Consider the following 288,358-nt stretch of genomic DNA (forward strand, 5'->3'; position numbering starts at 1 on the left):
ATTTCAGCTGTTGGAGGGTACTTCTCGAGGATTCTGGTAGTGATAGGTACCGCTGTTGAGCCATATCGATCAAGTGAAAAACAATCCTTCCGAGAATTTGCTGTTTAGAAAAGGAATGAAGGGAACACAACTGTATAAAAAACATCCACCGTTGTGTGGCACTGAGATTTCCACGTTTTCCAGAGAATTTGGGAACCTGGGCATTTTGCTCTGCTCTATGCTCGTTGACCCGACTTGCACTAGATGTTGTCACGGTAGCTGTTGTTGAATTTGACACTGATGTTGATGTAGACGATGTTGTTGATGCGGATGATGTTGATGTTTCTGAGGTCGATGTTGCTGGTGTGGATGACGTTGTTACGGTAGCTGTCGTTGAACACTGACATTTATGTAGGCGATGTTGTCGATGCTACTGGAACTGAATTTTACGTTGCTGGTGCTGCTGAAGTCGATGCTGGCAATGCAGATGTTGTTGTTGCTGCTACTGAAATTGTTGCCAGCGTGGATGATGTTGTTGAGCTTGCTGATGTTGTTTAAGACAAAGATGATGTTGATGAAATTAAGGTACGGTCTCTTAGATAATACGTTAAATATTTCCTATCTTCGGTGTTGACCATTACAGTGGATGAGAAAGTGTCGAGAGGTTAACCTGGATCTGTTTGATTCTGACCACTACTTATCACACTCTGGTTTTCACCGTCGTGATATTCGGGGAATAGCGCAGCAGATTTCTAGCTATGTGAGGTACTCACGTTCACAATACCTGAGGAATCAAAATCAAAATCCGTAGAAATTAATTTAAAGATGTTTATTTCGATGAGTCGCAAGTTGGAAAGGATTTCAAATCACAAATATAAAAATATAAAGTTGTACAATTTAAGAGATTAGAAGCATTATCTAAAACACAAATGATGTAAACAAACATGTAAACACGAGTAAAAATAACGTACAGTACACATAAAAAGAAATCAAAACAAGATCAAGCACACGGCTTACCTAGAAAATGTTTCCTTTGTAATAACATGATGGATCGAAAATGAATTACTGTTATAGTTAAGTTTAGATTGATAAATTTTAAACTTTTAATGTAACACATATCTACAGACAGTTCTTTAGTTTTCTAGAGATTAAGAACAGCCATTAAACTAGCAAAGTAGAAGTAAGATATATTCAGACTATATACACGACAGGTTGTGGGGAGTTACTTGCAGGTGTCCGTGGAAAGGTGTGCATACCGGCATCTCGGGTACACCTGTTTAAGCGTCCGAATATACAGAGTTAGAGTACAATAACGGCTTAAAACAAAAGAAGACAATAACACCTATTGTGTATTGAACCCAAGATGAAAGACATTGTTGTGTTTCTGATCAGCTTCTGTACATATGTATCGCACGAGTGATTTTCGTTCATGTGAAATCACGACGCCATTACCAGCAATGCGGGAGATAAAGTTGAAAGTTATTTTATGGAATGCGTGTACTTTTTTCGTTCAATACTTGCACTTAATGAAATAAGATGTTGTACATGTATTTTAATTATCTATAATTCATTATACGAGTGATTTTTTGTTTATTTATTGCTACATAAATAGCTAAAGTACAAATCATTCGAGTCACCGGTAATATGTGGTTGTCATTTACTACAGCACATCCACAAACATGATTTGAAATGTTTTCTTTTCTCGTTTTAAATTGGTTTAAAGTTTAGTTGTAAATTATTTAACAAATCAAAAGGTGTTTATCAAAAGGGTTTTTTTGATAACAGAAAATAAGTTCTTACAAAAAACGCTCGGTTTCTAAAATCCATGTGATAATTGACATTGCTCGAACTGCCACAGTGTGTGGTTTGCGCATGTGCGATGTTACAACATACACAGGAAAACGGTCTACAATTAACGAGGATTTTTTTTAAGTATCTGCGCCTGGATTTTATTTTTTTTGGTTTTTTTCGTTTATTGGATATATCTTCCAGTATAGGGGTTGTCGTAACTTTTTTGTTTAAAACGCGTTCCTACACGTCTTTTCGTCCAAGGTAACGTGTTCGGGTGAATGAAATTCCTGAATGCGGTGAAGCATGAATTACGCTCTCGGCCTTATATAGGGGTGTGCAGCGATGAGCAGGACAATAGAAATCGACAACAAATATGGCGGTAGTCGGAAATAAAGGGAAATAATGCGTATTTATGAATTCAAGTCAGCTTTAAGACAAGCTCCCAACATTTTATTCGGATTGTCAGTTACAACATAACGTCTGTTTATAAAAAAAAAATGACTTAAATTGATTTAAATTTTGATAATATATTAATTGATTAATAAATATATTTGATAAATTAATTTGAATTTATCTAAGATCAAATAAATTAAAACGTACCCATTTACGATTTCAGACCACAAAAATTTAACTTCACGTTGAAAGCCCCGACAATTTTTTCGGTCCGCGTAACTTAGTCGGCATTCTTTTCTTTTTTTAGTTTGAAAAGGATAACAAATTATATATATTTCAACCCTTGTTTTGCCATAATGTTTTTTTTTTCTAAACATACGCTATTTTTAACGTCTTAGGCAACGATCTCGATCTCTTTCTCTCGCTCTCTCTCTCTTGAGAATCACTTAAAGCTATTTAAAGTACAGTATATAACCAATGTTTCAAACATTTAATACAAAATAATCAAAATAGTATAACCATGAATTGTTTGAACATTAATTGTTTACAATGTTTCAGGCGATGCAAGTTTTGTCGAAAACCAAAGAAATGATTACGGTCTAAGAAAAAAAATTAAATTATAATATTTGTGTAACTGCTTTCATAAGAATAACAGTTTTAAATCTTAGTACGTGTTATCTATTCCTGTATGAAAAAATCTAGCAAGATTTTGAACTTATCTTGTCAGCGATAATCTCCGTCCGTATTCATCGAAGACATTAGGTCAATAAGCCGTATATGGAAGTTGCACGCTTATTGCACGGTACGGTACGCTTTTTTGTCCGTCTGGAGGCGGGTCTTGCATAAATCGTCTTGCACGCTTTTTGCACAATACGGTTCGTTTTGTGAACGGTACGTTTTGTTTTGTGAACGGTACGGTTCGTTTCTAGCACGAAACGGTGCGGTTCGTTTTAGAGGTGTAGTAGCACGTTTCAGGGTCTGTAAAAGCGCCCATGTACACATTTCACAGAAGTTTATTGTTCGTCGACAAGTTCTGCAGTCTGTGTTTATTTTCCGTCATTGAACTAAATTACACATTCAAAGGAAAAGTATCGTTATGTATGCTATGGAATATGTAATTCTACTTACCTAATATGTGAAATAGATGTAAAATTCTTTACCGCTGTTTATCATCTGCTCATAGTCTTGTATCTTCTGCTATTTTATTTAACGTTGGATTCGGTGTTCCGTTAGCTTATGTGTACATACAACCATGGAACGGGGCTCAATACGGGGAAATAATAAAACCACTAAGCCTATACCAGTTGACATGTTTGAAGTCTCTAAGCTCTTGATATGCTTTTTTAAAAGTTGTGTTTCAAAGGATAAATGAATTCACACAAGTGTTTACATGTCATTGCAACATACATTGTGCAAACTTTATTTGCGATCCAAACCCCCGGAGAGGGTACAAAACTGTAACAAGTACAATTAAACAATATTTAGATACATATTACAGAATCAAACCCATTTTATTTACATGTAATGTCAAAATACACCTAATATTTCAATATAATATATGAGCTTATTACAATACACAAGACCAGAATAAATTGTTGAAGCCCCTGTGTTTCTTTACATTTGCTTGTTGTCGATAAAATTTACATGAAAATTACTTTAAAGTTTTTTAACCAATAAAACATGATATATATGCACTAGTGTGAAAAGATATACATAAATCTTACTCCGTGTATGGCCTAACACCCGAGTTTAGTAAGTAAAAATGAGTCCTGGGGGCAGCAGCATGTTTTAAATTACGTTCCAAGTACGTTCTAACATCTTCCGGTTTGTTACTAAATAAGGAGCCATCAAAAAACCCATAAAATTCCGGATTGTGTACCACCACATACATAAAAAATACGCTAAAAGTCTAATGTTTTATTTCTTCGTGTTTCTCATTATGACGTAACATGAGATAAGGTCGATTTCTATCCGGACTCTGAAACGTGCTACTACACCTCTAAAACGCACCGTACCGTTCCGTGCAAGAAACGAACTGTACCGTTCACAAAACGAAACGTACCGTTCACAAAGCGTTCCGTACCGTTCACAAAAAGAACCGTACCGTTCACAAAGCGAACCGTACCGTGCAAAAAGCATGCAAGATAATTTATGCAAGACCAGCCTCCAGACGGACAAAAAAAGCGTACCGTACCGTGCAATAAGAGTGCAACTTCCATATACGGCTTATTGACCTAATGTCTTTCGATGAATACGGACGGAGATTATGGCTGACCAGGTAAGTTCAATATTTTGCTAGATTTTTTATACGGGATTAGATAACACATACTAAGATTTAAAACTGTTATTCTTATCAAAACAATCACAAAAAGATTTCCTTTCTTAGACCGTAATCATTTCTTAATTTTTCGACAAAACTTGCATCGCCGATTTCTTAAACATTGTAAACTATTAACGTTCACACAATTCGTGGCTATACTATTTTGATTATTTTTATGAAATATTTGAAACATTGGGCACATACTGGACTTTACATAGCTTTAGGTGATTCTCATGAGAGGGAGAGAGATAGAGAGAGAGAGATCGTTACCCAAAACGTTAAAAAAGTAGCGTATGTTTAGAAATATATATACACTATTGCTAAACAAGGGTTGAAATATATATAATTTTATATCCATTTTAAATTTTAAAGAATGTCGACTTAAGTTACGCAGACCCAGAAAATGTAAATGACAACCACATATTACCGGTGACTCGAGTGATTTGTTCTTGAGCTATTGATGTACCAATAAATAAACAAAAAATCACTCATACATGTATGATATATTGTAAATAAATACATGTACAAAATCTTAATAATTAAATGCAAGCATTGAACGGAAAAAAGTACACGCATTCCATGAAATAACTTTCAACTTTATTTCCCGCATAGCTTGTATTGGCGTCGTGATTTCACATGAACAAAAATCACTCGTGCGAAACACGTGTACAGAAGCTGATCTTTGGTTCTATACACAACAGGTGTTATTGTCTTTCTTAGCTTTTAGCAGTTATTGTACTTTACAACTAACTCTGTATATTTGGACGCTTAAACAGGTGTATATGAGATGCCGGTATTCACACCTTTCCATGGACACCTGTTAGATTACTCATCACGGTTTATTCCCACTTAGCCAACATTATGAAATTCTCAATTCCCACTTGGCCAACATTTTGATTTTCACACCTGAGTGATCAGGAGGCTATAGTCTGTTTTCACATGTAAGTGTATTTGTTATCAATTACCTGAGAATAGTAAAGTGAAAAAAAAATGCAAATAAACAAATAGCATTTAGTTTTAGCTATAACATGCATATAATAATCAAAATAAATAATTAAATAAAAATAACCAAAGCATATTTTTTTTTCAAATATAGATCAGCAATTTTCTGCAAGATCATTACATAAAACATTTTATATATTTTATATTTTTTATATAAACCAATCCCAGTACTTGCATGATTGAAACAAAACTGTTTATAAATTGGATGTATATATACATAAATAAGATAGATCAGCAGTTTTTAAAGAATAGACTAGAAGCATGTATTACTATGTTGTAATATAATATTATATTCAATTAAATTTTTGACATGACAATTTAACGCAAATAGCACAGTTTTGTACCTCATGTACACGTGTATTTTAATGAGAGAATAAACAAATTGAAATTGATCAGCATTATTAATTAAAATTAATTTACAGAATCAAAAGCCTGAAAATTATGACCAAACTGTCAACATAAAATGTGAAGTATCACCGTTAGGAATATAATTAAGAACCTAATTTACTCAAGCGTTTTTCGTATTTTGTTAATTTCATATTATCTAGAGTGAAAATATTCAAAATAATCATAGAAAAAAGAATTGAAATATGAGCCATATGATTTATAGATAAAATTTCAAACGTGACTCTTATAATTACAATATTTGTCAAGGCCAAGTTTAAAAGGCAGCTTATATATTAATCTCAATAAATGACGAAAATAGACAAACCAAGATAATTGTACCTTTATCATGGGCATAAATTATAAGGGAATATTTAACTGTTATTTTTTTTAGTTATGTGTTCATCTGAATTAATTATGTAAAGTACTAGGACAGAAGCTCAATTCATATTTATTTCTCTGTAGGCTAACAAATAATTTATTTCTCCTACTTTTATCTGAAAACAGACTATAGCTTACCTGTAATTAAATTCTTTTGTTCTCCACCTGCACCCCATTCCCGATTAGCCAACACATATTTACCTGTATTTTTTCAAAATGTTGGCTAAATGGGAAGACACCCTCATCACAAGCTGTCGTGTGTATAGTCTGAATATATCTTACTTCTACTTTGTTAGTTTCATTGCTTTTCTTAATCTCTAAAAAACAAAAGATCTGTCTGTAGAAATGGACACAAACAACTACACGTAAGACTATCGGCGCGTGGATCCGTGGAATAAATCAGCGACTCTCTACACATATTAACTTTCACATCTTAACTTGCGATAAAAATTATATCATTTACCGGGTACATGAATGTACCAAAAAAGGATTAATTACATCATAAATAGTTGAATGAAATAACAAGTATATGTAAGCACAAACACAGCTCTTTAAAAATTTATTTTCAATCTAATGTGTGTGATGTGAAATAGCGTCAAAATTTAAACCGTCGAGATCAATCTGAATGTACATCGTCCACTGTACAAACTTTTAGTCATTATGTTAAAATTCTTGTGAAAACCATAAGTCTAAAATAAATGAATTCAATTCATACAAATAAAAATTAAATAATTCTAAATGGTTTGCACACAATCACATACACCCTCAGAGAGAGAGAGAGAGAGAGAGAGAGAGAGAGAGAGAGAGAGAGAGAGAACTTGTGTGTTGATTATAATACTTAATTAAAGTTTTATTCTTTTTATACCCGCACTTTCTAAAGACAATTGGGGTATATTGTTGTTACCCTGTTCCGTCGCCCGTCCGTCCGTCCGTCTGTCACGTTTTACTTTCTCAAACTGCTCTTACATCTTATAAACCAGCAAACTGAACTCTTGGAGTTTGATTTGGGGTATCATGTTGTTTTGTAAAAATGTTTCAAACATTCTCTGTTAGTCCTGGGGGTCAAATAATTTGTAAAAAATGACGTTTTTTTCACTAAAAACCTTCTTCCTCGAACTCCTCCTACCTTTTCAAAAGTAGACAAATCATCTTTTGGAATATGTTGTAGGGTATCCTATAGATGCGCAATAAGGTTTCGGAATTTTCAATTTCGTCCTTGGGGTCATTTAATGGCTAAAAAATGACGTGTTTTTTTTTTTACCAAAAAACTGGTTTCAAAAACGTCATTTTTTTTTTTGGCAGTAGACAAATGATCTTCTAGAATATGATTGGGGGTGTCATATTGAGGCGTGATCAGGTTCCAGAACTGTTTTTTTTATTAAGGGGATCATAGGGCAACAAAAAATGACGTTTTTTGGCAAAAAAAATATGGTTCCCAGAACTCCTCTTACAACTTTTGGAGTAGCTACGTCATCTCCTGGGATATAATTGGGGCTGTCCTATAGATGTGCAAGAAGGTTTTAAAAATTTAAATTTCATCCAGGGAGTCAAATAGTAGCAGAAAATTGACGGTTTTCACTAAAACAACAAACATTGATCCAAGAGCTCCTCTTATGATTTAATGGATAGACAATCATATCTTGGGATATGATAGGGACTGTTCTATAGATGTGCAGTAAGGTTTTCAAAGAACTATATATGATAAGAGTTAAATTTGGCCCCCATAATTCACCATTTTTTAAAGTGTTTCGGTTACAATAAAATGTTATGTTATAATTTAGAAGACTTCATTTAAAATATATTTTTCACATATTTGTTTGATTTATTTGCACTCATTTGCAGTATATGACGTCGGAAGTGACGCTATTTCAAAAATTCAATCAAAATCAGTCGAAATTGACATTTTTCACATCTTTTTACGAATGGGAAATAAAGAGCGCATGCTTGAACCAGGACAACTTTTTTGTCACTTATTAGTCTTGGCTAGATACATCTCTGATTAGGATATTTTGTTGGTTCAAGCATGCGCTCTATGTTTCCTGAAAGAAAAACCTCTTGAAAACAAGCTTTTTATGCTAAAATGCAAAAATGGCGGGAAAAGGCTGTCTTTACAATGCCGTATTTCTAAATTGTGGGCACTTGAATCAAAATGAACATTAAGTTAAAACATCACATATATATCTGTACAAAGAAAACAAAGAATTACAGTAAAATAATGAAATTACTTTTAGGGGGCCATTTTAGGCCCATACCATATATAGTCCTTTAAATTTCATCCAGGGAGTCAAAAAGTAGCAGAAAATTGACGTTTTTCACTTCAAAAAAACATAGATCTTAGAACTCTTTTTATGATTTAATGGATAGACACATCATATCTTGGGATATGATAGGAACTGTTCCATATATGTGCATTACGGTTTTGAAAAATTAAATTTAACCCTGAGGCCTATTACCTACCGGTACATACCTTCTGATGCCCTTTAAGGATCAAGAATATATATGGTTAAGGGGTGGGGATCTCAACCGTTTTCGAGATATTCGTGCACTTCCTGTTCAAGGGGGGTCATGACCACCCCCGGGGCCCATGACCTACATACCGTTTGATGCCCCTAGACACAAGTAACAAGAATATATATGGTTTAAGGGTGGGGATCTCAACTTGTTTTGAAGATATTAAGGGACTTGCTGTTTGAGGGGGTCAGGACCACCCACTGGGCCCATGACCTAAATAACATTTGATGCCCCTTGACATCAGAAACATGAATATATATGGTTTAGGGGTCATGATTATAACAGTTTCTGAGATATATGGTAAATTCCTGGGGGGTGGGCATGACCCCAGGAGTCAGATCTAATAAACCCTATATATTGCCAGTAACAGCCAATATATGATTATGAAAACCCTATATTATTATCTTTGTCCGTTTTCAAGTTACCATTTACAATAGAGTCTACGATTCTTCCTACAAGGTTCAATGTTAGACCCCACACCCTTTTGACACCCCCCCCCCTCCCGAAAAGTGGTTGTCTAACCCAAAATGAGAAAAATCAAACCAGGGTGCACAACTAAATATGCAGGCCTATCATATCCTAGAGTTTTGTATAATTCTGTTCAGCCATCTCTGAGAAACAAGTTCAGAGCAGGAAAGAAAAAAAAGAATATGAAGAATAATAATACATGTATTAAGAACCGTACAAAAACAATTAGTCTCCAAATTTCATTCAGAGACTTAATAATAAAGATTAAATAGGGATAGGATCATCAAACATCAATAATTTAAAGATAATTGACAATTTCTGATTTTATGGGGGTCAGGATGACCCCTTAGGGTCATGACTTACATGCCATAATGATCTGATGCACCTGCATGACCTAAGGAGGAATAATATCTTTGGATTAAGGTGGGGATCTCAATGGTTTTTATGATATTTAATAATTTCAGGAAGAGCACTTGGGATCATGACCTATATAACATCTTAAATGCCTTGAACAAAGAAACAATAATATAATATGTACCTGATATTTGATTCAATTTAAGAACCCAGATATAGATCAATCATCTTTTTTGTAATACTTCCTATGTATATATACATGTACATGTATTAGTTTGTGTTTTGTTCTATACTATTCATGTTCATGACTGTAGTATGGCTTAGTCTTATTTTAAATTACATAAAAAAATTGTCAAATATATGACTTGGAACCCCCACTCCCAAACAAACTCAAATATAAACTGTTCTCCCCCCCCCCCCCCCCCTTGTCGAATGATCTATTAAAATCAAAATATAATTTGGGTGTCTAAAAACTTTTATAAACTGGTAAAAAATGTTATTCTTAAAAAAAATTATATTACACCTTGCATAATTGACAAATGATATATTGAGATATGATCAGAGGTCATATTTCTACCTTGGGATCAATAAGTAGTATTCATTGACAAGTTAAAATTAATAACAATAAATGATTCAAATTATAAATGTTTATACTCCACATAACCCCCCCCCCCCCAATCTAACCTGGTTATAAAGATTCAGTCTTCTTAATACATTCTTACATGTGTACAGTAGCAAATTTTAAATAATTTCTTGATTGCTTTTTCTCTCGTGATTCACATTAACATTTTTGAAATTGCATAATTCAATTTTTCAGATTTATAAACAAAATGTTATATGCATCACTTCCATGTGTATTCGCCTATTTGGGGCAATTGTAAAGTCTCCTAAACAAAGCAGTGACATCATTAGGCTAGGATTTACCCACATGGATCAAACACTACTGTATAACATATGAATAAGATAAAATACATTATTATTTCTAGTTCTAAAATGTCAGGGTGTCTTCAAGGGGGCATAATCTACATACAATTTTACGCGCAATGACACAAAGAGCAAAAATAAATTATATGGTTTAGGGATGAGGATCTCATATCTCAGAAGTTAACAAAATATACAGTGTATCATATCATTTCCTGTTTCATAAAGGCGGAGGGGAGGGGATAAAGACAATACTTGGGGGTCAGTAATGAACTTTACACCATTTGATGCATCATAATGACATTAGAAGATATTTTGTATTTTCCTGTTTCGTGGGGTCAGAACAGTCCCATAAGGTCATGACCTACATTGTATTTGATGCATTATAATACATTAAGAAAGAAATATTCATTCCTTCCTATTATAACTCATATAAAAATGATAAGTGCCTACACTTACTTACATGAAATACACATATTTAATGAAAAATTGTTTATACAGGGCCAATATGGGGTCAACTCAATAGTGCATGCAGTCTGACAAATGAAAAAAAATAACTTTTGCATCTAAAATGACAGAAACTTTACAAATGCGATAGGATATGTAACGATGATAAGCTTATTTAAATATTAAAAGATGATGATACAGTATGCTGTCAAAGGGAGATCACATTTAGAAAGTGAAAGTAGAACTTATATATGTATGCTGGCATCTCATTATATTGTGCTACTGCTACTACATGTATTATGCTTACCTAAATTGGTCAACATCATAATGATAATCCAATTAAAACACAATAATGAATTCCTTTATCTGATCTTAACTAATCCTTTTCTGCATACGGAAAACACAGACATGTATGTATGGATGTTGCTAAAACGCTGAACGGAAAACGGAACGGAAAGCGGAACGGAATGGAAAATATCATCACGTTTATCGCTTAAAAAGGGTATAGACCGGCCAGAAACGATTTACTTTGTACCTTTTATTTAAATCTAATGAATGATTATCAACATGTTGTTATCTTATTAATATTCATATTAAAAATTAATGATAAGATAATGAATTTCAGATAAGAAATCTTGAAATCAACTGTTACATTGATTTTTTTTGACACGAATTCTTATTCATTTAAATATTGAATCTATAATTTTCTGCACTTGTTAGTATACATAGATCATACCTACATCTAACCCGTCATCGCCTCTCTTATCTGAACTAAGATCGCGTGTATAGTCAAAATTTGTCTATTAGTTTTTGTCTTTCCGTTAAACTATACATGTTCATGTAACATATTTTATACGATATTTACACAACTAGATATACACAACAAGTCAATAACTTTTATTTATATAGTGGCGATATTTATCATTGTGTTGAACAAGTGTCCGCTCTTCACTGTATGCATGTATTTAGCTGACGTTTTACAAATGCTGACTAACCTGTTTATATTTTTTTTACCTTTTTACACACATACTTGTTGTTAACAGGACACGAAAAATACCGGGTGTTGCTAAAACGCGGAACGGAAAACGGAACGGAAAGCGGAACGGAATCGAACATATCATCACGTTTATCGCTTAAAAAGGGTATAGACTGGCCTGAAACGATTTACTTTGTATCTTTTATTTATGTCTAATGAATGATTATCAACATGTTGCTATCTTATCAATATTCATATGAATGTCTATCAATTATAGCATTGTATTCATTCGGCTTTAGTTGAGTACGAAACGGAAAAATCAAATGTATACGAATTGTGAAACATTAACATGATTAAACGAGCAAATTAGCTATAACTTATTTTTCTTATATGGTATTGCTGGCATATCAGCGTAACGTACGCAGTTAGTGAAAGCGTTTTTTGAGTGTTTTGAGTATTTTTATATTTCAAATATGATGTACATGTATATACTTACATCAAAATTGAATTTTCGTTGTTCTAGACGATCTTTTATCATGCAGATGATACAGTATCATTGAGATGGAAGAAGAAAAAACCGACGACATTAAAAATCAAAATACAGTAAACATTAAAATACGCGGTAATTTGTGGAACTGTTAATTTGTGATACTAGTATTTTTAGCAATGCAATTTTGTTTACGTTTGCATTACTAAGCAGTTGTTTATTCCAGCAGCTATATACATATGATCCGAAAAGAGAGCTCTAGACGTTCCCTGGTTTGATTTTCCGATCATATATTGGGACTGTAGTCTGTCGATCCCAAAATATTCATGCAGCACATTTGGACGATTTATAATGGAAAATGTTGACATCTTTTCTCCATTTGGAAGTCACTCAGAAGACCTTGCACAATTTTTCAACACTATCATCCGGGTCTGTTGAAATGCAAAACCCCGTAGACATCTTTATTTTTAGCCGTGTATTTATACCAGCTGATAAGCTAGAGAGGACGTTTTAAAGAAAGAATAATGAGAATGTTTAATGCTTCTAAAAGAGAATTGCTTGAACCCTGAGGTATATTTAAATATACAGCAAAAAGTGAATCGAGGATATTTTGGGACAGAATATAGTGGTCAATGCATGTACTGTTAATTTTGAGGAAATAAATATTCTTAAAAAAATAATCTAATATTGCTAATCTTTAAAAAAAAATTAAAAAGGTACATAAAGTATATCGTTTCAGCATGATTAACAAATCTATGAGGTAAATAACTTTAGATAAGATTTTCCTTTTTCCCTTCCGTTCCGCTTTCCGTTCCGTTTTCCCTTCCGCATTCTAGCAACACCCATGTATATATACACGTGAACCCATCTAATCGAAGAGCTGGGTAAAACTAGTACCCGCTAATGAGACGTGCAGACCTGTCTGGAGGGTAATCGTGTTCAAAAATCCAGGCATGTAAACTTGTAAATCCGAATATGCAATCGTGTTGATGTGTGAGCCTGAGTATGAATATGTTTAATTCTGATCGTGTAACCTATAAAAATCGGGCATAAACGCGTGTTAGATTTAACTCAGTTCCTTCGCATGATGCACATTTTGCAACTTTATTGTTTACATTAGTTAATTAAACCTTCAACTTTGCACACTTTCAATCCATAGTTTCAGTCTGCATTTGTAACTTCAGGCTCGGCAATAGCAAATCTGACATGATACAAATTGACAAATGTAAAGCCTACAAGTTTGTCGAATTTTGACATGACCTTATATGGAAACAGTGACGTCACTGATAGAAAAGGCTAGCTGCAGGTAAAGGCATGCCGTAATCGCCGGAAAAGGGACGAATAACTAAAAAATATGTATATTAGGTAGGCCTATAATCATATCATCTCTGAATAACAACATTCTATAGAGTATTATTTTTCGGAAAATTAAATTATGAGATTGATGTACATTTTATCAAGAGAATGTTTAAAAGATGCGAGTAAAGAATTCGATCGGCTTCAGATATCCTCTTAGAACTGAAAAAAATTACATTTAATGACTTTGTTTGAATACAAGTGTATAAAGATATTTACGCATTTTTATTCATAGGCGTTGGAACTGGGAGGGGGGTGGGGGGGTGAGGGGGCTGAGTTTTTTTTGCAAAGTTAAACCTAACCATAGGAACATAGCAACAGGGAGGATTCACCCCCCCCTACTTTTTCCTCGCAACAAAATTATTTCTTAAAAGACCTTCAAGAGAATAAAATATCAAGTGTGATATTGAAAATAAGAGTCATAGTGGGTATACTAGCAGACCCCCCCCCCCCACCACCACCACAACCACCACCACGGATTAGGAATTTCATGATTTGGGGGGGGGGGGATGGGAAATGTAAGATTGGAGTTATTGGTATACCTTCCCCCACGGATTAGAATTTTCATTATTATGGGAACTCTTGTCAATATTTTTTTCAATTTGCTTCCGACGCCACTGTTATTAGAGTACATGCAACAAATTGTTCAAGTATATGCCTCGGCTGAATTAAAGAAAATATCTCCAAATGCATCCTTTTCGCTACCACAAAGTTGTAACAAGACCTCCCTCCCCACACAACCCCCGCGAAAAATTACACGGGCTCGGTCAGCTGAGTTGCAAAGTTATCGATAAGAAAAACAAACTATTTAAAGACATTGGTTTTGAGATTGTGATTAAAAAGAGACATAAGAAGCGACACCCTTTTTAAAAAAAATGAATAAAAATTCCAAATATAAGGTTAACTGTCGTGAAATTAAAATGTGTATAATTTTTTTAAAGAAATGTTTCTTTGCATTTCGGCAATATATAGGGAAAAAGACTATCATGCAGGTAAAAATTGGCATTTTTAGCTCACCTGAGCTGAAAGCTCAAGTGAGCTATTCTGATCACATTTTGTCCGTCGTCCGTCTGTCCGTCCGTCTGTCCGTCTGTAAACTTTTTACATCTTGAACTTCTTCTCTAAAACCGCTTATCCAATTTCAACCAAATTTGGCACAAAGCATCCTTATGGGAGGGCGAATATAAATTGCAGAAATAAAAGTCCGATCTGTATTCAAAGCGGAGAAAACCTTGAAACTGTACAAAAACGGGGGTGCATTTTTAAAAATCTTCTTCTCAAGAACTACCGAGTCTAATTCAACGTAGTTTAGCATAAATTATTCTTATGGGAAGGAAAATATAAATTGCAAAAATTAAGTGCTAATTCTGTTTCAAATCTGAGTTATTACGAAAATAATAATAGAGGAAAGGCGTGTTTCAATCGGGTTCGGTATACGGTAAAATGGGTAGGCAAGACTTGGCCTGAGCAAAACAAAAGATTGGCAGGTATTAATCTGCCAATCTCATTAAAATTTCAGGATATTTGATGGACCAGTATATTTGTATTCGCTGTAAATATTGCTGCAAAATAATACGTATTTGGAATTGACGATTGCCGATCTTCCCCGGCTTTCATTTTGCCACGGCCCGGGTTTGCAAACCCATTTTACCAAGACTCGTATTCCATACTTCTAAAACGAGGTTTTTTTGTTTAAAGCAGCCATGACATTATACGAAAAATGGTCAATCTGACTATGATGAATTTGCTTGCTATGCGACAGTTCGCGTATGAAGGGAAATTTTTGAAACATGCAAAATATATTGGTGCCGATTTTGTGAAGTAAATTGAGGCTAAATATTTCAATGCGTTGACAGTTTTCACACATGACGTTGGTGTTAGCTTGTTCTGATTTTCGTTTCGTTTTTATTATTTATGTTTTATAATTAACCTGGGAACTATCGTCTGTATTTCGTGATTTTTACGTATCAAATCAAACAGAGACTTCGGTTAATCAAACAGTTAACTGTTTACCTGCGCAAATTAAACAAAATCTGATGTATGAAAAAAGTACTGAAATACAATTCATTCTATCGGTAATTCGGCATTATCTTTTGTGTAATGGTAGATTAATGCAGTAGGTTTTGTTGAGATGCTCGGCATTTTCTCGAGTTTATTCAGTTTAAATAGAGTTTGATATCGCTGACGGAAATATTTAGGTATATACATGTATATATATGATTCAGTTCGAAAAAATAGTGTTCTTTATTTGTTATAGTGCATGTTTCTTGTGTTTAATTGTTTACAATTTCTATTTACTAACATATTTGAGTGTTAAGCTTCGAATTATAAACAAGATACAGAGATTTGCTCACAATTCTATGTTTGTACACAGATCTTTAAAACTAAAGATTAAAAAAGTAAAAAATTGGTCAATATTTATTAAGACAATTTTCAAAGTCTGTTCTTCCAGAAACCAACTTTAAAAACTTATTGTATTGTAAACTTAACCTTTTTTCGTCATTATTACTCCTACTGTACATGTGATCCTTGACTGTGTTTGTGTTCATTGTTATGAACTGATTTTGAACCTCAAATACCAGTGAACTGGTCTTGAGTGAATAAAAGAATTGAAAATCTTAGGCCATTCTTTTTTTCCATCTTAAATGCTGAATAGGAAATACCAAGTTAAAAATCTTAAGCTGAATGTAATAAACTCATGTGAACAAAATATGACTCAAACCTAGGCGAACTGTGAGCTCTGTATCTTGCTTATAATTCTACGATTGACGCTGAAATTTTGGTTGAACATTAGAAATTCTATATGAATTAGAGTATGTTAAATACTTGTCCAAACAAAATAAAAGAATGATATTCTGTATATACCTACTCTCTGGGGCCCCCTCTTTATACAATAAAAATTGTGAAATCTACATCAATTTTGATAGTTTTTCAGACACGAGTAAATAAAAACGACATCTTTAAAACAGTTTCCATAGTTCTGACACATTTCTTTTGCGGTTATAAAGTAATTATCGCTATTCCTATGAAAATATCACAGCGGAAAATTATCCTGGTTTATACACAAAGAAAATAACAGTCATTTAATTATAATGGAGAAGACAAATAAAAATTTTGAATGTTTTTAATTTGAAGAATTGAGCACATTGAGGTACAATTTTCTTCTTCACATCTATACAGGTAGGATTTTTTAAATAAAAAACAATAACTATTATATATTTTTTTAAAATACAATAACTAGTAAGTAGTTGATGAAAAAAATGTACCTATATGCTCTCATATATTTTGATCGCTTTACAAAGTGGGGGAAGGGGGTGGGGGGGATATAGAGAATATAGGGAATTGGAATTAACAACTTAACAGTGTACCCCTACCAACTGTTTAGTTTTATATCCTGCGTAGGATTTTCTTATTCTGGTAGAAAATAGTATTTCATGAAGGTTCAATGTCAAAGATTACGTGTATGCAAAAATAAGTGTAAAATTTGAATACTTTACACTATTTATTTTAGAGAAATAAGATATTAGGCATTCCCTTTAATAATACCATGAGAATGATATAACGAAAATTAGCGCATTCGTCACATCGGCAACGATTTTTTTTCTACAGGAACCTGTTCCTGTTTGGTCCAGTTTCAATCATGCGTCAATTTTTTTTCTAAAAATAATACCGGTGTTTTCGATAGAAAGGGTGTAGTTCAATAAAAGCCTATTGCAACAGTTTAGCTGAATATTATGTTTATTTTTCGTTCATTCCGGCGGTTCCGGCATGCCTTTTCCCGCAGCAAGGCAGTTGCCATATAAGGTCATGTCAAAATTCGACAAACTTGTAGACTTTACATTTGTCAATTTATATCATGTCAGATTTGCTATTGCCGAGCCTGAAGTTACAAATGCAGAAACTACGGATTGAAAGTGTGCAAAGTTGAAGGTTTAATTAACTAATGTAAACAATAAAGTTGCAAAATGTGCATCATGCAAAGGAACTGAGTCAAATCTTACACGTGTTTATGTCCGAGTTTTATAGGTTACACGATCAGAATTACACACATTCATACTCAGGCTAACACATGAACACGATTGCATATTCGGATTAACAAGTTTACATGTCTGGATTTTTGAACACGATTACCCTCCATAGACCTGTGTTGTGTACGTAACTTCAGACAAAGATCATTCATTTGTAACATGCATGTATTTTTATGACCTATTCTTCAAATCCACTTGCACTATTTTATTAGGTAAATAACAGCTTTAAGGTGGTGCAGGACACCTGCATATTGTGATGCACATGTATACTTTCTATTGAGATAAACAATAAAGTATATTAAATATTGATTAAATATTTACCCCCCAAAAAATGTTACCTAACATTGAAGCGCAATGGGTTTGAGCGTCTGTAAGAGCATTGGGGTCCAAGGTGTATTTTTGGTAATTTTACAATTGATAAAAATGAATTTTAATGGGGAGGGGAGGGAGGGGGGGGGTCTGGACCCCTCACTCCCACCCCTTCTCTAAATCTGTGCACACGATGATGTTCATGTAGGCACACAGAAGCAAATCTAAAACCGGCAACCGCCACGGGGAGGGGGCATAATTTAATTTTTAATTTGGTTTGTAATAATTATGTAGACCATTATACTTTCTATGACATAGAATGTTAAGATTATTGATTAACTGAAAATTCACTGCAAACAGTTCTACCCCAAATTGCACATAAAGTGCTGCTCATGTCACGATGTGTATTAACATATGGGAAGGGATCTCATCCTTCAGTTATGAAAATCATAAATTTTAATTGTATGACCGGAGCTTGCATATATAGCCTTCATTTTTAATTAAACTGGTACAGAACAGTGTTATTTAGGGGCAAACACATTGTGCGGGTATTACTGTCTAATGACAGCATCTAGTTTTTCTTTTTTCTTTTCATGTAGGCAAGTAACCACTAAATAATACATTTAGGTGTTTTTTCATAAATGTGTGTGTGTGTGTGTGTGTGTGTGTGTGTGTGTGTGTGTGTGTGTGTGTGTGTGTGTGTGTGTGTGTGTGTGACTGAATGTCTTTTCTGTATGTTTGTTCCGTGAAAAAGAAATAAATTATAAATAAAAAAAAAAGTTTTATCACTGAACCTTATTATTTCGCTTTAGGTTTCTATAGTTGGTCATTTGAGCGGGATTTTATCTCAGGACTCCACGTGCTTCGCCTGTCAATCAGTTTAAGTATAACAGTACAGATCACGCCATGCGCCGCGTGCTCCTTGGCTCCTCCTATATGGCTAGAAGAAAATTATCGAATGAAACGTTTTTGTTTTATGTTTTCTCAAATCCCTATTGAAAAGAGTGTTCCTATTTTAAAATTATTCATCAATAATTTCCCTCCGATTTCATGATTATAATTCATGTACTGGCGATCAGAGTCGTTTTCCCTCGCTGTCGTATTATATTTTTTACTAGATAAATTCTTATATATATATATATATATATATATATATATATATATATATATATATATATATATATATATATATATATATATATATATATATATATATCCCTTTTAACATTCATTTGTTGATTACCGGGTATTTTGGGTGTTGCTAAAACGCGGAACGGAAAACGGAACGGAGAGCGGAACGGACGGGAAAACGGAAAATCTTATCTAAAGTTATTTACCTCATAGATTTGTTAATCATGCTAAAACGATATACTTTATGTACCTTTTTAATTTTTTTTGAAAGATTAGCAACATTAGATTATTTATTCAAGAATATTTATATCTTCAAAATTAACAGTTCATGCATTGACCACTATATTCTGTCCCAAAATATCCTCGATTCACTTTTTGCTGTATATTAATATATACCTCAGGGTTCAACCGATTCAGTTTTAGATGCATTAAACATTCTCATTATTCTTTCTTTAAAACGTCCTCTCTAGCTTAACAGCTGGTATAAATACACGGCTAGAAATAAAGAAGTCTACGGGGTTTTGCTTTTCAACAGACCCGGATGATATAAGTTGAAAAACAAGGTCTTCTGAGTGACTTCCAAATGGAGAAAAGATGTCAACATTTTCATTATAAATCGCCCAAATGTGCTGCATGAATATTTTGGGGTCCACAGCCTATAGTCCCAATATACAACGTATATTTGGTAAATCAAACCAGGCAACATCCAGAGCTCTCTATTCGGATCATATGTATATAGCTGCTGGAATAAACAACTGCTTAGTAATGCAAACGTAAACAAAATTGCATTGCTAAAAATACTTGTTTCACAAATTACTAGTTCCACAAATTACCGCGTATTTTAATGTTTACTGTATTTTGATTTTTAATGTCGTCAGTCCTACGGTTTTTCTTCTTCCATCTCAATGATACTGTATCGTCTGTATGATAAAAGATCGTCTAGAACACCGAAAATTCAATTTTGATGTAAGTATATACATTTACATCATAATTGAAATATAAGAATACTCAAAACACTCAAAAACTGCTTTCACTAACTGCGTACGTTACGCTGATATGCCAGCAATACCATATAAGAAAAATAAGTAAAAAGGTATAGTAATTTGCTCGTTTAATAATATTAATTTTTCACAATTCGTATACATTTGATTTTTCCGTTTCGTACTCAACTAAAGCCGAATGAATACAATGCTATAATTGATAGAAATTCATATGAATATTGATAAGATAGCAACATGTTGATAATCATTCATTAGACATAAATAAAAGATACAAAGTAAATCGTTTCAGGCCAGTCTATACCCTTTTTAAGCGATAAACGTGATGATATTTTCGATTCCGTTCCGCTTTCCGTTCCGTTTTCCGTTCCGCGTTTTAGCAACACCCGGTATTTTTCGTGTCCTGTTAACAACAAGTATGTGTGTAAAAAGGTAAATAAAATATAAACAGGTTAGTCAGCATTTGTAAAACGTCAGCTAAACAGATGCATACAGTGAAGAGCGGACACTTGTTCAACACAATGATAAATATCGCCACTATATAAATAAAAGTTATTGACTTGTTGTGTATATCTAGTTGTGTAAATATCGTATAAAATATGTTACATGAACATGTATAGTTTAACGGAAAGACAAAAACTAATAGACAAATTTTGACTATACACGCGATCTTAGTTCAGATAAGAGAGGCGATGACGGGTTAGATGTAGGTATGATCTATGTATACAGTATAACAAGTGCAGAAAATTATAGATTCAATATTTAAATGAATAAGAATTCGTGTCAAAAAAAAACAATGTAACAGTTGATTTCAAGATTTCTTATCTGAAATTCATTGTTTATCTTATCATTAATTTTACATCGTCTATTCACTAGGGCAATCAGCGATCGGCAATAGAACAGCAGTGTACGCAATAAAGAATGATCATACGAATTTTGAATAATAACAACTAGCCGAGAATCAAGACAACGATAAAGGAAACTAAAAACAAATATCGGAATAAATCGGGCAATTTATCATAGCAATTTTAAATGGATTAGAAGTATTTAATGACTTCAACTCAAGTACATGTATAGAAATAAAAACTTAAATAAAATAAAATAAAAAACTAGACACGATCTCGTTGCGAGCAACGAGGAGGTCTTCCGTCCGATTTTTAGAACAGGAAATGACCTTGCCTTTTATCTTCATCAACGAAACATATCAGGAAATGCAGATGTGATCTAAAAGAGCGATGGATGAAGGATTATACACCTGTAGGATCCTTAATTTTAAGGACCAGTCCCATTTTATTTCATATTAAATAAGAGGTCTATTGACCTAATAACAGGTCTAATAACCTGTAATAAAAAGCAACCGAAGAAAAAAAGAGGGCCTTCCTTTGTAAACGGACGATTCTAATAACAATAAGAATAGAAGGGTCTTCTGCTAAAGACGGAAGACCCTAATAATAAAAGACTGTATTTGTCTAAATCTTAATTGAAGAGTGTTTTTCAACTTGTACTACAGTCCAACAACCCTTTTATGTTGATTATTTTAGTTAGAAAATTAAATAAAAAGCAGAGAAAGAAATAGAGAGAAAGAACAAATCTTGGCTCCGGCGAGATTAGAACACACAGCCTTTGCAGGTGTCTCAAAATATGGCTGACGCGAAATAATTCCCGAATTTGTGTTTGAATTTGGGGCGTTTTCGCCCGGGAGAAGAGCTGAGTTTTTGTATGAGATGAAAAACAAAGTGTAAGATGTCTGACTATTTAGGTTTGGTAACAGTGCCAGGTCATTTGAAATATTGACGCGTGTTTTTGTCTGGAGGGGGGTGAAAAGACCCGAGCTTGATTTTCGTCGTAAATAAATCGAAAATAGAATTTTGAGGTGTGGATCTCGGATTCGTGTAACAACTATTAGGGGAAGTCCTAAAACAATGACTGATGCAGTTTACCCATGTATTTCAGTGTTGAGAATTTTTGTTCGTGTCGTTTACTATTATGTTTGACTGTTTTATTTCAGCAGGATTGATAGAATCTTTATAAATGTAGAAATAACAAAATCAGTAACACGTAAATTTATTCGGTAAAAATTTGATGCAGTAATTTCCACAGTTCTAACATTCATAAGTAGTTCACACGCTATCGTAGATTCAGACTAAACGGAAAAAAAGAAATATACATGCAACAGAAATATTACGTGGCTGCACAGGGGCCAAGCCCATTTCAACATTAATTTCAATGAAACCATACATAAAGAAAGAGGTCGAACTCTGACCCAGATAGAAAACTACCAGCTCGCTTCAAAATCCTAAAAAATCAATTAATCTTTAAAACACTCGCAACGTGCATGTATTTTTCATAAAAGTAATGTCTGAGATACACTCCTGCCGAATTTTAAGTTGATGGGTCTTACAATAGGGGAGATATACGCATTATTCTCTCGAAGTCGCCAGTTTATTCTTACTCGGACATTTACCGGTCCAGGGCTCACGATGGGATTTTGCCTATGACAACAGCAGTATTGCAACAAGTCGAGAAACATTTGCAATAATCTTTTAAAATCTTACATCAAACGCAATTTATGGATTTACTGTTTACTTTTAAAGTTTTCAGAAATAAAATATATAAAATGCCATAACATTTACATGCTAAACACTACATATGTATGATGAGAGAGAGAGAGAGAGAGAGAGAGAGAGAGAGAGAGAGAGAGAGAGAGAGAGAGAGAGAGAGAGAGAGAGAGAAAGAGAGAGAGAGAGAGAGAGATTAATCACAAATCGATTTGATCAGAGACATAAAAAACATTTACGTCTCTGATTTGATAAAGAAATTTATAATTGTTTTATCTGCTTTTTCATATGTATTATATTTCTTTTTGTCTCAAGTTTTTCTTTGCCGACAATAACTGCATAATAAAAAATTCTGGTAAGTCAGCAAATAAAATAACCTACATCATTAGAAATATAGTATGATTATTTATTCCCCATTTTCCCGAATCCAAACGATACACAAGTGTTATGTCTAAATGAACAATGTTAAGCATTCAGTTGATAATAAAAATCGTTTTTTTTTAATCCCAGACAGTCAATAGATTTGTTATTAAATCATTGAACAGTGAATTTCAAAAAATAACATCCGTAGACAATATCCCGTAACTAGAAAAAAATACGTATTTACTTTTTTTGACGTCAAATGTACATTAGCCTCTAGCCTCATTACTCCATGTTACCTGTAGTAGATCTTTGAGAGAGAGAGAGAGAGAGAGAGAGAGAGAGAGAGAGAGAGAGAGAGAGAGAGAGAGAGAGAGAGAGAGAGAGAGAGAGAGAGAGAGAGAGAGAGAGAGAGAGAGAGATTTATTTTAGTGTTCAGGAATTCAATATAAACGCAACATTTGTCAATAAACGCATGTATACATGCATACATGTACATATCTAAATGTTTGAATAAATACAAAACAACCTTTCTTTTTAAGCCATGTGAAATACTAAAAACGTTGGTGCATTGCTAAATGTTGTGTGTATACAATCATTGAAATGGCGGCATTTCTTTGATGCCGGCAAAGCGATCCAGTGAACTCTAATGCGGTCGAACTGCAGGGGTGCTTCGGCGGCATGTTTTTGATGCCGGCAATGCGACAATCGTCCGAATTTAGCGAGCAGTTGACAGAAAAGAGCTCTATATTTGTACTGAAAAAAAGCCGCTATTATTTTTATTTATGACAAAAAGAAAACGGGAAACATTCAAATCCATCATCATAAAGATAAAATCGTTAAACAAAACACAGTTAAGCAAGAACAAATAATCGGCACTCGGGGACTGAACCCGGGTCGCCTGGACACAAGTCCACCACTCTAACGACTGAGCTACGCGGACTCTCGCTTCAGAACTTTGGAGCCCAAAATTTCGAGAATGCATGGATCGATTTTAAAACAGATTTCATATTCAGAGGTTTTTAGAGTGTCTCTATCGAAAAGTAACATAAAAAAAATTCAAGTTCAAAAAATTGAAAAATTAAGGTTTTTCATTTCCTTCCGCTGACGACCGGAAGTGACGGCAGACGTTCGGATATGCGTAGTACACTGCGCCGTTCACTCTCTACGATCTCTGAAAATTTGAAAGTTCTATCTTAAATACTTTTGGAGAAAACTCGTGAACAAGCAAAAACTTAAAAATCTTTAATATCTCGGGACCGGAAGTGACGACCAAAAAAATCCCACGTACTTTTCTTACAAATGTTGTCATAAACAAGATCTGAAAGTTTTATTAAAATCGACTGAAGCGTTTTCGAGAAAACGTGGGAGAAAAAAAAAAGAATAATAATAATAGAGGAAAAGAAACAAAGCAAAAACAATAAGGTCTTCCGTTTCCAACGGAAGACCTTAATTATCGACAGCTCGCTAAATTAACAAAAATATATTGGATTAAAGTGAAACAGTTCTTTCAATCTATCTTAATGATTACATTAATCTTAATTAAACACTAATAATAACCGACTGGTCAAAATTAAAATTACACCCGCTTCCCGGTTGTCACTGAGTACACGGTTCACGCAACGTATCAAAAACGGGGGAACAGATGGACGTTCTGATTTTAAATATATCGATTGAAATACTTTTGTAATATATCATATAAAAAAAGAAAAATTCTTGTCATAATTACCACCTTGCTGAAGTAGATTGGGCAAAAACTAAACAAAATTATATCGAGAAAAATCAAAGCGTTCAGGCCACGCCTACCTCATTCACCATTTCTGTGCCACAGGGCCTATTTGGGCCTTTTTGAATTTCTACGTCAAGTGCCACAGGGCCTATTTGGGCCTATGGCAATTTGAAAAAAAAATACATTAAAATAAAAAAATATTAAATATATTCAGGTTCTGTTTTTCATTATTATTTTTTAAATTTGTATCAATATACATCGTATGATCTATGTGTTTAGTGAAATACTGCTCATAACGTCACAACGTAAAAAATGACATCATAATAATAACATCACTACGTCACACAGCGCCAACTCGTTGTCTGCGTTTTACCATGGTTGGCGTATGGTTTTTGTGAATAGATCCCAAGGACTTTTCCGTCAGAACCTGAATATAATATCTGTCCTAATGTACAAACTGGACCAAATGAAATGACCCCTCCCCCAAAAGAGCAAGACCAATTTACTTTTTCCTACTCTGCCATATAAACCTGGGGCTCGTTTAACATAACTGACTTTTGACTAAAATCTATCTTTAGACCAAACATTTTTCATAACATCTCACCATAGCTCATAAATTTGTCATATCCTAGGATAATCTTAAACACTGTCAAAATACAGGTCTTAAGTCCAACTTTAACATGGCGAGAGCTAATACATAAGTTTACCACCGAAGGCCGAGTATAATTCGAGTGTGCGCGATTTTTTTATTTTCATGCTGCCGTTAGTGCTTATTTAAAAGAAATCAAATAAAACACATTGGTAATATCCATGCGTTTTTTTTAATTTTGTTTTTAAAAAGCTACTACATACAGCATCGTTCTGGTATTGTATAATATGCAAGAAATCGAGAGAATATGAATCGCTTGAAGGAGACCGTGTGTCTTTTTTTACTTAGAATTGAAATATTGACAGAGCACCAACGGAAGCATGTACTTTATAATATATATATATTTTTTTTTTCATTCAGAGTTAATAAATGAACGGCAATATAAACTGCGATATGCCAAATAAGGAGGAATGGGGGACTGAAAAATTTACTTTGATATGATCCTAGAAAAAAATTTTAGCCAAATGATCAACATTGAAAAAAAATCCATCTGGTGACATTTTACTGTAGTTTACATGCATGTGAAAGAGCAAAACTGAATCTTTGGACAGAAAAAACAAGAAATGCATGTAATAACTTATTTGGAAAAATTGGTGATGCTGCTTCGACCGTGTTCGAGATCAAGAATTCAGTGCACACCCCACCCCACACACCCCGCGTGCACGCTTCAAGTCCTATTGATACCTTTTTCGTATCTTCTGTCTCCTTCTTCAGAGCATTTCAAACAGAGACATGTATGGAATCAAATGTAAAAATTAAGATAGTGTTCACCTGTCCGAGAAAAGGAAGATTTTAAAACATACAAAAAAATTAAAGCTACGTAGATCGATTTTTTGGGCTATGAGAGTATCAAATATTTTTCTATACAGACCAAATTTATTAGAAAGATTAATGTCTATATATTTACACAAGCAAAATCCGTCTTCTTGCAAAGTTTGAACTATTTAAAGTACATAAAAAATTATGTATTAAAGGATTGACAGGATAAGAAAGTGATTATTTTAAAAACTGCACGTATTTGTTAAAGCTTGGGAACATGCATCATTAATAAAGTATTTCATATTTTTGAAAGACGTGGTTTTCTTGACATTTCTTTTTCATTTGGCGACGCTAAAAAAATGGTACGGCACGTTGTGTCAGATTGTTACGTCAAAACATGAATTTGATAACGTCATGCTTGGCACTGAAGCGTAAGAACGTCTTTTTTGACGTGGCAGCGAAAGGGTTAATAAAGCGCGCAAACCGTTCACAAAGCGTGGAGCTTTTTTTAGCAAAGCGTACTGTGCAAAAAGCGAACCGTTCCGTTCACAAAGCGTACCGTACCGTTCACAAAGCGAACGGTACCGTTCACAAAACGAACCGTACCGTTCAAAAAGCATAACGAACCGAACCGTGCAACTGGTGTAGTAACACTTTTCAGGGTCTATATATATAGAATATCACACTTTTGTTTTGATCTCGGCCCTGGTATCAGCCCGAGCGGTTGGTATCGGCCCAAGCCCGAAGGGCGCGGGCCGATACCATCCGAGAACTGATACCAGGGACGAGATCAAAACAAAAGTGTGATGTTGTTTATATCATATACCTAAAATCAAAGACTTTAATTTAAATTTAAATTCCGAATAAGGAATATAATTTATCATGAAGAAGTTATAGATTTTTTTTTCGGATTTACAAAACCTGTGCGTTTTTATTTCTTTTTATATGTGTTAAAACTGTAAGAGTTGTCGGACTTTGTTGACAAACCATCGTCATTTGAAATACAGTAGAAGGGAGTCTGTCGTCTGAAATGAAGCACTATCATCTAGAATTAAAAATTATCGCGAGAGAAACTTCCCTCCTACGCAGCTTCGTTATGAGTCAAATTCTTTCCCTGGGATTTCGTAAGTTTCCCGTCAGATTCCATTCATAAAGATCCATACTGTTATAGCAACTAGAAAGTTGTTTGAGAACGTCCATAAGCGCGTCCATTACTTTAACCCCTTAATTTTTACAGTCTAATCTCTGGTTTTCTAAGTCTCGTTCCATCCTTCTCTATATCCTCCATAATTTAAACGTTGATTGATATTAAATAAAGCGTGCTAGTGTTCTAAATACACAACCGTTGTGTAGGTTCCCTCCCCTTACTTAGATACACATCACTCTTTGGCGCTATTTTTGAATTATTATTTTTCAATTTTCGGTAATAAATAAAAATATTCAGACGTGCAAAGTGATAATTTATATTATGTATTCGTTATTCTATCGTTATTTCACAAACTAGTCTTAATTTAAAGCAGAGATATATGGAAATTATCATTTTCAAATTTGAGGGCAATACACCCCCTTGACGACGGGTTGAGACAGAAAAATATCAGCCCCGAGGGCGATACAGCCCTAGCTTCCGGTTGCTGTCTCACCTAGTCCAAAACACGTGTATCAAGGCTGATACACTACTAAATATATGATATATATATATATATATATATATATATATATATATATATATATATATATATATATATATATATATATATATATATATATATATATATATATATACCCTGAAAAGTGCTGCTACACCAGTTGCACGGTTCGGATATATATACACTACAGCCAACGCGGATCCCGTATTTTCCCGCGACACCGTGATGGTGTTTTAATCTTTTCCGCGATACACCGTCGCGGTATTGTCATCGCGGTGATCGTGGGGCCACGATTTTACCGCGATGGTGTAAGACACCGTAACAAGCGTGTTATCTGTATCAGGGATAAAACCAAGAAGGAGAAAACAAGCGCTGTTTTAATTATTGTTAGAATTTAGATATAAATTATATCAAAAGAAAAATTCATTATTTTCTTTGAATTGTTTTTAACAAAAACTTCTAAAAAACTATTGCTGCATCAATTTTGTTAATGTTGTTCAAGAGCACATAGCAATGTTTTACGCAAATCATGCATATACGTGTACTTGAAAATTAGTAATATTTTAAAGTATTATTTTTTGCATATGATAAGTTGAAATTATGCCACAGATTTAAAGAAGACAAATATTCCGCGATGTACTATTATAAGGTCGCTACCGTAGGCATCAACTCATCTTGTATGTTTTCCCCTCAATATGACTCTTATTTAACTCATTAAATATTTTCCAGCCTCTCTCTCTCTCTCTCTCTCTCTCTCTCTCTCTCTCGTTTTAAATAAATCAGATTATATGTACATTTAGGACGATCGGTATTAATTATAGTTTAGGCAACGGTATGGTCAATCAAGGAACACTTATCACCTTGCAGGACGAGTGTCACCTGCAAAAAACCCCGTAACACGGGTCCCGCGTCTAATGCCTTGAGCCATTTAAATGACAAAGTAGGTGTTAAAATTAGGTAACGCTTGCATATACTCCACTTCGGAGTATCGAGAGTAAAAGAACAACAGATTATGAATAACGGGACTGCAGTTTAAGGGGATCAAGGGTTTTGAGAGATCAAGAGAGTAGATTTACTTGGTAATATTGGGGGGGGGGGTGGAGGATAGGGACCAGAGACTCACTTCGAGTGAAATAATTTAGACAGGTACATTGACAATCAGTCATCCCTGTGTTTACGGGTGTGTAACTATTACATAACACTTCCTGACCATGGCAGCACCCGTGCTCTGACCATGTGCCGTGAAGTATTTTATTGACTGCCGAGACTCTCTCTCCCCTCTCTCTCTCATTTCAAATAACTAATATTTTATGTGAACTGCTAAAGTAGTACATGTAGCCGTAACGGCATTCTGATTGAAATGCACATAATAACACATGTTTTCGTAACGGGCGTTTTCAGAAATATCATACCAGGGACGTATATATAAAAGTCCCTGATCATACGCGCCTTCTATCTTTACTGCATGAAGATAAAATAATGCCTGAATCAGACAGGTATATAGAAAATCATAAGATCAGCACAATTTATAGAAAAGTTATTCCTGTGTTTACGGGTGTGTATAACTATTACATAACACTTCCTGTCTGTGACAGCACCCGTGCTCTGACCTCGCGCCGTGAGAAATCTTATCAAATGTTGAGACAACTCTCTCTCTCTCTCTCTCTCTCTCTCTCTCTCTCTCCCCAAAATCAAAATAAATAAAATTCTAACAAAATAGAAAATTAAAACTTTCTTAATTTTAACATGGCTAGAGGAATAAATAATATACCACATATCGCGTAAGGAAGTTTTTTTTTACTTATGCACACAAACACACATCTTTGTTCATATGATTCATATGATTCCCATAATGATTCTAAACTAACATTCATTCAAACAATCACATTTTTACCATTTTAAAAAAGTACAAATACTAGATGTGTATATAAAATTTACTTCAGCTGTGTTCTCAATTACTCTCTCCATTCCTGATTAGCCCTGATTATAGTCTGTTTGTTAATTGTATTTCAATCGAGTATAAAGTATATCATTAAAATTAATTTTATGGATGTATTTTGTAAACACTGTGTTCTGAATACGCAGAATAATTTCCTTAAATTTAAATTGAAAAACAAATTTTCATTTGTTTGAAATTAAATCATTCTATCAAGAAAATGTTGCTGTTCGAAAGAACGGACTATATAGTTCTATTTAGCGGACCCCAAGTCACACTTATTGCTGCAGGTCACCCACCCTGACGGCAACAACCAAAATTCTGTATACACATACTGTATACGTAATGTTACGCAATTCACCTTCCTCTGTTGGTCAACTGACACTGCGAAATTGGATACCCCAGAATAAATGATCATTCATATTTTTTAATCCCGGGTTTTGAACGACAAACATAAATACTGGGCGACCCACTGAACATCATACTTTAGCTAGACCGGATAGGAAATCAATTTTTAAATACACACGATTTTAACATTAGCATTTTCGTAAACTGATTGAATCTTTTTTTTAAACGTTTAATAAACAATTTATACAACTTATATTAATAGCCTTCGTTGGCACGGATGTTAGCGCGAGGGGGTCATCGATGTGGAAGAAAGCCTGAGTGCCCTGAGAAAACCCACGTGTCCAAGCGGGCAACCAGCATATCTTTTCAACTAATGTAGATCACGGGGATAGAACTCGGGTCGCAGTGGTGATAAGCGAGTATACTTTAAAACATTTTATATCTACATGTATTTTGTTATTCATTAAACGAGTTCTTTAAATGTATTTAAGAGAAATGACCAAGTGTAAGATATGGTTTAAAGGTAAGATTTAGATATGAAAGATTGTAAATGAAACGCTTATTAGTATCCCTTTCTTGAGGCGAAATAAGATATTTTGGTGAAGTGTTTATTACCGGGTATATAATTACAATCAAATTCATTGATAACCAAGAATTGTCAGCGATGAATGTGCCAAGATTAATTTATCTGTAACGCCATCGAGTATACAAAATAGTATACAAAATTCTGTATTAGCATAATTACACCTTCCTTTTATTTCTACCACTTTTAAATTTTTAAAAATAATAATAAATTGTAACAATCAACTCCTTTCATAAAATAAAGGAATATGAATAAATATTCATTAATTATCTCAATCATATTTCCCGTATGAGAAAAAATGGGGGGAGGTAACTCCCGTTAAAAACAAGAATAGTTTTACCTGGGACTGGTTTCACAGTACCGCGACGGTGTGGCCAAGGTGAGAAGCTGTACCGCGAGGATGCGCGGTTTTACCTGAGTTACCTGTGCTAAACCGCGATCAATTTCACACCACGATGACCCGCGGTAAATACGCAAACCGCGTTGGCTGTAGTGTGTATATATATATATATATATATATATATATATATATATATATATATATATATATATATATATATATATATATATATATATATAAGTGGTCACGTGGCCACGGATCGGATACATATATATATATATATATATATATATATATATATATATATATATATATATATATATATATATATCGGTAAAAATCGGGTCGGTAAAAATATAATAAAAGAAAAAAGCAACAATAACTGCAAAACATAAGCGCTTTCATTGTTAAAAATCTTCAGACGTTTTACAGTCGTTAAAACTATGACGTAATTGCGTTACCTAGTGATAACGTCAACAATAATACTATGACGTCATAATGCTTATTGAAGGAAACAATCATAGAATAAAGTTATATAGCGTAATATACAGTCAAACAAAATCAAAGACGATGAAACAGTCTATATCAAACTATTTAATGAAGGTTTTAGTGACTTTATAAACTGTTTTTCTTTTTCCCTTCGTTCAATTGCATTTTCAGTATAAAGTTTATAAAACGGAAAAACTGAAAATTGTCCGAGGCCACAAATATCAAGATGTTCACTAAGTTTAATTTTTCTGTACTCGGGTTGATTGACGTGTTGTTTGTGTATACGAATACGGGTGCGTAAGGTTGTTCCAGTTTCTCCTATATAATTCTCGTTGCATCCGCTACACGTAATGTTGTATATAACATTTGTAGAGGCACAAGACATGTTTGCATTAACAATAAAGTCATTGTCCCCGAACTTGAACGATTTCCCGACTTTAATATATTGGCAAGTTCCACAGCGGGGATCGTTACACTTGCTGACAGAAAAAGATTGACGTTGAAAAGAAGACTTTCAAAGTACCCTTCGGAGATTCCTGGGTTGTCTTTTACTGTTGATAAAGTTGTATCTTTTCAGCACTTCGGACATTTTTTCATCAGTTTGTAGAATGTTGTTAAGTTGACGTACGACTGGAATAATATTAATATCATTCGGATTATGCGTAGTGACGAGTGGTAATATCTTTAAATCAGAGGTGTTATTTTCAGGAGGATTAATAAGATTTTCCCTGTTCAGTGCTAATGCCTTTTTGATACCATCGTCTATGATTCCTACTGGATAACATTGTTTTATCAGGCTTGCTTTCAGTTCATGTAAATGTTTGTTTCTTTTTTCGTTGTCGCTAACTATGGTACATACACGCCTTGCTAAGTTGTATGGAATTGCGCGTTTAGTATGGCCCGGATGGCAAGAACTGAAATAAAGGTACTGATGGGTATCTGTTGGTTTGTAATACATGTCGGTGGTTATATTTTTCCCGCATTTAGAAATGAGCACATCCAAAAATGGAATACAGATTGCACTTTCATCTATCGTAAAGTTGATGTTTGGATCCAGATTATTTACAATGTCTAAAAAGACTGTTAATACTCTATTTTATAGTACCGCGGCGCGTGCGCGGCTTTCTTAGAGATGACGCGAGAGATTACGATATTTTGTTTACTGGGTGCAAAATGTTCGGCAACCTATAAGGTCATTATCATTATGGGTGCAAATGACCATTGTTGTGTGGTTCACTGCAGTAACAGGAGATCGACTTTGCCAAAAGGGTACGCTTTTCATCAGATACCGGCAGCACCGATTTCCCGTCGCAATGCGTGGATCAGAGCGACAGGCAGGAAGCTTGGGAAGAAACGAAGAGAATTGACGATTACACAGAATACGAAGGTGTGTGGTTTACATTTCGTGTCGGGAAGAAAAAGCAACGATCCCACTAATGTTGATTATATTCCCACTCAACACTTACCTCTTCAACATAGCACACCTACTTTAAAACGGCGAACAATAAATAGTGAACGTGCTGAAAATTACTCCATGGCACTATCGAAAGCGACTTCTAACAAAAGAAAAACGATACAAAGATCAGGAAACCTTCTATTTCCATTCGACTTACATGATATCCAACATGAAATTGTAGTATCTGATGATAGTGAAAGTGAAAGTACAGGTAATTCAGACATGCCTCTGTATTCTGGTTCTACACCTGATCATACCTACCATAAATTCTGGGTGACACCAACCAATCTCATTGGAGACAACGCAAGCTCTTGTACCGATAATTCATCGCAAACAGTGTGTGATACAAAAAACACCTCAGTACAAACAGATACTACAAGTGTGTATAGTTCAATTTCTACTGGTGTTCAAGTGGACACTTTTGAGGGACATACCACAAATCTTACCAATATTCAGCTTAAACAGCGTCAAAAGCTTATTAGTGAATTAAACTCAAAAGTTAAAGTTCTTGCTAAGGAAACTGCATGTTTGAATCGAAGACTGTTTTGTGTTGAAAACCTTATGACTTGTGACGAAAAAGCTCAGTTTTACACAGGTTTACCAAATATAGCAACTTTTAAAGCCCTATTTTCCTATTTTGAACCAAAAGCATCAGAAATGACATATTGGCAGGGAAATGAAACTACTGTTAGAACTCACAAAAACAAAGGCCCTTCTAGGAAACTGAGTCTTGAAAATGAATTCTTTGCAGTGTTAGTTCGCTTAAAACTGGGGCTTTTGGTTGAAGACATTGCCAACCGCTTTGACATCTCTGTATCACTATTTTCTAAAATATTTAACACATGGATTCGTTTTCTGTGTCTTGAGTTAGAGTTGCTTTTTCCATATCCTTGTAGAGAAAAAGTGCAAAGTTTAATGCCAGATTCTTGTAGCAAATTTCCAAACACTCGAATAATATTGGACTGTACTGAAATTCCTATCCAGAAACCTTCAGCTCTAAAAGCTCAACGAGAAACATGGAGTTCTTATAAACATCGGAACACCTACAAAGCACTGGTTGGAATTACTCCTGATGGCACTGTGTCCTACGTATCATCTTTGTATGGAGGAGCTGCATCAGATAAATTCATTGTTCAAAACTCGGGTGTTCTTAACCTTATTGAAGCTGGTGACAATATCATGGCTGACAGGGGCTTTGACATTGATGTAGAATTAAACAAAAGGGGTGCCAGTTTGAACATTCCACCTTTTCGCAACCAAAATTTTCAGTTGTCAAGCGAACAGGTTGAAACTACCCGCCGTATTGCTGAAGTCAGAATCCACGTCGAGCGTGCAATTCAAAGAATAAAAACTTTTCATATTTTGGACAAAACTATGCCACTTAGTTTGCATATTGTTGCAGACGATATTTTCAAAACTTGTGCACTGTTAACCAACTTTCAAACACCTATAATAAAAATGATTCAATGAAATGTGTAGTTCTTGAGGTGATGTTACCGGTAAGTTAAGATCCTGAGTAGTACATCCTTGACTGCAGTTTGGAGAGAGTCTGAATTTAGTACATGTACATGTATCTACTTTATTGAGAGTGTGCTTTCTTTAAAGGCAAAACAAAATTATGTGTTTCTAGTACCGGGTAACCTGACTGGCTCTTCTTTTTTTTCTGATTAATTAATATTGCAAATGAAACTTTTAGGTTTGTTGTTTACCAATATCAACATTGTTGAAATGCAGAACAATACATTTTTAGAGTTGCTTGACCTAAAAGAAAAAAACTTTGAATTCATACAACTACAAAATTTAGGTTATAAAAAGTAATTTGTCATGGTTATCTGTTTTGAAAAAGCTAATTTAAAATTAAAAAAAAAAATGGCTATAATATTTGGCATGGCATGATACAGGAAACATGTAATTTTGTGTGATCATACAATAAACATTTTTATCTGGAATTCCTTTTTGATTATGCATATTTGGAATAAAGACCTACAATATACATGTACTACACATAAATTTGTTTGATGTACCCAGTCAATGTCATCAAAATCATCACATGAAATCAATTTTGGGGGATTTTTTTCTTAACCTTGAATGAGAATCACTGAGAATGAAAGATAATTTGGGGGGTTGGGGATGCTAATATCCATTTTAAAATTTTCAGGCTTAGCTGGAGTACATCAAACAATTATTTTTTAAAGACGAGACAACCATTGGACTCTATCCATACTTGACCTCAGTTCATAGTATCAGCGGTTAAAAATGCCACATGTATATCATTAATAAGTAAAAGTCAAGTTTAAACCACAGAAATGCTGGTGCCCGTTTGCGATTGTGATAATTGATAACCTATTTGTGGTACATGTATTGGTACATGTACTTATGAGTGCATGTGCTAAAATTAGAACATTGTTTTCCTTTGAAACATCATCCATATTTAAAATGCCAATATAGACATTTTATATGTTTTTTTCCAAGTCTGCAGAAAAAAATGTTTTAAAGATGCATGAACTATTTCATAATTTAACTGGACATGATTAAATTGTCCATTTTCTGAAAATACTTCAGTTTTGGCTACAAAATTTTTTCTGTGAAAGAAAAGGTAATGATGGACAAAGAATAAACAAAAAGAATTTGGTTTAATTTAGTAGCAATACTTGCATGTAAACAATGCTAGGAAAGAAAAACACCAAAAATGAAACGATGCCACTTTTTAATGTACATGTAATCACCTTTAAATAAAGATGTATCATTACATAATTATCCATTAAAATTTAGATATGTCAATGGCCGGCAAACCAAACTTTACTGAAGGGTAAACAATTTCTGGCAACATAAAATTATCATAAAACTGAGTAAGTTTACATAAAACTTTCCCCCAGAAATGCTTATCAAATGTAACTTTTTCAATGTGAATGTCATTTTTAGTGCATAAAACAAAGTAGCATTTTGAAATATTCAAGATTCCCATTTGTCCCTGAATCTGGGTATAATAAGAATGCTTTATATTTAAAGAGTCCTTTAAGAACATGCATGCACTTTTGATGTCAAAAATACTAGCAGGTAAATCAAAATCTAAAAAATGTTTCGCAGTATACACAATTTCTTGTGTATGTAAAGAAGATGCTGTATCAACGGGAATGTTGGGAACTGGTTTGTTATATTTCATGAATCCACATGTTGGATTTGCACCACCAAGAACTTTTATCAACTGCCGTGCAGATTCCTCATCCTTGACTTGATGTACCTGTTGCCGGGGATCATATTTCAATAAGCCAAAGTCTCCCTCCCCTTTAGCACTTTCCCTGGCTCCTGTCTATAATATAAAAAACCAAAATTATAAATAATATCACCATGATCACAATGAAATAAATTCTTTGCCTTTATATCTACACAAGTGCACAACCGCAGTCCAAACATTTTAATATTGAAATGTAAATAATGCAGTCTTTGTAAATTTAAACATTAATTTACATTTTGTTTCAAATTTTAAAGTATAGTAAACATCAAAGCTTGCTTACAGTGCAGTTCAAGGGACATTCCAATTTGCTTTGTTATAAGCATGATTCACTACTAGTATCATGAGTATGCTCTAGCAATAATTAGTTATTATCAAGACAAAAATTAATTTGGAATAAAAAAAAAATGAATTCATTTTAATTAAGTGTGTTTGCTATGGCTGTTTTTTTACAGTACTGTATGTTTGAAAGTAATATTCTACTACATTACTTTCACATTTTTCTATAAGTGAATGTAAGCACCACTCTGAGGCGAGTGCTCAATAAATTCCTGTATTTACCTTTCTATGAATTCTGACAATTTCACAGTACATGTATTTATTCGATTCATTAAAGTCTACACTATTCAATAGTATTACCCACAGTGACTAATATGCATACTTGACTATCCTGATACTGTGAATGGTTTTAGGCTCTGTCTTTCTTTTTGCTGGTTTGTTCCACTGGCACAATTTGTCGGTAGAAGACCTGTCTTCTGGTAGATCTTTCAGTCCCTTAGCAATAAAGTCGTCCAATGCAAACAGTAATGTTGCTATGTGACTGCATGCCTCACCCTTTCTACAAAATATATTTTAAAATATTTCAAATATTGGTGAACTTGGTTTAGAGCAATTTTTATATTTGATGAAGGATTGTACTGACATTAAGATATTAAGAGACCATAGGCGACCTAGAGGGGGGGGGATCAGAGGCCAGACCTCCCTGCAAAATTCTTTGAATATTTACATTATAAAATTACCAAAAATATGCCTCAGACCCCCCACCCCCCACCCTCTGGCTAACTCAAATAATCGTGAGACCCATATAAAAAATGTTCTTGGTCCGCACATATGCGACATCACTCCCTATAGATTCTTGCTCCTATGAAGGGTGGAGCCAGGACTGACTAGAGGAGTCTATCTCATAAGCACCATTTTATTTTCTTATATACACATAACACATACACCATCTTATAGCATTCGGATTGCATGTTTCCTTGGAATAGTTATATGATAATATTTGTCTCTCAGTCTGTATGTCAAAGTGGGTTAAGGTTTCAATATTGAATTATAGAATATGGCATATGTATATAATGACTATTGTTAATGTATTTGCTTTGGTCATACACACGATGTTCAACAAATCCTGGATTTATGTATCATATATGCATGCAATGTGTATATTTAATATATTTATTACCTATACCAGGGACGTATATACTAGTATATAGGTCCCTGCCTATACGAGTATTAATGTCAATTTCAATCTTATAAAACGGTTTTTAAAACAGTTCATATCGTATGTTTATGTTGAAAACTCATAATTAAATTATCCTTACCCCGCGACACAATCACATGAGCCACCTCGGACATCGCCTTTTAGACTAAGGCAAACGTAGGATTTGTAGACTCTCTGCGCCATCGAAGCCATCACTTCAGCTCGAACGAGGAAAGAGTTGTCAATCTGTAGTGACGAAATCTTCTGCACATACCCCTCCTCAAAAAACTTGTACGCTTTAAGTGATTTGTAGGCTCTCATGCCCTCTTTGTCAAACGTCTTGTTTCTGTTTTCTGTCAAATAATATTTTAATTTCCCGATATCAAACTCGGGTATGTTAGACAAATTACGCACCCAATCACCCTTTTGGTGTAGGAACCATTCACGCGTAAATCTGTCGGTCTTCTCCATCACTTATATAACGGAAAGATACTCGATAACGTGTGTGGTGTACTGTTACGCCATCTTTGCACCGGTTACCCTTTGCACCCAGTTTGTTTAAGTCACGTCCAATCGCGCGTGACTTCGGGTAAAACGCATCAGTGATGCTGCAATCGCATTCGATATAATGTTTACCCTAAAGTAGAGTATTTGGCGTCGCTCTTGTTCCAGATGATAAAACAGTCATCAAGATATCTTTTCCATCCATTTTTTATATTTTGTGCGGTTTGATGGTTAAATTGCCGTCTAGCTTTTTCATACATTTTCTCTTCTAAGAATACTAATGTGAGGGTGGCATAAGTAGGGGCCATTTTAGTCCCCATAGCCGTTCCTTTTAAGCTGCAAAAAATGTTTGCCGTTGAAAGAGAATGTGTTGTTTTTAAGGACTAAACTGCTTGCCTCTAGGATAAACTCTCTGCTGAAACGGCTGTTGATATTTTGTGGATATTTATTGATCCAGTATTTGAGGGCATTGATACCAAGATCTGTGGTTATGTTTGTCTACAAATTTGTTACATCCATAGTGACCAACTTTGCATCTTGGTTAACTTTATTTGGTAAATATCTCAGGAAATCAAGATCATCTCGAACATAACTTTTTACTACTGAGCATAAGGGTTTTAGTAATATATCCATAAGATGACCCAGTCGTTGTGTTGGAGCGTTAGGTCCTCCCACTATAGGTCTAAATGTGAGATCGTCCGGTTTGATACAAGTAATATATGCATTTTTTTGCATTTTGATGGCATTAGTAACTGTTTTAGACTTATGTATCTTAGGAAGTCCATAAAAGACACTTTCCCGGAAATCACAATCCGTTAAAAATTCCGCTTCTTTGGTTGTTATATTGGAGGAAGTCTGGTGGTCTTTAAGTTATCGTTTCACTTTTTGAATAGTTTTTTTATCATTGCTCTCAGCTATTTCGCAATAAAGCTCGTTGTTGTTAAGCATCTCCAGTATTTTATTTTTGTAGTACTCTGCGTCCATAACTACTACTGCTCCTCCTTTCTTAGTGATATATATATATATATATATATACAACATTACGTGTAGCGGATGCAACGAATTTTAAATAGGAGAAACTGGAATAACCTTACGCAAGCGTATTCGTATAAACAAACAACACGTCAATCAACCCGAGTACAGAAAAATTAAACTTAGTGAACATCTTGATATTTGTGGCCACGGACAATTTTCAGTTTTTAATATATATATATATATATATATATATATATATATATATATATATATATATATATATATATACATATATATATATATATACATATATATATATATATATATAAAGCACAGGAAATTTCACTTTTGTTGAAGCTCCACCTTCGCCCCGGCCGAGGCTTGAACTCACGACCTCCGGAACCCATTCTCCTATAAGTGAGCTGCCACCGCGCTCCCCACTCGGCCATCTAGGCAAGATAAAAAGTTAGAGAGCGCAGGCTGCGCACTAAACAGTCGCTTGAGATACAGGTGGAATACAGTTAAACGACAATCTGAGAGGATCGGAACGATACACATTGCAATGTGTATCGTTCCGATCCTCTCAAATGGTCGTTTAGCTGTTTTCCACCTGTATCTCAAGCGACTGTGTAGTGCGCGGCCAGCGCGCTAGGTTCCGTTCGTCATCGAAAGCAAGATTTTGTCTTGCCTAGATGGCCGAGTGGGGAGCGCGGTGGCCGCTCACTGCTAGGAGAATTGGTTCCGGAGGTCGTGAGTTCAAGCCTCGGTCGAGGCGGAGGTGGAGCTCCAACAAAAGTGAAATTCCCTCTGCTTTATATATATTAATGTCATTCACTATGGGCAGGTATATGTTAATTTGAGAGTTATTGCAATGTTTGTGCTTATTATATATATATATATATATATATATATATATATATATATATATATATATATATATATATATATATATATATGTGTGTGTGTGTGTGTGTGTGTGTGTGTGTGTGTGTGTGTGTGTGTGGTTGGCAGTTATAGATGTTCTTTGAGTAATTCAAGATGAATTAAGCAATTTTCCGTTTGTATTTTTTTGTTCAGGAAAAGGTGAAGCACCAATGAAGAGAACTCTATCTGAAACGACAATGGCATCACGGTTTTCAACTTGAAATCGTATGAAACTGGGTTAATGCTGTAGAATGATTATAACCATGTTTATACCATTTCTAAGGATGTCGGGTTTTTTTTTCAAATACATGTATTAACAAATTTAAAAAAAAACATTCAGAAAGTCAAAAGATTTTAAATAATAATACTTACTCAATATACATGACAACCAACCGTTTAAATATCGAATGGTAGATTTTACCTATTCTCTTTTCCTTTTATTATGATAGGCTTCGGTCGATCACAGTTGTGTCCATTTGATGCATCCGGCAAATTCAACTATTTGTGCAGGCATTGCACATTGCACTACTTTATTTACTATGCAGTGACAGCTTCATGTAAATTTACAATTACAAGTAAATTACTGAAAACAGTAATCTAATGTGTTTGCTTTGATAGTAAATCGTCTACACACATGCGTGATTATAAAAAAAAACCCATGTTTTTCTTTGCATGCTTAAGAATATTAGCCGGTAGTTGGTTTGCCTTCTTACAGCAGAAAATATTCATGTGTCATGTTATAAATCTTGAATTTTACCGAATGGCAGTAAACACAAAACTAACAACATGACAACAAATTAAGCTGTCATGTAGCTGTCATTTACCACCACTCGGTAAATTAAAAATTTACAACATGATACATGAATTGCTATTTCGGAAATCAACAAAACGGTGTAGTACATCCTTTTTATCATGTCTATTGCAAATACCGTAATGCTTTCGGATTTCACCAGAGCTGGCCAATGATATACTACATGTCGCTCATTCCTTGAAAGTAATACTTGTTTTCAATATTTATTAGAAATAACAAAAAATAACTACTGGAACTTTACATGCATTAAATAACAGATATATATATATAACAGATATATATAGTCTGAAGATTTTTAACAATGAAAGCGCTTATGTTTTGCAGTTAGTGTTGCTTTTTTTCTTTTATTATATTTTTACCGGACACTGAGAAAATACTTTTGTGATTTGGATATATATATATATATATATATATATATATATATATATATATATATATATATATATATATTGTTTTACTAATATACCATGTTAAGAAAAAGTTTACCAATATTGTGTAAAGGTTGGGTAAATTATATATGTATCTTATAATCAGTGTAATTGTTTTTAGATTTATTCAAATTTTGAACTATATCAAATGTTGATTCTTATTTATTAGGAATAATGATAACACGTTTAGTTAACATAATTCGTGAAAGTACATTTATAACTACATGCATAATAAAATGTATAATACATAATATTGTGGATTTCATTTTATTCGTTATTCATATTTTTACATTTTTTTTTCATTATTTTACTTATTAATTGAATAAACTGTGAAGAACATTTTGGTACTTTCGAGATTTGACAGCACCGGTAACTTTCGCTTTTCACGAAACAAAATAGGAAGTGTGATTTATTGCTATTCTGACATATTGATACTGCGAATGTACCACAGACACTTGAATATGAATATGAATATAGTTAATCGTTTAATTACAATCCCAGTATATAAAGCATCGAGAAAAAAGCGATGTTACGAAAATATCAGAGCGGTTTTAGTTAATGTAAGCTTAAGGTAAGGTTTGCGGTTACAGGGAGATAACTCACAAATTTTCATTGTGACGTAACACCAACTACCCTTTATTTCAGTTACAACGTAAAAATTTATATGACGTAATAATTGATTTCAGGTTTTTTTTTATTTCGCATCAGATTACACATATTCTAAGATACGTTTTTCCTGAAATCGGTGGACTTGGAAAGGTTTCAAATAAGATGTTTTCGTTTACATAATAGTAGTCCAAAATTAAGACTTTTGTTGTTCTATATTTAGATAGTTCATCAGAAATTAATAAAAGTGAATCATGATATTAATTGTGATATTATTTTCAAACATTTTAAGCATAAATAACCCCCATAATAGTCACGTATAAAATGTAAATATTTTCACGAAATTGTTTACATTTCATCAAAATGAAAATTGGAAATCATGCATTTTGACCTCTTGTAGTTATAAAACCGGACTGGCAAAATTCATTTGAATTTCATGAGAAAAAAGGCTTTATTATAGTAAACGAAATGGTATGTAACTTTGGTACAACTTCTAAAAAATACAAGCCGCAAACCTTACCTTAAGTTCATTTAAATATTATATTTTTCAATTTTTTTTTCACGAACTCATATTCCCTAATTGTTATGTTTATATTAGTTTGTTCTAACTAACGATATGCCAATATCCTGCCATATTTCGATTCGTAGTTGTTAAAACCGTGACTCCTTTGCAAACATTGATAAAGGAAACATATATAAAAATAACAGACCTTCTTGAAAACTCCAACGCTACAATGTGTTATTTTAAAAATACAATCGTCTTGTTTAAGTGTATATTTTTAATTGATCATATATTGATATTAATCATGGGTCCCAAAGAGATGTTGAAAATTAAATATCTCAATATATTTTAGTTACCTTTTCCAGTGCCTTTGTGTTCCGGTACCATTACGAATCAAATGCGTACTGGTTTTTTTTTAATATTTAACATCAATGCCTCAAATGACAAATTGTAAAGTGCAAGCAGGGTTTGCATAACTGTAAGAAATGAACATGCAGTAAACATTTCCTCTTTTATTACAAAACGATCAAATATGGCTATGGCTATTTTCTTAAGTTTGTTAACACTTTTGCAATTCTTAATTTCTAAAGTTCAATGTTTTTAAAAAGGTTTCTCTCTTAATCAAAAAGTGTTCCTTTTTTTATTTGAATTAAGAGTTATTCTTTTCATTAGTAATTAATTAGTTTTCCTTGATTATTCATTACTTCCTGTTGATTCTTTGTGTGACCAACACAAGAACATCCATACCCTTGGACGCTTAAAGCCTAAATGCTGCCGCACACTTTTAGTAAACCTGTATTTTGATGTAATTCTTGCACGAATATTCATTGTATATGTTCATGTTTTGTTTATGTATTTATATATGCATATTATGAATATACCTCATTTTCTTTAAAACGTAGAGGGTAATATTCGAGAGATATTTCGGATGTTTTTATATATCAGCTTTATCAGTTAGCGTAGAAAAAAAATCTAAAAATTAGTCATAAACTGGTGGTACCATTAAATCATTATCTAGTGGATAGATATCTTGTGTTATTTTAATGTTTTTTAATGTTCTTCTTGTGTCCAATGACATGGGTCAACCGCAAACTTACTGCAACGTCGTTTGAACGCTTTCACTGCTCCCATGTTTTAAAAACCTTTCAACCGATCACAAATTAGAATTCTGCTATATATTTCATGGGGTTTTTTTTCATTTAAAGATGCCAAAATTTAGGTTAATGTGTTAAAAGTAATTAATATTAAGTCCACTTAATTAAACTCTGTGTAAACAATCAGTAAAAATGACGATAAACTAAAGCTATAGACCCTTTTCATCGCTTTGTTTTTGTGTAAGCAAATAGGTGTCTTAAAAAGGTCTCTTGATTTTCTTATCAATTTGATGTATACTTTTTTTTGCGCCGCCTTAATTCCGAAATTCAATTTACCATTAAAGTTAGATATATGTTTGCTTAGTAGATATACTTGTATGTGCACATTTTCCGTATTCCAAGTCGTATTCTAGTGAAACTTGCTCAATAAATAGTCAGAAATGGTTAAATGAATATCTTAATTATTAGCTGCAAGGTCTTCCGACACTAAATAAGTGGGTATTTGAGTTTGTTTAATCTTCGATTTACCACAACCACCGAATTGTTAAAAAAAAGTATGCTTTATTTTATTGAACAATGTGTTAGTTGATTTTCGTTGAAATTACAGATAAGAACAAACTTGTGCCAGAAACTTAACACGCAAAACTTAGCATCAGTCAGTCGTAATTGAATGGCAGATGTTTGGGGAAAAAATTGCGCATAACAATTTACATGAAATAAACCATATGTACTTTTGCTTTCTTTAATTTCTAGTTTTAACAAAAGGTATACCTGGCTAACGTAAAGAATTTCTGTTGACGTGTCATCTGTGTAATGTTAAAATAAATTGTGAAAAAAAAGTTGAAGAAAAGTGCAGAATAATAAGATGTGTTATTTCAGTAGTACACAAAAGGCAGACTTAATTCCAAATAAATACTCTAAAAGAGTCGTTAAGTTAGAATTGTGTTGATAAATGTCTCAAATCTTTCTTTATGAGAACCAAAAATCATATTACACGAACAGAAAAAAATAACTTTCCATAATTGGACAATGTGAAACTGTTAACAATTTATGTGATTATAAGACTAAAAATTAACAAAAAAATATTTTTTCAAATAGTAAACGTATAAAACTAATTTTTTGTAACAAACCACTGCCTTAACGTTCCTTAGGGAAGTTACCTTTATTATTATTATTATATTTCATTTATATTATTATAAATTTGAAAAAAGCTAACCATATGCCATGTTTTTATAAATTTTGAAATCGAAAATAAAAATATGCATGCCATACTAAAATGCTCTTAATCATTTAAACTTATCCTATCATTCTCATCACCGATATCTTAAATACATGTAAAATCACATTTAGTTTGTTTGAGCGTGTCAAATTGTAGGGCAATAATTTGACGCAAACTTTAAATTTCTTTTGAATGTGCCAATTTTACCTCTTTTGATCAAGAGGATAACGACTGCGTTAAGGCTTTTAAATGGCTTTTTCCCTCAAAAATATAGCTAACAGAAATTTAAAAACCATGATATTTTGGTCATATAAGTAGATATAATATTTTCGAAAAAAAACATGAGAATTGCAGCTCATATTGCTTTAACTGCTTTTCATTCGAATGCCATCTAATCCTGTAACGTGGTAAATCAACCTTTAGAATCACCTAGACTAAAATAAAATGTTGATTGAAATGATTAATGAATTGTTATTATTAAATCAACACAATTTAATTAGGTTATGATGTTTTATACGAAATATGACAAATAACGCCAACAAATCATTTTTTCTTTTTAAAAATAAACCCCAAAAACCAAATATTACAAATAGTTGGTTAAAGTTCACGCTTTTTTTATCCTCTCTGAAGTTTTATTTTAACAAACACTTGGGAATTGTTTGTAATATCAATGCGATTTCTGCTCAATCATTTGTCTCAACTAAAGATTAAATGAAATATCATGTCCACCTGGACCCGTGAACATTGTTTCAATGTTTAAAGCTGAGCATCGCTCGAAAATAGGCATTGTGCGTCATATTTATCTCTTACTACCGTTATCCCTCCAACCCCTATATCAGCTGGAGACCTATTAGCGGTTTAAAGAATTTCGCTGTAGAGGTCGCACCTGTGTGGAGGTACATCCTGCCTCGCCGTGTTTCTCGGTCGCAAAGAAGTTATCGCACTTTTTTAAGCCGGGAGAATATTAACATAAATTAAACTGGTCAAAATATGATTTACAAACAGAATATGCACATAAAATAAGAATGAGATGCATAAATTACAAAGACCACGATAGAAATACTACACGTCGGCCACGAGTTTCAGGTGTGCAATCGGATGTAACGAAATCGAAGGGTTTATATACCAGGTACCTGTGTGACGGTGCTTATTTACGAGCGGTGTTAAGCTATAAAGATAAACAATACTCACACCTGAGTGGTTCTCATACCGTGCTATATATACCGATTGCTGACCAGTGTCCGAGTTAACCGTGTTAACAGTCCCGTAATAATGTCGGTAGGCTAAATGCATTATTGTTTTCATTTGTATTGCGTGAAAAAAAGTTTCCGATCAGAAAATATATTTACAACTACTGATACTCAAATATCAGGGACAAATTTCAAAATGTTATAGATAGTCGTGATTCAGAATGAAACGATCGTCATTATGTCATCTTAATGACAAAAAGAAAAATTAACTCAAATCAGTAGAAAAAATATGTTTTGGGTAAAGTGACCCGCGATTCGGCCATTTCCTTTAAATTGAGTATTTAATTGATGTAAATTTATTTGAGCAGTTATCATTCTAAACAGTTTCTGACATATTAATGAATGCATGTGCAATATTTTCCATCCATTATCCCTCCCACAACTTATACATCAACAATGCTGCAGCGTTAATAATGAAGGTAGCATGTTAAGCTGTGGGAAAATCTCCACCTTGAAAGCGCTTAATTTCTAATTTCTTTTTTCGGAGGGACTGTAAATGATTATTTTCGAATATCGTTTAATGATCAATGACAAAAAAGGCTTACTGTTCGTGATAAATGTATACTTTTTTCTGCTTCTTAATCAATTTAAACGAATTGACACACATGAAAATGCGTGATCCGGAATTGGAGACGACTCGGAATTAGCGACTTCACTGTTTGTTTAACAATGGGACAGTTTGAATTTAGCCGAATTGAAAATTATATAATTATGTCATAATGTTTAAAATTTAAGCAGGAGTCTTGTGTAAGTCAGTTATCTGATAATACATTGCAAATATAGTACCGAACAGACATTATGATTTCTTATGTAATATGTATACATGTACATTGATCTCTTTTAGCGAGATACGTTCTAGTATTTTGTTCACGTTAATCGCATGAATGTACAACGTAAGTACAAGTGGCGCACCTTTGCTCAGCATGAGCCCTTTAAATGTGGTAAATTATAACGGTAAGACGATCGAAGTAAATGCATTAAACAAAGTGTTCTTTGAATAAACAAGAGTTTATTGATATGTGTACAAGTAATAACACTTTCCCCCCAAGATTACAACCCAAAATGATATAAAAATAATGCGGCATGACACAATCAAATTTAAATGAATGACGTAATCTATCAGAAAAATTAACTCGTACCTAATCAATACTGTTACAAATGATACACATAATTGAGGCGGAACAATAATAACAAAATGTATGAATATCTCTATTAAGCAGATAAATAAAATACTAAATTCTAAGAACCATATTAAGACCAATGTTATTGTTTATCAAACAAACGTTCCTACCATTCACACGCCAGATAGTTTCATCATCCAAAAAAAGAACAATTATCATCGACAAATTGGTTGTAACACAGTTAACTTGGGTGAGCATAGCCCAACTTTGTCAAGCCATGTCAAGACCATTATTTAATTCAAAGAAATATGTTTTGAGATTTTGAGAATCAATATAAGGTTATAAAAATTAACACAGTAAGATAAGGAAAAACCAGCCTGTATTATTGCATATATATATATATATATATATATATATATATATATATATATATATATATATATATATATATATCAAACAGAATGCGACAGTCCAAATTAAATAAATTGTTTACTGTTTGCGCTTTCAGCCATGTCGGCTCTTCAGACAGTTATATAAAATTATACAATATATATATATATATATATATATATATATATATATATATATATATATATATATATATATATATATATATATATATATTTGGGGGGGGGAGGGGCAATATCTTAACGTTTTGTTGTTTTTTTTGCAGCAACTGTGAAAACAATTTAAAACAAATAAAAACACCATAAATTGTACGTTTCACAAGTCTTATCATATTTACGATCTCCATGTGGAATACTCTCATTCATATTTGCAACAGCTCGAAAATTACATAGAACAAGGATCCAGATAATCTCCCTGAAACTCGTCGTAGTGAGATGATCCACTGATATAGGCCAGTTCATGGTACCCTGTGTTGTCATCGGCTGTTTCGTAAACAGTTGATTGTCGAATTATACTTGTACTATTTATAGATGAATCGCCGCAACCTTTATTTGATTTCTCTCGCCTTTTAAATCTGTTGGGGCATACAATCCTGTAAATAATCACTTGTTTGTTAACATATTAACCAAATCCTTTTTGCAATGATCTGCATGTTGTAATGTGTTTTTGATGTATTGACCAAATTCTTTTGTAACATCTCCTGATCTAACCAGGAAGAAGGCAACATTTTACGTTTATGATGCTAGTTTTGGATTTGTTTTATTTTGCTTAAAACTAATATATAAATAGTGTATTAAATACTCACCACGTCACAGTGAATACATTGACGGTGAGGCTCATGAATAGAAACGCAACAACTATGTATAGTATGAAAATGCTGTTGGGGAATGAGTTATACCGCACTTCTGTATCTAACAAAAACAATAATAAATAAATAATTCATCGCATTTGATGTAAGATAAATTATTTTTAAGGATACATGTTGTTTTGATTTCAAAATATTAGCATTAACTATACATACATTTACAAAAATCAGAATTTAGGGGATATTGAAAATGCTACATGTAACATTATATACAGCGTTTTTGTCATCATGCCATTTGGGACGACCCGTATTCTGTATTTAAAGCTAAACACTACACTACTCGCAAAAAGGCACAGTCAAACAGATATTTACATGTAAAAACTTTGATTTTATAACAACCGATTGCACACCAGAAACTCGTGGGTAACCTGTAACATTCCGTTTGTGGTATCAGAATTTGTGCATGTATTTCTTATTTTATCTGCATTTTCTGTCTGTAAATTTTCTCGCTTGGAAAAAGTTTCGTAAAAAATTAATTTAAACAAGACCTAGTAACACGGCAATGCAAGATGTACGTCCACACAGGCAAAATCCTTGCAGCGAAATACTTTGAACTGTAGAAAGGTTTGCAACATATATTTGGGTTTAAAGGAAAGCGGCGATCGAAGAGAAATATGGCGACATGGCCTTATACAAGCACTATTCAGCTTTATTCAACGATTGCTATAAAATGAATTGTAACAATATGCTAAGATTTCAAATAAACGCATTTAAATTTGTGAAACAAACGAACTTCAATGAATATATGAAAATGTGTCAAAATCATACCCAGCGGTCTGTCGTCATACCACTCGGGTCGTTCGGTACAGTTTCCAGTTGTTCGATTACACCCATAAACACAATCATCCCCGCAGGTCGTGTTGCAAAAGTTTCCCATTTTTCCGCTGACACATTCATTGCAAAGACCCGAAATCTTCTCACACCCATTTCTACAATAATTGTTGCAATTTCTATCACAGGAAAATCCATACATTCCGACCGGACAATCTCCAATACATTCTCCTGTAATTCTATCGCATCCAGATTGACATGCATAGCAGGCGATGTTGCACCTGTTTCCATAATAGCCTGATCGGCATCCAAACACACAAAATCCAGTTTCATCACTGCATGATTTCATTGTACATTTATCACTGCATTCATTAGAGCATGTCGGACCGTAATGTGTGTTGTTGCATACTAAAATAAAAGTCGTCAATTTCAAGCACCGAATTCAATTGGTCTGATTATAATTGAGAGAAACGTGGTTTGTAGAATGTGTTTTAATTTTGATGCTGATTCTGAATGTTCTACTGATAACGATTAGAAATTGTTTATTGCTCAAAATTAACAAAACAATATAATTCCTCATCCATTAAAAATTATCATTAAGAAATCGAGTTTTATCCCCCGCATTTATGAAAATTAATCATGTGAAGAACATACCACATTTTCCACTTTCAATGTTACACGTTTGACACCCTTGACAGGAAATGCAATAATCACCATATTTACCAATCTCACAACCTATGGAAATATTATCAAAGTACATGTAACGATCGGTAAATAACATTTAGCTTTCCATCCTCATTTTTTTTATAAATATCATTAAGTATGTTAATCGATTTATAAAGCAATTTTGGCATCTGTTGCACTTAAGCGTCAATAAACTTCTAATAAACCGTCTTTGTTCCATACCGTACCATATATTTCGATCTCGCATAATTCAAGTATCGGCCCTTTGACGGGGTCATCTTCAGGCGCGTCGTATGTAGTTTCAACAATAACATATCTCGCTGTGTGTTGACAGGGTATTGATATCACATCTGGGGGTACTTCTGGGGCTGACGTATTGTCAGTGAAGCATCGCGTTCTGTTGAGTGTTATCGACTCTGTTACTGGTACACCCGATACATCCAGAAAAAACTGTCTGAAGCGATATGGTCGCCAGATTCCCTCTGTTTACAAAACAAATCCAATTTTTATGTCGAAAAAACGTTTCATAAACAGTTATTGTTTAAAAATGCTGGTTGGTCAATAAATTAACCATCAGATGTATATAGAATTTTAAGAAATAATAAGTTTGGATATATACTATTTTAGCAAAGAAAAAATATCTAAATTTAACCTTTTAAGACTGGGTATTTTCTCAATCTTTATACGAAGGTTTTCTTCAAAGGGAGAGCAATACAAATGCATAGAACCCTGTTACCTTATCTTGCAACGAATCAATGAAAATGGCAAAAAGAAATAAGCAGATACAGCAATTAAAAACGTAATTTACCTTCGTTTCTATAAAACAGTTTTACACTGTGTATGCTGTAGTATGCTCCAAGGTCTACCTGTAACCAAGCAATGGCTTGGTCTGTTCCAGTATGACTACAGTAGCTATCAGATGTGTTGGTCAGTCCATCAATAGCTAAGGTCGCATTATACCAGAAATCTGTGTCGGATTTAAAGGTTGTACTCTGTGTTACTGTTGTTGTCCTCCTCCTGCTGAGGTTGTCTGTATGGTTAAGCAAAATAAATGCATTGTAATATCAAATATGTATTTCAAGTTAAAGATATAACTAAACTTCTTCTTTTCCTTGTCCAACAATATATTTAAGCTATGTTTTTCGCATATTACTTATAATGATAATAACTGTGAACCAAACGTCTCCATGAAATTCACCCATATTGCAAACGAAGCAGCATGTTTTAATCTTAATCTAAATGATATTCCTATATTATGATGAGTGTGGTTTTAGCTTTGAAACCAAAATTGTTTTTTAACTGAAAGTATTTAAATCATCGTTTTCTGCGTTGAAAGATTCAAGTTGTTTATGTTGAAACCACACCAGACAATTGTTTGGAATAAAACGCCATTCAGTTTAAGTGTAAAGAAATAAACATATCTTAAGTTTTCAGAATGACACATTAGTGATTATTTTCAACCCGTAAAACACCTAAGTGGATTGCGACAGGTAGATCCATGTTTCATTTTTAAAATTAATTCTTTAACTTTCGAAATAACAAAAAATATTAAATCTATTTTGTCGTATAGAACACCATTAAAAATACTTTTATTTTTCCAATGCGATAAAGGATATTTTAAAGCATAAAAAATTGAATATTCCACTTTTATTCATAAATAAGTTTTTTGAAAGTTTTCTTTGCTATATCATACGGTTTCTTTTATTGCATTCTGTGGATAATGTAGTTTATTTTTGTGTGGATCAATGTTAGTTGATATCCAATATGTTCCCGTTTCGCGGGGGCGTAATTTTGTTGGTAGCAAGTTAGGGAGAATCTTAATAAAAATAAAACAAATGTTTTGTATATTCGTGGGGATGTAAATTCGTGGGCAAAGAATATCCACAAAAGCCACGGACATTGGTCTACTACGAACAGTGATGATTCCACAGTAAATATTTTCTTCATTCTTCTTAAAAGAAGTTACTTCCGTCTAACAAGTGTTTTATTTCTCCAATCAAAGTTTGTACAATTGACCAAAAAATAATGCCTGGTAAGGTATTTATTCTATGTACTCATTTGATCAGTACATGTACGAGTATGAAGTTTCTAAAAATAATTTTTCCCTCTAAATCACTGGGGAAGAAGTAACTTTAGGACTGCAAATACTGCACTAAAAATACTTTTCTTTGACAAAAACAAGTGTAATCATGATTAATATTTATTAAAAAAAAATTCTCAACGTGTTCTGGAATCAATCCGGAATTGTTTATTATGTTCAGTTATAATCCGGATTTATGTATACATAACCGGTTCAGAGTTTATAGTAGTACCTCCGCTCCACGAGCGCCATGCACAAATTCTCGGAACCACGTTCCTTCAGTTTTTTGGTGACATAGACACCCCACAGTGTATGTAATTTTGTATTTTTTATATAACATATAGAGTTATGATCAGTATATTTCTTTCTTATGCACTTTGACTTGTATATAAATTCCATTAAGGTATATTTTACTATTTGAATGGGCTATGTGTACTTCGTGCAGTAAACAAACATGTTTTTCATATCTACGATATGTATTGGAGCTTTTACTAGATTTAATTTTAGTTAATTTACATGAAGTTCAGTTCATACTCGTTTACTTTCATGCTTACAGTTTTTTTTAGCTCACCTGAGCTGAAAGCTCATGTGAGCTATTCTGATCACATTTTGTCCGTCGTCCGTCTGTCCGTCCGTCTGTCTGTCCGTCTGTAAACTTTTTACATTTTGAACTTCTTCTCTAATCCCGCTTATCCAATTTCAACCAAATTTGGCACAAAGCATCCTTATGGGAGGGCGAATATGAATTGCAGAAATAAAAGTCCGATCTGTATTCAAAGCGGAGAAAACCTTGAAACTGTAGAAAAAGGGGGTGCATTTTAAAAAATCTTCTTCTCAGGAACAACCGAGTCCAATTCAACGTTGTTTAGCATAAATTATCCTTATGGGAAGGAAAATATAAATTGCAAAAATTAGGTGCTATTTCTGTTTCAAATCTAAGTTATTACGAAAATAATAATAAAGGAAAGGCGTGTTTCAATCAGTTTAATAGCTTCGGGTTCGGCATACGGAAAAATGGGTAGGCAAGACTTGGCCTGAGCAAAACAAAAGATTGGCAGGTATATCTGCCAATCTCATTAAAATATCAGAATATTTGATGGACCAGTATATTTGTATTCGCTGTAAATATTGCTGCAAAACAATGCGTATTTGGAATTGACGATTGCCGATCGCGATCTGCCCCGGCTTTAATTTGCCACGGCCCGGGTTTGCATACCCATTTTACCATGACTCATATTCTATACTTCTAAAACGAGGTTCTGTGTTGAAAACAGCCATGACATTATACGAAAAAATGGGTCGATCTGACTATGATGAATTTGCTTGCTACCAACAGTTCGCGTATGAAGGGAAATTTTTGAAACATGCAAAATATATTGGTGCCGATTTTGTGAAGTAAATTGAGGCTAAATATTTCAATGCGTTGACAGTTTTCACCGTTGACGTTGGTGTTAGCTTGTTCTGATTTTCGTTTCGTTTTCATTATTTATGCTTTGTAACCTGGGAACTATCGTCTCAAAAAAGTACTGAAATACAATTCATTCTATCGGTAGTTCGGCATTATCTTTTGCGTAATGGTAGATTAATGCAATAGGTTTTGTTGGGATGCTCGGCATTTTCTCGAGATTATTCAGTTTAAATAGAGTTTGATATCGCTGACGGAAATATGTAGGTATATACATGTTTAATTGTTTACAATTTCTATTTACTAACCATATTTGAGTGTTAAGCTTCGAATTATAAGCAAGATACAGAGATTTGCTCATAATTCTATGTTTGTACACAGATCTTAAAAACTAAAAATTAAAAAAGTAAAAAATTGGTCAATATTTATTAAGAAAATTTTCAAAGTCTGTTCTTCCTGAAACTAACTTTAACAACTTATTGTATTGTAAACTTAACCTTTTTTCGTCATCATTACTCCTTCTGTACATGTGATCCTTGACTGTGTTTGTGTTCATTGGTATAAACTGATTTTGAACCTCTCTGGGGCCCCCTCTTTATACAATAAATAATGTGAAATCTACATCAATTTTGATAGTTTTTCAGACACGAGTAAATAAAAACGACATCTTTAAAACAGTTTCCATAGTTCCGACACATTTCTGTTGTGGGGATAAAGTAATTATCGCTATTCCCAAGAAAATATCACAGCGGAAAATTATCCTGGTTTGTACGCAAAGTAAATAGCAGTCATTTAATTATAATGGAGAAGACAAAGAAAATTTTTGAATGTTTTTAATTTGAGGAACTGAGCACATTGAGGTACACTTTTCTTTTTCACATCTATACATGTAGGATTTTTTAAATAACAAAACAATAACTATTATATATTTTTTTAAAAGATACAATAACTAGTAAGTAGTTGATGAAAAAATGTACCTATATGCTCTCATATATTTTGATCGCTTTACAAAGTGGGGGCGGGGGGGGGGGGGGGCGGGGGGCAGAACGAAAATATAGGGAATTGGAAGTTAACAACTTAACAGTTTACCCCTACCAAATGTTTAGTTTTATATCTTGCGCAGGATTTTCTTATTCTGATAAAAAATAGTATTTCATGACGGTTTAATGTCAAAGATTACGTGTATGCAAAAATAAGGGTAAAATTCGAATACTTTACAATATTTATTTTTTGTTATTCTACCGATGGACCATATGGCACAATATCTTTTGAACGCCCATTGTTGCTCAGGTGAGCGATGTGGCCCCTTGGGCCTCTTGTTATATATTGTGACAATAAAATGACTAGAGTTAAAAAGATACACTTTTGTACATATGTGTAACTGTCTCCCAAACCTATATTATGTAATGACAAGTTCATGCAATTGTGTAATAAGTGATTAGTATATAAGTTTATATTGTAGGATCTACAGTTTATTCCTAGTAAATAAATGATGTTTACTAGCTGTCTGCGACTCATTTCTGAACATGGGACAGCATACAACGTATTTTTAAAAAAATACAGTTTTGATATTGTTTGATTTTCATCGGACATCGGCTAACAAGCCTGAACCTGTCAATCAAATTTTGAGTATTTGATTTCATTGGATGGTAACGCTTTTTTGTCACAGCCAATTAGAACGTATTGACTTTAAGGTCAAGATCTAGTTAATAGTGCTTGAACCATTATGTCGTTATAATTGAGTTGATGAATCTTTTCCCGTTTTTTACTGCTCTAAAAAAATTATATTAAAACAAGATTTTTCATTGTGTTTACCAAACATTTAAGCCCCGGTACACCCTTTGATACAAATATATTGTTATGAAGCATCATTAAAAGAATTTATATCCTGAATTTCATAAACCTGTGGGCACCTTTCATTTACTACATAGTGACCTTAAAGAAGAATCAATATTTAATAGTAAAATTTGAATGATAGAAAATCCAGCAATTTAAATAAGATTGAACAATATACTGTTCAATCACATTATATGAATGCAAGAGAAAAATTTGTTTGAATCCCGATGAAAAAATACAGTCAATAATTTGAAATTTCATTATTTTTCTAATGTCAAATTGATAAACGGAAAATAACAAGTAAATGTTTAAAGAAAATGATTACAATTAACGTGTACAAGCAATTTAACAAGGAAATCCGTATGTATGCTACTTATTAAAAATAGTTAGTGATAAATACGCGTTATAAAAATGTTGGTTCCGAAATATTCTGTAGTCACTATGTATAATGAAATTAGGTATACCAAAAATTCAACAAATTAAAAAGAGTCATACAATTACCGGACAACCCCAAATTCAAGTTATGCACAGTCACAGAATCTACGAAATCAATAATAAAAACGACCTATTTTCGACGGAAAACGTGATTTACGCTCTGCAAACTTAACTCTATGAATTATTTTTTTTTCTTTCACTTTATCCCAAGAGCGCCGCGGAAAAAAAATTACGTCATACAACGGCAAATGACGTAAAGCTCCTAAAACCTCATAATACGGGGAAAAAGTTAAAATATTTTGTTTAAAATTTTAAAATTTATCAATTCCTAATTTTACGGGTTGTTATGTTAAATCAAATAGTTCGACATTTTGAAATTTACTTCAATCTCCGTAACTTTCCGAGCTTATTCTGGTAAATACAGAGCTCTCAGGCTTATTTGAAAATACCTTAAATGGGTTAAAAGTATAGTTTGATTCATGAAGCATTAAGCAATTGTTTCACTTAATCACGGACAGTCCTCTATTACAACGTTAAAACGTGTGATAGGCGGAACTTAACTTACAGCTTCAATATTATTACGAACTCGGCAGTGAACTCCTCTATTAAAATGGCAAGACGTTTTAATAGGCGGAAAAAAGAATCTAAATCAAAACAACGAATCAAGCCTTACGCTGCAAACCTCAAAATTGACAAATCATGTCAAGATTTAGCAGAGGCACGCAAATTTGTCTTAAACCTATCCAGACATAAGCTCAATGACAACGAATACTCATTACTTGCCAAAGGGCTCAAATTCATTCCATCACCAAAACAGAAGAATATGAAGAGGCGTATTTTGAAAGATTTTGATGAGTTTGCAAGAAAATTAAGATGCAAATATCACTTTGATACCGGTGCGGTTTCAAAACTTCACCCATTTAGAAAATCGTCGGGGTATCAACCCCCTACAACTTGTAATGAGCTCGAACAATACATTGACAAAACGAAATTAGAATTGTCGTCTATCACAACCAAAACACTCAGAGATAATCTGGTAAATAGTGAAAGAAACGCACTCTCTTCGCTAAAGAACAATTCCAATATTGTCATAAAAAAAGCTGACAAAAGTAATACTATAGTTATAATGGACAGAGATCAGTATATCTCTGAGGCGGAGCGTCAATTACTTTCAAAACATTACTTGCAAGTAGAAAAACCTGACTTACAACACTTGCACGACCTAATTTTAAAGAGAATTACTGAAATGCTCGCAAGGGGCTCCATAGATAAAGATACTCTACGATTTCTTAAGGAACAAAAGCCGCTGCTTGAATGCGGTAATTTCTACCTGCTCCCTAAAATACACAAAATTCAGGACAACGTCCGAAATGCCCTCCTTAATGACCTATGTAGCATCAGACGGCTACCCCCCGGACGGCCAATTATTGCTCAATGCAATACACCAACAAGAAAAATTGGGGCATATTGTGATTACTTTCTTATCCCAATTGTACAAAAACAATCAACCTATATCAAGGATACAACTGATTTTATCAATAAGATCGAATCTTTACAACTCCCTACTGATGCGCTACTGATCACTTATGATGTAACCAGTATGTATACAAACATGGAATTTGAAGAACTACTTAACGCTGTTAAACATGCGTACACCAACGCTAATAAGAGCAATTTAGACATACAGCATCCAGATGTCGGAGATTTAATTTTCCTGCTCAGATGCGTATTAGAAAACAATTACTTCGAATTTGACGGGAAATACTACAAGCAAATTAAAGGATGTAGCATGGGTGCAATACCTTCGCCAGAAATTTCGGATATGAGAATGTACGAAATTACTCGATACATAGAATCTCAATTTCAGTATTCTAACAAAATACTATCTCACGGAAGATTTAGAGATGATGGATTTATCATTTTTGATGGATCGAAAGAAGAAATCCATAAGTTTTTTGACATCAGTAACAACTGTCACAGGCATCTTAAATTCACATTTGAAATTTCTCAAACATCCGTGGATTTTCTTGATACAACGGTCTACAAAGGCCTAAGATTTAGCAAATGTCAAAAACTGGATATCAAATCCTTTATCAAACCAACGAATAATTTTCAATACCTTCATAGAAATAGCGCTCACAACGCATCAGTATTTAAAGGTTTCATCAAAGGAGAATGTATCAGGCATTCAAGAAACACAAACGATCCATCCGCCCTCAATATAACTTTAGAGGACTTCAAAGGGCACTTATTAAAGAGGGGTTACTCTGAAAAGGAAATAAATCCGATCATTGACGAAATCTCAGGAAAAGAAAGGCAACTCTTACTGAGTAAAACAGAGGAAAAAATTAAACTCAAGCATCCACACGTCATGGTTACACAATTCAACCCCCGCGTCAAAGGATTAAAAAAACGTTTATTAAAGTACTGGAACATTTTGAAGACGGACTCAACTTGCAAACAGTTATTTGACACGGAACCTATCATTGCATACAGCAAACACAAAAATATCGGAGATCTTTTGATAAAATCTCGCTTGCAGTAGATACATTAAATCTGGACCCCTGATGAGGCTTACTTAACCGCCGAAACACTCTACAACTACCATTATAACTACATGTATTTTTTCAATATTATCATGATGCAACAATCAGGTGTGGTTTAGAGTGTCGGGTCCTAATAATTCAATATCAAGTCTGGTTGATTGATGTTGTTTATTTTAAACAAGTTAACAACTTAACAGTTTACCCCTACCAAATGTTTAGTTTTATATCTTGCGCAGGATTTTCTTATTCTGATAAAAAATAGTATTTCATGACGGTTTAATGTCAAAGATTACGTGTATGCAAAAATAAGGGTAAAATTCGAATACTTTACAATATTTATTTTTTGTTATTCTACCGATGGACCATATGGCACAATATCTTTTGAACGCCCATTGTTGCTCAGGTGAGCGATGTGGCCCCTTGGGCCTCTTGTTATATATTGTGACAATAAAATGACTAGAGTTAAAAAGATACACTTTTGTACATATGTGTAACTGTCTCCCAAACCTATATTATGTAATGACAAGTTCATGCAATTGTGTAATAAGTGATTAGTATATAAGTTTATATTGTAGGATCTACAGTTTATTCCTAGTAAATAAATGATGTTTACTAGCTGTCTGCGACTCATTTCTGAACATGGGACAGCATACAACGTATTTTTAAAAAAATACAGTTTTGATATTGTTTGATTTTCATCGGACATCGGCTAACAAGCCTGAACCTGTCAATCAAATTTTGAGTATTTGATTTCATTGGATGGTAACGCTTTTTTGTCACAGCCAATTAGAACGTATTGACTTTAAGGTCAAGATCTAGTTAATAGTGCTTGAACCATTATGTCGTTATAATTGAGTTGATGAATCTTTTCCCGTTTTTTACTGCTCTAAAAAAATTATATTAAAACAAGATTTTTCATTGTGTTTACCAAACATTTAAGCCCCGGTACACCCTTTGATACAAATATATTGTTATGAAGCATCATTAAAAGAATTTATATCCTGAATTTCATAAACCTGTGGGCACCTTTCATTTACTACATAGTGACCTTAAAGAAGAATCAATATTTAATAGTAAAATTTGAATGATAGAAAATCCAGCAATTTAAATAAGATTGAACAATATACTGTTCAATCACATTATATGAATGCAAGAGAAAAATTTGTTTGAATCCCGATGAAAAAATACAGTCAATAATTTGAAATTTCATTATTTTTCTAATGTCAAATTGATAAACGGAAAATAACAAGTAAATGTTTAAAGAAAATGATTACAATTAACGTGTACAAGCAATTTAACAAGGAAATCCGTATGTATGCTACTTATTAAAAATAGTTAGTGATAAATACGCGTTATAAAAATGTTGGTTCCGAAATATTCTGTAGTCACTATGTATAATGAAATTAGGTATACCAAAAATTCAACAAATTAAAAAGAATCATACAATTACCGGACAACCCCAAATTCAAGTTATGCACAGTCACAGAATCTACGAAATCAATAATAAAAACGACCTATTTTCGACGGAAAACGTGATTTACGCTCTGCAAACTTAACTCTATGAATTATTTTTTTTTCTTTCACTTTATCCCAAGAGCGCCGCGGAAAAAAAATTACGTCATACAACGGCAAATGACGTAAAGCTCCTAAAACCTCATAATACGGGGAAAAAGTTAAAATATTTTATTTAAAATTTTAAAATTTATCAATTCCTAATTTTACGGGTTGTTATGTTAAATCAAATAGTTCGACATTTTGAAATTTACTTCAATCTCCGTAACTTTCCGAGCTTATTCTGGTAAATACAGAGCTCTCAGGCTTATTTGAAAATACCTTAAATGGGTTAAAAGTATAGTTTGATTCATGAAGCATTAAGCAATTATTAAGCATGTAATAAATGTTTTAGAATGTACAAAAATATGATGCAATTATTACCTTACCATAACAAGCAACTAAACAGAAAACGCCAGCTAGATATGTCCACTCTTGTAGTCGCATCTTAAAGAGGAAGTTTAAACAAGTTGAAGAGGCTCTTTTGATATTTTTAAGACCTTTCTTATTCAACCATATCTTTAAATCTGACAAAATTTGAATAAACATAATAAGCAATAATAAAGCTCTGAAAACGAAACCTATGAGTCATTTCTATTCAACATGTGTTTACATTATAAGACTCTGTTTTTCAAAAACGTGGGCAGTATCGTGTATCTAAAGCGACTGGTGTCTACCTGCATACTTGAGGTTTAAATGCTACATGTTACCTTTGAATTCTTCTAACAATCTAGGTCAACTGAAGACACCCTGTTTCCATGCAGTGATTTTTTAGGGAAATTTTGCAATCTTTAAAGCATTGTACATGTCATTTAGTTTAAAAAGCGATACTTTATAAAAAAAAAAGAAGAAGAAAATAAGCATTTGATCTACCATCGTTATATACAAGCTATTTTTATATGAGAAAGATTAAAAAAGTAAATCGTCTGAAACACTGATTCCAAACTGTTAAACGTTCCCCTTCTGTTGAACTATCAAATGTAACTGTTTTCATTTTTGTTTAATAAGGTACACTATAAGAGTTCATTCAGAAATTGATCCCGTGCATTTTTAGAAGTTTTATTACAGATCTCAATAATAGGCCAGATTCAAAAGCCATCGACTACTCAGCATGCACGTCTAATGTTGAAAACCCCTGTCCCTTCTGATTGTCATAGATTATCGGGCCGATCGACATTGCAGAAAAGAAATACATTACCAACGCGGGCTACGTTTTTTTCTGTACCGATAGCTACCTCCATATTCCGCATGAATCGTCAAAAAAAAATCATTTTTTTGTTTATATTTACATCTGACTTTTTCAAATTTTTAAATTGATCGTAAATAGTAGGAAATATAAACTGAACTAGACACGATCTCGTTGCGAGCAACGAGGAGGTCTTCCGTCCGATTTTCAGAAGGTGATATGACGTCATCGAATAACTTTTGACAACAAAACATGATTTTGAGATAGGAGTTGAGTACTAATACTTTCCTGTAATGTTTCTTTTACGTTGCTTTTTTAAATACTTGCATTTCTTCCATTTAAGATAGAAAAGATTAAACTTTTTTAACTCTGGCCCCTAAAAACCCTAGTAAGGTAATGCATGAGAAAAACAGGATATAAAAACGTATTATACTTAGTTTTGCTTTTATATCCTATTACAAAACATATCTCAGTAAACGACTATATAGATAAAAGACTTTAGGATCATCTTGATCCTTAATTTGAGGAGTCACTCCCTTTTTCTTGATACCAAATGAAAGGTCTTTAAATTTTAAACATATTTGGTTCAACAAGTCTTTGGAAATTCCTTACTGCTCATGAAATATATGTGATTATATGTTTTAGGGGCTGATCCATTATCCCCTTATAGGGGCTGTTTAACAAAAATTTTCTTCTATACTGCATTTCAAAAGATTTTTACTTTCTGATATATGGGTAATTAATTTTACAGACATTTGACCTCTAAATACACCTGATAAACTGGCCCCTTACGTCGTAGCTAGTATTGTTGTATTACGACTTTGACATCTGTTCTTTTCATATGATCTATTATAACAAATAAAATATGTAAACTTCAAAATTATTTGTGTACAAATGTACACTGTCTATTTTTGTTGTTTTAGATAGTCATGCGGCCGCGAGCAAGGGATCGGATACGTAATTGTTCACATACACAGCTCGGAATCCAGCTAGATTTTAAATGCGACTCAAATGCATTGCACAGAAGCAGTTCTTTTGTCTATAATGTGTTTCACTAGAAAATAACTAAATGTTTAAACACTTTCCGTATGTAATCTGGTACCCTTTATATCAGTTATACGCACAAATACCCCGTTTATTTGCCAAATAAAACACAAATACATGGTAACAAGTCTAGCTTTTTACACTCATATTACGCAATACCCGAACAAAATATTATTGTTACGACATTGATAAGATCATAATGAACAAGTTTTGCAGCGACAGCCATATCGAAGTCTTAACCGCTTTTGAGTTATAAAGTGAACTTTTTCAAGGGTTCTCGGTCCCTAATTTGATAGGCCAGCCTCTTTTTCTTGATGTCAAACAGAAGATCTTGTAACTTAAAATATTTGTTATTCTACATGTCTTAACAAAATATTTGCGAGAAAAGAGATAAACTAAGAAAACCAAGCAAAATTACAGCGCTTTTTTATCTCAATTTTCAAGCCTTATCGAGCTCCGGCGTTTCTTGTGCTAGGCAAACATGAATGCTTTTGTGCATACAAACAATCTTTTGTCTATCATACCTGAAATTTTGAAATTGATATCGTTTGTAGTTTATGAGAACACTCTTGCTCAAACCAACCCCCTAAAAATCCTTAAAATACCAATATCACAAGAACGGAAATGACGTCATCAACCAAATAAATTTCCAATAAGGTTCAGAACATAGGTAGTGCGATCTGAAAATTTCGTGCAAATCGGTCAAACCATTTCTGAGATATCGCGTGCAAAAAAAAGTGTAAAGAAAATAAAAAAAGAACTAGAGCAAAGCTCGTTGCAAAGCAACGAGTGGGTTTTCCTTTAATGTCGAAAGTAACGCTAGAGGTACCCCTTAGAAGCAGAGTTCTTAATCTAGTAACAAAAGTAACTTAAGTACAAAAAAGATAAAAAAAAATCGAATGATTCTTGGTACGACTTAACAAAACCCGAATGGTATTAAGTATGAATTAACGAAAAACCTTAACCATTTCAAGTACGACTTAACAAAAAATTCGAATGTGTTTAAGTACGACTTAACAAATTGATATAAACTACATTTAAGATACAAGTTAACTTTACCTTGAACTAATATCTATTTTCTTAATACAGAATGCAAAATTAAAATTTCTGTAAAAATTAATTTTTTAATGCTTTATCCCGCTTTTAATCGTCCGAATTAGAAATGGATTTCAATTTTAAATTGAGGTTGATAAGCTCTTTCAGCATTTATGATTAATGACAAAATATTGCTGCGGAAAAAGTTAAGCTTTTGAGCCTTCCTAGCCCCTTACTTGAGGGACCAGTCATATTTTTGATATCAAATAAAAGGTCTCGTAAATATAAACATATTTTGTTCAACAAGTGTTCAAGAATTGTTGACCGTTCAAGTTATATCTGAAACACTGTGTTTAGGGACCGAACCCTTAAACTCCTTAACAGGGCCACCAACCAAAAATTTTGTTTAAAACATAATTCTGAGCAACCTTTTCTCTTCATTGCTTTTCAAAGGGTTGACCTTTCGTACTGTGTGCTTGTTGCATCATCAATTGTCAGAAACTTATTGATGTATAGTTTTTCTTTATTATACCTCTGTGAATATTTTCTATGTAAAATTACAATGAACCAGACAACATTGAAATGGTGAACATTTCAAAGGGCCCCGCTGATGTTATTTAAGAGAATTTTGCTTTGACCTTGACCTATAAATTGAAATTTTTCCAGCTGGCATAGAACTTCTAGATCAATTTCATTCCCCCTAACATACAGGCATTTTTGTGCAATCTGACCAAGATTAAGCATATCTTGGAAATAATCTACAGTCTAAAACTAATTTTAAAAAGATCTGCTATGGCCTTCACATTGACTTGGTTCAAGGTCATTGTACGCCATTCACCAATAAGCTCTGTTTAGGTAAAATATTAGCCAAATAGGGGCTTAAAGGAGAGTATATGTATACTCTTAAAATATATGGATTTTTGTGTGATCTGATATGACCTTGACACTTGATCTACAAATATCATTCGAGGTCATTGCAAATCCTTTGATCAGAGGCATCATGTGGGTGAAGTATGAACCTGATTGGAGCAAAGGGAGAGAAGATATACTCCGGACAAGGATTTTTTTTATATAATTCTGCTATGACCTTCACAGTTTACCTTGAAAATAGGTTCAAGGTCACTACACACCCTTTACTCAAAAGCTCTGCTAATGTGAAGTCTTAGCCAAATAGGGGTTAGTGGAAAGTATATAAGCTCTGAAAAAATGATTTTTGCATGATCCGATATGATCTTCACCATTTACCTAGAAATTTCATTCAAGGTCACTGCACATCATTTAACAATAGAGACACTCTGTGAGTATTAGCCAGATTGGACCAAGGGGAGAGAAGATATGCCCCGGACAGGATTTTATATATATAATTCTGCTATGACATTAACCTTATCTAAGAAAATGGTTCAAGGTCACTGCACATCCTTTACCCAAAGGAACTCTGTGGATGAGGTATGAGCCAGATTGGGCCAAGGGGAGAGAAGCTATGCTCCGGTCAAGCAATCTCGGATGGACGGACGGAATTCAACTGATAACTTAAAGGCGCCCACATAAACATGCTTTTTTATCTAATTTGAAATATTATCCATGCTATATGCCCATGGTGAATAGTCATCAAAACCATTCATCAGCAGAATTCGATTTCCCTCCTTTTTAGTCCCCTACCGGTTTCACCGGAGGGGACTATAGCTTTCCTCTGCGTCCGTCAGTCCGTCTGTCCGTCCGTCTGTCTGTCCGTCCGTCAGTCCGTCTGTCTGTCCCACTTCAGTTTTCCACACTTTTTTTCTTTATGCATTTGAGGAATAATATGAAACTTGCTGAACAGCTTCAAAATGTCAAACTACAGATCAAGTTTACACTTTTGTAGCGTCTGATTGACATATTTTCGAGAAAATTATTTTTTTATATTCCAATTTTTTAATGTTCGGGTTCGTTATCGGTGTGTACCTGAATAAACGAGGTCAGTATGTAGTCAGTAATAATATCGTGCGTTATTGTACCATTCCTTTTCCTGTACCATTCCTTTTTTCATTTCTAACAAACGAATACATTCTATAAAATAGTGTCAAGCATTGTGTTGTAAATTATCGGCAGGGTTTTTTTTTGTAGTATAATTACAATCGGGTTCGTTGTCGGGTTGGGCTGTTTAACTGTTTCGTTCGATTCGGGGTACAGAAGACGGTAAGAAATGATATTGTGCATAACAGTGCATTGTATTCACAAATTTTTACCAGCGAATACAGAATAGACTTGGCGAAATTACAGGAGATGAAATAAAGAGTATTATTTTACCTATTTCCTATTTAATTTCAATATCAACTATATAGTTTTAATTTCCTCTGTTCTTTTATCTCTGATTAAAGCATGACATCTCGTTTACAATATCTCTGAAATAGTTGTGTGCTTGGAACCTTTCATAGAATAATACAAACCGGTAGGGGACGTGTATTGCTTATGCAATACTCTCAGAATGCTTGTTAAACTAGGAACACCTCTGACCTAATCAGATCGCTGCATTAAATACAAAGTTTGATAACTCTAATTTGTTTATCATCAAGAAATTCTGTATCGCTGACAAATAAAGTTTTCTTTGGTATAATAAGATAAAATTAACTGACTATTCGGACAATAGCAAGTTTATTGTCCCACTCCACATCAACTATTTCCCTTGGCTTTGCCTCATTAATAGTTGCTGTCTTGGGGGACAATAAACTTGGTATTGTCCTCATACCCAGTAAATAGGTATATAATATCCCATCCACCTACATTTCATGTTATATAACCTGTGTTTGTAACCTTCAATTTCACTGTAAAGTCAACACAACAGTCATAGCCGCAAGTTTCACAATTTATTCATTTACTGCTTCTCATGTACATGTACTTAAATTTAGGGGCCTTGATATTGCTTACCAATTCCAACAAGAGGGCCTTAATATTGCGTACCAATTTCAACAAGAGACATCCCTCTAACTAATGATAATCATTAAAATTCATTACATGAATCTACGCAACACTGATAAACTTTCAAGTACAGTCACTCTCAATTTTACAAAAATATTGACGGTACTTTATCCGAAACTGTTCCTTGTACCTTTAACTTAATACACTAACATTTTATGAAAAGAAGGTTTGTCTTAGAATAAGAAAGCTAATGCAATTCTGAGAAAAAGAATACCACATATTGCCAATTCAATTGAGGTTTAATAAAAATATGGCCATTTAAGTGAACCCACCATTTCCAATTTCCTTTAGTAAACACAGATTTATAGGGTTCTCCATAGTAAAACATCTTTACCTGACCTTTTAGAGGTCAATTGTTGTTCAACCACCTTTAAACAGAAACCTTATTCAATACAACATACATCTACATGATATAATCATGATAAAAAGCTTCACATCACTTAGAAATGCCCTTACATGTATACCCCCCCCCCCACCCCCATCTTTTGATTTTTACAAAAAGTAATGGTTTGAAATGTTTTACCTCATTTTACTTGGTTTATACTTTAAAACTTGTGGTAATTTTCTTGAGTCATTTCTCACACATATTTGAAAACAATCATCAACGATTCTAAAATTTGATCTTTATTTGTTTATTTTATGATTTGTACCATTTTAATTAACAAAAAGAAAGCTGTCCTGCTTGTGATTTCTTGTTTTCATGAAAAAAGTAAGCTTACAATCATATTTAGTGAATATCTAATCTATTCTGACTTCTAGTCCTTCTTACCATGCTAAAACAGTAAGTTATAACCTACAAGTTAGACATCTGCCTTAAATTAAAATTAAATTCAAACACACCCAGCTAGCTGCGAGACAGATCGAGTTGATTTCCATGAAAAATGTTCAAATTTGACATGTTCTTCATTTTTTTTTATGCATATATACCTTAGAAAGGTAGAAATAGGTTGTTTCTTGTTCATTTCAAAAGTAATTATCATAGCAGATGTTATTTCAAAGTCAAATGTACATTTACATATCCTACATGTAATCTTAATGCATACAATTGGATGGGGGGGGGGGGGTGATTTTTCAATTATGTTAACACATCTTAATATCTTTATGAAATAAAAAAATAAAGGAAACATAATTGCATACTTTTATTGAAAAACAAATTTTCACAACAATTATGAATTTCTTTAAACAGCCTTAATTTTGTTTTTCATAATTTTTTATCAAACACAAACCACAACATGGCATGATGCTTTCTTAAAGTTCCATTATTGTTCTTGCATTATCCGATTTAATTTGAATTACCAGTAAATAGTGTGTAGAACACAAGGAATATGCATGTGGGTAGAGGTGACAGGTTAACCTCAAGAGCTGACCCACTATAATCAATAGGTACCGGTAAAAGCCATGTGGTGCCATGTGGTAACAAGAGTCCGTTTTGAGCTGAAATAAAAAAAAATAGCTGTGTTTGCATAGTATATTAGTATTTCTGGAAAAAATACACTGACCATGCTGTGTAGTAAGTATGCCATATCCCAATACATGACATAACATTTAGGCAATATTAAAAAATATTCTTAGGTATAGACACTTATCAAATTGAGAGAGAGAGAGAGAGAGAGAGAGAGAGAGAGAGAGAGAGAGAGAGAGAGATTTTATTACTTGTAGTGCAACAGTCAATATCTCAATTCGTAAATTACAAAGGAATATTACCCATCCGAACAGCGTCAAAGTACATGTATTAGCTTCTGGTATACCATGTTTTATTAATTCTACTGGTTTGGTTTTTTTTTGCATATAAATTTAGCAAGGGTTTTGTTTCTTTTCTTATAAATTACATGTTTTATAATATACTATGTGTAATAAGCATAAAACATGTATGAGTAAACTTAAAAAAGAATTTTTAATAGATTATATTTCACAGAATGTGGTACATTACATGTATGTCAATCTTTATATTTCGTGCGCCATAAATTGCAAGTTTTTTTTTTAGATTGCATGGTAGCTTTATATGTTCTAACCCAAATTTTCTTCATAAAACTACAGCTGTATGTACCACATATATGTTTTGTCACAAGTATGTAAATTTTAAAAAAAATACCCGAATTCCAACAGTTGAAAGTACCTCGATGAATTTTTCATTCTCTGATAAGTTCATTGTGTTTTGTCTGTGCATATATTATTAGTCTGCTGCAACAGCAGACAATCAGTGGTAATCTAAATCCACTAATAAGAAAGTTTGTGGTTTAGGAGCGGGTAAATTGTTTATGCATAATGTGGCTGACACTGACTTGAATGCGACGCTGTCAAGAAAACCACACCAAATAATATCAAGAAACATAAATATTCACTTAAATGTATTTTGTTGTAAAGTTAACGTTTTTAACACTTATTGCATCTTGCAAAACATGTGATGACTCTTAATCATCTGTTATACATGTATATCTGACATATATGTACAAGATGGGAGAAATAATGACGGAACAGACTGGGATTCGAACCTGGGCCCCCTTAATCTCTAGTCAGGTGCTCTAGCTACCAACTGAGTTATCTGGTACTGATATTCAAACCGGTCTGACTGTCACATATATAAAGAATTATTTAAACAATGGTGTCCAATAAAATATAACACTTGCAACCTTCAGTTTTTGTCTGTAATGAATCAATATTGGCGTGCGATCAGTTCTCGCCGAGTACCATTTCTCACCAGTGCATTGTTACGTCATTTTATCAACACATAAAATTATATATGAAAATATGATGTAACAATACACAAGCAAGAAATGGTCCTCGGCGAGAACTGCTCGTACGCCAGTACTGCCAGTAGTCAGATTAAAAAAATAGAATATAAAAAATTACATTTAAAACATTAACAAGGACAATTTAAGTACACATCATAATTGCTAAATAAGAAAAATTATGTGAACTGGTACGCATAGTTCTAACTTGTAACCTACATGTACAAGTACATGTACCGGGTACCCGTTGGTCTGCTAAACCTCTCTAATGATACAATGATCGGCATCATAAAAATATTAAAGTCATGTTTTAACTCTGAAGTATACAATTTATTTACTTGATGTAATGTCTACAGGGTATTCATGTCTACATTTAAAGTCTTCCGCACAAGAATATATCATGTGTTTCTAATTAGACCCTGCTTTGAATTTTGAGTTGAAAATTCACAAACTGTTTTTTTTTAAATAGATAAATTTGGTCATCCTTTCCAGTCTCCCATGAACCTCGAGCGAGAAATATTTGTAACTTCATACGTGATGCACATAACATAAGAAAATCTATGTACTAACCATATTTGTATACTGTATGTATGACTTTCGCCACCTGTGGATTTTGTCAATAAATTCAATTGTAATTCAAACAAAATTCTGTTAAAAAGTAAAGGGAAAAAACAAGTAAAAGGTAAACATTTGGGATTCAACTCTATTAAAAGGATTTATATTGTCTGAACTAACAAAATCTCTAATATGATTATATCTTTGATACTATTTTCCAATTTAATTGAATTTCACCAAAGGTTCTGATATTCTATCGGAATAAGTGGTTTTTTAAAGCAATACATATGACATATTTCATTTTATATATATTCTGTTTAACAATAAAAAATAATCCGTCAGAGTCGGTGAATTTCAACTTGTATTCTCATTTAAAATTTAAAAGAAAAACATTTACGAAGTAAAAAAATCACGATTTATTGTTTTTACATGTTATAGCGAGCGCAGCTCGCCGGCGCGCAGTGCCTGGGCGAAGTGAGCTCTTCCGACAAGGCGTGTGTGAATAGAAAATTTGGACAAGTTGTACATTCATTCAACGGATTCTTTTGGCGTCAGTAAATCGGACCAGTAATGCATTGTTTTAATCGTCCCAGTAGTTCCCTGTTATCAGGGCAATTTTTATCACTTCACACTCTCACGAGAATCAGCAAGACAATATAAAAACAATAACGATGTATACGACATTCAGTCATTGCTACCTCTAAAGTTCATTCAAATTCATTTACGTTGCTAATTTTATTTTTATTGATTTAATATAATTCATTGTTCATCACATGCTGTGCTCGCCCCAACGGTCGCACCGTAAAACATATTAGGTTCAAACATTTTGATATAATCTTTATATTCCACAAGTGAATTCCTTAAAGCTGCTTGGTCCGATTTTATTCTTTCCACACACGCAATTAGGAAAATCAACAATATTTCCTCCGTGTAAATCATAATATAGTAAACAATTGTGTCCTAATTTTGTATGAATGAAGAAAATATTTAGGAATTTTTGAATCACTGGTGTTATTCGAGATGCTTCTGCGAAACTGGCGGAGGGATGTTGATTTTTTGGTGTCTGAATTTAGTGAGTTTTATTTGCTTAAAGCATCGTGAATAAATTATTTTTTATATGTATCATACTTAAATCTAGGAGGTATATAATTGTCTTCATATCGAGTACTGTAGCGAGAATTATCAGAGACATAACTTTAAATAAAAGTCATAATGTTCAGACAAATTAAAATTAACCTGTGTACATTTTGTTCGCTAATATTTCTGAAGTTCGCTTTGTTTACAATCGATGCATCTTGCAGGATGAATACACCCAATTATTCGGGGGACAAAATTTACTTTGAATATTTCTTTCTAACTTTAAAAGGAGACCGATTCTGCTGGTGTAAATAGGAGAAAGTCCATAATTTTTTATGATAACTGGTTTGTAAGATAAATTTGTTGATAGTGTAAAAACCGAAAATCGGACCAAGCAGCTTTAATGTTGTTGTTTAGTCTGCCAAAAGAGAAATAACTCTTTAAAGTTTTTGGATCTATACGTTACGGAGAAACATCATGTGAAGAATCAGTAGCAGTTCTTATCATATAATCTACAATATTTTTTGACATAACTCGATTTCATTCATACAGATGGTATATATTTTCTAAATCAAAAGCTACATTTTATTTCTCAAGACACAATTGTCCATTATTTAAGATATCTCGAATTGTGTATTAATTTTTTTTATCTATGATTGGTATTGTATCAGATATCGTTTTTAAAATATATTGTTATTTTACAAAGAATTGAGAACAGAAGCTATGTCTAGCCGCCTAACTTAAAGTGATTTTTTTTTTTATAATTACCCTGTTTAATTTGTTTTTGTTTTAATATTGAAAACATGTATATATGTTTTCATTAAATATGCATAACTTGGTCAAACAAAACAACTTTGTATTTTGGGTTAAAATAGCTGATTTCTTAATATAATAGAAACTAACGCAAGACGGATTAGTTTTAACCCCCCCCCCCCCCCCCCCCCCGTAAAACACAACAACCTTTATTAAAGGGTTTCATAAATTGTTATTTAGCATAACCATACCAAAGTTCCGCTGTTTCACGGGGGGAGGGAGGGGGGCATATGTCTACAGACCGAAGTACATTCACTAGAAGCATTTAGCTTTGTAATGTTTCAAAAACCAATTTTAAAATATGAATTTAAGTGAAAATTAACTTTAATATCTAACCTACACATGTGATTATTGATTGTGAGGGAAATATAAAGATATATTACCCCATGGAAAATCATATTTCCCGAAGGCAACGCCTAGGGGAATAAATATTTATATTTTCCGAACGTTCATGCAGTAAAATGTTTATTATACCGAACGACAGGTAATATTTTAGAATACATTAATTTTTAGTCGTTTTTCGGTTCTAGTTAAACAATAACGTAGTTGATATTTACCGGTTTTTTCTATGTCAGTTTCTTGATATAAATTGAATAAGGTTTTAAACAATTTTTACAAGGGCACCGCAAAGCCGAGCATACCTCGCGAAATGAATATATTGTTGGGGGAAATGTGTTGTTTAAGAATAAACAAGGAATAATGAGATCACAGCGGTAGTATCATTAGTGTAACATTGACTCAAATACGTCTTGTTTGAATTGATTTATGTTTTTCTCAACACCCTTGAAAAACGCCAGATATTCTTTTTAAAGGAAAACAAAACCTTATAACAAAGCAGATTGCAGATAAGACCAACGCAGTGTAATGCTGCTGTACTATACGTTAGTTAAATGACAAAGATGAATGTGTTAATTTGCAATGTACATCCTATACATTTAAATATCTTATTAGAACGATGCCTGTCAACTTAAGGTTATCTCCCAGGGGGTTCATTGCAATAAGGTGTATCATATTTCACTGTTTTGAAAAGACTATTGGAACTTTTATATATTGAAAATTTACCTCAATATCTATGGCAGCAGATATAGGGTTCTACATTTGAACCAATACATTGTGAAACTATAAACAAAAACCATTGGTCTACATTGTAAAACTGAAAAAGAACTTAAAAAATGTAAATTTATCGTCGTGTAGGAGTTCTTATTACAAAAAGGAACACAGTTAACAGTGAAACAAACGATAGAGCATCAAATATTTATTACACATTTATTAATTAAAAATATTATTTAACACTATTGTATAAAAAAGAAACAAGTAACATCCAGTTCTCATCTGAAAGTATTCAAAAGACGTAATGAAAAAAATATTAGTGGGTACTGTGGAATCATTAAAACTCTGGGGGCCAATTTTCGTAGATTGCTTAAATTTTACAGGTTCGTGGGGACATATTTCGTGTATTCTCATATACCTTCAAAAGGAAATATGACTTAATTGCCTAATTCGTGGTGGATGTTAATTCGTAGATGAGAGGTACCAACGAATTCCACGAAAATTGAGCCACCACAAAATCTAATGATTCCACACTATTACATTGATTTGTTACACTAAGATATGAATATGTGTTAATAAAGAACATTTGGTATTGAATAAATTATGTTCTTAAACTGATTTAATAATGTTATATGACATATGTTACATGTCTTGTTGGCCGACAATTCCAGAAAGTTTGTATATCGGTGGCAGGAAAGCCACGGAGTGTTACATCGCCCCTTATCTTCGGTATCATGAATTATCAAAAATCAACATTTAAGCAAAATGCACATCTCTGATATATGTACCTTGGTCCGCAACAAAAATACCCTTCCCGGTTTGAATACTTTGGATGACATGTCCGTACAATAGGGGCACGAATTTTGCACAGACAGACGGATACGGTGATTCCTAAATACCCCGCTGCCAAAACTTTGTTTACGGGGGGGGGGGGTATTAAAACATATAAGCACGAGTCTAATTATGTATTTTCTAAAATGCAGAATTAGAAATTCGACATATCTGTTTGCAGTGGGTTCAGTTGTAAGCCCTTGTAATACAAATGTAACAATTTGACACTATACATCTAGACAGGTGGATCAAAACAAGGCTGCTATTGAAGCCAAAAAGTGATCATTGAAAATAAACAGTATAGATTAATTAATTGATATAGTAATATTGATTGAGATTGAAAAAAAACCATTGAGAATCTTGAACCCCAAACCCATCTCACAAAGGACGAAATTTGCTAAAGATTTTCATAGAACCAAGGGGGCTGACCTAATCAAAGTTGCCGGGAAAATTTTACCATGTTTGTTCCAAAACAAATCCCCGTAATTTTACAGACTCACAAGCTTATTATTGCATTCCATGTTTATTTCTTTCATTAAAGAAAACTCAGTTTTTCTGCATGCACGTATGTTATTTATCATGTTTATATTTTATCAAACTCAATGTTCATATTTTTCTCAGTTGTAAATTGATCTATTGCCTTTTTCAGAAATATCGCAATGCTTTCGTTTTCCGTGATACTGCTGTTTGCTCCTCGATCATCAAGGCTGCCTCCGTAAATAACTCCAATACCATAATATTTTCCATCAATTATTGTTAACACAATAGCGCCACTATCTCCATTCGTGGAGAATGGATTTTTAGGGTCGTCTGATGAAATCGCCATTACGTCTCTGTCAAAAAGTTGAAAATCATTTATCTGTTCAATTGAGCCACTTGTTTTACCTGTGGTTGCTCCATATTTGAACACGTCTCGATAACAAAGACTCCCATAGGGACGTTCTTCGACTGTGATATTTTCGTTAAAGTATGTTCGTTTTAAGGAGTTGATCAATGAGGAATCAATTTTGACTATAGATACATCGTGAATGTTTGCTTTGCTTCCTGGCCAGATACATTCACCAATTATCTCCCCAGTGGATGAACATGCAACATCACCGCTACTGATAACATGCGGAGAGGAAAGCGCCACGGTATGAAATGAATCATTTTGAAGGGTATTTCTTATTTCGCCAAACATGCCCACGGTGCCTTTTATACCAAGTGTGTAGTTGCCAATGTAACCACCACACCTTACAGTACATTGCGGTTTTAAAACATTGCTTAACGGTCTAAAATGGACTTCTCCTTTAAAATTATTTTTGATACAATTTTCAATTTCCGATCTCCTCTCCGTTTCGGTTCTCAAGTGTTCGTTTTCATAGATATGCAATTCATTTCCAAGGAGCCTATATCCAATGACACCCTTTTTCCTTGATCTGTATTAAAGAATAAAATAAGCATAATAACAAACACGAATGAATGATTAATTCAAAACCACTCAGAGAAATAACACGATACGTACGATTTGATAATTTCTAAGCATTGCTTTGTCAAAGGTGATTTGATTGATGCATTTCTTGATCGTAGCTTTTCAATGAGAGAGTTTAATTTGCACTTGATTGCATGGATCTGTCGTGTAGATGTCCGTGTTTCCAAGTCAGATGAAAATGTTTGAAGTTCCTTCTCAAGTACCTTGTAGAATGCTTCGTAAAAAGCCGTTTTGTCTGACGCTGGGGAGATTACATGGGAAATGGGACAGAGTTTGAATCTTTTGCAGCATTCAACTGCTTCATCTCTCTCTACGTCAGAAGTCGTTAAGATGAACACATATGTGTTTGAAACCCTCCTTAAGGCCTCCCGTATTGTTTGCGCGCGTGCCTACAAAGATATAACATTGAAATGAAAAGCATTCCACCTAACATTCGAGCATTCAACATATTGAATTAAATGTGTACTATTCACATTAGTTAAAGCTACGTATATTTATACACGTCTTGAAAATATCTTATAATTAAGTATTATAATCAAAACACATATTAAAAAACAAACCTTGTTCATTGTTTTCCAAAATTGCTCCGAAAAGTAAAAGATGCAAACACTTTTCCGTTCATCATTCATCCCATCGTCCGCTTAAAATGACAAATAATAAAGAATAGTTTATGAACAAAAACAAAACAACCAGATCGTTAAGCAAATGCGAAAGTAAATAAAATGGAAACAGTAAGCTGATTTTGAGGAAAAGAATTCAAAACAATCATTTTTTCCTAAATCAAAGTTTAAATGTGGTATTTGAATTAAAAAATATTGATGGTTTCTTTAGAAACTTTTTCTTCATGGCATAAAAAAAATATGTAGAGGACTTTCGTGCTTTTTTATCACAAAGGCGAACATATACGTTTTCTGATATATGTTTTATCAGTTAAAATTTCCATTATTGTTAAACCCAGGAATAGATTTCAGAATATAATGGAGGTAAGTTCAAAGCCCGTTTGTATTTTTTTTTTTATAATTCACATATTTAAAATAAAAACAATGTAAACAATGCTTTAGTTTTTTTAAGAGTGGAAACCAACTTTCTAACAGTCTTTCAAGTTGATAAACGTCAAAGCCAACGATTTTTAAACAGTCGTTTACAGTCCTTTCATCATCTTCGCATACAAGTAGTAGTCCATTTGTTGGTTTCCCGCCATCTTTCAAACTGCATTTCTCTTTTGCTTCGTTCCAAAGAATTCCGACTTTCTTGGTAATGTATCTAAAAAGATTCAGCTGAGGTGGTCCGAATTCAAATATGATTTTGTAAGTTTGTAGGCTGGATACATTTTGTCTTCGTGGGCTTGATGAATACAAAAGAAATTAGAACTTTAAACCGTAATCGAGCCAACATAAACGATTCCGAATAAATAATGTTGAGTTATATAATTTTCTATGACACTGTTTTCTTGAGTAAAATAACAAGTTCATGCTTAATATTTCTCATTTAACACAGACGTTTGGTTTTAACTGATTTTCGAACATTTATTATCTAAAATGTTATATGACTAGACAAAAATAGTCTGGAAATATCAAAATTTTATCTAATAGTTTAAAATAAAGTTTCCCTACATAAATATTAAACATAAACGCAGAGCAAGATCTGTTTAATACACTCTCATGCTAGGAGTCTGCTAAAATGTTCATCACAAACACATACGTCGTTGAAACAAGTTTTGATTGTAGCTTCGAATCGCAGAGGTATACGCCGCTTTAAATAAATTCACGTACTTAGCCTGCTTTAAAATATATGTGACTGTATAAAGTGTCATTTGTGGTGTTAGAATGTTAGTTGCGGAAATATAATATCGTCATTATCTATTCATATATATAACCTGGTAAATGTATCGTTTATAGCCACTTGATTCTCCCATGGAATCTCTTTTGCATCACATTCTATCATATGACAATGTTAATAAACAAAGGATTTAGAAATGTCGAGCGGGTTTTAAAGGGTAGCAATAAATGATAATCGGCATTATAGCAAATGTTACCGGAAAACAGGAAATCTTTTTGAATGAAAGATAATTTGAAATTAAACATTCAAATGCAAACATTGTCGGAAATTGTTTGTTTGGTTTTTTTTTTTTTTGTTTTTTTTGTTTTTTTTTTTGTCATTGCTAAGCTTTGTCAACCAATGAACGAATGTCGGAAAGGACGAAGTACTGAATACTTATGAGACCGAAGTTCAACACGTACAGAACAGTTCAGAAGCTATTTTATTATAAATGTACAGTAAGAATTTGTAGGGTCTTAGGCTCGTTTTTTTTTTTGTTACAAAGTATGTAATAAATGTAATGTAATTAAAGATAAAAAAATGATTTTATAACTCTACAATGTATTGAAAGATAAAAAAAAAAAAAGTTATATGATTAAGTGTCAATTTCAACAACAACCAACTATTTATAGCTACACGTGTATCATATATACGTATATATATAAACACTTACCTTCTACTTTTTCTTTGAATTTTGTGTGGCACTTGGAGGTTTACTAATTCTTTAAAAAAACAAATTAATGTAAATATATGTGGAATATATATGTCCACGTTCATAATGCAAAAAAGAGAAAAAAGAAACCAGTGAGGTTAGCATGATGTCAAAAAATATATGGACTGGATCAAATGATTATTAATTAAAACTTCAAATATTGTATAAATTAATGAAAACTATAAGGTGGAAAATTTCATTGAATTCATTTTACTTGCTACAAATCCTTACCGTTTTCAATTGTTCTTTTCATCAAGCTCGTTGTCATTTTTTCTATTATGACGGACATGAAATCAATAATGAAGATTTGATTAAAGTTACAAAACTTTCCCCGGAATTCGCTACAAGTGACATACATACAAAATTACAATCTTATTTTATGTCATATCACATAATATTATGCAGCTTTAATGCTGCAAATGATCTGAGAATAATTCAACAACTAGTATTTTTTTTATATATTAATTATCAATTTTGGTAATGGTCAAATCATTATTGCCAAAAACAAAGCAGACCGAATATTTCATTACATATTATATAGATTGCATAACGCTGTATTAAAATCTAAAAACATAATGAATATTGTTCCTCCAGGCTAGCCAATTATGACTGCGTGTTTAGCTAACTCGGTTGTTTAAAGTAGTTATCTACATACCAAATCTGTAACATAAGAATTCATAACCGAGTGAACTTGTTTCAAAAAGACATTATTGTTTGCATGTCTTTAACAATTTTAAATCTAAGGGAATGTAAACACTCCTTGGTAGGGTAATTGAATTTTTAAAACAAAACGTGCAGCCAACTCAATTTATGTTTTTAAAGCAAACTGTCCGGAAAACAAAACCTGTTTTGTTTTTAAGCAGTTAATGGGAGCGATTATTCATCAAACGTGAGGTGTATCAAGTTTAGGTAATACAAACACTTTTAAGAGGAAAAAAAATTTCCGGCTCAAAAGGAAGACCATAGCGTCATGCTACCAAATCAATATTATATGTTTCTAACAATGCAAATAAACCTCTTTAGATAAGACTAAAATAAAATGAACAGAAATAGTTATAAAAAGGGAAATATATCAAACTAGCTAACATGTTTGAGTAAACATATTCACATACCAAGAGCAGTTTTGTAAGTTGTTTTCGTGATCAGTCATTACATATCAGACCAATTCAGTGGCTCTAAAATCGTATTTATCCTTATGCGAATAACTTACATGTATGTTATACAAAAGGTAATAAAAACTGCAGTTAAAATTGTTTGTTATATATGCAAACTCGCTTTATGAAACAAATAAATAAAAAAAACCATAAAACTATCTCTCCTGATACTTAACTATGTATTTTTGCGTTGTTATATCACTTGCTGTTTGTAAGAAACTAAGAATATGAAGATGTGTAACGGAAAAATATAGAAACGTGTTAGTTTAAACATGCACAAATGACATACATTTTACACATATCTTTCTAATTTTGACTCTTATTTCAATTTAAACCAAAATCTGTAACCAAAAAAAAAACCACCACCTAAAAACCCTTAGAAACATTGAAAAACTTGTAGGATTTTGATTTGTTTTTAAAAATTCTTAAGAGACATTAAACAGATTTAAATAAAACAGTTTAAATGATTGCTATTAATGATATTAATAAACTTGTAATAGGTGTAACGAATGCCATTTTTAGTATTTTACTAACAAAATTATTTATTTGATTATATATGTAATACATAAAATTTTATAAATAAAAAAAAAATGAAAGAATAAGCGTTTGATCAATTTTGATACTAAACTAAAATAATCAATTATGATTAGTAACTAAAACTAATGATTCAAATGTTCGATAAAACAAATTAATATGAATCAACAAATGACAATAGATAAAGAAAAAAGTAATACCTGTTAGTTGTGCTTAGATGTTATCTCCAGAAGAAAAAATCGTTTTCGTTCTAAAATACTAATATCCCAATCACAAGTACCGAGAATATGTGCGAGTATGTGTCGATTTAAAATTTAACTTAAAAATGGGTTTATTTACCTGTCTGTTTAAGCAATATGCAGGAAGGTATTTAAATCTCTGATAATTAGTTTTTCCCGTATACGCATATATGACGTGTAGTACTTTAACCTTGTCTTTGTGTGTACACTATTAAGTTTCGTACGTTCTATTTCTGTATGTTTTAACGAATTATAAAGGACTGTAAATGAAGAAAAAGTTACCTACCTTTACGTAAAAATAGAGTTTTAGATTTTTTAAAAAGTCCTTTCGCAAAATGGCAACCATAAATTAAATATAACCTAAACAACCGAGAATAATTGAATAAAGAATAAAATAAGTTGCTGTCCTTTAAAAAAGGACTACTACAATACGTGGACCATTTGCATGTGTTTCCAACGAAAACGTGAAAGCCTTACGATTATCAAAGTTTCCACCGACTCTAGCCGCCTACTTTTAACCACTAAATGTGTACGATGGATTACGAATATTTATAGCCCTGACTTTTTATCTCAGAATTTTAAGGGTTCATATTATAAAATAATTATGATCCATCTATTGATTAGGTCTGCATGTATAGTATCAGGCATTTGGCGAATTCTACTATTTGCGCACAAATTACGATTCGCACTACCTTGTTATCTATGCAGTGACAGCTTTGTTTAAATCAATTTCATATTTTGATGCATTTTTCTTGAGATTTAAACTTTTATACAGTGACATAATTATTTCATAACACTAAAATGTTTAACATTTTTTAATCGGGAAGAACTCTAGCCTCGCCTACTATAAAAGTAAAGTTGCATGTGTGTACGGAAAACAACAAAATATTGAAAATTATGCTTTTTGATGCATGTTGTAGTTTCGGCATAACATTAATTTATTTTATAATACTGACAGTTTATATCACATGCCGTTTATTTCTTTAAAAGGAATACTTTGTTTCTGTACTAACTACTGTTTACCGACAACTTTACAATTACAGCGCCTTTGAACTTATGTGTGCAATATGCCATGGAATCCCGATCCCGATTCAGATAAACTTGTGCTAGCCTGGTTCTCCGAGCTTCCCATTACGCACAGGAACCAGGCTAGCTCATGCGCAGGCTGAATTTTAGCCATAGCATCCGGTTTAACTTCGCTTATATATTTTCTGCGTGGACCTCAGGGTCCACGCAAAAAGCGCAATTGTTGATATCTGCTTAAGTATGTAAGTATACACCAAACGTAAAGATCACTATGATTTGTTTTGAGATAATTTGGCAGCTTTATGAAATTAATTTATATTTTCATATTTATATTCTCACATCAATACAGGGAAGTAATTAGTAAAGCTGTTAGCCAAAGGCAGCTTGTTGGACTAGGTTATCATTTTGTAAGTCTAACACGGAAAAACAAGAAACGTTAGGTTACACCCTTGGCTACTGAGTAATGTTCAAGGAAATTATTGTGGTATAATAGGTTAACCAGAAATGTTTACATATAATAGTTTTTCAACGAGTCGATTTGACCTAACGTTTTTTCATACAAAGCACGTGAAACACTTGGTTACTTTTTCAAATGTTGTAATACGGTCGTACATCTCAATTTATCAACGCTCTTGATGTTTGTACACTTAACAGACCATTTCAAATTTTTCGTAACAAAGCGCTATAATATCCTCTTAAATTGCGCAATATATTCACTTTGTTAAATGCATATGCTTGATATAACACTGCAAATGTTGACAGAGAAAAACTAAAAGTGCGTTAAGATTACTAAAGGCAAATGTTTTTTGGTCACCTTAATAATTTTTATATTGATTTTTTCCTATCAAAGTAATGTTTTGTAATGACGTTGTATTGGTCAAGTTCACTGTTGTCTTGGTCTAAAAAAATGTTTTATTATTTCCCCATTTTCCTGTAGAATAGATCAGGCGCAAGCGTATGCCTTTCAAAAGTATTTAAATGACTCACCGCTTGTGTTTAACGTTGAGGTGCATGCGTCTACTTTAATTTTTTTTTAATTTGGTTTAATCGTTTCACTTAGATTGATTACAAATTTATACATGATCAAAATTTAGTTAGAAACAATTTCGATCATAAACTTGATTTTCAAAAATAAAACATCCAGTCGACTAAATAAAGTATATATAAGTAGTTTCTTTCACAAAGAATGTCACCTAAAAGCGTAGCGCAGTGGGTTAGAGCTACTACGAATCTGTAGTAGCTCTACAGGAGCTACAATATGTAGGATTGTGAAAAAAGAAAAAAACATTACCCGCCTTTAAAGAGAAAAACAAATGATTTTTTAACAATAAAATATTGTTCACCACTCATAGTAAATTATAAAAAAAATTTCCACAAACTAACAACAATCTATCGATTAATGACTTAAAATAAAAGGCGATCGAAAGTACTAAAATATACAAAACGGTACGTGGGTAGTATTTTAAAGTATAGAGGGTAAAAAAAAACCATTGGTCGAAATATGTTTACTTATCATATGACTTATTATTGTCATTCTTATATATTCATATTCAATGCAAGGTAGTCAATAGTTAATCTGTAAGCTAGGTGCAGCTGGGTGGACTATAATAAGTATAGGACAAATCACACAAAGTCAAGTCTCTTGAACTGACTACCTTTTAGGTACACCTCTAATTACTCAGTCATGTGCATGAATATTATTGCTTATTTATCAGTTAAAGAGTGTTTATATATAAAAAGAAAAAAATATGAATTACATGTACGATCTAAATGCCTTTAGTTATATTACTGGCTAGATTGAAGTCTGACTGAGTAGGTCACATTAAATAAACCATCCCCTTATTTGAAAACAAAACATTCAATCTTAGCCAATTTAATGCATTGACGTTAAAATTGCGTTATGTAGGGGTAACTTAGAAATAATAATCCTACGGGGATCAGGCTACGCATTTAGCTCACCTCAGCCCTTTATAACTTAAATTTATTTTTCCTATCAAAGTAAACCGTTTTCTATTGCACTGTGTTGGTGAGGTTCCAGGTTGTCTTGATGCCGATAGATGTTTTGTTTTATTATTTCCCCATTTATGAGATGAGGTTGGAGTATAATTGATGTATGCAATTCAAAAGTATTTACTTTAATAAAGAATGGAACATTTTGACAGAATAAAACGTAACTTTGTAAATGCAACCATACAAATGGCATTATAAACGATATCGGCACTTTAACCTTCGCAGTGTCCAAAAACCAGTCTGTAAAACGTGGGGTGAAGTGTGATCAAAATCTAGTTTACGCTTATAAAAATGTGTATATATTAATACAAGACTTAAAAGTATAACTTAAATTAGTTATATTAAAGACATCGCTTCCACACAAACGAGACGGTAGACATGCATAACTAAGCTAAATATTCAACATATTTTCTTTGATGAATAAGACAATGTTATTAGTGAGAACTGAAATGCAATAATGCGATTGAAAAGAGAAAACTCACATGGTATTGCCTTTTTTGAATGAAAATGTTTTAGAGCATAAAGATTTTACTGTACCTGTTATTGTAAAATTATTTAATAGAATTCTGTCGTCAGTTGTTTTCCAGATCTGTAGGCAAAGTATATGTAATACCTGAACTTAAGAAAGGGGATGCATCTGATCCCAACAATTATAAAGGAATGTCTTTAAAGATGTTTTTAAAACAATTTTCTCAAACTTAAAGCAGAGCAACAAGAATCTCTAAAAAGATAGAGATAAGATCAGGTGCCTAGGAGGAGTAAGCATCCTCTGCTGACCAATCACACCAGCCGCGTGCTCTTCGTCGTAATCGGGAACAGTCATTAGACATTTAGACGATTAATTATGGTCTAACACTTAGTATGAAAAAAACCTCAGTCAGCATGCAACTCAGTGGAGGATTGTATTTGCTGTCAAGGTTGTTGTTATCAACCATCGAATTGACAAAAAGATGACTTCAAACGAGACTATTGATAATCCTGTTTAATCAACTTGTTTGTCAGTAGCTCGTCTCGTCTAAGCAGGTGACTAAGGTGTTTTGCTACATAAGTAAGGAAAGTTGACTATAGAAAAATGGAAGTCATCACGTTTTTCATAAAGTTTTGTGGCTAGGTTACCACCAATGTCCATTTCCAGTAAAATATCCAAATATGAATCGGATGACGGAGACTCTGTGGTATCTCTTTTTTCAAGTTCACTGCGATAAAAAAAAGTCGACGTATATATGGAAATACCAATTGTTGATTGATAATATTATCATAACGGAAATTTTATATAAAGTACATGAGTTAAACATGGGCGGATGGATCAAACCCAACTTGGGAACCATCAAATAATGTATCACAGTTTTTAAAACAATTATATCATTCGTAAGTAAAGCGAGGAAAAAGAAAACGGTATTGAAAAAGTGATTTAATGAAAGTTGGAAAATAAAAGTAATGAGGTTAGGATAATTCAGCATTCAAACAAAGAAAAAAGTGCATACTGAAAAAATAAAATTGGTTATGCTGATAATAAAGATAACGATAAAGATGATTACAAGTAAAATACAGAAAATGACAAAATTGTCAGACGATATTTGGAAAGGACAATGTGTTAAAATTGATACAATATAATCGAACACAAAAATGTATAGTATATATAAAGGTCATAAAAAAGGAATATGAACAAATGCAAAAAAAGGGATATCGTATTTTGAGGTTGATTTCAATAAATTTGTGCTCATTCATTTTCATTCTTCACCATTTGTTTCTTCTATCAGGGATCCCGCTTTCTTATCATTCTATTTTCATTTTATTACATATTATTGAGCACCTTTTGATTGATTTGTCTTCCTTATTTCTGCGAGAGTTATACCTTTTGTAATGCAATATGAGCATCGACTCATTTATGGGGTAATGTTTCAGGGCAGATTATAATGTAATTGAGTCCATTCTAAACACACCTCCCATCAACTAAACATATGATATATTTCGTAGTTTGATGAATGAAATAATGATTCATTGTCAAAATGTATGTAATAATTTACTACTATATGAAATAGAAAGAAGAACCAATATCAGAACAAATGCTATTAATGCATGAAATAAAGCACGAGATACACGGATAATTACAAATAACTTTGTTTTTTATAGAAGTGTTTACCTTATTTTCATATATATTTAATACTAACGAGGGATTACTTACACAGCAGCAACGACCGATTGTTATTGATAACATCAATTCTGAGGTTAGTTCGTCCTAGACTAATGGTTCATTGGCAGAAATATTTACATAAACAAGCTAGCATCAGCGTCTGTACAAATACATGGGTTAATTTAGCATCACTGATAACTTAAGATAATAGATTAAAACAAATAATACAATATTCATATTGTCTATACTTTGTGTTAAATTTAACCATTCTTTCACATTTAATACCGTTTCAAATAAAATAAGTGTTTATATAACTTGAACCTCTTTTATAACATCAATAGAATTGCTGGGTCCCCCGCCGGTCAAGCAGTATACTAGTATCGAGTCTATCGACCAAGGCTGATTTAGGAACTTGACCAAGGTATTAGTGGTATAAACATTTGGTATAAATTAAATGAAAATCCGTCAAAATTTGTAGACCAAAGTATTAGTGGTATAAACATTTGGTATAAATTTAATGAAAATCCGTCAAAATTTGCAGGCATGAGAGCGCTTACAAGGTCAATTTTTGGATAAAACGGAGTCATTATTGTGGTCAAAGTCCCATAACTCCAACAAAAAGTATCGACCAATGCTGATTTTCAAATTTGACCAAGGAATTAGTAGTATAAACATTTGGTATAAATTTAATGAAAATCTGTCAAAATTTGCAGGCATGAGAGCGCTTACAAGGTCAATTTTGGGATAAAACGGAGTCATTATTGTGGTCAAAGTCCCATGACTCCAACAAAAAATATCGACCAATGCTGATTTTCAAACCTGACCAAAGTATTAGTGGTATCAACCTTTGGTATAAATTTAATGAAAATCCGTCAAAATTTGCAGGCATGAGAGCGCTTAAAAGGTCAATTTTGGATAAAACGGAGTCATTATTGTGGTCAAAGTCCCATAACTCCAACAAAAAGTATCGACCAATGCTGATTTTCAAACTTGACCAAAGTATTAGTGGTATAAACATTTGGTATAAATTTAATGAAAATCCGTCAAAATTTGCAGGCATGAGAGCGCTTACAAGGTCAATTTTTGGATAAAACGGAGTCATTATTGTGGTCAAAGTCCCATAACTCCAACAAAAAGTATCGACCAATGCTGATTTTCAAACTTGACCAAGGTTAGAGTGATATAAACATTTGGTATAAATTTAATGAAAATCCGTCAAAATTTGTAGGCATAAGAGCGCTTACAAAAAAGTGTGACGGACGGACACACGTACCCACGGACGGACGCCCGGCATTTCTATGTCCCCGCTCCGCGTTGCGGCGGGGGACAAAAATTGTTGTATTCTAGCATGTTTTATGAATTGGTTGAATTGATTTATAATTTTTGGCTTACTATTTAATATTTCGGTCAAATTTATTGAAAACTATAGAAAAATAACAAATTAATCTAAATAAAAAGTAACAACATACTTCAAACTTCATTAGTTTATTTTTTTTTAACAATATTTTTTTTATTTTTCATTCTAGCAGGTTTTTTTTTGAATTTTTATTATTTTATTTAATCGGTTCAAAATACGTGTGCTTTGGTTTTCGATATATCATCCTGAATTTCTTCTCAATATTTATGTAACACACAAATCAAGAGTTAATAACATGCTAAATTAAGTTAAATATAAAACGAATGTATACAGATAACGTTATAGAATTGTTGGTACATAGAATTCTTTGTAACATTATAACATATTTTTGTTTATAGTCTCTTATGGTTACTGCTGGGACGCATACTGAGCTTCATGTACAATTTTTCGATGATATTAATTGTATTTTGCTAATACAGTTACTTGATGACAAACAAATAAATTATGAGACACTGAATTAAAAAAAAACTGTCAAATAATATTTATTTTGACAATGTGCTCTTTTCTACGGATGTAAAATACAAGCGTTGGACTTTGATTTTTAAACCTTGAATTCTAATTGGGTTACGACAAATCTAAAAAAAAATTGTTATGGTCAAATGATAAATATCGGTTTTCGTTTATCATGTATTACTTAACACTAGCATAAAGATTGGCGATTCTACCAAAATAAAAGGCCTAAGCCAAATTGTTGTCAATACATTACAATAGTGTGGTCCTGATGATACAAGTATTTCATTGTGTGTTGTAATGCTTTTTAGCTCACCTGAGCTGGAAGCTCAAGTGAGCTATTCTGATCACATTTTGTCCGTCGTCCGTCTGTCTGTCCGTCCGTCCGTCTGTAAACTTTTTACATTTTGAACTTCTTCTCTAAAACTGCTTATCCAATTTCAACCAAATTTGGCATAAAGCATCCCTATGGGAGGGCAAATATAAATTGCAAAAAAAAGTCCGATCTGTATTCAAAGCGGAGAAAACATTGAAACTGTAGAAAAAGGGGGGTGCATTTTTAAAAATCTTCTTCTCAAGAACTACCGAGGCAAATTCAACGTAGTTTAGCATAAATTATCCTTATGGGAAGGAAAATATAAATTGCAAAAATTAAGGGGTAATTCTGTTTCAAATCTAAGTTATTACGAAAATAATAAGAAAGGCGTAGTTCAATCAGTTTATTAGCTTCGGGCTCAGCATCCGGTAAAATGGGTAGGCAAGACTTGGCCTGGGCAAAACAAAAGATTGGCAGTTAATAATATGCCAATCTCATTAAAATTTCAGGATATTTGATGGACTAGTATATTTGTATTTGCTGTAGATATTGCTGAAAAATAATTTGTATTTGGAAATGACGATTGCCGATCTGTCCCGGCATTTATTTTGCCACGGCCCAGGTTTGCATACCCATTTTACCAAGACTCGTATTCCATACTTCTAAAACGAGGTTCTTTGTTTAAAGCAGCCATGACATTATACGAAAAAGGTCGATCTGACTATGATGAATTTGCTTGTTGTGCAACAGTTCGCGTATGAAGGGAAATTTTGAAACATGAAAAACATATTGGTGCCGATTTTGTGAAGTAAATTGAGGCTAAATAATTCAATGCGTTGATAGTTTTCACACATGACGTTGGTGTTAGCTTGTTCTGATTTTCGTTTCGTTTTCATTATTTATACTTTGTAACCTGGAAACTATCGTCTGTATTTCGTGATTTTTATGTATCAAATCAAACAGAGACCTCTGTAAATCAAACAGTTACGTTAACTATTTACCTGCGCAAATTAAGCAAAATCTGATGTAGGGGTACTGAAATACAATTCATTCTATCAGTAATTCGGCATTATCTTTTGCGTAATGGTAGATTAATGCAATAGGTTTTGTTGAGATGCTCGGCATTTTCTATAGTTTATTCAGTTTAAATAGAGTTTGATATCGCTTACGGAAATATGTAGGTATATACATGTATATATATGATTCATTTTGAAAAAATAAATTGTGTTCTTTATTTGTTATACATGTAGTGCATGTTTCTTGTGTTTAATTGTTTACAATTTCTATTTACTAACCATGTTTGAGTGTTAAGCTTCGAATTATAAGCAAGATACAGAGATTTGCTCACAATTCTATGTTTGTACACAGATCTTAAGTACAGCTATTTGTAAGAACCAGGCAGAAACATAGATGACTGATTCATGATAGTTAAATTGTTTGTAAAAATTGGTACAAACACATTAAAAAACATCTATATGAATATTTTTTCTTAAATATAATTTGATTCTGTGCACTGGTTTTAAAAAAAATGAACTCAACAAACACCATAGTTGCTGATTCAGTCTACAGTCTCTATTGTATAGTGGTTACACATTTAAGGTTTGTTTCTAAAAATCCTACATTTTCCAGGTATATGGAAAACAAAACTGTGTTTAATTGATTATGCAGAATTTATATCAACTGAAAATTCCATGGGTTATTCAAACTATGAATAAATATTACGATTAGAAATTATGCAATTTCATCAAAATCTAGTTATCTCCCTTTGTCGCTCTTCAGTGTTGGAGTTGAAAAGGGTACAGTGATGCTCTTCCGTGTGTAGAAGGTCATGGAAGGTGAGGATTATGCAGGAAAGAAAATGTAGTTTTATTTGAAATTAAGTAATATATTGAACAATGTAGTTAATATATTTCATATTAGGAAATATTAGAATCCATGGAAAGTAGTCTTGTATGCAGTTTTTCTTCATTTTTACCTGATAAAAGCAAGTGTACTACATCACCTTATTTCCCAAATGAAAACAGTTTAGTGTACGTGAAAAACTGTAGGAGAAACATTAAAAACCACCTCAAATCATGTAACATAGGAGATATAGCTTCTGAGGGACATTTGATATGTTACCGTGCTGGTGTTTTTTCGCTATTTGGGGACTATACCATCTGTCCATTTCATCGATACTCCCTTGGGATACGATGGAAGAAGAAGTCATCCTGCTCACACCCGAGTCACAGTACAACGGCAAAGGCAGAGGTTGGGAGGAGCATAACTTTGTCTATGTCTCGGCACCTTCATACAGTATATGGAATTATTGTCCCTATTGGCTCAGGTATATATATATGTATTGTATTTGTGTAGTGGAAGTTGCATATATCATGTCAATGAATAGATTTTGCATACATGTTAAAAATGCAGACACATATCAATTTATATAATATTGAGAACAGGATAGATTTCAGAATTAACATATCACTAGGCAGGGATCAACATAAATAACAATCTCTGTTATTTATGTCTCTGACATAGGCACTAAAACCCATCTTAATCAATGTATAAAATTTTTATTCTATAACATTTTATACAAGTAGTAGGTTATATGGAGATAAAAAAAAATGTTATATTGATTTAAATAGGGAGCACCTATAATTATGTGCGAAATGCCACAATTAATATATCCAGAGACATAAATAACATTTATTATGTTATTTATGTCTCTGAGATATCACTCTTGTATCTTCATTGAATGCCTTTTAAAAAATTCTATTAAATTAACTCACAATAAAGGAACATATTTTAGCTTCTATGTCTTTTATGCATAATTTAAAATACATTTTTAGGCTTGTGCAGTAGATGTAGAAAAAATGTAACCCAGGAAATGAAATGGTGCGAGGTAAGAAATAATTTTTATGTTTTATTTTAAAACAAATAAAACAATGAATTGAATGCTATTAAATAACTTATACATGTATGATATACATGATTGATTATGGGAATAGATGAGCACACATACACACACACATAAAAAACTTATTTCTGTATGCTATTTTAAAGTACATAATACCTAGTATATAAAACTCTAAAAATAATTTGGCTGCATTTTTAACAAAATGTATTTAAATTTGCTTAGAATAAAGGCAATGTATTTATCTGTTTGATCATGTCTATAATCAATATGATTATGATATTGACTTTATCGGAATCGCACGTCATACACAAATTAAACTAAAAACAATCGGGATCGGCATTTATAAGATAAAAAATTTATATCGCTGCATGGCCAAGTTAGAGTTCAAATGCATTTGTGTCTCGTTTTAGTGATTATTTTGGAGTAACAAACTATTTTGTCAAGCTAAATTTTAATATATGACATAATTTCAGTGCTGTAAAGATGCATCTTCTGCTCAAATTTGCAAAAATACCTCGGATGACACCCCTGAAGCAACCTTACAGGTAATGTTATCAATTTGTCTCTCACTAGTCTTCAAACAGCTTTATTTCATGCACTAATTTCATGTGCTTATAAAATATGAGGCTAATTGTAATAAAATCCTGAAGATAGTTGTGTGTACAACTTGTCAGAAACTTTCTAAAGTTTGTTTTAATGATGCATAAAAGTACAGTAAATCGATCAACTCTCAAATTTGGACAAAGTCAAATGATTTTGTTTTCAAATGATTTTGTTTTGTTTATACATTTCCATGTCACATGCACATTGTACATATGTTTCTTCTTTAACCTGTTATAAACCTTCTTTCTTTTTTAAATTTTAATATTTCTGAATTTATCTCTTTGAAAAGAGATGAATATTGCTTGGGTAATTTGAAAAAATATTATAAATTTTTGGAGAATTGATTGGGATGAAAAATTATTTACAGAAATACTGTAATGAGCAAAGAATTGGACTAAACAGTTTTTAAAAAATTGCATTTTAAAATAAAACCTGTATGACTTTGATCTTTTACTTATAAACATATATACATTTTCAGCAGTCCAGGAACCTCCAAACAAGGACAGAGAATTATGCTGAACAGTGCCATTCAGAGACAGAGAATTCCGCTGAACAGTGCCATTCAGAGACTTTGTCACAGGTATTTGCTTTGATACTTGATTCCCTAAAAATTGTATCCTCCTAGCCGGCACCCAATAGGGATCAGTCTGTCTGTCCGTCCATCCATCTGTCTTTCTGGTATCACTTATCTGGGGCATATTTTCTCTTCCCTTGGCCCAATCTGGCAAATACTTCACAGACAAAGTGCCTTCTGGTAAAGGTTGACTTGTGTAGTGACCTTGAATCAAGTTTTTATATCAACCTTAAGGGACTAGCAGACCTTTATTTGTCAAAATCCTTGTCTTGACTTTGCTCTCTCTCTCTCTTTCTCTCTCTCTCTCTCTCTCTCTCTCTCTCTCTCTCTGACCCAATGAATCTCAGACTAGACCAGAAGACTGCCAGTAGGTATTGGCTGTGAGGTGAGCATGAATCAAGTTTATTCATTGCCCATAGAGTACTTGTTTAATTAAGGGATGTGCAATGATCTTGACCCAAATTTAGTAGAGGTTAAGGTCAAAGCAGAATCCCCTGTAACACTTTTGTAAAAACAGGGCATCTCAATGATGTCTAGTGGTGTTTCATATGTAAAGTTGTCTTAGATACTGTCCTGTAAAAATTGAAGACTGGACATATATATATGTATATATATATATATATATATATATATATATATATATATATATATATATATATATATATATATATAAAGAGGATTTGTGATTTTTTAATATGATTATCCAGTAAGTTGAAATGGTGTTAATACTCACTAGACTTGTCAAGCAAATAAACTATATCAATTTATGCTAAATCACACAATCATCATAATTATAGAAGCTTTATTTTTTTCATATGGCTTAAATACACCTCTCGCAACAACTTGCATATAGAATTTTGTTGTTAAAGATGTGCATGTGATGTGATGATATTTCGGAACTTGTGCTTCTTTATGAAATTAAATTATGTGCAGTATTCATACATTACCACTTACCAGACATTCATTTTGTGTACAATAAATGTCAATTAATGTGGGAGAGTGGGGTATGTGAGCGTGGCCACTTTTTAGCTAGCTTTTATGATCACTTTTAGTCCAGCGTCCATCTGTCTGTTTGTATGTACGTTAACTTTTTACATTTTTGACTTCTTCTCCAGAACCACTATTAAAATTTGTTAAAATGGAGGGCCACTTCATTCAAGGGGAGATAATTAAAAATCATTGAAAATTTGTTGGTATTTTTTAAAATCTTCTCAAAAACCATTTGGCCAAAAAGGTGAAACTTGTGTGGAAGCATCCTCAGGTAGTGTAGATTCAAATTTGTTCAAATCATGATTTCCAGGGGTAGGATGGGGCCACAATGGGGATGTTGAATTTTTACATAGGAATGTAGAAGGAAAATTCTTCTTCTCAGAAACTGATCAGCCAGAAAAGCTATTAATCGTTTGAAAGCATCCTCAGATAGGGTAGATTCAAGTTGGTTCAAATCGTAATCCCTGTGGGTAGGGTGGGGCCACAAAAGGGGGGGGGATGTCAAATTTTTACTTAGGAATATATAGAGAAAAATCTTTAAAAATCATCTTTTATTTTAACACAATTTTTCTAGAAAAGCTCTTACTTTGGTCAGTTCAGATAGTGTAGATTAAAATTTGTCAAAATTATGATTTTCATATAATATGATAAAGGTGGTCTCATAATGGTGATACATCGTCTCGGTGAGCTTTGTAATCTGTGATTACCTATGTTTAAAAATTGTTTTTACTCTGGCTCCTGAACAATTCTTGGGCCTCACATAATCCATAAATAAACAATTGTTTAAGTCTGATCATCTTTTCGAGAACTGCTATGCTCAATACTAGTATATAATAATGATTGTAAATTTTGTTAAAAATAATGTAGTAGTGAGTGGGAATGAAACCTTAGCATAATGTTTCAATAATTTTCAAACATCCCTTGCATATTTAGTTTTTTAACCGGGTTTTCCAACGGAAAAATCTGGTTATTAAAATGGTGAAAAATGGCGGGCGGGCGGCTGCCAAAAGGATACCTCATTGTACGGATAACTCTTCCTACAGTTTTCAAGATAGGAACTGGTTCTTTTGCAGATCAATTGTACATATATCAGAGGTGTGCATATTGCTAGGATTTTGATTTCCGATAATTTATGAAAAAAAATACCAGCTTTTGAACTAAGTCATTTTTGGGCAAAATATTGCATAAAGGGTACCCTCATTGTACAGATAACTCCTCCTACAGTTCTCAAGATAGGTAACTGTTCTTTTGCAGATCAATTGAACATATATTAGAGGTGTGCATATTGCTAGGATTTTGATTTCCGATAATTTATGAAAAAATTTTTTTGGCAAAATATTGCATATAGGGTACTCCATTTCACTGGATACGGGTTGACTTGGATTATGGATACAGTTCACATAAAAGAAAACCTGGTTTGCTGTCACATTGACAGCTTTTCACTTGTATTTAGTTGTACAGCTTCTAAACCCCAACCTCCCTCAAAATCTTTAAATTCACTTGATGGAAAATTGTTTTTACTAATCATTTCAATTTTTTTTCACAGACAGATGAATCGACAACATATACTTTTTCACAAGAATCTAGCTGGAGCACTTCCTTAGAAGGACAAATACACCTCACAGATGGAATAGAAAATCTGAACAACACCTTGATGTCTCTAAGTGGTGGCCAAGTAAGCCCAATAAAGTTTCAGCTGAAAACTCCATTGAGGGAGGTCCAGTCTAGCACGAGAAGATATTTAAAAAGGAAGGCCAAGGAGGTAGTGCATACAGTTCTCAATCATTTGGCTCCAGGACAATCCAGTGATATGTTCCAGTTACTTTATGAAGACAACTGTCATGAGGATACAGAGCAAAGTGATAAAACAGAACTTGAAATCACTGATACAATTCTTCAACTCTATTGTGAAGCTGAAAACAATGCTCTCAAACGTCAACTTCTGTCCCTGCTGTCCTTGCCGAATGCACATAGTAAATCGAAACTTCAGAAACTCATTCCAGGACTTACAAAGTGGGAAATTGATCAAAGTCGAGCACATGCTGCATCTCATGGAGCAGGTTCTTTACCAGGACCTATGGAACCAGGATACCGGAATCGCATGAACAAAGAAAAGCTGGAGCATGCTTTATCTTTTTTCTTGGATCCAAAATTTCATCAAATTTGTTCATATGGAACAAAAGATTTGCATTGTGACAATGGACAGACTGTCACCATACCCCAAGTAGTGAGAACAACATGCCACTCTTCTCTCCTACAAATGTACAAGTCATACTGCTCTGAAACAGGTTTTGTTCCTTTGTCAGATTCTACTCTCTACAAAATTCTGTCTACATGCTCTGCAAGTAAGAGAACCAACCTAACAGGTCTAGACAACATTGCCACTGATGGTGCTGCAGCTGTAGATGACCTAATAAAAATGTGTGACCAATTAAAAGGATTAGGATCTGAAACAAATACAGTTGCCAATCTCACCACTGCCTTAAAATCCCTAAAGATGTACCTCAAGTCAGAATATAAATTTAGCGTGGGACTATCTAGTGGATGCCAAGATCATTGTTTGAAGTTTGCTTTGAGTCACCCAACCAATGTGCTGTTGCAGGAAGAATGTGATCATTCCCATGAAGAAATTTGTGGAAAATGCAACATCCTCAATGAAATAAACAGTGCCTTGTTTAATGAAATCCAAAATATCAGAAGTAAGTAATTTTTTTTTGCAGAGCAATATTTCAATTTTTTTAACAATTTTTTAGAATTAGAGCTTAGCTATTTTATATTCGCAACAAAGCACTTCATTTAACATGTATTTTAACATTCCCATTTTTTGTTCACAGCATCTGACGTAGCAGAAGAGTTAGCATTAACAGCAGAGAAAGCTCTTGAGAAAATATCAGATTGGAAAGCCCACATACTAAGGACTCAGAACCAAGAAGAGGGTAGATATAGAGCATTAGAAGAGCTGCAGCCACACCAACTTCTGATTATTATGGACTGGGCAATGAAGTTCCTTCCTGCACTTTATAGAGAAAAGCAGTCAGATTTTTTTGGACAAAAAGGCATGAGCTGGCATGTTTCTGTTGCTATATTTAGAGCAGAAGATGGATCTTTGAAGGTACCTTTCAAGATATTATTCAGACAATGTCACACATTTTTAATATATCAATGATATAAAGATTGAGAACTCTATATACAAATGATATACATAAGACATTGACTAATTGGACGCATTTGAATAAGATGGAATTAGATTGTCTTTTAATTTGATAGAGAGAAAACAATCTGTAGTAGTATACAGCATATTGATTATGCATGTATAGGTATGAAAATGATAAATCCAACTTTGCATTTATAGCACAAGACATTCAATCACATTTTTGGAGCAGTGAGGCAAGATTGGTTTGCTGTTGCATCAGCCATCGAGCACATCCTAAAGAGTATAAGAGTACAAATGCCTGGAATTGAAGAAGTTTTTTTTTAATGAAGTGACAATGCAGGTTGCTATCACTGCGGGTGCCTGTGGCTGAGCATGCATGGAATTAGTGAAAGAACAGGTGAGATTTCAATTGCCTGAAATGATTTTTCTTTATTGTTATATTTGGGTATAAAAGGAAACCATGATATTTTTTGTTGTTTTATTTTAAACAAACATTGGTTTATGATTGCATCATACATTTTTTTTGGCAGAATTTGTGCAAATGATGAAAGTAGTGTTTATAAGGTTTTAATAACTTTTTTTTCAGGTATCAGCATTGTACGCTATGACTTCAGTGAACCTCAGGCAGGAAAAAGTTATTGCGATGCCAAAATTGCCCATATGCGATCCAAATTAAGGATGTTTGTTTCATCTGGAGAAAATGTAACAACACCATTTGACATGAAGAAGGCAATAATGGATGGAAGTGGTGTAGCAGGATGTCAATGTGCAGTTGTGGAAGTTGACAGGAAAAACCAGACAATGACTAGTCATTGCATCAAGGGAATCACCAACATTAATAATCTTGCCTTTGAAGGAGATGATATCATTGCCTGGCACAGTTTTAGTATTGGTATTGGTATCAAGATAAAAAGAGAAGATGTCTTGAAAAGTGAGCAGCTTGACACAGGACTCATCATACTGTCTGACTTTGAAGAACCATCAAAAAACTATGGTGTGATCTCTCACATAAAAAAACTGTTCAGTTACACCAACCAGTATTTTCCACTGTTCTGAATTAGGCTGTAATCAGCAGTTTTCCTCATACCAAATACTTCAAGAGCATATTCTTCTGGATAGACATGTTCAAGAGAAAACATCAACTTATGATGCTCTACGACATCATTGGTCCGAGTTGTGTAATTCCAATTTGTTCATTTCTAAACAGCTGGTGCAAATAGGCAGAGATCACCATACCCTTGTGAAGAATTCATCAGTAGAGAAGCTTCAACAAGGATGGGCACTGAAAAAAACAAGGAAATTTGCACGCTTCTCTTCCAAAGTGAAAGATTTTCTCCATAGAGTTTTTCAAGAGGGCGAAGAATCGGGTAGGAAAGCAATTCCTGTTGAAGTATCTCAACGTATGAAATCTTTGCGAAACAGCACTGGAGAGAAGTTTTTCAATCACGATGAATGGCTGCAGCCTTCTCAGATTAACTCCTTTTTTTCAAGACTTTCTCTGAATGCAAAAGCCAAGGATATCAAGGATGAACCAGAAGAAGATGACCATCTGCGAGAAATACTGCAGTCAATATATGAGGAAGAAGAAAGAGACAGCATTAGAGATGCCATGACCTTAGAACTTGACAGTCCAATATGATTGTTTAAACTTGTAAATGTAGAAATATTGGTGCTGTCTTTCAATGATTGTTGGTTTGTTTAGAAAATGTCTGTATGTACATCTAACATGCATGGAATCATAAATGATATGTGGCAAAACCTAGGTGTATTTTTATATGTATTCTTTCAGCTTCTGTGGTTGTCATGGCAATAACAGTTGTGATAATGCATAGATATCTAAAAAGTAGATTTCAAAAGAAAGGAAATATACATGTGGATTATTTTTTTTGTATTAATTTTTATCAATTTTAAAGAATTAAAATGAAAAAAAGCTAAACTTTAATTTGCTCACAGTCATAATTACTAGCTAATAGACTCTTTGTGATTTTGAAATATTCCTTGTTGAAACATATTAGCACAGGACTTTACTTTGATTTATATATAGATATACACGTGAAAAGTCATTTCTACTTCAACTCTTTCTGTAGTCATTATGCTGCCATGGTAACAGAAATTTACAATTTATCTAAATTTTGAATTCTGAGGATTGGCATTCTCAATTCTGTATATTTGAAATTAATGAATGTTTCGTTTAATATCTCAGTTTGATCTTTTAGATATTTGACAAAATTTTATTTTACTCAAATACAGATTGTGATGATATTTTTTGTTGCTAAGGTAAAAGAGTAATACTAAGATTCCAAATGCTTTAATTCAAGTTTAAGATATGTATTTTCCTTGCTACATGTATATGCTCAAAATTTTTTAAACTTGTGCGGCTAACTGAAATATGCTCCCAAAATGTAAAAATTTAAGTTGTATTTTTAAAGGCAATTTTTTGGATATTTCGTTGCCATAGTAACAGTTTGATAGTTAATAAGTCACCAGTTTTATCTGTATTTTGTCATTTTTAGGATGTGTACTTTCTATCTTATATGCTCTATTTCTTTTTAAACTTGTATTTATTATTAGCAGTATGTCCACAAAATGTAACAATTTTTGGTTTTTTGATGAAAACGATATTTTGGGAAATTTTATTGACATGGTTACCAAATGCTTTTTAAAAACCCATCGGTTTTATCTAAAGTTTTAAATGTTCAAGGTGTGTACTTTCTATTTTAGGTATTAAGATTTCTTTGACAAGTGTTATTTTTCCACAACATCTTTCCAAAATATGATGATAGGTAGTGTATATGTAAAATTTGAATTTTCATATAGTTTCATCGCCATGGTAACACATTATGTATTTAAAAACCCATGAATTTTATCTTAAAAGTGTTTTGTAAGGGATGTGTACTTTTTATCCTCTGTGCTCAAAATTTTGGCACATGTGGCATTTTTACGTATTATGCCCTTGAAAATGTTTGATTCTGAGGAAAAACCTTAATGACGATTTCTTAAAAAACAACATGTTTTTAACTTATTTTTACCATTTGTTGGAAAGGTAGAATAATATTGTTATTATGATTAACAGTGAATATATTGGGCCATATTTACAGAAACAAAAATAAAATTTGTATAGTTTTGTTTAATTTTTTTTTTTAATTGCCGAAAGTAAGAGATTAATTCAAAATAGTATGTGTTTGGTGTTTGCTGTTCAGGTACATTTACATGGTGCCACGTTACCATGGCAACAAAGGTTGAACAAAAAAGTCATCATCTCCAATGATGTTCTGGTGGTCCATAAAACTTCATATTAAAATTTCATAGAAATCTGAGTTGGTCATGAATCACCCCCTGCCTGGTTCTTACAAATAGCTGTACTTAAAAGCTAAAAATTAAAAATGAAACAAAAATTGTCAACATTTATAACGAAAATTTTCAAAATCTGTTCTTCCAGAAACCAACTTATTGAATTGTAAACTTAACCTTTTTAGCTCACCTGAGGATGGGGCCACAATGGGGGGTCGAAGTTTAAAAAATAAATATATAGAGTAAATCTTTAGAAATCCTCTTCTCAGTGACTAATTGGCCAGAAAAGCTGAAACTTGTGTGGAAGCATCCTCAGGTAGTGTAAATTCAAAGATGTGAAAATCATTACCCCTGGGGGGGGGGGGGGGGGGGGGGGTGGAGGTGGGGCCAAAATGGAGGGTCGAAGTTTAACATGAATATAAAAAGTAAATCTTTAAAAATCTTCTTCTCAGAAACTAATCGGCCAGGAAAGCTGACACTTGTGTGGATGCATCCTTAGGTAGTGAAGATTCAAATTTGTGAAAATCATGATCCCCGGGGGTAGGGTGGGGCCACAATGGGGGATCGACGTTTTACATAGGAATATATAGGGTAAATCTTTAAAAATCTTCTTTTCAGAAACTAATCAACCAGGAAAGCTGACACTTGTGTGGATGCATCCTCAGGTAGTGTTAATTCAAAGTTGTGAAAATCATGACCCCCGGGGGTAGGGTGGGGCCTCAATGGGGGATCGAAGTTAACATAGGAATATATACAGTAAATCTTTAGATATCTTCTTCTCAGAAACTAATTCGCCGGCAAAGCTGGAACTTGTGTGGAAGTATCCTCGGGTAGTGTAGATTCAAAAATGTGAAAATCATGACCCCTGGGGGTAGGTTGGGGCCACAATGGGGGGTCGAAGTTTAACATATGATAATATACAGTAAATCTTTAAAAATCTTCTTCTCAGAAACTAATCAACCAGGAAAGCTGAAACTTGTGTGAAAGCATCCTCAGGTAGTGTAGATTCAAAGTTGTTAAAATAATGATCCCCAGGGGTAGGGTGGGGCCACAATGGGGGGGGGGGTCAAAGTTTAACAAAGGAATATATAGGGTAAATCTTTAAAAATCTTCTCTGAAACTAATCAGCCAGATGATTCTTTATAATTGTTAAGACTTTGGCCCCAGGACAATTCTTTGGCCTCACGAGAAGTTTCAGAGTTTGATGTACGTTTATATCCCATATATAAACCATTGTTAGGGATCTTTTTTAGAACTGCAATACTCAACATATGATATGACTATAAAATCATCCTGTTAGAAAGGGACTAATGATTATTAACATAAGAATATCCAGAGAAAAATGGATTTTATTTATACAGGATTTACATGAATTATTGTACATTGTCCAGATAGTTTCTATTATGACTCCATTGAGCTGATTTTATCATACCTATTGTTCCTCAAGTGAGGGATGTGGCCCATGGGGCTCTTGTTTATTATCTTTTTGTGTGTGTTAGTATTTTAATATGTTTTTGCATGATTTTAATTCTTTTTTTTTTTCTCGTTATAGATGTTTATGTAAGAGCCACCTGTATCATAGCAAAGATCCGAATAAAATTCAAAATTATATTGAATGTTTTTAATCCTTGAAGACAAAATTATTTTTGTTAGTGGGGGGAATTTATCATAACCGAAATTCTATAGAAATTGGTTAAAGTATATGAGTTTAACAGATAGCGTATGTTTATTTATGTTCATGGAGAAATGTGTTATTAAGTCCAGTGATGAGCCTGTCGACGCCGGGTCAGAAATCTAAATAAAACTCTACTACTGACCACGGTGCGTCAGATCATTTGTATGCACTTGATCGCATTTACTTATTAGGAGGAGAATGTTGTAGCGCAGTGTCTGTGTGTATAAAATGGGATGCGGGAAACACAGTTTTCCAGTAGTCTTCTGGAAGTGTCTTTCTGCCTCCTCTTTTATACAGGTAAAATGAATTATAACGCTTGCGCTTATTCTCAAAAGTAAAGTTAATAAATTCAGAGGGTTCAACTAATATTTTATTTTCAGAGATTTTTGTAATAAATATAAATGTTGATAAATTTCATTGTAATTGACATTTATTGTTAAAATGTCATATTAAATTAATAAAAGAGTAGTCATCTGGAAGCTGTCTTTCTGCTTCCTCTTTTATACAGACTGGGACACGGGCTACTTCCCATGTAGAGGAGGAGACATTCAGGAAATACCTTGGCTAGGGCACCCGCTATGTGTGGGGATGGAACAAACATCTCGAGGATCTAAATAAATAAAATATCATAACACTCCATATAACCCCAAGTGGACTTTAAGAAAACAGTACTGGGGGCGTTAGGATATAGGAGTGGACATTATGATAATATGTCGTCGATATACCTAAATATTGAGTTAAACGCCAAAGCAATCTAATTATTTTTTCAAATACAAGTTTTAGCAAATTCTGCTTCAAAAGAATACTAAAATATGTCTGCTAACAATGGGGCACACTTTGTACCAATGGGAATTCCAACAATATATAGCGAAGTATGTATGTGTACTCTTCTCAAAAGAGAGGTAATTCAATACGCGTGTGACATGCAAGATATCTAACGTGTTCTTTGTATGAGGTATGTGGGGTATAGTGATAAGTTCGGTGCACCGCGATTCATTCCTGCCGTCTCGGTGTACCGATCTGGATTGCGGTTCAAAGTGTACCCGATATGTATAAGCAAAAATGGCCGCCAATAAGACGCTCAGACAAAAAAAACCGAACCGTAGTATTTTGAATCAAAATCGAATCGAATCGAACGAAACCCTTATCGTCCCAGCCCTAGGCACCGGGATGTTTCTACACATAATTTTAAATGTCAAACTTCTGTTTCTTTTGAAGCATTAATTATTACGTGCATATTGAATTTACTTCTTCTGCATTAAAGCCTTTAAGGGAAAAAAGATTGTTAGATTTTTTAGCAACTATTGTATTGCTCCTTATTTTAAAAAATGGAAAGTAATACCGGAACAAAAAACAACACAAAGTAAAATCGTAGTTTAAAATACAGGTTATCAAAAGCACTTATGAGTAGGAAACGAAACTATAGCGAAGATATAAGTAAATAAGCTCACGGAAAATCCTACACACATTAGAAGTGTTAAACTTCACTGAACGCATATCAAAGTGTCGATTGCAGTTTAAACAAACAAAAACAGGTGGGGTTGTTCAATGTGTTGATTTAAAGGGACTTGGACACGATTTGAGATTAAAAATTTTATTTTTATTTTTCATCTATAAAATGGTTAATTGGTGCATTTTAAATGATTGATTAAAATATTGAATGTTAAAGTCAAGTTAAAGGCGAGAAACAGAGGTAAGAATTGATAGGAATGTAAACAAAGTTCGAGTCTTATAGTTGTATACAAAAAATTTAATGTATAGAACTACCATTAATTAGACAAAATGACATGTAAAAACAATTTAAACTAATTCAATATCTTCTTAAATACTATTACATGTATCAACAAAAGAAAGATACATTTGATTGAAATTTACACTATTACAACGAATATGTAAAAAAAATGACAACAATCGAGCTTTGTTTACAAAACAAAGAATTTTATTTGCATATCCACTGTTCTTTACTACTATTTGAAAGAATATTCGTTTCAACAACTTTAGATTAGATTCTATCGGTCACATATTTATCACTACTGTAGTTTTTCTACATGGTCGTTCGTTTCATTGCGGAAGCGAACTCATTTTCTTTCCCACTGTCAGTCCATACGGAGGAACTGCAATTATTTTTCTATATTTACATTCTACTGTGTTTTTCCATTAAATTCTGTGATCTTCAAATGCCTCTTAATGCAACAAGTAGTCAAAAGTCAAATTGACGAGTTTTATTATGACGTCACAAACGTTGAACGCTGTAAACTGCAACGTCACAAGCGAAAATCAAAGTTCACGCTTGTGGCTGTTACTTTTGCTCTTCCATTAATATTAACTTACCCTTAGGATAAGATAGGAATTTTAAGATATAAATCACATTTGCAGACAAGGCAAGAAGTTAAAATATGTAAATATAAGCATTAAATCATGATTTTTTGAAGTATACACTCTCATAACTGCAGCGGTGTGTGCATACAAATTCTCATAACGCGCTAACGCGCGTTACTCAATTTGTATGCACACACCGCTGCAGTTATGAGAGTATATACTTCAAAGAATCATGATTCAATGCTATAATAATCGCAATTGCTCTGTCCGTATACTATGACGCCATAAAGGTGTGACGTCATATACTTTTCCATGACGTTTTAGATTTAAACCACTATACGATACATCATGTGTTTTTCTCCAACTCCATAAAATTGATGTATTTAATTAAAACATGTCTTATAACATTTTAAAGGAATTACTGTTAAAACATAAATTATCATTGATTCTGTTAACAAATCTATGTGAATTTAAAAGATACATTACAGTCTGAATGTTTATTTTTGATGCGATGGCTAAATATCAAAGTCTTGGCTAATAAGGCTAGCGCGCATCGTGGAATATGCCAACAGAGCAATTGCTATTCATCACGCCATATTCACTAAATAACGTTGTTTATTTCTTGAATAAACTCTGTATCTTACTTATAATTTGATATTTGAGTTTCAAATTTTGACATAGCATAATAAACTACTATTTTTAGCAGTGTAAACATTGAAAATGGAAAAATAAAATTTGGAAATTTTGAGTCAAAACGTGTCCAAGTCCCTTTAAACGAATACTCTACAAATTAAGCAAGTGAAATGCGCCACAAGTGTTTTATTTAACATTATCCCACGGTAAAATAATTCATAAGAGGAACACCAGACTGCAATTATTTTGTTTTCATAAACGCTTTGGTTCGTATAAGCAATGATCTTATTTTTGTTGTAAACAACTGCCCGTTTACATGTATTGCATTTAAACTTTGAAGTATTCACTTAAGAAATAAACGACGTTATTTAGTGAACATGGCGATATGAATAGCAACTGCTCTGTTGGCATATTCCATGATGATTCATAACGCCATGTTCACTAAATAATCGTTGTTTATTACTTATATTTGCATTTTATCACTCGCAAATACCCTGTATTAGCTTAGACCTTAATATTTAACCATCGCATCAAAAATAAACATTCAGACTGTAATGTATCTTTTTAATTCACATAGACATATGGCCTCATAGTATACGGACAGAGCAATTGCGATTATAGAAAAATAATTGCAGTTCCACCGTATGGACTTACAGTGGAAAAGAACAATGGATATGCAAATATTGTATTATCTCTACTATGTCAAATACACACCGCATATTGGAAAGGTGTCGATTTAAAGTTATTTTCTGTATATTAAATATGACATGGTTTTGTGTTCCTCTTGGTTGTCGTGGTCATAGTAAGTAAAAAATGTTGTTGTTTTTTAATACAATCCATAAAGTTTGGCGCAAAATTTTCTTTAGTGGGCAGTTTTATAAATTGTTAGCCGCGCATAGAATACATTGATTAAATCTACACTAAAGAAAAGAACTTCAAAACTTTCTCATTATTTCAATATATATTTATTCACCAACGTTTTTTACTCGCTTCGAATTCACACATCATGTTGATATTTGGAATTCTTGGATTTTGTTTTTCATATTTTAAAATGCAACAAGTCAGAGTTATCTACGTATTTCCTTTGATGAACAAAATATATGACAAATTTTCAATGAAAAATTACATGTATTTGTAATAATGTTTCTGAGTTTATCCATGCAAATGTGATATTGTTCAAACATAAACTAAAGAGCCTTCTGTGATTAGCATGGATTTAATGCGCATGCGCAAAATTGTAAAATCCAAATAATCCAAATGATTTCCGGATTTTTTAAAGGAAGTTTCGTTGATTATTAATTAGCAAAGCTTGATTGAGAAAAAATAGAAACAAATTGGTAATTTTCAATTGCAAGTACCAATGATTTTTAGAATATATAAAACAAACGACAGTACTCTTCCGATTTCTCGGTATTAAAAAACAAAAATTCGAGTCTATTATTTTAATATAGTAGTATAGATACAATGTTAGCTTAAATTCTGCAGTTGGAGAGCGACGGTCAAAGCGCTCAATAAATAGTCAAAAGGGATGGAATATATTTAATTTTCCAGCTAGATGTAGATTTCTAACCCCCTCCCCCCTTCCCGCGGTCCAAAAACACCTTTATATAACATACCGTTGTGCCAAACTTCCAAAGTTCTAAAGGACTGTCAGTGCCGGGATTCGGTAAAGATTTTAGACAATATTTCGGGCCGAAAGCTCATCTTACCAAATTGAATCACCCAATTCAAACTTATAATGTTTTAAATCAAATTCAAAGAAAAGTGGACATTTATTTATTGAAAGAAGACTCAAGACTGAGTTTTTTCCAGAAATTGTATTTTTTTAATGATTACATGGATTTATTGATTTATTATGAATGATCTAGTGTAATTTTCTGTTTCTTATTTCTCTTAGAAATATAACGCAATTGCGATATTCATTGTAATACAGGGTACGTTAAGGTATCCGATCAATAATAGCCCCAGATTCAATGAATTTGGGTGCATAACAGATATGTTTGGGCTTAATGACCTTTTCCTTTTCTTGAAGAGTTGCCCCCTTAGCTTTTATTCTATAAAAAATTAATTTTTAAAACATTTATAGGGTTAAAATTTATTTTTATTACTTTCTGTATTTCTAGACCATAATGCAATCTTCATTAATTATTTACTGCTTAGTTAATGATATTTTTTTAAAATTTCTCTCGGTAAATCTAATCTAAAATGCTTAAAATTAATATTGAAGTATTAAATACACGATGGATAATTAAGTCCTAATATGTATCGGATACCTTAATTACGACAAACTTAAGTTGTTTCCGTCAGTATGGTAAAACAACATCCTTCTTTATGTAGAGTCATTGTGTGTCAGGTTCATGGGATTTAACATAATTTACTAGTTCCCCGTGACTTTCTGTTTGTTTAAAACAGTCATATACATACTCATCGATCGGAGAAAGGTTTTTTTTTAACATTTGATTATACATATATTTTACAGTTTGCTTTCATTCAGAAACACTTAAGGTGCATGTAATATATAGATCAGGTAGAGTCTTCTTCAGTTGGATATCTTATGATGTCCTCTATAAGAGATTTACTGCAAATTATACCTTTTAGTGTTTGTGCAATCGGTGTATAATTTTATTTATTATAAGTGCAAGCTGGTCAGCTTATCGGGCATAGCGTGTTATGTAGAATCATATTTTATTCAGTACATATCTCTAAGAAATTCAATTGTTTTAAAATGGCATCTGGTATTTCACCCCCCCCCCCCCCTAAAAAAAAAATATATATATTTTATTTGGCAAAATATCATATTTAAGCACTTATGCAGAAAGTAAGAAAAAAACAGTTATACACCATCAAACTTATCTTTAGATAAAACTTATCTTTGGATAATTTTAACAAGATGTACGGTACAAGATAACAGTGTGTAAGGTTTAAGCTCGCTATGGGCCGTCAGGTAAAAACAAGGGGTAGGTGTGCCGTATTCCCAAAGGTCCGCAAAATATAATTCCGAATAAATAAAAGCCAATCTATGCAGGATTCCGAATTTATTCGACAAGACTTGGCGATGGCAACATTCAAACCATTTAGGAGACAGGCATGCTACAAACGAATCGGAAATGGACTCAGACTCTGTGGAAGTCGAACGTGGCCGGGATTGGCCGCCTTATTCCGAAAAAAAGATTGATAATTGTACACTGCTATTTGTAAGGACCCAATCAGTAAGTGAAAATTAACAAATGGTGACATTAAGTAATCTGAATGAAAAGTTCATATATTATAGTAACTCAATGACCGTTTGGTGTCCTTCACATAAAAGACAGCCAATTACACACGTTTGTTTTAACAGATTAGCAATTCTTGAGACATAAAATTCCGTCTGTTTGAAATATACACATGGAGTCCTAAAAGTGTCTATCACTAAGTTAATAAATAACTTTGTTAGAAATAAATTGTGAGAAAATATTACAAAACTACGAAAGCCCTGAAGGGACATGTTAATTTTTTAAAAAAGCAGAAAGTAATTCGAGATCTCGATTTACACAACTCGTTCCCACAGATTATCAACTCGTTCTCTCGGATTGAGAATCCGTTATCACGAATTACTTACTCGTTCCCACAGATTATTAATTTGTTCCCACGATTTAAACAATCAGTTCTCTCGGATTGTAACTCGTTTTCTTGGTTTGAAAAATCTGATCAAACGGATTTCGTTTTGATGAATCCATTCATCTCTCATTTCCCTCATATTAATTAGTATCTAGGCACTAGAATGGAACATAAAGTAAGTATGATAATAAAAGCGATTAGAGAGTAGTTTTGACTAAAGTAATATATATTTATTATGTACCGTTATGTGCAAAAATGTAAAGTTCGATGTCTTTGCAACTATTAATTGTCTTAATAAATACTGGGATAGCTTCCTTTAATAGTTTAATTTCAATTGTATACATGAATATATTTTCTTGCAGGAGAAAATCTACAGCTTAATTCACCAGTACTTCCATTTCGACCTGCAATACAAAGATATTGTAAACATTTTATTTCTGAACCATGGCATCGTGATGTCCATTCGTCAGTTGAAAAGACACCTTAAAAATTTGAATCTTAAAAAAAGAAAATTTTTTTCCTATGAACAATCCGTTTTTAGTTTCGTGATCAATCAGGTGGAAACATCTAGACAAAATCATGGCTACAGATGGATGTATCAGAAGTGTAAGTTGAATGGTTTCAAAGTGAAAAGAGAACATATTAGACTTTTGCTGAAGGTGATTGATCCAAATGGTGTGGATACCAGATCGAGAAGGAGATTGAAAAGGCGACGCTATTGGTCTAAGGGACCCAATTTCTGCTGGCACTTAGATTCGTATGATAAATTAAAAAAATATGGATTATGTATTAATGGGTGCATTGACGGATATACTAGAAAACTTGTCTGGCTTATAGTTGGCCGATCAAATAATGACCCGAAAGTGATAGGGAGATATTATTTGGACGCAGTGACAAACCATGGCGGCTTTCCTGTGTTTATGAGAGGTGACATGGGCACAGAAAATTCACTCATTGCTGCAATGCAGAATTTATTTTCTAGAAACGAAGCATATGAACATAACTCTTTTATCTATGGGAAGAGCTCATTCAACACTAGAATTGAATCATGATGGTGTATTTTGAGAAAAGAATGCTGTCAAACCTGGATAGAAGAGTTAAAAGATTTGCAGAACCGTGGTCTTTTTACGGGTGACAAATTGGACACTAACCTGCTTCAGTTTTGTTTTATGAAATTACTTCAGGTATTTAAATAGGCTACTGTTCTATACACACCATTAAACATTTTGTAGAATATAAAATTCATTATTATTTAAAGCAACATACTAGTTCCACAGACAAATTATTCGCAAATAAGTTATAGAGAATACCAAACGAATCAAATGCTTCTGTATAATATTTGTAATACAGTATTTATTAACGATTTGTCAATTGTCTGTGGTATTGCAATATTGATATCAACTATTTTTTTTTCCAGAATGAGTTAGACGAAGTAGCACATGTGTGGAATGCTCATTATCTGCAATCCACCAAAGAAGGAGGTGTTCGAAGCTGTCCTTCTAATGTATATCTTTTTCCGGAACTGTTTCAAGTTCAAGACTATATTAGCCCGGCCAATGTAGAGGTTCTTGAGCTTTGTCGACGTGAATGTACAATCGAAAACGCACTTCCCTGTGACGAAGAAATATTTGAACTCGGTTGTATTTTTATGGAGGAACAAAACTTTGATCCACCGTTAAATATAGTTGAGGGAAAGGACCTATACGTAAATTTTCGTTCTTTGATCAGGAACATGATGTAGTCTTGAGATAAAACTGCCACCATTTTCATAATACAAGGAGATGCATTGATTGTGGTTTTGTTTATATGATATATATATATATATATATATATATATATATATATATATATATATATATATATATATATATATATATATATATATATATATATATATGACAAGTAAAGCCCATTAAAAAGCTAAAATTCAGTTGAACACATTTTTTTCAATTTTCAATGTTATTAATAAACAAGAGACCTCCAAGTTTCCACAAGAGTTCGTTTTGGTAATGTAAATAAATATTTTGATATATATAATATATATAAAAGCACAGAGAAACTCGTCTTTTTTGGAGCTCCACCTCCGCCCTGGCCGGGGCTTGAACTCACAGCCTCAGGAACCTATTCTCCTAGCAGTGAGCGGCAACCGCGCTAACCACTGGGCCATCTTGGCGAGACAAAAAACTTGCTTTCGATGACGAAGGGAAACTAGCGCGCTGGTCGCTCACTACACGGTCGTTTGTGACACAGGTGGAATGCAGTTAAACGACAATTTGAGAGGATCGGCACGATACACATTGCATAGATATATACATATATTAAGCACACACATTACAATAACTCTCAAATTGACATATACATGCCCATAGTGAATTATATACTAGTTAATATATATATATATATATATATATATATATATATATATATATATATATATATATATATATATATATATATATATATATATATATCATACCCCGTGCAAGCGCGGGAATAAACACTTTAAGCATTTTAAAATATGATACAATGCTTCTGTATATGGCCTCTATTCTTTTTTGATGCAGCTGACAACTTTTTCATTTTATTTCAAACCAGTATAGTGCGTCGTTTCTCTTTAGGCCAAATTTCACTAAATTACTCTCACTTACCCAAAAGATAATTTTAGATAAAAGACTGTAATCTTACCCGACCCGATTCAGACGAAAATTGTTAACACGATATGTTTATGTTTCGCAAATTGATGTATACGGTTTACTACCAATCTGCAGTAGAATAAAAATGTTTGTAATTTAAAATAAAATAATTAAAGATAAGTATATACATAATTTTGCATATCTTATAGTTAAGTTGTCAGATCCAAGGTAACTGCCCCATGTTAACTCGCCCTACACTTCCCGCCATGACGTTGATAAGTCAACCCGCTTTCTTAGTTACCCGTTCTGGAAAGGTTCTATCCATCAAAACTAAAATTGCACATTCAAGAAACGAATTGACGCATCTTATTTATTCAACATTTGTCATATCTTAATTTCTATGCACACCCTTATAATAAGTTCCCAGTAAAAATATGTAATCATTCAATATTATTTTATTGCATATATAGATATATTTTGATGCTAATTCACGCTGATTGGATCCGCCAAAGCGTGTTCACCACCTTACTCATTTTTGCTATTTCGGGCTGGTTTATCGAAAAGGAAAGAAGGTTTATTTCTCAATAATCACTTATTATGAAAAATTCAACTATAGCTTACGGACACCAACTCAGATGTGATGAAATACTAAAGGTATAAGGAATTACTCTGGTGCAAAAATTTCGTAGTTTATTGGCAGAATGCCCTTATTTATAAGTATAGGTATAATCCACTTGGTAATTCCCTTTTTAACTTTTTTGTTTTTAAATGTATGCTGAAATAACATTATGTTGAACTATATAATATATTTATACCCTTTGCAAATAACGCTTTAGGGGGTTATAAAGGAATCACCTTGTCCGTCCGTCTGTACGTATGTCCAGAGGGTGTATCATGACCTTGACCCAAGGACGGTTAGGCAAAGTCAAGGTCACTGGCAGGAAAAGTGAAAAATTTGTGTCCGGTCCATATCTTTCTTAAAGAGAACCATTGGAAGTTCTTACTTCACACAAAGATCGCTTATGTCCTGAGGGTGTGGCATGACCTTGATAAAAGGTTATTTGGGCACGGTCAAAGTGAAAAATTTGTGTTTGATTTATTTCTTTTTATTTAGAAACAATGTCATTGTTCGAGGTCATTGTTAAAAAAGCTTAACAACCTGTCTGTGTCACTTCTAGTATTAATGGAAATGATAAGAAGGTAAAAGGACTATATATGATAAGGGCCTAAAATGGCCCCCTAAAATGAACATCATCATTTTACTATCATTCTTTGTTTTCTTAGTACAGATATGTATGTGATGTGTTTACATAATATTCATTTGGTTCAAGTGCCCACAATTTAGAAATATGACATTGTAAAGACAACCTTTTCCCGCCATTTTTGCATTTTTAGCGTAAAACAGCTTGTTTTCAAGTAGTTTTTCCTTCCGAAAACATAGAGCGCATTCTTGAACAAATAAAATATTTTAATCAGAGATGTTTCTGGCCAAGACTAATAAGTGACCAAAAAATTTTCCTTGTTCAAGCATGCGCTCTATATTTCCCATTCGTAAATAGATAAGAAAAATGTCATTTTTTGGCTGATTTTGATTGAATTATAGAAATGGCATCACTTCTGACGTCATATACTGCCAGTGAGTGCAAATAAATCAAATAAATAGATGAAAAATATATTTTATATCAACTCTTCTAAAAAATTAGTTAACATTTTATTGTTCCCGAAACACTTAAAAAATGGCGAATCATGGGGGCCAAATTTAACTCTTATCATATATAGTTCTTTCTCTGGGTTTTTTTTCTGCCCAGCAATAATGTTAAGGGTTTTCATTTGACACCAATAAAAAAGGGCTGGCCCCTTAAATTAAGGGCTAGTAGCCCTTAAACGATTTTGCTTAAAAAAAGTTTATTTGTGTTAGGTTTCATAAAATTAATTGAAAGATTTTCATCCCTGCCCGCCCCTTTGAAAATGGACCACCCTGATGTATTTTATCTCGGTTTACCCAAAATTCAAAATATTTAATGCATGTAATGGCTGCTTGACATGTAGATTATCGTTTGATTCCAGTCATGTGTGTTATCATAAGGATGCAAATGTCTTCATGCATTAACAGTTCAGTTGAAATAAAATGGAATTTAAAATATAGAAATTGATTTGTGTACTTTTATTAGCATTAGCAATTAGCAATTTAAAAAGTTGTTATTGATAGAACTTGTGAAAGAGATAGCATCGATCATTTTCTATAATAGACAAATACTTGAGTTACGATTTTTTTCCCTAGCGGGGGTTATCATTTGCTTGCATTACTGATTCATTATGATATACAATATACTAATATGACTGTATTAAAATATATGCATTAACATATCCAATATTATCATTTATCGGATTATCCTTCATGCGCCTTTTTAGAATGTTTGTGAGGGTGTTTTAATAGCCGGAATAGACATGTACTTTGACTGTCAACAAAACATAGTTTGAGTAACTAATTTTTGTTCGAAATTGTACATAGCATTTCGAGGTTATAGACAAATCCCAATTGATCCGTGGCGATGGTTCCTGCAAACTTACAATCTTGTGCGCCCTATTTCTTTAAGATGGTATGGGACAACTCCATGTTGTGACGTACTAATTTTCGAAATAAACAATAATATAAAGTGTAATTTTATAAATAGTATATTTCTCAAAATTGTTACCTAGCAGCTTAGCGCAGTGGGTTATTATATCATTAACTACAATTCTGTAAGTCATACGTCATCCCTAGATACCAGTATGCAAGTGTAATTTTTAGAAGCAGCCAGCCGTTCATGTCGCAAAGCTGGTCGACTATTTCTAATCCGCCGAGTTCGAACGAATATCAAATAGCGGCGACGTAGCCGTCTTCCATTTGGCAGACCGATCAACATAGAAAGTTGAATTAAAATTCGTGATTGACTTAAGTTGGAGAGAATTATGTATAAGAATATTCATATGGGTGTTTTAAGATGGTATGGGACATCTGTCGATATCATGTCCATTAAAGTACACTATATTCAAAATACTTTCACCGGTTTATAATTTTCAAATTTTACAATATTTGACCAAAAAATTACAGTACCGATCAGACCCAACCTAACACCAGAGTAAACCCCAACTAAACCCTGGGTTTACTTTTTGGGTTTACTTGGGGTTTACTCTGGGTTTACTTTTTGAAAATTTGGGTCCAATCGGGGTTTACTTTGGGTTTACTCTGGGTTTACTTTGAAATTGCTTTTGAGGTCAACTGTATGCACTGAAGTGTGAAGCAGACTAGTATTTTATCTTACCATCCTACTGCCTGTAATACCTGCCCCTTGTATATTCCGAATACACAGTTAGTGTCTGCTTTCAGGGGTATATGTCTGACTGGGTTTACTCTCTGTGTCCACTCTGGGTTTACTTTGGGTTTACTCTGATTCCACTCTAGTAAACCCGAAGTAAACCCAGAAAGTAAACCCGGGGTTTAGATGGTGTTTACTTTCTGTTAGGTTGGGTTTGATCGGTACTGTACGTTTTAAAATTTGTTGGAAAAGTAAAATTTTAAAATCCTAAGCGGGAAACGGTTCCGCCGCCATTAAACACTCTTACGTCTGAGAATGTTCTCAAGTCTGAGAATATCCTCAACTCCCTAATTCTCAGACTCAGCCATAAAAAAGTTGAGCAAAATAAAAATTCTCAAATTCTGTTTTATTCTTAAATACTTGAGTCTACAAAAAGTAGACTTAAGAATATTCTCATGCAAACAAAATGGCTGCAGCTCACAGAAAATTGCAACGAATTCTCAAAGTTTTATGGCGGCGGACCCAGATGTTTGATCCACCTCTATATTTATCGCAGAAAATATAGCGCGAGAACACTGTGACGTAATACGATTTGTTACATAAAACAGGAGTTCCATTTAACCGGCATCGCCGGATTTGCCAGTGTTGCCTTCGCCGCCGATTGCTGGAACGCGCGTCGCCGGCGAGCGATTGTGGCAACGCAATATACCGTTGCCGACTAGGAAACAATATGGCGTCGATGTTATCATATGTTACAAATCCAGTATTTCCAAAACTACAATTTATCCTACTTCATTGAAATATATTAAACCTGCTTATAGCCAACATTTCTGGATCAAATTTTAAGATAAGTATCAGTTTTAAGCTGCAATTGTCATCGTTGGATCATTGTGACGTTGCCAACTGTTCCATTAACGTCACCGTTTCCCGATTACGTCGCCGGCGAGGCAACGTTAATGGAAAGCGCCCCATGTCTTGAGTCTCAACAAAGGTCGTATGGTACTTGGAACGAGTATTCAAACCTCAAGGCGCCGTAACTTACGAGTTTAATGTTAGCCATTTTTGACATAGCACCACGGGAGAAACATTAGAGAGCATTATGGGACGTAGACAAAATTTCTTGATGGTTTAGCTCGTTCTTTTTCCCGCGCGCACTTGCTCCTATAGCTGCACTCGCTATAATGTTGCCCATATCAAACATTATAACTGTTTCGGTTTACCCTTGACTACAACAACAAAGATACATGTAACCTCAAGTAGCAACCGTCTTTATTTTTTATATCCCGCTAATTAACGCGCGTTACTCAATTTGAATGCACACACCGCTGTAGTTATGAGACTGTATCTTTAAAAAATAATGAGTTAATACTTGTATTTACATTTTTAAAACTTTGAACAAAATTTAAAAGCACGTTGAATTTACATTGAGATCAAGAGTTGCCATTTTTATATGTAAACATGTACCACTTTACTTTTATATGCAGGTTGCACTACAGTATTAAAAACTATATATTCTTACTAAAATTGCACAACTTTAGATAAAGATTTAAAATTCAAAACGAACTTCTGGAAAAAATCCTCTTGACATCATTTTAAACACGCTTCATTTCCAATTTTCTAACAAAATACACAGGTGCATCCAGCAAGGCGTGAGACTTTGTTTACCTCCAAGTTACACAGTGCTTGAAAATCAAGCCCAGGCCTTTTCAACCCCTCCGGAATCAACACGCATCAAAAATTCAAATGACCTCGCATTATTACAAAACTGGGATAGTTAGACCTCTTACATATTGTTTTTCATCTCATAAAAAATCAGCTCCTGTCGCGTGCTAAAACGCCCCAAATTTAAACCGAAATTCATGAATTATTTTGCCTCAGCCATGTTTCCAGTGAGATACTGTTATGACACCTGCACGGGGCTGGTGATGGTTTTTAACAGATATCCGAGGCAAGAATAAATTCTTTTCTAAAGATAGTCAACTTTGTTCTGGTGATAACACCAATTGAAAGTATGATATAATCTTTTAGAATGTGATGTTTCCTTTTGGAAAAAAAGTGATACCGTTCTTAGTATATGTGGTTTCCTTTATTTGAAAAGAGATAAAATCAAATAAAATTCGTCGTATCTATTTTGAAAAATTGAATTTAAATCGACAATAACTAAGTATTAAATTTCATGAATGATTCACGTTCTAGAATAAGTATTCAAATTTAAAAGGTAATATCCAGGCTTGGGGCATTGCTAAATGTAATGGTAATGCATTGCAATTCATTACATGTTTTCAAAGTAATGCTAGTAATGTGTAATGCCAGAAATTTAGCATTACAAGTAATGGTAATGTAATGCATTACTTTCTAGAATCTAGTGTAATGCTGGAATTACATGGCATTACTTTGCATTACTATGCTTTTTTATGCATGTTCATGTTCATAAAATGGTGATGAACTGAATAACTAAAATTGTATTTGAAAAAAAAATTGTTTTTAAGAAGAAAAATAATTCTTGAGATAAAAATATTTAGCTGTAGGATTTTTTAATCACACAACTAAATAGTTTTAAAAATCAAAATTAAAAATCCATTTTTAAATTGTCAATATAACTACATATAACAACAACATTTCATAACATTTTAAGATTGTTGTTATTAAGCATTTTATATCATTTGAAACATTTACTCCAATTAGTTGTGCATTTAATGAACTTTTTACTTTAAAGAATGTGACAACAACACACAGTGCCCCCAGGATAATCTAATTATCAAAACAATCTATTGTTTTAAGAGGTGCTAAACACCAGTATAATAACCCATTTGAAAATAATTTTACTCTCTCTCTCTCTCTCTCTCTCTCTCTCTCTCTCTCTCTGTGTTTTTTAAAAGTACAATAGTTTGGACTGATAGAAAAAAAAGATTCATGTATTTTTTCTATTATTGCCCGAATACTTATATCTTAGATTTTTAAACCCGGCATAATGCAGTTAAAAGATGAAACCCTTGAAACTTTGAAAAATTCAGCTTTTTAATCACTTTTTAAAAACTTATCGACTTTTCACAATGCAATGGTAATGGTAATGCATTACTTTACTCGTGTAATGGTAATGTAATGCATTACTTCAAGAAAATTTAGTAATGGTAATGATAATTTAATATCCAAATTCATGAAGTAATGGTAATGTAATTCATTACTTTACAATGTAATTTGCCCCAAGCCTGGACTAATATCACTTATTCGAATAAGTAATAGTACTTATTTACTTAGAGAGTATTAATTCATTAGATTAAATATGTGAAGTCATCTATTCAAATGAATTCAAAATTAATATTAAGTATGTGTACCTATTTAGTGAACTCCCTTATTCAACTATTGTTTTGGTAAAAAACATATAACCATATAGGTGAAATCGCGTATCAAAAAACCGATAACACATATTCAGATTGGACTTGATCTTAAAAAGTTTATGATAAATAAATTCTATCACATCCTTATTTAAAAAGATATTGTACCCTCAGAATACATTCTTGTTTATATAGCAATCAATTAAATGATCCTGTGCAACTTTTGATACATGCAATTTGTTTTCAAACGCAGGGGATCCAGAGGAGCGCCTGCATTCAAGAGAATGCACGCACTAGATTTGCCTGTAATCTGCATATTTTGATGGGTAGATGTGTCGTTCTAAACAGCTGTTACACTTTTATAAGAGAATTCTACTAGGACATGTTACGCGGGTAACACATGGCTACGCATGCAATATACGTAGTGTTTTATGTAAAAGTTAGATCATATTAAAGTACAATTTACGCGATTAGGAAAGGGGCGAAGGGAGCAAAGCGACCGAGTCCGTTTTTAATCGCGTAAATTTTACTTATAGTATGATCTAACTATTTTAGAACATAATCCACTTTTCATTGGCTGATCAAAAGTTCTGCGCCAATCGGATATTATCTCTCTTTTGTTTAAGGCTCTCTTAGTTGTCAATCGACTGCTTATTGGATAAAAAAGTGGGTTTTGTTCTAATCATACAACTTGGCATAAAAAAGTAATCAATGTTTTTAATCTAACAAGGAGTATATTTTTGGCGTAATATTGGCGTAGGAACATACCACATGTTTCGCAATTCGGAATTGCTGCAGATTAATGAGTCTGTTTAAGCATTTTAAAAACAATAAGATTAATGTTGGATTTTTTTTTTACTAATGTGAACTAATGTTATGATACTTCGGTTTCAGAATATGTTTTTAAAATATGAATTGCCTATCAAATTACATTTTTGTAAGCGTCCGTTCTATACATTGATTTTTGTGAAAATATTCTAAAATGAGTTTTTATTTCTCATTAAATGGTCAATATATTAGCTTTTCTGTCATTTTATATCTTTATAAAAAGTCTTCATAATACATAAAAAACAGAAATATTTCATTATCGAAAGCATAAAAAAATAATCAAAATTTAAGAAAATTAGAGGAAATACGGGCTAAGCAATATCAATTAATATAAATATTTACTCCAATTTAGTAGTACAAGCTGCTAGACATTCTGATACCGGTATTCTATCATTTCATTGAAGAATAGAATCTTCATATTTGAAACAAATGTCTACAGAAATACAAAGAGCTACACTTATTTTTATCATTCTTTACGTTGAGGAAAAAGGTAGCGACCTTGACCTGACCTTTATGCTAAAACAAAAAGGTCAAATTTGATTAAACTGATAGAATCATTTGGTAATATGATCCGTATGACTGTGTCAAAATTTCGTGACTTTCTTATTTAAGAAGTATGTTTGATAACGAGAAGACTCCTTCCTAAAGTGATGTTTTTAATCGTAAAGAATTGTTCTAAATTCACAGCGACGTCACATTTCGATTGACAGCTAAGACAACAGTTAACAAAAGAAAGATAATGTCTAATTGGCGTAGAACTTTTGATCAGCCAATAAAAAAGTGGGTTATGTTCCAGGTAAGTTAGAGCATAGTAAGTAAGATTTACGATTAAATTTTAATTAATATAATCTTAACTTTACTTAGAAACAGATGTTCTTGATGTTACTAATTTACTCTATCCGTGATTTGCTATTCATTCCGATTTATTTAATAAAGTAAAATATTTCACCAGTAAAGGAATGTATATAAATATAAGCATTAAACTTGACTTTGACCCCTGCGTGCACAGGTTGACATTGTATATGATATCGGACATTTTCAAAATAGATACGACGACGCATTGTCAACGTATGGTTGACATTTACATAACCAAGATTTAAGCATACACTAATGCTATTAATTCACTACTCTCTGCTTAGTTAGAATAATTGAATTGTGTCTCGGGACAGGCTTTAACCACAGTTAAAACGACTCCCCAATCTGGAACATCGCTCGGTTTTTTCCGTCAAATTTCGACATATACCCGTAATGTAGCAGAAAATAGAAGAATAGCTCCGAAACAATTTTTGAGAAATTCAATGAAGTTGCATTAAAAATAACAGTCAAATTATTCATAACAAACGATTTTGAGGCTGTAAACACCTTTCATCTAAAAATTTAATTCATATTATTGAAGAATTGTTTCACTTTTTCACCAATTCACCATCGTTTTTACTCGCTTCAAATTACACACCATATGTTGACATTTTGAATTCTCGGGATTTTTCATTGTTAATGCACTATATTTTCATTCCAAATATTTTTTGCATGTAAAGTGTGTGAAAAGATACTGCAGTTATAAGACTGTAACACACACAGGGTACTCAAAGGTTAGAATGACTAGTTTTATTATCTTATCACAAACGTTGAACACTGTAAAATGCAACGTCACAAGCGAGAATCAAAGTTCGCTTACCCTTAGGATAAAACAAAAATTTCGAAGTAAAAATCACATTTGCAGACAAGGAAAGAAGTTTTAAAAAATGTAAATATAAGCATTAAATCATTATTTTTTGAAAGATATAGTCTCAAAACTGACTGCAGCGGTGTATGCGTACAAATTTTTATAACGCGCTAGCGCGCGTTATTCAATTTGTATGCACACACCGCTGCAGTTATGAGACTATATCTTTCAAAAAATAATGATTCAATGCTTAAGTGTTAGAGTTATCTCCCGTATTTTCTTTGATGAACAGAATATAAAGCAAAAATTCCAATGAAAATTTACACGTATTTGTATTATCATATCTCAGTTTATCCATGCAAATGTGATATTGTGGAAACATTTAGTAAAGAGCCTCCCGTAATTTAGCGTGAATGTAATGCGCATGTGCAATATTGTAAAATCCAAAAAAATGGAGATTATATCCGGAATTTTTAAGGAAATTTCGTTAATTATTAATTAGCAAAGCTTGATTGAGAAGAAAATATAAAAAACTGATAATCTTCAAGTACCAATTATGTTTATAATATATATAACAAAAACAGTACTCTTTCGATTTATCTGTATTAAAGGTCAAAAATTTGAGTCTATTATTTTATTATAGTACATGTAGTAAAGATAACATAAATGATTCGTTTTTTGACGTCATCGTGACAATAACTTGTCGTTATTTGAGCAGATAAATTTCCATAACGTGCTAACGCGCGTTATTCAATTTGTCTGCTCAGCTGGCGGTAGTTATTTTTACGACCACGTCAAAAACAAATCATCCAATACTATAATATACCAACATTATAGCGTTGGTTGAAGATTATCGAATACTAAGAAATATTGGTGAGCGAATCTATGCGTCAGTGCGTTTTCATAATAGGCTTGCTAGTCAACGGTGAGATTATGTAAGTTGTTTTGGTTTAGTTTTATAGGTCTAATCACGGTAAATTGCAGAGTGAATGATAATTATGATGATAGGACTTTTATTAAAAATAGTGACTGTATTACATTATAGCTTATTCCGTGTTTTGGTAAGAAGAATCAAAGTATTGAGAGTACTAAATGCTGAATTACTGTAGTATGATATGTGCTTTTTAAAAAATGAAAATGACAAATTAATTTAACTTTAAACTAATTAAGCAATTGCACTGTTTTATTAAGCAGGCGTTTTACGGATTTTTTAGCTGAGTAATGAAACGACATATGCAATGCAAACAATCAAATCATTTATTGTATCAAAAGTTTGAAAGAAAAAAATTAAAATTGTTTACACTGGAATTGTATACCATTTATCGTTTTTTAATATACAAATTGTTTTTTTTTTCTATTCGTTGTGGACTTTTTACTCAGAATTACCTTAAGCAACTACAACAAATTGGGGTTTCTCTAAATTCATGCATCATATAATTAAAGATCATTTACATTACAATGAACTTTTTCAATTGTCCTCTCTGAAAAAATAAAGAGAAACACAAAGTAAAGAAAAACAAATGTATTTATTCTTTTCTTTTTGAAGCCACAGAAAAACAAATTAATTAAACTTTAAAAAACCAACCATCCTCTCTGATGATTGTACATAAACCAAAATATAGACAATGATTTTACAATATCAATGAGTGATGTTGTCAAGAATGGTTTTTGAGAAGAAAAAAAAGATTCATTTCACTGCAATTAACTGATATTGTCAGTTTTAATCACAATATCATGTAATTTCCAAACAAAACTCTTGGTAAATTCCAATCGCAGCAAAAAAACCCCATAGAATACCATTGCCCATTTAGGGAAAACAACTAAAACACATATACAAAACTGTTTTTGTCTCTGTTGCAGCACTCATCTGAAATTTTAAACATTTTATTTGTCTACCTTAACTTCAAACAAAGCATATTCAATAAAATGCAAAATTTCTTTTTTCCATTGTCTTCTTAAAAAAAATACGTACTGCAAAACATAAAATAAAAAAAGATTAAACTAATGTGTTCATTCTTTTTTAAACCATACGAAAACTAAATTAAAAGTCTTTCTAAAAACAATATAAATTTCAATGCAAAAAACTGATATTGACAGTTTTAATCACAATGTTATGTAATTTCCAAACAAAACTTTTGGTTAATTTCAGTAGCAACAAAAATATCATAGAATACCATTGCCCTTTTAGGGAAAATTTAAGAGAACAAGTGAGCGTTCTCACACTTGGTTCAGGTACGATCCCTACAAATTTAAATTGCATAATTTAAACATATCCCATTTCCCACACATTGCTTGACAGAATGTTATTAAACTCCTCTCTCATTTCTGTAAAACTGTCATATGTTGTTGGAATTGAAAGCACACAACCACAGGTCCGTGCGGTAGGTCTTCTTCCAAAGCCACTCATTTTGTTGAATTCAATACTTATGTCCGCCCCAAGTATATTTGAACCGGTACAGAATCTGATAAATGCTTCTAGGGACTGTTTATCCAAGCTTCTAACAAATCGCTTTAAATGGTTTGCTGTTGTTTGTTGACAGAAATCCATGTCTGAGGGAAATTTCATGAGTTGCAGCAATTTTTTCACTGTGGGCATTTTTTTGTCATAGATCTCGTCAAGCTTTGAACTTGTGATATGCAGAGCTGTTTGAAAGACTGGTTTCCAACATTCTATTACAAACTTTGGTTCCTGCAGAATTTCTTTGTGAGAAATTTCCTTGATAATTCCTCTAATGTTTTCAGATGTTGGCAGTTTAAGACAATCGTGGGAACTCAGTATGTCACAAAGCTCCTCGAAGTCGACATCCTTAAAACTGTCCATAGCACTTCTTAGGACCGTTTGCTCCACAGGGGATACAGTATGAAGAAATTCTTCTATTAGATCTGCTCGACTCTCCCCAAAGAGGGCATCCTCAAATAATGGTTTAGCTAATTTTATTGGAAAATAATCCATCAGTGCGTATCCCTCTACGATAATTCTACCGACTGATTTCCATTCTTCCTCACCCATATTATGTCTAAGAACGGGTATCTTAACATCATGCCCATTGCATTTGGAATAAAATCCATCCCAAAACTCGGTGAAGATATCCCTCAGTAGCCCAATACCTTCATCCTTCTCAGTTTCTCCATTGGGTAATACCCGCTCAATTTTGCAAAGGTTTTCATCCACATCTATACTGAAGTCTTTATTTTTGTAATAGTCAATCAACTCTTGGTACGTGTTCCCTTGATGGAATCTTACTTTCCGAGCGGTTGACACTGATGTGTATGACGACATAGCAAGATCTTCTCCGATATTTTCGATCGCAAAATCCAATGGTAAAGTAATATCCTCTGAGCCATAGTTGCCTATGTAAAAAGACACTAGTTCTGATGGATTGTTCACAGTCACAACATTAGCATTTTCGTCTGTAAGACGAAAATTTACATCTTTGTCAACAATCATGTATGTCGTTGACGTTGATGGCACTTCTGGACCTAAAACCGCTGATGTATCACTTTTCTGCAAGTGTCTTTCAACATTTGACTGAGGTTTACACGGAGGTGGTGTAGTATTTTCCACAGGTATCTCCAAATCCGGCAAGCTATACAGATGTTTCTCCTCAACGGTGTGGAATTTCCTCAAAGTAGGCGTCCTTTTTCCTTTGGTTAACTCAAAGCCTGGCGAATTGGGCGATTTTCCTTCATCAGACGTTTGGAGTTTCCTTGCTGAAAGTTCTAACTCAGGTAAACTGACCTCATCATCGGAATATACTCTGTTTTTGGCTTTTAAGTTTTTTGAAGATTTTAATTTTGGTAAATGCATTTCGTCAGAATCGTAACATTGATCCGCCTTTCGTTTGGTAAATATGTCGTACCGCAGCATTTTTACATCAGTGGACTCATACATATCTCCAACAGTTGATTCACTGGGAATTGCTTGCGCTGAAAAGTCCCTCAATTCAAAGTTAAAATCGGACAGTTTTCCTCGTTTAGAAACACCTTTTGGAAAGAAGATTTTTTTCCCATGTTCTAGAATATCCTTGGGTTTCCATGTTTTAAGAGCACTTACACCTCTAGTACCACCTCCTTTGATTAATGTTTTCACCTGATGATACTCCATACTCCTAAAATAATAATCAAACCATCCTAGTTCTATTTTCCTCTCCATCTTTGAAGCATTTTGATTTCCAACTAATTTTATACGTTGACGATCGGGTTGGCCATCATCGTCACTCCCTGTCGTACTGTCAGATTTGTCCGTTTTCAGTTTCATTGCGGCTTTTGTTTTCCTCTTCCATTTTTGGATCAGTGATGTACATCTTGCTTTTTGTTTATTTTTTTTTAATGCATCAGAACAAAATCTTTTTGTAGCATGCAAGTCACCAAGAGTCACAGGAATTATTGTTTTTAGTTGCTCGTCGCTTAAATCGATAAATGTTGTAAAGTCTATCTGTAAAGAAATAAAAATGTTGTTACACACAAAACATTAAATAGTTGTATAATTATTTTTATGACTAAAACATTTTTAAAAAACCAGGGAATTTTTGTTCACCGAAGTGGAAGGGTATATCTGGAAGTTAGAATGGTGCATACAAAAAATGATATCCAGATTGCAACATGCACAATCGACAATATTTTACTGTGTCAATATGTTAGAAAAAAAAAAAAAAAAATATATATATATATATATATATATATATATATATATATATATATATATATATATATATATATATGAATTAGCTTTTATTTAAGAATAAGGATTCATTTTTTGAGTATATATTATGAGGTGATAATTTTGGTCGGGCTTTATGAAGGATTTGATCACGCCCCGACCAAGATTATCACCTCATAATATTCAAAGAATGATTCCTTATTCCTAAAATAAAAGCAAATTTATTTTTTTATATAATTTTAAGTCATTGTACAATTAAATATTTAAATATGAATAAGCAAACCTCGCTGGCGCCTCAATTTGGTGTCATATGAAATACATAATACAAAATCGATACGTAGTGTTATAACAGGCAAAAACACTTGAGAATGTAAATATTTGATTATAAAGCACATTCAAATTCATTCACTCCAGCGCGCTAAGCATGGCAATCTAGGCTTTAAAACCTTGCTCTCGATAACGAACGGAACCTAGCGCGCCGGCAATCCAAATGAATCGTAGTGATATATAATACATTGCAAAGATTTTAACATATATATTTAAATCTACCGAGTGTGATTCTCTCTATTTCTTATGGAAACTTATACTTAAATCAAATCTCTATAGAAACAGCCAGATCGAAATATACACGCCCCGTTTATCGATTGTTCAAAACCTACAGCTATCTAAGGAAAAAATCACTAACTGCACGAAATAATCATTATTTACAGTAAATAAGTTAATTTAACTTACTTTTAACAATCAATTTATTAATGTGCTAAATGAAAAATATAAATATAAACAATAAAATGCTTTCTTTGATGATTCATGCGGGATATGAAGGTGGCAACATTGCAGACAAATTCGTAACCCGCTAACGCGGATTATTTAATTTTTTTCTGCAATGATCATATCCCGCATGAATTATAATAGAAAGCATTTTATCGTTAAAATAGGCACAAACTTTGCAACAACTCTCAAAATGCCATATACCTGTTATTAAAATTATTACATTTTGTTCCGTCTCCGGAGTAATTTTTATTGTTTCCAAATTTGTCCGGTCTTGATATTTAGTCATGTCGTAAAGGAACGTTGTATGTACGTTGAACCATGTGCTCCCGAGCACACATACATCTCTCTCGTCCTATCTATATCTATTAGTACTGTTACAGTCATATATGTCCCGCACAGCGTAAGTGTTTTTCATAATGTTTTCTTCATTAGAATTTGTGTAAATTGATTATTCTCTACTTTATACATGCAAAAAGATAGTATTATTGTTTACATAGTGTGTAGAGGAAACTCGAAACGATTTTAGTCTTGATACGTAACTGAACAAATTGCACTCTTATCTCATTCTAAGTATAATAACTTTATTCTCGAGACTTATTTCTACGTCTTACACGTGTAAACTTTTTGTGAACATATGCTAGATTAGGTGAGTATTTTTCATACATAGGTAAAAAATGTGTATTGCTAGATTGTGACATGATATTGTGTGTATTTTATTTAGTCTGCATAAGTTACTGTGTAGGAGATAACTGAGCTCTATAAATAGCTAAATTTGTGTATTTTGCTCACTTTACTAGATTTCTAAGAGAAACCTTGTTTGAATTTTAAAAGTATGGTCACCAGTACCTGTCACAATCCTGTATGATTCTATTGTCTGTTTTGTTATCAAAGATTGTATTGTAATATTATGTTTTGTTATTTTTTCAGTTTCTTACCATTTATGAATACACATGCAACAATAAAGTGGATGTTCAGTGTATTTTGGGTTATACTGGCAGTTATTTGCGAACTGTTACAGTAAGAAAGCTGCGGCGACTTCATGATGGCTTCAACAGATATGGATAAAGATCTGCGGACAGACAGACCCTTAACTGAGAAGGGACAAAGTATGTACGAGTCTTCGGTAGACAAATACCTAAACAGATTAAATGAACAATGGAAGAACATTGAACTGATTATCAGCACCATAGACAACAGTGCAAGATATTCTGTGTTGTGCCAGTTTGAAGATGAACTTGAGCAAGGTCACGCAAAACTAACTTTGATTAAGGATGACTTTGTTAGATATCTCAACAGAACAAAGACAACTGAAAGCCAAGAGTGTTTGGCAAAGTTAACAACAACTTTTGATGAAAAGACTAACACACTAGAAGAAGCATTTCAACAAATCAGCCATTTAAAAGGAGAGAAATTGGAAACCGCCTCAGTGTTTTCGCACAGACCCTGGTCAACTGGATCACGCATGGACACTGCCGTAGCCGCCCAACGAGCAAAAGCCCAAGCAGCAAAGATCAGGCTAAAGTATGCGGAAGAAGAGAACCTCGTGTTAAAGAAGATGGCTCAGCTCGAGGAGCAGGAGAAAAAAGAGAAAGCTAACATGGAGAGATCAAAGGCTGAATTTGAAGCAGATTTACAACTCCTATCTGTCAAGAAAGAAGCAGCTACAGCAGAGGCAGAGTTTTTTTTTTTTTTTTTTTTTTTTTTTTTATTTTTTTTTTTAATGTATATATTTATTTCATAACATACAAAAGAGATTTTGAGGCAAAAGCTCCACAGAGGCCCTCTAACTATTCCTCACCTGGGGTGCCAGGGGCCCCCTGGATCGGAAGTTTGTTATATACAAAACATTTTTAAATATAATCATAGATTGAAAAAGTTTACATTCTTATATTGATATATGAGACATAAATGACATAAGTTGATAACATAACATACAAAAGAGATTTTGACGCAAAACCCCCACAGAGGCCCTATAACTATTCCTCACCTGAGGTGCCAGGGGCCCCCTGGATCGGAAGTTTGTTATATACAAAACATTTTTTATATGTAATCATAAATTGATAAAGTTTACATTCTTATATTGGTATCTGGGTCAAAAGTAGATAAAACTGAGAAATAAGAATATACGTGTCTATAAATATATGCATATAATGCCTTTTTAAGCATACGTATGCGTAGTTATATAAATATTCTGATATATAATTATGTTATATAGTTCAAAATATAAATATGCAGTATAGTAAGGTATAACAAAGCAAGTGCAAAGTAGCAAAATATAATGTATTTATACATGAGCCACTCTCTTTCAACCGGAGGTAGCATCCCAACACATCTCCAGAGTCTCTATAAAGCTACCCCCGGACTGAATTACCTACATGGTGGCTGATCTACCATGTAGTGAGTTTTGTACAATTATAGCTTTAAATATAATTTTTTAAAGAAGATTCCATCACAGGTCTTACGCATATATTTTAAAACATTTGAGTAGATCAAAACAGAATCTTTTACCGCATAAAACAAAGATTGTTCTGTTTCTTCAGTGTTCTCAAGTCGACAGTACATTTTATGTTTATATATTTTATATGAAATAAAGGAGAAAAGTAGGTTGTACACTTTGATTGTGTTGTTTTGTGATGAGTACAAACCTATAATCACATGTTTCCACTGAACTTGAAAAGTTACAAAATCACTGATTGCATTCCATATTTTCTGAACATTTTTACAATCAAAAATTAGATGTCTTATATTCTCTGTGTCATTTTGACACACTTTACATTTTTTATTTACTTGACTATTCCATTTGCTTAAATACAAGTTATTACATAAAATGTTATTAAGAAGTTTATAATTAAATTTATAATTAAATTCTGCTATTTAATTTTATTTTTGCAGAGGCAGAGTTACATGTTTTCCAAGAAGAAGATCAAGGATCTTTGTTCGACGCCTTGTCCGACACTGAAAGACATCACGACTTTACAAGCAGAGGTCAGTTCTTGGAGACTCGGAGAGTATTGGACTTTAATACAGTACGGGAGGACAATCCTAACCGTACGGACTTTCATCAGTTACCTGAAACACTACCTCTTCATGCCAATGCTGTATCTGAAGTTGGACTACCTAAATCCGATAACCCTCCACTACAAGAATCTACCTCATCAAGAACACTTAATCCCCTCATATCAGAGTTCAAACCACAGTCCAACCACCAGTCTGGAACAGTGTACACTAAGTTTTCAGAATTCTCAAAGTTTCTACTGAAAAAGGAACTACTGATGTCTCGCCTAAAAAACTATGACGACAAGCCAGAATCGTTTGCAGCGTGGAAGGCTACATTCCAAAGTGTCGTGCGGGAGTTAAGTGTTTCAACAGAAGAAGAAGTAGACTTGCTAATCAAGTACTTAGGCCCTGAGTCGTCTAAGCAGGCAAACAACATCAAGATAGCAAATTTCAGCAACCCTGGATCGGGATTATCAAGGATCTGGGAACGTTTAAATGACAGATATGGGTCTCCAGAGATGGTGGAGTTCGCCCTCAAGCAGAAACTCGCTAATGTACCGAAACTCACCAACAAAGATTACAGAAAGCTTTTTGAGCTGAGCGACATTTTGTCAGAAATAGAGGCAGTCAAGGACAACGTTGAATATTCCACTCTGCTCGCGTACTTCGACACATCTTCAGGAATCCTGCCAATCGTAAACAAACTTCCACATGCCCTTCAAGAGAAGTGGACAACTCATGCTGTGAACTTTAAGAAAAAACACAGCGTATCATTTCCACCGTTCTCAGTGTTTGTAGAATTTGTGAGAGACATTAGTCGTGTGAAAAATGATCCTAGTTTTCAGTACGAGACCAATTCTTATGCGGCAACTGAGAAAGTGATTCACCGCACCAAGAACATTAACATAGCTACAAAGAAGACATTTGGTGAAACTAACAAAGATACTGTTGAGTGTCCTATCCATCACGTTAAACATTCGCTAAACCAATGTCGCACCTTCCGAGCAAAACCCTTGGAGGAGAGAAGAGCGTTTGTGAAAGACAATAACATATGTTTCAAATGTTGTGAGACCACAAGCCACATTAGAAGGTTGTGTAAGAGGGACATTAAATGTACAGAGTGTGACAGTGCAACCCATCCCACAGCCTTACACCCTCCATTGCCACCGTTGACTATGAAACCCTCATCGGCCTATGGCGGGGAGGTCACCCTTGGGAATTCAAAGCCTGACATTGAATCCAAGTGTACTCAAGTTTGCGGAGATGCACGATACTATGCACGATACTACGGCAAGTCCTGTTCAAAAACTGTTCTAGTCCGCGTGTATCGAGATGGTCAACCTGATGTTGCTGTTAAACTCTATGCCATCATAGATGACCAAAGCAATCGATCCCTTGGGAAATCGCATTTACTGGACCTACTAGGAGTTCGTGGTCAGTTGGCAGAATACATTCTGACATCTTGCAGTGGATCGATACCTTCACAGGGACGACATGCAACTGGTTTAGTGGTAGAATCCTTAGATGGAACCGTTAGACTGAAGCTTCCAACAGTCATGGAATGTGACGGGATACCTAATATAAGAACTGAGATGTCCTACCCTCACCTACGGGGTATAGCACAGCATATACCCGCCCTTGATGAGGAAGCTGATATACTACTACTGATTGGTCGAGATCTGTTAGATGCCCACCATGTCCTCGAGCAACGACTCGGACCAAGAGCAACTCCATATGCCCAACGTCTTCGTCTGGGGTGGGTGATAGTAGGTGAGAGTTGCCTCAACAGAACTCACAAACCAGAAATAGTGAATGTGAACAAGATCCACACCCTTGGAAATGGCAGACCATCCATGTTTGAGCCATGTGAAAATGTCTTTGAAACCATAGAGATATTCAGAGACAACGAAGTTCACAACAATCGTGACATCTTCGTGAAAACGAAAAATGACGATAAGATAGCATTATCCATTGAAGATACAGAATTCCTTAGTCTTATGGACAACGAATTAGAAAAGGACTGCGAGGGAAGCTGGACAGCCCCTCTTCCTTTTAAGAAACAGAGACCACGATTGCCAAACAATCGACCACAAGCCTTGAAACGAGCGAAGATGTTGACGGACAGTCTTCGTAAGAACCCTACTAAGAAACAACATTTCACAGAGTTCATGGAAAAGACATTCAGCGAAGGACATGCGGAACCTACTCCAGGTCTAGCAAAGGATCAGGAATGTTGGTATCTACCCTTATTTGGTGTGTACCACCCCCAAAAGCCTGAGCAGATAAGAGGTGTATTTGACTCCTCTGCGAAATATGGAAACATCTCTCTGAATGATGTTCTAATGTCAGGACCTGATCTTGCCAATGGCCCATTGGGAGTTCTGCTACGCTTCAGACAGCAACCTATAGCAGTTATGGCGGACATCCAGAGGATGTTTTACTGTTTTAAAGTCAAGGAGCAGCATAGAGATTATTTGAGGTTTCTGTGGCATAGAGACAACGACGTTGAGAAAGAGATTATAGAGTTCAGAATGTGCGTCCATGTGTTTGGAAACAGTCCGAGTCCTGCTGTAGCAACGTACGGTTTGAGAAGAACAGCAGAAATTGCTGAAAACCAGTATGGGCATGACGTTCGCAAGTTTGTCGAGAAGAATTTTTATGTCGATGATGCCTTAACCTCTCTCTCCTCTCCGAAGGAAGCCATAAGTCTCCTGAAGCGAACACAAGAAGCACTAAGAAAAGAAGGCAACTTGCGGCTGCACAAGATTTGCTCAAATTCGAGTGAAGTTCTGTCAGCTTTCGATAAGGAAGATTTAGCCAAGGACCTCCGGGATCTTGACTTCAGTCATGATGATCTTCCATTACAACGGAGCTTAGGAGTGTGCTGGGACCTTCGTATTGATAGCTTTACCTTCCGTGTCCATGTGGAAGAGAAACCCTATACCAGAAGGGGCGTTCTCTCTGTTGTGAATGGACTATATGACCCTTTGGGATTCGCGACGCCCGTGACTATTGGTGGTAAACTACTGCTACGTGAAGCAATGGTGGAGCCAGTGGAGTGGGATCAACCACTGCCAGATGATTTCCGGTCTAAATTCGATTCTTGGAAAGAAACCCTTAGTGCCTTGGGAGGCGTAAACATTCCACGCACTTACAACTCCCTTTCAGGGAAAGGCTGTCCTAAGGACTTATATGTGTTTACCGACGCGTCAGAGAAAGCCATTGCGGCAGTGGCGTACCTCAGGACCTTAGATGAAAACGTCAACTCACAATTAGGATTTGTGATGGGGAAAGCTAAAGTAGCTCCGAAACACGGCCTCACTATTCCGAGATTGGAGCTGTGCGCTGCCGTTTTGGGTGTTGAAATCTACGAGACCATTCTTGATGAACTTGAATTTGAACTACGGAAAGTGACATTTTTTACAGACAGTAAAGTAGTGCTTGGCTACATAAATAATGAAACTAAGAGATTCTACGTTTATGTCAGGAATCGTGTCGACAGTATCAGACGTCTTACACACCCTAGTCAATGGAACTATATACCGACAAATCTTAACCCGGCAGATGATGCTACACGCTCTATACCTGCAGTGAACTTGCAAACCAGCCTGTGGTTAAATGGACCCCCAGAAAACTTCCTAGAGCACACAGATGAGAAAACTTCATTTCCGCTTGTGTCACCAGGAGATGACAAGGAAGTTAGGTCATTGAAAACTGCTGTTGAATCAGAGGCGACACTCGGAAGTCACCATTTTGAGAGGTTTTCCACATGGAGAAGTTTGAAGAGAGCAATACGTATTCTCAAGGAGCTTGCAAGATTCAGAACAACAGACTGCAAACCTACTCGAGTTTCTGAGAATGAGTCTGAAACCTTCATTATCAAGACTCTTCAAGAAGAAGCATTTCCCAAGGAAATGACGGCTTTGCGATCTGGATTGCCACTCCCAAAGCACAGCAACATACTTACGCTATCTCCATACCTAGATGATCTAGGACTACTACGTGTTGGAGGTCGTCTAAGAAATGCCAAGTTGGACTCAGCACAGATAAATCCAGTCAACATTCCTAAACACCACGTTACTACCCTAATTATACGACATTATCACGAAAAAGTCTATCACCAGGGTCGTCAGATTACTGAGGGTTCAATCCGAAATGCAGGCTTCTGGTTGATTGGTCCCAAACGGATAATTACCTCATTCATACATAACTGTGTTAAGTGTCGTAAGCTGCGTGGTCGTCAAGAAGAACAAAGGATGGCAGACTTACCTGCAGAAAGACTTGAAGTTGCACCACCTTTCTCTTATATTGGCATTGATGTGTTCGGGCCCTGGACAATATCTACGAGGAAAACGCGTGGTGGAGAAGTTAACTCCAAGAGATGGGCACTGATGATCACTTGTCTTGTTATACGTGCCGTCCACATTGAGGTTCTAGAAGAAATGACATCCTCATGCTTCATAAATGCCTTGAGACGTTTCTGTGCTGTCAGAGGTGAGGTGAAGTTGATCAGATCGGACTGCGGAACTAATTTCGTCGGATCCGTCAAGGATTTGAATGCCACGGTGATAAGTACAGAAGACCGACCAATCAAGGAATACCTAACAGAGAATGGTATCAACTGGATATTCAATCCTCCCCACTCCTCCCACATGGGTGGAGTGTGGGAGAGGATGATCGGTGTAGCACGTCGAATTCTGGATTCTCTTCTCCTGGATGTTAAACGTTTGACCCACGAGGTGCTCACCACACTGATGGCGGAAGTAATGTCAGTCATGAATTCGAGACCCTTGGTGCCAGTGTCACCCGATCCAGAACTACCAATGCCACTGACACCAGCAACTCCGCTTACAATGAAAACCAATAAATCCGTACAGTGCTTCCAGTTAGACAGCTTCTGTCCTAAGGATCAGAAACAGTGGAAGTATATCCAGTACCATGCTGACCCAATTCTTGGTACGCTGGAAAAATGAATACCTTCTAACTCTACAGTGTCGCAGAAAATGGCAACAAGACCGTGAAAATCTCAAGGAAGGCGATGTGGTTCTCCTGCGAGACAAAGCACTACACCGGAATGATTGGCCAGTCGGGATCATTGTAAGAGCTTATGCAAGTGACGACGGCAAAATCCGCAAAGTAGACGTTCGCACAGGACAAGACAGAAAAGTGTTTACAAGATCTGTTAATGATGTTGTTTACCTTTTGTCTGAGTAGTGATTGTTTATTATGTACATGCATTGTTTGTATTGTGCCTGATGCCGGTAACAGCCTATTGTAAGAGATGTTGGGTAGATTTCTTATTACCAAGTGTAATTCCTTTTTTACATCTGTTCATTTAAAGGTGATATCAAACTGATATCAGACGGGGAGTGTTCCGTCTCCGGAGTAATTTTTATTGTTTCCAAATTTGTCCGGTCTTGATATTTAGTCATGTCGTAAAGGAACGTTGTATGTACGTTGAACCATGTGCTCCCGAGCACACATACATCTCTCTCGTCCTATCTATATCTATTAGTACTGTTACAGTCATATATGTCCCGCACAGCGTAAGTGTTTTTCATAATGTTTTCTTCATTAGAATTTGTGTAAATTGATTATTCTCTACTTTATACATGCAAAAAGATAGTATTATTGTTTACATAGTGTGTAGAGGAAACTCGAAACGATTTTAGTCTTGATACGTAACTGAACAAATTGCACTCTTATCTCATTCTAAGTATAATAACTTTATTCTCGAGACTTATTTCTACGTCTTACACGTGTAAACTTTTTGTGAACATATGCTAGATTAGGTGAGTATTTTTCATACATATGTAGCAGGTCAGTGCCGTATAGGTTTTTATCAGTACTTCGCGTTGTGTTTATTTTTGTTTTGTGACTGAATTTGACCTCTACATTAAGAATTAAACTTTACTAAATTATAAATAAGGTATGAAAACGACTTTACTCTCACTATAGATAAACCAGATATAATAAACCAAACTCAAAGTAAATGAAAACCAAGATTAACAACCCTTTATAAATTTATTATAACAAAATAAGAACACAAGTCAATAGCATATACTTAAAATCCCCCAACCTAAAACCTAATTTTAACAGGGACCTTAAATAGACAGACGAGACGGGTCGGGACTCAGGAGAAAAGTAGCTAGCAAAACCAGCCGTCTCCCTCCCCCTCTCTGCTTCAGGAGAAAAGTAGCTAGCGAAACCAGCCGTCTCCTTCGTCAAATAAGGACTTACACGGCTTTATATATGGGACAGAACAATAGACAACTGTCAATAACGTTATTGGCTATCGTATAAAGTGGGCGTTACCAAAGTAATAGAATAAATCACACCGGGATCGGAATACTAATAATAATAAAATAGAAACAAAATCCCGATCTACCACATTCCTCCCCCCTTAATGACAAATGTTATGCATTTGATTAAAATCAAGTGGTGCATTTCAATCAAATTTCCCTCAAAAACATACATACAAAATAAGCAAAATATAACACAATCAGGGGAATATGTCACATTGCTAAGTTCACTGTGGCTTCACAGTACCAGTCTCCATGGTCCTCAGCAATCACGAATTGGAACACATTCCGGAATATAATACTAAGGGAACAACGCAACATTTACACACGATAATCACAAACTTCACGGATATCGCTGATTCCAGAATGAACACAGTGGATACCGGTATAACATCGGATATTATGAAGGCGATCAGACATTTGAAATATATGGAGTTGAATGTATCAGATTCCAGTCCATTTCCAAATCTCACATTGGTCAACCTGGTGTCTGGATAAACTGCAATAAAATTGGTGAATACATGGTCTGAAAAATCAAAAGAATTATTAATAAACATGTCATAAATATCATAACTGAATCCATATATCAAATCAGAACACAGAACACGGAACTTTACAGTACATTAAAGTATTATGTTTACACGGGTTATTAACAGGCATACTATCCCAGTTTTGTCAACAAGATCGACAGAGGATAGTTACTGTTAGACTAACCTACTAGATTTACGCGTGTTTAATATCCTATTAAATTTTACAAAAATCTAATTTAGTTTATAAGCCACAAAAATAAACAAATCAACGAACACGTAAATGCTACACCGCTCTAACTTTCAACTGACATTGTTATATCAAAACACATTTAGCCAATTCCCTTCGGATGCTCGGGTCGGCAGTAAGGGTACAATACTGGGCTGACGGGCTTGTACATAGAAGTAGTACCCACGAACGACAACTGTAAGGGGATTTCACCTCTCATACAAGAATTGACTTTACCAGGGGGAACAGTTCTTCCATCGAGCTTCCATTCCAGGACAGAATTCGCCATGTGCTTGTTCTCTTTCTTTCCTGGTAAATCTGAACAAGTTTGAGAGTTTGTTGTAAAAACATTTACTTCGGGGTTCAAGGTTTCATAATTTTCAACCAAAGGTGCTAAGTAATCGGTCTGCAACTCAGTGTTAGAACACTCGGATTCATCTGTTACAGAATTACATGTAGAATTGGACTTAAAGTCAACAGGCACATCGTGTGCTACAGTAACTTTATCAAAACATGCATTTTCTTCAAAACATTGAACTTTACCCGGCGTTTTACCAGTTTCTGTTTGGTTCTGCGACTCTACCTCGAATGGTCGACTGTGTTCGGTAAGGTTTGAACGGCCTGAAACTAATGACCCGACCATGGCATTAGTCCCTGAATGTTTTTCGAGAGTATGAGTTGTTTCTAACGAGCTTGAACTTTCAGAACAATGACCAACCAGATGGCACGATTTACTGGTAATATTATGAGAAAAGTTTTGGCAATCAGACATGTTTGAATTCTGTAAAGAATCAACTTCATCGACATAATGCTCACAAAACGCTTTCTGAATTTCTTCACTAATAAATGCTTTTAAATCATTAAAATCACTGTCACTTGTGTGAACTGAAACAGGCATTTGGTTCGCGACAAAAGTACTTACAAAACTCTCATATTCTATGGCTAGACCTATCGCTTTCTCAATTGTGGAGGGATGTTTAAACTGAACGTGCTTTTGCAAATCAATATCCCCTAAACCAAAGATAAACTGGTCAACAATATGAGGTTCTAAGTATTTATAGGGAATATGTGGATATGATTTTAAGGCTAACCTTTTCAAAGCATAACCAAAATCTTCGACTGTTTCCCCATTTTGTCTACGCGCTGTTTTAAACTCAACTTGGTAAGCTTTCACGTTTTCTCCGGGATTGAAATAGTTATTACAAATTTCTTTTAAAACATCATAGTTGTCAGACTTTGTCAAAGGAATTTCGGATAACACATGTCTTGCAGATCCCCGTAAACTCATAATAAGCTGACTTGCACATTCTCTCTTACTCCACCCATTCCACTTAGCAACCTGTTCAAACTGAATAAAAAATTCATGAATATCAAAAACTACCATCAAATGTTGGCGACTTGATTTCTTTCCTATGCTTTGAATGACGTGAATGTGCCAAATAATTGTCAGATTGCACGTGCGTTCGATTCTCTCTAACCGTGTGACTAACATTTTCAAAAGCAAGACCATTTTTAAAATACTTCGTTTTGAGCTCTCTCTCTAAAAAATCACACTTTGCTGATAACTCTTCTATCCGTCTATCAATAGTATTTACTCTAACTTCGTTGGACTTATCGGAACTTTCATAAGGGACACCATTCCCGGTCTGAATATGTGCTGAGGGATAATTTCTCTCACGCAAAAATTCTCTATCATCTCTAAACATAACTGCATGATGAAAAAATGCAGCGTAAAAATAAGTACAAAAATAATCTACTAAATATTTCAACTCACGAACAACATGAATTCTCAAACCCACAAATCCATTACAAAGAAAAGCGTCAGCTAAAGAAATCCAAAAAACACAATACAATAGAAACTGACAACAAAAGAATTCAGCCAAGTCCGAATCACTGAATAGGGCTCTCAAAGTGAGTAGCTCGTGCCACTGATTATTGTAGTACAAACCCTATCCTGGTCACGGTTCACCAAATAATGTAGCAGGTCAGTGCCGTATAGGTTTTTATCAGTACTTCGCGTTGTGTTTATTTTTGTTTTGTGACTGAATTTGACCTCTACATTAAGAATTAAACTTTACTAAATTATAAATAAGGTATGAAAACGACTTTACTCTCACTATAGATAAACCAGATATAATAAACCAAACTCAAAGTAAATGAAAACCAAGATTAACAACCCTTTATAAATTTATTATAACAAAATAAGAACACAAGTCAATAGCATATACTTAAAATCCCCCAACCTAAAACCTAATTTTAACAGGGACCTTAAATAGACAGACGAGACGGGTCGGGACTCAGGAGAAAAGTAGCTAGCAAAACCAGCCGTCTCCCTCCCCCTCTCTGCTTCAGGAGAAAAGTAGCTAGCGAAACCAGCCGTCTCCTTCGTCAAATAAGGACTTACACGGCTTTATATATGGGACAGAACAATAGACAACTGTCAATAACGTTATTGGCTATCGTATAAAGTGGGCGTTACCAAAGTAATAGAATAAATCACACCGGGATCGGAATACTAATAATAATAAAATAGAAACAAAATCCCGATCTACCACACATAGGTAAAAAATGTGTATTGCTAGATTGTGACATGATATTGTGTGTATTTTATTTAGTCTGCATAAGTTACTGTGTAGGAGATAACTGAGCTCTATAAATAGCTAAATTTGTGTATTTTGCTCACTTTACTAGATTTCTAAGAGAAACCTTGTTTGAATTTTAAAAGTATGGTCACCAGTACCTGTCACAATCCTGTATGATTCTATTGTCTGTTTTGTTATCAGAGATTGTATTGTAATATTATGTTTTGTTATTTTTTCAGTTTCTTACCATTTTATAAATACACATGCAACAATAAAGTGGATGTTCAGTGTATTTTGGGTTATACTGGCAATTATCTGACTATTTAAGGTCATATGGTATTCTGTCTGTTCCCTTTATTTTGTATTCAATGTTGAGAAAATTGTTCATTTTATATTATGTCGGTTAGACTCAAATCGAATACGAATACTTTCACGCATGAGTTAACTATTGTACGTTTTTGTGCCGCCATTTGTTGCACGGCGATTTCAACCCGCTAGTCTAAGTGCTCGTAAACCACGGTGTAAGTCATTTTTATTATTGCACACTTTATTCATTACTTCGATTGCATTATTAGTTACCTGGAGCTACACTGTCAACTATGCATATAGATGCGATTTTGCATAAATTGTGTTTACAATTTGCCATGTGCTCATTGTATGGTGCGCCATTTTTGTCTCAATAGTAACATATATACATGTAATTGTTGGCAATAATTGTCTTTATATCTTAGTTTGTGAATTGAATTGGACATATCAATTTAAGAACTTATCAAATAGTGATATTGAGAAATAGCTTATAGAACTTAAGATTCACTGTATGTACTAAAGTCAGGTTCAAGAACATTTTGTATGGAAAGCAGTTAGTGTTAAAACTTAATTTGGTTTTTCTGTATTTTGTAGCTTTTTACCACACACACGCACACGAACGAGCACCACGTGACTCAGTGCACACATGTGGTTATCTGTCTGCCAATAAACTATCAAACTGACTTGGGAGTTTTTGTGGCAGAATAGTAAAAAGACCAAGATGTCTACAACAGCAGAGCAGACCATTACGTCAACCGTTCCAGACTCAACTATGGAGACCCACTCCACTGGAGAAAAGTTGCTGCCCACAGATGGTGAAAGGAATGCTGTGAGAGAAGACCATGAAGAGGATCAAGAAGACGACTGTGAAAGTAGTTGTGCATCTTCTACAGATTCTTATGTGATGGCGACTGATATCCTTGCAAAGAAGAGGGCGCATGTGAGCAAAGCGAAGGCTAGGATGTTATACACTGCTAAAGAAATAACACTCCGTAAAAAACAAATGGAACTAGACGCGGAATTAGAAATGTTAAATCTGGAAAGAGAAGCAGCAGAAGCCGAAGCAGACTGCCAAGCTTTTGATTCAACTATCGAATAGTTGTCCCCAGTGCTGCCTCGACCAAATACTCCAGATCTCAAACTTAAGCAGGACTACTCCACGCCACGCCGTCACACCGTGTCACACTCACAGACCACCTCTTCTAAACCGCCTCAACCAGGCCGATTTTCTTCGTGTCTTACCAGTGATCACATCACTACCAACTTGCCTAACCTGAACCCGCATGCACAGCCATATGTGCCTGCCACACACCATTCATCACCACGTGTGACAGACCAAGAAGCCCAGGTGACAGACGTTACCAGATTCCTTCTGAGGAAGGATTTACTGTTTTCAAGGCTCACAAACTTCAATGACAGACCTGAATCTTACAGTGCCTGGAAACATACCTTTACCTGCGTAGTAGATTAACTTCAGGTCATGGATTCCGAACAGATAGACCTTCTCATCAAGTACTCGGGGCCGGAATCAAAGAAGCATGCGATCAGCATTAGAACATCCAACATTTTCAACATCCCGAGGGGACTACAGAGACTTTGGGAAAGGTAAGATGAACGCTATGGTGCACCAGAACATGTGGAAGCATCCATAAGATCCAAATTATTAAGCTTTCCAAAACTGGGCAACAAGGATCATCAGAAGCTATATGATCTTTCAGACATTCTCATGGAAATGCAGTTTTTGAAAGAAGATCCGAAGTACAGTGCCATGTTAGCATATCTAGACTCTTCATCTGGGATAAGACCAATTATTTCCAAATTACCGTACGGTCTACGGGAGAAGTGGACGAGTCGAGCAGTGAAGTATAAGAAAGAACATGATGCTGTATTTCCACCATTTGAAGTGTTTGTGGACTTTATAAAGGACATAAGTAAGGTAAAAAACGACCCTGGATTCAACTATGAACAAGACGCAAACAGCACTGACAGGTTTCCTGCTCCGAAACAGACAAGTTACACAAAAAACAGAGTCAATGTGAGAAAGACTGGTGTCGATATGACTGTTCCACTTGAAAACTGTATCATCCATAAAACCAAACACTCTCTCGATGACTGCAGAGGTTTCCGTTCCAAGTCGTTGGAGGAAAGGAAAAGACTTTTGAAACTGAACAACCTATGTTTCAAATGCTGTGCATCCAACACTCATAAAAGTCGTGACTGCAGTGCAAGTATTTCATGTAAAGAATGTGGGAGCAAGTATCACACTACAGCGCTTCATATCAACAGGAACGACTACGCAGCAACAGCAGATGATAACACAATTCAGCAAGCAACGAACTCGGAGACAAGGAGCCATGCTCAATACTCATCCTCAAAGGAGAATGGCGGGGAGCCTAGTAGCAAGTTCAAACCTGTTCCTGAGGTTAGTTCAAGCTGTACCGAGATATGCAGAGAGCCTTATAGTGGGAAATCTTGTGCAAAGATTTTACCAGTGACTGTGTTTCATCGTGACAATCCAAACAAACAAGTGAAATTGTATGCAGTGATTGATGATCAGAGCAACCGCTCTCTAGCAGCACCCGACTTCTTTGAGTTCTTTGGTGTGATGGACAAGCCACAAAATTACACCATATCAACATGTTCCGGCAAAATGGTTACTTCTGGAAGAAGAGGAAATGGTTTCATTGTGAGATCTATGGAAGGCGATGTGGACTTTGAACTCCCTACCCTGCTTGAGTGCGACCACATACCCAACAATAGAGAGGAGATACCTACACCAGAAGTCACCGTACATCACTCGCACCTCTTGGATATAACCAAGCATATCCAACCTCTGGACGACAATTGCCATATCCTCCTGCTGATAGGACGGGACCTTATTGAGGCTCATCACGTCCTACACCAAATTTTTGGACCACCAAAAGCTCCGTATGCACAGCAACTCAGACTGGGATGGTTTGTTATTGGAGAGACCTGCCTCAACATGGTACATGCCTCACGAGACCTTAATGTAAAGAAAACATTCCTTTTATCGACCGGTCAACCCACATTGTTAAAACCATGCAGCAACAAGTTTGACATAAGAGAGACAGTAGATCAGTCTATGTTGGAGGATTCAAAGCTGTTCATTAGAACGAAGGACGATGACAAAATAGGCATGTCAATTGAAGATAAGATGTTTATGAAGCAGATGGATAGCGAATTCCTCAGAGACCACACAGGGAGTTGGATGGCACCTCTGCCTTTTCGTGAGAAGAGACAGCCCTTACCAAACAATAGGGAGCAAGCAGTTCAGCGTGCTAAGTTACTCGATGTCAGCCTGAGAAAGAACAAATTGAAGAAGGAACACTTCCTTACATTCATGGGAAAGATCCTTGACAATAATCATGCGGAAGTTGCCCCAGAATTGTCTGATGGAGAAGAATGCTGGTACCTGCCACTGTTTGGTGTCTACCACCCCAAAAAACCGGATCAGATTCGGGGAGTGTTTGATTCGTCTGCCAAATTTAAGGGAGTTTCTTTGAATGACGTTCTACTTTCTGGACCCGACCTATCAAACAGCCTGCTTGGTGTACTCATACGATTTCGGAAGGAGATGGTAGCCGTCACTGCTGATGTGCAGCACATGTTCCACTGCTTTTTGGTCAGAGAGGATCATCGTAACTTTCTACGATTCCTATGGCACAAGGATAATGACCTTGAGAAGGAGATTATTGAATACAGAATGAGAGTTCATGTATTTGGCAACAGCCCTTCGCCAGCTGTAGCAACCCTAGGACTCAGGAAAGCAGCTGAAACAGCAGAAACAAAGTATGGAGACCATGTTACCAAGTTTGTGCGAGACAACTTTTACGTGGATGATGGGTTACACTACTGGCTCTAAAAACCCCTGTCCGTATGAAAATCCCCTGTCTTCCCCTGTCACCCCCTGTGTTTTCACTGTCATCCCCTGTACATCCCCTGTGTGCCACTGTACAGAGCCCCTGTATACCCTGTCATCCCCTGTGCGCCACTGTACACAACCCCTGTGTGCCACTGTAAGACCCTGTCACCCCCTGTACGCCCCTGCCATCCCCTGTAAGCCACTGTATACCCCTGTGCATGCCCCTGACATCCCCTGTACTGTCTTTTATTGCTCGCAAAGCAAATAAATAGCTTTTAATTAATTCGGATTTTTAAAAATTTATTTTAAGCATTCATGTTTTAGACGGTGCTTGTTTTTCTTTGCATTTCATAGAGGGCAATATTATTAGAAACGTAAATAATTTTGTCTCAACATTGACACAAATCAAGATATACTTGTATACCGATAAACCGCTTATTTTATTACATGCATTAAGTTTATACAAATGACCGTGTTCTGTAATTTGTATAAAAAAAAAGAAAGATAGAAAAATAAGAGGAGGAGTGCGTGAAATCTGCAATGTTCTGTGCCCTGTATAATAACACAACATGATCAGCACGTGCAGATAACCACACACCGATCGAAATGATGAAATGATATATTTTGAATGTTTTGACCAGTGTAATGATGCATAGAATTAAACAGCCTTTATGAAGTTCATGTAAATCGCTGATAATTGCTGTCAGTATTGTTTTTTTTATAAATCATGAGAGAGAGAGAGAGAGAGAGAGAGAGAGAGAGAGAGTTGATTTTTTTCGGAAAGGGGGATTAGACCGGTCCATTGACACTTTTAACTTCTATCAGCTAGTGTGCATTTTCCAGTTGAGTTATCTATATGCATTATTCTATAGAATTGTCCTCATGCATATACACTGTAGAGCAATGATACCGTTAATGGATGATTTAATGCGTGACTGTATGCAAATGCCGGTAACGGGATACCATTTAATTATACACACATGTATTATCTTAAACAATGGTCCGGGTTTCGGATCAGAAAAATATCAGGCATTTATTTAAATTTTATTTCATTTGAAAAATGAAAAATATAAAAGAGCAATATACAGTTTTAATTCATATCACTGTGCCAAATAATGTTCTGAATTTAAAGCTCTTCAATCTTTTCATGTTTGAAATTCTCAGAACTGAAAAATTGGAATTTTCAATTTCTTGTTTCTGTACTTGACAGACTGGGAAAAAAAGTCATAAGGTGTGTTTGAACAACATATTGCATTATTGTGTAGCATTATCGAGCATCCAGACCTGAGAACGTGTGTGTATATACAAGTACACGTGTGTCTGTCACCTCATTGTTATTAATCTCGCTACCGTGCACTGCAAATTGTCAAGAAGGGCTGTATACAGTATATAGCTATTATATAATCACTGACCGACCATTCAGATCTGAGGAACTGTGTGTATATATACATGTACACGTGTGTCTATCATCTCTTGCTACCGTGAACTGCAAATTGTCAAGAAGGGCTGTGTACAGTAGCTATTATATAATCACTGACCGAGTGAAATAATGTCAACATCTTCTCCTTTGAAAACTGTAGCTTCAATCAGCTAGTTGTTAATCATGTGTCTTCAAGTATTTTGATCAATTGATCTGGTCTAGTATAAAACATTGATGTATTAAAAATCAATATGACAGCTCTAAGTTAATCTAAATAATTATAGAAAATTGGTTATGAAAATTAATTAGGATTGCATGTTTACATAATAGGAAATTAATTCCCGATTAAACTATTAGTAACTTTTCATTAAAAATCAATGCAATCTCTCTCTCTCTCTCTCTCTCTCTCTCTGTATAAACTCCTTAGGCTACATGTAAAGAACACACTAGTTCTACATTTACATGTATGTTGTGTATGTTCTGACCAGGGCTGCGGAATGATAAAGAATAGGTAATAAAAATTAGGATTGCATTTTTACTAGGAAATTAATTCCAGGGTAAACTATATAATTAATAAATTTAATTCAAAATCAATGCAAATTCTCTCTCTCTCTCTCTCTCTTTCTCTCTCTCTCTCTCTCTCTCTCTCTCTCTCTCTCTCTCTCTCTCTCTCTCCAATTAGCCGGTCAGAAACGTATTGAACAAACATAATAAAATAATTTCTTAGGCAAATTTATATAAGCTATTGAAGCTTTATTTTGCTATGCACGGGAAATTAATAAAGGCTTGGTTAGAAATAAGAAGAAAGGTGTACTCTTTCGTTACATAGCTGATTATAAATTCTATATTCTGACTGATTTATTGGTTTTAGTTCGCTCCTATATGTTTAGATATATACAAAATTAAAAACCATGCGCCGCGCTTGATCTTAGTCTCTAGTGTGTTGTTTATTACCAAGAATCATATGATTCATAGGCTTAAGATATTCATAAGTAAAGTGTACATATATCTGTAGACAATTCAAAATCAAAGTACTGAAGTACTGACGGGATTTGATTTTATCGATTATCATTTATTTTAAAATTAATTTAGCTTGCATGGCAATTAGTTTCTAGTTTGTATTTGAATTAAGCACTTTTTCATAAAATGAATTTTTAGACTTTTCCGACAAGAATTTCGAGAAACCCCATATGAATCATGTTGTGTAATATTAAAGATAGATTTCAACTACTAGTATGTATTAGTTATCGAAACAATTCTAAAAATTGTATGGATCCAAGCACTATTAATGATATCGAACTCTAGTCTCGTTTAACTAGACGCTCGGCTTAATTATTATTTAATTATTTAATCATTATTAAACAATAAGAGAGCCCCCTCTCTGCTTGTCGCAGATTTACGGAGACAGCTGAGCGGCTGGTTGAACGAGACTATCTTAACTGGCGTAGGAATACATGAAACTACAAAAATATCTAAATTGTTCGTAGTATATAAAATTTGACCATTTTCAAAGTGTTTATTGATAAATTTCCTTGAAAAACAATGCTTCAGCATACATTACAGTGAATTTTTCTCTATTATTTTCAAGAACTTAGTCTTGTCAGCGGTGATGATTTGTGCTTAGGTCCAAACACTGTTTCACTTTCGGTTTGCTAGAGTAACTGCATAGGAGAGTTGATTAAAATCAACTCCCAAAAATGAATAATTCACTCTAGATTGTATTCTCATGTCTTTTTTTTTTCAAACATTAGGGAGTAGCGATGTTCCCGAGCTCCAAAGGACAACATGCACTGAGGCTTGAACACCTAATATAAAAAATAATTCCCGCCTTCACCTGAGGTTTACCACCCGGTGAATCTCAAATCTTTTTTTGTTAGCATGATTATAAGAGTATCAATAAATTATCAACTAAAACATGTGATTTCTAAAATTACGATAACAGTGTGTCTAAAGACTTGTGATTCGGCGCTGTTGAGTGCAAATATAGCTCAAAATATAATACATGTGATTTCAATAGCTGAATTAAGAAAATGATAATAAAAAAAACAAGTCAAAAGCCGTACAGGGGATGTCAGGGGCATGCACAGGGGTATACAGTGGGTTACAGGGGATGGCAGGGGCGTACAGGGGGTGACAGGGGCTTACAGTGGCACACAGGGGGATGTGTACAGGGGCGCACAGGGGATGACAGGGTATACAGGGGTTCTGTACAGTGGCACACAGGGGATGTACAGGGGATGACAGTGAAAACACAGGGGGTGACAGGGGAAGACAGGGGATTTTCATACGGACAGGGGTTTTTAGAGCCAGTAGTGTTAACATCCTGTCCTACCCCTGAAGAGGCCATTCATATTCTCAAGGACACTCAGAGCGCCTTGAAGGAATTTGGCAATCTCCGTCTTCACAAATTTGCCTCCAACAGTCCCAAAGTTATGTCAGCATTTTCGAGTGAAGACCTAGCAACCAACCTTAAGGACTTGGATCTACATGGGGAAGAGAAACCTCTTCAACGCAGCCTTGGCCTCAACTGGGATGTAAACAACGATGCCTTTCTATTCCAACTGTCTACGGACATCAAACCTGTCACAAGAAGAGGTTTACTTTCAACAGTGAATGGTATTTTTGACCCTCTAGGCTTTCTAGCCCCAGTGACGATCTATGGTAAACTGCTTCTCAGGGAACTCATCGCACAGACTCAAAACTGGGATGAGCCACTTCCTGATGATCTAGCATCCCTCTGGAATTCCTGGAAGTGTTCCCTTAATGTACTTGAGGATTTGAGAATTCAACGTACGTATGTTACAGATCTAAGCAGAGCTGTGACAAAGGAACTTCACGTGTTCAGCGACGTCTCGGAAAAGGCTATAGCAGCCGTCACCTACCTACGTACTACAGACAGCGAAGGACAAGTCAAGCTTGGATTTGTTCTAGGCAAAGCCAAAGTCGCACCCATTAGTGGACACACTATTCCACGACTGGAATTGTGCGCATCGGTGTTAGCAGTGGAAATAGCTCAGCTTGCCCTGGAACACCTGAACCTACATATCGACTGTGTGATGTATTATACCGACAGCAAGGTAGTTTTAGGCTACATTTGCAATGAATCCAGAAGATTCTACACCTACGTCGCCAATAGAGTGGAACGTATCAGGAAGCTCACTACCCCTAGCCAGTGGAATTATGTTCCCACCGATCGTAACCCAGCAGACCTTGCAACAAGATGTTTACCTGCAGTTGAACTTCAAGACAGCTCTTGGCTACAAGGACCAAAACAACTAATGTTGAAAAAAGAGCAACAGTATGATGGGAATGAACATTTACTCATCGCTCCGGATACAGACAAAGAAATCCGTCCAGTTGTTTCGTCAATGAAAACCCGCACATTAGACAAAATCAGTAGTCAACCAGAAAGTGTGACTGATCGATTTCAGCGATTTAGTGATTGGAAAAGACTCATTTCTGCTATGAACTATCTTAGGTACTTACTTTTTAAGTTCAAAGGTCAAGACATTGATTCAAAGGCAGTGATTGATAGGCACCAGGAGACAGAACACTATGTCATCAAAGCAGTGCAGTCTGAAGTCTACTATGAGGAGATTGACTGTATTCGACGCCATGAGCCTCTCCCTAGGAAAAGCCCAATAGCTAACCTTAACCCATTCCTGGACGAACAAGAACTACTTAGAGTCGGAGGCCGTATAGGGAATTCAAGCTTGAGCCTTAGGGAGAAGAAACCTTTGATCATACCTGGACGCCATCACATAGCCACCCTTATAGTTCGACACAACCACGAGAAGGTTCAGCACCAAGGACGCCACTTCACCGAAGGAGCCATTAGGGCTGCAGGGCTCTGGATAATCGGTGCTAAACGGCATGTGTCTTCCGTCATTTATAAGTGTGTGACATGTCGAAAACTGAGAGGGAAGATGCAGTGTCAGATTATGGCTGACTTGCCAGCGGACTGTCTAGACCCATCACCACCCTTTACCAATGTAGGTGTGGATGCGTTCGGACCTTGGTCTATTGTTACACGTAAGACCCGAGGAGGCAGCGCAAATTCAAAGCGGTGGGGAATACTGTTTACCTGCTTAGTTACCAGAGCAGTACACATTGAAGTAGTGGAAGAGATGAGTTCATCTGCTTTCATCAACGCCGTCAGGAGATTCACCGCTATACGGGGTCCGGTTAAAACATTTCGTTCTGATCAAGGCACCAATTTTGTTGGGGCTGTGGACCACTTGCGCATTGATGCCATATATGTTGATGATGAACCCTTGAAGAAGTATCTTCACAACTCTGGTACCGTATGGATTTTTAACCCTCCTCATGCCTCTCACATGGGTGGGGCATGGGAGAGGATGATAGGGATCACCCGCAGGATACTCGACTCCATGCTGATTGGTGCCAGTGGAAAGACATTAACTCACGATGTCCTGAACACATTCATGGCGGAGGTTGCTGCCATCATTAACTCCAGGCCACTCGTCCCAGTCTCCACTGATCCGGATTTTCCACTGATACTCACCCCAGCGATGTTGCTAACCCAGAAGACTGAGTATAAATTCGAGGCCAATTCCCTGGGAGAATTCCAAGATCGAGACATGTTTAAATGTGAATGGAAACGTGTCCAAGCTTTGGCAAGTGTGTTTTGGGCACGTTGGAAGAAAGAGTATCTTCCATTACTACAGAGTCGCCGGAAATGGACAGAGAGTCGACGGGATATTACCGAAGGAGATGTGGTTCTCATCAAAGACAAGACTGTGAATCAGAACTGTTGGCCTCTGGGTATAGTCGTCAAGGTCTTCAAGAGTTCCGACAACCACGTTCGAAAAGCCGAAATTCGCACCATAGTGAATGAGAAGCCCACTGTTTATGTCAGACCAGTGGTTGATATGATTCTTCTCCTTGAAAGCGATTCATGTGTGTAGGTCTAGTGACATAATGAATGTCAGACATTTGTTAGATCTCGATTATGTACATTCATTTTTTTTGTAATTTTATTTTGAATATAGATAGTGATATCTAAAGATATCAGACGGGGAGTATTCTGTCTGTTCCCTTTATTTTGTATTCAATGTTGAGAAAATTGTTCATTTTATATTATGTCGGTTAGACTCAAATCGAATACGAATACTTTCACGCATGGGTTAACTATTGTACGTTTTTGTGCCGCCATTTGTTGCACGGCGATTTTTTAAAAAAAATATTATCATTCAAATGATTGATATATATCGCAGGATTTAAGTCAGCTTCCTCGTACACAATGATTTTATTTCTGCAAATCACAAATTCCTATCAGCACGAGCTTATTTATTAAACACGGTAACTATATTAAAGAGCACGTTTAAATAAACCTATTACATATATTATATCTATAATATCTTGTCAGTATCAAGTGTATACTTACGTTTGACACGAAACGTGTGCTGCAATGCCAGGAAGACTTTAATGGCTTATCAAATCAAACAAGTGTATCGCTGTAATAAACGAGGTGTATAATTTGATATAACTCATTACAATCCAAGAAAACAATTTCTCTAAATTGAGAAAAGGAGTTACAATCCGAGAGAACTGATTGTTTAAATCGTGGGAACGAATTAATAATCTGTGGGAACGAGTTAGTAATTCGTGATAACGGATTCTCAATCCGAGAGAACGAGTTGATAATCTGTGGGAACGAGTTGTGTAATTCGAGATCTCGAATTACTTTCTGCTTTTTTAAAAAATCAACATGTCCCTACAGGGCTTTCGTACAAAACAAATGTTGAATTTAAAATAGGAAAATCCAAAATAAAGTTATTTATAAACAGAGAATTTTGCATTGTGATCTTACTTTAAATTAAAAAAATGAATACTAAACTACCTCCTTACGGAAGCCCAATTAGGACCTATCAAAAAATATTTTTGAATTTGATATAACGAATTCTTGAATTTGTTAAAACGAATTTAAATCATTTTAACGAATTGTTGAATCCGTTATAACGAATTAAATTTGTTATAACAAATTTTAGGAATTTGTTATAACGAATTCAATCTGTTATAACAAATTCGCTGAATTCGTTACTTCAAATTTTGAAATCTGTTTTAACAAATTAAATTTGAAATAACGAATTCTTGAATTCGTTATTTCAAAGTTTTAATTCGAAATTTCTGTTTTTTATGTTCGGTTAAAACATATTTTCATCCAATTTGTGGTAACAATTTTCATGTTTTGGGGAACAAATCAAACGGGGCGGACTTCATTTGTCCCATATCGGCGTACGACGAAATGCGCCGATCAATTGATCGGCGTTAAACGGCGAAATGGTAAATGAAGTAAACTGACGTAAAAACAGAAGTGGGGGAACATATTGTCACAGCTGTTGTTGTAACCATGGTAACAGATTAACAATTTTAAAAGACACCTTACTTAATCGGCTTTGCTAGAATTCCTACATAGATAGAAAAAAATATTTCAGAACTTCTATATATGTAGCAACGCAATTTAACCTAAAATACCAGGATATACAGATTTGTTTCGACGGGTTTCTGCGCAAAATTTCCAAAAATTGTTTAGTCAATGCTATTAATCAATGAGCATGCTGATTAATTGAAGGATACCTGCAGCCCAGCCAATGTCGAACTTATGACATAGAACTTATTTACCAGAATTTAATGCAGCAACCGCATCTAAATCGATGCAAAATAATGGAGTTACGCCTCTTTAAAGTGGCTATTTTTTCAAGAGAAAATTAAATCAGGCGATAACGAGGCTTCAATGACGTCACGAGGTCAACAGGAGGGAAATTTCCTTACATGGCTATACAAAATAAATTTGATTTTACAGCAAAAATGATTGATATAGGTCTGATATTTTGACGTATCTAGTTATTTTAAGTATTGTAGAATTAGAAAGTTGTATCAGTAATTATTTTGTTACAGTCAGATTTTTTTAAACGATTTTAAAACTTGCTATATTATTCGCCTTTTACCGATGAATACGATATCTCTAAACGCTTGCATGGGCAGATTTATGTTCATTATTCTTTTTTACTTGATCGGTGCAGGTTCAAATCCATTAAGCTAAAAGGGCTTTATGAAAAATTTGATATGCACGCTTCGACTGAAATTATCACCTCATAATATTCAAAGAATTATGCCTGTTAGTTACATTTATATTATTTCCAATTTCTACACTTCAAAACAACATTTTAAAACCACTGGGTTTTTTCATGCATAGCAAATACCGTTTTTCGGTTATGCTGTAGGACACGCCTATTTTGTATCGCTCATTTTTTATGAAATTATTGGGCTATAGGTTTCAAAATTGATTTGCAATGTTATCACAGTAAAGGACACTTGAAAAATATAAATATGATATTTTATATGACATAGCCAGGCATTATAACCAGAATGTGCGCATGCGTGAACCAACTTTCCATCGGGATCGGTAAACGTTTGGGAGGAAATTCGATAGCTTCTTTAAGGAACTTCGAACTGATGATATGTGCCCCCCCCCCAAAAAAAAAACCCCCAAAAAACAACAACAACAAAACGCGATTTTTATATCATATAGTCATTAAAAGTAATAAGAATGTTATGTATCTTTGGTTTACACTAAAAGGCAATGTTACAGGAAAACAATAGACACGTAGCTTCAAACGGATGGGTGGGTGGGGTGGCGGGGAGAGGCCTGTCCCCATGGAGTTGCCCCCCCCCTCTTTCCTAGCATTTTCGGAGCATGTTAAAAATTGAAAGTGACTGGGAGGAAATAAACAGTGAAATTAAAGTCTGAGGTAAACTTAGCATTTCTATAGCTACCCCCACGGTGTACGATTTTCGAATTTTTGGAAAAAAAAAATTTGCATGTCAATAATTGTTTGGCGATTCTCCCACCCCAACCCCCTCCTTTCACTTTTTTACGATGCCACCTGCCTGAACAAAATATCACGGTTTCCTTACATATACCAGTAAGAAAGAATTGGGTTTATATATAAACCAATATTACTGTATCCCAAACAATATAAAATTCACCAGGTTCTATAAACACATTCGCTTAGATTCAGTGTTAAAAAATCCAAGGTTAAGAGGAGAGGGAAAATTTATATTTTTTTCTTTTCTTTTCAGGGGTTATTGGGGAGGGGTATGGGTAGTCAGGACACCGACCCCATGTAGCTTTATCCATAACCCCTCACCAAGGTCTGTGTACCCATCACCAGGGTCAGAGTACATATTACCAGACTCAGTGTACGTATCACCAGGGTCTGTATCACCAGGACACCAGGGTCTCAATACCTATCTCGAGGGTCAATGTGTCTTTGTGCTCATCACCAGGGTCTGTTTACCCATAGCGAGAAATCCACGTAACCATCACCAGGGTCTCAATGCCTATCCATGGGTTAGTGTACGTTTCACCAGGGTCTATATGCCTTTCACCGGGGTCTGTATTCTAGTATTTATCAATAGGGTCATAGTGCACATCACTAGCGTCTGTATACCCATATCCAAAATCAGTATACCAATCACCAGGGTAAGTTTATCTATAACCAAGGTTAGTGTACCCAATAACAAGTGTCTGTACATGTATACATACGCGTAACCAGAGTCAGTATACCCATCACCTAGGTCTCTATGCCTATAACAATATAGGTTTTGAGACCCTGGTAATGGGCATTCAGACCCTGGTGATATGTATACTGACCTTGGTGATATGCACTAAGTCCCTGGTGATGGGTCTTCTGACTTGGTGATGGGCACATAGACCCTGGTGCATGATACGTACACTGACACTGGTGATACGTACACTGACACTGGTGATACGTACACAGACCCTGGTGATACGTACACTGACCCTGGTAATAGATACAGACATCCTGATAATCGTAATACTGACTCAGGTTATGGATATACAGACCCTGGTGATACGAACACTGACCCTGATGATACGTACACTATGCCATTAAAATATTTCAAAATCCTAATCCGTGGGGGGTAGGGGGTTATGTGTACCTTTAACTTCAATTCTACAGTTCATTTCCTCCCTTTCATTGCAGTTTTTACCTGGTCCCAAAAACATTAGGGGGAGGGGGCAACTCTATGTTAATTCACCTTTTATATGTAAATTTAAGAAAATTGTTTGCTGCGAGCAAATGTGTGCTGAAGGGGGTAGACCTCCCCCTGCCCCTGCTCCACTCCACACCCCCCCCTCCCCCACTCCGATGCTCAGTGCCTGTTGTCTTCCTGTAACATTGCTCTTTCTTGTTCTCTCAAATACTAATAGATATTCAACATGTTGGTGTAAATCTAATGTACACAACATTCCTATCACTTTTAATGAACATTTATAATGTAAAAATAGAATTTTCCTATATTATTTTAAATTCGCAAATATCAGTTCGAGGCTCCTCCAAACAGCTTTCGAAATTCTTCCCAAGCGTTTACCAAAAAAATTGATACACGCATGCGCACATCCTGGTTATAGTGCTCTGTTACACTTTTAAAAAAAGTCTTTTCTATACATCGTTCTGATAGAAAGTTGGTTCACGCATGCGCACATCCTGGTTATAATGCCTGGCTACGTCATATGAAATATTATATTTACATATTTAAGTTTCCTTTACTGTGATAACCCAGCCACCAAATTTCATATAAACGAGCGACATAAAATGGCTTGTCCTACAGCATAACCAAAAAATCCTTGTATATAAAGAAGTTCTGTAATATTTTGTTTCTATCTTAATGTAGGGATTCTAGCAAAGACGATTAAGAAAGGAATTGTTACATCTGTTACATCAACAGCTGTGACAATATGTTCCTCCACTTTTGTTTTTACGCCAGTTTACTTCATCTACCATTTCGCCGTTTAAAACCGATCAATTGATCGGCGCATTTCGTCGTACGCCGATATGGGACAAATGAAGTCCGCCCATTTTCATTTGTCTCCCAGAACATGAAATTTGTTACCACAAATTGGATGAAAATATGTTTTAACCGAACATAAAAAACCAAAATTACAAAATAAAAATTTGAAATAACGAATTCAAGAATTCGTTATTTCAAATTTGATTTGTTAAAACAGATTTCAAAATTTGAAATAATGAATTCAGGAAATTTGTTATAACAGATTAAATTCGTTATAACGAATTCTTAAAATTTGTTATAACAAATTGTATTCGTAATAATTGATTCAACATTTCGTTATAACGATTTAAATTCGTTATAACAAATTCAAGAATTCGTTATATCAGATTCAAAAATATTTTTTGATAGGTCCTAAATGGGCTTCCGTACCTCCTCGTAGCACAGTTACGTGTTTAGAAATTTAGGATGTTTAGTTTACATTGATTTCCGGAACTACAAAGAACTTTACAATCTCCATATTTCATAGGACATCGGATTAAACCTCTGTGGACCTGTGAAAAAAGCTCAGTGTACATGTGAATATGTTTCTACAAGATTGTAAAGCGTTTATTTGACTTTAACAAGTAATACAAATTAAGTGATTAAAAAAGAAAGTCTCAAATAAATTTAAATAAATTCTACGGATTTTTACAAGATAAGAACTTAGTCGCATACGATGTCGATTATTTTTGCTAGGTTAATGATAACAAAATAAAATTGTTCTGGTTAAAGAATACTTACATGATTTGAAGTGCATGTAACGCGCAGATCCTTGTTCTACTACACTAAAAAGCGCGCAGCGTCCGTTTGATAAACGTTTCGTGCTAGTAAAAACTTTTAGCAAATTGTGTAGAGCGCTTCAAGCAAAACTTATATTCCGTGTGGATGGTTGAATCAAACTTAGATCGGAACATTTTGGTTTTGTTTTTTTTAAATAACGCCAGGATTTCAATTTACCTAAAAACCGTGTTTTGCAAAACAATTCTATAAATGCCTTTTAGTCGTGGCCTTTTTATTCTGGAACAATGCGTAGAAAATATTTTGGAGGTTTTTCCTACATGTACCGGTACGAGATGCGTCGTACATTTAACAGCTCGAGATATAACTTTCATAGAAGATAAATTCTAATTCAACTCTTAGAACAACATTTTGTGTTACATGTAGCCATGATGTATTAAACATTTTTTATACAACGATTGGTACAATTACGTTCATGTTATCCGGCTCTGTTGGACTATGCATGGGTATGTGTTTGTCTTACATGTTATGAGACATACGTTTAATATACTTTACTTATGTCCTACATAACAGAGCCAATCAAATATATAATAATAGAATTCCTTCATCAACGGTTTGACGTGTTAATATCACCAGACTTAACAGATCTCTCTCCAGCTAGTTAATATATAACAACAATATATACATATACTTACGAAATATACGATAAATTGTAGATTTACCTTGTGGTTAGGGCTGGAGTTAAAATACTGTATTGCGATATATTGCAATATTTTAAAATGTTTTGCGATATGTATTGCAATATATTTCTTTAACAAAATTTATTTTTTTTAATGCGGATAGCGTTATGTTATCGATACATACATGATTAATTTGTACTATAAGTCTATACAAAATTAAAAAAAATAAATCACTTTTGTTGATCAATTACAAACTGTGTAAACTTTTTAAAAACTTGAAAAATTTATTGATAAATTTCTAAAATTATAATGGACTGTTCTTAGTGGGATTTGAATCAGATTTAAGACAATATTATAGGTCAAAAGATGAATCTTAAAATAAATTGGACTACCAATTTGCAATTTACAATGATTTGGAGCAAATTCGAATAAAATGTGAACAATTACTTATTCAAACTCAGTTTATAGTACATTGAAACTTTGATGAATCTGTTGATCGATTATGCATTATGTGACTTCCTGTATTGTTTTATTTAATCTGGACACAAGACACATAGGATAATTATGAATCTGTGAGAGTCATTCTAACACGGATATATAGGCTCTAAAACGACATCCCTTTTTGAGTATAGTCAATGCTTGTATGAAGTTCATTTGATTGAAAAGTATTCACTAGTGCCAAATAATTTCCTGTTTGTTTAAATTAATGGTATGAGTTTACCCCCGGATATTATATTTATACTCTATCGTTGAAAGATATTTTGTTTCATATTTTGAAATTTAATTATACATTTTTTTCATTCAATTTTATTTCATTAAGGTTTATCAGTTTATACAAAATCAGAATTTGGTTAAATACAATATTGACATTAAACTGAACTAGAAGAAATATAACATCTGAAAGATAAATTCCTCTGACTCTGGAACACTTTAAAGTTGGCATGGTTCCAAGTGCATATACAATAGGAACCTTCACTAATGAAGCTTGGTAAAGGCATCGTGTGCTTAAGGCACAAAGAAGACCACGTCTATAAGAAATGTCATATGCTAGTGTACTATTTATTTCATTTGTAGAAAATCTTGTAGTTTCTTATATTGATTTATCGGGAAAAAAGCTGATAAAAATCCCACTTCTTATTGGGTCAGAGTTAAATTTAATTTTTTAGAATAATGATCCCTGGTACAATTAAGTCTTCTTAAATTATCTTATAGTATCATTGACGTTTGAGATTTAAATTTCCTTTTTTATAAATACATCTTTATTTCTAAATAAATTACAAATTTTACTCAGCAAGATTCTAATTCTAAACAACGTGCGAGATGCACAAGTGGTTGGAATTGCCAATTCCAATACCAAACTAACTTTTGATAAGAGAAATCTTGTTACATGTGAAAATATAAGGCGTCAACAGACTATTTTATGCACATACCGGTAATAACGTTGCAATGACCTGGCAAAGCAAAAGCTTAATATTGGTTGAACCGTATTGAATACGTACATGTATATGACCGCAAAAAAAGAAACTACTGCACAATTTAAACAAGCATTATAAGTGTATTACAGTATATCAAAGGTAATAATTTTTTCTCCAACTTTTATTTCCATAATTATTTGCTATTCAACATATGAACAATTCGGAACTGGTCAAACGACTGTTTGAATAAAATTAAAGATTTACTATAAATTACAAAAGAGGTAGGGGACATTTACTTTTAAGTTGAAGTTTCTAACTAGCTTAATAATTAATTCGGATGCTAAAAAGTTAAAGTCAAGTGAAGAAAAAGAGTAAAAATAGATCTAAAAACAGTTTTTGTGGTTAAGGAATAAGGTGCACCATCAAGTCTTTAATCTATCTTCCTATAGACTATCAGATGATGAATCAAATTGCCTTAAAAATAAGCCCCTTTCTGAGTTTCACATCACTTTATAGCAAGATACAGGAATGTCTATTGGGGGCAGTCTGCAAAAATCCAACCCAGAATATTGGTAACAAAAAAACACTAAATTTCTCTCTGACACAAACAAAGAAGACTTTTTCAGGGGGAGGGGATTGTAGCAGCTCTTCTCATGACTTGAGGGTGGTACATTTAAAGGAAAAATTCAAATTCTAGATGGGGAGGGGGTGGTTTATCTGGATGGAACAATGCATATAAAAAAAATGGCAGGTGAATAAACAAGGATGTTTTGCAAATAGGGCACATGTTGAAACATTAGATTAAAGTCATCATGTTAATACATGTAATTCACGAATTGTCCATGTCTAGTTGTCTATTTCTTGAACACCCAGCTAGCTACATGTACATTATTTTGACTATGTCTGTGGTTATCTGAATCTAAGATCAAGCAAGAGGAGATTTGATATATAAGTATATTGACCCAAATTGTTTTTTTTTTAAATTACAAGAGCCCTTTTTATTTATATTACAGGAGAATTTTTTTTTCAATAATTATGTCTCCCCTTTCAAAGGGGAGACATATTGTTTTTGTCGACTTTCTTATTCTTCTTCTTCTTCTTCTTCTTATTCTTCTTCATCCAAATTTGTCCAAGCCGTAACTTAAATACCCTTTGACATTAAAACTTTAAACTTGCAACATAGGTAGATGGTATTGAGAAGGAGTGCACGCCACCAAAAGTTTTGACCTTGACCTATTTTCTTTTTCAAGGTCAAGCATTTTATAAAAAATAGAGTTTGGACTATAACACAAGATTCCTTAAACATACAAACTTTTAACTTGTATCATAGATAGATGGTATATAGTCCAGTTGAACCTTACCAAAGTTTTTGACCTTGACCTTAAAATTTTATTTCAAGGTCAAATTAGAAAAAAACTTCATTGTTCACCTCCTACATATTCTTTGACAGAAGTACTTCAAACTTTACACAAAGAACAATTATAATACACTGAGGTGTACTTTTGATAAATACTTGACCTTGACCTTGTTTTACTCAAGGTCAACTTGAGAAAAAATAATTAAGTTTTGTCTGGGTGGTAACTTAGATACCTTTTGACATTAAGACTTCAAACTTGGAACATAGGAAGATGGTATAAAGAAGAAGTGCACGCCATCAACATTTTTAACCTAGACCTATTATCTTCTTCAAGGTCAAGCGTTTTATAAAAAATATAGTCCGGACCATAACACAAGACTCCTAAATCATACAATCTTTTAACTTGTATCATACATAGATGGTATATAGTCCAGTTGTACTTTACCAAAATTTTTGACCTTGACCTTAAATTTTTATTTCAAGGTCAAATGAGAAAAAAACTTCATTGTTCACCTCCTAAATATTCTTTGACAGAAGGACTTCAAACTTTACACAAAGAACAATTATAATACACTGAGGTGTACTATTGATAAATATTTGACCTTGACCTTGTTTTACTCAAGGTCAACTTGAGAAAAAATAATTAAATTTTGTCTGGGTGGTAACTTTGAGACCTTTTGACATTAAGACTTCAAACTTGGAACGTAGGTAGATGGTATTGAGAAAAAGTGCACGCCGTCAAAAGTTTTGACCTTGACCTATTTTCTTTTTCAAGGTCAAGCGTTTTATAAAAAATATAGTCCGGACAATAACACAAGACTTCTTAATCGTACAATCTTTTAACTTGTATCATACATAGATGGTATATAGTCCAGTTGTACTTTACCAAAATTTTTGACCTTGACCTTAAATTTTTATTTCAAGGTCAAATTAGAAAAAACTTTATTATTCACCTCCTAAATATTCTTTGACAGAAGGACTTCAAACTTTACACAAAGAACAATTATAATACTCTGAGGTGTACTATTGATAAATATTTGACCTTGACCTTGTTTTACTCAAGGTCAACTTGAGAAAAAATAATTAAATTTTGTGTGGGTGGTAACTTTGAGACCTTTTGACATTAAGACTTCAAACTTGGAACATAGGTAGATGGTATTGAGAAGAAGTGCACGCCGTCAAAATTTTTTACCTTGACCTATTTTCTTTTTCAAGGTCAAGCGTTTTATAAAAAATATAGTCCGGACCATAACACAAGACTCCTTAATCATACAATCTTTTAACTTGTATCATACATAGATTGTATATAGTCCAGTTGAACCTTACCAAAATTTTTGACCTTGACCTAAAATTTTTATTTCAAGGTCAAATTAGAAAAAACTTCATTGTTCACCTCCTAAATATTCTTTGACAAAAGGACTTCAAACTTTACACAAACTTGGAACATAGGTAGATGGTATTGAGAAGGAGTGCACGCCTCCATAATTTTTGACCTTGACCAATCTTGTGTCTCAAGTTAATTCATTTTCTAAACTGTATCATATATGGATGATATCTAACATATAGCTGACTTCATTCTTTTCCACTTATTAAATTTGCCCCATATTACAATCCGTGGGGAGAAGGGGAGACATGTGTTTTTTTTTGTATAAAAAAACAATACCCACTAGTTATTCTGTGGTTTGGTAGGTGAGCATTGCTATTGATCTTGCTTTATATGACATTATGATAAAATGAAGCTTTGTAGGAGTATATAGGAAAAAAGAAAAAGAAAAAATCGTAACCCATTAAATTGTATACAATTAATGATGGTATCTCCAGGGTTATTTTGCTTCATTTTGAATCAATCCATCATAGCAATTAATCTACATTTGTAATACATGTACTCCAAATACATGTATATAGCAAAATTTATCAGCATGAGATGACCCTCACTTAAACTAGATGGTAGAATTTAGTATTTCTTTTACATATAAGGTACAAAATGATATTGCTAATCGCAATATCACAATTCGAAGAAAATCTCTATTGTAATATTTTTTAAAATCTGCTTCAAAGTGCGGAAAATGAAAATTCCATAAATATTCCTATAGAAAAATATACCTGTATTTTAAGATTGCCCCCAAAATGAACCAGATGGTTGCTTTTTTTTTAAAACTAGAGCTGATGTAAATTACATATGGTTAAACATAAAGAGGTTTTCTAATGGGTTTTTTTTTTATGCAACCCCCCCCCCCTTCCCCAATCGACCAGCTTAAGTTATACTTGAGTTCAGGAAATCAGGGACATATATGTACACTCAGGTGCCAAAAGTATGTCAATTTATTTTTTTCTTTTCACCATATATTTCATTGAATTTTTTTTTTTTTTTTAGAATTATAAAAATGAAACCCTTTGACCACATACATTGAAAAGACTTGGATTGATACATTAAGAATTGTTCTAGCTATTTTTGCATCTTATTTGAATATTTTTCCAACCTTCTGTTACTGAAATTTAATATAAACAGTTCAAAGTAAGATTTTCCGGCTCATACATTGCAAAGAATATATAGTAGAGCTGTTAAAAACTATCTCAATGTTGTGTTTGAAATATTCAAATTTTACAAATGAGTTGTCAAAAACCAATGTATGACAACAAGTGGAAATTGAATCTACTATGCTGGTAATCAATATCAACTTCTTCAAAATCTGACCAATAATCCGACCTGAAAACCTTTTTTAAAAAGTCTTGTTTTCGATGAAATATATAGGGAAAAACAAAAAATTGACATAATTTTGGCGCATTAGTGGACAATCATGTAATAATGACTGATATTCATGGTCTGTGTGTTGCCTCTTTACCAATCTTGTGCAGTAAGTTTCAATAACATATACATTATTTAATACATGTGAATCAACCCACCTTGTGTAATGAGTTTTCTTGCAACCAACATTTACCATGCACATCTGGTTGGTTGCATTGCCAACAATTTTATGTATTTCATATGCACATGTAGTGTCAATTTTCTTGCCAATATAATATACAGTCAAACTTCGTTATCTCGAACTAGGTGGGGCTGTTGAAAAACTTCGAGATATTTGAATATTCGAAATATCGAGGGTAAAATACTTTAAAAATAAGTGGTTGGGACTTAAAAATTACTTCGACATATCCATTGTACTCGAGATATCGGTGTTCGAGATATCGAAGTTTAACTGTATATTTCCTAGACACATATAGCAAGTTTCCCAGTTACACCAGTATAAGTTCACCTCACAGATGTAGTGAGTTTCATTGCCAATTAATATACATTCCTACACACATGTAGTGAGTTTCCTTGTCCATATTCATTTAAATTACCACACACATGTAGTGAGTTTCCTTGTCCATATTCATTTAAATTACCACACACATGTAGTGAGTTTCCTTATCCATATTCATTTAAATTACCACACATGTAGTGAGTTTCCTTGTCCATATTCATTTAAATTACCACATACATGTAGTGAGTTTCATTGCCAATATACAAGTAACTCTCAATGGCTCGAACTTTGATCGCATTGAAGTTCTTGATCGCTGGAAGTGAGTCTAGGGTCCCAATATTTTTTCCTATATAAATAAGCAAATTTTCTATTTTTTCTCAAACTTTTGATTTCTCAAACACTTGATCTCTCGAAAACCCTAGCTTGATCTCTCTAAGTCAAACTGCAGTCCCGTTCATAATCTATAGTTTCTTACTCTCGATACCTCAAAGTCTCCGTGTATCTCCAAGCGCTATACCAATTAACACCTACTTGGTCATTTAAATGGCTCCAGGCGTTAGACGCGGGACCTGTGTCACGGGTTGTTTATTCAGGCGACACTTGTCCTGCAAGGTGATAATTGTTTGATGACTGACTATTCCAATACCTAATCTCTAATTATCACAACCGTTTTACGATAATTTGGAGACGCAATGAAAATGAGAAATTAATTGAGATGAAACGATAATATTGAGCCATGGTCAAATTTTAGAATTATAAAACCAATACCTAATCTATAATTATCACAACCGTTTTACGATAATTTGGAAATTGACGCAATGAAAATGAGAAATTAATTGAGATGAAACGATAATATTGAGCCATGGTCAAATTTTAGAATTATAAAACTGTTAAAAGTATGCTTATCAGCATCATTGTCATTGTAATGATTATTTCTGAACAAGTTCTTACAGCTGGTGGAGGACCCTTTCGGTGAGAACAATGGGCGATACTCAGTTATCACATTTATGACATGTTGATCGTCTCGCACTCCAGTAGTACTGAGCAATTTGGTCTTAATATGATGCATAAAATAAATAATTATATTATGAATTTATTCAATAGTTGTTTGAATTTAGTTTTAAAAACATCCAGTTCTGTATATTTTACTGAAAAGAAAACGTTGTTTAAGCATGAGCGTAAGGTAAGAACTAATTAAATGGCTTAATCATAACATCTGGTAAGACTAATTTTAAAACCCATTGGTCAACCCAGAAAATTCCGAACTCTTGAAAACTCGAACTCTTGAACCTTCAAAGTTTTTCCTAGGACCCATGGACTTCCAGCTATCGAAAGTTACCTGTACAATCCTACACACAAGTAGTGAGTCTCCTTGTCCATATTCATTTAAATTACCGCACACATGTAGTGAGTTTCCTTGTCCATATACATTTCCACACACATTATGTACCTGTATTGTGATTTTCACTGAATTGGATTTCATGTGATAAATCAATAGTCATCATGAGGTGATAATGATAATAATTATTAAGGTGAAAAGTTAATAATTATCCACTTTATATACATTTAGTATAATATCTCATAACTCACATTAATGAAGTATGGCATCTCATATAACTCACATTTTAATTTGTATTGGCATTCATGTACAACTTCTTCTTCTTCTTTTTTCTAGCTTATGTAAGTTATAAAGCAGTCAACTAAAAAGATGGCAGCTTATTCAAGGGGGAAAATTGCAGTAAGTGAAATTTTTAACATTGTACATACAGTTGAACTTTTAAGGTATATTTCAAACAACAGTACATGTGTATCGAATACCATTGCTATGTTAAAGTTATTTGGGTGTGCATATCTCTCATTCTTTAAGTAAACATTTTACCGGTGATATCTCAAATTCTCATATTTAGATGTTTATTCTTGTTTTTGCTTAGTGTGACATATTGAAGTTTTCTATAATTGTCATACAGTCACAATATATACTCAAATTGTTTTATCAGCAATTTGAACAAAATCAGTTGCTTGGTCTGTTTTGTTTGTAAGCGAAATTATCACAACAGAAAAGTGAATTAATAAATGGTTTTATCAAATTTGTGATAATAAAATAAAACAATGCGACAGTATTAAGTATTACAGGCCCTTAAACCATCTACTTTCCCATTTTTTCGTGCATTCACCATGCGCTCACCGTGCATTCACCGTGCGCTCACCGTGCACTCGCAGTGCGTTCACTTGCACTCTTCACTCCGCTCCTTTTGTGCACACCGTTCAGAAAGCGCTCACTGTGCACTCACTGTGCGTTCACCTTTGTTCACTTATCGTTCACCGTTCACTTATCGTTCGAATTCATTCCGTTTTCATTCATTTTCATTCGGAACTCCAAAAATGAAAGAATCGATCTCAGCAAAATGAGAAAAAAACCTTGCGTTAAGGTGGAAGGAAACTAATATTACACATAAAGCATTATTTTAATAAGAATTTAATCCGTGGAATTTAAAGTACACAATCTTGAGCAGGTCTGTTTTTTGTTGTTGTTGTTTTTTTATCACTCTCCTAAACAGGCATTATTTTTGTTGATCCGAAAATGGCTTAAGTATGCAGTTACTGTGAAAATTTTATGTTACACAATACAGCGATAAATTGCTACACAAATAATATTTAATGATTCATTTTAAGATAGTCAGTCCAGTCGTTTAAAAACAGAAGAATTCAATCAACTAACGATTCGACACATATATAACGGTGTGTGTATATATATATATATATATATATATATATATATATATATATATATATATATATATATATATATATATATATCTATATATAAGAAACAGACATTGTATTTGTGTATTTTTCACGATTCAAATAATAATTCCTTCGATGCCAAATCACAAACATATCCATGTTCGACAATAAACTGTCTTACTGAACAGATCAACATAAGATAGTAAGCATAAATGCGTGTTAATTTATAGATTAACAATGGTTTTATGTATTATTTAGACATTTTTATCATTACATTACTCGATTATCTGTTGATAAAATTAATATTATGATCTTAAATTTGGTTTTATTTAACTGTTATTCCTAAACATGCATAAATGGTATGGTATAACTTTAAAGATAATACAGGAGAGATATTATTTGCAGGATAGTCGATAGGATAGGACTGTTTTGTCAACGTTCAAGATAGCAGCACTGTACGTGTATTTTATTAGCTTGTTTTTCCTGATTTCCGTCAAAATACAATGTAAGGATAACCATCGAGGCACTCCGAATAAATTGTTCATCTTGCGTTCACATATCGTTCACTGTTCAGCGCTCCATGTGCACTCTACCTTCGCTCATCGTTCACCTTTCATTAGCGTTCACCAGATTCCGTTCAGCTCACGTAGAGTTTTTCAGGGACTGTTTGTGTAAAATTAGCATTCTAATTTATGTATGTAGTATATCTTTTATATTTATGCACGATGTCATGGCTCGATCTACATTAACTTTTTTTCCTATACTTGTCCATTCGGACAAGTGATCATGACCGTGTGCATTATATAAGTAATATTAATAAAGTTTTTATTTTGATCTTGAAATAATTGAAAAGGAGTTTGCAAACCAAAATGGAAGGCCTTAAGATAATTTGATTTTAAAATCAATGTGATAGTTTAAAATACAAATTTTGCATATTTTGAAATAAAACTTTTTTCTAATGAGTAATTTATTTATGTGCTAGAAACAACGAATAAGCCCTAAAAGAGAGGCAGAATTTATGTGTCGTTCTGGACTGGACTGTGATGCATTAAAAATTGAATTTATCAACAGAAGAATTGGTGAGTTGATACACATCTATTACTACTATACATTAAAAAAATAGACTACTCAAATTTTTGGGCTTTGATATCGAGAAATCAGAAGAGAACTGTCTTTTGTTCTTTATTTTTTAAACATCATTAATATTTGAAGATTACCAGTTTGTTTTAACTTTTTCTCAACCAAGCTTCGCTTATTAATAATCAACGAAAATTCCTTATAAAAATCCGAAAATCATCTGGATTTTTTTATTTTTACAATCTTGCGCATGTGCATTCCATTCACGCTAAATCACGGGAGGCTCTTTAGTTTATGTTTCCACAATATATCACACTTGCATGGATAAACTCGGAAACGAAATACAAAAATGTTTAAATTTTCATTGAAAATTTGCTATATCCTGAGAGTTTGAATGTCAACATGTTGTGTAAATTCGAAGTAAGTAAAAAACATTGGTAAAAAAGTGTTGAATTCTTCATTAATATGAATTAAATTTTTAGAAGAAAGGTATTTACAGCCTCAAAATGGTTTGTTATGAATAATTTGACTGTTAATCACAATGCAGCTTCAATAATTTTCTCCAAAACCGTTTGGAAGCGATTATGCAATTTTTTGCTACATTACGGGTATATGAGAGGCATTTCAACTGTGGTGAAGGCCTATCCCGAGACACAGTTAGATTATTCTAACTAAGCAGAGTGTAGTGAAATTAATAGCATTATTGTAGGATTAAAGCTTGGTTATGTAAATATGGTGCGTCGATGTATCTATTTCGTGAATGTCCGATATCATATGCAATATGTCAAACCGTGCATGCACGGGTCAGAGTCTAGTGAAATAGAAAATAGTATCATTTCTTTGTTTTTATGTACCAATCTACTCAGCTTCACACATTTGTTTCCCTTGATTATGCAGATCCTTAAATGAAAAATGTCATTAGTTTCTGGAACAATTTTAGCCCCTTGCATTTGATAATCACAATTATACAAATAATTCCATGATAGAAGGCATTTATAAATAAATTAGGTTTTGTACATGATTTGTGAACACACTGTACAATCATGTAATGAAATATATTCACCATATTTTTTTCTTATTTTAAGGATATGGGGTTTTTGCAACTCAAAATTTTCCAAAAGGAAGCTTTTTGGTAGAATATGTTGGAGAGAGAATTGTGCCCAAGGAAGCAGAAGAAAGAGAAAAGAAACGCAAAATAAAACATACTAGTTATATGTTTTACTTTAAGTGGAATGGTCTGAAGTGGTAAGCAAATATAATATATTTATTGTGATTGTTGAGAGAGAGAGAGAGAGAGAGAGAGAGAGAGAGAGAGAGAGAGAGAGAGAGATATACAATTGTTTTATTTACCTATTTTAGTTTTTTTGTAATACAACTTTTTCTGGTTCTTATGAGAATGTGAAATTGATATCCATATACAGTTTACTAGATGCTGGGAATTGTACAATTTAGGTCAGATTTTGATGACAGAAAATTAATTAGAATTTAATAACAATATTGTGTTTGAATATTCTCACCACCCTGGCAATTTGTTTTTAGAAATTGCAGTGTTTGCGGCAGGTTATGAGTTCTGAGAATTGGCAAAAAACCATTGTTACGTACATTTCAACTAAATATGGAGATGAAAATGATATCCTATATAACTATTTGCACTTTATAAAGGAAAGTAAAGTGAGCATGAGATAAAAAGTTTTATACAATGATTAGGTATTTTCTATTACCATGATTACACTATAATTCAGTGAATAAATCATTCTGACATCTTTGCTTGATGACTAAAATAACACCATGCATACGTAACAGGATTGGAAATATAATGACGGACCAGACAGAGATTTGAACCAGGGCATCCAGATTCACTAGATATGTACTCTACCAACTGAGCTATATATAGCCACCTATGATCAAATCAGTCCGACTTTCACACATATATGTGTAAATTCATTTTTATTAAATACCCAGTGCCACCCTGCAAAAATCTATAAAATTGTTTTTTTTGTTTGTAGCATTGATGCAACTAACAATGAAAGAAAGGGGAAGTATATAAAGGACGAAGAAGTCGGGAGTCCGTTGAATAACTGTGTTATGCGCCTTTTGGTTACCGAGAATTATCCAAGGCTCTGCTTCTTTGCAAATAGAGATCTTAAAGCTGGAGAAGAGTGTTGATATGATTATGGGATCAAAGCCAACCTACATTGGCGTCAAGTATGTGACAATTTTAAATAATTGTTAATGTGTTAATGTAATTTAAATGTCAAAAGGATTTCAAAAAAAAAATAATGCACATGGTTTAACATTTCATATTGTTTTTACAACAAGAATTAGTATAATCAGTGAATCAATTAATTTTTAACCTGTATAATATTTTCAGAGTTTACTGCGTGAGAGTACACGTAGTTCAGAACTGCACAGTAATAAATACTATATAATTTAATAATAGATTGTTACAACTATTTTTTTCTTTCAGATTCACCTGATGATAATCCATTTGATGATAACCCATTTGATGTCAACCAGGACAGTGAGGAGAACAATGAAGGTTACTTTTACTTCATGTTTCTAATGTTTATTTTGATTTGATACATGTACATGTATTAAAATGTACAAATGAATCTCGATAACTCGAACTTCGGGGGACCATGATTAAACTTCGAGAGATCAAGAGTTCGAGAGATCGAAAGTTTAAAAAAATCCGGAACTTTTTGTTCCGGTCATTTTGGTTCTAAAATTATAGTAGCCGGAAATTTATATTTATAACATGGTAGGATAGTCCGACATGATTTCAGTCGTATTTTCTGCTCCATTACTTCAATTTAAACAATACAAAACTTACTTGTGTGATTATTAAGTGTATTTTTTCACGTTAAAAAACTTTAAAGCATATTATGTTTTCTTAATCATTACGTTAGAATATTTTAAATAAAGAGCATTTACCTGTAACATTCACAAGTTGTTGAAATTAATAGATCACTTACAAATTACTTATCTACCCTTTGAAGGAAGCAATGGGTAGTGTCACTTACGTAATCAACTAATTAACACTACCACGCTAGCCCCCAGGAGTTCACTCAACCGTCCAGGTAAGGTCCACACGGAGCTATAATTATACGCTTGATCGGCCGCGTGTGTAAACTGCAACCACTTCGAGTTATCAAGAGTGAAAAACAATGAAATATGTATAACGGGACCCAGGTTTTACTTCGAGAGATCAAGAACTTCGAGAGATCGGAGTTCCAAAGATCAAGAGTAAATTTGCTTAGTTCTATAGAGAAAAAAATTGGGACCGTGAGTTCACTTCGAGATTTCAAGAACTTCGAGAGATCGAAGTTCGAGCCATCGAGTGTCACCTGTATTTAATATTTATGTGTAACATATGTCATAACAAATACTGATACACATTTTCTGCACATGTGGTGAATTTCCTTTCCATTTTGAATGCATTTCCCACACATATGAGTGAATTTCTTCGCCAGTGTACATTTAACTACACATGTAGTGAGTTTCCTTGTCCATATTCATTTAAATTACAACACATGTAGTGAGTTTCCTTGTCCATATTCATTTAAATTACCACACACATGTAGTGAGTTTCCTTGTCCATATTCATTTAAATTACCACACACATGTAGTGAGTTTCCTTGTCCATATTCATTTAAATTACCATACACATGTAGTGAGTTTCCTTGCCAATATACATTTCCACACACATGTAGTAAATTTCCTTGTCCATATTCATTTAAATTAACTTTTTCAGTGTTTTTGCTTGTGATAACATATGATAACACAATTGATTTTGTACTATACAGTCCATTAAATTCAAATAACGTATGATTTGGGCGCAAGCAGGGTTTGCTTATTTATATTCAAATATTTAATTGTACAACTGCTGGAAATTGTCAAATCCATCATAAAGCCCTTCGAGCTTCATTTGATTTGATCATGCCCCGACCAAAAGTATCACCCCATAATACTGAAAGAATGATTCCTTAATAACTACCACACACATGTAGTGAGTTTCCTTGCCAATATACATTATCTTCACACATGTAGTGAGTTTTCTTTTCAATATACATTAATCATGCACATTTAAAAAGCAGACTTTGATGAAATTGATTTCGCTGACAAAGGTGTGTTTATAAATCATGTTTTTATTTTCTGTCCATTCCCCAAGAATTTTCAAGGCTGTTTATTGATGTGTCTTTTCTTCAATATAGAAACTATTGATACTGAAACAGAGAGTGAAAAAGAAGTTGATGATGATTCCAACACTGCATCCCCTATGGAAGGTGCTTTTCATTCAGTTGATTAGATCCAGATCTTTTTAAATATTCCAGAGTTAGGTAGCCCATTAAAGTAGAAGGTATTGCAACAAATGTTTCAAATATAAGAAGGGTGTGCACTGTTCAACCTGCCAACTGTGCAATCCGGTACACTGGACATTCTGACCTCATACTTGTATTTTATTCCCAATTTTTAAGGCGTCGAGCTAATGCTCGGCAGCCTTCTAGCGATCGTCTGGATTGGCAATCGTCCAAAAATTCATGCACTGCACCGCCTTTTTAATGCGCATAAAAAAAAATTTCCTTGAAGTATTAAACGTATTACAAGATTTGTATTCCTTTTATTCAGCTAAATTGTGTACAAAAAAACCAACTTTGCCTCCCTGGTTATTGACAACTCATTGCATTAGTATAAATTTGCTTAATCAAGAAATGGCGGATGAATACAATAAGGTGCAATGTAAACATTCACTAAAATATTATTTAAGTTTATCGCTTACATTTTGATTGGAGACTGTGCCCGATAGAAATAAAATTTGATATGTAAATGTATTTGTTATCGGGCATGGTCTCCAAAATAATTGTAAGCGATAAACTTATCTAGAGATTTTGTTGCAATTAATGAACACGATAATGCAGTTGGTTTGGTCGAGCATTTTAGATAGCACGTGTTGTGGATTTGTTTGTAAACAACCATAGCATAGGTAATCTTGTTTCAAACGGGAATTGAAATAACTGAAAGTATGTTTTATTATTATAATTAGGGACACACTGTTAATGTATTCAAATTATGAGCCTGTGAAATGTGCAAAGACTTTTTAAAGCAGAAAGAAAATAATAATTTTTTTTTAACTTTGAAATTTCTTCGATTTTTGTAACCATGATGAGTAATTGTATTATAAACTCATCACTACCTATTTTATAACGAAATATACTGATTATTGTTTTTGAAACAGCACAAAACATAATTTATTTCCTTTTTTATTCTAATATTATTCGATAAACGACTATATACATTAGTACAGAAATTCAAATTATTGATATCATTCTATATATTAAAAGAAAATGTCAGCTCGACGCCTTTGTGGCCGTTCCGGCCTTTGATTTTTATAATGTATCTAGGATAAAACACTACACTGTAAGTTTCATAACCTGAGGTTTATTAGGTCAAAGTACTTTAAGTAATTCAACACATTACACAATTTACATGCACAGTAATTGCTTGTTGGCTAGGTTACCGGTACAAAGATGTCCTGTAGGGTTAAAAGTTATGGTCGTTTTAGAGCATAGTTAATTACATTTTCTAGTTTATAGTAAATAGTGTATACTGTGTAATTTCATACCTTTTGTGCTACTTGAGGTGAATTTTTATCGAGATGTAATTAACATTGTATATTGTATTGCAGTTCCATGTAAAAGTAAGAAGCTAAGCACAGTGAGATCATCATGCCCACCCCTATGCAAAACCTGAGGCTCAACGACAAGGTATTATCTTTGATTATATAAATTTAAAACTTTTTACGGACCCCATCTGCCAGTTGCCATTAGTGACAGTAACTTAATTGAATATATTACAATTTAGGTCAAGTATTATTCAACTAAGGTGATCAGGCGATTATCTTTTTGTTACAGTGAAACTTCTGAAAACCAGCAGAATTTTCAGTTCTTTGTAAACCTAAGAAACTACCAATCTCTTAAATCTTACCATTTATAATTTGGTTTAAAAAGTAGACGTTGGAGAGAAGCTTCATGGTAAAGGAATTTAAAGAAATGCTAATATTGCATTGTATGTCTGTTCAATGTTACAGGCTTTGCAGAAGGAAAACTGCTGATGGAACCCAGCTCATCAAGGACGTCAGGAGGGAGAAAATGAGGTATGTAGAAAATCTGATATCATTTTGAGGATAAATTACACAAATACTTTTTCTATTGATTCAGAATTAACAGATATTTTTATAAAACTATTTTAAAGTTAACCTATTTGTAGTTTCTAAAGGAATTAGTCCAGGACCTATTAAAATGGTAGGACGACGGTCAATGATAGAACTGTAGCAATATTTTCAAAGTTCAATTTCATAAATAGTTTAATTTTTATGTACATGTAGCTTAGAATGTGGGTTTGAGCCTTCAAAACACAGTACATTTACAATACCTTTACTTAGATTTTCAGTTTTATATCTTTTTTTCTATCCAACCTAAAAAAAATTCCACTACTTTTTTAAATTCTTGTATACAATGAATGAATGAATATCTTTTTACTATATTTCATAGTTTTAACATTCAAAGGAAAGATACCAATTTTTGAATAAAGACTATACATTTGGCTGAAGAACAAATAACCTTAATGACAAAAATATGATAAAGATACAGCAATTTTAAAATAATAAAATTTTATTTTTTTTCACAGCCAGTGTTCAACGTCACACATGGACTGCTGTAGAAAAGGCATCCTTGGAGCGACAGTTTAATAACTTTATCAAACTAGGGAAAAGTCCTGGTCAGCTTGACTGTTTAAACGCCATTAGGAAGGAAAAGGCATTATCAGGCTTCACTTGGCGCAATGTGAAGTTTGCTGTCAAAAACATAATACCTCTCGTCTGAGAAGTTGCAGAAAATGAAATTCCAGGTGGTCGCAACGTTAAATTTCTATGTGTTATAATTATGTTACCGTAATGAAGTTCGAATGCATACTGTTTGTGCTGTATTATCAATTTGTTAATAACATTATGCCTGTATCTTAATTTAATACAGGGTGCATGCATTTGTGACAAATGCTTATTGGCTTATACAAATGTACATTTTTTTTGTCTGTTATTCTACTTCCTATTCCATGACAGATTTTGAAATGGCAGAAATGGGTAGACATTATTTGACATTTTAATTGATAAAATGTGATCAGAAATGTAAAGAAGGGCACGCATCATGCATCATAATGTCAATAATTGATTGAAATATTTTGAATTCATAAACAAAATTCCATATATCATGAATTACTATGAAATTATGTACTTTTAAATTTTAGCTTAAAGTTGTTTGATCCTAAAATAAAATGAATTATAATTAAGATTCTGCAGTTGATTTATGTTTTGTTTGAAAAAGTGTTTAAAGTCCACAGGTCTAGATTTTACAAAGCAAGCGGCAAATAGGTATTTGATTAATTTAAACAGTATATGTTTTCAAAGAAATGAAACACACATGAAGACTTTTCAATTCAATTAGATTTTCTTATAAATTCAGTCTTGATAGGGTGCGTAAAAATTAGCAAGAAATCCTATTTATTTAAGTCATACAGTGATAGTGTAAAGTGTCTTTTATAGGCAAAACAGTTAATAAAAACATACAAGTTGCAATGGTACTAGACTGCATGTCCTTTGACAAGAAATATTACTGTCTCGTATATGTTTCAAATTACAATACTTATAACATAAAATGTTGAATGAATTTACACAATTGAATTATATATGTAATTAACATAAGATTCTTTGTATCGAAGTAGGGTCTGGTGCTAAATATAATGTAGTTTAAATAGAAAACGTGCATATGTGGAGAAAAGTGTAAAATCAGTCAAATCTTATTTATCCAGAATTCACTTAGTATATATTGTTCTCCACGAATTTGACAATATATGCATCTTGAGTATACCATAATGAATTGATTAGATTAGCCTGAGGCAAATGTTAAGGAGTTGATCTAGATCGTCTTGCAGCTTGCTGAAATTATTAGATCTCTCTCTCTCTCTCTCTCTCTGTGTTCAGTAATAAATGGTTTATGTGGTAAATTTTCTTTTGAATCTTCAGTCGATCAGATGACTAGCTAGATGTATTGACTTTCGGGTAAATTAGGAAGAAATACACACTGTAGTGAGTTTCTGGTGTGTAGTCACAATGAGTCATGCGACCTCATGTAGTGACTATCAGGTATAAAATCATATAATTTTACAAAGAGATTTGGCCTATTTCAAATAGCAGAATAGTTAGTAAAAAGATGTCTTATATTACTTAAAAATATAATTATATATTGAATAGCACAACTAGAACATAGTGTAGCGAATTTCAGGTGTAAAGTCTGATGTAGTGAGTTTCGGCATAATGCAAGTATGTGTGTGTGTGTGTGTGTGTGTGTGTGTGTGTGTGTGTGTGTGTGTGTGTGTGTGTGTGCAATATATTTGCAAAAGGCATCATTTACTTTTTAAAATATACATGTATATCAATAAGTAAGCCAAAAACATGTATACCCGAATACCCCAAAAGTGACGGAGTTAGGGTAGTGACGTAGTTAGGGTGACTAATGTTATATACCTAAATAAAAAAACTGGCTTTATTTTTTTCCATAATTTTATCAAAGAATGTATAATTCAGTTGATAATCACTCTATTTATTAAACCGGTTACAATTATTATGAGCTTTTGTTTGTTTATAGGCTCAATCTTTCGAAAAGTTGACAAAATCATATTGCCTATTTTATCATCCCGATCCCGATTTTATTGTGACGTAACGGAAATGACGTACTATACAGGGAGTATTCATTATTGCCAATATTTTAGTAATTGAAGATAGGTTCAATTTAATTGTACCTATCTTTATTTCAATTGTACATTTCTTCAATTCATTGCACTCGTACCTATCTTCAAATCAATTGTACCTATCTTCAGATGAATTAGAGATAGGTATAATTGAATTGTACCTATCTCTAATTCAATTTGAAGATAGGTACAATTGAATTGAAGATAGGTACAATTGAATTGAAGATAGGTACAATTATTTGAAGATAGGTACAAATATTTGAATATATGTTAATCTGGCGTTCTATACGAACGTCCGGGTCAATCATCCCCGCCCATTTCATAAGTTTTGACAGTACATACATAAGGTAACAGATGAAAATTAACGCAAGCTGTACATTTCCATGTTTTGTGGTCTCAGTGCTGATTCTAGGTTGTATCTCTCATATCCCAGAAAAAGAACAATATATATTGATAAATTTGTTGTTTATAATTACAGCACTCACCAAGCTGTACACATACAGTGGGAGGATTTGATAACACCACTGCTCTTTTCAACGTACACTCATCATCTGTGTGGATCATCGCTTGGATTCTGAGACAGTGAACTCGGATCTAAGGAAACATACATTCGATTTAGGGGAAATATAATTGTAAAAAATCTCTCCTGCCTGCATTTTGAAACATGGAATATAAAATTTGCTGTTTTATATGCAGTCAGATTTTATTCAGTATCGGCAGAAGTAAACAAGTAGATTTTTTAACACAAGACTTTGACTCGTGCGTGTACGGGTTGACATTGCATACATCGACACGCCGTATTGTTGACATTAACATAACCAAACTAATTTTATTAATGTCACTATACTCTGCTTAGTTAGAATGATCTATCTGTGTCTCGGTCGGGCCTTCACCACAGTTAAAATGCCTCCCATATACCCGCAATGGAGCAGACAACGCAGAACCGCTCTGAAACTATTTTGGAGAAAACAAATGAAGTTGCATTGAAAATAACAATCAAATTATTTATAAAACCATTTTTAGGGTGTAAATATTTTTCATCTTAAAACATTCAATTCATATCATTGAATAAGTCTACATTTTTTCCAACATTTGTGCTCTCTTCATGTTGACATTCGGAACTCTCAAGAATTTTCATATTAAATGATATGCGTTAAACTTATCTCCTGTATGTTCTTTGATGACAAGGATATATTGCAAATTTCCAATGAATTTAAACGTATTTGTATCATCGATTTTGAGTTTATCTATGCAAATGTGATATTGGGAAACATAAACTAATAATTTTTACCTCTCGTGATTTAGCGTGAATGCATATGCATTCGCAAGATTGTAAAATCCCCAAAATTTAGATGATTTCCGGATTTTTCTTTTAGCAATTTTCGTGGATTTTTACTTAGCGAAGCTTGGTTGAGAAAAAAATAAATCAAACTGAAAATCTTTAGGTACAAATGATATTTTAGAATATAAAACAAAAGACTGTAACCTTCCGATTTGTTGGTATTAAAAACGAAAAATTCGAGTCTATTATTTAAATATAGTAGTATAGATTAATTGTAAAAATACTATATGACCGTGTTGGCCCAACCGCTACCTCAGGGGATGAGCTGTAATGCCTTAAACAGAAGTCCTACGAATTTCAGAGAATAAAATTCTTTCTTGGCAGTCATTGATTATTGTTTCTTTTCGAATCAGGAAACAAATGGTACTCGATTTACATCAATGGATGAATCGGATAAATACGTGCCATTCGGTCAACTAAAATGTGACCAAATGCCATTCAGTCACCTTTCCGGACCTCTCAATTAACATTCAGTTCACCGAGTTGCAATGCTTCATTCTGTTAGCTTGTGAGTACTTGCGTAAATGTGAAAAATAAATGTTTACATCGAAGCAAAAGACCAGGTTCTTGTAAAAATGCTCCAATATAACAATGGATAATTAAACACCCAAAGGAAGTATGACAATATTGAAGAATGATTGTTCATACAAAACGGCTAACAAACTGATATAACAAATGACACGAAGCAATTGCGGCTTAAAACTACTTATGTAGTAAAGCAAGTCACATTATAAACTGCATGGGCAAACAAACGATCATCAAATTCATTGAACATCTTTCTTTGTTTTAAAGAAATTTTTATTTAAAAAAAAACATACAATAAGCTTTAAGTTGTGTTTACAACAAAATTAAATAGAGACAACTATTAACTGTTCTGAAATATTCAAAATACTTACAATCCGTCAACGTTAACAAGCCTTTTTTAATCATTTTTTCCCGTCATTTTCAGAATTATTACAAGGAATCAAAAACAAACTAAATTTTTATTGGCACTCACACACATTTTCATACACTTGCACACATAAATATCAGAAACACATTCTAATTGCTTACAGGAAAAATTACAGTACAAAAATATTTTTCAAGTTTGACCAGTGTTTGTCAAATTTGACTATTTCACATGATTTAATTGATATGTATCTTTCAACCTTATATTTGAAATAGATATGTTGTAGTAGTCCCTTTAAGTGAGGGATCTTTTTTTGTTTCATACTAAAAAATATACTGTTTGATATACAAAATAATACCGGGTAAAGTTTTAATCATTTTAGTTAACTGGAAAAGTACTAATAAGCACATACAACAACATATTTAAGAAGAATATACAATAAAAAAAACAAAAAAAAAACGCTAGACCATATCTATTGACTATCATCTCAATTTCATACTGAAAAAAAAATGGCAATAATAATCCTTGAACCACCTCAAAAATCCATATAATTATTTACAAATTTAATGCAGAGCAACACGGACCTCCAAATAAATAAAGGGAGGATCATGTGCCTAGGAGGAGTGAGCATCCTCTGCTGACCGGCGGTCACACCAACCGTGTTCTTTTTGTCGTAATCAGCAGTTCCCCCGTTAGGAGATCAATCAGCCCATTGTGGGTTTTGAAGGGCAAGGCGCGAGTGAGACCAGATCCATGCACCTTCATTTTCAAGATGTCAATCCAATCCTAAAAAGTGCAATCTCTAAAACTAATGGAATTTATTAAAAAAAAAAATACTTTTGGATTTTTTTAAAGTGCTGGCAGCTGAGAATTGCAAGAGAAGTCTAGTATTGCTTTAAAAACACATGACCTAACCGAATTAATAGCACATAAACTGTAATAAACTGCATTTCGTTTTCATTTAATTCTTACACAATTTGTTAAAAAACAATAAGCGAAGCTTTGTCTGGGCGTCTAAAAATGTCGCACAATATGTCCGGATTTTATGTGTGTGTCAATAAATAATTTTATTGCAAGTGCATAAATAGAATGTATGATACTATATTTTAACTGTACCTCGTAGGGTGACAAATATTGTTTGTTAAGAAAAAGTTATTTTTGGGAGTTGATTTTAATCAACTCTCCTATGCAGTTACTCTGGCAAACCGAAAGTGAAACAGTGTTTGGACCTAAGCACAATCACCACCGCTGACAAAACTTAGTTCTTGAAAATAATAGAAAAAGTCGATGTAATGTATGCTGAAAACCACCGAAGTGGCATACAAGGCTGTACAGCCGGTACTTTTTTTTAATGGGAATCAAGTCCATTTTGTATAAGATTCTAACATCTGGTAATGTTAATACAATTGTACATTCGATGTGTTTTCCGAGCACTGCCGTAAAGGCCCGAAAAGCTGGATTGAATTTCATAGTGACTAGTAAATAAAAACATAACGTCAATGTACAGTTTTGTTAATTCGGTTTTTTGTTTTTTTTTTATCAAAAATGTGAATTCAAGGACAGAGGTTGGAAAGAAATAACGACTAAAAGAAGTCGTTATTGATAAATAAATATGACATTTTGAATAATTAAAGATGATGAAAGTTAATCTTTACAGTTTGTAATGGTCAGCTTTGCTATGCACAGAACGATATGTTTAAAGCACTTAAATATGACATTTTGAGTAATTAAAGATAATCAAAATTGATTTTTACTTTTCTTAAAGGTCAGGTTTAATGTTCATAAAAAAATGTATTATGTCCCAGTAAATATTAAATTTACTTTTATGTAAAGACAAGACAAAGTAGGACATTACATCACATTTTAGTTAAGTAAAGCTGTTATAAAGGTCACCTTTTAGAACTTTGACTTACTTAGTTAAAGGCAATTAAAGGTTATAAAAATATTTTTGGTTATTGTCTCAATGCAAAAAATGTCATGTTTAATGTATTGTATTAACATGTTGTTTTGAACTATTATTCCATTTGCGAGCTCAGGAAATTGGGTATCGAGAAGCCTTATTTCGACTTTGTATTTACATCTTTGCAGCTAGTGCACCAAGACAAATCCCGTCATTTGCATCGAACGAACAAAACGTCCGGATTGTTTGAGCTAAATTCCCCACACAACCAAAAAATAAAACAAAAATCAACAACAAATCATTAGAATTTACCGATTTTTAATTGATTTCAGATTTTAAAGGTAGATTTCAAGCAGTGCACTTTCCACGTCGATCCCCAATAAAACTACCTCTTTCCAAACCTCATGAACTGAAAAGAAAACAAAATCAGTTTCAAATGTTTAGTTCAACATATTATTAAATAACTCTTTTCTTTATTGAAAATGTCTCTGGAAATAATGAACATTTTAAAAAAAATCAATTTTTCGGTTCATTTGTATGTACAAGAGTAAAATGAATGTGTCATGTTTTGACAATAAAGTCGTTTAAATTGAAAATTCTATTCAGCCGTATAGTATGTCGCGTTTCATTTTCCATCAATATTTGAGAAACATAAACGAAACAACACATGTCTTTTCTAAACTTACCATTGAAATCGAGTCCAGCTGAGAAAAATTCGATATTTCATTTACATTTGATATACTTTCATACGGAGGTTTAACAAGATCATACAGAGGATTATAATTGGATTATTTTACAACTGTTCTTCATTATACACCCACACCGAAGGAGAATAGGTTATATTTTTTTACCCTTGTGTGTCTGTCTGTCCCCGGCTGACACAAAACGTCTATATGACGTTGTAAAATGGTCGATATGTGATCAAGACGTCGGTGACATCTTGTGGACATTTGTTTGACGGTTGGTACGGAACCTTCCTGGTAAAATAAAAATCCTGACGTCAAGAAAACGTTTTAAAGACTTCCTGGTTTCAACCAAATTTGACTATCAGAAATCCGACGTGTTGTCGACGTTACCGAGATCAAAATTTCTTTTTATTTGCATTTTCTCGTACTCGTTAATCAAACGTTTAATTCACGTCTTATAAATGTCATTAATATTTTTTTTTTTTGCAAACGTACAATTATTACAAAATCAAATAAGTGTGTATACACAAAACTTAAATATTTGAATTCATTGATTTTTAATTAAATTACAGGCGATGTTGTAAACAGTTATAAAAATTCAATACGTCTTTCATGCATTTTTCAATCAACATGATAACTATGATACCATTTCTGTCCACTCTCTTATTTCCTGATAATTAGTTAATTGTATCTCTCTAGCATTAGATAAAATTTAATTGTTTTAAATTGTTTAATAGTGTAGAACAATCAACATTCATTTAACTAAATCTGACGTTGAAAAAAAAAGTCCTGCTAACATCGGGATCGTGATCTAAATGTAATTATAAAATCTCTCTTTAAATGTTTCGATCGAAAAGAGTTTGTACGAACGAATACTTCGAACCAATTGACAAAATGCAGTCGCAATTTTTTAAATTATACGTGTCAGGGACTGATACTAGCTAGGATATATATGTCCTCTGATCAAATGTTAATGGAAATTCCATCTGGGGCACGATATCGCTTTAGACTGATATGATATTTCAACAGTGAAAAACGTGTGTGCGATAAGATGAAAACATTCGCGCGGGATATTCGGTCGGCGGGAGAGTGATTAGCAGTGTTAAAAGTAAACTGAAAAAACAGGGTAAGTTAGTTTGTGATAGAGCTTTTGTTATTTCTTTGCATTGTTCATTGTTCTGATTAGTTAGCTAACAACAGTGCCCGTCAACATTACTGTAAAAGCTTTTACATTGTGACCTAGATATAAAATGAGAAGTATATGCCAATATGCCACAAGTGTCCATGTAACTCTCGGTTAGCCTTAGGCCTAATAGATAAATAATTTTCAATGTAGTGTATTTACAAATGCATGTTTAAAGCAATATGAGCTCTATTTTTAGAATTTTAGTTTGATGTAAAAACCTGCTAGTATGCCGAGTCTGCATGTAACTTAATCTTTTATGATAAATAAGGTTGGAAAAAATCATTAATTATGTCAGAGGAAAGATATCTTTTCTGAGGAACATATAGAAAATCAATTTTTGTACAGGACGACAATAATTCAATTTCGCTCCGATTATGGTCCTTTAACGGACCTTTTCACAAAAATGTGGCGAAAAGGAAATTTAAAAACCATGATATTTTTGTCATTTTAGTAGAAAATGACATTTTTGTTAAAAAAAGTTTAATCATGAAAATCGCAGCTCATATTGCTCTCAAAAGCTATTATTTTCACAATTTTCATGACAGGTGAAGTTTTCAAGGAAATTATTACACCTTAATTACAAAATACAGAAGTGCCAATGCAATTCAGATTATTTTATATCTCTATCATTTGGGGCTCAAGCCACACGGATACTTGAAAAGGTGATGAGGTTGATGAGGCTAGTACCTCAAAATATGTCATAAAACTGAGCAAAATTAACATGGACATTTCTGCTCTCACCAGAAGGTTATAGGTTAGAGAGAAGAGAAGCCTACTGGTCAAGACACATTGTAAATCTTCAGAGCAAAATTGAAAACTATAATCAAGCTCTCCTATATTTTGATGATGATTTTGAACCATCGGATTCATAAGACATTAGTGCAGACAAATACTTTTTTTTAAATTGAATTTAGCATTTTGAATAGGACCCCAGATCGATGCATCATACATTAAAATTATTGCATATAAAATCGGGAATACAAGCGCAGAACTGGAAAAAATTACACGTCTGCAATGAATTTCAGTTTCGCTTTGAACAATGATCTTGTAAATTTCAAATCCCCTCCAATGAGTTTTGTAGAACCTGTAATGTATACATTATAATATCCTCAGATTTATTAATTATAGCATCTGTAATTGCGGCGAACACGTATATGGTGAATGCACAGATCGGATTGCTAAATAATTAAACAGTTTATATTAACTTTAATTGGCCGTTTTAATCTAATTTGTCTATTAAGGGAATAAACGCAAAACATTTTCTGCAAAATACGCCGAAACAATAATTTTAAATTGATTAAATGCGGTAAACAATCAGAAGTAGCGTTTCCGTACAAAGGTTACATGTATGTACTGAACTACGATAATCAACGTTTAACCTCTAAAAAGTGTCAAAATTCCATTGGGACATATAATAACCACCCCTTTAATTCTCTCAAAGGAATTTTCTATAGAAAATGTGCGTATTATCGGCAAATTGCTGTACATGTAAAGCACAAGACTGGCCATTTAATAACTTTGTAATGAAGTATATAAGTACATGTAGATATATAACGACACGAAAACAAGTGTTATAATCAATTATCTCATTAAAATCCCAGCAGATTTCAAATTACACACTCGTTTATTTGTCATTTTCTCATCACCTGTCAAAGTTTTGATTCTTTCGAGACGTGGTCACATGTCAGAGTCAGGAGTCACGTGACAAAACAGAGCAAATGGCTGTTGAAAACAGACATGTTGAAACCACGGGATCTAAAACACTGCGTTATACAGGTGGCCGCTTAAAGTAGTTAAAATATAGTGAAAAACTAAACGGGAGGGGTAAACTCTGGCCGGTCATGGCGAGTGGCCGCTGAATAAAGGTGGCCGTAACAGGATGTGCGACTGTAAATAGCAGATTTCTACATGTACTCAGCTGCAGTCGTCATTGACTGTTTTGTTTAGTACATAAACATTGCATCTGGGGTAAACAAAAAATCAGTGATTAAAAACCACCTTATTTTGCATAGATATTATGTCAATGATATTTCGTTATTATCATAGCAGAGCAGTGTAATTGTCTAACTTGAGAATAATTTTGATGTTTTTAACTGTGTATGTGTACACACACTGTAGCATTATCTTGCACTGCTCTTCATTTTTTTACTCAAATTTGTACTGAATAGAGATTTTTGATAATTAATTGACCGATTATATAATTACTATGTACAAATAATATAAATTTCGTTACTGCGTTCGCTCCATTTCCAACGATGAGTAGAATAAAACAAGCTAGCAAAAGGACGACAACCTTCATCTGAAATATGTCAAATAAATCTCTAGCTTTATCGCACATTTACAAAAGATGTGTATTTCGCGTCTAACCGATATTGTAATTTCACTGTTCACTTTTACTGTAAAACACCAGATAATCTATTCCAGCAATTTAAACATGTGTACCATTTTAAATTATAAATGTATGAACCACTATTGTTCCTTTTCAGTTTTAAATCATCGAAAATATAGCCAGGTATAATTTATCTACTTTCTTACCTTTGAAATAATCAAGCCTTTGAAATAATCAAGTGTTTGCAAGACACAGGTACGTAGAAGTTTGTCGCTGTGTGGAATAATGGAAACAGCCAACAAAGACCTGGTGTTTATAATATTTTAAAAATCTATAATAGATAAACCTTTGACATTAGGTGAAAAAATAATCATGTAAATGGGCACCATATGTACAAATTGGTTGTTTTGATAGAAAAAAAAATCACGCGGATATTTAGATGAAAAACAATTTGTTATTTGTCAACAGCTGGTGAACATGATTGGTAAACACGATTTCATGAATTCGTTACGTAAATGTGCAGTCAAATTTTTCCCGCTATAACTGAAAATGGTTGTTTTGATAGAATAGAAAACACACGCAATGATGGAGCATAATTTGACATTACTCAATAGATTAAAAATTAGTAAATCTGATTGCATAAGTTCGTTACATGGAAAACGCAGTCATACTGCTTCCATAAATTTGATACAGGAACAAGTTTTTTCAATGTTAATGTTTGAATGTCGTACAGTGTTAATAATTGGTATATTTTGTTATACATCAGACATTGATGTTAGTTACAACTTCAACTCCCATACCGCTCACTACGTTCACAGAGTCATACCTTCTCATGGTAGATGTTGGCTACATATTACACAAAATAACGGTAAAATTATTTTGAAATACTTATCAATGTGTAAATATATTATGAAGAGTATGATATTTTTCTTGGTGTACCTGTATATGTTTTAACATCAATTCTCTGTAAGGGTAAAAAATATGTGGCCATGCATCATCATGGATCTGAATTTTATCTCTCTGACATCTAAGAGTGTTCAATATAAAGACTCTACATGGGTAAATTTTTGACAGAATATACTCAGTTTCCATAGCATAGACATTACAATTTTTCATCGATGGTCAAAATGGCATTTACAGTGCCAAAATAAACAAAAAGTGATATGCTTCATAAATATATTTGGGTTTCGGACACTAGATGGGTTTTAATTTATAGTCAGATAATCAGTGTATTTGTACACGAACATTTTAGGCAGGCAATTGAACGTAACGAAAAATATTTTTTATGAACATACAACTCTGGTCTAATAAATAGAAAATATTGCTTTTGGTAAATCCCCCATTACTTACATTCATTTATTTCCAGTTATCTCTCTTTCACAAAAAAATGACATTAGAGTTATTCCCCTTTGTTAAATCTTTCGTATTGAAGTTAATAAAAATGTATGTAAACAAAACATAGTCAAGCAGACGTCAGACTCAAGAAAATGTAAATGTTTGTAAAATGGATAAACCTTGTAGTTTTAAAAATTTAAACAGTTATATCAGTTGCGGTGCAGATAAAATACGTTTTTGAGCAATAAGTGAACAAGACAGAGTAATTGCTTTATCAGAATTTGGTTTAATCTTTGGACCAACCTCGGAATCATTTTTCATTTGTAAAACCCATCTTGCAAATCAAAACAGAATCATAATGCATCCCCACTGTGTGGAATTCCCTCCATTTTGTGCGATCATGACAACAAGAGGAAGCGGGAGAGGCACATCAATGAAAACCTCATGGAAAAATTAGACAGTGTACGGGAATGGTTATACTGATTGGCACAGGTATTTATTATACATCCAATTGAAATGAACTTGGAAAATAACATTAAAAGCATCTATATGGTCACGTTTAGTAGTTAAATTCATGGAAAGATCAAGATATTTCAAATATTAAATATTGTTAGAATTTTTTTTTTATATTGATGTAAACGATGATGGATAGTTCATAAAAAAAACAACCTTTGTAGGAGTTTGTGCGTGCTGCAGACAGAAGTTGACAATGTCGTTTAAACAACATGAGGTCAGTCAAAAGGATGAGGCGACCGAAACAGAAGATGACGTGAGTTTTTAAAATGATATATACACATATGAATTAAAAAAGAATAAATATGTTGAAAAATATATTCAGAAAAACTGATTGAAATCCAAATTGATTTCCATATGCAGCTGTCAAGACATACATTCATAAATTACAAATTAAGACTTTATGAAAAATATTCAAGGCAATTTTTATGCATTTCAAATTGAAACATTCTTTTTAACACATTTCAGTTGTCCTGTATGAAACCTACAGAGAATGAAAAGTGTATTCATGAGGAAACGCAGGGGATTATTAAAAGGATAAAAGTAAATAGTAAATTTCGGAATATTTCAAACAGTTACATGTTTACATGTGAAAATATGATTCATAGTGTATCTAAAAGTAACTATTTCTGATAAAGGTTATTTTTATTATCACCTCTGTCGTTTTTGTTCTATTTCTACATGAAAGAGATCTCAATTGTTCTAACCGAACAATAAAATAATGCATAATTTTACTATCAGTTGAAGTGATCGATGCATGATCGATATTTTTTGTTTTTTTAATGTTTCAGGATTGTGAAAGGCATTCCCAAGAACAATCATATGAATTATCAGGCAGCATTTCCTCAAGTCAGACAGTTTTTGACAGCCAGCAGTCACAGTCTTCTGTTTGCAACCAGGTTAGATTAAATATGTTTAATCAAATTTTGCTCTCCTTTAACAAAATCCTGTGAAACAAATCCAGACATCATTGACCACATGCAGTGAACGCACACAGAGACGATACACATCAAAGTTAGAGATTGTGTGAGAGTCCTCTGCAAAACTTTTTGTCCTGGAGAAGGAAATGTTCTTCATAATATGTTTATGACAACCATAGGGAAGAATATGCAGTCCAGTACAGAGAATACTGCTGTTTTGCTAGCTGATATATACAAGTCAGCAGAGACCTGGACTTTTAAAAGGCAAATTCTTTCCATACTTGCTGAGGACTACAATTTTGATGCTCTCAGCCAGGAACATGTATATCTTTTTAACATAAGATTAGATTTCTTACATTTAATGTACGATTTTAATCAAAATGTATAAATTTTATGAAATAATGATAGTTATGGCACTGTAAATGCTTCAGCTATAATTACAAATATTTTATAAATTTCAAATGATGAATGTTTAATGAGGTTGTTTGATTAATACTTAGGGTCTTACTTACCTCAATAAGTACACATTTCATCACTTACCTCAATAAGTACACATTTCATCGAACCGTTTTATAAAAGGCGTTTGAAAGTTGGTTCATTGCTCAAGTTTGGAAAATATCATCTGCAACAATATGCAAACCTAATGGCATAGTCTTGTCCAATAAAATGAAAGTTTTCGATCTTTGATATCGTCATCTCTTGCAACAGCTCTAAGAAAACCGCTCACGCGCCGCGAAACTATAACGTAGAGCATTTGTCTGACCTTTGTTATTTTATTGCAGCAAGTTCATTGAGGTATCAGTTTGTCTGAACTCTGTGAACTTAAATTCAGCAAAGAATGTCTTGCATATTTATTCATTTATTTATTTGTGTTATTATTTTACATAAATGTTTTAAAGCAGACCTTGTTATGCCAACCTTAGTAAAAAAAAAAGAAAGAAAAGAGGCGAAATAGACTTTGTAACCTTGACCTCTGGTTTGCTAGTAGCTTCATTCCTCTCTGGCTTTGCATTGTAGTCATTAGAAAAGTTGTCGGACTGTTGCACCAAATGTTCATCATTTTAATGACTTACATTTCTTGACAATACAATAACAATCCTTTTAAAGTTTACTTACGAACTGGCGAAGCTTCAAGCTTGCAGCAAATGTAAGAGAAAGGGATTAATCTCTCCGCTTTTAGAACTCGTGGCTGTTAAAGAATTTGAATTAGTCCTACTTAATATCGCAAGAAGTGTAGCAGAAAATGTAGAACATGCGTAAATCGCAATATTCAATTCCCCTCTGAGCACTCGATTGAGATATATAAAAACTCTTCTTACAATCCCTTCCACCTATACACAGGGAATGTCCACCTGTGAAAAATATGTGTATAAATAAATTTGATTAGTAGCCCCCCCCCCCCCCCCCCCCCCGAAAAAAAAAGAAATGCTTGACTTACAGAATTCATTTATATTGAAAACCATTATCAAATAATCGGCAATTTTAAAGCTTCGTTTGAAGTAAAAGACTTATTATAAACTAGTGGTTTGAAGACCTTCCCTGCTACGTGTAAACAACTGAATGGAGAAATTTTAATGCATGTAAAAACCAGCTTGGCGAAGGTGAATTTTAGAATATTTTACGTAAAATTGGTAGAGAATGTAAGTACCAATGTGAATCGTGCTTGGAAAACCAACGGATTTACCCATTTTTTTTTTGTAAATCGCTTTTGATTAGTAAAAAAATGTGCATAATTTTGATGATATTGTGGAAAGTTTCAACAATATCTTTCATAAACGAAATATCTATTTCACGCCCAAACAACTGATGTATGAGACATGACAAAGGATTTTTCTTAAAAATATTAATGATTTAATGTCATTAATCACCTACGCCGATGCAATTAAAATAGATCTTTTGCAACATTTGACTCCGACCATCACGTTCATTACAAAGTACATGACGTCACAAAAATGCATCAAATATAATATTTAACATCGTTGTCAATAATTGTAACATATATTTTAAGAAAAACTCCTGGTCAGAGTATTTTTGCAATGATTCAAATAATATCGTTTTCGAGCCTAATTTTAGCGCTGGGACCCCTTAACATTGCTGCGTATGTGACTTTGTTGTTCTGACAATAATTTGAGTAGTTTAAAGTGGCAAAAAATATTTCACAAGTGTGTTCCTTGTAAAATATGCATATATGTGTCAATTGTATGTACAATAGTGCAAGTGTGTTAACGTTGCCACGGTTTACAGTTGTATAAGTTTTTTTTAGAAACGACAGCAGTTTCGATAGTTATTCAGTTTTTGCGTAATAGAGTCGGTCTAATCTAATTCCGTTAGAGTGGTGTATTAAATGAGTATATAGTCTCTGTGTATAAAACAACCTTACCTCTTATTCAAGCCGAGAGAAAATAACCGACAAAGTGTGATTACGTCATCCCTGTGATGACGTAGATAAGCTCCTGCTTGATCTTTATAATTTTGAAAGTGAAAGGAGACTGGAAAGTATACTGTTTAATCGATGCCAAAACAATCTATGCTGTGCTTTAAACGATGTAAAAGCTGAGAAGAGGAGTGGCATTTGATGTAAACTCCAAACTTGCATTTGGTAATTATTTCATTGTTAAGAATTGTTTGTTAAAACGGATACTGTGAGTATAATACGGATCCCAGTATTTTTTCGTAGCTGATGAGCCTCATCAGTGTATCACACAGTTATAACCACAAAACAACTTTTAAAAACCGATCAGCAAGATAAGAAAATTCCACGTATTTACGATTATGAATTCTATTTTATAGCGAGCGCAGCTCGCTGGCGCGCAGCGCCGGCGCGAAGCGAGCTCTACCGGCAAGGCGTGTGTGAATAGAAAATTCGGACTTTAGTTGCACATTCATTCAACGGATTTTTTTGGCGTCAGTAAATCGGACCAGTAATGCATCGTTTTAATCGTCCCAGTAGTTCCCTGTAAACATGGCAATTTTTATCACTTCACACTCTCACGAGAATCAGCAAGACAAATTTAGACAGTAAAACAATAACGATGTAAGCGATATACAGTCAATGTTACCTCTAAAGTTCACCTCAGTACACTTTCAATCAAAAATAATCGTGTGACGTCACAAATGTTTACACATTGATCCGATATATTTTTTCGGAGTCAGTAAATTTTGACCCACAATTCATAGTACCAATGGTTTCCAACCTCATGTTCCAACATCACGTTCTCCCGAGAATCAAAGTAAAACCTTTGAAAAGCTTATAAGATGTGCAATTTTAAGAACATCATGCTTTTTAAGTAAATAAAACAGTATACTTCGCATACTTTTATTCCTAAGGGGAGTTTTAAAGAGTAAGACGACACTTAACCAACGTCAGCTTTGACGTCACAATAAGCACTGATAAGGGGAAATTACTCTAATTGAAGTTATTGTAAATCTGCTGAAATGACCAAAATCCTCTTAAAATCTTGCAAAGGCTAAAATAAAGAACAGCTGACGAATAAGGACATTTTTTCAGATACAGGAAACAGTTGTAAATTGCACTTATTTGGATGAATGCTCACAAATATTTTATTCACTATAAAATTTCCTGAAACGGAACGTTATACGTAGCAGCGCCTTTTTTAAAGGGGGTGGTCGGGTGGATGGCAGCCTCATCCAAAAAATCTTTGCAAGCAAAAAGAAAAATAAATCATGAAAATTCTAATCCTTCAGCTCTTTAGCAGTTCAATGGTTTCTTTATTTTCAACACCATGTTCTTTTAACATGATAAGCAAATATTTTTAAGCGTAAATTAAAAATAAAATTAAACATTAATCATTTTTTTTTAAGTGGAGGGGCAAATCCATGGTAAGTCGATTTTCTATGTATAAATTGACAAAAATAAAAAAAATTTTAGCATGGGGGGAGCCCTATGATGAATCAAGTTTTATATGTAAGTTTAAGAAAAAATGTCTGCTGCAAAAAAAAGGGGGAAATCAATCAATCAATCATAATCACAATCACTTTAAAAGTGGAGATGCAGTGCAATGAATATTTATATATTAAAATCTTTATTATTTAACAACATTGTATCTGAGATTAAACTATTGTTCTACATATAAATAAATAAATTATAACAAATCTTATAAACGATGAATAATGAAAATTTACTGAAAAATAGGTATGTTTTATTTTTTGGCATTCAAATTTCACGTTGTTAATTTTATTTTATTAATTTATTATAATTCATTGTTTGATCACATGCTGTGCTCGCCCCAACGGTCGCACCGTAAAACATATTAGGGCTGCATGCATGTAAATTGACATAACTATATATTTTCATATTTTTATTTTTTTTTTTTTTTTTTTTTTTTTTTTTTTTATATTTTCATATTTAATATTTCTATTTCATGTACATGAATTTTGACCACTTCTCATTCCATTGCATTTCTTGCAAATGTTTGAATGGCCATAGAATATAGTACATGGTAGGTAACATGAGTTCACTTCCTCGGAAAATCTATTCACTTGTTTCCTTTCCTAGAAGTGCAGGTATCATTTGATTTACACCAGTTGAACTGATACCTTACTTTATACATGTTTATCATTTTAGTTGTGGTACACAGTAGACTTGTACAGGTAAATGACCTGCTCACAACGTTAAATCTCCCCCAGTCGACCTTTCAATATTAATACGAAGGGAACAGTAAATCGACTCTATACTTAAGACAATACCAAAGTTGTTATGCAATGTGACATAAATAACGAAATAGGAATTGGAAGTGTTCTAAATATTTTTTTTTTTAAATCATGATGCGGTTTATAATGTGTATCATTCTGTTCAAAGATAGCGGTTGTCACATGTATGAGTAAAATTAACTTGTTTAAGATGTAATAGAGGTCATGAATCATTAATTGGAAAAAAATCAGGAAAAAGTACTTCAGTTTTCAATAAGAAGCAAGTCTGCTATGCATGTACCCTTCATCAGAATTAAAACCATATTATGCTATTTTATAATGTTTGTCGAAGAAACTGATATGGATAAGGTAAAGGCATGCGCCTAAACTGTCAACAATGGCCCTGGACTTAGAAAAAGACTGGTAATTTAAATAATGTAGTCCAGGGAGACAGTGACTCAACAACAACATCCCGTCTGCAAGCTGATTTTCTTATTATGAGAAACAAGAGGCCATTATATAAATAGTGCCTGTTTGGGAGGGTAACAGTTGAAAATGACACCCCGAGAAAACCATTGTCAACCGACGCGAAGCGGAGGTTGACAATGGTTTTCGAAGGGTGTCAATTTCAACTGTTATCCTCCCAAACAGGCACTATTTATTTTGTTATACTGAATGTCTTAATTTTTCAGAAAATTTTACTGCTCTTATATAGGAATAACGTGAATTCTACAGCGAACCGTACGCTCATAATTTTCGCGCATGTAACATTTTTTAATGTTACCCGTTGCTAAGTGCGTTGCTAACGCTGAGGGTAATAGAAAATATTATTAACTGCGTCTTAACCAATCAGATATCAGTATTTAACATGAAAGTATAACAATAGGCTTTAACGGTTACCTCAATGACCTGCATCATAAACTTGTTGAAGAGTCGCATGTATGCATTAAATTAAATTTTATACTGGAGAAGACAAACTATAATATTGCAATGATGACCATCTCCCTGTCTGAAATCTGTCAAAAAGGATTATGAAACCTATAATTTTAGCGTAAAACTAATAAAAAAAAGAGCGTATGACCTGATATTGAAAAGGTGCGAGACCCTGATAGAAAATAACTTCCCCATATTTGTTAACGTTCAAGATAGGTTTAATGTGCATATGTTTTCATAAATTAACTAAAACTAGTTTACATGTTTTATTTAAACAACCTCTCATCTTCCATCCCCAGTGGCAGACATAATCTCTCCTGTGGGTGTTTAAACAAAAGAACCAACTTTTTATTACTCTCATATTTCCTTTTCCAGCTTTTGAATAATCAACCATTTATTACACATAATCTTCATCTGGTATATATATCAAAATCTTTTTACATGTACTGCTTCTCGGTGAGATGATAATTTTTAAACATTATATACATTTACACTATATATCCATTTTGGGCCTAGAGTGAAAACTGATACTCCATGGGACATGAAATTTAAAATTTCACATGGGGCTTCCCGTGTGTGGTAGAGCCATTAATTTCACAATAAAAAAATGAATTTCACAATCGGTCAACCATCTCAAAAATCGATAAAAGGAAATACAAATTCAAAGGAGAGCAACACGGACCTCCAAAAAAGGTAGAGGTAGGATCAGCTGCCTAGGAGGAATAAGAATACACTGCCGACCGGTCACACCCGCCGTGCGCCCAATGTCATATCGGTAAAAATGTAATTATCGGGGAAAATAAACGTATTTTGGGGAACTATTATGATATTATATTATAACCGCTCTCAGTTATTGTAAAATAGACAATATCGACTGTAAAATCATGAATTAAAAAATGAAATGAAAATAACTTTGGTTTGTGTCACTAAAGAATAAATCTACGATTAATAAAAGCTTTACCGCCTACCGTTAAAAAAGTGACTAAAAACTATCTGTCAAGGTAATGACGATCGGGATCGAAATTTCTTGACATGAATGTAAGCAATACTGCTTTAAAAAAAGAAAAATTGACGTCATTTGAGTGTTTTACTACTTGGAATAAAAGAGATGAGAGGAACGCGCGGGCGAGCCGACGCGCTGAATACAATTACCCAAATGCACTTGGTTTGCTTGCTGGATGCATTGAGGTAAAAAGACAAATGGTCAAAGTTATTCAACTTGACTACTAGCAAGGCCCTATTAACAAGTATTTCTGATATTGTAATCTCTCGCAACAGCTCTAAGAAAACCGCTCACGCGCCGCGAAACTATAAAGTAGAGCATTTGTCTAACTTTTGTTATTTTATTGCAGCAAGTTCATTGAGGTATCAGTTTGTCTGATCTCTGTGAACTTAAATTCAGCAAAGAATGTCTTGCATATTTATTCATTTATTTATTTGTGTTATTATTTTACATAAATGTTTTAAAGCAGACCTTGTTATGCCAACCTTAGTTAAAAAAAAAGAGAAATAGACTTTGTAACCTTGACCTCTGGTTTGCTAGTAGCTTCATTCCTCTCTGGATTTGCATTGTAGTCGTGTAGTCATTAGAAAAGTTGTCGGACTGTTGCACCAAACGTTCATAATCATTTTAATGACTTACATTTCTTGACAATACAATAACAATCCTTTTAAAGTTTAATGGGTTTTTTTATCGTATATATCTTATACACTCTTATACCTTATAGTGTTTTAGTTGAAGTTAGTTTATACAGAAATAACTTACGAACTGGCGAAGCTTCAAGCTTGCAGCAAATGCAAGAGAAAGGGATTCATCTCTCCGCTTTTAGAACGCGTGGCTGTTAGAGAATTTGAATTAGTCCTACTTAATATCGCAAGAAGTGTAGCAGAAAATGTAGAACATGCGTAATCCGCAATATTCAATTCCCCTCTGAGCACTCGATTGAGAGATATAAAAACTATTCTTACATTCCCTTCCACCTATACACAGAGAATGTCCGCCTGTGAAAAATATGTATATAAATATATTTGATTTGGAACCCCCCCCCCCCCCCAAAAAAAAAAAAGAAAAAAAAAAGAAAAGAAATGCTAGACTTACAGAATTCATTTATATTGAAAACCATTATCAAATAATTGGCAAATGATAAAGCTTCGTTTGAAGTAAAAGACTTATAATATACTAGTTGTTTGAAGACCTTCCCTGCTACGTGTAAACAACTTAATGAAGAAATTTTAATGCATGTAAAAACCAGCTTGGCGCAGGTGAATTTAAGAATATTTTACGTAAAATTGGTAGAGAATGTAAGTACTAATATGAATCGTGCTTGGGAAACCTACGGATCTACCCAATGTTTTTTGATTAGTAAAAAATGTGCATTATTTTGATGATATTGTGGAAAGTTTCAACAATATCTTTCATTAACGAAATATCTATTTCACGCCCAACAACGTGATAGTATGTGACATGACAAAGGATTTTTTTTAAAAATATTAATGATTTAATGTCATTAATCACCTACGCCGATGCAATTAAAATAGATCTTTTGCAACATTTGGCTCCGACCATCACTTGATTACAAAGTACATGACGTCACAAAAATGCATCAAATATAATGTTTAACATCGTTGTCAATAATTGTAACATATTTTTTTCTGGTCAGAGTATTTTTGCCATGATTCAAATAATATCGTTTTCTAGCCTTATTTTAGCGCCGGGACCCATTAACATTGCTACGTGTGTGACTTTCTTGTTCTGACAATAATTTGAGTAGTTTAAAGTGGCAAAAATATTTCACAAGTGTGTTTCTTGTAAAATATGCATATTTGTGTCAATATATGTACAATAGTGAAAGTGTGGTAACGTTGCCAAGGTTTACAATTGTATAAATGCGAGGTGTTTTTAAAAACGACAGCAGTTTGTATAGTTATTCAGTTTTAGAGTCGGTCTAATCTAATTCCGTTAGAGTAGTCTATTAAATGAGTATATAGTCTCTGCGTATAAAACAACCTTACCTCTTATTCAAGCAGAGAGGAAATAACTGACAAAGTGTGATTACGTCATCCCTGTGATGACGTAGATTAGCTCCCTTGTGTAATAACCTACCTGATCTTTATAATTTTGAAAGTGAAAGGAGACTGGAAAGTATACTGTTTAATCGATGCCAAAACCATCTATGCTGTGCTTTAAACGATGTCAAACCTGAGAAGAGGAGTGGCATTTGGTGTAAACTCCAAACTTGCATTTGGTAATTATTTCATTGTTAAGAGTTGTTTGTTAAAACGAATACTGTGAGTTTAATACGGACCTAGTATTTTTTCGGAGCTGATGTGCCTCATCAGTGTATCACACAGTTATAACCACAAAACAACTTTTAAAAACCGACCAGCAAGATAAGAAAATTCCACGTATTTACGATTATGAATTCTATTTTATAGGGCTGCATGCATGTTAATTGACATAACTATATATTTTTATATTTAGTATTTCTATTTCATGTACATGAATTTTGACCACTTCTCATTCCATTGCATTTCTTGCAAATGTTTGAATTGCCATATAATATGGTACATGGTAGGTAACATGAGTTCACTTCCTCAGAAAATCTATCCACTTGTTTCCTTTCCTAGAAGTGCAGGTATCATTTGATTAACATCAGTTGAGCTGATACCTTACTTTATCATGTTTATCATTTTAGTTGTGGTTCACAATATACTTGTACAGGTAAATGACCTGCTCACAACGTTAAATCTCCCCCAGTGGACCTTTCCCTATTAAAACGGAGAGAACAGTAAGTCGACTCTATACTAAAAACAATACCAATTTGAAAGTTGTTATGCAATGTGACATAAAGAACGAAATTGGAATTGGAAGTGTTCTAATTATTTTTTTTTAAATCATGATGCGGTTTATAATGTGTACCATTCTGTTCAAAGATAACAGTTATCACATGTATGAGTAAATTTAACTTGTTTAAGATGTAATAGAGGTCATGAATCATTAATTGGAAAAGAATCAGAAAAAGTACTGCTTTGTATGTACCCTTCATCACAATTAAAACCATATTATACCATTTTATTATGTTTGTCGAAGAAACTGGTATGGGTCAGGTAAAGGCATGCGCCCAAACTGTCAACAATGGCCCTGGACTTGGAAAAGACTGGTAATTCAACTAATGTAGTCCAGGGAGACAGTCACTCAGCAACAATATCCCGTCTGTAAGCTGATTTTCCTTATAACGAGAAACAAGAGGTCAATAGGCCTTAACGGTCACCACAATGACCTGCATCATAAACATGTTGAGGAGTCTCATGTATGCATTAAATTAAATTTTATACTGGAGTAGACAAACTATAATATTGTAATGATGACCATCTCCCTGTCTGAAATCTGTCAAAAAGGACTATGAAACCTATGATTTTAGCGTAAAAATTATAAAACAAGAGCGTATGACCTGATATTGAAAAGGTTCGAGACACTGATAGAAAATAACTTCCCCATATTTGTTAACTTTGAAGATAGGTTTAATGTGTATATGTTTTCATAGATTAACTGTTTTATTTAAACAACCTCTCATCCCCCATCCCCAGGGACAGACATAATCTCTCCGGTGGGTGTTTAAACAAAAGAACCAACTTTTTAATACTCTCATATTTCCTATTCCAGCTTTTGAATAATCAACCATTTATTACACATAATCACCATCTGGTTTATATATCAAAATCTATTTACATGTACTGCTTCTCGGTGAGAGGATAATTTTTAAACATTATATACATTTACACTATACAATGTATATTCATTTTGGGCCTAGCGTCAAAACTCATACTCCAGGGGACATGGAATTTAAAATTGTATCCCGTGTGTGGTAGAGCCATTAATTCCACAATAAAAAATGACAATACCAAACCGTCAACCATCTCAAAAATCCATAAAAGGAAATACAAATTAAAAGCAGAGCAACACCACCAAAAAGATAGAGGTAGGATCAGGTGCCTAGGAGGAGTAAGCATCCTCTGCTGACCGGTTACACCCGCCGTGCGCCCAATGTCATATTGGTAAAAAAGTTATTTCGGGGAAAATAACGTAAATTTGGGAACTATTATGATATCATATTATAACCGCTCAACGTTATAGTAAAATAGACAATATCCATTGTAAAATCATGAATTAAAAAATGAAATAAATCAACTTTGGTTTGTGTCATTAAAGAATAAAACTGCGATTTATGAAAGCTCTACCGCCTACCTTTATAAAAGAGAATGAAAACTATTTGTCAAGGTAATTACCATAGGGCTCGAAATTTCTTGACATGATTTAATGGATTTAAAAAAATGACGTCATTTGAGTGTTTAACAGTTTACTATATATCCCTACCATAAATGTGCATCTTTAGATACAAGTTATAAATTCAAAACAAACTTCTGCGAAAATCCTTTTGATATTTTTTTTAAACAACACTTCTCCAATTTAGTATCAAAAACACAAGCAAGGCACAAGAGTTTTTTATGTCGAAGTAACACGTGTGCTTGAAAAGCACAAGAGAACTTATCGCCCCTCTTCCCATAAAAAACAACACACATCACAAAAAATGACATATCTCGCATCATTGCAAAACGTGAATAGTCAGACATCTTACACACATTTTTTTTCATCCATAAAAGGTAGCCCCTGTCGCAGGCAAAAACGGCCCAAATTCGAAGGAGATTTCGGGAATGGTTTTGCCTCAGCTAGGTTTTGACGTGAACTTAGTACGGTGAAATACTGTTGTGACATCTGCATTGGCGTCCATGACATCATCCTTTTAATAAAACTTGTTAAAAACACGATACTGTTGACGTCTGATGAGATGTGAGGTAGACCATCAAAATCATTGATATACCCTCAAATATACCTCAGAAGAGACCGTCTAGTTGATGCTTAAATGAAAAGAAACGACTCCATTTTGATATTCTAACATCAGGTAATGTTAATACTTAAGGGGTTTTTGCATGGTGTATTGTAAAATAAAGCTGGAAATATTGTTCAAATACCAAAGTTTATATTTTGAAGAATAAGTAGCATTACCTGCAAGGCAGATCTGTAATGCGGTTAGTATCATATTACTTTTGTCATAACTTTTTGGCTTTTTATTTTGCGATGATATTGGTATCGTAATTTGCCACTATTTTTTTTTAGTGTTCATTAATTATTTTTGTCATTTTTTGGTTTTGTAAAAACAAAGAAATGGTGAAAATTAGTAAGTAATTTAAACATAAATATATATTAATCACCCTTTGATCGTTGTTATTGGCGGCAATCTTATTTTACTTAATTTTCTTCACAAGAAGCATGATCTCGATTTCCAGAAATTGCCTAGAAAAAATTAAAATCAAGCATTTTTTCAACATGCTTTAGGGTAGATTGGTTTACTGTAAATTTTGACTTTTATTTTGACTTTATAGTCATATGGATAAATCATTCTATGCTCCGAAAAAAAAGATACACTGACATTTATTGCGAAATGCTTTTATTATGATTTTTTTTAAAAAGACATCAGCATTTAGTTTTCATGTAACACGACAGCATGCATTAATCATTAAAAAAAATTTAGGAATTCTATAACTGAGACATATCCAAATTCTACCTTATTTTTTGAATTCTGAGTAACAATAACGAACAATATGATTTTTTACATGTATTTTCATATCAATCGATATATTTTAAACACTTTCTTCCCGACTTAGCGCTTTTCAGTACTTTCAGTACTTTGATTTTCAGTTATTTTCTGGTACAAAATGCTGAGTTACCTCTTGCAACAAAGGGTCTTGAAAATTTACTAAGACACAACCAAGCTGGAAAATTTTGGTGCTTATGTATCTTAACTGGTGTGGAATGTGCCTCAGTATTTCATATTTTTTTATTCTTTTATTGGCACGTTCTACATGTATTCTACATTTTGCAATTTTCCTTCATAGCTGAGCTTCAGCAAGTGTGTACTGATATTCTGCTGTCAAAAACAGGGGGATATTAAGATGTACACCTTGTGACAAAAGTGTATGTATTTTGAAAATCTTATCTGCGAGGTTTTATAACCACTGTAGGTGCTATCCTGTAGCCTCACATCATTACCAGGAACATCCTAATTTTAGTTGCATCTAACACAATACGACACGAACTGAAATCGCCAAAACCTGTTGCCATTGACCTTTTACATTTCTGCACTGAAGGAATGTTACGCTCTACAAGACCTTCAACAAGCTTTTCTAAATAAATGGGTGGCCCTTTAGAGAGCCGTTGGTATTTTTCTACTCCTCTCAAATACTCTCCATGAATCCGGCATTTTAAGCATGGCAAAAGATGATGATACACCATACGCACACTCTCACAGCAGATACTTATTAAATATCAACAACCTTCTTTTCCAAGCTAGGCAAAATCGTCAGGCGATTTCTCCTTTGTGATGTACATGCAGGCGTTCTCTCGTCAGGAAACAGACCTCACTGAAACTGATTGTATTGGCCTCGCTGATGGTCTAGGTGACAATGGTCTACGCAGTAGACTTCTCCTGGCTCGGGCTGCTGGTTTAGCTGGAGCTGAGAGGTTATGGTCTCGACTGCGGTGATTTCTGGCGTATCTGGCTACTTCTTCCAACTAGTCCTGGGAGGCTGTTCTAGTTCGACTAGTTCTCTGGCTACTGTTGGAAAGCTTGGTGCAGGCTGGTTTGGAGCAGACAAAAATTGTACTGGTGGAGAAGGTTCTTGGCGGTTCGGCGCAGTAAGCAAAGGAGGTGGTGATGGCGGAGTGTTATGCATGACTGGTGACCTTCTCGGGCTGGTCGGCGGCTCCGGATCGCGGCTGGCAGGGCTGTCGGCAATCATTGAAACTGCTGTGAGGAGCCTTCTAACCGTCGAACCTGCGTCAATCATCATCGGCTTGGTATGGATATCATCATACGGTTGTTGGTCCCGTGCTATAAAGATAAATCCCCTCATTAACTCCTAACGGCCTGCAGCTTTTATCAAGCTTTTACATTGATTCATCAGTTCAAGACTACAATAGAGAGACATTACATATATTTGTCGCCAATCTTCAAACTGATCAACATACCAATGACAGATTGGGGGAACTTGGTCTGCCAGCTTTTAAGAAGAGAACGCAAACATGCTTCATTTTTTATCTATGTTTTGACAACAAGGACCCAAATGGTCCTTTAAACTCTCCGCCATTGTCACACTGAATTCTAAATTACTTTTGGTGTACCATATAACAAATATATGTCATGCATGATTTTGCTTACAAGTTTACTTGACTTGTTTTGCAGGAAACGACAAATCAGAAAACGGGAAAACACATCGATTACAGACAAGATGTACTGATAATTATATCCGGGGCATAAGACAATTGAAGAAATATTAAACATTGGCAATGTATTTCAGATTTTCTTAATAAAATGATCATGCAAATATCAGATCCTTTAAAGCTATATAGACCCTGTAATATATAAATAACAGATCTCTACTCAGTTACGTCATATTTGATAGTTTACATGTGCACAGTATTTGTAATTTGAAATAACCGTTGTTGGAAAACCGAATTCTTTTATAAATGTTTTATTAATGACTTTGCATCACTAGCAGAGCAGCTGGAAACATATTGATAACTACTTTGAGAATAGTCATATTTTAAATAGTACAGTGTTCGAACATTTAAGATATTTTTGTAGTCATATATTCTCACGCCAAAGTTCAATAAGACTGGTTTGCTGTCGCTCACTTCTAAAGGGCCTTTTTTTTTTTACATTGGTAGCGTTTGAAACCAAGGATAGACTATCCAATCTATGATAGGACTAGTACTGGCGTAAACAAGACTTTATTATTATATGTTACATGAAGATAAAGAATTGTTTAGGTACACTTTTCCAAATTTATTTTGATTACTGATACAACATACATCGTAGAGTTTGATGGCGTACATGTAATTTCTATATTAAAAAAATTCACAACGGGACTCAAATGGAATCTATAGCTCTGTTTTTTGTCTGAAACCCCGAACTTTAATATCGTGGTTAATTATGTAAAAACAGGCGCTAAACTACCTGCCATGCGAAATAACACATCGTTGATTTTGAAATAAATACAAATCAATATAATCAACTCCACTCAATACTTCAGTACTTCTTTTTTTTTTAATATTAATATCTTATCTTTTTAATATCTAATCTTATTAACCTATGAGAAGTTCGGTCTTCTCCTTCAGATATGAAGATCGACAAGTAGTTTTGATGTTAATGACCAGGTATTAATTATTTAACTTCTTACTTTAAAATTACCAAATGTGTATAAGCCACGAGTACGTAGAACGTTATAGCTGTGCGGAATAATGGAAATGGTAGCCAAACATTTTGGAAATCTTAAATTGATAAATCATTGATGATTATAAGAAAAAAATAATCATGCAAATGGGCAACATAGGTCCTCATAGGTTTTTGTTTGGTAAAGAAACCACTCGTAGTTGTGAATGGAGAGGAATTCGATATTGGTCAACAGCTTCGAAATTTGAAACAATGATTGTAAATTCGTAATGTAGTATGGACGTTCATATTTCTACCTTTAAAAAGATTTATGGACATGTTATTTAATGTACGTTTAGAGCCCTTTTTATGCAAAAGTTGTTCACTTTAAGAAATGTTTTAATCGCGTAACGGATTTGCTATATAATGTTGTTTTCCTTGCTATCACAAAAAAGTATCCTTAACACGATGTTTCTTACGTACCTTAAATTTCAAAATTTGTAACTAAACGGAATTAAACAACACGCTCCTTACGTGTTTTAGAATATTTAATGAATTTTTGTATGGTAAATACTACTTAGATGATTGTAATTTTTTACTTACTATTCATATTTAAATTTTGCATTTTCCTCTTAGGGTTTAGCTATCTATTGATATTGAAATCCAACCGAAACCCTTAGACTATTTATCAACCTCTTATTTTAGATAACGGGTTTCAATTGTTTCAAAATGTGTGAGCCCTTCTGTACCCGGCTGAAACAAGCAATGACAGAGTAAATAAATATTACTATAAATTTATTAAGAATAAAAACAAAGTCAAAACGCGCTCTTTATCCTGGTCCCATCAATGGTGCTGCTATTCAAAGGTCGTTGACTCGAAGAAGGTACGCAAATGGGGAAGGTGCAGACCTCTTATATTATCTAGCTATTATAAATAGAGGAAGGTGCAGACCTTAAATACTCTATAGGTACACGATACTATAGAAGGTACTAATCAAATTCAAAGGGGCTTTGCACCTTCTATATAAACAACAATCAACAAGGTGAGGTCAAATCAATAAATATTTATCTCTGGGGAAGGTGCTGGTAAATCCCTGAGGAAAGGTGTAGTAAACTAAGGGGAAGGTGATGATGGTGCAGAAGGTGATGATGGTCTAATACTTTTCATGAATGAAACCCTATTTTTATTTTGTTGAACTTATCTAAAAGGTGTTATAAATGCACATTCTGACTTGGGATTTCGGGCTGAAAAAGCAGCTGCTGCTGACTCATCTTGGTGATGCGACCGAAGTGCCGATTTCAGATCGGGCTCGGCCTTATATAATATTATGTCACGTGACTTCTTATTAATATTCATGAACGGAAATAGTCTACAAGATGAACGCATGGGATGTGAAAAGAAAGACGAGACGCAATCTTTGCTTCGACAGAGACTACTTGAGTAGCATTAGAAGAAAGGGATGAACAACTAGAGACGAGCTCGTTGCAAGCAACGATTAGGTAGCTGATAGCTGACCATAGTACAATATTAGATTTGTAAACACTGAGAAACAAAGTATTATATTTCTGTGACCGCGTAGATTTTACGGTGATAGAGAATTCGTCTGCATGGATCTGCATCGGTCGTGTGTAGTACGAACCGGGTAAGGGAATGTTGGCGTAAAGTGTATAAGGTAAAAGGTTGGGGCGCGCTGTGGGCCGTAAGCTAAAAGGAAGGGTAGGTTTGCCGTACTCCCGAAGGTCCACCAGTACACAGTTCCAGAGAAATAAACAGGCAATTGATGCAGGATTCCACATTATTGGACGAGACTCAACGATGGCAACATTATAACAATTTAACAAACAGACATGTTACAAACAAGTCGGATATGGCCAGAAGTGGCCTCTGGACTCAAGACTCTGGGATAGTCGGACGTGGTCGGGGCTGGCCGCCGTATTCCAGACTGCGCATTGACAATTGTACATAACTATTTATAAGAATCTTAACAATGAGTTTAAATTGCAATTGACAGGTAATGATATAAGGAGTGAAAGGTTCACAGATATAAAATAATTAAATAAACTCAATGAGTCTTTGATGTCCAAGAAATGAAAATCTAATAATTGCACAATGTTGTTTTAAGAGATTAACAGTCCTTGAGACGTGACACTCTGTCTCTTTGAAATCACATATTAAGTCTGAAAAGTGTCAATCACTGAATTAAAAAAGTAACTATGTAAGAAATAAACTGTGAGAAAAAATTACGAAACAGATGTTGAATTTTACAAGTAAAGTAAAAAAAAATATTATAATTGAACAGTGCATTTTGCACTGTGATACTACATGTTTATAAGCAAATACAAATCTTAACACGTTGTCTCTAGTTTGCTTCGCCGCATTTTATTCACAGAGTGGGACTGTGGTTATGCCCGGTACGAAGGTAAAAAGACCACTGGCAAACGTTTTACACGCATTTTTATCGAACGCAAGCGCCAGTGAATCTCTTAGTATATATCATTGAGTGAAATTTCAATGAACTATAATTCAAGACATTTTGTTTAAAACTTCAAATTCACATAATTCCTTTGTTATCAAATTGCTATAATATCTTTATCGCATTTTGTCTTTCAAAACATTAATCCCAAAACATTTGTTTACGTAAGGCGTAATTGCTTAATCGTTTTTAATTAACTCTTAACTTTGTGGACTTGCTATAATTGACTCACTCAATTTGAAGTTTTACTCCGTGCCATCTGTCACTCATGCTTATAGTGCTAACTACTATTGTTTACTATTCTTATTTATATCATTTGTTCATTATTATCATCAGTCAAGAATTAGGCTTCGGATTGTTCGGGTGTAGTTTTTGGATTCCCAGATATCACCCATACCGACCTAAAGTTCAAACACAGTGCTTTTTACCATCTAAAGCATTTTAGTTTTATTATCGCCGGATATATAGAAACACCTTAATTTCCCCGGTGGTAGTTATATGCGGAGATCCTGAAATTTTACAAGGGATTTGAAGAATAATTTTGTATTTCGAGGAGAGGGAACATGCACGGATCAGAAATTTTTTCCGGGGTGGGGGTTGAAAAGTCAGACGGCTATTTGAGTTTGCCAAGGGATGTCCGAGGCATATTTGGTAAGTTTATAATGTACACGTAATTGAAAGAAATTTCGCTGGGGGGGGGGGGGGGGGTCTGGAACCCTTCCCCTTCTAGATCCGCGCACGGAGAAGACCGATGCCGGTAATTTTACCCATTTTTATTTAATTCTTCATGTTCATAATTATCAGAAAACCGATATTACCTTTCAAAGCAGTTAAAACTTAAAACTTAAGATACGAACCATTTAGTCTCGATGAGTATTGCGTCAGCGTACGAAAATAATGGCAATTTTCAAGAAATTCGGATGGACGATCTGTGTCCTAGGTCGTCCATCCGATTCTTTTTCTGACTAAAAGCTACAGACCTGCAGTTAGAGATTGTCAAACTCTTATTGATTATGTCAATTTGTATGTTTCAAAGAATCATTTTTTAAATCAATAAAGTTTTACCTTAAAAAAAAAAGAAATAGGGCACAATTTTGAATGTTAGCATTTTACAATTTTATGGTCTAATAAAATTTCAAGAAACAACTCTTAATTGCTTTATCCGAAATATTGCATGAAACAAATTTACATCGCATTTTTTAAATTACAAAAGGATATTCAAAATGAACTTGGATTAACAGGCACAAAGAGAGACTGGAAACCAATTTCTTCTCTCTCTTTTTTTTTTTACATCAAAAGAAATTCAAAAATAAATCAAAATATATTTTTTCTTTGTATGCGTTAATGAAAATGTAGATCAGCAAGGGGTTCTTTTTCGTGCCAGCACCTACTTAACAGATTGTTACACGGGTCTACAAAGATGACAAATATCGGAAAGGCAATATTGTGGGTGAAGGATGAATGTGTAGTTTGTTTTTTAAGTTTATTTTTGATACATGTAATTATATTTATCTGGATCGGTTATGTTTGTTAGTTTGTTTTGTTTATTAAAGAGGGGAATAATGAAATGAGTAATTTCCAAGCACGTAGCATCGTTTTTGAAAGTGGGGGGGGGGGGGGGGGCAAACTCATCCAACAAATCTTGACAAGCAAAAAAAAAAAAATTGAATTTTCCAAAATTTCACTCATAATTTCATGATTTACATACCATTTTTTAACATGCTACCAAAATGGGGGGGGGGGGGGCAACTCCATGATAATTAAATTTTTTTACGTAAATTTTATAAAAATAGTTGCTTCGAGAAAAAGTTGGGAGACGACATCTTTATGTCATTTAACATGTGACACTGATTTCATTCCACCCACAAGCTTGAAATAATGAAATGATTTTAATGAAAACAATATAAATAGACGTCATAAATCCCATATCAAACGACATATTACCACTTGATTCTGCGCGTCTTTTTAAAGAATTAATAAACAGCGACAAATATTTCATTAACCTAGAGACTAGGAATTACATAAGTAAACAAATACCAAATATTGAAAAAGATGATGGGTCGGTTATTTTCGATCAAATGAAAATATTAAAAGAAACTAAATCTTTTTATGAACACTTGTATAAGAAAAGAGAAATTATAAATGAAGAAAGTTTCCATGAAAAGTTAAATAAAATTAAGTGTCCTAAACTTAATAAAGAAGAGTCAAATACCCTTGAAGGTCCTTTAACTGATACAGAAATTCTGAATTTCCTTAAGAAAATGAAAAATGAAAAAAGTCCTGGCCCTGACGGTTTTACAAGTGAGATCTTTAAATTCTTCTGGAGAGACTTAGGAATATTTATCACAAGAGCAATAAACCACTCTTTTCAAATAGGAAACTTTTCAGAAATAAATAAACTAGGTGTTATTACATGCATTCCCAAATCTGGAAAACCTAAACAATTTCTGAAAAATTGGCGTCCCATTACTTTACTAAATATTATTTACAAGCTAGCTTCAGGAAGCTTAGCTGAACGCATGAAAACTATTCTAGATAAATTTATAAATAATGATCAGACTGGATTTTTGAAGGGAAGATTTATTGGGGAAAATATAAGACCTTATGTATTATACAGAGCATTACAACATACCCGGCCTTTTAATGTTAATTGATTTCGAAAAGGCTTTTGGCACCATCTCATGGAGTTTTATCTCAAAAACACTAGACTTTTTTAATTTTGGACCCTCCTTCAAAAATTGGATAAAAACATTATATAGCGGAATTAAGGCATGTGTGATTCAAAATGGTATAATTTCAGAATACTTTTATCCAGAAAGGGGCTGTAGACAAGGTGACCCAATATCTCCATATCTCTTTCTTCTCTGCGCTGAGATTTTAGGAATATTAATAAGAAATGAAAAAGACATCAAAGGTATAAATATTGATGGGGAAGAATACAAAATATCTCAATATGCAGACGACACATCAATTATAATGGATGGTACACCACAATCATATGATGGCATTCTTAGGGTTTTAGACTTTTTCGCACAAGTATCAGGCTTAAAAATAAATTCTTTTTGGAAAGAAGTGCTCCTCAGCTGGTTAAAAATAATTGAACAAACGCCACTTAGTAGACCCCAAATTATAAATGATAATATATGGCACAATCCCAAAATCACCATAGACAATAAATCAATATTTATCAAAAGTTATGTTAATAAAGGATTTATTTTTGTTAGTGATCTGCTTAATATAGATGGAACATTTAGAAACTTTTATGAATTGAAACACATTAATCCAAAGACAAATTTCATAGAGTATGCAAGTTTAAGAACTGCAGTTACAACCAGACTACATACACAAGATATACACTTACCAAACCTACAGAACACATTACAATATGGACCAATTGTCCCTAATCATATTCTATTGTTTATTAATACTTGTAAAGGTTGTAAACCCATGTACAACATACTATTAGACAAAAAAAGAGAAATATGTACATTGACATCAAAATGGAGAGAAAAGGGTTATAACTATTCACAAACTTCTTGGAGTAGAATTTTTGAACTCCCTTTTAAGTGTACACAGGAATCAAAACTACATTGGCTGCAATATCAAATACTTCATAGGATTGTCCCTACAAATAAATATCTTTTTAATATAAAAAAAGCAGAATCTGCTGTTTGCACCTTTTGTAAAAAGTATTTGTCATTTATTTTATGAATGTAATATAGTAAAAGAATTGTGGTGTAATGTTGAAGAGTGGATTTTTACACAGTTTGAAATCTCGATTACATCTGATATTCAATCAGTTCTTTTTGGAAAATACAAAAATAAAGAAAGTTATAAATTTTTTAACCTGATAGCTCTTATTGTGAAGCAATATATTTTTTCATGTACATATAAAAGTAATCCGACACCAAATATACATGCCTTGAAAAAGGTCGTAACAGAGAGAATCTTAACTGAAAAATATTTGCTGTTGAAAAGATGTAATTATAAGGAATACGAAAGCCACTGGCAGAATATCTGTGAAAAATTGTAGTTATAGAGATAAGTTTAATTTTTCTGTTTTTTGTTTTTTTGATCGATGTGAACCCTCATATCATTTCATTTGTTTTCAGTATAGCATAGTCTATACTTATATTGTCATCCACCTGCATAATCTCTCTCTCTCTCTCTCTCTCTCTCTCTCTCTCTCTCTCTCTCTCTCTCAAAATCAGCTTCACTTCATATGAAATATACAAAACTGTACTATTAAGTAGAAATAGTATAAAGACTATGTAATATGTTTATAAAAATGTTACAATCATTATTATGTTACATATGTACATATGTTGTGAAATGAAAAACCCAATAAAAAAAAAATAAATAAACAGCGGCAAATTCTAAAATGTATTTTTAAAGGTAATGTTAGCTGCAAGTCTGTAGACCTTGTATAAAAAATTTCGGATAGTAGTTAATTTTTCCGGGATACAGACCGAGCGGTACATATATGCAGCTAAGGTAACTAAGAATGACTCCAATAAAATACTTTGTTGAGTAATGCAAGCTTTCAAGAAAGCAATACTTATATTTGTTTAAAATATAACACCCAAATACTTCGTCTTACATTCGCTATTTGTAGAACAAGCAGAACCAGTATCAGTTTGACCGGCCTCACCATATGCATTGTTGGAATTTTGTTGTCCTAGCATTGCATTGCTCTGCATGTACACAATTTCTTTTTAATAATAAACACTTAAAGTGTTCAACTATATGGCTACACATAACGTACACACGTGATTCAAAATAACCCAGACGGAAAACGGTAAAGAATTCAGTCATTGAGTCTACGGTTTATTGAACTTGTAAGAAAACACATTGCGGGTCTGAATGTTTGTTGATATGTCAATCTATCAATATACGGTTTGTTAATTATTTTCGATTGCTAAGGCTACAGCGTATTAGATGAACATTGAACAACATTTTTTCCATGCCACTTTTTTTCCATGGAAGATAGCGAATACAAGTATAAAGCATTTATAAAATTTATTTAATTACCTCTTTAGAATTGTGTATGGAATAAACAATTTGTAAGTTGCTGCTGAAGGTTGTTTGGTATTTTCGTTTGTAGATGTTTTGCAAGTAAAAAACCTGAAACGCGGGGCAAGTCATAATTAATATCCCTAATAACCGTAACTTAAAACTAGCGGCTTTGGATTCAAATATTATCGTATACGAATATTAAGTTCACTTTTTTAAAATCATCTTCACAATGATAATTATATTATATCCATCGCAAATCAGTATTTTTTTTTTTTTGCTTTAAAAGAATTGTTCTATCGGGAGCAATCCCGCGTTCGTTTAAATTGCCAGCGTACATTTGTCATGTCAGTAATACACATTGAGCTTTATATGACGGCCGTGTCTACGTATTGTAGAAAGGTTGATTTTAATTACCATGCATTGGAACCATTTTATTAACACATCTCCCAGTACTGAAACAATTCAAAATGTCTCTGTTACAGTAACACAGTGGGGCGTTAATCGTGTACGTCCAGCTCTACAAACATATGCACTGTCGTCTAGGCGACGGCCTGAATACAGCTAGCGACTCTCCTATCGATCGGTTACCTGAGTCTCGTAATGCATCTAAATATAGACAGGGGCACAGTTATGAAACAAACAACAAAAATAATGCCAAAAAGGTTTATCTATATGAAATGAAAATATACATATGTATAAAAACATTTGGGAATTTTATGTGGAATTAGTTTTGCGCGCTACATGTATCAGTTAGTGCATTACAAGAAGCCCTTTCATAACCTCATAAACGTGCGCACCCCCACAAAAAATGGACCGAACTGACAACAATTGTTTCTGCAAATACTGACTGTAGATTACGAAAACATTAAATTGAATACTATAGAAGGATTCAAAATTAATTTCTTTACAACTTTGCTTCAATAATGCTTAAGAAATGTTTATTCCTTTTTAAGTTATTGACAAGAAACTTTGGACGCCTCTAACTCCCTAATTATAAGGGCCAGCCCTTTTTTCGGTATACCGAATGAAAGTTCTGGGTAAGACCAAGAACTTTTAAAATACATGTAATAACAAATTTTTATCAGGTAGAAAACTAACACGCGAATTTTTTTTGATTTTTGTTCTTACCTTTGTTTCAACATCTATTCCAACCCTTTTATTTGCATTTAAATAATAAATAAAATATATCTCGCACAAATTCAATGTATTAGCTTCCAAACCAGCCATCTTTGAGACTCTACCAGTCATCGTTAAAGATAATCCCCCTGGACAAATGAAGTCGTTAAATTTTACTAAAAGGGGAATAACTCAAAACCGAATAGGGATTTTCCTCAAACAAAAATATGCAGCGACAACATCAAGCGGCATGTTATCAGTCCTGAAAATTTCAAAACAATCGGTGAACAAACAAGCGAGATATTAAGGATCAAAGTTGGCGTCAAGAAGAAAAAAAAAATAATAAGAAATTTGAAAAATTTTCAGAATAATAGTAATTAACAACTTCATGTAAAATTCAAGGTGATGATCTACGGCAAGCGCTATCTCGATCAGCTCATGCAACAGTAGACATGCAGGCAGCGATATCGTCGATTTGCTGATACTTGATGAGAATACAGGGAGTAAATGATATTTAATGAAATTTGATGTACTGTTTAGATGATTAACTGGACTCTCGGCATTATTCCGTATGTATGGCGATGTGTCAATGTCGTTAAATTGGTTATTTCATGGTATTTCACCGCATGGTGATGAACAGTCTCGCACAAAAGTAGAACGTAAATTGTCTGACATATATATTTTAAGTTAATATTATCAACAAATAAAAATTAAAACATGTAACAAATAGATAAATGATTTGATCAATAATTATGTTCTTATTTCATCACTCTTGATTAGAACAACACAATGGGGTTGTAACACTACCCCCTCACTAATTGGAATTTGTCCTCAAAGGAATGTCTATGGTTTTCTTTTCGCAGAGAAGTTGGAGATGACGGAGATCAAAGAACTTTGCTTTAAGGGTCAATAGTTGCAAAGTGGACAAGTCAGCTGGCAAACAGTCAATGTTGAAAGTTCTTTGACTTCTAAGGTAATCCAATACATAAGAGAAGTAATTTGGGTTTCTGTCAAGGAAATACGTATATTAGATTGTCCACACTGTAAGGCTTGATGCCTTTTGGTCCAATCATCTTCGCTAGGAGACCATCTGGTTTCGCTAGTACCGTAGACACAGATGTCTCGAGAACTTTTTTCCACCAACATTAAGTACAATTCTTTTCTTTAGAGCGTCTTTTTAATGTTGTAGTTTGTTATCTTTTAGGTTAAGTGGTGTTGGTTTATAGACTGGTGCTGTAGATGGTATAGGAGTAGGAGTATAGGAATCTGAATCGGAGGATATGGCGCCAAGTATAGCTTCCGACAGAGGCTGAATTGGAATTGACCTTTACAACGGATGGAAAAAGATCCTTAGGAAAATCCATGGTAGTAACTTCTTTGAACGCCTCCTGGTACTCATCCTCGGGAAAAACTCCATAGCAAAGAGAGATAAACCATCTGAGGGTGGTTGTGGTGAGTTTCTAGTCGGGAGAGTTGAAGGAATGCTGTCTGATGAAGTTGCTGGCTTATGCTGCGGAGGTTTAGATGCAAGTTATGATAGTTTCGTTTTTCTGTTGATTTTTCTTAGTAGATTCTTTGAGTGGGGACGTGACGTTTTTCTGTGATTTGTTTTCTGCTGCTTAACTGAATTTTCTTGGTTTGGTTTTCTCTTGTGGTCAGAATGGGATCTTTTTCTATTGTTTTGTTGAGATTCCCTCCTTCCTTGTGGCGTTCGTTTCTGTTGGATTGTAGAGATCTTCATCTTGCTGCCTAAATTCTTCATAAATTTGCGATGTTCCTCTGCTTCTTCTGCTGTTAGAGATCTTGTTGTTCGCTTCTTGAGCTTTATCCCCCCCCCCCCCCCCCACCTACACATTTTCCTTGGTGATTATCTGGACGATTGTAGATTTTTCCACAGACGGAGCACTCATATCCAAACCCTGAGTGTTTTTCAAATAGGTGGCGCTCACATAATGACCTCTACCTGGGCACTGATTACACTCATATATTGTGACCTACAAAGTAAGTAAACTATAATTCATGAGATATCGTATGCACCATTATTAGTGAATTCTATCGTTGCAGAGCTGCAGATCTACTATAGGTGTTGCTGATATTGTAGGGTAATGGTGTTTTTTGGTTACTATGGTGATGTGTAGAAATTCTACTGGGTGTTGTTAGTGCATGTATATGGTTTAAGGCGGTCATGATGTAATATCTTTGGTTTTGAGTTTTTATTCTTTTGAATTTTTAAAATCACATCATTCAGCTTTTGAATGAATGAGGAGGGACCCTCCCATTTGGACTGAAGTTTTGGGCAGAGGCCCTTAGACCTTTTGAGGTTGAACAGCCACACAAAGTCACCATGTTCAAGTTGTAGTATGTTTGACTGTTTGTCATAGCGCCGTTTCATATTATCAGAAGACAACTGAAGGTTCTCTCTTGCAAACTGATGAATTTTCTTTATTCTATTTTGTACCTGAAAGGCATATTCTTCACTACAGTCAGGAAGATCTATATTTGTTGTAGGATTACCAAACACTAATTCTATGGGTAATGTAACCTGTCGACCAAACATCATTTTATTGGGGGTGACTTTAGTCGTCTCATGAACGGATGACCTATATGCCAACATTAATAAATAAATATGTTTGTCCCAGTCCTTTTGATTTTCAGAGACAAATGCAGATAACATATGATTTATGGTTCGATTTCCTCTTTCGACCATACCATCGGATTTGGGATGGGGGGGGGGGGGGTTGTTCTAGTTTTCTGGATTCCTAGTAAGTTGCATATTTGTTTGAAGACTGTAGACTGTTTGACCCTTGGTCAGTTTGAAGTTGTAAAGGTGTACCAAATATGCACAGGATGAATCTCTGCCATTCAGTCAATTGAAAGGTTACTGAAAGGTAACTGAAATGTGACTGAATGGCATATCTGTGCCATTCAGTCAACTTTCCAGACCATTCAGTTATCATTCAGTTGACTGAATGGCAGAGCTTCATCCTGTGATGGATACTATTCTGTCAACAAAAGCTTTGGCTATTGTTATAGGTTCTTGATCTTAACAGGAATTGCATCTAGCCACTTTGTGAAATAATCTCCAATTACTAAGAGATATTTATTTCCTCTACTAGTTCTGGGAAATGGCCCTAAAATATCCATGCTTATGCTTTCTAAAGGTGCTCCAACATTATACTGTTGAAGATGGGCTCTCCACTTCTTTGGTGGTGGTTTCTTACTTCCACAAAAATGACAGTTTCTACACCATCTCTCTACGTCTTTCCTCATTTGATGCCAGAAATATCTCTGTTGAATTTTAAGTAAGGTTTTCTTAATTCCTAAATGTCCCCCCGTAATCCCATCATGTACTTGCTTGAGAATTGTCTCTTTTGCTGATGCCAGTATCACCGCTAGCCAAGATATGGAACCTCTTGTATTTTCAAACTTGTAATACAAAATGTTATCTCTCAATTCTAAAGACTCCCTTCTCTGCCAATGGTATTTAAACAGTTGTTAGAAGCTGCAATATCTTCCCAGTTATGTTTATGACTTTTCTCTTTAGCCTCTATGATAAATTTTAATATTGGGTCATTTCTTTGTTGTTCCTTCAGTAGAAGAATACCGCTACTGACTATTTCGGGTGTTGCACCTCTTGTTTTGACCTGGTAGTGGCACATATTTTTTTCTCGACATTTGCTGCTCTTGTGCTGGTCTGTCTATAGACTCTTTATTCTCTATTCTGTTACAGTGGGAACATTCCTGTTCAACACAAGGCCTGCGGCTAAGCGCATCAGCATTAATGTGACTTCTGCCAGCACGGTGCTGAACTTCGAAATCATATGAAGCAAGTACCTCGAACCATCTGGCCATTTGCCCTTCAGGACTCTTAAAGTTGAGTAACCATCTTAATGCAACATGATCGGTTCTTACAATGATGTAATTACAAAAGCTCACGCCTAGTTACACAGTAACTTCTTTCAGGTCTGGTAAAGGTTTTACTATAGTAGGAAATGACTTTTTCTGTTCCATCTTGAACCTGGAATAATACTGCTCCCAAACTAACTAAGCAAGCATCAGTATCTAAGATAAAAAAGCCATCTTCCGTTGGATAAGACAAAATTGGGGCTGTGATTAAAGCATTCTTTAATATTTCAAACAACTCTTGACACTCGCAATTCCATATGAACCTAGCTGATTTTTCTGTTAATTTATGAAGGGGTCGAGATTTGTCTGCGTAGTGCAGTATAAACTTCCTGTAGTATGATGTTAATCCAAGAAAGCTTCCTACTTCTTTTGTAGATTTTGCTGTTGGCCAATCTTTGACAGCCTTTATCTTGTTTGGATCTGTAGAAATTCCATTTTCACTAATTTTGTGTCCTAGAAAACTTCTGTTTGGCAGAGTTCACATTTATTTGGGCTCAATTTTAAGTTGGCATCTATTAATCTTTCAAACACCAATTTTAGGTTCTCGATTTGCTCATCAAATGTTTTCGAATGAACTAAGATGTCATCTAAGTAGACTAGAAATATATCATATGATAAACCATGTAGAACTCTTTCCATGAGCCTCTCGAATGTGGCTGGGGCATTACATAGCCCAAAAGCCATTACTGTAAATTGCCAAAGTCCCCCACCCGGAAAAGAAAATGCTGTTTTCTGTTTGTCGTTCTCCGCCAGACCAACTTGCCAGTAACCTGACTTTAAATCTAATGTACTAAAATATTTTGACCCAGAAAGTGCATCTAGGGTGTCTTCAATCATAGGTAAGGGATGAGAATCTTTTACGGTGATATCATTTAGCTGACGAAAGTCCACGCAAAATCTAAGAGAACCATCTTTCTTCTTCACCAGTACAATGTTTGATGACCAAGGGCTGACTGAGGCTTCTATGATGCTCTCTTCTTTCATTCTGTTATTCTCTTCCTCTGCCTCTTTCATTTTTGCTATGGGGATTCTTCTTGATCTCTGTTTAATTGGTCGGGTATTTCCTGTGTCTATCTCATGTTTGACAAGTGTTGTACGCCCTAAATCTGAGGAATTCTTTGAAAATAATTGTTGATATGAACATAAAATTTTCGTCATCTTCTCTTGTTCATGGGAAGAAAGATGGGTGCTCGACCTCTCAATGAATTCTTTCAGATGCTCTGGTATTGGGTTGTCTGTTAGTTGCCTCTCTTTAGAAATTTTGTTATCTTGAGTTAAACTCTGAACATGATGATATGTCACAAAATCATCAGAACTGACCTCGTCACAAATTGCAGCAATGGAACCTTTGTAAACTTTGGAAAATGTGTCTAGTAAGTTGATCATACGGAGGGGAACTATTTCCTTGCTGATATCTACCACTGATTTGGCAACAAAAAGTCATTTTCTCTCTACAAATTCTACTGCTGGTTCAATAATTCCATACTGACCTTGAGGATAACCATCTGCATGAACAATGGCCCCAGGGACAATCATTTCACATCTTGGAGGAATCTCGATGTCCTCTAAAACTGCAATCTTGCTTTCACAGCAAGATGCTAAAACATTAATAGCAGATTTGTAACAACGTATCTCTTTACTCTCTGAACCAATATTCAAAATTCCATCTGATAATTTGACAGTGCAGTTATTCTTTTCAAGGAAGTCTAGCCCCAAAATTCCATCATTTTGGATATTTGCAATTAGTACATCATGCTCAAAGGTCTCTGTGCCGATTGATAGAAAACTTTGCTTTGTCCTAGAAATTGAGTACTCTCCCCTGTAGCTGTGATTAGGGTGGTGTTCACAGACTTCATGATAGGTGTAATAGTACCTGGTAAACTTTCAATAAATTTTTCACTTAGTAAGGTGTCGAGTAGCATAGCAATGTCCTCCCCCTGAACCCTCACTTTGACAAACAAACCCTCATCATTTATCCAAGTTTCATTTATTTGTACTGTCTCGGGCCACTTTACATTTGATGTCGTTCCCTGGCCCCTAAGTTCGACATCCTTCCGTTTCCCCGTGTAATGTTCTGCACAGACTGTGGATTTCCATTAATAGGTGTGTCCTGAGTCGAATTCTGTTGACGGGACCGAGTGTCCTGAAATCCTCGATACTGGTTTCTCTGCTGATGTGGTTGGTTGCTGAAATTACCCCTCCCATTTCTATTTTGGTTATTGTAATCTCTGTAATTGTTCGATACTGGAGCTCTAGGTGTTGGGACAGATTTAAGACTTTGTACTACCTGTTTCAATTCACTTGTGACAGGGTGAAGATCTCCTCTAACATTAGAGAACTCAGTCTTTTTGGTCTTACAGATCTCATCTTGCAGTTTGGTGATGCTACCGTCAGAAGGCGTAGATAGAGTACCTTTCTGATGTTCAGGCTCCGTATGATGTTGTAAATTTCTGACCTGGCGCCCTCTTTGTCTGTCAGCAAGTTTCAGTGTTTCTAGGCGGATGGCTTGCAGCTCTGCATCACTAATAGTTTTAGGATGAGACTCCCTTAATTTAAGCCTCATGTCGAAATCCGGAAGAGCATCTATAAAATGATCAATACCTAAAATATCTGTTATATCAGCAGGAGGACTTGGATAGGCTTGCCTATTCAGTTTTCTTATAGCTTGTGCCAACTATGGGATCGTTTCGTCTCTGCCTCTGATGCGAGTCTGGAGTTTAGCTCTAAATATTTCAGCCCTATCTGATGTTGAGTGATCTCACAAAAGTGTTGTAGTCACGACGTTCTGTTTTATTTAATTCGCTCAAAATTGAACGAGCTGAACCATTTAAACTACCTGCTAAGTGTAATGATTTTGTTTTATAGTCCCACCCTTTAAGATCAGAAATATTTTGAAATTGGGCTAAGTACTCTTCGAGATCTTCACTACCATCATAAAGTTGAGGTTTGGTATGCGTTGTGCCCCTTGAATTGCAGACCATTGTAGGGTTGTTGTTGATTGGTAAAGGTACACCCCCAGTTTGGACAAGTGTGTCAGATGGTATCGTTAGAGTTCTCCCCCTTGCATTGTGTATAGATGAGCCAGGAGGGGGATTTGTTGGTGTTGAACTCTGCACATCTGTCTGCAGTTGTTGTGACTCGGTCATGATTTTATTTGTAGTGCTTTCATGTGAGTTAGATATGTTTGTAAACCTAACTTCAGCTGATCTGGTGTTGTAATTGTTAAGATTTTGATTTTCAAGTTGTGTAAATCTGTTTTTTAGACAGGAAAGCTGATTTTCTGAATTTGAACGCAGCTCTGCAACATCTCTTCCTAATCTTTGTTGAATATCATAACAGATTTCTGTTATTTCTGAACAAACATTTCTGATTTCTTGTTGTAAAGTTTGTCTCAAAGATAATAATCCATGGATGATGATTGAGTTATCTCCCTTCTGGAGAGGACCATCACCTTCTACATCATATGCACCTTTGGGGTTTTTGGATGGGGACACTTCTAAATCATTATCTACATACAATGGGTGTTGCGAAGAATGATGTTGAGGGTTAAATATAACCTCTCCACTAGAATCATTGATAAGTGCTGAATCTTTACCCTCTGGAGTAGATGACTTTGTAGACATATTGTCAATTACAAAATTTCACAACAAGTACAGAATAACTGAGAGCCCCACGTTGGGCGCCAATTGAAATGCAACCGAAACCCTTAGGCTATTTATCTACCTCTTATTTTAGATACAGGGTTTCAATTGTTACAGAATGTGTGAGCCCTTCTGTACCCGGCTGAAATCAAGCAATGACAAAGATAAATAAATGTTACTATAAATTTATCAAGAATTAAAACAAAGTCAAAACGCGCTCTTTATCCTGGTCCCATCAATGGTGCTGCTATTCAAAGGTCGTTGACTTGAAGAAGGTACGCAAATGGGGAAGGTGCAGGCCTCTAATATTCTCTAGGTATTATAAATAGGGGAAGGTGCAGACCTTAGATAATCTATAGGTACAAGATACTATAGAAGGTACTAATCAATTCAAAGGGGCTGTGCACCTTCTATATAAACAACAATCAACAAGGTGAGGTTAAATCAATAAATATTTATCTGGGGGGAAAGTGCTGGTAAATTAAGGGGAAGGTGATGATGGTGCAGAAGGAGATGATGGTCTAATAAATACTTTTCATGAATGAAACCCTATGTTAATTATGTTGAACTTATCTAAAAGGTGTTAAATATGCACCTTCTGACAAGGGTTGTCGGGCTGAAAAAGCAACTGCTGCTGACTCATCTTGGTGATGCGACCGAAGTGCCGATTTCAGATCGGGCTCGGCCTTATATAATATTATGTCACGTGACTTCCTCTTATTAATATTCATGAACGGAAATGGGATGTGAAAAGAAAGACGAGACGCAATCTTTGCTTCGACAGAGACTACTTGAGTAGTACTAGCGAGCTCTTCTGGCAAGGCGTGATTGAATAGAAAATTCGGATTATTTGCACATCCATTCAACGGATAGTTTTGGCGTCAGTAAATCGGACCAGTAATGCCTTTGTTTAATCGTCTCAGTAGTTCCCTGTAATTATGGTTTCCCATTTCACACTCACGAGAACAAGATAAAAGACTATGTATATACATGCATTGTAAATAACACAACGCCAATTTCCGTTACTTTTAAGACTAACGGAGTTATCGTCCTTTCGAGTGACGTCACAATGGATTTCTTGCACATTGATCCGACGGAATTTTTCGGCGTCAGTAAATTTTGACCCACAATGCAATTCCTCCATGTCGGTCGATCCCACTAGACTGGATACATCTCGCAAGAATCAAAGTAAAACTTTTGAGAAACAGATGAATTGTGTAATTTCCAGAACATCATGCTTTTTAAGTAAACAAAACAATATTCTTCGCGTAGTTTTTTTCTAGTGTGTTTTCAAAGAGACAGACTACACTTGATTGACGTGAACTTTGACGTTACAATAAGGGGAAACTACTCTAAGTAGTTATTGTAAATCTGCTGAAATATAAATACCAAAATCTTGCAGAGCTAACGAATCGGGACATTTCTTCAGAGACAGGAAACAGCTGTAACTTGCTCTCATTTGGATGAATGCTCACATTTATTTTATTCACTATATTTACGGTAATTTCCAGGAACGTTTTTTAAATGGGACGTGGCAACATCATTCAAAAAATCTTCACAAGCAAAAAGAAAAATAAAATTCTCAAAATCAGGAAAATTCTATTAGGGGTGAGGAATGGGGAGTGCGTGGTATGCCTTTAGCTCTTTAGCTGCTCAAAAGTGTCTTTATTTTCACTACTATTAACGGTATTACATGCTCCCAGGAGATCTATTTTCCTTATGTGATCAATAAATTTTTTATACCTAAATTTGATTTTTTTTAAACGGGGGAGGGGGATTCTGTGATAAGTCAATTTTTATTTGTAAGTTTAAGAAAAATGTCTGCTGCAAGAAAAAAGGAAATCAACTGCAATGTACATTATGTTAAAATCTTTATTATTCAACAACATTTTATTTGAGATCAATTCTATTCTGGCGTGCGACCAGTATATAAACAATCTGATTAAAATCAGATCTTTGATCTGCTCCGACAAATTCAGAAGTCGCTACACTTTGTTCAGCGACTATCAGAATTTCGGAGCGTTACAAAGATCTGATTTTAATCAGATTTGTATATAAATAAATAAAAACTCTTATGAATCATGAATAATGCAAATTTACTGGAAAATATGTATATTTATTTTATTTTGCATTCAAATTCATTTACTTTACGTCACTACTTTTATTTTTATTGATTTATCATAATTCATTTTTGATCACCTGCTGCTCTCGCCCCAACGGTTGCACCGTTAAACACATTAGAAGAAAGGGATGAACAATTAACAACTTCATGTGAAATGCAAGGTGATGATCTACGGCAAGCGCTATCTCGATCAGCTCGTGCAACAGTAGACATGCAGGCAACGATATCGTCGACTTGCTGATACTTGATGAGAATACAGGGAGTAAATGATATTTAATGAACTTTGATGTAATGTTAAGATGATTAACTGGACTCTCGCCATTATTCCGTATGTATGGCGATGTGTCAATGTCGTTAACTTCGTTATCTCATTGTATTTCACCGCATGGTGATGTACAGTCTCGCACAAAAGTAGAACACCATAACAATGTGTAAATTGACAACACATATATATTTTAGGTTATTATCAACAAATAAAAATTAAAACATGTAACAAATAGATATAAATAAATGAGTCGATCAATAATTGTGTTCTTATTTCATCACTCTTGATTAGAACAACACAATGGGGTTGTAACAATATCCATAGAAATCACCTTGCTTACCTCATAATCATCATTGTTGTCATTTGAAGGTAAGTCACGAAACTCTGTTATTATTGCGCTTGTAAATATATCAAAATTCAGGATCTATTTATATGAGCAAGTTTTATTTTTTATACCCGCACTTTCTAAAGAAAGTTCGGGTATATTGTTGTTACCCTGTTCCGTCCGTCCGTCCGTCTGTCACGTTTTACTTTCTCAAACTGCTCTTACATCTTATAAACCAGCAAACTGAATTCTTGGAGTTTGATTTGGGGTATCATGTTGTTTTGTAAAAAAGTTTCAAAAATTCTCTGTTAGTCCTGGGGTTCAAATAATTGGTAAAAAATGACGTTTTTTCACAAAAAACCTTCTTCCTCAAACTACTCCTACATTTTCAAAAGTAGACAAATCATCTTTTGGAATATGTTTTAGGGTATCCTATAGATGCGCAATAAGGTTTCGGAATTTTCAATTTTGTCCTGGGGGTCATTTAATGGCTAAAAAATGACGTTTTTTTTTTTTTACAAAAAAACTGGTTTAAAAAACGTCATTTTTTTTAAGCAGTAGCCAAATGATCTTCTAGAATATGATTGGGGGTGTCATATTGAGGCATGATCAGGTTCCAGAATTTTTTTTTTAATTAAGGGGATCAGTGGGCAACAAAAAATGACGTTTTTTGGCAAAAAAATATGGTTCCCAGAACTCCTCTTACAACTTTTGGAGTAGCTACATCATCTCTTGGGATATAATTGGGGCTGTCCTATAGATGTGCAATAAGGTTTTAAAAATTTAAATTTCATCCTGGGAGTCAAATAGTAGCAGAAAATTGACGTTTATCACTAAAAAATCAAACATTGATCCAAGAGCTCCTCTTATGATTTAATGGATAGACAATCATATCTTGGGATATGATAGGGACTGTTCTATAGATGTGCAGTAAGGTTTTCAAAATTTAAATTTCATTCAGGGAGTCAAAATGTAGCAGAAAATTGACGTTTATCACTAAAAAAAAAAACATCGATCCTAGAACTCCTTTTATGATTTAATGGATAGACACATCATATCTTGGGATATGAAAGGAACTGTTCCATAGATGTGCATTACGGTTTTGAAAAATTAAATTTAACCCTGAGGCCCATTACCTACCGGTACATACCTTTTGATGGCCTTTAAGGATCAAGAATATATATGGTTAAGGGGTGGGGATCTCAACCGTTTTCGAGATATTCGTGCACTTCCTGTTCAAGGGGGGTCATGACAACCCCCGGGGCCCATGACCTACATACCGTTTGATGCCCCTTGACACAAGGTACAAGAGTATATATGGTTTAAGGGTGGGGATCTCAACTGTTTTGAAGATATTAAGGGACTTGCTGTTTGAGGGCGTCAGGACCACCCACAGGGCCCATGACCTACATAACACTTGATGCCCCTTGACATCAGAAACATGAATATATATGGTTTAGGGGTCATGATTATAACAGTTTCTGAGATATATGGTAATTTCAAATTCCTGGGGGGTGGGGATGACCCCAGGGGTCAGATCTAATAAACCCTATATATTGCCAGTAACAGCCAATATATGATTATGAAAACCCTATATTATTATCTTTGTCCGTTTTCAAGTTACCATTTACAATAGAGTCTATGATTCTTTCTACAAGGTTCAATGTTAGACCCCACACCCTTTTGACACCCCCCTCCCCCCCCCCCCCCCCGAAAAGTGGTTGTCTAACCCAAAATGAGAAAAATCAAACCAGGGTGCACAACTAGATTTGCAGGCCTATCATATCCTAGAGTTTTGTACAATTATGTTCAGCCATCTCTGAGAAACAAGTTCAGAGCGGGAAAGAAGAAAAAGATGAAGAATATATACATGTATTAAGAACCGTACAAAAACAATAAGTCTCCAAACTTCATTCAGGAGACTTAATAATTAATAAAGATTAAATAGAGATAGGATCATCAAACATCAATAATTTAAAGATAATTGACAATTTCTGATTCTAAGGGGGTCAGGATAACCCCTTAGGGTCATGACTTACATGCCATAATGATCTGATGCGCCTGCATGACCTAAAGAGGAATACTATCTTTGGATTAAGGTGGGGATCTCAATGGTTTTTATGATATTTGATAATTTCAGGAAGAGCACTTGAGATCATGACCTACATACCATCTTAAATGCCTTGAACAAAGAAACAATAATATAATATGTACATGATATATGATTCAATTTAAGAACCCAGATATAGATCAGTTATCTGTTTTGTAATACTTCCTATGTATATATACATGTACATATATTAGTTTGTGTTTTGTTCTATACTATTCATGTTCATGACTGTAGTATGGCTTAGTCTTATTTTAAATTACATTAAAAAATTGTCAAATATATGACTTGGAACCCCCACTCCCAAACAAACTCAAATATAAACTGTTCTCTCTCCCCCCCCCCCCCCCCCTTCCTTGTCGAATAATCTTTTAAAATCAAAATATAATTTGGGTGTCTAAAAACTTTTATAAACTGGTAAAAAATGTTATTCTTAAAAAAAATTACATTACCTTGCATAATTGACAAATGATCTATTGAGATACGATCAGAGGTCATATTTCTACCTTGGGATCAATAAGTAGTATTCATTGACAAGTTAAAATTAATTAATAACAATAAATGATTCAAATTATAAATGTTTATACTCCACATTCATCTCCCCCCCCCCCCAATCTAACCTGCTTATAAAGATTTAGTCTTCTTAATACATTCTTACATGTGTACAGTAGCAAATTTTAAATCATTTATTGATTGCTTTTTCTCTCGTGATTCGCATTAACATTTTGGAAATTGCTTAATTCAATTTCTAAGATTTATAAACAAAATGTTATATGCATCACTGCCATGTGTATTCACCTATTTGGGGCAATTGTAAAGTCTCCTAAACAAAGCAGTGACATCATTAGGCTAGGAATTACCCACATGGATCAAACACTACTGTATAACATATGAATAAGATAAAAAACATTATTATTTCTAGTTCTAAAATGTCAGGGTGTCTCCAAGGGGGCATAATCTTACAATACAATTTTACGCGCAATGACACAAAGAGCAAAAATAAATTATACGGTTTAGGGATGAGGATCTCAGATCTCAGAAGTTAACAAAATATAAAGTGTATTATATCATTTCCTAATTCAGAAAGGGGGGGGGATGGGTGGGGTCAGAACAGTCCCATAAGGTCATGACCTACATTGTATTTGATGCATTATAATACATTAAGAAAGAAATACTCCTTCCTTCCTATTATTACTCATATAAAAAATATGTGTCTACACTTACTTATATGAAATACACAAATTTAATAAGAAATTGTTTATACAGGGTCAATATGGGGTCAACTCAACAGTGCATGCAGTCTGACAAATGAAAAAAATAACTTTTGCAACTAAAATGACAGAAACTTTACAAATGCGATAGGATAGGTAACGATGATAAGCTTATTTAAATATTAAAAGATGATACAGTATGCTGTTAAAGGGAGATTACATTTAGAAAGTGAAAGTAGAACTTATATACATGTGTATGTATGCTGGCAGGAATCCCATGCTGGCATCTTATTATATTGTGCTACTGCTACTACATGTATTATGCTTACCTAAATTAGTCAACATCATAATGATAATCCAATTATAACACAATAATGAATTCCTTTAGCTGATCTTAACTACCGTAATCCTTTTCTGCATACGGAAAACACAGACATGTATGTATGGGCGTTGCTAAAACGCGGAACGGAATGGAAAATATCATCACGTTTATCCCTTAAAAAGGGTATAGACTGGCCAGAAACGATTTACTTTGTATCTTTTATTTATATCTAATGAATGATTATCAACATGTTGCTATCTTATTAATATTCATATGAATGTCTATCAATTATAGCATTGTATTCATTCGGCTTTAGTTGAGTACGAAAGGGAAAAATCCAATGTATACGAATTGTGAAACATTAACATGATTAAACGAGCAAATTAGCTATAACTTTTTACTTATTTCTCTTATATGGTATTGCTGGCATATTAGCGTAACGTACGCAGTTAGTGAAAGCGTTTTATGCGTGTTTTGAGTATTTTTATATTATTTTCAAAAGTGATGTACATGTATATACTTACATCAAAATTGAATTTTCGGTGTTCTAGACGATCTTTTATCATACAGACGATACAGTATCATTGAGATGGAAGAAAAAAACTGTAGGACTGACGACATTAAAAAATTAAAATACAGTAAACATTAAAATACCCGGTAATTTGTGAAACTAGTAATTTGTGAAACTAGTATTTTTAGCAATGCAATTTTGTTTACGTTTGCATTACAAAGCATGCAGTTGTTTATTCCAGCAGCTATATACATATGATCCGAATAGAGAGCTCTAGACGTTGCCTGGTTTGATTTTCCGATTATATATTGGGACTATAGTCTGTCGATCCCAAAATATTCATGCAGCACATTTGGACGATTTATAATGGAAAATGTTGACATCTTTTCTCCATTTGGAAGTCACTCAGAAGACCTTGCACAATTTTTCAACACCATCATCCGGGTCTGTTAAAATGCAAAACCCCGTAGACTTTTTTATTTTTAGCCGTGTATTTATACCAGCTGATGAGCTAGAGAGGACGTTTTAAAGAAAGAATAATGAGAATGTTTAATGCTTCTAAAAGAGAATCGCTTGAACCCTGAGGTATATATAAATATACAGCAAAAAGTGAATCGAGGATATTTTGGGACAGAATATAGTGGTCAATGCATGTACTGTTAATTTTGAGGAAATAAATATTCTTGAATAAATAATCTAATATTGCTAATCTTTCAAAAAAAAATAAAAGGTACATAAAGTATATCGTTTTAGCATACTTAACAAATCTATGAGGTAAATAACATCAGATAAGATTTTCCGTTTTCCTTCCGTTCCGTTTTCCGTTCCGCGTTTTAGCAACACCCATGTATGTATACACGTGAACCCATCTAATCGAAGAGCTGGGTAAAACTAGTACCCGCTAATGAGACATGCAAACCTGTGTTGTGTACGTAACTTCAGACAAAGAACAGTCATTTGTAACATGCATGTATTTTTATGACCTATTCTTCAAATCCACTTGCACTATTTTATTAGGTAAATAACAGCTTTAAGGTGGTGCAGGACACCTGCATATTGTGATGTACATGTATACTTCCTATTGAGATAAACAATAAAGTATGTTGACTATTGATTAAATATTTACCCCCCAAATAATGTTACCTAACATTGAAGCGCAATGGGTTAGAGCGTTTACATGTCTGTAAGAGCATTGGGGTCCAAGGTGTATTTTTGGTAATTTACGAATGTTCATGGGGAGGGGGGGTTGGACCCCTCACCCCCACCCCTTCTCTAAATCTGTGCACACGATGATGTTCATGTAGGCACACAGAAGCAAATCTAAAACCGGCAACCGCCACGGGGAGGGGGCATAATTTAATTTTTAATTTTGTTTGTAATAATTATATAGACCATTATACTTCCTATGACATAAAATGTTAAGATTATTGATTAACTGAAAATTCACTGCAAACAGTTCTACCCCAAATTGCACATAAAGTGCTGCTCATGTCACGATGTTTATTATCATATGGGCAGGGAACTCATCCTTCAGTTATGAAAATTATAATTTTTAAATGTATTACCGGAGTTTGCATGTAGCCTTCATTTTTAATTAAACTGGTGAAAAATAGTGTTATTTAGGGGCAAACACATGGTGAGGGTATTACTGTCTAATGACAGCATCTAGTTTTAAATTGTATTTAACTGTATTTGTAAAACAAAGTTTTATATCATTAACATTATTTATGATGTGGACGCACTTACGTACGCCTAATTACGCGTCTGTTGATGATACAGAATCGGAAACCAACAGTGTGTGAAAACGAAAAATCGCATCATGTAAAATGGACAACATCAAGAAGGAAAAATTGTTCGGTATATTATAAGAATGGTCATTTGGTACTTAAAATATTACTATCATTTTTTAAGAATAGTGAAATAAAGTAGGTCTTCGACTTGTGTGTCTGAAAACCCTACAAAACACATGTATAAGTTAGATCAAAGACAACAATTGAGTGTCAACGGGTCCAACAAATCACATGTTGCCTTTAAACTCGTTCATTAATAAAAATTGTATAATATTTCCTGGATTTCCTATATAAACGTCACGACATCTTATAAAAGGTGTTATTATTCCACTTCCTTATGTCAATCGATAGATGAAAACGAACTATATAACAATCGTTGTCAAGCCTATCTGATTCAAATTAGTCTTCTTTCAAGGTAAGATTTCTAATACTGTAAATTCCTAATTAAACGCGAGGAATTAATATCCGCGTAAAATTGCGAGAAGCCCGTCTCGCGAATTTTAAAATCTCGCTTTTAATTTTGGGACACATGTAAACAACATGAAAGTAAGATAAAATTTCGGCATTCGCGATTTTATGTTCTCGCGATTTGATTGTAAATCGTTGAATCGCTGAATTAAGTACTCGCGTAAAATAAGGAATCTTCAGTAATTGAAATGCCTCCTTATAGAGTAAATAATCAGATACCTTGTTTTCTTGATTGTTTTTGACAGACCTGTTCTGTACACAGGCAAAGTTCATATAAAATTAACAGAAAAATGCATTTTATATGCATATTTTTTTTTAAATAAACAATAAAATTCATGTAGGAAATTTGAATATCGGAACAGGCTATTTAAGAACTGGTTTAATTATACAAAGTGCAATGATTTTAAAAATCAAATGTCTTTTATCAATTGACATGTCAAATGCTAAAACCTAGTAAAATGATTTTTAAACGACAACAAAACTACTCAACTTATGTAATGTAAACAGTTAGTTAAAGGTAATTGAACACATTCAACTCAAAAGTACATAAGTCATTTTGAAAGGCAAGTCGACTTCCAAGTTTGCCGTTATCCGATCATTTTTTTAACTTGAGTTTCCGCTCTTAAACATTTAAGAAATGTTTATATAAAATTGAAAGTGCTTATCCAAAAACTCTGCCAGAAAATACAATTCGAGATCAGATCCGCTGGTTTTTGACAAAATAATATCCATTGAACAAACAAATATGGTTTTTACATAGTTGCTGTCTGCAGGGGTTATTGTGGCGTTTTGTGATATCTTATTATACCCCCTGCAAACGAAGTTTGGGGGGGGGGGAGGTATATAGGAATCACCTTGTCCGTCAGTCTGTCCTTCCGTCTGTCTGTGCAATCGTGTCAGGTCCATATCTTTCTTACGGAGAAACATTGGAAGTTCTTAATTCACACAAAGATTGCTTATGACCTAAGGGTGTGTCATGACCTTGACCCAAGGTCATTGAGACAAGGTCAAGGTCACTGGCAGAAAAAGTGCAAAATTTGTGTCCGGCCCATATCTTTCTTATGGAGAAACATTGGAAGTTCTTAATTCACACAAAGATTACTTATGACCTAAGGGTGTGTCATGACCTTGATCCAAGGTCATTGAGCAAGGTCAAGGTCGTTGGGAAAATTGTGCAAAATTCGTGTCTGGTCATTATCTTTCTTATGGAGAAGCACTGAATGTTCTTACTTCACACAAATATTGCTTACGACCAACAGTTTTAAAAAAAAATAGAGCAGCAATAGATATAAAGAAAATAGATGGTGAAATAGATTCATCCAATATTTTCTATAATTGGAAAAATACACGCATTATGATTTTTATCTTAGCGGGGGGTATCAATTGTGAGCTTGCTCACAGTACCTCTTTTTTAAATTATGACCCAGTGTAACTTAATGTTAAGTAGAAACATTAAGTATTATCAAATTGTTTTAATAACTAAACTCACTTGGCCTTTCAGAAAACTTTCTAAGTGAAGGAACACTTTTAACTACTGGAAAAAAAGGAAAGTAATTAGAACCTATTGGCTTGCATATAAAAATATCAAGATAATGAATTGTAAAGTCATAAATTACATAAGATAGGGAACAGGAAAAAAATACTGAACGTTATGTTACAAGGATATATAATTGAAAGCTAAGCCTTTACCTAAAAGGAGATTTTTTGCCCAGTTAAAGGCAGCTAATTGATTTTAGAATCTATTAGAATTGCGCCATTAAAGGCGCCATTTATATTTGTACAACATCTCATTGGACTGAAATATGAGAATATGTCCCATTTGTAATACTTTTTTTGTTAATATTTTTTGCATCTTTAATTTCTTTATTACGCATTTAAACAGATGAACATGTCAGCCTTTGTTGGTTTACAGTTTGTAACTTTTGGCCCTTAAACTAATTCTATCTCCAATCGCAACTCCTGTTTGTTCTTTGTCATTTATGGGGTGTTTTTATGCTATTTGTCCAAAACAACTGCAATGATAATAGATGCTTTATTCTTTTTAAACGGAGATAGCCTGGTTTCCACAGAATAAATAAGAGTCTTGATCATTTTGTTGCTATGTAGGCAGAAATCTAGCGCAGCTGATGCTTAATGTCAAACATGACAGGGATGGTCAAACTTGCACTTATATTAACATCCTGCTGTTCAAGCAAAGTGGCATGCTCAAAAGGGTCAAGGATCTTGCAAATTCCTGTAGCAGTTTTCTCTCATAAGGTGAAAGTTTACACTTGGTATCAAAAAATATTCAATTTGGAACTTTTAGAATTGACTTGAGCATGTGGAGTTGGGAGTTCCATCTGGTGAGATTTGCAGCCTGTAAACATCGTTTGTCTTATAACAATCCACTTACTACATTTACCACAGATTTTCGTACAAAAGACACAATGTTGGAAGCTTTTGCAACTATACTTTTGAGGCTTGGGGAACAATCACAAAGCCCATCTTTCACAACTAACTGGAGAGTATGTGCATGTCAACGAGAATGCTTGGGGAAAATTTCGTCACATAACTTAGACATGTCATCATCACAGTTATCCTCACTATCATTTTCCCTTTCATCATTTAAGCTATTTTGCTGTTCTTCAAAACCGTGCAATGCAAAATCAAAGGTTTCATCATTTTTGCAGCATTATCACAGATTATACATGTGGTTTTTCATAAATATCATATTGAAACAGTTTCTTCATATTCATGCTGTATGTTCTCTGCACTGTGTTTTCCTTTAAACCGCTTACAATAAATCATGATTGATATCATCTGCCATTCATGTATAAAATGGCCCGTGATTCCAAGAAATCCTCGCATTTGACGGTATGAACAGATTTCAATTGTTAAACACACTGAGATACTCTTTGCCAAATTCTCTTTCAATTCATTTTTGATTTTTGTTGACTTTTCTAAAATAAACTTTGTTGATGAATGCTTTCTGCTAGGAAACAGATATTTTGGGTTTAGTTTCTTGAGAAAATTTTGAATATATTTGCTGTCAACAATTGAAAGAGTTGTAAATCCCCAGCAATGAAATGCACAAGGGAATCGGTTATTTTTGTTGGTTGGGATCATTTAAAGAAAATGTTGTTGTCCTTCTGGCAAATGTAGATATATTTGACTGGCCTTGGTCTTCCTTCTTGTGGTAAGCATCTTTGTGTTTCCTCCAAAACATTTACAACAAATCATGCTCTAGTAATGTTCTTTAAGATCATAATATATTATATTTAAATAATTTCACTGAATTTTTGAAGGAAATTTAAAAATCTCCATTTATAATACCCCAAGGAACTATTTATATGATAAGAGTTAAATTTGGCCCCCATAATTCGCCATTTTCAAAGTATTTCGGGTACAATAAAATGTTTACTAATTTTTTTAGAAGAGTTAATATGAAATTTATTTTTCATCTATTTATTTGATTTATTTGCACACACTGGCAGTATATGACGTCACAAGTGACACCATTTCTATCATTCAATCAAAATCAGCCAAAAATTGACATTTTTCTTATCTATTAACGAATGGGAAATATAGAGCGCATGCTTGAACGAGGAAACTTTTTTTGTCACTTATTAGTCTTGGCTAGGTACATCTCTGATTATAATATTTTATTTGTTCAAGAATGCGCTCTATGTTTTCGGAAGGAAAAACTGCTTGAAAACAAGCTGTTTTACGCTAAAAATGCAAAAATAGCGGGAAAAGGTTGTCTTTACAAAATCATATTTCTAAATTGTGGGCACTTGAATCAAAATGAATATTATGTAAACACATCAGATATATATCTGTACTGAGAAAACAAAGAATGATAGTAAAATGATGATGTTCATTTAAGGGGACTATTTTAGGCCCTTATCATATATAATCCTTTATTAGAGACTATATACACACATTTATTTGTAAAAAAAACAAAAAAAAACTTACCTTTACAATTGTAAGAAAGTTTGAAGTAGGCTTAGTACTTCCAGAAATGTAAGACTCGCAGTGTTTGCATTTTGCTTTAAAATTCCAAGAAACATTGTCTGGGAAAAGAAAATCATCCAACACCTTGAGTTCATGTTTCGATCTGAATAAGATTTTTTCAATAGTGTTTAGTATTTTTAAGTTTGTCCTTTGGTAAATGAGAGGGGTTCACACCTGAACATAATTGAACCTTTACCTATTGCCCTAGGCAGTGTTTTGTGCTGTACAATCATATGAAGACATTTAATTATTATGCAAACACAACCTCATGCCAAACAGTTATACTAACTATGTATCAGCATAAGACACCTTTTTAAACTTTTAATAAGGAAAAAAATAATTGAAATGTAATTAAAAAGTAATTGAAAATACATGACTTATTTGAATGTATTTAAATTCATTCAATCACAAGTAATTGAAAACAAGGTCAATTACCAATTACCTTCAATTAGTTTGGAAAATGTAATTAAACACATTCAATTACAAATACTTTTTTCAATTACCCCATCTCGGAAAAATGACCTCAATTTTGTATTGGGTGTACAACAAACTGTGAATTCTTTCTTCATATTTGATACTTGTTTTTTAATGTTGAATTTACCAGAACACTATAGCTCTTATATAAACTGTCACAATGAATATGAGCACATCGTAATTTATTGACACTGTTATAAACGCACTACTTCGTTGTCCTACCGATTCTTAAAATCTGATACCCCTTTTAACCTTTAGAGTGAAATTTGTTCCCAGTTTTTACCATTTAGACATTTAACAGTTAATCCCTTTGATATCCAACATGAATGAAAATATATTAAAATAATTTTTTTAAAAATGATGGTATTTATGTAGTTATTTTCGGTTTATTCTTCTAGAATGTTTTGGACAAGAGCACTTTTGAAACATTTGGTTCCCCAGGTTATGTTTGTAATATCTTATACCCATGGTCTAGGTAAGACTTTATGCATATTGCTTTGAAATGAGTTCGTCATACTATATAAATAGTGCCTGTTTGGGAGGGTAACAGTTGAAATTGATACCCCGAGGAAACCATTGTCAACCGACGCGAAGCGGAGGTTGACAATGGTTTTCGAGGGGTGTCAATTTCAACTGTTATCCTCACAAACAGGCACTTTTTATTTAACTAAACTGAATGGCTTAATTTTAGAGATTTTTTTTACTGATTTTATAAAGAAATGACGTGAATTCCAGTGAATTCCACGGCGAATCGTACGCGCATAATTAACGCGCATGTTACAATTCGTTGTGTTACACGTTGCCAAGTGTGTTGCTAACGCTGAGGGTAGTAGAACGGATTACCAACTGCGTCTCAACCAATCAGATTTCAGTATTTAACATGAAAGTATAATAAAGAAAGATTCAACCCTTTCAACTATTTATCTTAAGTACTTTTGAAGACTACGCGATGAATAGAAATTTTATGCAACCATTTTCAAAATGTTTCTTCAAGATGAGAGGAGTTAGAATGATCATTTTCTTTCCAGTTTATTATGGTCTACTCTGTATATGAAACCAGTGTTTATTAAGTCTGCTCATGGACAATAAGCTTTCATGCTCTTTAACATACAATCCTTAAAAAAAAGTTCATGTCAAATCAAAGCAAAGTGATGGTGTTTCTTTCGTTGACAGTGGCGTAGCTAGACCAGAAACGAAGTGCATGCTTAAAATGGCAGGGGGTGTGGGGGCCGCCATGAGCCCCCCAGTGGGTCTAGGCCGAAGCCTGGTGGGGGCCCAGGGGGCGAAGGCCCCAGAGGCTCATGGATTCTGACGATTTTTAATACTAAAATTCATCGCAGAAATTGAAAGGAATGCTCACTATTTAGGCATATTTTTAGGCATTTAAAATTGTTTTGGTTATAGTTTAGGCATAAATAAAATCACAAAACTTATTAAAAGCTCAAAGAAGAAAAAACTTTGGACGTTTGTTTTTGACCTACTCAAAGCTTTTATTCTTAAGTTCATTTTACTTAGTCTATGGTAATGAAGCAATAAAGCTGTGATATTCTTTTGGGAGAATTTAAAATGATGTGTAAAACTAAGTTCAAATGCAAAATAAATCTTTGCTTTATTAGGTACATGCAGTGTGTACTGTTTCTCTTATATGGTACTGTAAGACCACATTGCGTGTCTATATTTCGTACTTAAGACGTCTTTGTTAAGCATTGATAAATTGATGGGTGCATTGTAATATGAGAAATTAGTGTAGGCACAAAGATTCCGGATAAAGTAGGACCGGGTGACGGAAAGGGGTTGATGGAATAACTAAGTATGGACCTTAATACTTGAATTCTTTCTGTCCCCCGCCGCAACGCGGAGCGGGGACATAGAAATGCCGGGCGTCCGTCCGTCCGTGGGTCCATGTGTCCGTGGGTCCGTGTGTCTGTGGGTCCGTGCGTCCGTGCGTCCGTCCGTCACACTTTTTTGTAAGCGCTCTCATGCCTACAAATTTTGACCGATTTTCATTATATTTATACCAAATTTTTATACCACTATAACCTTGGTCAAGTTCGAAAATCAGCATTGGTCGATCCTTTTTGTTGGAGTTATGGGACTTTGACCGCAGTAATGACTCAGTTTTATCCAAAAATTGACCTTGTAAGCGCTCTCATGCCTACAAATTTTGACGGATTTTCATTAAATTTATACCAAATGTTTAAACCACTATTACCTTGGTCAAGTTCGAAAATCAGCATTAGTCGATACTTTTTGTTGGCGTTATGGGACTTTGACCACAATAATGACTCCGTTTTATCAAAAAATTGACCTTGTAAGCGCTCTCATGCCTACACATTTTGACGGATTTTCATTAAATTTATACCAAATGTTTAAACCACTATTACCTTGGTCAAGTTTGAAAATCAGCGTTAGTCTATACTTTTTGTTGGCGTTATGGGACTTTGACCACAATAATGACTCCGTTTTATCGAAAAATTGACCTTGTAAGCGCTCTCATGCCTACAAATTTTGACGGATTTTCATTAAATCTATACCAAATGTTTATATCACTAATACCTTGGTCAAGTTCCTAAATCAGCCTTGGTCGATAGACTCGATACTAGTATACTGCTTGACCGGCGGGGGACCCTGGAATTCTATTCTTGTTTAATTTTTTTTTTCTTTCTCTATTTTTTTTGCTGATTTTTTTCCTTTTTTTCCTAAATGATGTGCATGCCCAGGCATATAAGCATACATGGTAGCTTCGCCACTGGTTGAAGTATCATATATGTTAGCATAAATACTTCAAAGAATAGCTAGTATTTTTTGTTTGTTCGACACAACGGTTAGCATTTCGTTATTGACAATTTATAAAATTAAAATGAACTCAAATTAGATTGTATATAGACATAATACAACTTTGTTTCGAATTCATACCGACCCGTGGCTTGTTATTTGCAATTTAACTTTGTTCAAAGAAAATTTAGGTTTTCGAAGGCCTACATGGCAGCAATACCCCTGGCCGTTCCCAGAAATAGATTTTGGCAGTGACAACGCGGTAGATGGGATTTATACTGATCGTGGACAAAGTGGCCAGTGTGCAATCAGAGACAACAATCAGACCACGGCTATGTGGAGAGTAGACCTGGGGAGTATAGTCAGCATTAGCCATATTGACATCTACTACAGGACAGACAATTTCCGAAGTAAGATACCTTAGAAAAAATATTCATCGCTTTTTAGACGGGGTCACGTGACCCCGTCTATTGGTTTACTGTCAGCCGAAGTCTCAAACCGGAAAGCATGCGTATAACACATGAATTGAGTCTACGCGTAAGAAAATAGTGCAGAAAGTTTTCATGCATTTCAGTAAATATGTATTATAAAAACACGCATTAAATCTTTTTAAGTCCTCTGTGTATAAACAAAATTCTATTTAGAAAATAAACAAATAGTTTTATTGATCAAAATATTCTTGCTCGGGTTCAAATGTGGAATGAGTTACGTAACTGAATGCACAGGCCGTTGACGATTCAGTTGGTGTTCGAGCTCATTAATGAATAGAAAAGGTTGATGGTGGAATCGAAGTTAAAGTTCCCAAACGCAATGTGCCATTTTTGAAAAGTTGTGAATTTTATTTTGACAATCTTTCACCATAATACTACCAAACTTCATGTGCAAGCCGAAGTTATAATCGGGACGGGTTAAACACAGATGTTTTACAAATTTAATCGGTGTTTCATTGGCTTCCAGTCTACTTGCGGTATGACTGCTGTTCGTCTCTAAAGGAATTTTGTACAAAGAAAATAAAAACAAGTCTAAATTTGCCTTCTCGTTCTTTGGCTCTTTAGTTGATTAAACTGAATTTAAATTTTAAACAATGCATTGTAAGCACAATCTAAAATAGATAATACGTTTTGGAAGACTAATACATCATATAACATAAACAATCTTATCGATTGAAGAACCAAGTTAAATGTTCATGTTTTCCGGCTTAGTTGGAATCAGGCTTGGGGTGAATTACATTGTAAAATAATGCATTACATTACCATTACTTTATGAATTAGGGCATTAAATTACCATTACCATTACTTAATTTTCTTGAAGTAATTAATGCATTACATTATCATTACATGAGTAAAGTAATGCATTACCATTACTTTGTGAAATGTCAATAAGTTTTAAAAAAGTAATTTATAAACTAAATAAAGAGTTTTTGTAAATATTTCATAAATAAAACATGTTTAAAATATTTACAGGTTCATGTTCATGTTCACTATCAGGTTCAAATTTAATACAATATTGCTGTTGCACTTGTAGTTCTCAAAGTAAGGTTGGTCCCGTAACAATTACACGCTAATGGCGGAGTTGACAATCTCTGTTATTTATGTCTCTGATTTTCGGAGCATGATTTCTAATGAAAGGAACGGTTGTGTCGTAATTCGTGTAGGTAATGCACGAATTTACACAAAAAAGTAGTAAGTGGCGAACGGATTTATTTTTACCTATTAATTTTGCATGAATCGCAAATGAAGAAGATCGTGTCAGATAAGTCGGTCTTAAAAATAAAAATGGCGACCGTGACAAATCTTTTTAATTGTCAAAGTTCTTGGAATCTTATTGTAAAAAAAAATATTTCTAACGTCAGGTGCCTGTGTTTGTTATCGGTATACAAATGTTCACTTTGTCTGTTAATTCAGCAGTTTTAGAGTTTTCGGGGTTTTCATAAAACTTTTATTACGGATACCGTCCGACTTGTGGATTTTGGATCACAAAATTGAATAAATCTAATGACTAAAATTATCTACTTTGATATAGTTGATTGATTTTCCTGGTTATTAGTAATTTTTAAAAATTTTCCTTGGGGTCTTATTTTACATAAATTATACCGTTGTGTCAACTTTCTACAATTATGAAGGCCGGGATTGAGTAAAATTTAGACAAGGTATCAGACAATTGCAAAAAACCGAATTAACATAGATTGTAACAACTAATTCAAACTCACACTGGATGAAAAATCAAGTTATAGCAAAACTGAAACTATATGAAAACCTTGCTGAAACTTTAAGTTGAAGTTTCATGTATAGTTTCCGCAATGCGGAAACCATTATATCGATTCAGCAAGTATCCGTTAGGTTTCAGTCAGCAGAAACTTTAGTCTAAGATTCCTGATGGTTTCCGCAATGCGGAAACTAAATTTGAATCGTGTGAAAAGTTGTGTAAATTATTATGGAAATATCAATCAGTTTCAGAACATTTCCGCTAGGTTTCAGTATGCTGAAACTTTAAGTTAAGATTCCTGATGGTTTCCGCAATGCGGAAACTAAATTTGAATCATGTGAAAAGTTGTGTAAATTATTATGGAAATATCAATCAGTTTCAGAACATTTCCGCTAGGTTTCAGTATGCTGAAACTTTAAGTTAAGATTCCAAATGGTTTACGCATTGCTGAAACTATTACTAAAATTGATTTTCAACAGGTTTAAGTTTAAGTTTAGCCTAATGATAATGAATCCGTATAGTAAGGTTTCAGCGCGACTGAAACTATATGTATACATGTAACTATTTTCAAATGTGCCAAATAAGGCGATTGAGAACCTTACTAAGTAATTAATTGAATTTGAAAAGAAAAACTGATGTCTGATCTTGTTTAATGCATATGATGAAATCATTAATCTTAGGTACTCGGGCACGTGTATACATGTGTATACATTCTTTGTCCAGGTGACCTCCTCTGTGATTTTCCTGTATATTCTGTGTGGATTGCAAGGTTTTTTCTGTCAGGAGTGAACAAAAGACTGTTACATAACATATACACAGTACGAAGCGTGAGTTTATATCTGGAGCCCGGCGGGAATTTTTTTTCAATTTGTGTGTACCTGAGTTAGTAAAACTGATAAGTAAATTATAATTATTTAGTAAAAGAATCTAGCTAGTTGTATATTGCAAACAGTGTATGAAGAAGTATTTTACTTAATACACTCAATAAATTAATATACCTATTTTGTAAGACTCCTTCTTAAATCATTTAGTTATCATTTGAATAAACCTTGCGGTACAGTAACTAATTAAGCAAACAAATTAAGGTAAAGTCGTTGTAAATTTTTACAAATCGTACAAAATATTCGTACAACCTGAAGTTTAGAGCTAATTCATTTCTTTTTTAATACCACGCCAACAGATGTACACAGGAATTATTTTTTACAAATTCTACAGTTGATAATAACAAGTAAAACCCACTTGGAGTTTGAGTCTAATATAATAATTGTTTAATTATTTACATGCATTTCAGACTTTACTACATGTATGACTGTATCATGATTCACTGGCGTCGGAAGCAAATTCAAAGTGGGGGGGGGGCTAGACTAATCCTCAGAAATATTGAGGAAAAACCCTAAAAAAAAACCTAATTCCCAAAATCATGAAAATCCTTATCCGTGGGGGTGGGGGGGGGGTATACCTATACTATATTCTTCCGAAAATAAATTTTCCTACCCAATTTTGTTTCCCCCAAATCATGAAATTCCTAATCCGTGTCGGGGGGGGGGGGGGGGGGGGGGGGGGGCGCTTGTATATCTATTACTCCAACTTCGCAATCTTTCAAGGTAAATTTAGGAACAATTACATTTCCGGCGAGAAAAAGTGGGGGGGGGGGGGGGGGGGGGGGCTATGTGCTTAAGTCTAACTTTGCACTAAGCCCCCCCCCCCCCCCAACCCCCAACCCCCCCCCCCCCCACCCCCCCCCCCCGGTTCGACGCCTTTGTGATTCGTGCATTTCTATACTTTGTATTTACTTTCTGTACTGTAAACACAGATATTGATACATGTTTATGAAACATGCACATGTTTCTGTTATAAGATATAATAAGCATTATTCATAATTTTACTGAAGTTATACGTTATATTACAAAATCAGTTTAAAATCCAGCACTAGCCATGTGGTGCACGTGATTTTAATCCCATTTTTAAAATTTGATTATACATTCGTATACATTTGATGTAGAAAGTATACCAAATAATTAAAATTTTATTTTGTTTATATATCAGTCCGACGTGTACGTCTTACTTCCCGGCTTGTTTAACGCGTTTGTATTTTAATTTCATAAGTATTCTTAACGTACTGTTCACCGTATGACCAATCAGTGCACATGTGTAACTGTAAAATAATTGCCATCAATTCATCGTAGTTGTAAATTCACCGTAAGGGAGGAAAAACTGTTAACCGGACCCGGTTAATTGATCGGCATCTAATAATATTTGTGATTTCTGTTTGTTCATGCAGAACCTGCTCTGTGATGAACATAATATTTTCACACCTCTATATTTTGAATAAGAATATGACCGTGCTTAGAATCGCGGTGAAAATTGGACAAGTCAAGACTAACTTGTCAGTAAACTATATATGGCTCTATTATAATCATCAGTACAATGTACATGTAAATAAAATATAGTTAAAGACAAAATCTGATACATATGTCTCATTAAAACATGTTTAATTTCATTAGACATTTGTAAACAAACGGTCGGCCATTTTTTTTTGGTTAATCACGTGTTACAAATACAATTGTAACAAACATACACCAATGCTTTGTCGTATTTAACCAGGAAATACTGACTCCGACAGTTCTTATCTAAAATAAATATACATGTAAAAAGTATACTATTCGGTAAAAAATGATAATTTTGATTAAACATTATTCATTTTAAACTATCCCAAGATGCACTTTCCCAAGATTTAGGGGGTTCTGATTGGTCAGTATTGGCCCACTTTATGATTCCGAGCGAAGGTTAAAATGGACAAGAATTAAGGTGCTGTTGTAAAATGGAGAATTGAGAAGCATTAATAGCCTCTACAACAAGGAGATAATGCAGGAACGACGAACTCATGTCAAGGTAACTTAATTCACAATATAGATACTCCCAATAACATTTTCAAGGCTCTAATTTATCTCTCATTTGTAAACGAGATCCCGCGCCATCAAATCAAGATGGCGTCATTTTTAAGGCGTCGAGCTAATGCTCGGCAGCCTTCTAGCGATCGTCTGGATTGGCAATCGTCCAAAAATTCATGCTTTGCACCGCCTTTTAAATACGCATAAGAAATAAGTTCCTTTAAGTATTAAACATATTACGAGATTTTTATTCCATTTATTCAACTGAATTGTGCACAAAAAACCTAACTTTGCCTCCCTGGATATTGACAACTCATTGCTTAAGTATAAATTTGCTTAATCAAGAAATGGCGGATGAATGCAATAAGGTGTAAACATTTACTAAATATTAATTGAGTTTATCGCTTACATTTTAATTGGAGACCGTGCCCGATAGAAATCAAATTTGATATGTAAATTTATTTTTTATCGGGCACGGTCTCCAAAATAAATGTAAGCGATAAACGTATCTAGTGATTTTGTTACAATAAGAAAACACGATAATACATTTGGTTTGGTTGAGCATTTTAGATAGCACGTGTTGTGGATTTGTTTGTAAACAATCATACCATAGGTAATCTTGTTTCAAACGGGAATTGATATAAATAAAAGTATGTTTTATTATTATAATTAGGGACACACTGTTAATGTATTCAAATTATGAACCTGTGAAAATTGTTCTCAGACTGTTTAAAGCAGAAAGAAAATATTTTTTTTTTGAACTTTGAAATTTCTTCGATTTTTGTAACCATGATTAGTTATTGTATTATAAACGCATCACTACCTATTTTATTAGGAAATATACTGATTTTTGTTTTTAAAGCAGCACAAAACATAATTCATTTACTTGTTATTCTAGTATTATTTGATATACGACTATTATATTTAGTAGAGAACTGGAGAAATTCAAATTATTGATATCATTCTATATAAAAGAAAATGTAAGCTCGACGCCTTTGTGGCCGTTCCGGCCTTTGATTTCAAACTTGGTTCGGCGTTTTAATTTTTATTACCGTATCTCTTTTAAATATACGTTTTGACCAAGTTAACCATTAACCAACTTTATATGCATGATAATCATGATTATCCAGGGTATACACATATATAATTATATAAACGTCCCTAATATATATGAATGCTTGGTTGGTAAACAAGACGAACAATGAATCTTTCGCACATTATACAATTTACAAACTCTAAATGTAACGAAAAAAATTATTAATTAAATCCGGAAAATGAAATCTTTCACGTTTTTCTTTTTCAGCATTGACAGCATACAAAGTCAATGTTTCCGGTGACTAGTTGCTCCTCTGTTCGGTGATTCGGGTGAATGTTTGACCAGCTGGACGATGTGAACGCAAGGTATTGCTTTGAAATTGATTATTTTCACCATTAACTTATACATGTGTTGGATGTTTATAATTTATTGAAGTAATTTTTGGGAAATCCAGGTCTAAGTTCTTGAAAAAGAGGTTGATGGGGGGGGGGGGGGGTGGTGGTGGTGAAGCACACTTATTGTTGATAAGTTTTTCCATTGTTCAACAAACAATAATTGAATCAAAATGAAAATAACATAGCTTCAAACTTAAAATGAAACATTTTAGACCAGATACTACTGTAGCCATTATATGACATAGTTTAAACAGCAACTGACAACAGCATAGTAGCTTCTGTATTCAGAATTTCATTCAGAATGCTTTTATTACATGTTAGGCTGAATGTTTGTTGTTTAAAAATCTAAATGAAACTTTATCATTCTTGTTTAAGATAAATAGAACAGACATAAAGTACAGCCCAGTGAAAGGAACAAGTTCATCGCAAGAAGAAGAATTTTAATGCTACCACTGTCCAGAACTACTAAGTCTGCTGTAACCATGATGTGATCATATGAGTGCTTCACCGGTCTGGACAATGCTCGAAAATCCCCCAAAAAGGCCTATTTCCATAAACTACGACTCGGGTTACATCAACAACAGCCAAGGACACTCCTTATTGATTCGAATGGACACGTCTCTACGACCCGACTAAACCTCTGCAGAACAAGACTTTTTAACTGTAAAGTATTCTCATTTCAAAAAACCTATAAACTATAAAAGTAATTTTTTTTATATGATCAAATACCAGTATATTACAATGTCTGTCTGTAAGCTAGAATCTTAGAAAATCACATGGTTTTGACTTATTAAATAATTGATGAGATATTAACTTTCATTTTCTTAAATAATTTGTTATATTTGCAAATATTGCATAAAATATTAGACTCCATGTAACATTTATCCTCATACCTCCAAGTTGATAAGTGTTAACTACTTTTTTTCGATTTTCTTTGTTTAAACATTTATTGATAATTTAGTTTTTATTTGCAGCAATATATGAAAAATTAAGAAACCAATCTTAAATGTAAAAACACTGCATTAGGAGATGAATGCATGGGTCATAGAAATGATAAAATACACCAAACAATATTCAATTATGTCGTATATGAAAATATATAAAGACAACAAATACCCCATGTATTACAATTTTTATTACTTGGATGGAAAGTTGTTTCCATGTGGGTTTTATTTTAATCTGTGTTATGTAACTAATATTGGAATTAGCTTTTATATCATAAGTAAAATGCTGGTATTGATGAGAATTGTAAGGTGAATGATCTGTGTGATACTTTGTATTTTATACATTCATGCTACAAAAAGCAAGTACATGTACATGTAGTAATACTTGTCATATATAAACAATGTTTATTTTACTTCATGTCTTGGATTTAAAAATATTAATGTAGGTAAAGTAGTGAAATGTAGGAAGGTAAACCGTGTGTAAAGAAGAATATTCATCAGGAATGAAGTGTGTTCAATCAGCATAATTAATTAAATGTGTACATCATATTTTTGCACATGATTTGACAGACTGCTCCATTGTTAGCTTTTTATTGGCCAACAAGCTTTTCATATCTCCCTCTGGGTCATCTATTAAATACTGACAGGCTTATGATATTAAAATCTGATCAGTTGGTACATCATGGGTGGAAATGAAAAGTTCACTTTGGACTTAATGGATTATCAAAAAAATGATATCAAATCCTGTTCTATTGTAAAACATTAGATTATATTACTAACAAAGAAAAGGTTTATCCCAACTTGTAAGTGGGTCACTTTGACCTCATTTTTGGAATTTATTGACATATTCAAATCAAATCTGGGTCATACCTCTATAGTCAACTACTATCTTGTAGTGTATTTTTTTTTTTTTAAAGATGGATACTATAGACTTTTCAAAAATATTTTATGGTGTACATATTCATTGTAGTTCAAAACAAATTGAGACAAGTGTATCATGTTCATGTAACAGTGAAGTTTTCTTTGTTTATTCATGTACGTGCAGTTATTTTGTAAATTGCATTCATATTTTTAAAAAAGTAAGATCTTTGTTTCATTTTTAAAGGGAGATTTGATAGGCATTTAATCGAGATGAAAAAAAATACAAATGTAAAGATTTCTATGGGAATTTTTTTCTTGTGCAATTTTATCATTTTTTAGATAAAAGTCCCTAATAAGGGAATTACCATATGGATGTTTTTCCATTATTGTATCTTGGCTGTATTTTATTTATTATTGGAAACAATTTCAGATTTTTGAACAAAATAAATTTGGAACTGTTTTAAATTGTTTTGTTTTTACATAAAGTAGAAACCTTGCTCAGCTTTTGTGAAAGCAAAAATATAAAAAGTTTCAGTAAGTTTCAGTTGCGGAAACCCTTTGTAAACAATATGTATCCCAATTGTATATGGAGGTTGAAACTATGCAGAAACTTCAAGTTTCAGTAAGTTTCCGTCGCGGAAACCATTTGTAAACAATATGTATCCCAAACGTATATGGAGATTGAAACTATGCAGAAACTTCAAGTTTCAGTAAGTTTCCGTTGCGGAAACCATTTGGATTCATGGACAGCCTAAGTTTCAGCACTGCGGAAACTTAATGAAACTTGAAGTTTCCGTGCTGAAACCTGTCGGAAACTGAAATTGACCTTAAGTTTCCGCAGAGTTTCCAAAGGGTTTCCGCAGCGCTGAAACCAGATATTTCATCCAGTGTCATAAATTTTGAAATCATATTCGAGGAAATCCAGGACAATTACAAATTCAAACTTTCAAGACCCCGTCTTTCAGTACTCTCAGTACTTTGATTATATGTTTTATAGGTTAAGCTCTGAACAGTACGTGTATTAAGCAAATCACAATAATTGTCTACTAACTATATAAATATATATAAACTAAAATAAATTATTCTTTGAAACAGTATCAAATAGCCGTTTTTTAATCGCTGTTATGACGTTAAACAAAAACTAGTTTAAATTTACCGAGAAAGGGGAGGGGGTGTTAATGTTTTATCGTCGATATCGGCTTCTGGACCTGGTAGTTGTTTATAGGACAAATCCTGTAGCTAATTAAACGCTGCGTCTACCTTTATCAACTTGAATAACTGGCAACAAACTAAGATATACCACACAATACAGATAGTAGATGAGACTGAAGGATGCTGGAGAGCGATGTCGTCCCCTGGAACTTGTTCATTGTGCAAAAGCAGGTCTTATAGCTAAGTTATTACTGATTTTATCTTCATTAACTTGTATGGATTAAGCAACGTGACATACTAAGACGTTTTATACAAAAAATCTGGAATCTATGCCAAACAATACAAAAACAAGTGGAGGTTACGTCTTTTAAAATGGTTAAGGGTTTTTGAAACGTGTTACCTTCAACAGCCACTTTTCGTGTATCTACATCTATCTTGCATAGATCGTGCAAAGACTAAATACACTTGGATGTTAAATCTGAGAAATAAATTCCAAATACTAACTAATGTAAAACGCTTTTGTAGCTGATTTAAAATAACGTTGTTGGAGCATATGTTCTTTGTTAGCCTTATCTAAGCTATCATGCGTTGCATCTGTATCAAAACTTGAATAATTGATGCATCTTGTAATCCTAATTTATCAAATGTGATGCTGAATCTTAGAAATTGGCTTCGATAGGTCAAAACTGTAAAGATTTTGTGAGTAGATTAAAATTTCTGAAGCAGTTGCAGTTTGATAGTCATATCTAGGTTCTAATTTGTTTTGACAGTTGGCATTCACTAAACATGTATTTTTCGTACATTTCTCGATAATATAATTTTAAATTCTGCAATGTTATGTGATCAAAATTAAAGTTCAACATAAACAAATATGTAAATTTGTTATAACGACGGATAAAGCTATCTTATTCTACACAATGTAAAGATATGAATACAATTTGAAATAGGACCATCATCTTACACATCTAGAATGGCAGGATTTTTTCTGTATGTTTCGAACACGACTTCCAAAACAGACGGCTATCTTTGTTTCCACGAGATACAAATTGTAGCGGGCACGCCATCAGAAGACCAGAGAATCAACTGTTCTGTTCACGGACGTTACGTTATCTACTACAACGAACGCAGACCGGATGTAGATTATCCTAGTTACTATTCGGGCTTTGCATACAGTGAACTGTGTGAAGTAGAAGTTTATGGTGAGGATAACACACAAAAAGCATATATATCTTATAAAGATGGAGTTTATAATCATATATTTACATTTACAAATATGCTTCCTTATATGAACCTTTATAGTAGCGAAAACGTTAAACTCTCTGTTCCTTTTTTGTGACGTCAGAATGATTACCACACGCGCTTATCCTTTAGTAATTAACATTAAGAAAAGGTTTAGTTAATAATTCGGAACGAGTTGCCCTGCTTTAACGTAAATATGAATAATAAACAGCAATGCTAATACGTTCCCTGGATTAATAACTTGGTTATTACATGTTCAAATTTCTAAAGAGCCCTTTAGAATTTACAAGATTTGATAACGTGACCAACCTAAAGCTCATATCCTGGCACACTTCTCAAATTGCTGTTTATTTCTTAAATAACAAAACCATGCTTTTTTACAAAATGGATCTTAAAAATAGATTGCAAAATACGTATGACAAGGTTTTAGCCATATACTGTAAAAGTGATTTTTGTAAAAGTGGGAGAAATTTACACTAGTTAAGCGTTCGGCTTTAAACCGCTCATATTACCCCAGTGTGCGTGGTAAAAAAAAAATCTTAACTTGAGTAGGGTTTACCACACATCCGCGTATTTAATTCCTACACATATTGTTTAACTATAGATAACACGTACTTTACCACTGGCGGAGATAACAGTAAAGTATAAATGTTTTAGGGTGTCGGATAAACGCATATTTTGGACAGAACTGTTCACGGCCTTGTCCTATAAACTGTCAGGTGAGAAGGTGCGACATCAACACGGGACACTGCCTTGGCTGTGTCCCTGGATACAAGGGTCATCGATGTGAGCAAGGTATTAACGTAGCGGCGATTATTTCTTATAGGAAAACATATTCAGGGCTGTTTTTGAAAAGGTTGTAGAAAATATCTATTATGTAACAAGATCCATGCATTTGCATGTGTGTATAAGTTTTACCATCACTAATATTAAAATCTTGCTAGATGTTACAGTACCGATCAGACCTAACCGAACACCAGAGTAAACCTCAATTAAACCCCGGGTTTACTTTCTGGGTTTACTTTGGGTTTACTTTTAAAATTTGGGTCCACTCTGAGTTTACTTTGAGTCCACTCTAGTATACCCAGAAAGTAAACCCAGGGTTTAGTGGGGGTTTACTTTCTGTTAGGTTGGATCTGATCGGCACTGTACATGCAACATGACTTTGTAAACGCGCGCTTTATAAAGATGCAATGGATATACATTTACTTAGAACTTGCTAGATACTGACTGAAAATGTATTAATAAATATATTCAGTTTGTGATGAAATGACCTATGGTTTGGAGTGTGCTCTGTCCTGTGGTAATTGTAGCGATGGAAAAACGTGTCACCACGTCAACGGCACCTGTTGGAGCGACTGTGATACAGGGGTACACGGTGACAGATGTCAACATAGTGAGTATATATATCGTAAAATTACTTTTGTTGGATAAAAACATCCATGGTAAACAACACCTTTTACTATCGGGTAATATACAGTAAGTTTAAAGTGTTATTTTACGTTCTTTTTTAACTTCACGGTGATAATACTAATTGAACATATTTTGTTTAAGAGTGCCGATTTGGACATTACGGCAGAAACTGTATGAACACATGCAGTAAAAGCTGCATTGTGACCAATAAATGTAACAGGATGACCGGTGTGTGTGATGGAGGATGTAAGCCTGGCTGGGCGGGAATCACATGTGATCAGAGAAACGGTATATGCATTCACCGTTTATCAGATGCATTTGCCTTTTTTGGTCTAAAATGAATGGCGGTTAATTGAGTTATAGTGTATCTACATGCAATAGGAAATAAAAGCGAGTACATTTCATTTCCTAATATTAAATTGTTCAATTAAATGAAGTTTTTTTGAAGTAATTCATTTGTTATATACGGATTCTGATAATTTTGATTTCAGACAGAGACTGTGAATCCTGCAGTGCTAAGGTTGCAATCGGCGTTGTTGTTGCAGTAATTATCGTCTTAATAGGAAGTATTATCAACGTAGTCATTTTGAAAAGAAATCATGGTAAGAGATTCCTTAAACATTGGGTTTTTTTTATTTCCAATAAAAAAAGATAATCAATGTGTTCCTAATTCAATGTTGATAATGTCTAATCATTGTATTGTAAACATTGAACGAATATAACATACATAGATTCGATTTTTTTGCTTTACGGGCTAATTGGGTAATAGCTGTCAGTGTGATCCTTCACATTGTACCTTACTTAAAAGAAACTTTTTAAAAATAATGTTGAATAATCTATTATCCTAAAATTAGTCCTGAAAATCTAGAACCAGCAGGGTAATAAAATTAGTAATAAAATTGTGTGATCGCTGACCTACCGCCTTACATATATTTGGGTAAATGGTGTAGGGTATATATTTTACGGTTTTTGAAGTGTACAATCATTACAACAGATTTAGCTGTCCATGATTTATTAGGAATTCAACTGTAGAACAAAACACTGGTGGCGCATTGTTTACATTTTTGTGGTTAAAAATTTTGTTTAAGGTTATATTTTCTTTCTGTTAAGTAGCAATGAACACATAAACTATGTTTAGTGTACATCACCGTCAACTTTTCTAACCTGTAATTTCTTTTTCTACCCAGCACACAAAATATGAAATACATGTATCAACCTCGTGTAGTGTTTTTACATGAAAAAAAAAATCTTACATTATAGTCAAGACAATCTTGGATGACTGGAGTTTATTTTTAAGAATATTGTAAAAACAACAGTAAAAAAAATATCTAAATGTTCAGCTTAAAACTAAAACATTAATCATTTTAATTGAAACATGTTCAACTGAACGATATATAAAGATGTTATTATTATTTCTTATCATATTTTATTGTTTACAGAGCAAGTGACACAGAAAAGGTACCAAACAAATGACATTCATTGTCATCATGAATGTTTATATTTCAATTTGTATTTATATTTTTATTGAATTAAAATTGATATGAAAATTATATTTTAACAGTTGTATATTGTTTGTTTCATTCCTTTGAAGAAATCAGAAAAGTAATCCAGCAGCCAAATCAAAAGGTAGGTATCCAATATATTGTTTGATGATGATTCTAGATTATTTAGAGTACACATTACACTTTGATATTAAATTCAATACAAACGTTTTTGAAAAATTATAATGAAAACAGTCAGATGTAACTGTTTTGAACAATCTCTATAAGAGGCATTTTATTTGACTTATTGCTTATCCTTATTGTATATATCAGTTGTTAGGAAATGGTACTTTATTACTATTAGTAATATTACCTGATTTTTTTAGGTGTATCTGACGATTCAATGAAACAGTACTCTGAAGGTGCAGAGCATAGCAAATCGGACAATAACATGTATGAAGAACTCAGCAGGGTTTAACATTATCTATTTAAATGACTTATATTTACATCTACAAAGCATAATTTCCTCTATTTCTTACGGAATCTTATAGTTAATTCATAGCTCTATAGAAACAGCCAGACTGAAATCTACACGCCCTTTTTATCGATTGGTCGAAATCTACAGCGGCTGAAAGTGACAGGACTGAAATTGACACGCCCTGTTTATCGATTGGTCTGAACATACATCGACCTTAGTAAAATCCCGGATTGCACGAAATAATCATGACGATGCCAGACTCAAAGTCTCACAGGAGACGATTTGGCTATTTCTTTTAGCTAACGTACTTTTGTACGTTAACAGTAATTTAGTGAATTTTACTAACTTTTCATAATCAGTTTATTAATAAGTTAAAGAAAGATGTTAATATTAACAATAAAATGCTTTCTTTGATGATTCATGCGGGTTATTAAGGTAGCGATCATTGCAGGAAAAATTTACATAACCCGCGTTAGCGGGTTATGTATTTTTCCTGCAATGTCACTACCTTCATATCCCGAATGAATCACCAAAAAAGCATTTTATTGTTTAAATAATTAGTTAATAATGAGGAACTTCAACGCACACATTGTTTTTTTTAAAAATTCATTTCAATTTTAAGAAAAAAAGTTGCCGTGTTACCGTTATATATGTTCTATACACTGACATTATAACATCATTACATCATAACAAACTGACGCCGATTAATGTTAGAAATGTTTACATGACTGCAAATATCTACCAGTTTGATAGGTATTACATGTACATGTTTAATACTATGAAGATAATGAAAAGTTAAGATTTAACGATTTCAATCATCATTAATCATAATAAATAGTCGAAAAATTTTATTCATTATAAAGAATTTATTATTCAAACTTTCTGAAGAGGTCCAGCCTTTTCAATGCCTGATCAAAAGATCAGGACTATTTAAAGAGTATCTGTTTACAACTGTATAAACTGTATCAGGACTATTTAAAGAGTATCTGTTTACAACTGTATAAACTGTCAATTTAAAACGTCAATCGTTGTGAACTTAAGAGAAATTCGAAATAATTAGAAGTATAATTATATAAATTACTTATGTGTTTGATACTTTAAATTCTGAATAAACTTCTCATTATCATAAGTCGTTTTGGAGGAAATGATTTACTCAAACATAAGATAATATTTTAAGTTTTTGAAAATTCAAAAATTTTCATTCTTTTCCCGACATTTTAGTCTGATTCGATGTATTTTTATAAGCAAGATATTTTTGTCTCGAATTTCATAACATCAAATGTAATTGATACAAAAATATTCACATCTACCGAGTATGATTCCCTTTATTTCTTACGGAAACTTTAGTTAATTCATAGCTCTATAGAAACTAACAGAACTGGTAAGACAGACCCCGTTTATCGATTGGTCGAAACCTACAGCGACTGAAACTGGCAGGATATTGACAAGGCTTTTACCTCTTTTTATATCTTTATATCCGGTGTGAATCACTAAAGAGAGCAGTTTTTTTTTAAAAATAGATAATACTAAACTTTTAGGACACATCTAAATGACCTGTCGGCGTATGCATATTCGCTATCCTTTATCTTTTATTTTTTTTCTGTGTGTACTGTGTAACTAACTAAATGCAGACTTTCTTTAAATGTGCTACTTGTTTTCTGTTTTGTTTTTCGTGAATTATTTTTGATTGTTCATAACCAAAGTAACCAAAGTTACCTTAAATTGGTATCGGTAATAACATTGCAAATTTATAAAAGAAACAAAAATGAATGTTTCGTCTGTGTAATCTTCTGTTTAAAAATTAAAATAACCTTCTTATATTTTAACTCCGTTTCCAATAATTTGAATCTGTGATTGATGGAAATATAAAGACTAGAATGATCTGTTTTTGCTTCATTTGGACTTTGACGACGATCATCATGAAAAGGGGGAAACCCACTAACTTGCTAATGTCCAATAGACACAAAATATGACAAAATTGCAAGTTTGATAAGAACTTTTGACCCGGGTTGAAAATTGACCCGGGGGTCGCTATTCAACGTTGAATATTGAAACCAAACGTGTTGCAAAATTGACTTGCATCGTGGAATTTCGATCATGTAGCCGGTTCAAAATTAAACAGCAAAATGCAAACATTAAGGTAACTCCATACTCATAAAATTCCCTGATGAAAGTTAAATACCGAACTGATTTCAATTTTATAGACTTAAATTTCATCAATTATAAGAAAAAATATACATGTCATCACACATTTTGAGATGCAAGATAAACATAAACTAAAGCATATTTTAGCATCAGAAAACTATTTTTGTTAAAAGTAAATTTTTTGTAAGCAGAAATTTGTTTATCTTGTTTAATTTTATTGTCTACTTTATCAGAAAACTAAAACTACAAAGATATTTTAAATTTGCTCGTTGGGATAAGAAAAATTATCGCATTTAGACATACAACTGAAAGAAAAGTCAAAAAAAGAGTTATTTCCCCTTGGCACCGATAAAATGTATAAAAAAATTTGAAATTTAGGATAAAATTAAGCTGCGAAAATATCATGAACTTAAAAGTAATTACTTCCATGTGATTAAATTCACATAAAGTGAATAAAACTATCTTGCACAAATTTTCAAGAATTCAATGTTTTACAAAAAAGTGTGACGTCACAGAACACTGGATCTACTTTAACCAATTGCTATTTATTACTTCAATAAAATTGAAACCAGTTCTGTTTTTCAAGTTTCATTAGAGAGTTTCACGAGTATGGAGTTAATTTAACTTCAATAGTTTAGCTTTCTTCATATTTATTCTTTATGTTTACATATTATATCTTAACGATCGGACGAAGAAATTTAATATTTCAATGACTATTTTTTGAAGTAATATGTTATGCTTACTTTTTTTATTCATAGTGAGCTTTTTTATGATTGCTTTTTTGTGTGATACCTATATTTAAAAAAAAATATATTTTAATGCAATGTTTCTTTAACAATAAAACATGGTTATATCGAACATGCTTGTAATAAATTGCCATTTAAAGTGAAATGTTTTTCATTCTCGGTGACTCTATTACATGTTGTAATCAATTTTTTGTTAAAAAATCCATTTACATCATGTAAATCTTTAACGTATGTTATGATGATCAGCTGTTTTGTGTTTATGTTTATGTGTGACGTCATAGCGCGCGACAGGAGGTGTAGTATCTTCTGCGAGGTTAGAGATACGCCAGGGATCAGAGAGAAAAGACATTGAGGAATCCTCGGTAATTCGGCCATGCCGTGCGGGATCTATATGTAACTGTGACTGTTGGACCGTCTTTAACTTTTTGTGAACTGTGATCTGCCTGTTAACTGTGATCTTCCTGTGAACTGTGATTCGTCCGTGTGCGCGTACCATCCCGTAAAACTGCACCGTCCTGTCGCCATTCAATCAGCTGAGTACTGTAAAACTTTAAGATTATTTGATTCTGTATTTGTTTATCGTTTGTGTGTTTTGATATATGTGTAATCTATTAAATGTGTAAACGTTAATCGTTTTGACTGGTGTCTTTTGTAAGTGTCGCTATATTTAGAATTGGGGAAAGTTTTGGGCTAATTTTAGATTTCAAGTTCGGCGCACGTTACAAATTGGGGGCTCGTCCGGGATATCGAACATTCGGCATTTTATTTGGTAAATACTAAAAGGGTCGATATCTGGAATATTTTTGATTGATTGTGGGATTTGTTGAAATATTTTTTGTAAACACACCAGTCAAAATGGTTTTTAACTTAGAGGATTTTTTTAAATCTCCTGATGCTAGCAGGCTTCAATATCTTACAAAAGATGAACTGTTTTTGTTTGTAACAAAGTTTGGATTGAATGTGAAACGTAGTTCTAGAAAAGCAGAGATAAGAAATGTTGTGCAGTATTTGGTAGAAGAAGGGATTTTAGAGTCAAGTGCTATGTCATAAGTTGTTGAAGCAGAAAAGCCTGTGAAAACAGATTATGAATTTGAGTTGCAATTTAAACAATTAGAGATAGAGCAAAAGCGAAAAAGACGGGCGTAAGAAAGGGAAAAGTTTGAATAAAAGAAGTTGATTAGAGAGCAGGAGAAATTGGCCAGAGAACAATAGAGAGAGAGAGTATGAAAAAGAGAGTATGAAAAAGAGAGAAGTGAAAGAGAACATGCGCATGCATTGACAATGAAGCAATTAGAATTTGACACTCAAAGATTGAAAAGAGAAGAAGCTGAGGCAAATGCTAGATCTAAACCTGACTTTGATGTTGCAAAAAATATAAGACTTGTTCCTAAATTTCAAGAGAAAGACGTTGACAAGAACTTTATTCATTTTGAGAAAGTGGCACAAAATCTGAATTGGCCTAAACAAATATAGCCACTCCTGCTTCAAAGTACATTTATCGGGAAAGCTCGTGAAATTTATGGGGCATTGTCACTGCACCAAAGTTCAGATTATGATATTATCAAAGAGAATGTCTTAAAAGCATATGAACTTGTGCCAGAAGCTTATAGACAAAAGTTTCGCAGCTATAAGAAATTCAATGAACAGACTCATGTTCAATTTTCTTGTGAAAAACAGAATTTGTTTGAAAGATGGTGCTCATCTAAGCATGTGGGTTCAAACTTTGAAAAGTTAAAGCAAATTATTTTGATTGAAGAATTCAAAAATTGCATTCATCCAGAAATTAGAACATATTTAGATGAACAGAAAGTTGAAAACTTGGAGCAGGCTGCTACTGCAGCTGATGACTATGCACTAACTCATAAAGGGTCATTTACAAAGCAGAGAAATTCAATTAATGACAATTTTCGTGGGCGACCAGACAATTCACAGGTAACACTTGGTTCGAAATCAACTTCATCCGAGCAAGTGAAAGTCGCTGACAAGAATTAAATGACTACCAAGTCAGGTTCTATATGTAATTATTGTAAGAGAAAAGGCCATATTAAATCAGAATGTTGGGCATTACAGAGAAAGAAGTTAAATTCTGATAGTCCCAGTCCCAGTGCCCTTACTTCTGTACAAGGTAAGTTTGTCTGTAGCAAGTTTGAAAACCCCCAACGAAAGTCTGAATCTGATATTCTTAGGGAGGAATTTACACCATTTGTGTTTGATGGTTTTGTGTCTTTAGATGGTACTGACTTGCATCCTATGAAAATTTTGAGGGACACATGTGCTTCTCAGTCTTTGTTTCTAGAGGGGGTGCTGCCACTGTCTGAGAAATCGTATACTGGTTCCGATGTGTTGATTCAGGGTGTAGAGTTGGGATTTGAGAAAGTTCCTCTTCATGAAATAGGTTTGAGATCAGATTTTGTCTCTGGAAATGTAGTAGTTGGGGTTAGACCTACTCTATCTGTTAAGGGTGTATCTCTTCTGTTAGGAAATGATTTGGCAGGGGGCAAGGTTGTTCCTGACCCAGTTGTTTGTAACAGGCCTAGTATAATAGGGGAGGAGGAGAATAAAGAGTTATTTCCTTCTTGTGCAGTCACTAGAGCCATGGCTAAGAAACATAGAGATCCTGATCTTAAGGTAAGTCGGGAAAAGTTAGATATGGGAAATGACTTAAATATTGGTCTAAATGAGGCATTTATGTTCAATTTGTTGTAATCAGAAAGTCATACTTCCTCTGAGAACCAAAAACATGCGTCTTATGATGACGTGTTGGGTTTACATGAAATGTTTAATAAGACACCTCTTACTAGGGATAGGCTGATATCTGAGCAAGAATCAGATTAAGAAACTAAAGGTCTAAGTACCCAGGTCTTGTCTCCTGAGGAGGCAGAAAAGGTCCCTATTTGTTATTATAAGAATCAAGGTGTTCTTATGAAAAAAATGGCGACCCGTGATGCTCCTGTAGATCATGAGTGGCAAGTCCACCATCAGATAGTAGTACCTAGGGCATACAGACAAACAGTCATAGGTCTCGCTCATGACACGCCTATGTCAGGTCACTTGGGCATTAAGAAAACTTACTGTAGGGTGTTGGCTCATTTTTGTTTTGGCCTAAGATGAGAAAGGATGTAGTTAAGTAGGTTAAGTTAAGTAGGTCCTGTCATGTGTGCCAAGTCGTAGGGAAACCCAACCAAAAGATCCCTCCTGCTCCTTTAAATCCAATCCCTGCTTTTGATGAACCCTTCACCACCGTCATTATAGACTGTGTAGGCCCATTACCCAAAACTAAGGTAGGTAATCAGTACCTGTTGACAATCATGTGTGCATCTACACGATTCCCTGAAGCAATTCCTTTGCGCAATATTAAGTCAAGAACAATTGTCAATGCTTTGACAAAGTTTTTCACCAATGTAGGGCTACCCCTATCAGTACAGTCAGATCAAGGATCTAACTTTACATCCCAAGTCTTTAAACAAATCATGTGTGAGTTAGGTATCAAACATCACACTTCAAGTGCATATCACCAAGAATCCCAGGGGGCTCTTGAAAGGTTTCATCACACCTTAAAGACTATGATACGTACATATTGTTTGTCAAATGAGAAAGATTGGGACCAGGGGATCCCCTATATATTATTCGCTGTTAGGGATGCTAAACAGGTGTCTTTGGGTTTTAGTCCCTTTGCACTTGTATATGGTCACACTGTGCGTGGCCCATTAAAACACTTGAAAGAGAAGTGGTTAGGTTCAGAAACTGAAACAAGTTTGTTAGATTATGTGTCTAAATTCAAGGAGAGAATTTTTCAAGCCTGGACCATGACAATAGAGATTCTAAAGGTAAGTCAGACAAAGATGAAAACTTGGTATGACAAGCATAGTAAATCTAGAGTTTTTAAGTCTGGAGACAAAGTCCTTGTCTTATTACCCATTCCAGGTCAACCATTGCGCGCTAAGTATTTTGCTCCATTTGAGGTTGAGCAAAAGGTCAATGATGTTAATTACATCATCAAAATTCCAGGTCGACGCAAGAGCAAACAGCTCTGCCACATTAACATGATTAAACAATATCATGACAGACAAGATCCACATTATTGCAAGTCGGAACAAGTAGTTGCATCAAACTCTTCAATTACATCTACTACAAATCAGAACTGGTGTCATGATCAGTCAACACCAAAGTTGAAGAACTCTGACATTTTAGCTAATCTAAAGCTTAAACTTCCTCACTTAGATGACACTAAAAAATTAAAGCTTACAAATCTTATACAAGAATTTTAAGACTTGTTCCCTGATGTACCCCAAAAGACAAATTTGGTATATCATGATGTAGATGTTGGAGATTCACCTCCCATTAAACAGCATCCTTATAGAATGAACCCTGTGAAACAAGAACATTCTCATTCAGAAATAGCTTACATATTAGAACATGACATTATTGAACATAACAATAGTCCTTGGAGTTCCCCTTGTATTCTTGTTCCCAAGCCAGATGGTTCATTTCGGTTTTGCACTGACTTCCGCAAGGTAAATGCAGTAACAAAGACATATTCTTACCCTATACCTCGAATTGAGTATTGCATTGACAAGATTGGTTGTGCCAAATATGTAAGTAAATTCGACCTTTTAAAAGGGTATTGGCAGGTCCCGTTAACTGAGAGGGCTAAGGAGATTTCTGCTTTCGTTACTCCCAATGGTTTTTATCAGTATAAGGTCATGCCTTTTGGTATGAAGAATGCGCCCGCGACCTTTCAAAGAATGATTAATCATTTGATTTGTGATCTGAATGAGAGTGAAGCGTATATTGATGATGTGATTGTGCATAGCGATACTTTTGAAGAACATTTGCTACATATTCGAGCATTGTTTGAAAAATTGTCAGATGCAAATTTAACTGTTAGTCTTGTGAAAACAGAATTCTGCCATGCTATTGTAGAATACCTTAGTCATGTTGTAGGTAATGGCCATGTAAAACCTGTTCTTGAAAGGTTGATGCAATTGTAAAATTTCCAGTACCCCAATGTAAGAAAGAACTGATGAGATTCCTGGGAATGGCAGGATATTATAGAAAGTTTTGTCCCAATTTTTCAACTATTGCAAACCCATTGACTTGTCTTTTGAAGAAGAGTTCTAAATTTATTTGGAGTGAAGCATGCCAGCAGGCATTTGAACAAATCAAAGCCATTCTTATGGTCCCTCCAGTTCTTTCATCACCAAATTTTGACAAAGAATTTGTGTTACAAATTGATGCAAGTGATGTGGGATGTGGTGCTGTATTGTTACAAGAGGATGAAGATGATGTTTGTCATCCTGTAGCATATTTTTCTAAAAAGTTTTCTAAATGTCAGCATAACTATTCAACTGTTGAAAAAGAATGCCTTTCTATGTTATTAGCATTGCAACACTTTGATGTATATTTGTATTCGTCTGCTCATCCAGTAGTTGTTTTTACTGATCACAACCCTCTCACCTTTGTGAACAAAATGAGAAATAAGAATCAGAGATTGATGAGATGGAGTTTAGAACTGCAAGAGCATAACATTGTGATTAAACATATTAAAGGGAAAGAAAACATTATTGCTGATGCTTTGTCAAGAATTGTTGTAGATTGAAATTTTATTGTGTAACATTTTTTTGTTTGTATTTTGTAATGTGTAAAAGTTTTCGTTTACTCAAACTTTCCTTTAAGGGGGGAGATGTTATGATGATCAGCTGTTTTGTGTTTATGTTTATATGTGACGTCATAGCGCGCGACAGGAGGTATAGTATCTTCTGCGAGGTTGGAGAGACGCCAGGGATCAGAGAGAAAAGACATTGAGGAATCCTCGGTAATTCGGCCATGCCGTGCGGGATCTATATGTAACTGTGACTGTTGGACTGTCTTTAACTTTTTGTGAACTGTGATCTGCCAGTTAACTGATCTTCCTGTGAACTGTGATTCGTCCGTGTGCGCGTACCATCCCGTAAAACTGCACCGTCCTGTCGCCATTCAATCAGCTGAGTACTGTAAAACTTTAAGATTATTTGATTCTGTATTTGTTTATCGTTTGTGTGTTTTGATATATGTGTAATCTATTAAATATGTAAACGTTAATCGTTTTGACTGGTGTCTTTTGTAAGTGTCGCTATATTTAGAATTGGGGAAAGTTTTGGGCTAATTTTAGATTTCTAGTTCGGCGCACGTTACACGTATAATTTTGACTTAATCTAGTTTTCAATATAAATCGTGTTTTTTTTCTTTTATAAGTGGAAGACATATTTTTTAAAACTAGTAGTGATGAAAATTGTCTATGGAATGCTTCAATGAATTACCACTTTACCAGAATTAAAACCACATTTATATTTTCTATATAGTATTGGAGCTGTGTAAATTCTTTGTAGTCATCTACATTTTTTTATTTGTTTTTACACATATTCTAGTGATAACCTCTCTCTATGACATAAATGCTGTATGACTAATGTTAGACTAGATTTGATATAAAGTAATCTCGGAATCCATACAATTTTGGATGATATAAATTTTGACTAAAGCAATATGAGCTGCAAATTTCAAATTGGAATTTTGTTTTACAAAAATGTTATTGTCCACTAAAATGACAACATTTATCTTGGTTTTTAAATTTCTGTTAGCCATATATTTGTGAAAAGAGCCATTAAAAAGCTTTAATTGGAGCCAAATTGAATTATTGTCGTCCTGTACAAAAACTGGTCTGCTATATATTCTTAAGAAGGGAAATCTTTTTCTCCAAAAATGCATCCTCTTTTCAAATATTATCTATTATGGAAGTTTAAGTTACATGCAGACTTATCACATTAGCAGGTTTTGACAGCAAAGTAAAAGTCTAAAAAATACATCTCATATTGCTTTCAACGTCATATGTATCTATTCATAAATATTTTTCCTTTTCCAATTATAGCATTTTTTATAAGATCTTTCCTTACCAAGTTGAATAATATATCTTACGTTGCTACCGTTGGGACGAGCGCAGCATGAGTTACACATACATTTTGCATCTTTGTCAACTTTGCGGTATAAATATTTTGACAATTTACAACTTACACCACAGAATGAATTTTTATTTGTGGGTGGGTGTGTGTGTTTGACAGACACAAAAAAAAGAAAGAGAAAGAGAGAGAATATTTCTGAGTTAAAAAAAAATATGTACAATATACATAATACAAACTTGCTTTTCCTCAATCGTTCTTTGCTTTTGGAGGAAAATTGATCAGTCTGTAAACTGTAACTTGTGTTTAATCTGATCAAATGTGTAAACAATAAATATTTATCCTTTTGTAGTCGGTTGTTATCTGAATTTTTCATCCCGGTTCATAAATTTATGAGATTTTTTGTTTGTTTGTTTATTTTTGCATGCTAATTCCATTCATTGTATCTATTCCTTGGACCCATGTTGTAGGAGTGTAATTTCCTTTGTTCTCAGTTTCATGATTTGGAAATGAAATGCTGCAGTATCTACATAGATTTCTTAGCTGTGTATTTATTTTTCTATTTATTCTTTCTGAAGTAGTTTCCATTGACAAGGATGTATCTTTGATAGCTAATATACTTTTTAAAAATTTTCTTTCCTTAAGTTTTTTTTTACTACACTAGATTATACCCCGCGCAAGTGCGGGAATTAACATGTTACAAATTTATATGATATAATGCTTAATATGTTGAACCATATTTTTTTGTTAATTTTTTTGTATATACTTTGTCCGATTTTTTTCTTTACTTATTCTCAAAAATTGAAATTAAAATGAATTAAAAATTGAAATGGATATTTAAAAGAACGGGCTCGGATGAAAAATATATACGGAAATGGATAATATATACTTAAACGTGACTGTTGCAGCTGACTGAAACAAGATATCTGTGAGCCAATGCTCACTAGTGATACCCCCGCTCTGATGTGAATATGCAAAATAAGCAAAGTCGACATTTAACAGAAAGCTGGCATCCGATTGGTACAGAAATATATCCCACAATATGGCATGCCTAAACAAATAGTGTGTTAAAATTTCAAGCATCTGCGATAAACAGTTGCTGAGAAATCTTTGAGGAAAATTTGTTTGAAAATTTTGGCTAAAATAAACAAAGTACTCATTTAACAGGAAGTTGACGTCCGATTGGTACAAAAATATATCCCATGATACGGCATGCCTTAACAAACACTGTGTAAAAATTTCAAGCATTTGCGATAAATAGCTGCTGAGAATTCTTTGACGAAAATTTGTTTGAAAATTTTGGCTAAAAATAAAGTCATTATTTCACAGCAAGTTTGACGTCCGATTGATACAAAAATATATCCCACAATATGGCATGCCTATACAAATAGTGTGTTAAAATTTCAAGCATCTGCGATAAATAGTTGCTGAGAGTCTTTAACGGAAATTAATTTGAAAATTTTGGCTAAAAATAAACAAAGTCGTCATTTAACAGGAAGTTGGCGTCCGATTGGTACAAAAATACATCCCATGATATGGCATGCCTATACAAATACTGTGTAACAATTTCAAGCATCTGCGATAAATAGTTGCTGAGAATTCTTTGACGAAAATTTGTTTGAAAATTTTGCTAAAAATAAACAAAGTCGTCATTTACCAGGAAGTTGACGTCCGATTGGTACGAAAATATATCCCACGATATGGCATGCCTATACAAATACTGTGTAAAAATTTCAAGCATCTGCGATAAACAGTTGCTGAGAATTCTTTGACGAAAATTTGTTTGAAAAATTTGGTTAAAAAATAAGCAAAGTCGTCATTTAACAGGAAGTTGGCGTCCAATTGGTACAAAAATATATTCCACGATATGGCATGCCTATACAAATACTGTTTAAAAATTTCAAGCATCTGCGATAAACAGTTGCTGAGAATTCTTTGACGAAAATTTGTTTGAAAATTTTGGTTAAAAAATAAGCAAAGTCGTCATTTAACAGGAAGTTGGCGTTCGATTGGTACAAAAATATATCCCAAGATATGGCATGCCTTAACAAACACTGTGTTAAAATTTCAAGCATCTGCGATAAATAGTTGCAGAGATAAATGCGACAGAAATTTTTGTTACGGACGGACAGACAGACGGACAGACAGACAGACGGACGGACAGACAGACAAACAAGGGTAAAACAGTATACCCCCTCTCCTTCGGAGCGGGGGTATAAAAAAAAAATAAAAAAAATTATTGTGTTCACTTCAAACCAGAAAATTGGCATTAAGTGTATTTCATTAAAATTTCTATTACTGTCCCAGATAAGTATTTCAGATAAAAGACTGTTTTGAAAACAATATGAAAAGGCGGGACACTCCCACTAAACTTTCCCGTTTTATCCATAAATTATTTATCCATAAAGACGTAGAATTTGTTCATTTACTAATGTCAAAGTTTTACTACCAATCTGTCGTGGTATGAAAATGTATGAAATTAAAACACGCTAGGTTATGCATATTTATTTGCATAATTTAAACCAAAGTTGTCAGATTCAAAGTATCTGCCCGATGGTTAACTCACCCAACACTTACCGCCATTATGTCAATTAGTTAACCCGTTTCTTGGCACCCCGATCTGAAAAAGTTCTCTCCATCGATACTTAAATAGCATTGAATGTTCCATTTTATTACCCTTTTGTAAACAATGCCCGCGATGCATGATGAATTTGTCCTACACTTTCAGTTAATTAGTCAATCTGCGTTCTTGGTTACCCCGTTCTATCTGGAAAGTTCTATCACATTCTCTCACAAGAGGTCGTGCTTCGCAAGCGAATGAGTATCAAAACTAAAATCATTCTCTAAAGAAACGAATCGACTCATTTTATTTATTCCACATTTGTCAAATCTTAACTTCTATGTATTTTCCATGTATAAATATGCTCACAGTAAATATATTCACTCTTTACGTATTTATTCAATATTATTTCATTGCAAGTATATATTTTGATCGAAACTACGCCTGACTTGGATGCGCCAAAGTATGTCCACCACCTTGCTCTCATTTTTGCTATTTTGGGCTTGTTAATCGAAAATGAAAGTAGGTTTTTAATTATTTTTACAATTATAACATATCAGTTAAAATTCAGTTATACCTTACGGACATCATCTCGCATGTGTTGAAATACAGACCCTGCAACGTGCTACTACACCAGTTGCACGGTTCGGTTCGTTACTCTTTTGAACGGTACGGTGCGCTTTATGAACGGTACGGTGCGCTTTGTGATTGGTACGGTACGCTTTGTGAACGGTACGGTACGCTTTGTGAACTTAACGGTTCGCTTCTTGCATGGTACGCTTTGCTAAAAATAGCTGCACGCTTTGTGAACGGTTTGCGCGCTTTCTTAATGAGGTGGGCGTGGCTTGAACGCTTTGATTATTCTCGATATAATTTCGTTTAGTTTTTACCCGATCTACTTCAGCAATGTGGGAATTATGACATATGATAATGATATTTTTGGTTCATTTATATATTTTACAAATGTATTTCAATTTATTTAAAATCAGAACTTCCATCCGTTCCCCTGTTTTTAAAACGTTTCGTGAAACGTGTACTCGGTGACAACCGGGAAGCGGGAGTAATTTTTATTTTGATTAGTCTTTTATCATTAGTATTTAATTTTAGATAAATGTAATCATTAAGATAGATTAAAGGAATTTTGACTTTAAACCGATATATTTTTGTTAAATCAGCGAGCTGTCGATAATTTTACAAAGCATCTAAAGTTTTTATTAGTCTCCTACCAGTTTCACCGGAGGGGACTATAGCATTCCTCTGCGTCCGTCAGTCCGTCCGTCTGTCTGTCCGTCCGTCCGTCCGTCTGTCTGTCCCACTTCAGTTTTCAACACTTTTTTTCTTTATGCATTTGAGGAATAATATGAAACTTGCTGAACAGCTTCAAAATGTCAAACTACAGATCAAGTTTACACTTTTGTAGCGTCTGATTGACATATTTTCGAGAAAATTAATTTTTTATATTCCAATTTTTTAATGTTCGGGTTCGTTATCGGGTTTGGTGTGTACTGAATAAACGAGGCCAGTATGTAGTCAGTAATAATATCGTGCGTTACTTGTACCATTCCTTTTATCATTTCTAACAAACAAATAAATTCTGTAAAATAGTGTCAAACATTGCGTTGTAAATTTAATCGGCAGGGTTTTTTTTTGTATTATTACAATTGGGTTCGTTATCGGGTTGGGCTGTTTAACTGTTTGGTTTGATTTGGGGTACAGAAGACGGTAAGAAATTATATTGTGCATAACAGTGCATTGTTTTCACAAATTTTTACCAGCGAATACAGAATAGACTTGGCGAAATTACAGGAGATGAAAAAAAGAGTATTATTTTACCTATTTTGTATATAATTTATCTATCAGCTATATAGTTTTAATTTCCTCTGTTCTTTTATCTCTGATTAAAGCATGACATCTCGTTTACAGTAGCTCTGAAATAGTTGTGTGCTTGGAAGCTTTCATAGAATAATACGAACCGGTAGGGGACGTGTATTGCTTATGCAATACTCTCAGAACGCTTGTTTCTATACATGTACTTGAATTGAAGTCATTAAATATTTCTAACCCATTTAAATTTGCTATATAAATTGCCCCGACTTTATTCCGATATTTCTTAATTTTCCTTAATCGTTGTCTTGATTCTCGGCTATTTGTTATTTTTACAAGCATCTTTCTTTTCTTTATTCATAATTCGTATGATCATTCTTTATTGCGTACTACTGTATATGGTACTATTGCCGATCAAATTCCCTTAGTGAAGAGACGATGTAAAATGACACGCAGTTAATGATAAGATAAACAATGAATTTCAGATAAGAAATCTTGAAATCAACTGTTATATAGTTTTTTGAGTAATGACACGAATTATTATTCATTTAAATATTGATTCTACGATTTTCTGCACTTGTTCGTCCTTATTTGCACAGTAGATTATGTATTCAGATTGATCCCGATGGTTAAAATTTTGACGCTATTTCACATCACACATATTAGATTGTAAATAAAATAAACAAGAGCTGTGTTTATGCTTACATCTACTTACAAAATGTTAATCAGTAGTTTGGTACATTAATGTAAAATGATATTTTATTGCAAGTTAATATTTGCGAAAATCCCGCATGTATAGAGTCGCTGAATTTTTCTACGGATCAACGCGCCGATATTCTTCCGTGTAGTTGTTTGTGTACATATCTACAGATTGTTCTTTTGTGTTTTTGGAGATTAAGAAAAGCCAGAAAACAAACAAAGTAGAAGTAAGATATAAGTATTCAGACTATACACACGACAAGTTGTAATGAGTTACCAAACAGGTGTCCGTGGAAAGGTGTGAATACCGGCAACTCGTGTACACCTACTTAAGCGTTCAAATATACAGAGTTAGTTGTAAAGTACAATAACTGCCAAAAAAACAAAATAAGAGAATAGCACCTGTTGTGTATAGAACCCAAGATGAAAGACGCTGTTGTGTTTCTGATCAGCCTCTGTACACATATATCGCACAAGTGATTTGTTCATGTGAAATCACGACGCCATTACCAGCTATGCGGGAAATAAAGTTGAAAGTTATTTTATGAATGTGTGTACTTTTTTTCGTTCAATGCTTGTATTTAATTTACTAAGATTTGTACATATATTTATCTATGAGATATCATATAAGAGTGATTTTTTGTTTATTTATTGCTACATAAATAGCTGAAGTACAAATCGCTCGAGTCACCGGTGATATGTGGTTGTCATTTACTACAGCACATCCACATATATTTAAAAACATGATCTGAAATGTTTTCTTTTTTCATTTAAATTGGTTTAAAGTTTACCTGTAGATTAATTAACAAATCATAAGGTCCGCGTAACTTAAAGATAAGTCGGCATTTTTTTTTAATTTGAAAGGGATATAAAATTTATATATTTTAATATTTCAACCCTTGTTTAGCCATAATGTATTTATTTCTAAACATACGCTATTTTTTTAACGACTCAGGTAAGAGATCTCTCTCGATCTCTCTCCTGAGAATCACTTAAAGCTATGTAAGGCCCAGTATGTACCCAATGTTTCAAACATTTCATGAAAATTATCAAAATAGTATAACATCGCATTGTGTGAACATTAATAGTTTACAATGTTTAAGAAATCGGCGATGCAAGTTTTGAGATGATTACGGTCTTAGAAAGGATATGAAATTAGAATATTTTGTAACTGTATTAATAAGAATTACAGTTTTAAATCTTAGTGTGTGTTTTCTAATCCCATATAAAAAAAAATCTACCAAAATATTGAACTTAACTGGTCAGCGATAATCTCCGTCCATATTCATCGAAAGACATTAGGTCAATAAGCCGTATATGGAAGCTTCACGCCTATTTCAGGGTACGGTACGCTTTTTTGTCCGTCTGGAGGCGGGTCTTGCATAAATTATTTTGCACGGTACGGTTCGTTTTGTGAACGGTACGGTTCGCTTTGTGAACGGTACGGTTCATTTTGTGAACGGTACGGTACGCTTTGTGAACGGTACGTTTCGTTTTGTGAACGGTACAGTTCGTTTCTTGCACGGAACGGTACGGTTCGTTTTAGAGGTGTAGTGGCACGTTTCAGGGTATGTACCAAAGGTGTAAGCAGTTACTCTGGTGCAGGTGTTTTGTAGTTTCTTTTTGGTAGAAAAAGAACATAGTGATTACCTTTGATTTCTATGGCACAAAGACAACAAGATGAAAAATCCGCTTGTAACTTACAGGATGAGAGTATATGTGTTTGAAAATCGTCCTCCGCCTTCTATAGCCGTGCATGGACTTCAACGCATAGGCGAACTTTCCGCAAATACTCACGGACCGGAGATTAAAGAGTTTATCGTCAATGATTTTTACGTTGACGATGGTCTGAAGTCATGTCCGACAAAATGAAAAGCAATCGACTTGATATGCAAACGCAGGATGCTATGTGAGTGCACGTAAATCTGACACTGCATAAGTTTGCATTGAATCGCCAAACAGTAATGGATTCTTTTGACTCACAAGACGTGGCGAAGAACCAAGTTGAGTTGGCTTTTGAAAAAGACTCACCTACCCAGCGTAGCCCAGGTATTTTATGGGATCTTGAAGACAGATACCTTCAGGTTCAGTATATCAGATGGAAGTGGATCATCTACTCGGAGAGGAAATCTTTGCTCGGTTAACAGTGTATATGACCCATTGGGATTCATATCCCCCGTAACTGTCAGAGGAAAGATCGTCTTTAGAAAAATTGTAGCATCTACCTTTGACTGACATGAGCTACTACCAACTCATTTGGCTGAAGAGTTAGAGACATGGAAATAATTACTTCCTGTCTTTGAAAAATTGCAGATATCACGTGTCATCGAACCTAATCTTAATGAGTCTGTGTCCAAGGAACTTTTAGTTTACTGTGGTGCCTCAGAGCTTGCCATCGCAGCAGTCTGTTATGTCAAAGCAACTTACCTTGATGGCTCCTCTTCCATAGGATTTGTACTCGGAAAGGCAAATGTTTCCCCACTGAGTGGCCATACTATACCGAGGTTGGAGCTATGTGAAGCTGTCCTCCCGGTGGAAGTTGCACAAATTGTAGTGGGACATTTGGGAGTGAAATTAGACACTATAAACTTTTTCAACGACAGTCGTGTAGTTTTAGGCTACATCAACATTGAGACCAACCGTTTCTTCTCATATGTTGCTAATTGCGTCGCACGGATTCGAAGCTTTAGTAAACCAACACAGTGGATCTACGTACGAAGTGAAGCAAATCCTGCTGATGTTGGCACAGGGGGGAATCCAACCAGGTGACATGCAGAAGAGTAGTACTCGGATCCTAAGGAACAGTATGTTCCTCAGCAGAAGATGACGTATCCCTTGAAGACACGACTTACCTCTCGTAGATCCAGATGCAGACAAAGAAGTTCGGAATAACAAGTTGGAAGTCGGCACGAAGGTCACCTTGGACTCGACAATAGTAGATTCTCTAGATTTTCCAGTTGAGAAAGACTCATTTTAGCCTTGGTTTGCATACGCCGCTTTATTCAAAGACGTCGGAATGCGAAGTCAGTCAGTTTGAATCCGATGAATGATGCAGATTTGTTTCTTTAAAAAACCCAGTAATCTTACCAGCCAAGCATCATATTGCAACGCAACTTTGATAACTCGGAAGTGTCATCAGGAGGTGAAGCATCAGGGCCGCCATATTACTGAGGGACGCGTTAGATCATCAGGATATGGGCTCGTGGGTGCTACTTTAAACTTCCCCGATACACAACTGTGTTATGTGCAGGCTACGCAAACCTTTTGACTACCAAAAAATGTCAGAGCGCATGCTGCCTGGATACCCACCATTCCAATTAATTGGAGTATATGTCTTTGGTCCCTGTGAAATTATAACAAGAAAAACTAGAGGTGGATCAGCCACCAGCAATGGGTGGGCAGCCCTCTTCACATGCCGAGCAATAAGAGCAGTCCATATTGAAGTGCTGGAGGATATGACGACCTCTGCATTCATAAATTCTCTCACACGATTTATTGCTATTCGAGGCTGTATTAGCATCATCCGTTCCGACAGAGGGACTAACTTTGTGGGCGCAGTAAATGAATTGCAGATCAACACAGATAATGTGAAAGATGGGCCTATATATGACTATCTTACAGAACAAGGGACCACATGGATCTTTAACTTTCCTCGCTCCTCACACATGTGTGGAGTGTGGGAGAGGATTATTGGGACCACCAGACGGATTTTCGATTCCATGTTGTTGGACTATTGATCTAGCAGCTTAACTAATGATGTGCTCACGACCTTTTTATCAGAGGCATGTTCTATCATTAACTTGCGTCCGCTAGTACCCAAATCAACAGATCCTGAAAATCCATTCATCCTAACACCATCAACTTTACATACCCAAAAGTCGAATGTGATAGAGGAAACATACATTAACACTGATGTTGATTAGAAAGATCTCCTACGCAAACAGTGGAAAGGGGTTCCTCATTTTGCCTCAGTCATCTGGAAGCGTTGGGAAGTTGAATACCTTAACATATTACAACCGCGGCGGAAATTGAACTCAAACCAGCGGAATGTGACTACCGGTGATGTTGTACTTATTCATGACAACTGTGCAGGATAAGTTGACCAATTGGGCTAGTCGTTAAAGCCAAACAGAGTGACGATGGACTCGTACGAAAAGTTTTGGTCCGTACAATCGTTGACAAAACGCTAAGAACCTATGTACAACCAGTGAATGAACTGGTTTTGTTGGTGCCGTGTTAAGTTGCTGATGTTGTAACAGTGTGTGTTGTATTAGAGAATCTGAGTTTATATGATTACATGTTTATTAAGAAGCTATGTTTTGCTTTTGATAAGTATTGATATTTCACTTTATCAGGCGAGGAGTGTGCCGTCTTATCAGTCCGGTATTATTACGGAATTGTATTACCCGTTTTGGTCCATTTTGTTTATTGTATGAACACATAAGAGCTTCCTCCCAGGTAGCAGGCGAGATTTCCATATAGTATTGTCGGCTTTACATGCTCACGGTGTTAGTGGATGTCCAAGATGGCCATTATTATGATTTCTACCAAGTTCATTTTCACTATGATCGTGCTTTGTAAAGTTTATAAATGAACAGAACTGAACCAGCTTTATTATGCAGAGCTGTATTATTATGTCAATCTCTAGTCATTTTGTGTACATTAATGTACTTATTTTTTTGTAGCTTTTTACCATCTTCACATGGTTATACTGTCTGTAAATAAGGAAACAGAACACTTCAATCACAATTTTTTAGTGAAAAATGTCTAATCAATAATGCAGTCACCCTTTATATTACATTGCATCAAAAAATATGTTATACAACATAGTTGAAATCAACATTACAGGGTAATTTTTTTTTCTCTCCGATGATTGTCTCCTAAGTTTGAACTACTATTCCGAAAAGCAAGTGCATACGTGTATATCACCGGATTATACTTAACCAAAAAAAAATATCTGAATCAAAATATTTTTTTCTCCCCTTCTCACTTGAACAAAATCTTACTTAAGGTATCCGTGCCTCATTAGACCACGTGACTAAAGCTTCTGTGTCGTGACTCATCGATGATTGCCGGTAATTGTCGGATATTAAAATAAATATTTCTAAAAACCTAGTAAGTGTAAAATTTGCCTTTTGTTTGCTGTTTTATCACGTATACATGTTATAGAAAAGTAAATTACTTTTTATTTTGATGTTTTTAAGAAATCTCGCACTCACGAGACTGCGCAAAAAATGCAATGGCGGTGCACTTGTGTACAGTCGTCCGAGGGCGTTTTACAACCGATAAGGCCGCGATACGTGAGAAAAGAGACAATGTAAGACGTAAGCGTGTCAAACAAAACATTATTTTGGAACATAATTATTCCATTGGCCACATTCACGACGATGTGTGTAATTTTAATGGATGTGAAGACTGTTGTCCAGGCTATTCAAGACTGTTGAATTCAAGAAAGATTGAGACTGAAGAGTGGAAAAAAGGTCGCCGTGTCATAGAATGGAGATGTTTAATAGATTCGCTATGTCTTTGTTTAGTGTGTAAGATGGGACCATTACAACTTACATATGAACACATTAAAGGTGAAATGAAGATGGGGTTGGGAGGGTATTTGTATATTCAGTGCAGCAACTGCGGTCAGTTGAATAACGTCCCATACGGCAGTACATACACCAAACCATCAACAAGAGGACAGAAAATACTCCCAGTGAACACAAAGTTGGGTGCAGGTAATTTCATAATGCTTTTGATTTTGTATAGGATGCTATAAACTGTTTAAAACAGAAATGTTCATGTATATGTAAATGAGCATTTCTCATTTTCTGAGTGTGTTATTGCAGCAATGATTGACTCAATTGGAGGGCCACAACGAGTCAACAATTTCCTTACCACCCTAGATCTCCCATCAATATCACACAAAAATCTGAAATGCATGGAGAGACGAGCTGGGAATCTGATTGAGGCTTATGCTGACAAACGTATGGCCAGTGCAACAGATGCATCTTTCGATGCTGAAATGAGGTTAGAATTAAATATAGTATGATACAATCCAATTGTTTGCTTTAGTGGAGAATAAATGAACACATAGAGCATTTCACATTATTTGAAAACAAACATTAAATACTGTTTTAGTGACATCTCAAACTTGGAAGAAAAGAATGCACCATTCATTCAGCATGCAACTTTTGATGAGGAGTTGGGTACTGCAGTTATAAATGGAGAATTTCTTGGGTATACATTATAAGATTCTTAGAATCATAATGAATGACAAATGGCTGCACATTTCATAGACCCCTATCTTGAATAAAATTGTTGTTTTAAAAAGTGATACCTATTTCTACACATTTGTTTATTTAGTGATCCTGCAATACTTATGAAACAAACTATTTTCCTTGAAGAGCAGACAGGAAGTTTTGATTCAGAAAATCATAATGATTATGATGATGATTATGAAGTGTAAGAACATGAATAATTTACAATTTTTGTTTTTTGTAATACCTACAAGTAAATATCTATGGCAAACAACAGCTTATGTGAACTATTTACACACATAAATTGGTCAGTTAAGGATACCTTTTATTTTTAGAAAACATCAAATGTGCATGAATGTACACATAGGCCAGACAAAATCCAAGACGAGAGGGCAAGGAATAGTTGTTCCTAAGAAGTTAAAGTTTAAACCTTTGACAAGAAAAGGAATGTCTGTCTGTGCAAATCATGGCTGGCAAAAAAAGGGATTTGATCGTCTCACAGGTAAGAAAAAAACTAAAACTAGTGATTAAATTGTATATATTAAAAATATCTTAAATTGTATATATTAAAATATCTTGAATGTTGTGTCAATTTTCATCACCATAAAAGTTGAAACATTCAACAGGCCACACTTTTTTGCTCAGCAAAAGTAAGTGTGGCAATAAAGTTCTCAAAACTGTTGTTAAACATCGAACTTGTTCAGTTTGTAAATGGTGGAAACAAAATAGACCCGGTCAAAAGGTAACCATACATATGTCTGGAGGGGTTCATCTAAGTTAATGGAAGGAACATCGGGGATTCAGGCAATAAAGGAGATGATGTCGCAAAAGACGCCAGTTGAAGTTATTGAGTACGACGGAGACAACACTGTGATACCAAGAATAGAGAATGAACTTGGGGTTAAGATCAAGAAAAAACTGGACCGTAACCACTGTGTCAAAAATATTGTCAAGCATTTATATGACTTGCGAAACAGTAAAGAATCAAAGATCAGCAATCAGGTGATTCAGCACTTCATAAAATGCATCAAGTGTGTCTGTGCAAAAAATTAATGTGATCCAGATGGCATGCGCCAGAACTTGGAAGCATTAGTCCAATACCAGTTTGGGGACCATACCAAGTGTATTCCGAGATTTTGTGGATACAAGAGAAAGTCGGATGAGACTTACTTGCATAAGAGTTTACCTTACAAGACATCATTAAGTGACCCAATTTTGAAGGAAAAGCGTCATAAAATATTTGAACCTGTGATTGCGAAAGCTTCATTGTACAGTGATTTAGGCTCTAGCCAAGCATGTGGACATGCAAATCGAGCAGTAAGTTTACGGGCACCTAAACATCTACATTACGGGGAAAATGAAAGCCTTGATTTTCGTGTTAAAGCTACCGCAGCATGTATAAATTAAGGTCGAAAATACTTGCCAGAGGTAGAAGTGTAAAATGTTATGATGTTTGTTTATTGTTGAGTTTACTGTTGACAGATTTTGCCAATTTTAGCACTTTACATATATTTTTTTTTTAAACTGCAAAAATTAATCCATTGATAAGACATATATTTCTAGATCATGTATATATGAAGATCTTATTTTCTTAATCTGATTATTTGCATCAATTTTTATGAATAATTATGGATGCTATTTTTAATGAAAAATAAAATATTTTCAGGTATTTAGGGAACACAGTCTATCCCCTGGCTATCACACTCAGAAATACTCAGAGAAGATGGACAATGAAAGGAAAAAACGACAAGAAATGTCACAGTTGCCTGGGAAGCGGCGGCGATTGTAATTGAAGCAGGAGAGGATCACTCAAAAAGGCGCCAATGAAGCAGCTGAAGAGATACATATCAATCAGGTAAAGTTTTGGATTGATTTCAGTATGATTGGAACCTTTACATATAATAAGAACTTTCTGCATATCTTCAGAATTTGGACTATCTGACCAAGTAGACATTCAAACCATTCCTGAAGCTGTTCCAAAACCAGGATTTGCTAAGGGCGATCATCTGAATGATGTTCAAGAAAATAGGGTCGTAATTGATCTGGAAACTACTGGACTGAGTAAGAATACATAATTTTATTTGAATATTTGAGTTTCAAATACCAAAGTATTAAAATTATATTACATTTATTCAGATAAGTATATGTATACACATTGGTAGTTTTAAACTCAGTATAATGGTGTCTATTTCAGTCCAGAGAGGATTAATGCCTCACATAACACAGATTGCTGCACAGGATATGTCTACCAATGCCAAGTTTTCATTGCGTGGACCCTGAGGTCCACGCAGAAAATATATAAGCGAGGTTAAACCGGATGCTGTGGGAAAAATTCAGCCTGCGCATGAGCTAGCCTGGTTCCTGTGCGTAAAAGGTAACTCAGAGAACCAGGCCAGCACACGTTTATCTGAATCGGGATCGGGATTCCTTGCTATATGCACACATAAGTTCAAAGGCGCTGTAATTGTAAAGTTGTCGGTAAACAATACAAAAACAAAGTATTCCTTTTAAAGAAATGATTGGCATGTGATATGAACTATCAGTTTTATGAAATAAGTTAATGTTAACCCAAAACTACAACATGCATCAAAAAGCATAATTTGAAATGTTTTGTTGTTTTCCGAATACACATGTAACTTAACTTTACTTTTATAGTATGCGAGGCTAGAAAACTTCCCTATTATATAAGTAGTGCGAATCGTAATGTGTGCGCAAATAGCAGAATTCACCGAATGCCCGATACTATACATGCAAACTTCATTCATAGATCATAATTATTTTAGAAGTATGAATCCTTTAAATTCTGAGATAAAAAGTCAGGGCTATACATATATGTACATGTATACGTAATACAACGTACACATTTAGTGGTTAAAAGCAGAGGGCTAGAGTCGGTGGAATCTCTGATAATCTTAAGGCTTTCACGTTTTCGTTGGAAACACATGCAAATGGTCCACGTATTGTAGTCCTTTTTTTTAAAGGACAGCACCTTGTGTTATGTTTCCCCGAAGGTACCTATCAATGAAAAGGCTGAGCAGACGACGGGAAAATCCTGGGATGGAGAACGCATGACAGTTCATGGAACACAAGTTGCAACAGTTTCAATATCAGAAGCACTTTCAATTTTTTGAAAAATATAGGCAATATCATTTTAATTGCACACAATGGAAGGGTTTTTGACTTTCGGATTTTGTCTCATTAATTTGTAGACTTGGAAAGATGAACGAATTTTTGAATTATGTCTTAGCATTTGTGGATACTTTTTCATTATTTCGTTCAAAAGTACCCAAACTTGCTATAAGCAAGAATTTTTAGCTAAACATTTCTGTCTTGAATCATACAATGCTCATGATGCAGTAGACGATGTCAACATGTTAGCGAAAATTTTATGTGCAAGTGGTACAGAAAAACTAGATTATGCAAAACATTCATATGCATCTAATTGTCACTTTTGACAAGAAAAATTCAATCTCTCTATGACGCAAAATATTGATAGTCATCATTGTCTTGTAGCCAGTGGTGTACTCAAATTAGCAACAGCAAAAAATATTGCAGGTTCCGGTCTTAATTTACAACATTTGAAACTTGTTTTGCAGAGAGATGGTGAAGATGGTTTGAGAAATATTTTTACTGCAAAAAATTGTATAGAGAAACCTCGTGTTACAAACGATCAAAGATTGTTAGCAAATATCATACCAAAATTGTGTTTGTATTTCGAAAAGTAATGTGCGACATTTAACACCTTAGTTTTGCATTTCAATCTTGTCTCTTCATACACTATTGTCAGTGAGTTTTCTACATATGTTTGATGTCCTCTTTACATGAAATACTCAGGAAAATTTATTGATATTTGTAGATCATGTCTTTTACAATTTGTAGACTTGAAATGGTAAATACTTTTGTGGATACTTTGCCATTATATTGTTCAAAGGTACCAATTTTTTATTTTTTTTTAATATTTATTTACAAAAGTACATGTTACAATATTCAAATGTATTTGTAGTAACAAATATATAATAATAAATTTATTAGTGACAATAATATTAATAATAATAATAATACATGTAATAAGAGCAATAGTAGTAATAATAACAGCTATTATATCTGACTAAGTACCATATATATATATATATATATATATATATATATATATATATATATATATATATATATATATATATATAAAGTTACAATAATATTTTATACAAATCACTGTTATTTTTTTTACAAAGATAATATTATTATTGATTGATCTGAATAAAGAGAAGTGTACAGAAATATTGAAGTTGATAGGTTGTAATAAGAAAAGCTTTTTGTAGGGAGGTAGATCCATCGTCATCACAGTCTCTTTTTACCTCCCTATTTATGTGAAAAACCACGGGCCAGGTCACCCAATGCAACATAAAATTATCTACAAATTATCCAAGAGCGTTTTGAAGAATGCATAATATCTATTATTTCCGATACAATGTAGAATTTCTAAGTGTTTCTGAATGCATAATTTCAAATTACATACGATTCCTTCTGATGATTCTACACTATTTTCTAGTCTACAAAACATCTTATATTTGTAAATTTTTAATGCAACAAAAGATAGAAGTAAATTAAACATGGCAGAGGTTTCATTTCTTACAGAGTAAAAACCAATAACTATGTGTTTCCATTTAACATTAAAACCAAAAATATTGCTCACTATCTTCCATATATGTTGTACATTCACACACTCAAAAATAAGGTGGTGTGAATTTTCAATTTTTTCTGTACATATTTTACACATATAATCACAATTTTTTATTTATCTTACTCACAAAATAATTATTTGAAAGTAAATTATTTAACAATTTATTATTAAACTCCGAAATCTTTTTGTCTTGTAACAAAACGATTTTATTCATATAAATATTTTCCCAATCGCTTTTGAGAATATCAAATTCTTTATTGTATTTTGATTGCATGGTTGGTTTTTGAAATTTCTTCTTTATAAAGTGATTATAGAAATCTTTAGTTGAGTATTGATTGTACGAAGGGGTATATAATTGTACTTGATTCATATACTGGCAAACTCTAAGATCCAATTTGTTTTCATAATTCTTGAATATTGTTTTAATTATCTTATATTCGCACAACCAGTTATTTTTGTTTATCAATATGTCTGCTATTTCCTCGGGCGATTTTAAAGTTCCCGCCTCAGAGTATAAGTCTTTAACAAACAAAATATTACTTTTAAGCCAAGTTTTGAAAAATATTGTTTGCTTCAAAAATGTTTCAGGGCTTGGTTTGTTTTGTAAGTCTTTGCATGTGTTAAAACATGCAAAAGCTTGTTTATGGAATAGCTGCATAGTTTTTAATATTTCATAATTTTCAATTTTATTTTCAGTTGTATTAATTAAATAGTTTATGTCTATGTTGATTGGAGTGCAATAACTATTTACATAACTTTTAATACAATGTTTTGTTTCTTTTAATCTGGGGACCCGTGAGGCTTTTAATGCATTAATCTTTGATTCGACATCAGTAATACCTAGTCCGCCTTCTTTTACGTGACCAATTAACGTATTTCTTTTAATCCTATCAGTTTTATTCCAAATGTAATTATATATCAACTTATTAATACTTTTGATAAAGTCTTCATCGGGAATTTCCAAATTACTCGCAACATATATGAGTTTTGATAATGCTAGAGTTTATTGCGGTGCATTTCCCAAATAATGTTAATTTTCTTCTTTTCCAAGATTCGAATAAAGTGTCTATATCATGATAAATGTTCATCCAATTTTTATTATAACATTCAATTTTATCATGACCTACATGAATTCCTAAACATTTTACTGCTTTGTTCGTGACTGATATACCATCGATTTCTGTTAACATGTTTTTAAAAGGACCAAGCACAATACATTCAGTTTTACTAATGTTAACCTTAGATCCCGCATGAATACAGAACTTGTTTATTGTTTCTAAAGCATGCTTAAGTGATTCAATATTCTGTAGAGTTAATGTCATGTCGTCGGCATGTTGTATATTTTTTACTTCTTTTTCCATGAAGTTAGCTTTAAAGCCTTGTATATTTTCATTATTCTTTATTTTTTCAGATAAAATTTCGGCAACAAAAAGATATAGAATGGCTGAGATTGGACAGCCTTGTCTTATTCCCCTTTTCATCTCGCATGTTTTTGAAATCCATCCGTTATTCTTTAATCTGAATATTGGGCTTTGAAATAAAATTTTTATCCAATTTAAAAAGTTTTTCCCGAAGTCAAATTTTTCTAGTGTTTTAAGTAAAAAATTCCATTCTACTGAATCAAAAGCTTTTTCAAAGTCTAAAAATAGCAAGATCCCCTCTTTATTAAAATTTTAACAATTTAGTTAATTAAATTTTTGTTTAATTTATTATTAATGTCTACGTATGTTCTTCCATTTGCGTATTCTATACATGTGTCATAAAACTACCCTGTCACTTTGTTACCGCCTGCAGTGCCTGTTGCTGACCGTAGTTGCTAATTTTAGACCACCCGGCTTTGTTTATTTGCCTCGGGGGGTCCTTTGTTTATTGGGTTGGTCAGCAGCGCTAGTCTCGGGATACTGTGCGGTAATATTACGTAACCATAGTTGTTAGTTCCATCGGGTCGCCTTGGCACTTTTTCTATATTTAAAAGGGGTCCCGATGGATCTTGGCATGTTGGCATGGCACCAACCAATCAGAGGCCGTGAGGGAATTCTAAATTTGCGCCCACTTCCCTCTCTCTCTTCACTTTCTTAGAATTAGTCGAAGGGCAAGGCCACGCCATTTTCCTTAAAATTTTCTCTGTTTCCTGTGATAATTCAACTCGTGGTCCTTCGACTATAAGATTTTATTCATTGCTATTAGCATGATCGTTCACCATGGCAGAAGAACGTTTTGTAAGGCAGTATTTTGACATTCCGCAGTGGTACGTTTTCGCGGAACATGAAGTAAGCAGACTCAACGCCATTATTCGTGAGAACGTGCCTAGCCAGATTATTTCGTGCATCTTACTGGACTGCTCGGCTATGTGCAACTCGTGTATTTTTTGTGATCCAGAGATCAATGTCCCTATGACCTGTGGCGCTATATCGAGGCCGACAAGATCGTGTTAAATATACAAACTATTGACAGTGACGATGGCAGACCTATCCGCCGATATAGAGGAAGTCACGCAATGGGCGGCCTCAAAAAAACTTTCAGTAGACACTGTTAAAACACTTATAGCGTATGGATACGATTTCAATGGACGCCTTGGAGACTCTTACCCCAGAGGACATTTCGAAGGCGAAAATCCCCGTGGGCCAAATGAAACTTTTACTTAAGGCAGTCCGCAACACGTTTCGTGCCGTGGACACACCATCTCCTGTGGCCGCACAACAAACACCGAACACCAGTGCCGAGACCGCCGCCGCTACCTCGACCCCAAACGACCTCGCTACCGCGGTGAACTCGGAGACGTGTGACGACGCTTTCGTCCGCGTGGTGATGGACCAGATGAGGGCCAGCCAAGCAAACATCGCCAAGTCCGTCGTACCAGAGCCCCTACGGAACCAGGAGCTGCCTCCAGAAATTCAAGGTGGGTACTCTTGGCAAGATCCCCAAGTTCATTTAAAATCATTAAGTGCCAGCAGCAATTCTACATGTAGCAATCATTTAGATATTGTAGACTTTGTTAATGTTGGAGGGGCACATCAGTCTGAGAAAGTAATGTCTGATAATTCTGGTTTTCAAATCATTTGTCGTAGCGGACCCAACAAACCAAAATTAGAAAATTTAACCCTCTGTCATTGGTCAACTGCCAATTTGGCAATTTTGCACAAATTAGTTGAAGATGGGGTACTTGCCCAGGCGCAGATATTTGATTATTTGTCTCACACCTCACGTATTTACCGCCTGGTATCCTCACACGAATTGGTGTCTGTGTTCATGTACGATAGAGAGTATAGACGCTTGCAACATTTACATAAGTTTCGCTGGGGTACTAGTGTATCCCACTTAGTTGAGGAGTATCTGCGCCTAAGGAATCATGCCCCAGGTATATCTCAGACTGGTGTGGTCCCTCATAAAACTAAGGATCGCCTTAGGGGTACTAGCACAATGGCCTCCCACACAGCTCAGGGAAAAGAAATATGTCGACGTTTCAATTCAAAAAATGGATGTTTTATTAAAAAGTGTAAATTTGAGCATGTGTGTGGGATGCCAGGGTGTAGTGCCCCCCATCCTATCTCCGGTCACTCAAAAAACTAATACACCCCAAGCCCACGATGAGGCTCAAATACAAAGCCTGGGAAGATGAATTAAAATATGATCCAGATAAAAATTTGTTGCTTTCTGGTATCAAATATGGGTTTGATATTATTGACCCAAATGCTGATCCTAGTCAGGCTAGTTGTAATAATCACCCTAGTGCTCAACCTAATAGCCCCCTTTATGCTAAGGCTACTGAACAAATAAATATAGAAATTCAAAATGGCAATTATATAGAAACACATGAGCCACCTGTGATAATTAGCCCCCTGGGTGTCATCCCAAAACCTGATGGGGGTGTAAGACTCATTCATGACTGCAGCCGACCTCAGGGTCTCTCTGTCAATGACTATGTTTCTAACAAAGACAAACATAAATATAGCTCTGTTGACTCAGCATCTAAGTTAGTACACAAGGGATATTACATGGCTAAGGTTGACCTTAAAAGCGCTTATCGCAGTGTTCCTATTAGTACAAAGAGCCAACTAGTTACGGGTATAAGATGGAAATTCCCTGATAAGACTAGGTATTTTTATGATTGTAAACTACCTTTTGGTTCAAGTTTAGCTCCCGGTATATTTCATCGCCTTTCCCAGGCTGTTGTTCGCATGATGTCTCGTCGGGGTTTCAATTGTATTGTTGCATATCTGGATGATTTTTTCATATGTGCACCCAGTAGAGAAGAATGTGCTTCTATTATGGGCACATTAATTAGACTTTTACGCAAACTTGGGTTTATAATAAATTGGAAAAAGGTCATAGATCCTACTCAATCTATCACATTCTTGGGTATTGAGATATCCTCAATTGACATGCAGTTATGTCTCCCTGGGGACAAACTAGGGCAAATTAAGGAAGAACTCGCAAAGTTCAAATCGCGCAAGCGTGCAAGCAAAAAGCAATTGCAATCCTTAATAGGGAAACTAAACTGGGCTTCATCAGTTGTCTATGGTGGGAGAGTATTCCTTCGCCGCTTGATAAATGCTATGAACTCCCTTAAACATAGTTCCCATAAACTTCGCATAAGTCAGCATATGTCCCAAGATTTGCATTGGTGGCACTCATTTATGGTTCACTTTAATGGTAAATCATTGCTCCTTGATAAGGTCCCTGTTACTGCAGTATATACAGATGCCTGCTCTGCAGGTGCTGGGGGCCACTGGGGGCACAGCTGGTTTTACCTTAACTGGGAAGTAGATTGCCCAGATGCGCTGAATTTGCATATAAATGAGCAAGAGGTTTTAGCTGTGGCCTTTGCTGCACAATTTTGGGCACATCATTGGGCCAATAAACGCATTCTTATTTTTTCAGACAATGCAGTCACAGTTTCTGCCCTTAATAAGGGTACATCTCGCAATAATACAGTTATGCGGTTCTTGCGTTATATGTTTTGGTTGTCAGCAAAGTATAACTTTCATATCACAGCTAGGCATATTAAGGGTACACATAATGATAGGGCTGACACAATCTCTAGGTTGCACGAGCGCTCATCATTCATAAGATTCTTAAGTAAATACCCCTGCCCTATGCCATTTTCCGAATTTCTACTACATATGTCACCAGCCTCACTGTCATTTCTTTTGTCTAGGCACCTCACCGGAATCTCAAACCCACTCTCTGGATTCTAGGGTTGTGCACCTGAGGACTAATGCCTATGCAGCTTCCACACGTCGTACTTACCTAACATATTTACACTCCTTTCTTAAGTTTTGCTCAGACAATAATATTGCACCTGTGCCAATTTCCTCGGCTAATCTTGGTAGATATATTGCTCATTTATCTCTAAAGTTGTCCTTTAGTTCATTACGGAATTACCTGTCAGTTGTTAGAATTCTGCATTTAGAAGCAGGAAAACCCAACCCCCTTGATTCCTATTACATTTCAAGCATTTTAAAAGGGGCCCGGCGGGTGTTAGGGGAAGTCTCCAAACCCAAGTTACCTATTACAATTGACATACTTAAGCAAGTGTTTTCCTGCATTGACTTGTCTTCCCCGCATGACATTTGTTTTTGGGCAGCTTTTCTAGTAGCATTTTTCTCATTTTTTAGAAAGTCAAATCTTTTAGCCCCATCATGGGGTCACTTTGACCCTAACAAACACCTGTGTCGTTCCAATATCAAGTTTGGTGGTGATGGGGTTATCATTACTGTCCACTGGTCTAAAACCATTCAGTACAGTCAAAGATCCTTAGAAATTCCCCTACCCCTGATTCCTAATTCTCCATTCTGCCCGAGCACAGCCTTAATGCTGCTGTTTAAATCTACACCCTGCTCTATTCAATCAGTGCCAGCTTTTATATTTAGGCAACAAAGTTCTACCAAATTAATGACACATGATATTTTTGTTTCACGACTTAGATTTTTTTTGCACAAACTGGGTTACAACCCTAGTCGTTACTCTGCTCATAGCTTCAGGAGAGGTGGGGCATCCTTTGCCTTACAGTGTGGACTGCCTCCTGATTTAATTCAAACTCAAGGGGACTGGCGTAGTGATGTTTATAAAACCTACCTTGACCCCTCTCTCTCCTTCCGACAACAAGTAGCAACCACCTTAGGACAAGCAATAGGCAAAGTACTGTAGTTATTTTAACTGTGTAACTCTCTTGTGTTGGTTGTTACACAGTTTGGCTGTTTAGTTGCCTTATGTATATACATGTAGTTAAGATCCTCGCAATGTACATTAGGATGTATAATTAGATGTATTTGATCATGCTGCTGGCACCTTGCACTGTATATATATGTTACCTTGTATTTTACTATATTTTGTGATATATCTTGCCAAGAGTACACCTTACATATATGTGTGTGTATTTCCGTTGTGAATGTCCTGCGATGGATGTCCACTTGGTGATCTGGTCAGACTTGCGATCAGCCCGCCGCCAACTCTTACACTGCTCGGACACTTTGCGTATACCATGCGCGCACATAGACTGTTGTTCCTCTGTCTAAGTGGCCAGATGATGTCCGTCCGGAAACTGTTCCTGTCCTTTTCCGTCCGTGTGTCCGACTTCCTAATTCCCTCCAATGGCAGTGACCCATCATCAGACTATCTTGTAACCATTTTATGTTATCATGTGCCAAGTACTTATTACAACAGTACAACACTTTGTTACTAAGTCATTACTTATTGAATTCTAATGTTTAAGTTATTATTTATATACTACATATATCTACTCCCTACAGGCTTGGGTGATTGGAGTATGGTTTTATTTTACTCATTGGTTTTTAAAATGTAGTACACGTGAACTGTGTGATATTTTACTATGTGTACTAATTTATTACTCATTCAATAAAACCATGGATTTGATTTCACCCAAGCCTGATTTACTGGTTGTTTTTTACTGATGCTATTAAATGCAAAGTGGGCAGGGAGTCTCTGGCTTACATGAGTTTAAAGATTAATTAGTTAATTAAATTTTTGTTTAATTTATTATTAATGTCTACGTATGTTCTTCCATTTGCGTATTCTATACATGTGTCATAAAACTACCCTGCCACTTTGTTACCGCCTGCAGTGCCTGTTGCTGACCGTAGTTGCTAATTTTAGACCACCCGGCTTTGTTTATTTGCCTCGGGGGGGTCCTTTGTTTATTGGGTTGGTCAGCAGCGCTAGTCTCGGGATACTGTGCGGTAATATTACGTAACCATAGTTGTTAGTTCCATCGGGTCGCCTTGGCACTTTTTCTATATTTAAAAGGGGTCCCGATGGATCTTGGCATGTTGGCATGGCACCAACCAATCAGAGGCCGTGAGGGAATTCTAAATTTGCGCCCACTTCCCTCTCTCTCTTCACTTTCTTAGAATTAGTCGAAGGGCAAGGCCACGCCATTTTCCTTAAAATTTTCTCTGTTTCCTGTGATAATTCAACTTGTGGTCCTTCGACTATAAGATTTTATTCATTGCTATTAGCATGATCGTTCACCATGGCAGAAGAACGTTTTGTAAGGCAGTATTTTGACATTCCGCAGTGGTACGTTTTCGCGGAACATGAAGTAAGCAGACTCAACGCCATTATTCGTGAGAACGTGCCTAGCCAGATTATTTCGTGCATCTTACTGGACTGCTCGGCTATGTGCAACTCGTGTATTTTTTGTGATCCAGAGATCAATGTCCCTATGACCTGTGGCGCTATATCGAGGCCGACAAGATCGTGTTAAATATACAAACTATTGACAGTGACGATGGCAGACCTATCCGCCGATATAGAGGAAGTCACGCAATGGGCGGCCTCAAAAAAACTTTCAGTAGACACTGTTAAAACACTTATAGCGTATGGATACGAGTCAATGGACGCCTTGGAGACTCTTACCCCAGAGGACATTTCGAAGGCGAAAATCCCCGTGGGCCAAATGAAACTTTTACATAAGGCAGTCCGCAACACGTTTCGTGCCGTGGACACACCATCTCCTGTGGCCGCACAACAAACACCGAACACCAGTGCCGAGACCGCCGCCGCTACCTCGACCCCAAACGACCTCGCTACCGCGGTGAACTCGGAGACGTGTGACGACGCTTTCGTCCGCGTGGTGATGGACCAGATGAGGGCCAGCCAAGCAAACATCGCCAAGTCCGTCGTACCAGAGCCCCTACGGAACCAGGAGCTGCCTCCAGAAATTCAAGGTGGGTACTCTTGGCAAGATCCCCAAGTTCATTTAAAATCATTAAGTGCCAGCAGCAATTCTACATGTAGCAATCATTTAGATATTGTAGACTTTGTTAATGTTGGAGGGGCACATCAGTCTGAGAAAGTAATGTCTGATAATTCTGGTTTTCAAATCATTTGTCGTAGCGGACCCAACAAACCAAAATTAGAAAATTTAACCCTCTGTCATTGGTCAACTGCCAATTTGGCAATTTTGCACAAATTAGTTGAAGATGGGGTACTTGCCCAGGCGCAGATATTTGATTATTTGTCTCACACCTCACGTATTTACCGCCTGGTATCCTCACACGAATTGGTGTCTGTGTTCATGTACGATAGAGAGTATAGACGCTTGCAACATTTACATAAGTTTCGCTGGGGTACTAGTGTATCCCACTTAGTTGAGGAGTATCTGCGCCTAAGGAATCATGCCCCAGGTATATCTCAGACTGGTGTGGTCCCTCATAAAACTAAGGATCGCCTTAGGGGTACTAGCACAATGGCCTCCCACACAGCTCAGGGAAAAGAAATATGTCGACGTTTCAATTCAAAAAATGGATGTTTTATTAAAAAGTGTAAATTTGAGCATGTGTGTGGGATGCCAGGGTGTAGTGCCCCCCATCCTATCTCCGGTCACTCAAAAAACTAATACACCCCAAGCCCACGATGAGGCTCAAATACAAAGCCTGGGAAGATGAATTAAAATATGATCCAGATAAAAATTTGTTGCTTTCTGGTATCAAATATGGGTTTGATATTATTGACCCAAATGCTGATCCTAGTCAGGCTAGTTGTAATAATCACCCTAGTGCTCAACCTAATAGCCCCCTTTATGCTAAGGCTACTGAACAAATAAATATAGAAATTCAAAATGGCAATTATATAGAAACACATGAGCCACCTGTGATAATTAGCCCCCTGGGTGTCATCCCAAAACCTGATGGGGGTGTAAGACTCATTCATGACTGCAGCCGACCTCAGGGTCTCTCTGTCAATGACTATGTTTCTAACAAAGACAAACATAAATATAGCTCTGTTGACTCAGCATCTAAGTTAGTACACAAGGGATATTACATGGCTAAGGTTGACCTTAAAAGCGCTTATCGCAGTGTTCCTATTAGTACAAAGAGCCAACTAGTTACGGGTATAAGATGGAAATTCCCTGATAAGACTAGGTATTTTTATGATTGTAAACTACCTTTTGGTTCAAGTTTAGCTCCCGGTATATTTCATCGCCTTTCCCAGGCTGTTGTTCGCATGATGTCTCGTCGGGGTTTCAATTGTATTGTTGCATATCTGGATGATTTTTTCATATGTGCACCCAGTAGAGAAGAATGTGCTTCTATTATGGGCACATTAATTAGACTTTTACGCAAACTTGGGTTTATGATAAATTGGAAAAAGGTCATAGATCCTACTCAATCTATCACATTCTTGGGTATTGAGATATCCTCAATTTACATGCAGTTATGTCTCCCTGGGGACAAACTAGGGCAAATTAAGGAAGAACTCGCAAAGTTCAAATCGCGCAAGCGTGCAAGCAAAAAGCAATTGCAATCCTTAATAGGGAAACTAAACTGGGCTTCATCAGTTGTCTATGGTGGGAGAGTATTCCTTCGCCGCTTGATAAATGCTATGAACTCCCTTAAACATAGTTCCCATAAACTTCGCATAAGTCAGCATATGTCCCAAGATTTGCATTGGTGGCACTCATTTATGGTTCACTTTAATGGTAAATCATTGCTCCTTGATAAGGTCCCTGTTACTGCAGTATATACAGATGCCTGCTCTGCAGGTGCTGGGGACCACTGGGGGCACAGCTGGTTTTACCTTAACTGGGAAGTAGATTGCCCAGATGCGCTGAATTTGCATATAAATGAGCAAGAGGTTTTAGCTGTGGCCTTTGCTGCACATTATTGGGCACATCATTGGGCCAATAAACGCATTCTTATTTTTTCAGACAATACAGTCACAGTTTCTGCCCTTAATAAGGGTACATCTCGCAATAATACAGTTATGCGGTTCTTGCGTTATATGTTTTGGTTGTCAGCAAAGTATAACTTTCATATCACAGCTAGGCATATTAAGGGTACACATAATGATAGGGCTGACACAATCTCTAGGTTGCACGAGCGCTCATCATTCATAAGATTCTTAAGTAAATACCCCTGCCCTATGCCATTTTCCGAATTTCTACTACATATGTCACCAGCCTCACTGTCATTTCTTTTGTCTAGGCACCTCACCGGAATCGCAAACCCACTCTCTGGATTCTAGGGTTGTGCACCTGAGGACTAATGCCTATGCAGCTTCCACACGTCGTACTTACCTAACATATTTACACTCCTTTCTTAAGTTTTGCTCAGACAATAATATTGCACCTGTGCCAATTTCCTCGGCTAATCTTGGTAGATATATTGCTCATTTATCTCTAAAGTTGTCCTTTAGTTCATTACGGAATTACCTGTCAGTTGTTAGAATTCTGCATTTAGAAGCAGGAAAACCCAACCCCCTTGATTCCTATTACATTTCAAGCATTTTAAAAGGGGCCCGGCGGGTGTTAGGGGAAGTCTCCAAACCCAAGTTACCTATTACAATTGACATACTTAAGCAAGTGTTTTCCTGCATTGACTTGTCTTCCCCGCATGACATTTGTTTTTGGGCAGCTTTTCTAGTAGCATTTTTCTCATTTTTTAGAAAGTCAAATCTTTTAGCCCCATCATGGGGTCACTTTGACCCTAACAAACACCTGTGTCGTTCCAATATCAAGTTTGGTGGTGATGGGGTTATCATTACTGTCCACTGGTCTAAAACCATTCAGTACAGTCAAAGATCCTTAGAAATTTCCCTACCCCTGATTCCTAATTCTCCATTCTGCCCGAGCACAGCCTTAATGCTGCTGTTTAAATCTACACCCTGCTCTATTCAATCAGTGCCAGCTTTTATATTTAGGCAACAAAGTTCTACCAAATTAATGACACATGATATTTTTGTTTCACGACTTAGATTTTTTTTGCACAAACTGGGTTACAACCCTAGTCGTTACTCTGCTCATAGCTTCAGGAGAGGTGGGGCATCCTTTGCCTTACAGTGTGGACTGCCTCCTGATTTAATTCAAACTCAAGGGGACTGGCGTAGTGATGTTTATAAAACCTACCTTGACCCCTCTCTCTCCTTCCGACAACAAGTAGCAACCACCTTAGGACAAGCAATAGGCAAAGTACTGTAGTTATTTTAACTGTGTAACTCTCTTGTGTTGGTTATTACACAGTTTGGCTGTTTAGTTGCCTTATGTATATACATGTAGTTAAGATCCTCGCAATGTACATTAGGATGTATAATTAGATGTATTTGATCATGCTGCTGGCACCTTGCACTGTATATATGTTACCTTGTATTTTACTATATTTTGTGATATATCTTGCCAAGAGTACACCTTACATATATGTGTGTGTATTTCCGTTGTGAATGTCCTGCGATGGATGTCCACTTGGTGATCTGGTCAGACTTGCGATCAGCCCGCCGCCAACTCTTACACTGCTCGGACACTTTGCGTATACCATGCGCGCACATAGACTGTTGTTCCTCTGTCTAAGTGGCCAGATGATGTCCGTCCGGAAACTGTTCCTGTCCTTTTCCGTCCGTGTGTCCGACTTCCTAATTCCCTCCAATGGCAGTGACCCATCATCAGACTATCTTGTAACCATTTTATGTTATCATGTGCCAAGTACTTATTACAACAGTACAACACTTTGTTACTAAGTCATTACTTATTGAATTCTAATGTTTAAGTTATTATTTATATACTACATATATCTACTCCCTACAGGCTTGGGTGATTGGAGTATGGTTTTATTTTACTCATTGGTTTTTAAAATGTAGTACACGTGAACTGTGTGATATTTTACTATGTGTACTAATTTATTACTCATTCAATAAAACCATGGATTTGATTTCACCCAAGCCTGATTTACTGGTTGTTTTTTACTGACGCTATTAAATGCAAAGTGGGCAGGGAGTCTCTGGCTTACATGAGTTTAAAGATTAATTAGTTAATTAAATTTTTGTTTAATTTATTATTAATGTCTACGTATGTTCTTCCATTTGCGTATTCTATACATGTGTCATAAAACTACCCTGCCACTTTGTTACCGCCTGCAGTGCCTGTTGCTGACCGTAGTTGCTAATTTTAGACCACCCGGCTTTGTTTATTTGCCTCGGGGGGTCCTTTGTTTATTGGGTTGGTCAGCAGCGCTAGTCTCGGGATACTGTGCGGTAATATTACGTAACCATAGTTGTTAGTTCCATCGGGTCGCCTTGGCACTTTTTCTATATTTAAAAGGGGTCCCGATGGATCTTGGCATGTTGGCATGGCACCAACCAATCAGAGGCCGTGAGGGAATTCTAAATTTGCGCCCACTTCCCTCTCTCTTTCCACTTTCTTAGAATTAGTCGAAGGGCAAGGCCACGCCATTTTCCTTAAAATTTTCTCCCACCTACCCTCCTCTAAGACATTGATTAGTTTTGATTAGCTTAATTAGTTAAATAAGATTTAGTTCTTGTCCATGGATTTGCACATCTGCACTCGGAGTTTACTGCTATATTGTTATACGCATGATGACCTTTAGGTCACTTTACTTGCTTTGTACGAGTATGGTTTTATTTTACTCATTGGTTTTTAAAATGTAGTACTCGTGAACTGTGTGATATTTTACTATGTGTACTAATTTATTACTCATTCAATAAAACCATGGATTTGATTTCACCCAAGCCTGATTTACTGGTTGTTTTTTACTGATGCTATTAAATGCAAAGTGGGCAGGGAGTCTCTGGCTTACATGAGTTTAAAGATTAAATTCAAAAATATCTAAAATGAAACGGGCATTAATACCTATAAATCGGCCTTTTTTATATGCTGTTTGCTCATTACCAATTTGCTTTGAAATAAAGGTTTGTAATCTACGTGCAAAAATAAATGCTATGATTTTGTAATCTGTATTAGTAAGACTAATCGGTCGGTAATTTTTCAAATCATTTTTTCTTCCTCTTTTATGTATAAGGGAGATAACTGCAAGTCTTTGAGGAAATGTCATTTTTCTGTTCAAAAAGATTTCATTTAACATGTTATAAAAAAAGGAGGAAAGTTGGTGCCAGAAACACTGATAAAATTCATTGGGTATACCATCGAGGACCGGGGATTTATTTAATTTTAAATTCATAACGGTTTCTTAACACTCATTCATCGACGGAAATGTACCACACAAGTTTTTTATCAGTTTCAGATAGTGTATTTCCTTTACAATTTTTTAAATATAAGTCGATGTCTTCCATTGATATTAGTTTTGAACTATACAGGTTTTCATAGTAGTCACACATTGCACCAAGAATATCGTCATCTTCGGTGAGAAGACTATTTTCACTCAAAACTTCGTGGATAACATTTTGTGTTTGGTGCTCCTTTTCTAAACTAAGAAAATATTTTGTATTTTTTTCGCCATCACTAACCCATTTTGCTCTCGAACGAATTTGTGCCCCTTGTGCTTTTTTATCATATAGACTGTTTAGCTGATTTTCTAATTCACGTTTTCTCTTCATATCCATTGCTTTATGGTTAGAATTTTCAATTTCGGAAATTTCTTGTTCAATTTGGAGTACTAATTGTTTATATGTTTTTTGGTGTTTGATGGAAAAAGCTATAGAAAAATCTTTAATTGATATTTTTAGAGACTCCCATATCTGATTAGAAGAACCTTTTTTTTTTACTTATATCTGTGATTATTTGTTGACTTGACATTTATATTCATTACTTCCTAAAAGTGACGTATTTAGTTTCCAATATCCCTTTCCCCGTTCATTATCACATACAGATAGATGAAATTTTATTGCTCTATGGTCAGACATTCTGGTCCCGTTGTTATGAGTACCGGAAATTCTACGAATACTTGTTTGTTTTATTTTTATCAACAAAGATGTACTTATAAAGATATAATCTATACGGCCTTTTGGTATATTGTTTGCATCGAACCAGGTGTAACCACTGCTATTTACATACTTATCTTTCCATAAGTCTTTTAAATGTAAACTGACAATAATGTCGCTCAATATTTTTGAACTTTTATCAGTATTTTCCCCATCAAGATGACAGTTAAAATCTCCACATAAGATACTATTTTCTGTGTTTATAGAATTCGTAATGATAAGTCTTTTCATTCCTTTCAAAAAATCAATTCTGCAGGTTTCTTTGTTCGGTGCATAAATATTAACTATACTATAGGAGATATCACCAATATTAAAATTGACCAGTATTTTTCTACCATCACTGGTCTTATGTATATTTTTTATATCAATATTTAACCCCATTTTAAACAAAATAGATACGCCTCTACTTAAACGTGAGTCAGAAAAGCAGTGTATAGATTTTCCATTCCAAGCATAGTCGTATTGAAAAGCGTTTTTTTTTCTTCAAAATGCGTTTCTTGAATCAAAATAACATCGATATTTGTATCAATTATCTAACTGTAAAATTTATCTCTTTTCTCTTTAGAGTTTTAACCTCGTGTATTTATTGAAATAAACTTAAGCATAGCATATTTGTTGTTTAAGATAACAAAAAATAGTAAATAAATATACCTATGCAACAGTCCACACAGGTATCCTCCTGTAAGGTCATTTTTCTCAAGTGATCAGATAGTCGGATTAACACTATTTGTAAAAGTTCACATGAAATGTTAGCCATCACTGTTAGCTTGTTTGTGTGACTTTGGTGAATTTTTCCGTGTACCGGAGCAATCGCGTTTTCTCGGGGCTCTGAGCTCGCTGAGCATATTGGAGATGGCCCGCTGGGAGCTCTCTTTGGACATTCGCGGTGCTGAATTTGAGCGCTGAGTGGTTCGATTGTCGTTAGAATGAGATCTAGCGACGTTGGCCAGGATTTCCCCTAACTTGTTTTGACCGGGCCAGGCAGTGGGATGGGTGTGGATCGTTGTCAATACCGGACGCCCAGAAATCATCGTAGGTTGCCTCATCGAAGATTGTTGATTTTTTTGCTTTGCGCAAAGCCTCACGGAAAGCCGACACCTGGTCAAATTTCGCTTCTATTATTTCTGTCATCAAAGCTAATTTTTCGGATTCAAAACAGGTAGAGTTCGAGATGGTTTTTCCAATTTTTTTGCATCTAATGCAGTAGTCGCAGACTGAATTGCGTTTGCTTTGGGAATATCGCCACTTCGTACAGCTTTCACGTATTGAAACGCGTGTTCCGACGATTTGTGAGTTACACCAAATGTTTTTATATCACATGGGAAAAAATTGGATAGGGTATCAGAAGCCCCCGCAAAAGGTACAACTTTGGCTAAAGGTGATGTGTAGTGGTCACACGTATCGTCACCCGGGGAGTGTCCGCCCTTCTTACAGACCTTACATCTGGACGAGTTAGGGCAGTCTCTTCTATAGTGGGTAGCCTCCCAGCAGTTAGTACAAAGAGGGGTGAGTTTATTTGAAGGTTGACCGTAGTGATATATGAAACACTACAACCCTGCGCATTTGCATTGACGGGGCAGAAATTTGCCGTCCGGCAGAGCGCTAACATTGATGAAGCGATTACCATTCAAAATTCCTGTCTTTTTTCTTGTTTCGGGGTGTCTAATATTTTCATACTTTAATCCACTGGTGAAATTTAGATCAAACTGTTTTAGCATTTTCATGATTTCATCATCATCTACGAACAGAGGGACTCCTTTGACCGTACTTTTGAGCACCTGCTCAGACGGTTCATTGGTACCTGCGGAGAAGGGGTTGGTGTCATATACACTAATGTGCCTATTTCTGGTACCCAAATTGCTAGTTATAAGCAAGAATTTTTCGCTAAATATTTTTGTCATGAATCACACAATGCTCATGATGTGGATGGTGATGTCAACATGTTAGCGAAAATTGTATGTACATTTGGTATGGGAAATCTAGATTTTGTAAAACATAAGCATCTAATTGTCACTTTTTACAGGAAAAATTTTATCTTGCTAAGACGAAAGATATTGATATTCTTCACAGCCTTGATTTAATCACGAAAATTTATTGAAATTTATTGATATTTGTAGATTAGGTCAAGGTTACTGGATAATCAGTGGATAATTTCAATTGTCCAGCAATCAATTTTATGATTATATAACTTTTTTGTGCATATATTAATTTTTTTGAGCAAATTTAAATGCATATAGATAAGAAATTCTGATTTTGAAATGTTAGTGAAAAGGAGGGTTGGGTTGTTCAACATGACGTCAATTTAGTTACATGCAGTAATTTTTTTTATAGTTAATACAGACAGAAGTAAAAAATTTGAACTTTATTCAAAGTTGATAATTTTTTGTGAGCAATTTACATTATTTTACCAAAATATTGTAGTTTAGTATGTGTGACCTTTTTGTACTCAAAGTGAAATCTGTAATTATTGTTGATTTTTCTTAAAGTTAATCGATATTTTTGAGGATCAGAAATGTGTTTAATAAGTATAAAGCTATATTAATAAAATAAAACCTTAATGCAATGAATATTTTTATTTTTTCTTAGATTTTATCATTAATATAATTAACGTACAGGAAAAAAGGGGGATAAGTAAAGAAATGACAATGTAAAAAAACATTTGCGGATAATTTTCAATTAAAAACCTCTGTATACCTCTTAACATCACTTGTGATCATGATTAACACTTATTTACATATTTCATGAAAATCACCTAATGTGGGTCGGATACCTTAAAGGACGGTATTATGTTCTTGACAGTTTATTACATAATATATTGAAATTTATGATTTTTCGTAGAACAAGGACCTAATGTGTTGTTTAACTATTTATTGAATCTTAAATGATACATAACAAGGTTAGAACAAATGTATTTAATTGAATTTTTATGAAAGAACCACTTCTAAACAAAAATTCATATTGATCTAAAAACGTGTTCTAAATTGCGACTTGAAATAGTTTAATCTGTGTTTTCATCTTATAAAATACTTATTATAAACTAAAACAAAAATTAAAATCTCTTCTAACTTTCTTTAAAGAAAACTGAAAGAATAGAAAAAATCCAAAATTCAACAGATTAGTCCAATATTGCTGGAAAAAAATGAAGCATGCTGTCCGTGTTGTGAAGCAATTCAAACAGCATAATTTTTTTAAAAAATTATACAAAACCTTTTAGAAGTTCTAATTTAAAATAAGAATGCATTATATTATTTTATAACGTTTAATTATTATATTTGTCTTGTTTGACTTAGAAATGACTTAGAAATTGGTTTATATGCTTTGAGAGACGACCTATCAATAAAATTTACAGAACTCTGTGTGCTTTGTTACAACGCACTTCGAAAAATTACGCACTTAGAAATTAATTTTAAAGTGCGTTAATTTTAGCACCAAGTCAACGCCAAGTCAAAAATTACTGACAAGGCAAACGGATGAAGTACCCAAGGTTTTTTTTTCCTTCATACGTTGATCAAAAAAATATATTTAAAATCATTTCTTAAACCATCTTAATTTTGATGTTCATCTCATCAGTGTTATAATGCCACAATCTACAACTGATTTCAGCAGTAATATTTATTTATTGGACATAGCAAAACTAATTGTTATATACCGTTTTACAATTTAAGATTTATTGCCATGCTTACCTAAAATTAGTTTAAATTAGCCACATTCGCGTACATCAGTAGAGCCAAAAAGCAACCTGACCGGGTTTTATTGAACTTTATGATATAAAAAAAACAGACAATATTATAAAAAAATTCTTATGTTTTTAACAGTTGCAATTTTGATTTTATTGTCTAAAATATCAAACTCAACATATTAATATAGATTCAATTTCGAAAATTTAATATATCATTGATCTCAATCGTTCCGAAATACGTGACGAAAACAACATATTTTTTTTTTAAATGATGTGGGAAACTCAGATTGAGAAACTTTTTCAAAAATTTGATTTTTACTAGTTTTACCAGTAATATATTTTATTCAATGGGAACATATTTTTGGGGAGAATGAATTAAATGATGTGTCATCTCAATTCAAATTTAATTCTTGGTGTCAAATAGAAAGTAACATATAAAAAAGGAATAGTAGATATTAATTACCATTCCAACTATTATTTAATATTATTTTATATCATAATTACAAGTTTGCAGTCTATTCTTTATTGAGGTTGACTAAATGTGTGTTTATCAAACAGTAAAAAAAAACAAAGAATATACTAGTCTATAGCTATTTTTTTTTGAAACTAAA

General features: G+C 34.1%; 11 protein-coding genes, 2 long non-coding RNA genes and 5 pseudogenes across 15 annotated transcripts; 13 read left to right on the forward strand and 5 right to left on the reverse strand.

The window, feature by feature from the left end:
• Positions 1-239: 239 nt before the first annotated feature.
• LOC128173927 (uncharacterized) lies at positions 240-38,446 on the reverse strand (annotated as a pseudogene).
• Positions 38,447-47,874: 9,428 nt separating this feature from the next.
• Positions 47,875-60,359, reverse strand: LOC128171825 (multiple epidermal growth factor-like domains protein 10). Its single transcript, XM_052837606.1, has 7 exons — positions 60,203-60,359; positions 50,769-50,990; positions 50,188-50,442; positions 49,931-50,011; positions 49,274-49,684; positions 48,446-48,551; positions 47,875-48,232 (listed from the first exon to the last, which is right to left on the reverse strand). Exons 1-7 carry the CDS (start codon positions 60,258-60,260, stop codon positions 48,025-48,027), a joined length of 1,341 nt encoding a protein of 446 aa, XP_052693566.1. The 5' UTR covers positions 60,261-60,359; the 3' UTR covers positions 47,875-48,024.
• Positions 60,360-72,513: 12,154 nt separating this feature from the next.
• Positions 72,514-79,127, reverse strand: LOC128171823 (uncharacterized). Its single transcript, XM_052837605.1, has 7 exons — positions 78,978-79,127; positions 77,321-77,362; positions 77,051-77,099; positions 75,644-75,903; positions 75,120-75,199; positions 74,593-74,948; positions 72,514-74,506 (listed from the first exon to the last, which is right to left on the reverse strand). The coding sequence occupies exons 2-7, from the start codon at positions 77,355-77,357 to the stop codon at positions 73,672-73,674; spliced, it is 1,617 nt and encodes a 538-aa protein (XP_052693565.1). The 5' UTR covers positions 77,358-77,362; positions 78,978-79,127; the 3' UTR covers positions 72,514-73,671.
• An 8,637-nt stretch (positions 79,128-87,764) lies between these two features.
• On the forward strand, positions 87,765-94,932 carry LOC128171822 (uncharacterized). Of its 2 annotated transcripts, none has more exons than XM_052837602.1 (7): positions 87,765-88,695; positions 89,204-89,256; positions 89,745-89,816; positions 90,353-90,454; positions 92,985-94,137; positions 94,273-94,550; positions 94,791-94,932. In XM_052837602.1, the coding sequence occupies exons 1-7, from the start codon at positions 88,305-88,307 to the stop codon at positions 94,914-94,916; spliced, it is 2,175 nt and encodes a 724-aa protein (XP_052693562.1). In that variant the 5' UTR covers positions 87,765-88,304; the 3' UTR covers positions 94,917-94,932. The 2 variants fall into 2 exon arrangements, with proteins under 2 accessions (XP_052693562.1, XP_052693564.1); XM_052837604.1 differs by having other exon boundaries at positions 90,356-90,454.
• On the forward strand, positions 94,928-97,723 carry LOC128171827 (uncharacterized; annotated as a pseudogene).
• Positions 97,724-124,338: 26,615 nt separating this feature from the next.
• On the forward strand, positions 124,339-131,266 carry LOC128173928 (uncharacterized). The gene is made up of 3 exons (XM_052839594.1): positions 124,339-124,973; positions 125,237-125,313; positions 126,189-131,266. Exons 1-3 carry the CDS (start codon positions 124,339-124,341, stop codon positions 131,264-131,266), a joined length of 5,790 nt encoding a protein of 1,929 aa, XP_052695554.1.
• Positions 131,267-137,777: 6,511 nt separating this feature from the next.
• LOC128173929 (uncharacterized) lies at positions 137,778-140,122 on the forward strand. Its single transcript, XM_052839595.1, has 2 exons — positions 137,778-137,844; positions 137,958-140,122. The coding sequence occupies exons 1-2, from the start codon at positions 137,778-137,780 to the stop codon at positions 140,120-140,122; spliced, it is 2,232 nt and encodes a 743-aa protein (XP_052695555.1).
• Positions 140,123-143,974: 3,852 nt separating this feature from the next.
• On the forward strand, positions 143,975-146,470 carry LOC128173930 (uncharacterized). The gene has a single exon (XM_052839596.1). It carries the CDS (start codon positions 143,975-143,977, stop codon positions 146,468-146,470), a length of 2,496 nt encoding a protein of 831 aa, XP_052695556.1.
• A 13,965-nt stretch (positions 146,471-160,435) lies between these two features.
• LOC128171833 (N-lysine methyltransferase KMT5A-like) lies at positions 160,436-168,415 on the forward strand (annotated as a pseudogene).
• A 7,506-nt stretch (positions 168,416-175,921) lies between these two features.
• On the reverse strand, positions 175,922-181,324 carry LOC128171834 (uncharacterized). Its single transcript, XR_008242151.1, has 4 exons — positions 180,019-181,324; positions 179,717-179,782; positions 176,463-176,588; positions 175,922-176,020 (listed from the first exon to the last, which is right to left on the reverse strand). It is a non-coding gene; the product is annotated as an uncharacterized LOC128171834 (long non-coding RNA).
• LOC128171831 (uncharacterized) lies at positions 177,234-183,423 on the forward strand. Of its 2 annotated transcripts, XM_052837612.1 has the most exons (5): positions 177,234-177,423; positions 181,499-181,639; positions 181,825-181,916; positions 182,129-182,203; positions 182,452-183,423. In XM_052837612.1, exons 2-5 carry the CDS (start codon positions 181,618-181,620, stop codon positions 182,611-182,613), a joined length of 351 nt encoding a protein of 116 aa, XP_052693572.1. In that variant the 5' UTR covers positions 177,234-177,423; positions 181,499-181,617; the 3' UTR covers positions 182,614-183,423. The 2 variants fall into 2 exon arrangements, with proteins under 2 accessions (XP_052693572.1, XP_052693571.1); XM_052837611.1 differs by lacking the exon at positions 177,234-177,423 and having other exon boundaries at positions 181,378-181,639.
• Positions 183,424-224,780: 41,357 nt separating this feature from the next.
• Positions 224,781-227,207, reverse strand: LOC128173932 (uncharacterized; annotated as a pseudogene).
• A 365-nt stretch (positions 227,208-227,572) lies between these two features.
• On the forward strand, positions 227,573-244,463 carry LOC128171826 (multiple epidermal growth factor-like domains protein 11). The gene is made up of 10 exons (XM_052837607.1): positions 227,573-227,648; positions 230,131-230,358; positions 240,380-240,631; positions 241,329-241,466; positions 241,930-242,067; positions 242,226-242,372; positions 242,576-242,686; positions 243,524-243,542; positions 243,676-243,710; positions 243,952-244,463. Exons 1-10 carry the CDS (start codon positions 227,573-227,575, stop codon positions 244,041-244,043), a joined length of 1,236 nt encoding a protein of 411 aa, XP_052693567.1. The 3' UTR covers positions 244,044-244,463.
• Positions 236,058-238,329, forward strand: LOC128171837 (uncharacterized). The gene is made up of 2 exons (XR_008242154.1): positions 236,058-236,445; positions 236,851-238,329. It is a non-coding gene; the product is annotated as an uncharacterized LOC128171837 (long non-coding RNA).
• Positions 244,464-264,489: 20,026 nt separating the features above from the next.
• On the forward strand, positions 264,490-265,406 carry LOC128173933 (uncharacterized). Its single transcript, XM_052839597.1, has 4 exons — positions 264,490-264,675; positions 264,787-264,967; positions 265,079-265,146; positions 265,345-265,406. Exons 1-4 carry the CDS (start codon positions 264,492-264,494, stop codon positions 265,404-265,406), a joined length of 495 nt encoding a protein of 164 aa, XP_052695557.1. The 5' UTR covers positions 264,490-264,491.
• Positions 265,407-266,866: 1,460 nt separating this feature from the next.
• On the forward strand, positions 266,867-267,477 carry LOC128173934 (uncharacterized; annotated as a pseudogene).
• A 4,951-nt stretch (positions 267,478-272,428) lies between these two features.
• LOC128173935 (uncharacterized) lies at positions 272,429-276,028 on the forward strand. The gene is made up of 2 exons (XM_052839599.1): positions 272,429-272,777; positions 274,959-276,028. The coding sequence occupies exons 1-2, from the start codon at positions 272,429-272,431 to the stop codon at positions 276,026-276,028; spliced, it is 1,419 nt and encodes a 472-aa protein (XP_052695559.1).
• A 225-nt stretch (positions 276,029-276,253) lies between these two features.
• On the forward strand, positions 276,254-278,259 carry LOC128173214 (uncharacterized). The gene is made up of 2 exons (XM_052838934.1): positions 276,254-278,067; positions 278,237-278,259. The coding sequence occupies exons 1-2, from the start codon at positions 277,629-277,631 to the stop codon at positions 278,257-278,259; spliced, it is 462 nt and encodes a 153-aa protein (XP_052694894.1). The 5' UTR covers positions 276,254-277,628.
• Positions 278,260-288,358: the final 10,099 nt, after the last annotated feature.

This window comes from Crassostrea angulata, chromosome 2 (genome assembly GCF_025612915.1).
Source record: "Crassostrea angulata isolate pt1a10 chromosome 2, ASM2561291v2, whole genome shotgun sequence".
NCBI classification, from domain to species: domain Eukaryota; kingdom Metazoa; phylum Mollusca; class Bivalvia; order Ostreida; family Ostreidae; genus Magallana; species Magallana angulata.

Bases quoted from the DNA above. Each gene is read 5' to 3' on its own strand.
- LOC128173935 (XM_052839599.1), top strand. From the start codon at position 272,429: ATGGATACGATTTCAATGGACGCCTTGGAGACTCTTACCCCAGAGGAC. The intron at 272,778-274,958 runs GTGGGTACTCTT...AAGATTCTTAAG, and splicing joins GCTGCCTCCAGAAATTCAAG to TAAATACCCCTGCCCTATGC.
- LOC128171823 (XM_052837605.1), bottom strand. From the start codon at position 77,357: ATGACAACGAGCTTGATGAAAAGAACAATTGAAAACG. The intron at 77,100-77,320 runs GTAAGGATTTGT...GTTTTTTTAAAG, and splicing joins GAAAAGAACAATTGAAAACG to AATTAGTAAACCTCCAAGTG. The intron at 74,507-74,592 runs GTACGTATCGTG...TCTTTAATACAG, and splicing joins TGCTTAGAAATTATCAAATC to ATCAAGGAAAAAGGGTGTCA.
- LOC128173214 (XM_052838934.1), top strand. From the start codon at position 277,629: ATGGCAGACCTATCCGCCGATATAGAGGAAGTCACGCAATGGGCGGCC. The intron at 278,068-278,236 runs GTGGGTACTCTT...CATTTGTCGTAG, and splicing joins GCTGCCTCCAGAAATTCAAG to CGGACCCAACAAACCAAAAT.
- LOC128171825 (XM_052837606.1), bottom strand. From the start codon at position 60,260: ATGCGACTACAAGAGTGGACATATCTAGCTGGCGTTTTCTGTTTAGTT. The intron at 50,012-50,187 runs GTACGGTATGGA...ATATTTCCATAG, and splicing joins ATGCGAGATCGAAATATATG to GTTGTGAGATTGGTAAATAT. The intron at 48,233-48,445 runs GTGAGTATTTAA...GATTATTTACAG, and splicing joins AATGTATTCACTGTGACGTG to GATTGTATGCCCCAACAGAT.
- LOC128173933 (XM_052839597.1), top strand. From the start codon at position 264,492: ATGGGACCATTACAACTTACATATGAACACATTAAAGGTGAAATGAAG. The intron at 264,676-264,786 runs GTAATTTCATAA...GTGTTATTGCAG, and splicing joins GAACACAAAGTTGGGTGCAG to CAATGATTGACTCAATTGGA. The intron at 265,147-265,344 runs GTACTGCAGTTA...TTTTCCTTGAAG, and splicing joins AACTTTTGATGAGGAGTTGG to AGCAGACAGGAAGTTTTGAT.
- LOC128171831 (XM_052837612.1), top strand. From the start codon at position 181,618: ATGGTTATACTGATTGGCACAG. The intron at 181,917-182,128 runs GTGAGTTTTTAA...AACACATTTCAG, and splicing joins CGACCGAAACAGAAGATGAC to TTGTCCTGTATGAAACCTAC. The intron at 182,204-182,451 runs GTAAATAGTAAA...TTAATGTTTCAG, and splicing joins GGATTATTAAAAGGATAAAA to GATTGTGAAAGGCATTCCCA.
- LOC128171822 (XM_052837602.1), top strand. From the start codon at position 88,305: ATGGAAAGTAGTCTTGTATGCAGTTTTTCTTCATTTTTACCTGATAAA. The intron at 89,257-89,744 runs GTAAGAAATAAT...ACATAATTTCAG, and splicing joins AGGAAATGAAATGGTGCGAG to TGCTGTAAAGATGCATCTTC. The intron at 89,817-90,352 runs GTAATGTTATCA...ATACATTTTCAG, and splicing joins CCCCTGAAGCAACCTTACAG to CAGTCCAGGAACCTCCAAAC.
- LOC128173930 (XM_052839596.1), top strand. From the start codon at position 143,975: ATGTCAGCATTTTCGAGTGAAGACCTAGCAACCAACCTTAAGGACTTG.
- LOC128173929 (XM_052839595.1), top strand. From the start codon at position 137,778: ATGCGATCAGCATTAGAACATCCAACATTTTCAACATCCCGAGGGGAC. The intron at 137,845-137,957 runs GTAAGATGAACG...ATGATCTTTCAG, and splicing joins CTACAGAGACTTTGGGAAAG to ACATTCTCATGGAAATGCAG.
- LOC128173928 (XM_052839594.1), top strand. From the start codon at position 124,339: ATGGCTTCAACAGATATGGATAAAGATCTGCGGACAGACAGACCCTTA. The intron at 124,974-125,236 runs GTTTTTTTTTTT...AACATACAAAAG, and splicing joins GCAGCTACAGCAGAGGCAGA to AGATTTTGACGCAAAACCCC. The intron at 125,314-126,188 runs GTTTGTTATATA...TTATTTTTGCAG, and splicing joins AGGGGCCCCCTGGATCGGAA to AGGCAGAGTTACATGTTTTC.
- LOC128171826 (XM_052837607.1), top strand. From the start codon at position 227,573: ATGTTTTGGACAAGAGCACTTTTGAAACATTTGGTTCCCCAGGTTATG. The intron at 227,649-230,130 runs GTAAGACTTTAT...CTTTGTTCAAAG, and splicing joins ATCTTATACCCATGGTCTAG to AAAATTTAGGTTTTCGAAGG. The intron at 241,467-241,929 runs GTATTAACGTAG...AAATATATTCAG, and splicing joins GGGTCATCGATGTGAGCAAG to TTTGTGATGAAATGACCTAT.